At 40.2% G+C, this 288,358-nt stretch overlaps 2 protein-coding genes across 7 annotated transcripts; both read right to left on the bottom strand.

The window, feature by feature from the left end:
• Positions 1 to 89,656: 89,656 nt before the first annotated feature.
• zfp36l2 (ZFP36 ring finger protein like 2) lies at positions 89,657 to 96,070 on the bottom strand. Its single transcript, XM_008115708.3, has 2 exons — positions 95,731 to 96,070; positions 89,657 to 93,870 (listed from the first exon to the last, which is right to left on the bottom strand). The coding sequence occupies exons 1-2, from the start codon at positions 95,779 to 95,781 to the stop codon at positions 92,308 to 92,310; spliced, it is 1,614 nt and encodes a 537-aa protein (XP_008113915.2). The 5' UTR covers positions 95,782 to 96,070; the 3' UTR covers positions 89,657 to 92,307.
• Positions 96,071 to 101,591: 5,521 nt separating this feature from the next.
• Positions 101,592 to 283,426, bottom strand: thada (THADA armadillo repeat containing). Of its 6 annotated transcripts, none has more exons than XM_062971393.1 (39): positions 283,282 to 283,425; positions 279,287 to 279,383; positions 276,275 to 276,369; positions 274,466 to 274,596; positions 273,723 to 273,871; positions 273,586 to 273,618; positions 272,266 to 272,314; positions 270,899 to 271,089; positions 269,810 to 269,904; positions 267,211 to 267,431; positions 265,768 to 266,462; positions 263,636 to 263,787; positions 263,361 to 263,516; positions 263,057 to 263,179; positions 261,664 to 261,787; positions 261,069 to 261,220; positions 255,050 to 255,242; positions 253,750 to 253,885; positions 252,241 to 252,377; positions 244,598 to 244,744; positions 242,906 to 243,060; positions 230,873 to 230,982; positions 221,955 to 222,087; positions 219,516 to 219,626; positions 218,618 to 218,740; positions 215,751 to 215,842; positions 209,289 to 209,297; positions 185,544 to 185,633; positions 182,936 to 183,067; positions 170,850 to 171,018; positions 153,939 to 154,054; positions 148,917 to 149,002; positions 134,123 to 134,535; positions 133,906 to 134,027; positions 131,645 to 131,717; positions 131,041 to 131,185; positions 130,230 to 130,361; positions 107,111 to 107,274; positions 101,592 to 103,914 (listed from the first exon to the last, which is right to left on the bottom strand). In XM_062971393.1, the coding sequence occupies exons 2-39, from the start codon at positions 279,360 to 279,362 to the stop codon at positions 103,534 to 103,536; spliced, it is 5,811 nt and encodes a 1,936-aa protein (XP_062827463.1). In that variant the 5' UTR covers positions 279,363 to 279,383; positions 283,282 to 283,425; the 3' UTR covers positions 101,592 to 103,533. The 6 variants fall into 6 exon arrangements, with proteins under 6 accessions (XP_062827463.1, XP_062827465.1, XP_062827467.1 ...); XM_062971395.1 differs by having other exon boundaries at positions 279,287 to 279,386; positions 283,282 to 283,421; XM_062971397.1 differs by lacking the exon at positions 209,289 to 209,297.
• Positions 283,427 to 288,358: the final 4,932 nt, after the last annotated feature.

Raw genomic sequence — 288,358 nt, 5'->3', positions numbered from 1 at the left:
ATTTAGCTATGTGTTAATTCACCATTCAGCAATCAAGTCAATGGATCTGTTGTATTTGGGACGGACCAATTGGATGTGTGCCTTAATCTTTATTTTATTATAATGCAAACAATGCAACAATTTCAATTGTACGGGGTTACCTAGGTATACTGTTATAACAAAATGCTCAGAATTCTGCTAGGGACGTACAAATATCATGCATGCAGGGGGGGAAATCATCATTGTCCAAAGGACATATTCTGCTGATAGTGGTGAAAATTTATCCATTTTTGCCTCGTCTTTGCAAGTTGCACACATTTATCCTAGACCTTTGCCTTGCAATTGTGTGTTCCATAGTTTGCATTGCATTTGTGTATTGTGCATTGCACAAAGTTGTAATTCTGCAGGAAAGCTGCATAGCATTTGCTTTGAGCATCTCTGTGTTTACACTATGCTGAGGCCTCTGTGGACACTGCATTGAAATGACATGCTTGAATGCTATCTTGTATTTGAAAGAAAAACAAAAAACCACACAACAGATATCGAACTAGGAGGATAAGCCCAATTCCATATTAATAGCAGGCATAAAATTCCATCACCCCTTTTTTTCAAATTTTCCACAAAGGATAAGCCCTAAATCCTGCTGAGCTCCGGTTCAAATAAAGTCTTCTATCAAACCTATGTTAACATGAATAAAGGAATCTCTGTAATGTTTGTGGGAGTCTTATCGGCTGCTTTATTCCTATGGTGTAACATGATTATGGAAAATAAACACTGAAAATAAGAAAGGTAAAATGGAAGACCAGGAGGTTGGTAGAAGAAACAACATGTGTAAAGGCATTTTAAATGAGTTATGCTAAAGTCCACCAAACGTACAACCCCCCCCCCCCCCCCCAGTACTGTTAGTCATCAGAAAAGAAAAAGTCAGTTTCTGAAAACTTCTCTACCTCATCATCTACTTTCAGTTTTTACTGGCCACCAGTAACCAGCCAAGGTGGTTAGTACTTTAAAGCCTGTTGTTATGTGCCATAGTTTCTTAACTATAATGGGGTTTTTTTCTGGGGCTGACAATGTGTGACTACCCAAGGTCACCCAGAGGGTTTCCATGGCTGAGCAGGGAATCATATTCTTGTCTCCAGATTTGTACTCCAATGCTCAACCCACATGTGTCAAGGCCCGTGGGACAAATCCGGCCCGCCATATTCCTCATCATTAGATGTCATGGCTAGAGTTGATGGGAGTTGTGATACAGTAACACCCGGAAGGCTAAGACTGAGGGAAGGTTAAAGGACTTTTTAAAGTCAGACATCATATCCACAAGTCTTGTGTCTAAATTCAAACCCCATTCTCCTTAAAATATTCTTTCACCTTTCCCTAGCCTCAGCCACAAGTGCTGTTGGGTTACAATTTCCCTTATCCCCAGTCTGCATGGCAGATAATCAAAAGTGGTTACAGCCATTGTTCAGTAATATCTGGGGACCCAAACTGGGTAAAAACTAAAGAGCACCAACTGATATGTAAACAAATTGGATTTTAAAATTCCACATTAGAAATGCTCAAGCTGTGTAAGCACACTTCTTTCCTTCTATGGAATCTGTATAGAAAAGCCATTACTTTAAACTACATGGTATTAACACGGAGAAAGACAGTAGCATTCAATGTCCCATGTCTACATTTTGCACTTTTTTGTGAAGCAAAATTCAATGACCTTATCATATATGCTTCAGAAAACACATTTTTTTCAGTAGGCAATCCATGGTTTAAGAATGCTAGATGAGGACTAGATACATACAGTACCTACTCATGCCATCTCACGTGCTTCTCCTTTCCATATTGAATAAAATCAAGTTTGACATATCACATATCAGAGGGATGGATGACTTCTCCCAATCCATTCGATGTTCCCACACATCACTGTCTTCCTTCTTTTCTTTTTTTCCGGCAAATCCTGTGCAACCATGCATGTTTGTAGCCTCCATTCATGGAAAAACATAAAAACATATTTTTGTTTCTACAAACCATTGCAGTTTCAATATTTTTTTCTTTTTTTAAAAAAAGGAAACAATAGTGGGAAAACAAACAACATTTATGGCTTTAATCACAGTCTTTCTCTGACTGCCACCATAACTATAGTGCCAGCCATTTCGGTGAAGGAGAATTGAGTGGGAAGGACACATCACTGTCACAGAGGACGAGCTGCAGATGAATCTATCCATCACACAAAAAACTCCTCTTTTGAGTGGCATGGAGAAATTAAGAACCATTGAAGTTGATTGTTTTCCATTTTTCAAAAAGTACTTACAGCAGATTCATTGCCTATGAGTACCTATGAGTTACTAATGAAACTGAACTTGTGTAATGTGATAAGACCCGTAGGCATCAGTGGGCAAGAAGCAACAGAGATGGGGTATAAGTGTGTGTGTGTGTGTGTTATGGTCTGAAATCCACACCTTTGAGGCTCAGGTTGATTCTGAACTTGGCAGGAAGAAGGAACACTTTTCATTCAAACTATCTGTTCTAAAAGGGAGATAAAGTTACTATAAGCTTTTTAGTCTGTGTTGTAACTAACCTATTGAACGTTTTATAAAACGGTTTTGAGCATTCCAACCATTTCACATCTGCAATCTAGTTATAATTGCGATGACCCAGTAAAGGAACCTAGAATTCTGGAGAACCTTGACTTATCATGAATGATCTTCATGTTGGTGCACACCATGAATTTACTCCCTTTGGGTTCATCCTGCCACCAGAAACAGCAAAGATTCGCACAGACTAGCAGCTATTTGGGTGGGTAATCAGGTCTGAATTGTAATGAACTAATCACAAAACCCCATGAATTCGCCACACATCGTGGAGTATCCATGGGCTCCCAGCAGGGGACAGTGGAGAACCCATCATTACAAGCCCTGCATCACATGACTTGTCTTACCCCTCATCCCATGGGGGAAGTGTTGCCTTCCGGCTTATCCCCATTGCTGGCAAGGCAACACAGTGGGCTCCATGCTGAAAGTGGAGAACAAGCAGCGTATGACAGGCAAATTGGCCCATCTGATAAGGTAGTTAGTCTAAACTTTAGTGGAGCTATCTAGATAGCAGAGCCCTAGAATCAAAGAATTCAAAGACAAGATCCATCCAATCTAAAACCCTCCCATGTAGGAATACATAAACAAAGACATACACACACAAATGGGCATCCAGCCTATTTCTCAAAGTAAATTCTGAATCTTGCATAGTTCCCTCCAAATTCCAGTGATAGGAAAGCAGAGATCACTTCTCACATTTTGTCTGAACACCTGGTTCTTTGCAGGCCATAAATATTAAGAACTTGTATATGGATTGATGAGGTCCTGTGGGGTGATTCGCCAGGCTCCATGGTGAATTGACAGGGCAGCAAGGAAATCCCTGTGCCCCGTGCCCCACCTCGCTGGCAGCAACGCTTCCCCATCACACGTGGTAAAGCGTTGCCACACGGCTTCCCCCCACACTGGTCCCATGGTTTTCAATGGAACACGGGAAGCCTCCCATTTTCGGGGCACAGCATCATATAGGATGCTTGCACCCCAGTTGAGCCACAGAGTCCCACCAGAAGTTAGGCTGTGTCATCTGATGGGTGGCGTGGGGCTCCGTGGTTCAACACAGGTGAAAACGTCCTATGACACTGCCGAAGACCCATGTAATGAAGTCCTATATCTTTGATTCATGACACCTGGACAACAAGGCATTAGCAATAGCACTCTGCCCCCCCCCCCCCCCCCAACTGTCCTGAACTGGCAGGGACAGTCCCAGTGAATTTTCTGTAATTCCACTTTTTTCAGCTGCTGTTAAAATGTCTCAGTGTCCCCCTTTGTCCTCTGCTTACTTCTGTTGTTGCAAATTGTGCCGGGTATTGAGAACCCATCATTCCATGCCCCACATCATGCGAAGTGCAAAAATAATTTGCTTTCAATGAACTCAGCAGTGGAGAGAGAAAGAAATAAATTTTTGCCCTTCCAAATAATATCAGGCAAAAGCAAACTGCTGCAGCACTTCCTGGTTATGTATTATTATTCTTATCCACACTTCAATGTTCAATGGCTACATGCATCCCAGTTTTCATCTGTGAAAAGTTGGAGAGTCTGCAATATTAGTGGTGGTAGTGATAGAAGCAGCAGCCTTTCTACTAATAGTGGGAGTAATAGTAAGCTTTCATTTTCCAGCTTGAGAATGGCCTGCCTTTATTCACTAATCCTATCCAGACGTCAGAGGGGTTTGGATTTGACTGAATCAAGCTCACAAAGGAAGGACTGTGAGAACAGCATCCAGGGAGAACCTAATCTCAATAAAGCCCCTTAAGCAGTTTTTTAACAAAGGGAAAATCAAATATTCCAGCCAAAGGGGTAGTCAGAAAACATTAGGCAGACCTCTATGGAAGCTGATACAGACCAGGGAGCCTGGAGTTTACAACTGCCAAGGGCACCACACGTTGTACGTTGTTGATACAGTTCTCATTCTGGCACACAGTCCCCAAAGGACACGGCGGCATGTAACTGAGAAAGTGTTTAGTGTCTAGTTAGAGATGAAAACTGATAGGAGCACACAAATTTGGGTGTCAGCCACTAGCCTATTAAGACGGAAGAAAGGATATATTTGGGGACTGCCGCAAAGACACATCCTCTTATCACACTACTCTGTTACAGTGCTATATTCCACTTTAACTGCCATGACATGTCGCAAGTCACTTCTGGTTGTGAGAAAATCAGCCATCTACAAAGACGTTGCCCAGGGGACGCCAAGATGTGTCACAATCCTATGGGGAGGCTTCTCTCATGTCCCCGCATGATCACAGGATGTCTACGCCCTACATCACTGGAGAAATTATACTGCTTAGCTGGCATTGCACCACCTGACAGGAAGTAGCAGCCAACAATGAAAGGACAAAGGCATTGACATCTCCGGCCCATCCCCTGTTCGAATATCAGCCAGCACGCCAACACCTTAAATCAAGAAATACCTTTCTAAGATCTACAGAGATACTCGCAGGAACACTTCAGCAAGTGAGAGTCCAAAAGTGGCAGGCTAAAACCCGGAACCTCAATCAGTGACTGACACCAGATGAGATTCTCCCCCCTGGGCACACAGAAGACTGGGTGACTTGGGAGGCGCCCAACAGACTACGCTCTGGCACCACAAGATGCAGAGCCAACCTTAAGAAATGGGATTACAAAGTGGAGTCCGTGACATGCAACTGTGGAGAAGAGCAAACCACGAAACACCTACTGCAATGCAATCTGAGCCCTGCCACATGCACAATGGAGGACCTTCTAATAGCAACACCAGAGGCACTCCAAGTGGCCAGATACTGGGCAAAAGACATTTAGTAGTAATGCCAAAGTTTTTTTAAAAACAAATCTTTGTGTTTTTAAATACATTACAGCTTGTACCCTCGGTTCACTTCTGACACGAGAAATAAATAACTGTCATGGCAACATCCTATGGAACCCTGAGATTAGCCATTTCTCAGGCTACACTAAACTGCAAGCCCCAGAATTTCACAGGATGTTGCCATGGCAGTTAAGGTGGAATATAATGCTACAGTGGAACCTCTACCTAAGAACATCCCAACTTTAGCGTGTTTTGAATTACATGCTGTGGCTCGGCCTGGGTTTTGCTTTGACATAAGAGCAGCATTTTGAGTTAAGAGCTAGGACCAGAGGGAGCACTATAGTGAGATTTAAGGCTTTAAGGAAGAAGCCTTTGTGCCTCCATGCCTCATGCCTACATGCGTTGTGCTCTTATCCGCTTTGGGAGATTGCTGTCTGCTTTGTTCTTGTCTGCTTTGAAAAACTTTGGGTTAGTTGATATTGTGTGGACTTTAATCTCAGTATGTTTGGTTTCATGAAGAGAGGGGCGGAGGAAGAGCAAGAGAGGGGGAAAACGAATGAGTACAGTATGAAGAAAATGATGCTTCTACCTCTTCACTTTGTGCTTTGTGCTTCCTTGTGCTTCTACCATTATTAAGTTGATCATTCTTTTTTGTTGTTCTATGTGAATGTGCATTTATGCTTCATTTGTTATTTATAAAATACAATTTTGTATTTAAAATCATGTGACAAAAATGGGGGGTTCAGGGGGCTGGAATGGATTGATAGCATTTCAATGTTTTTCAATGGAAGAATTCACTTTGAGATAAGAGCATTTTGAGTTAAGAGCTCAGTCACGGAACAAATTGAACTCTTAAGTCATGATATCACTGTATAATGTGTTGTAGTTCAACAGGATCTTAGACTAAATATACTGCCTTCACCTGCTAGGAGAAAAAGCCATGCATAATATATAGGCATGAATTCTGTTAATGCCTTATACTTTTCTAGGTATCTCCACATTAAGGACTGGACATGTCTGTGTGATATGAAATGCTTTTGTTCAGTTCAAAATTGTAAAAGCAGAGTTGTGTCTGTGCATGGATACCCATCTGCATCAGGTTGTACATATGGTTACACATTTCATATCTTGGAATTACAATATTGTAATCAGAGCCGGCCCAATGTAATTTTCAAGTGTAGGCGAACAGAATTTTGCCCCCCACCCCCAAATCTTCGGGGTGAGAAGGGCAGGACACAAGTATGGGAAATAAATAAATAAAATCAGGACAGTAAAAAACCCTCAAAAACAGGGGAATTCCAGACATGAAACAATCAGGGCCAGCTAACACCTCCCAACAAAGGATCCCCCCAGGCAGGAAGCAGCCAGGCTTTGAAGCTGCAAGGCCATTCAAAGCTAATCAATGTGGCCAACTGCAGCATCCACACTTGCCTCAAGCAGACAAGAGTTTTTTCTCCCACACTGGACATTATTCCACGGATATACAAACCCCACTTGCCTAGTTTTCCAACAAACCTCACAACTTCTGAGGATGCCTGCCACAGATGTGGGTGAAACATCAGGAAGGTGGGCCAGTGCCTTCCTGATGTTGTGAGGTCCTGATGTTGTCAAAGCCAATTCAAGCAATCGATTGGGAGGTGGCATTTGCTGTTTCATTTGAAGAGGTAATATGTCTTGGATTACTTCCTCCTCTATTCTAATTCTGTGGCTGGATCTACACTGCTGTATAATCCACTTTCTGAATCCAGATTATCTGCTTTGAACTGGATCTACACTGTTATATAATCTGGATTCAGAAACTGGATTATGTGGCAGTGTAGATTGGGCCTTAGACCTTCTTCACATTTTTGCCCCGTTTTGCTGCTTTTATGCGTGGTTTAAACAGGGTCTGCTCTACACGAGCACACAACGCATGACAGGCCCCAGCCACATTCCTCCCAAAGTGGGGTGGAAGCACGGAAAGGCACGTCCTCCACCACTACAGGGAGGAAAGTGTTCTTTGAGTAGCTCAGATGGAGCTACCCACACGTTCCTCCCCTTTTTGCCATGTGATGGCACAAAGGGCAGCGTGGCCATGTGTGTTGTTGACCTTTCTGCCATGTGATGTGGGAGGGAAAGACTGCCAATGCACCCCGTCTTGTCCCCACCATGTGATAAAAAGAGGAAGAGTGCGCGGGACACCACGAACCGCCCCACACGCCTTCCCTTTAGTGGCGTAACAACACAGTCCGAAAGAGCCATGTGAAGAGGTGGTTAGTCTTACCTGCTGTTCTCCATTAGCAATGAGTCCATAGAGCATAACTTTTCAGACAGCAAAAAAGGAGTTGTCAAGATCTCTCCACTCCTAATGCCAAAATAAAAAAAAACCTGATGGTAGAGTTCCAATCAATCCCAATGCACATTATTCATACTGCTGTAGGTACGGTGGGCATGGAAACAAAACATTTTGGTCCAGAGAACATCAAAGTTGCCTACCCCTGCAGCGAGATCAATTTTGTGATGTCCTTTGCTGCTACTGGAGTATTTTACTGAAGTTACACAAAAGCTTTTGATACTTTTGATGTTCACCTTATAGTATGTGTTTGCATTTATTGTCTATCATGTCTCTCTGTGCTTCAGTTCAATAGCAGTTGCACTTGATCTGTATTTCATCCATAATACATCTTTCAGCAAACCTGTTTGTTTTCAGAAAAGATGACCTATTAGTTGTCCTTTTGAAATTTAATCTACTGCTCATCTATTTGTGATTCCTTCGGTCTGCAGTCTTCATCTTGGAACTGATTTGAGCTGCATATCTGATTACCACAACATCTGACATTTCTATCTCTTCTTCAGATGCCTATGTTTTTTCAACATCTAGCCTGAGGAAGAGTTCTGGAGAACCTACCATCTTGCGTACTTTTATAGCCATATTTATTGCCTTATGTTTCCCTTATCAGTGTCGGCAATGGGCTTTGCGATGTTCTCATGTATCCTGACAGGCCTTGGGGGCCATGTTTGTACCATTATAGCCAACACTTCAGCAGTTGCTCTAGAAAAAAAAAAAACAGTTCTCTCCATGCCTATGTAGTTGAAAAAAAACCCATCCTTCCTTTTCTTTTGATTATACTTCCGAAAAGCTTCATAAAAGAGCTAAGAAAAAAAGCATGGTGATGGATGAAGCTGTTGTAAACATATGGTCTTATCTTCATCTTTGCCTCCTGGGGATCAATCTACAGGTGGTTTAGCAAGAAAACACAGTGTGATGAACCATGGGCCTTGTAGTCCTGCTCAGGACATTGTAATCCCTGATGAAGATGAAAACTTGGGTTTTTTACCTTCCCAGTCTGAACTGGATTCCTCTCAGCCAGATCTTTCCCAGGCAGATCTGGAAACCTTGCACCTGCAAGAAAGTTGTGCCCCAGAAGTATGTCAAACAACCCCAGAGCCTACTTCTCCCGTGTTCTTGCGCCGGGAGTTTTGTAAACAACAGAGAAGTTTGGATTCAGCTTCGCGCAGGAGTGCGAGGATAGCAGCTAAGAATGTTGCCAATTAACATTGGTTCTCGTGAGAATCTTTAAGGAGTTTAACATCTGGTCTCAGAGTTTAGCTTTCGTTTCTGATTCCCAGAGAATCGCTTTGGTGAGAAAGTTGGACTCTATATAGGTGTTTTGCCCGCGTAGCAACTTCGCGGAGTCAATTCGTCAGCCTACGGAGCGAGTTGTGTCTGGACAGCGCGCTCCGATTCAAGCCTCGCTTCAGCTCAAGCCTTGCCTTGCTATCCAGCCTTCGCCTTGCTTCCCAGCCTTGTTTACCTACGGACTTTGCCTTGTTTCCCAGGACTAATCCTTGCCTTGTTTCACGGATTTTACCAAGTTATTCCACGGACCTTGTTCTTGTTCTTAGTTACCTTGTTCCACGTTCAAGCCTTGTTTCAAGTATCAAGTTATTTCCTAGCCACGCTCAAGTTTTATGGACTAAGGACCTTGTCATCTCCCCTCACTTTGCTTGGCAAAGTGAGTGTTTCGGTTATTGGATTACAACTTTGGACCTTAATATTTCTTATTGGACATTGCTTTTTTGGACTAATTCTGACCTTTCCCGAAGGGTCTAATTCTGGACTATTTTCTATACTTGTTTTTATTAACTTTATATATTCCTTCAATAAAGATATTAGTTAGATTCTGGCCTCTGTGTATGGTTATTGGTGCCTCTGCTGCCTGGGTCGTGACAGTTTGACTCCGCCACCCATAAGCACCAACTAACCGAGGCCAGGATGTCTACCGGAGCCGCGCCGGCTGGACAGCCGCTCAGCTACACCATCAGCAAGGACGAAGTGGACCGCATCCGTGACAGACTCAACGCGCAGGATGGAGAAATAAAAGGGTTGAGGGAGCGCGGAGTTCGCCTCCCGGCCATGGCGTTGCCTACCAAGTTTTCTGGAGAAGCTGCTAAGGTTCATGTTTTCCGCCGCCAATGTCAAGCTTATCTAGAGGCCCGTGATGCCGAGTTTCCCCAAGAAGACATCAAGGTGGCGTGGGTCTACAGTCTTCTAGACGGACCAGCGGCTAGCTGGGCGACGGCCCTGTTTGATCAAGCCTCCCCCCACCTAAGTTCAGCACAACGCTTCTTGGATCACCTTAAGGAGACCTGGGGAATCGAGGACAATTTGGAGGCAGCCGGTCACAAACTCCGGCGCCTCCTTCAAGGAGACAGACCCATGTCTCAGTACATAGCCGAGTTCCGCGTGCTGGCCCACAACACCGGCTGGAACGATGTAGCCCTCAGAGGACAATTTCGGGAGGGTCTCAACATTGAAATGCTGGAAGAAATCTCCAAGGTGGATCCTCCCCAGACCCTCGAGGCACTCATTGATCAATGTTTACGGGCTGAAGTCATGATTGCCAACAGGAAACAATGGGTTCGAGGCCAGGGCGGTAGAGCCGGGGCAAAACCCCCCGCTCCCGCCAGTGTTCAGCCACGTCCGGTGTGGAGACCCCCACCGCCAACCCCATACCCTAGAGGAGGCGAGGAGGTGCCGATGCAGTTGGGCAATGTGCGTCCCAGACTAGATGCCGCCGAGAAGGCCCGTCGTCAACGCTTGAACCTCTGCTGGTACTGCGGGAACGGGGGCCACTTCGCCAGAGAGTGCCCAGCCAAAGGGAAGCCTGCCGCCCGTCTTGCGGCGGCGTCCTCCACGGAGTCGAAGGCGTCTGAGCCGACTGGCACACAGCCGGCGGGGGAAGCCAACGACCGGGTGTAGAGAGGCTCGCCAACCCGGTCAAAAAATCCATCCAAGAGCCGCCAACCGGGGTCCTGTTCCTTCTCGTGGTCACATTATGGTCAGCAAAAAGGGGACCCGTCATGATCCACGCCATGATAGACTCTGGAGCTACCAACAATTTCATCGATAGAGAGTATGCCGACTCTCTGGGATTACAATATCATGATTTCAAGAATGCCCGTGTGGTGCAAGCCATAGACGGCCGTCCCCTCAAGACGGGCCCCGTAAGCCAGTGGTCGGAACCCACCAGGATGTGGATAAGGGAACATATGGAAGAGATTTCCTTCTTTGTTACCGAGGTTCCCCATTTCCCTGTGATTTTGGGAATTCCATGGCTGACACTCCACGACCCTAACATCTCCTGGTCCAACAGAGAACTGCAGTTTGCTTCACCGTACTGCCAAAACCATTGCCTCGTAGCCAAGGTATGCCATGCCACAGACTCCGAGCCCATCATCACCTTGCCAAAGAAGTACTCCGAGTATTGGGATGTATTCAATGAGAAAGAAGCCGAAAAATTACCCCCACATAGACCTTATGACTGTGCCATTGACTTGGTGGAGGGGGCCCCGATCCCGCGAGGGCATCTCTACTCCCTGACTGAACCAGAGCAAGAAGCTCTCAGGGAATTCTTAGAGACAAACCTTCGCAAGGGGTTCATCAGACCCTCTCAATCCCCAGCCGCCTCCCCAGTGATGTTTGTGAAGAAGAAGTCAGGGGAATTACGCTTGGTGGTGGACTACAGAGCATTGAACAATATCACCAAGCGGAACAGCTATCCCCTGCCCTTAATCTCGGATCTACTGGACCGACTTCGAGGAGCCAAGGTCTACACCAAGCTGGATCTTCGGGGGGCTTATAATCTAGTTCGCATCAGAGAAGGGGACGAGTGGAAGACCGCCTTCCAGACTAAATTCGGATTATTCGAGTCCCGAGTTATGAATTTCGGTTTATGCGGAGCTCCCGCAACGTTCCAGCATTTTGTCAACGATATTTTTCAGGACTATCTAGACAGATTCTTGATAATCTACTTGGACGATTTTTTGGTGTTTTCCAGATCACAATCAGAACATGAGAACCACGTCAAAATGGTGTTGCAACGACTGCGGGATCATGGCCTTTATGCCAAGCTAGAAAAATGCGCTTTTGATCTACAAGAGGTAGATTTCCTTGGCTACCGCATCTCGCCTCTAGGGCTTTCCATGGATCCAGCCAAAGTTTCAGCAGTATTGGAATGGCGGGCGCCAACTAACAAGAAAGAGGTGCAGCGTTTCTTGGGGTTCGCGAACTACTACCGCAAGTTCATTCCAGATTTTGCCCGCTGGTCCGACCCCATCACTAGCTGCATCCGTGGAAAGCAGCCTTTCCGCTGGACTGATCAAGCAGAGAAAGGGTTCCAGCAACTGAAGAAACTATTCACCTCCCAGCCAATTCTACAGCACCCAAATCCTGGAACCCCTTTTGTGGTGCAAGCGGACGCCTCTGATGTGGCAATTGGGGCTGTACTCTTACAACCGGTGGGAGATCACCTCCACCCCTGTGCCTTTTATTCTCGTCAACTAACCACACCAGAGAGGAATTACACCATTTGGGAAAAAGAACTACTGGCCATAAAGGCAGCCTTTGAAACTTGGAGACATTGGCTAGAAGGAGCCAAATTCCCCATTGAAGTCCACACTGATCATCGTAATCTAGAACATCTAAGAACTGCCCGCAAACTAAATCAGAGGCAGCAACGTTGGGCTTTATTCTTTGAACGTTTCAACTTCCAGATTCATTATGTGACCCCAGCTCAAACCAAGCAAGCAGACGCCCTGTCACGTAAACCGGAATACGCTGCAGGACGCAAGGAGACCTTTGAATCCCAACTGCTACAACCTGAGAACTTTGCCACGCTCACAGTGGGGAACACCAAATCCAGTCCCATTGGTTCAACTTCCCCTACTCCAGGACCCATCTGTGCTCAAGAAATCAGGGCTAGTCAGCAGGCAGATGCCTGGGCGCAGGACCAACTTCGCCAAGGTCTGCATTTTCCCTTTTCGCTTAAAGATGGGCTGCTCTGCTATAGAAATCATGTTTATATCCCACCCGGACCGGGCAGGGAAAAAGCGCTTCGTCTGTGTCATGACTGCAAACCAGCAGGACACTTCGGACTATTTAAAACCATGCATTTGATCCTAAGAGATTTTTGGTGGCCCAAGATCCGCAAGGATGTGGAAAAATTTGTCAACACCTGCCCAGTATGCCAGCGCTCCAAGATACGAAGGGAGAAGCCCTCAGGGCTTTTGCACCCCCTTCCTACCCCATCTCGCCCATGGGAAATAATTTCCGCGGATTTCATCACTGACCTACCACCTTCCTGTGGATTCACCACGATCTTAGTGGTGGTGGACCTATTCACCAAGTTAGCCCATTTCATTCCCTGCGAAGGCCTCCCCACGGCCAAAGAAACTGCGGATCTATTTCTTCAGCATGTTTTCAGACTACATGGATTGCCCAAGAGTTTAGTCACAGACCGTGGATCTCAATTCACCTCTCGTTTTTGGAAGGCACTACAAAAACTATTGGGCATAGACTCTCGCTTATCTTCAGCTCATCATCCCCAAACAGATGGGCAAACGGAACGCACCAATGCCACTTTGGAGCAGTATCTTCGCTGTTATGTAAACTACCAACAGGACAATTGGGCTTCTCTGTTACCACTGTCTGAGTTTGCCTACAATAATGGAGTTCAAGCTTCTACAAAAGAAACGCCGTTCTTTGCAAACTACGGTTTCCATCCACGTTTCTTTCCCCCTGTCATTGAAACTTCAGAAGTTCCCGCAGCAGAGGATTGGCTGCAGGAACTCACAGCGGTGCAACAACTTTTGCTCCAGCAACTGGACCAAGCCAAGGAGGACTATAAACGCCACGCTGACAAACACCGCCAGCCGGGCCCCGAAATCAAGGTAGGAGATCGGGTTTTCCTGTCCACTCGCTTTCTGCCCTCCCACCGCCCATGCCGGAAGTTAGATGCCCGCTTCATTGGCCCCTATCCAGTGGTGGCGCAATTAAACCCCGTGACTTTCAAACTCCAACTTCCGCGTTCAATGCGCATTCACCCAGTGTTTCACCGTTCCTTGCTCCTTCCGGCGGATGGTGTGCGTCCTGATACAGACCAACCGGCCCCCCCTCCTGTTTTGATGAATGGGGAGGAGGAGTTCGAGGTTGAGGACATTTTGGATTCTCGCTTTCATCGCCGCCGCCTACAATATCTCATTGACTGGGTGGGTTTTGGGCCTGAGGAACGCTCTTGGGAAGACGCCTCCACAGTTCATGCTCCTGATCTAACCCGTCGCTTCCATCTGACCTATCCCACCAAACCGCGACCTCGCGCCTCGGGGAGAGGACCCCAGTTTGGGAGGGGCCCTGAGGAGGGGGATAGTGTGATGAACCATGGGCCTTGTAGTCCTGCTCAGGACATTGTAATCCCTGATGAAGATGAAAACTTGGGTTTTTTACCTTCCCAGTCTGAACTGGATTCCTCTCAGCCAGATCTTTCCCAGGCAGATCTGGAAACCTTGCACCTGCAAGAAAGTTGTGCCCCAGAAGTATGTCAAACAACCCCAGAGCCTACTTCTCCCGTGTTCTTGCGCCGGGAGTTTTGTAAACAACAGAGAAGTTTGGATTCAGCTTCGCGCAGGAGTGCGAGGATAGCAGCTAAGAATGTTGCCAATTAACATTGGTTCTCGTGAGAATCTTTAAGGAGTTTAACATCTGGTCTCAGAGTTTAGCTTTCGTTTCTGATTCCCAGAGAATCGCTTTGGTGAGAAAGTTGGACTCTATATAGGTGTTTTGCCCGCGTAGCAACTTCGCGGAGTCAATTCGTCAGCCTACGGAGCGAGTTGTGTCTGGACAGCGCGCTCCGATTCAAGCCTCGCTTCAGCTCAAGCCTTGCCTTGCTATCCAGCCTTCGCCTTGCTTCCCAGCCTTGTTTACCTACGGACTTTGCCTTGTTTCCCAGGACTAATCCTTGCCTTGTTTCACGGATTTTACCAAGTTATTCCACGGACCTTGTTCTTGTTCTTAGTTACCTTGTTCCACGTTCAAGCCTTGTTTCAAGTATCAAGTTATTTCCTAGCCACGCTCAAGTTTTATGGACTAAGGACCTTGTCATCTCCCCTCACTTTGCTTGGCAAAGTGAGTGTTTCGGTTATTGGATTACAACTTTGGACCTTAATATTTCTTATTGGACATTGCTTTTTTGGACTAATTCTGACCTTTCCCGAAGGGTCTAATTCTGGACTATTTTCTATACTTGTTTTTATTAACTTTATATATTCCTTCAATAAAGATATTAGTTAGATTCTGGCCTCTGTGTATGGTTATTGGTGCCTCTGCTGCCTGGGTCGTGACACACAGCTGCTCAGGTTGTAACTTCCTTACAGGTAAGCTGTTGCCATAATGATGGAAATGTTTATCTCTCAGAAACTCTGTGAACCGTGAAAGAACATTGTTTTTGGAACAAGATGCAGTCGTAAAGTCATTGTGCAGTGCCCACCAATGATACCAATTCAACTCTTTTTCTGAAAGGCCATTGAAACTTCAAGCTCCTATGGTCAAAAACTGGAACTAAATGGTTCAGATTCATCAACACCATCACAATCGACTGCATGATCACCACCTTCCAGAACAACAACTGCATGAGACCGTCACACCAGACTCTTGTACAACTTAAAGACTAACAGCATAAATTTTTATACCAATATATCTTGAGAGTTAAGGTTTTACTTTTTTGGAGCACAACTTATCATGGCATGACTATTGTTTAGGACCGCTTTGATTACATATTCCTGAATGCAAAGGGTTTGGACTGAATGGACTGAAGGTCTCTTCCAACTAGATAATTCTGTGATAAGAGCAAAATGTTAAAGAATGAGAAAGTCCGTGCAAATTTCCTTCTGTCACTTCAGACAAATTTCCCTTCTCTGGGAGACTTTGCTGCTGAAAGATTCAGTCCAGACCATGGAATAATCATGCTAAACTTTATTTTAAGCTTTTGTCTCCACTGACAGAAACTGTTGCCAGCACGTAGTTACAGTTAAGGTTTCTATGCCAGTATACCAGAGATCAGAAAAGTTATTTTGGGGAAATAAGGCTCAACAGACCTCCCAGCATAGCCAATTTGATGTACAGTTTGTGTACTTAGTATTGCATTCCAGCTCAGAATCTTTGAGTAAGGATGGACTTGCAATGAAAAGAAAGAAAACAGAATAGGATAGTTCTATTTTTATAAGATATGATCAAATGATAGGAACTAAACATCAGGAGAACTTCAAACATTTCAAATTCTTCAGTCATGTTCATTCTGTTTCTCATTAAGGGTGAAGCAAATAGATGAAATGATTGTTTTTTTTAAAATATGTATTTACAAACACTTTTATCATCCTTGATTAAACTATACCACAGAGACTAAACAAAAACCTGAAATCCAGACCCATGTCATGGAGAGTTCCCTGCAGCACTGCATATTTGGCATGGACAGAACACAAAGTGTAGCATTTGTTGTTGTTACAAAGATGAGCTTCAAGTGATATAGGTCATGTAACTCCTACAAAGCAGAGCATACATGGAACAGCACACTTATTTGGTGATTTATGCTGCATACTGTTTGGGCACACTGGCATAGTACACTTTTTGCTCCAATGTGTAGTAGGAGTAGAAGATCTCTGAGCAAGTTGGCTCCATTGTCTTGCTATCTCCTGAACAACTCTAGAGCTGGCAGAGAAGTCTTCACACTTGGTAGTGACAAATTTATATGCTGCTCCCATACTGCCTTTGATTATCACTGCCATGTTATCTCTGCCTCTGCACGTTGGCCAATGTAACAATGTTAGCTAACATAACAACATTGTTACGTTGGCCACCAGGATTGCTGCAAGTGGCTATCTATACAGCCCTTGAAAATCAACAGTGCCTAGATGGAAGGAGATCTGGGATCCAATCACCTTGTCAAGTTGGCAAGAACAGTAGCATTTGAATTAATAAATAAATCTTCATGAGCCAGTCTTGAGTGGAATGTACTGTATTTATTTATTTAAGTCTAGTGCACCATCAAATCTAATGCTCACCTCAATTTTAAAAACTCTGAAACCGCAAAAAGTATTTGCTGGCGAATGTGCAATGGCAAAAAGCACACCCTATTATTTGGCCCAAAAAGTGTGCATTACAGTTGCTGCCTGCTTAGATTTTTTCTTTAAAACACAAACATGTTAGAGCAACAGAAAGGGAAACATTGGGGTGCATCTACACCGCAGAATGAATCTACTTTAACTGCCTTGGTACAATGCTATGGAATCCTGGGGACTGTAGTTTGACAAGGTCTTGAGCCTTCTCTGCCAAAGAAGGCTGATGCCTCACCAAACTACAAATCACAAGATTGCATAGCATTGAGCCCTGGCCATTTAATCAGAGATGACATCCCCCAAAGAGGAGCTGCAGATGCAGTTCCTGAAGCAGCTTCCCCTTTTGCTTTGGCTCAGCACTAAGATCCTTGTATGATGTGAATCTAATGTGCACCCAAATTTTGGGGTGGGGAAAGGTGAGCATTAGATTTGAGTAAATTGTCATGAATATCAGTGGAAATAGCCACACACACATTTTATTTGTATCACAGTAAAACTGAGATGCTATTGTACTTGATGGACTCTGAGTAAGTACAACAATTCACAGCCCAACAAAGTTTCAGTGATGCAGACGAATTAGCTTTGAGATATAAGACCTCATCAGATTCATGGAGCAGCCGTCGTGCACTCTTCTCTATAGGCGAGGCATGGAGGCCCTCACCTCACCCCTTCACCCCACTTCTCCGGCCAGTCATCCATCCCAGAAGGGGAAGCAAGGACCGTGCATAGTCCTCAATGCATACGGCTTCCTCCAATGGAGCTGGTAATACAAGAGGCTTCCAGTGTTGCCAGCTCCAGGCCTGGGTGGTGGACAGAAGCCTCACGCACAGCACTTGCATCTCCCTTCTATCCATGTGATTGCCAGGACAACCGGCAGAGCAAAAGGAGGCAAAGCAAAACTACCACCTCCACTTCCTCCATCAAGGAGAAAACCACCACCGGCTACTGCCGGCTGCCACCGGCCATCTGATGAGATCATAAATCTCCCTTGAAGGGCAGTCCAAACATTTTGGCCATATCAAAATGTTACCCATCCACCAGAGCCAAGCCATATTGCACAGTACTTAAGGTGCAATACTTACACTATATATATATATATATATATATATATATATATATATATATATATTCATGAGATAGGAAATCTCATTTGGACATCTCTTTTTCCCTGGAGGTTGAAAATAAATAGTGATGAAACTCAGGATCTGTGCAGGTTCATAAAGGAACGGGAAGGTACAATATGTCATCTAGCCTGGGCCTAAATGGGCTGGGCTTTACAGGGCTTTACAGAAAAGAAAATGAACTTCGGAAGGGCTCGTTTTCCGAAGTAGCTCAGAAACATGCTATTGATAGTACAGAATAGAGTGACATAGCATGAATCCCCAGTTTCATATGCCAACTGTGGCCGTTCATGTAGTTTTTGATGTACAGTCTTCCAACTCTATGATTCCAGATCTTGTAAATTCAGGACTATGTTCTTCTAGATAAATAGAGCAACCTTCTTCTTTTCCAACTGCCTTTCACTAAACAAAATTTTACATACCCTCCAAATGTCTCAGTATGACACGAACAGTCCTAATTAATCTTCTGCCATTCCACTTTTCAGCTGGTTTTTGCCCCATTGTTTTAAAATGTTTCAGTTTTTCTCTTCTCCTTCCACTTTCTAGCTTTCTTCTTGGGTTGCTTGTATTGCTGCAAACTGAATTCAAAGAGCAAAAGTAGTTTGCACTTTATTAACTTAGTGGGAGAGACAGGAAAGTGGCCGAACTTTGCTCTTCCCAGTAGGCTCAGGCAAAATCAAACTGCTGTAGTGTCTCCTAACACATGTGTTCTTCTGCATTAATAATTTTGCCATCTTGACTACACTGTGGTCAACTGTGTCCAAGTCTTCATCTATAAAATGTTTGATATTATGGCATTTTTGTCTAACAGCCTCGGTTTAGTCATCCTATCTTCTAGAAGGGATTCAGGTCTGTACAAACGTGATACAAAAATGGTTGTACTGAGTAAAAAAGAACCCAGTTCCCCATCTTGAAAATACATCAATGTGGACCAGCTCTGAATCTCATTTTGCCATAAATATATTTCTCTGGAAGGTCAACCTGGGAGAGAAAGACTTGCAACAATGCAGGAAATGAAAATGATATTTTGTACCCTTCCATGAGCTTCCTTTGGCTTTCTGGCTGTTTAGTTAGCTTGAGCGAAGTTCAGAATATATAAACAAGATTCCTTTTATGAGTTTGCAGTTGCAGAAGGGTTCTACAGAACTCAGCACATATCAAAGCATTCGTTTATACTAAGCAACCTTTCACTATAGGGGTATGGGGAGAATTACATTCATTGTTTTGTGGTTACACTTATGTGTACTTAGATTTGACTGATACTAGGATTTATGTGTGCATATGTGAACAAACACATAAGTGTACAGTGAAAACTGTCCTGTTTACTCATATCTGCCTAACACCTTGGAGTGTAACTAAAAGGCAAGCAACATCACCATGAGTTGTCAAAGGCTTTCATGGCCAGAATCACAGGGTTGTTGTGTGTTTTCCAGAAGAACATGGCCATACAGTTCGGGAAACACACAACAACTCATCACCATGAGTCTTTAATAGTTTTAATTCCATGAATCAAGATGAGACATTTCAGTATCCCAAAGTCATTTTTGCTGTCATATCAACTTGAAAATACACGTATCATAGAGGAATTATTTGGCACCACGGCTTAAATAACTGTAAATGACTCTACAAAGCTGTTAGTACCTGGTATGCATGGGGCTTTTTAAAGCAAAAACAGTTGTGACAAAAAACCTAATCTATTGAGTTTTGTCTTGGGGTATTTTTAAATTATTAAAGTCTAAATACCCTAAAAGCACTAGATCTTGCATGACCTAGGAAGCAAAGTAGGGACAGCTTTGGTTAATAGTTGGATGAGATACCAGATACTGTATACTACATTTCAGAGGACAAAACTGACAAAACTGCCTCTGAGTTTTATTTGCCAAAGAAAATCCTATGAAATTCATTGGGTCACCACCATAAATCAACAAACAACTTGAAGGCATATACAGGCAATCGACAAGTTATGAACAAGATAGGTTTTGTAGGTTTGTTCTTAAGCTGAATTTGTATGTAAGTCAGAACAGGTACATTTTTAAGTGTGACTCCAGATACAGACACACATACACACACACACACACACACATATACACACATGCTTTGGATAGCATAGGCAGGTGTTAAAGGCCCTGTTATATTTTGTATTGCTGTCCATGCCCTTGTTCAGAAGATTTCACCTCACTTTCTGTCCCTGTGATAATTGGATTTTGAAAAATTTGGCTTGTTGTGGAAACAAAGATTGGTGAGAAAGCTTCAGTGGAGACACCTTTTCCTCATAAGTCTTTCAGGAGTTAATTTTTCTTCTTGGGGATAGATTTCTCTCACTTTCTGTTGTCTCATCCCTGCTCTTAATTATGAGTCATTTGCAGGGCTGTAGCAGGGGGGTAGGGGTTCAAACCCACCCCCCAAATTTTCAGGTTTAAAAAAACCTGGTTTACTCATGAATTTTAACTGATTAACCAAATCCCCATGAGTGTCCATTGAAGTTTATCTGTCTTGAGAGTCCACTGAAGTGTATCAATAGAGCCTGATTTCTAAATTATTTTATGTTATGGAACTACTCTTCATGATTCGCTAAAAAAAAGTTTCAACCCACCCCCCCACCCCCCATTTTTTTTCCTGGCTATGGCCTTGGTCATTTGTAAGTCAGAATTTTTATAACTCAGGGGCTGCCTGTACACACACACATGCAGTCACGTTTTGTTTCCAGATAATATGGGACATGTTTTTTCCTTTCTTTTTCTCCCAGTGAACTATGAGACAAAAATGGCATTTTTTTCCATTGGGGGCATTGGAATTCTCACTGGAAATTCTCAGAAAATACAAGAAGTGTAGATTAAATTCAAACCTCAACCACAGGCCTAACCTTGGCTTTAACAGTCAGTACACTGTAATTCTCATTAGGGTCAAAAAATTACCAAAAGTCACACAGTGCAATTATTTTCATTCTGTCCTCTTGCATGAGAATCAAACAGTGTGAGTTTATGTTCCTTTGAAAGTCCTTTGAAACTATAATATTAAATGGAATTTACCTTGTAATCCTGAAAATCAACATGATGATGTGATATGAGCATGGGACTATGATTCTGGAGTGCAGGGTTCGAATAGGATCCCAGTTCAGCCATGGGAACCCACTGGGTGACCTTGAACAAGTCATGCTCTGTCTGCCTTGAGGAAGGCAGTGGCAAACCCTCTCTAAATAAATCTTGTAGAGGAAACCTCATGTTAGGGTCACTTTAGGTTTGTCATAGCTTGAAAATTACTTGAAGGCACACAAATGCCTTGACATTCATCGCCTTCTTATTGAAAGTCCTTTTCTGCTAAGCACATCTTTGTTGATCATTGTGCTGAATGATAAAATGCACTAACTCCATGCTTAATAGAACTGTCTCCTATATAGAAGCTGGTGTCATCTATACCATCTAAGCCCCAGTGTAGGTCACGGATGAGACCCACCAGGGACTCCAACATGAAACAACTGTTAATTAATTTGGATTTCAATAGAGACCGTGGTTTCCTGTTCCCCTAAAGAAGCTAATAAACATAACAAAACTGAGAGAATTTGGTTCTCATCAGTTACTGCTCTTATATGACTCATCTGGTCACTTAATTCATAAAATCATCACAGCCTCATTGCCATTTTAATCTTATTTTTCTCTCCCTGATCTCATTTTACTGCACACATGAGAGACAAAAAGTGAGAAAGAGAGACAGAGAGAGAGCAAATCTTGGAAAAGTTTCTTTTTTCATCTAGAGTTCTGAAAATCCCCTCCACCATCATGGCCACTTAAAATGTTAACAGTTCCAAAGTGTGTGCGCATGTGCACATGCATAGGCATAGGTATATCTATAGATCTTCAATTGCGGGTGCATCCAGGGCCGTAGCCAGAAAAAAATTTCGGGAGGGGTTTTGAAAATTTCGGGGGGGGGGGTTGAACCCCTAGCACATACCCCTCCCCGCTACAAACCTGTCAATGTCTGCTTGAGATAGTGCCTTAATGTTTTGCATCTCAAAGACTTAGCATGGGGATTTGGTTAACCAGTTAAAATTCATGAGTAAACGAGATTTTTTTTATAACTTGAAAAATTTGGGGGGGGGGGGTTGAACCCCTAAAAACCCCCCTCGCTACAGGCCTGGGTGCATCTTCATTGTAGAATTAATACAGTTTAACATTGCTTTAACAGACATGTCTCAATGCTATGGAATCCTGGGAATTGTAGTTTGGTGAGGCACCAGGACTCCGTGGCAGAGAAAGCTAAAAGTCTTGTTAAATAGCTGCTTCCAAGATCCTGTTGCATTGAACTTATTTGTTGATGCTATGTCAAACTGCATTAATTCTACAATGAAGATGCATCCTCAGTGTAGTTACAACATTAGTAATATTTATTTACAAAAATGCAAGTCCACAGTGGAAGCAATTGCGCACGCATACAATAGGAAACCTAACAGAACCCAAAAGCAGCAACTCCAGTTTCCTACTCCCTCCAAGCCTATCCCTTGCCACCAATCTCATTCAGCATAACAATTTAGCCAAATTCACAATTTCTATCTTATTAACCAATATTATTTCTTGAGGCTAATTCAGATTTGGATTTTAATATAGACAATATGATATGTTTGTTTGCTTGCTTGCTTGTTTGCACAATATCACACATCGTCCTACTGTCCCAGTTTGGCACAGTTGGTGTGCACAATTAATCCTCTGTCATGCTACTTTTGTAGCTGCTTTCAAAATGTTTCAGTTTCTATCTCCTCCCCTTCCTCTCACTTTTCCTCTTTATCTTCAACTTACATCAGTTGCTGAAAACTGAATTCAAAGTTCAAAAGCAGTGTGCCCTTCACTCAATCCGGGAATAAGAATACAGCCAATTCTGGATAGGGTTATATTCCCCTGAAGATGCAGGTCCGCAAACTGGCTGGGCTCCTGGATTCAACTCTCAATCTGGAAGCTCAGGTTTCAGCAATGGTTAGCAGTGCGTTTTCTCAGTTAAAGCTTCAGTGCCAGCTGCGCTCATTCCTTTGGACATTAGATCTGTCCACAGCGACATATGCCTTAGTTATATCCTGGTTGGCTTACTGTAATGCGTTCTATGTAAAACTATCTTTGACGAGTGTTTGGAAATTTTAGCTGGTCCAAAGAGCTGCAGCCAAGATTGCTAACTGGGGTTGGCAACAGGGAGCACAAAACTCCCTTGTCACAACAGCTCCACTGGCTGCTAGTCTATTTCTGGGCACAATTCAAAGTACAGGTTTTGACTTATAAAGCCCTATATGGCTCAGGTCCAGGTTATTTCAAGGATTGTATTCTCGTTTATCATGGTTTTTTGTATTCTCATTTATTATCATCTTGGTAGGGCATTTTCTATATCCCAAGACTCTTGTAGGTACTTATGGTATGGATGTAGGAGAGGACCTTCTCAGTGGCTGCCTCCTGGCTTCTAGAACTCCCTTCCTAATGAAGTCAAACTGACACAATAGAATCATAGAATAATGAGTTGGAAGAGACCACATGGGCCATCAAGTCCAACCCACTACCATGAAGGAAAAGCACAATCAAAGTACCCCTGATAGATGGCCATCCAGCCTATGCTTATAAGTCTCCAAGGAAGAAGCTTCCACCACACCCTGAGGCAGAGTGTTCCACTGCTGAACAGCTCTTACAGTCAGGATGTTCATCCTAATGTTCAGGTGGAATCTCCTTTCCTGTAATTTGAATCAATTGCTCCAAGTCCTAGTCTCCAGAGCATCAGAAAACAAGCTTGCCCCTTTCTCAATGTAACATCTTTTCAAATATTTAAACATGGCTCCTATGTCCCCTTTCAACCTTTTTTTCCTCCATGATAAGCATACCCAGCTCCCTAAGTTGCTCTTCATAGTCTTGGTTTCTAAACAATATGTCCTTTTCTAGACATATTGCAGCTTGTCAATATCCTTCTTGAATTGCGGTGCCCAGAATTAGTGGACAGTACTTCAAGTGAGGTCTTAGAGAGGGACTATGACTTCCCTCAATCTCAACACTACACTCCTATTGATGCAGCCAAGAATCACGTTGGCTTTTTTAGCTGCTGCATCAGACTGTTGACTCATGTTCAGCTTATGGTTTACTAAGAGTCCTAAATCCCTTTTAGCTGTACTATTTTCAAGCCAGGTGTCACCCAGCCTATATCTTTGCATTTCATTTTTATTGCCAAAGTATTGTACTGAACATTTCTCCCATTTGAAATTCATTTTATTAGTTTTGACCCAGCTCTTTCATCTCTTAAGGTCATTTTGGATTCTGATCTTGTCCTCTGGAGTAGTACCTATCCCTCCCGATTTGGTGTTGTCTCCAAATTTGATAAACATGCCTCTTTAGACAGACATTTGTCTTTAGACAAACATTTGATGATTGATTGTATAAGACCTGCTTCTCCTAAACAATGTGTTGGATCTTGCTAATTGTTTGATATGGTGTGTTTATGTGTGTGCGATTTTATTGGTGGATGTTTTCATCTCGTTTTAATTTTTGTGTTGATCATTTAAACTTTTGTAGTCTATGAATTTTAAATACCGGCATATTTATTTTGATTTGTGGTAAGCTACTAAATGGAAAAGAGGGATAAATACATAATATTTACAGCAGCAACTCAGGGGAATGAAGAAGAAGGAGCTGAACCTTGCCTTTCCCAGAAGGTTCAAGCAGCTTGCAGCATCTCAGGCCTTGTGTGTTCTTCTCCATTCATAACTTATCATTACTCAGACATTGCTAAGCCACATAGATCCCAGTTTTCATCTGTGAAATGCTATGATATTGAGGATGTCTGCTGGATGAACTTTATGGTTTCTTCTAAGTTGGCTTTCAGAGAGGAAGGTGTGCTTGGGACCCAGAAGTTATCTTTGGCCCCAAGCATATGCTCTTTCTTGGTAGATGTTATCTATACACATAATAAAAATGGAAATATGTATGTATGTGTGTGACTGGGGTGTCCACTTCCACAGGCAGGCTCCCACTTCCACAAATAGCTATAGCTTCCACTCCTCAGGAGACACCAATGGCCCTCCCGCCAATGATATTGCAGGTTATAGTGAGCGCTGTAAACATGTCCAAAAGCCCTGCCAATGTCCTCCACAAACACCATACTGCCCACCACCCATGTGGAGGACAATATCCTCCTAGTTTTTCTGGTTTTCCTTCGCCACAGACACCCCAGTGTTCCTTATTCTCTTCATTGGTGTGGAATTTGACCCTGCCCACTGCCTCTCCCATAACTATTTCCCATTCTTTTCTAAGGGCACACAGCAAAGAGAAGAATTGATCAGTAACTGAATATACTAGATAAGTTTGGGGAGAATTCACCATAATTTATAGGAGTTGTGGGTACTGGGATGTATAGTTCTAAGAGCTGTATTTCTAAGAGCACCCTGAACTCCACCAGTGATGGACCTGGAACTAACTTGGCACGCATACCTGATATGCCGAAATTTGATTACTGGAGGGGTTTGGGGGGAACTGACCTTCCTTTCTGGGAGTTGTAGTTCACCCACAACTAGAGAAACTGTGACCTCCGCCAATGATGGATCTGCTCCAAACTTGGCACACAAAACCCCCATGACTAACTCAACCTACTGGAGGGGTTGGAGGGAACTGATTCACTATAGTGGCAGCTGTAATTTACCCTACAGCCAAAAAGCACACTGAACCTCACCGATGATGTGAATACAGATGGAGTTTCTTGGGGTTAACCTGGCATGATGTCAGTTGTAATTAATCTACAACCTTATGCATTTTATACAATTTAAATATTGACTTTTGTTAAATAAACTAAGAACTCTTCCCTTCTTAAACTGAGCAACAGTGGCACTACTTTCTCAAAAGATGATGACATCTAACTATGCCTATGTAAAGAGCAACCATCCTATAGTTTGAACTTAAAGTTGATGAAGATAAACATTCTTAAACATCTCAGGTGTTCCAGAAGTTTCTGCAATTCACATTACTGATTTTTTTAAAATAGAATAATGCTGAAGCAATAAGAGTTAAAGCCTTAATATTCTTACTAAACATTGTATGCAGTTCTTTGGATCCAGGCTCTTTATTCAGAAAAAGTCTTGACTCATTCCACTAAATTTCCCATCCAAATAAGGATCCTTGGACGTGCTGCCTTCTAATTAAAGATTCTATTTATTCTGGGATTTAGTCGTAATTGGTACGTGCTGGTCAGACTTTTGGGCTTTAGCAGTCCTCTCCATCACCCTGTTCCTTCTAGGAGTGTGCATCAAGTTATTTATGAGTAAGTGGTTTCCAGATAAATAAAATTCTGAGTAGTGGAAACATCTAGAAAGAGACAACTTGAGAACTGGGAACTGAAGCAGAAGGTGAAGCAGAAAAAAATACCCCATCTCAACGCAAATATTTTAGTAGGTCTATTTTTCCCATGCACAAATGTTTATGTGCAACATTTTGGCTGCTTTAGGGGGAAGGGAGACAACTGTGAAGTTTTCTGGAGTAAGGTTAGCTGTGTGTTCCACTTACTTTTATGAGTTGGCCCCTTGGCCAACACCTTTTTCTTGTTTTATGTCCATTTATAGCACCATAAGCTCCCTGGTAAGTGTCTGAGAGTGTGACTCTAGCCAGCTTCCAGTTGAGGTAGAAATTCCTAGAGAATTTACATTTTTACATTTTCACAGGGGTCCTGCACTTCTAACCCAAGTGAATTTGGACAGCTGACAAATTCATGAATATGCAGATGCAAAAATAATTGGAAACTGTCAATACTTCCTGAGATTACCCCCTTTCTGGAGATGCTCTAGTCTAAATCCACAGCATTTTAGGGTGTGAAACATTTGCATCTGTCAGACACGCGGGCAACTAATCTGGGATGGAAAGGCTAGTTATGTGAGATAGGTATCCCTGGATCTACACAATTGAATCCACTTCACAGCACTTTATCAATTGTGACTTATCCTACAGAAGCCTGGAAAACATTGTTTGTTGACCTGTAGCAGTAGATCTCTCTAGCAGAGCATTTCACCAGGGGAACGTAGAGAACTGCCCTGTAATATGTCGGACTAAAATTATTGTTCAACAAACTACAAAGCCCAGATGCTGTAGGATGGAGCTATGATACTTCAAAACTCCTATGACTTTAATGTGGATATGATCTGGGATTTCAGATTCTTCCAGATGATGCTTTAATCATGGCTTTGCCCTGCTTCATTCATGGACATTTAGAGGGGGAAACTGTCTTCCACTTATAGCCTCCAATGTTGTTTCACTATGGCCTTTATCACACAATGTAAGCACATTAGTATTGTAGTTGGAGTGTCATCTTTAGTGATGGTAGCTATCACACAATGCCATGTACATATACAAGTTTGTCCTCCCTCTATGATTTCCCTGTCCCTAGTTTCTGATGGATAAAACTCCCTATTCTGCTATGTTCCCAATAAATGCAATGGGTCCATTTTGCTTCTGGGCCAGCCGTCACATAGTGGAGCAATGAGCAGTATTCTCCTTCTCTCCCCCTCCCTATTCGCAAGGCAATTGCCTTTCTTTTATATATATCTTTGCTTACCTTGTTTTTAATACTAAAGTGTTCTTTAATGCTAAAAATACCTTTTAAAAAACTGTTCATGACACACTGAGTAGAGAATAGTACAGAAAGGTGGGTTCATAAGAGTGTGAGGACAATTGATCGCAGGACCACAGACTGGTGAACCATGGCAGTTGCGCTGAAGAAACATATCAAATATGCTCAACTTGAGGTGTATTTATTATCTACATTAATATGACTGTTGATGCACAGCGATCTAGTGTGAAAAATTCCTACATCTTCTACCCCACCACCACCTTCTATTAAGTAGAAAAGCATGGAACAGCTACTCAATGTCTTTTGAGTAGGGTGCTGTTAGACATTCTCCATTTAGAAACTTCTCTTGATTCTAGGCAGTGGTACATAACCTTAAGTAAAAGCTGGTAAAAGGCAATGACAAGGGGACAAGCGAAGGTGGCCTTGCCTAACCTTGCAAATATCCCTCATTTCCACAGTGGCATTTATACGTACAGATTCCAGTTTCACACTGCCAGCTTCTTTTCTGCATCCCTGTGTGAGTTTGTACACCCAGACAGGGATATAAGCAGTGAACATTCACTTTGATGTCAGCCTTGCCCAATATGTATTTAAATATTTTGCCAGACAACAAACTGTAGCATAAATGTTGGTATTCACAGAAACACGGCTGAAAAAAAAGCTGAGTTTTGAAGGTGTGTTACTAACCCCCCCCCCAACCTGCTGTCTGTCAAAAGCAAAAAAAGTTGTTTACTGCAAACTTTTAAGTGTGGAGGGAAGCAGCCCAGCTGACAGTAAATTATAAGATTCCTTTTTCCTCCTGTTATTTTTCTTGTGATGTCTTTGCACCAGTTGGCTTTAACCTGTTGCAGAAGATGTTTATGCAGCGCTGGGAAAAATAAATGTACAAATTAGACAAATAGACAGAGTAACGCCAGGTCCAAGACTGAGCCAGAAGGGAGGCTCAGGCTTCCAAATAAAAGCATATGGCATCCAAACCCAAACTGTGACAAGGCTGGACTTGACTAAACTGCACAAAGTGTTCTGTACACACCACATTGATTACAAATGACTGCACTGTGTTGGGCTAAAGATGGTATTGCAGCTGGGTGTATTTAATGTCTCTGGTTCACGCATGCCTGACTGGCAGCCAAGGGATTCCCATTTTCCAAGGTTTTGGTTCCTCATGGCTCATGCGGTTGTCCAGCTGAATATCATAGCACGGTTATGTCGACAATCATCAAGACTTACTTGTGAAACATGATTCTAACACAATCAGCACCAACTGAAGCTTTCAATCAGCCCTTGATTCCTTCTTCTCCGGATCATTCCTTCTCTTGGCAAATATTTATTGATCTTGCTCCTAAATGTGTTCAATAGGAATGCTTTTAAATATCAATTTGTCCTTAGAATTTGGTTTATTGTATTTTTTATTTATTGTTATGAACTGGGTTGTAAGGAAGAGCTATGATGTAAAGTAAAAGGAACCATCCTCCCCTGAGGAGGCATTGGTGCATTCCCCTCTCCAAGAAGTGACCCTTAATGTATCCATGGGTCATATCAAAATCCATGACTTTGACCCCAAAACCTGCCATCGGCTTATACATGAGGATGACATATACACAAGTATATATACAGTAAGTCACATCATCTCTTGTTAAGTTAATTCTTACTCCAGTTGACCAGTTTTATAATACCTGGCTGTCTGACCGAGAAGTATTATTTCCGTTGGGCTTCCTACGCTTCTTTATCCTTGGGATACACACACTACAGGATTCTCATTTTGTTTACACAAAGTTCATGTTCTTAGATATAATTATATCTACTTAGCACCCTAATGAGGATTATAAGGAGGCACTTGACCACATGCATATCTTAAAATGGAAAAGTATATTTGCATGGTTGTGGTTGTGGTCAAGCAGCAACCAACCCTTCACTGCTGGGACATATGTGAATGAAGCCTCATGCACTTTTTAGGTATAGAAAGTCTTTGACTATTTCAATGTCTTTACAGTTGACATTAAAGTTGAGTAATTCCTCTTTAGTTTTTTCCCCTTAACGTTCAGCCATAGCCTGGTTTTGCACTTGCTTCACTGACTTTCCTCAATAGCCATTCCAAGTCTTTGCTAATTTGTACTGATAGTATACAGTACATCTTAAAGTGTTGGTGTTCCATCCTTCAGTTTTCACATCCCCTTCCTTTGTGTCTAATTCAGTTTTCTTTATGATATGTTCTGCCTATTAGGGCTGTGTGATCGATGAAAAAAAGTTTCAAAACTCAGTACAAAATTAGGGGGTACCGGCCTTTCATTTCTAAGGTGTTTCTAAAATATTGTTAGTGAAAATTTCGTTACTATAATTAAAGTAATGGAATTTTGTTACTCTTTCGTTATAGTAATTACCCAAGTGGGAAAACTTCAGGGGCTCCATTTTGACCACCCTTCTCTGGACATGCCAAGTTATTAACTTTGTTTGTGTTACTAAATACATTACAACTCTACCCTCTGTTTTGCTTCTGACACTATAAATATAAAAACTTGCCAATATCCTTCTTGACTTAATAGTGCTTAGCTGGAAAGCAACGGTTGGGAAAGGCTAACTTATATCTCCTTCTGCTATTACTCTACACTAGTTATAATTTTATTGTATCTGTAATATGTCCAAATACATATGCAGAATCAGTGGATGAAGACATGAAAACTCCCAAGCAACAGAGTCATAAATGGCCTGGAAAAACTCATGGGTGAAGATATGGCTGCACTCTACTTAAAGGGTGCTGTAGTTCAAGAGGCCAAAAGGATTTTATTCTTTTGCAAGCATGCCATGATACTGATGAAATGGAAAGCAATAAATCCTGTATGTGAATTTTTTCTTGTGTAATTGCATTGCTGGGTGCTGAGCACGTATTAAGATGACTTTTGAAAAAGAAATTGACTGGGCTGCCAGTTACATATGACTTTAAATAGACTTTTTAAAAAATCTTCAGGTTTGAAATGGTAAAGTTCCACTGTTTTTGTCAATGTATATGTTAGATCAGCCTTCTGAATACTTGGAAACAGAGCATGTTTTACGGATTAATATTTGCAAGGAAGGATATTTTAGTTGCATATATAAATATTGGCTTAAACTGCAAACCGGAAGCTTTAAATGCATCAGACAGGCCAATGATTTCAGCCCTGAATAGGACCTCAGTAATAAGTCAAGTTTCTTTAGCACCTTTGTATGTCAGTCCCCCTCCCAAAATGGTATATTTCCTTCTGAATTGTAGATTTCCCAGACATGTGTCACTCCCGATTTGTTTCAGTGATTTAGTCTAAAGCCTAGATACATTTGAAAGACAGAGAGCCATTTACTGCTTTGTTTTCATTCTCTTTTTTCTTCTGCCCTTTCTCCAAAGAGCAGGCTTGCACAAAGTGTCCCTTCTCTTCGCAAAACCCCTATAAGCAGGTTGTGATGAGATCCAGTTAATAATCATCAAAGTCACATTTTGTGGCTGAAAATGACATTTAAAGCCAACTCCTTCTTGCCCAAAGTTCATAACAGCCAAAATGGAACATTGAGGGAGAAGATAGATGAACTATAATTTTCTTCACATGCCAGCTTCATCCCTCATGTAGCCAGAAATGTTACTGGATTCATCTATACTGTAGAATGAATGCAGTTTGACACCACTTTAAATGCTATGGAATCGTAAGAGTTGTAGTTTTAGAAGGTCTTTAGCTTTTCTCTGCCAAAGAGTGCTGGTGCCTCACCAAACTATAACTTCCAGGATCCCATAACATTGAGCCATGGCAGTTAAATTCTACAGTGTAGATATGGCATGGTCAAACTTCGGTACTCCAGGTGTTTTAGACTTCAACCCTCACAGTTCCTAACAGCCAGTCCAAAACACCTGGAGGGCCAAAGTTTTCTCATGCCTGGTGTAGATACACTCATGGCTGAGATCTGTGAAGAGAGGCGGATAAGAAATAAAATTATTGTTAGGGTTTGGAAAGTCCATATTCAGTAGACATCTATAATAATAATAATAATAATAATAATAATAATAATAATAATAATAATAATAATAATAATAATAATAATAATAATACTTTATTAATATCTCGCCACCATCTCCCCAAAGGGACTCGGGGCGGCTTACATGGGGCCCTGCCCAGGACAATACAATATAAAACAACATAAAAACAACATATCAAAATACAATTAACCAAAACAACTGATAAAATGTACAGTATAACACAAAATCAAGAAGCAATCTAACAGGGGCGATCTATGTCTGCCATAGGGTCTCATTCATGTATGTCTCTTCCAGCACTGTTCTTGCTAGCAAGTAGTTCTATTTAAAGACATTCACTTGAGGTTTTTGAAACTGAAGTTGGCTGGCCATCTTTCAGGGGTGTTTTAAGTGTAGAGTATGGGTTTGACTAGATAGCTCCTAGAGTTACTTCTAACTCTATAATGCTATGATATTCTTCTAAAGTTCAGAAGCAGTTGAAATATAGGCTTAATACCCAATGTTAGCTTTAGAGTTTCCCAAGGTGTGAGCCCTTTTTGTGGAAAAAATTGTGATGTGATCAAAACACAACGGTTATACGGGAATATTAGACTTTTCAGAAAACACAGAAAACCAAAGAGCATCAAAGTTTCATGCCTGAAATGTGTATTTGAGTCCTCTAAATATACATTTAGTGCACACTAGATGACCTTGGACAAATCGTGCACTCTCAGCCCCAGAAAACCCTGTGATATGTTTGCCTTAGGGTTGGAAACAACTTGAAAGCACACAACAACAAAGTAGGCATTCTTAATGTCTAACTAACTACAAAAAAGTTTCAGGCAGAAGTGTCGTGTGGAAATGTGACTCAAAATTATTTTGACCAGAAGACAAAAAAGGAAAAGAAAGTGAAAGAGAGCAGTTGATGTGTGATTCCTACTTACCCGCCAACTGTCCCCATTTGACAGGAATAGTCTTGATTAATTCTTAGCTATCCCATCTTTTTCAGATGCTTTTAAGATGTTCAGTTTTCTGTCTTCTCCACCACTTTCCCCCTTGATCCTCAGTTTACCCCAACTGTTCCAAAATAAATTCAAATTGCAAAATAAAATAGTCAACAGTGGGCGAGAGGTAGGAGTCTTGGCCTTTTTCTGGACCTTGGGATTATTGTTGATCATAAATTGAACATGAGCAAGCAATGTAATGCAACAACAAAAAAGACAAATGCTATCTTAGCCTGCATCAAGAGAAGCGTAGATTCCAAGCCAAGGGAAGTAATCCACTATATTATGCACTAGTTAGGCCTCATCTGGAGTACAGGGCATCCCCAAGTTACAAACATCTGAATTACAAATTACTCATAGTTACGAATGGAGGTGAGACGACAGGAAGTGAGAAAAATCTATGCTTTGGAAGGGAAATCTACTCCTGAAAGTGTTAGCATGGGGGAAAAGGTGTCTCCACTGAAGCTTTCTCACCAATCCTTGTATCCACAATAAGACAGAAAGTGAGGTGAAATCTTCTGAATAGGGGCAGAGAGCAAAACAAACTCTACAAGGGTGTTAGACCTTCCTTGTGCTATCCAAAGCTAATACATGTACCTGTTCTGACTTATACACCAATTCAGCTGAAGAGCAAGCCTACAGAAGCTATCTTCTACATAGCTTGGGGACTGCTTGTACTGCGTTCAGTTGTGAGCACTTCATTTCAAGAAGGCTATAGACAAGTTAGAGCAGTTTCAGGGAAGGGCAACAAGCATGATAAGATGAATGGAAAGCAAAACCAGTGAGGAGACGGTAAAGGAGCTGAGCATGTTCAACTTGGCATAAAGAAGATAATAATAAATATTAAATACAATTTTATTTTTACCCCTCCCCATCTCCCAAAAAGGGACTTGGAGAAGTTTACAGGGATAAACATAATAAATAAACAATCCAATTAATAGCATAACCAATTACACAATCAAAATTAACACAAAACAGATCAGCACATAAGCCACTATAATAAAACAATAAACATTTTAAACAATTAGACAATAAAAACAATTTAAACAATTTAAAGATGTGACATGATTGCACTTTAAGTAGAACTTCTTTTCAGTAAAAGTAGAACAACAGTGGACCCAATTGCCTAGAGAGGTTGTGGGGTCTCCTTGAAAAAAAAAGCTAGACACTATCTACTAGGGATGGTCTAGCTGGCGGTCCAGCATTGAGAAAAAGTTGGACCTGGGACCTCATTGAGAAAAAGTTGAACCTGGGACCTCATCAGAAAGCCCAGGCAAAGTGTCCCGCTTCACCAGACTTCTGCGAGGAAAAGGGAGCAACAGGATGAATCTGTCACCCCGCATAAAATTCCCTCTCCGTGACACTTTCCCCATCACATGGGGAAAGTGTCGACCTCACAGAGAAGCCCCGTGCTGGCTCCATTGGAGCCAGCACAACATGGGAAGCCTCCCGTGTTGGGGTGGAAGCAACTAGCAATGCTTTCGCCCCAGTTATGGGTGCAGCCTCCACCAGATGTCCAACATTGTTGTGTGATGTCTGGCATAGTCTGGCAATGTGAAAATTTCCTAGGATGCGAAAATCACCCCATCTGATGAGGTAGCTGGTGGTCCATAAAGCCCTTTCCAACTCTGTAATTCCATGATTCTATAATTCTCTAGGCTCAGGGAAAAGCAAATTGCTGCAGCATCTCCTAGCTTGTGTGTTCTACCTCACTAATAACTTTTGTCATGTTTATCTGATTCTGATACTACTTTGCTACAGGTGACCCAATGTTAATCAGTGAAACATCAAACGATATGATCCAGGCACCTGGAAATTGCAGAGGTCATGTGGACTAGTTGCCTTTTCTTACCACCTCATCACACTGGGGCATTTTGGCCCCATCCAACACTTTGGGGACAGGACCTGCCAAGTGCCATCAATGATTTTCAGCAGGCCCCGCCCCATTTATTCTAGATGTGTCAAGGAAGTGTCACAAGATGCTTGCTTGGCCACAATGCCTTGGTAATGCAGCAACATGTGTTGCTGCCCTTCCCCCCATCTGACGCGGGAAGGAGGGAGGGCGCGTGAAGAGGTCCCTAGTTAAATCTATGCCCATACCTCCCCTTCTATGGTTGAATGAAGAGAAAACTTGGCAGAAAAAAGCATGAAACATCTATAGATCTCTAGAAAAGGCTATATTGTTTAAGCACTCCCAGTGCTCTAATAGCAAACAAGATGCAGTAGTATGTCTCCAACCCACCAATTTGCAGATGAAAATCAGGAGACATGTGGCACATCAGAATGTGGAGAAGATGGTAAAGATTAACAAAGAGGAAAAACACACAAGGTAGGAGAAGTTGCAACAGTTTGCTTTTGCCAGAGACTACAGGGAAGGGAAGATTTCAGCCCTCCTCTCCTTTCCCTTGTCCTGAACGAAATGAGTAGAAACTAGTTTTGAACTCTGAAGTCAGTTTGCAGTGGAAGAAAGAGAGAGAAACAAGGACTTTTTAAAAGTAGCTAAAATGGGATAATAGAGGTTTAATTGGGACTGATCCTGCCAAATTAGGACTGTTGAAGGACATGTGAAGTTAATGCACATTTGTACAATAGATTCCAACATATAGTTTATCTTTTCATCTTCATTAACAAGCAGGATATGTACAGAAACGTTTGGTGGGGACCACTGGTGTCAACCACTGATCATGATTGCATTTCAGTTGTCGAACATAGATAAAATATCATTTGGAAGGTAGTTGGGTCATCTTCATTGGAAGATGATGACCATCTATCAGAAATCCGTTAGCATCCACTAGCAAGGGTTTCAGCTAGATGAGTTATTATCTCTTGCAACTCTTCTATTAATATGAAATATTTACGATCCAGTAATATAATAATGTTAATTAATACATATATATGCCATTGCATGGCCCCTATCCAAACATGGCCAAGTTCCAAGCGACGAAGGGGAACGTACCAAATATTTAAACAAAAAGACAAATACAAATATCAAATCTTCAGGAATGCTGAGCAAATATTTGAACAGATGGTAAATATTCGACATCAAAATCTGGAGAGGATAATTTGGGCAGGCAATTTATTTCAACTCTGAAGCAGGATTTTATGGGTCGGTGGTGGTGAGCGATTAGCATTCCTCCCACTATGGCAGGGCTTGCCCAGCAAGGTCTCTCAGGTTACAAGGCTATGAAGAACACTCATTACCTCAGTGTGAGCAAAAAGCATGAAAAAAAGAGCTGCCTTTCAGTTATTCAGCTACACTCTAATTAACCTTGTCTGGTTTTTCTGTAACATCAGCTTCGTACTGGGATTTCTAGCCTCACTGCTGAATTACCTCATCCTTCGATGCCTGCTCCTTTCAACCTTGCCTTTAGCACCAGTTGCTATCTTCCTTATTTATATGAATAACTGGCACCAGAACAAATGGTGATGTGATGAAAAGGATAATGTTCAGAGCAAGGAGGAGTCCAAAGGTGTACATGTTTGTTAGGGAGGGTGAGGTCTTCTCCTAACTGCTGCTTTATTTCTCTCTTCTGTTTTGTTCCTCCATATTCAACCCTCCTTCCTTTTCCTTCCTTGCTAGACTCTCCTGTTTCCTTTCTTCTTTCTTTCCTTCCTTCCTTTTTTCTTTCAAGCCATGTAGAGCTGAGAAAAACAAATGGAGCCTTCATTTGATATGTTAGTGTGAATGGCCTTCAATCTTCCCCATTCTGCCTACTTTTGGTTTCATGGACAATTAAATATAAACTGTGAGGGGACTGCCTTGGGAACAAAGCTGCACATAACATACCTCCACACAATTTGAGCATTAAACTGGGAATCTGGGAGACCAGGGTTCTAATCCTCATTCAGCCACAGAAAACCTTAGGGTGGCCTTGGGCAAATCACACTCTCTGAGGTTTGGGAGGAAACAATGGCAAACCCCTTCTGACCTGGCTAGAAGAACCTTATGGTAGATCCTCCTTAGGATCTCCATAAGTTGGAAATGTTTTGAAGGCACTCAACGACAACAATTAGCTCAAGTCAAAAGCCTGGAACCCAAAACAATCCACTGCAAACCAGTCACATGTTTTCCAATATTTCACAGAGGAAAACTGGGATAAATTAGGCTGAGCAGCACAAGACTGTGGTTCAATGGCAACAAGAAACTACACACAAGACCATTATTTTTCCATAATTTAAGTGCTGGGTTTTAAAAAGTCTGGAAATAAAGATCAAACTAATAAATGCTAAACAATACTCTATGCATTTGCTGCACATAGCATGACTCACAATAAATACGTTATGGAATACATTATTCTAAAATAAATTTGTCTTTATTGCAACTACTCAGAATTACATGTTTTTCTCAGATCCATGGTATGAGCCGTGGGTTCATATCCATCCTGTTTTCTCTTCTCCCTCCACTGGGTTAACTGAGCACAAAATATTTTTGCAGCTTGCACTGAGTATGCAGAAACTAAAGAATGCCAAAGAGAAAGGAAGATAAAAGACCCCCATCCATCCTCGTGCCGCTGCCCTGGGCTTGGAGGGAAAGATGAAGAGCCAGACACAGCTCCATCATGGTTGTGCCCAGAAGCAGATGATATGCCCTGCTCTAACCCAACTGCCACTGCCCTGGCCTTGCAGGGAGAGATGAAGAGGCAGGCACCGCTGCATCATACCATGGCCTAGAAGCAGATGGAAGAGCCTCCCTCCCAAAAGCTACTGCCTTTGCCTCGGAGGAAGTAAAAAAGAAGAGGAAAGCGTAGCTCCATCATGCCTAAGATCAGAAGCAGACAAAAGACCTTCCCACCATTCCAATGGCCACCGCCCTGGTTTTAGAGGGAGAGAAGAAGGGGCAGTCACCGCTTTACCATTCCAAACATGGTAGCTTTAGCACAGTTAGTAGTTAGATCTCAACCCCCACCATCACTTATGCTGCCATACATTAAACCCATGTCACCACCTGTTCTGTCATGCTATGGAATGGAAGCAACATGGAATGGAAATAACTACACAACTAATTATGTATCTCAGAGGTGACTTTGGGGTGCGTCCTCCACTTCACAAATGGCAGCTCCATGGTAAGTGTAAAGTCACTATTGAAACAGAAAGCTTTCAAAAAAAGATTGCAACACAGTGTTTGGAAGGGATGAGTCATATCCTCAAGTTGTCCTGATTTGGCAGGGACATGCCATATTAATTGGAATATATTTATAATGTCCCTTTTTTATCTGGGAGAGGCTACAGCAGTCTGCTTATACTTGAGCCAACTGAAAAAGGTAAAAATACGTCTGCTTCTTTCTTCTTCTCCTGGCTGGGTTAACTGAACGGGTATTTTTGCACTTTAAACACAGATTGCAGCAATTGAAATAAACTGAGAAGAAAGGTGTAAAGAGGAAGGAGGACAGAAGAAAAGGGGACATTTTAAAAGCAGCTGAAAAAGTGGGATGATATAAGTTTAATCAGAACTATCCCTGCTGACTTGGAACTGTTGAAAGATATGTGTTTCTGAAATATCCACTGCAAATATTCTACCAGTAAATCCCAATTTGCCATGTTTGAGAAGGATTACCCAAGTTGTGCTTACATAAGAGATTCATATCAGTGCAATATTTGTATTCTCACACTAATGTAACCACTTCTTAGCAAACCATCTCCATCAGATCACCCCATACAGCGGCTCAAACTCTTGTGAAATACACATCTGTGAGGCTGAAGTTTTAAAATGTAACTAAATTTACAAATCCAAGGACATGTTGCGACATTGAGGAAAAGCACATGTGCCGAAACCTCCCAGCACTTGCATTTTGACAAACAAGACAATAAATTAAATTAAGGAAAGATGTCACCCACTATTCATTCAAATGAATTTTAATACTAGATCATATTTTCCATGGAACTTGTGTGTTTGTGTGCATGTTGAGAGGGGAGAAGGAAAGACAACAAGAATAGAAACGCTGAAACTGAGGTCTTATAGATTTGTTGTGTGTATTCAAGTTGATATGAAGCTGAAGCTATCAAGAGGTTTTCTTGGAAAGATTTGCCATTGCCTTCCTCTGAGATGAAAGACTGTGACTAGTCCAAGCTTATCCAGTGGGTTTCCATTGCCAAGCATGGATTGAAACCCTGGTTCCCAGAGCTGTAGTCCACACTTACTTGACACTAATTTGGTAGGTGCTGTGCCTAAATAAAGATGCACGTTGTTGCATAGTTAGGAATGACAATTCACAAGCCATTTCCTTGTATCATTAGCTCTAGTTGGCAAAGGACAAACCCATATGGTCAAGCTACATTTAAAAAATGTAGATGCCACCCAATAGACACATACAAATTACTGGGAAAACTTCAATCACGCACTCCCAATAATCCCAATAATTCAATCAGGGCAGTTCTATAGATTGTCAAGAGTCTTCTGCTTTTATTATTTTGTCCTTGCCATTTGTGAGAGGTAGGTACCAACCCATGTATATAAAGTGAAACTTCCATATGGCCGTCTGTTCTGCTAGGTGCAAGAGACTGTTTGAGATCCTTGCTTTACATCCTAAGATCAAACATTTAGGGGGGAAAACAAAATGTTTGGCTGCCCTGGGGATTTGGCTAGGACATGGGAGAACTTCCCTTAGCAAATTGCTGCTCCCTTCTGTTCTATATGAGACCCTCATGAAGGTGTGAAGGAGATATCAGTGAGATAACTCAGCGAAGTGTGATCTTTCACATGAACCAGTAAACTGCTACTTTTTCTTATTGCCCACACTCCACAAGCCATGTTGTGAGTGGCTTGTATAAAGCACCAGAGGACAACAGCAATAACCATAAAGGAGGTTTACTCACTCCTTTTTGAAATTCATGACAATCTTGGATCACAGCTGTCCCAACATGATGACTTCAATCGCATCTTCCTTCTGTAGCTTCTTCCTTCCAACCACTTTCTTTAGTGCATTGCTTGGGTCAAATATTTTGAGCATTGAACTTTAACTGTGTAATTAGAGTTTTATTCCAGTGTTGGTAATGTAAGTGGTATACTAATAGGGAGTGTTGGTATGATGTAGTGGTTCGAGCTTTGGACTACAACTCTGGAATCCCACTGAGTGACCCAAAGCAGATCACACACTCTCAGCCTCAGAAAACCCTGTGTTAGGTTTGCTTTAGGGTCACTATAAATCAGAAATGACTTTATGGCACACAACAACAAATATCCCTATGAGGAGTTCTTCTTGGCTTAGAAAAAAATATACAAGTATAATAAATGCTTGTTTAAAGTGCATATTTTGAGAAAAAATATTAAGATATATTAAATATACATGCCAAAGTATTCAATGTGAACAGTATAGACTTTAAACAATAATCCCCAATGAATGCAGGACTAAAGCAAAGCAGACATAAGGGGTAAACACATGCAAAAGTAGCAGAGACTGGAAACAGACTTGATTTGCCCGTTCCTCTCTGTGTATGAAACAGAACAAGATGATAAAATCTTGTGGTGGTAGAATTCGCTATCTATTTTCAGAATGCACACAGGGATTATATTTTTAAATTCCTCCCAGTAGAAAGCTAGAATAAGTAAGGGGAAAGAGTTCAGAGAGTTCTCTGCTTGATCTACCAGTGTGTTAAAGGGCAGGTTCCAGATTGGAAAGGGGAAAACTGATCTTGGAAAAGTCTCCTCCTCAGTTGGTGGAACATCCAAGACTTCCCAGGTTTCAGTTCTTGTTTTATTGACCCTCAATATCCCAAAGTATTTCTATACCAAAATATTTGTGGGAAACTGATATGGCAGCTAGATCCAGCCAACTCAACCAAGGTCAGAATGCTCTCAAGATGGTGGTGATATCATATCAATTTTAATGGGAAGAAGAGCAGAACAGACAGCAGCAATGGGCCATAACAAAACACGTTGGCTGCTGCCTAAGGATGCCAGGTGCTTAGGCAAACCATGATGTGCTTTAACACTTACAATATTCCCATCTAAAATGATATGGCCTCCTGAAATCCCTTATAATTTTACTACAACTTTCTGTTCTGTGTACAGAACCAGCCCTAGTTATTCAGTAGGCTTTATTTGGATTGAAACTTAGGAGCAATTCAGGTTTTCATTCATTCATAATTTATAGCCAAGACTAGTTCTTGAAGCAAATTTGTTGTTGATGATGTTGTTGTTGTTGTTTGCTTTCAATTTCTTTCTGACTTATGGCATCCCTCAGGAAAACATATCATGGAGTTTTTCTTGGCAAGATTTGTTCAGAGATTTGCCATCGCATGCTTTTGTGTCTGAAAGAGTTTGACTTACCAAAGATCATTTGATCATCTCCTGTTGATCAGTGTCCTAGGGCCCATCCAGACAGGCCCAAAAACCGGGACTTCCAAGCGACATCTCCAGTAAAACCTAATTAATTTGGAACAAACCAAAGTTTCCCTGGTTTGTTCCAAATTAATTAAACTCCTGGTAAGATCTGGATGCTATGATAAGATCCAGGTCTTACAAGATGTGGGCCCTGTGTAGATTGGATCAGGTGGCTGCGTCACATAATTCTCGTTTTTTTGAGAAGACACTCTTCCTCAAACCCCAAACCCAAAATTTCCCTGTAAAAAGTAAATAAAACTTACTTGGCCGCCATAACGTTCCTCCCCGTGCCCTCCTGGTGTAAGGAAATGATGTGGCAGGAGATGGAGAGTGAGAAGGGAGTTTCTCCCCCGCCCCCCGGTTAGGGGGAAATTTGATGGGCTTTGGAGTGGCTGCATGCCATCCCAATTGTAATCGAGGTGGCATGTAGCCAAACCTGTTTTGACATGGATGTGGGGGCCTATGTGAAAGTGCCTTTAGTCTCTGGAGGAGCAGACAACAAGCTTGCTCTATCAAGTCCAGAGGGTAAGTTAATCAGTTGTGATAAGTGAGACATTGAGATGGCCTTGTCCAAAGGTTCTACAAAACATGGACTTACTTTTGCAGGAAACGCATACTCAGACCCAGGTCATTAGTCATATAGGCTGAGGGAGTCTGAGAATTTAATCCAGAACTTCTCCAAGATATGGATCTGGTAATGCTGCATACACATACTGTGATGTGATGGCAATTGGCACAAAGTGAGTTAGCGTGATTTGAAACATGGATTGTGGGTAAACCAAATTATGTTCAGGGTTTCTTTCTTTCTTTCTTTCTTTCTTTCAAAAAAGATCTCACAAGGACAATGTCATTTAGAACAAAGGTTAGAACTGATGACCTGAACTTGCATATGAGGAGTTCTTGGTTGTGTTTTTCTTTGGTCTGGTCTGTTTGTTTTTTTGCAAGTCTGTCCTGGAGCACACACTATTGCACAAAAATGCCTGCTGTACCCAAGCACAATGCTTTGGGAACATTGTCAAGGTTGGCAGCTCTAAAATTAGACCTACCCACTTTGTTTGGGTTGGCAGACACGTGCATGCTGCTCTTTCTGCCTCTCCTCTGGGAGTAGTAAGTGTGTTATGGAAATTGGCAAAGATTCCTTTTTCCTTTTGCTGTGCTGACATTCTGTAATGCTTCTGCAAAAGAAGCGTACAGGGCAGCCATGTGCATATTATGGTTGTCACTGGTGCATTTGATTGCTTGTCGGTTTTGTTCATCACATATACAATAATGCTTAATGTGGAAACAGAGAGTGCATCCACACTGTAGAATTGATGCAGTTTGTCACCGCTTTAACTGCCATGGCTCAATGTTATGGTATCTTAGTTCTACATTAATTTTACAGTATAATTCCTACACTGTAGGAAGATGCAGGAGATACATGATATGAATAAACATAACAGTTTAAATAATAAATGTAAGGCCTTCTCGCGGACCACCCTGAGAGTTTGGGGGGGGGGGGACTGAAGCCCCTCAAGCCCCCCCCCCCCCCCCCCCGCTACATGCCTGTTTGAAAGGATGTCACATTGAAGATGGAAGAAGCTTGTTTTCTGTTGCTCAAGATTAGGACATGGAGCAATGGAGTCAAATTGAATAGTTGGAAGAGCTTCCTGGCAGTCAGTGATATTCTGCCTCAGAGTGTAATGGAGTCTCCTTCTTTAGAGGTTTTGTCAGGAGTGCTTTAGTTGTGTAATCTTGCATGGCAGGAGGTTGAACTGGATGGTCCTTGTAGTCTCTTCCAACTCTATGATTCTATTATTCCTGCTAGCATTCTCAGTTCAATAAAACGACAAGCTACAAGGAACTGTATATATGCCAGGAACATCAGAAACTTGTTCTGGTTTAGACAGTTTATCTATATAATCCAGCACTGTTTGTTCTGATTGGCAGAAGTCCTGCAAGATCTTCAGGAGAGCTTTTTCTTCTTCCTTCCACCTGATTTGTGTAATCAGAGGCACAAAGAGTGTATTTGCTTTACCATTGAGCTAGGGTCCACTCCTATTTTCTTGTGTACATATGAATTGACTTCGAGCAAAGTTGCCAAAAACATTGCTGACTAATAAACTTTGTTGTTATCATTATAGAATTCATTTCTGACTTATGGCAACCATGAGGCAACCCTATAATGATGTTTTCTGGATCTGAGAGTTTACCCAACATCACTCAGTGTGTTTCTATGACTGAGCAGGAAATCAAACCCGTGTCTCCAGAGTTATAGGCTCCAACTATTATAGTTATAGGGTGCTTTGAATGCGATTTCCTGCTTCTTGGCAGGGGGTTGGACTGGATGGCCCATGAGGTCTCTTCCAACTCTACTATTCTATGATTCTATCTACACTGCCATATAATGCAGTTTAGGACCTTATCAAAAGGAACCCCCACCCGGCTCTGACACTATGCATACAGGTCCCAACAGGTTGGATCACATGATGCACTGCCCGTTTCGTCTGCATCCCATGGTGACCCGTATGCAAAGAGTGTGCAGCCTGTAGTTTTTAGAAGACAGATTCCTAACCATCTTCACCTGTAGCCTTTTCTCAGCAAGTGTCAGAGATGTGGTTTCCAGTATGATTGTATGCATCTCGTCAGCTGTGCCTGCGACATGTCCCTCGGTACCTTCACCCTTCTTGTTTTTCCTTCTCTTTCTGGGTAGGGGAGGGAGTGATAGGGCCTGGCACTACACCCTCTTTCTCCTTCATGAGCAGCAATGGGGGAGCGGGGGGGGGGGGGGACAGCACCCAGCCTTACACCAAGTGAAGCAACTCGGGGGCAGGTCTCTCAGGCTGATCCAGCCTCCTTGGACCCTTTAGCTCTTCAGAAGCTGTGGCGTGGGGGAACATCAAACGAATTGGGAGGAGTTATTTGTCTGCCATGAGATCAGTCAAAGTACATTATTTATTTATTTATTTCCATCATTTCTATCCCACCCTTCTCACCCAAAGGGACTCTTTGAATAAGTACGGGAAGGAGAGAACCATGAGTGTAATCTGGTTCATTTGTATCCAGTGTGTATACAGTCCTCAAAAGCTATTAGTTGTCTATGGGACAGCCATTTCTCGCTTTGAATCTGATAAGGCACTGAGCTACTCCATGTTTATTCTGTATTGAATATGCTTATGATGATCCTTCTTACTCACCTTCTTGATTTAGTGTGGTAGCATTCTGTGCAGGAAAAAGTTCTAGTCTGCAAACTTCTTGACCGTAAAAAATACACTGTGGCAAATTGCCACCAATACCCTTATTCTTCCTTATTTTCTGTAAACAAGAAGAGTAACTCGGTCCGGACTAAGGTTTACGTGCAAGGTTTATGTGGATGAATGGATTAAGTATTTTATTATACTGTTTTAAATGTATTTATGGGATTGTTTTAAATTGATTGTTTTATATTGCTATGTTTTATTTTTCTACTGTATTGTGAGCCGCCCTGAGTCCCTTCGGGTGAGAAGGGCGGCATATAAATGATGGAAATAATAATGACCTTCCATAGTTAATGTGCAGGTTGAATCTGAATACTGTGTAAAGCAGCGTGATCCATGGACCAGTGTTGGTCTGTGAGCCAATTGCTGTTAATCTACACTGCGCTTCCAGGGAAAAAAAGGAGTAGTTGTTTCCAGTGGGTGCAATTATAGTATCATTAAGGATGGGAAATCAAGTCCTCTGGGTCAGAAGCATTATGTAGCTTGCCCATTGACAAATACTACATAAAATGTTTGAAATATTTGGAAGACCTGAGCTTAGCAGTGATTTTGTACTTCACTTATAAACCCCACACTGGTATACTTTCAGGCATCCTTTCCCAAACTACAATCAGTATAAGAGAGAAGAAGTATACCTACACTGTAGAAGGAATGCAATTTGACATCACTGCCATGGGGCAATGCTATGAAATCCTGGGAGATGTAGTTTTATGAGGTCTTTAGCCTTCTCTGCCAAAGAGTGCTGGTGTCTTACCAAACAAATCCCAAGAAGTTCATAGCATTGAGGCATGTAAGTTAAAGTAGTGTCAAACTATATTAATTCTACAGTGGGGATGCTCCCAAGGTGACAAAGAGCCAATGTGTTCTTTGAATGTGTTCTTTCTGCCTTATGATTGAGAGGGAAACCTTCATTTCAGTTTTATAATTTCTAGGTGCATAATAATAATAATAATAATAATAATAATAATAATAATTATTATTATTATTATTATTATTATTATTATTATTATTATTATTAAAAAAAAACCTTTATTTATACCCCGCCACCATCTCCCCAATGGGGACTCGGGGCGGCTTACATGGGGCCATGCCCAAGACAATACAATATAACCATAACATAATACAATTAAATAATACATTACATAAAATAAACAGTACAACATAAGATCGAAACAGCAATATAACAAGAGCGGGCCGCATGAACACTACATTTAAAAACTAGATTAAAAATTAAAACTCTGGGTGAGAAAGGGATCAGAATAAAAACCTCGAGGTTTTTATTGAAAAAGGTTTTCTAATGAAAAGCAGTTTGGCTCTTTGGTAGTGTTATGTGCACAATCCCCACCCCTACCCTCAATTTCTGATGTGGGTTCTCATGTATTTCATTTCATTTTATTGTCTGGGATTGCTTTTCCCTTTAAAAGCAAATGTGTGTTGCCTGCCCTGAAAGAACTTTCATGTCAGGAAATGAGACTCCAGGGAAAGGGATGGAGTTCCCCCTCCCCACGAGGGAAAATACCCCCTTTCCCTTTGCAAAGAGAAATTGTGAAGCTAATGAAGAATTTAAAGAGCTGAGTTCATCATTTAGAAAGCTTTTGAGGAATCAGTTTTGGGGGAAATTTGATACCTAGGCTCCACAGCATGACATGTTTTGCTGAAAATTAAATTCCAGTCTCCTGGGCTGCTGCAAAGCACCTTCCATGCTTTGAAACCATTTAGGTGTACTCCACCCACACTGGAGTATGTTGATCTCAGTATAAAGCTGCCACATCATATGCTACAACAAGCATTTTAGCATGCCAATTACTTCTCTTCTGGAACTACCCTATATATTCATGTATAAGTCTAGAAATATTGGTCAAAAACCCAAAACCTGAGTCAAGCTATCCACAGATCAGTGTGAGTACTGTATTTAACTCTTAACTCTTATTTTTAAAAAGGATTCATCTTCTCCTCTGAGTAGAGTGGCAAAAGGTGATACATCAGTCCATCCTGAAAGAAGCTAAAAGAAGCACCAACAGTATCTACTTTCTCCAGTGTGACGTCACTTATCAGCTTTTTGAATGCCTAAACAAGGAAATGGCAGCAGTGGCCAGAGGTGCCTGGACCCCTGAAGTGACATTGATGTTTTCCCCTCTCCATGAAATATTACTGACAAAATCCATAATTTTGGCCTCCAAACCTGCCTTTTACTTATACATGAGGTCAACTTAGGCTGCATCTACAGGGCCATATAATACAATGTAGAAAACGCTTTAGCCTGGTGCATCCAAATGATGCAGACAAGGTAATGCACTTTAATCCAAGGTAAGCCATTTAATCCATCTTGACCCCAGGTTAGAAAAAACACCAGCGAAGATTTGGACTGTTGCTGGTGTTTTGGCAATGGGGAGTGCCATCTCAGATCACTATGCACGGTCTGAGATCACGTCGCCATAGCCATCCCCTGCTTCCTGGGCTCAGGCAGCCAGGGAACTTGGGGTAACAGTGCCTTCCCTCCCCCAGCACCCACATTCCAGCAGAAAACTATAGAAAATCCTGCCTTACCATCACTACAGGCTCTTCCCTTCCTTAATCTGCCTCATGCAGGACATGACCGGAGCTTTGGAGGAGGGGAGAGGGTTCCTGCTGCTTGGCTCCGCTAATGACACAGATCCAAGAAGTGAAGAACCTGCAGTGATGGTAAGGCAGGCTTTTCTGTAGTTTTTCCCTGGAGTAGGGAAAGTGGGAATGCTAGCCAACGCTCAGCCCTGCTGATCTAGCTCTGGCACAGCTGGGCTGTGTGGCCGGTCTCCTGCCATAGAGGCAACTTAGGGGAGCCTGGTGTGGATGCATGCAGCTCCGAATCGGCATTTTTCTTTATGGTTTCAGTAGCATTTCTATGGCCGTGTAGAAGTGCTCACATACACAAATGTACAGTAGCTGCAGTTAGAGGGCTTCGCAAAACTTTGTCTAGTAGAGAACCCTGACACATTTATACCAAGATTCTCAATTAACTAACAGGATTTCTTAGCACCTCTGCCATGTAGCTAACAAAGATAAAAAATACATAATGTAGACCTTGAGAGATTATTCCAATCATTGTTCATATACTTCTTATTTGCTTGCTCATATATGGCCTTATAAGTTATGACAATCAGTTATATTGTATCGTCTACAGGCTTCTGTTGTTTTGTATCCATTATGTTCCTCACAGTATTATTTACTATTTTCACTAGCATTGAAGCAGTGCTCCTATGACATCAACTCGGCTGGACTGGTCACGTTGTCCAAATGCCCAATCACGGTCTCCCAAAGCAGTTACTATGCTCCCAACTCTAGAACGGAAAACGGAATGTTGGTGGACAGGAAAAGAGATTTAAAGATGGGCTTAAAGCCAACCTTCAAAACTGAAGCATAGGTACTGAGAACCGGGTGGCCCTGGCCCTTGAGTGCTCTAGCTGGAGGTCAGCTGTGACATCAGTGTTGTGGAATTTGAAGAGGCACGAATGGAGGGCAAAAGGGAGAAATATGCCAAAAGGAAGGTGAGTCAAGCCAACCCTGACCAGGGCCACCTTCCACCTGAAAACCGATGTCCTCACTGTGGAAGAACATGAGGGTCAAGAATAGGACTCTACAATCACCTACATACCCACTGCCAAGACACTACACTTGGAAAGCCATCATACTCAAACAATGAGAGATCGCCTTAGTATTTACTATTTTACTAACACTTTTTAAATTATCTATTTGGCATTCCATCACACCCACCCCAGTTCTTGGTTAGTATTTACCCATGTGCATTGACCATTGGCCCAAATATATTGAGCTATTTTAGTATTCAGTGTTTAGGGGACAACACAACTCTCTCCTAATAAATATTTATGCTACAGCAAAACGATGTAGAATCTCAACCACTGTGCACACACAAACACACATCTGTTTCTTCAAATGTTCCAGCTAAAATCATAATATCCATATGGAGCCCAATTCTCTGCAGGCTTACTCAGATAGAAACCCCATTATGTTCAGTAGGACTTACTACTAGGTATGTGTACCTTGAACTGTTTCCTGAAAGGTGCAGTTTTTATTATGGTGATTATAAAAGAATGTCAAGCCAAAATATGGAAAAGTAGCTTGAACCAATAGGGCCATGCATGTAATAAAAAGCAGATGACCAATACACACAAAATTCAGCCTTAGAGAATATTACATCAGCTTGTCTCCTAGTTTTATTTAAAGCGCATGCCATCACATCCAGTTCTGCAGTTAATCACTGTTAGTGGAAAATATGACTACAGCTACAATGGAGGGCAAGTGCATTGAAAAAAACCTCTCCTTTTCCAGGGCAACAGGCCTTGGCTGGTGATGAGTTGGAAGTGGCAAGTTTTTATGAAGGCCTGGTGTTTCTGTTTTCAAAGCAATTCATTAGGGTGGAATTTATGAATGGGAGACTAATCCCAAATTCTGACAAACTCTCATTGGTGTCATACACATGTGTATGTTCTCTTGTACACATGGTTGTAACTTTTTTTGGCTGTTGTGCAACCAATATACTTAGTTCATGGTTGTGTAAATGGAACTGCACAACTGAAACCATTTCGCATGCATCTAAATCCTATTCTGACTGCCAAGTAGAATAAAGCCATTGAATTAATGGAGTTTACTTATGGGTTGACTTACCTTTCAACAATAGATCCAGTGGGTTTGGTCTAATTGGGAGTAACCAACAGGATTCAAGCTATGCAGTTCCTTGGATGACACATAACTATTCATCAATGCTTTTTGTGTATCATATTTTTCCACTGGGACTGTAGAAACAAGCCATATGCATTTCCCATAGTACAAGGAGACACAAAGCAAGGATTTTAAGAGATACATAATCCATTGTATATGTTGGTATTTAGCAGAAGTACTAACCTTCTCTGCCAAAGAGTGCTGGTGCCTCATCAAACTACAGCTCCCATGATTCTATAGCATTGAGCCATAGCAGAAAAAGTTGTGTCAAAGTGCATTAATTCTACAATCTAGTTGCACCCTAAGCCAACTTGCAGCTAGGCAAAAAGTGGATGCAGAGCAAAACACAGGGTGACACCTAGCACCACCAGAGTTGTGAGGAAAGTAGGAAGCTAATTTGGGTAGATACATAGACATTATCTGAGAGAGTATTTGCAAGTTGGAGCAACAAATCGATGACAGCTTGCAAACTGTTGGAAGTTGGTGTTCTATTAGCTGCGCTAGAGCCCTGTCCTCTGGTCTGGAGCTGGGCTCACCAACACAAGAGAGTTAGCAGTCTTATCCCCCACTTGGAGGTGACCCGTAGAAATACAGGGTCAGGCCTTGCCATCTGGCAACCCTAAAAGGCAACTGCGGAGAAGCAGTGGTGGTTGTCCTTCCCAATCCTTGGAATTGCCCCAGCCAAGTTAAGACAGCTGGGGGCATGGGGGTGTTCTTGAAATTGTAGTCCAAAAGGAAGAACTTTTTGAAGACCTGCTCCCTTCCAAAGATCTTAAAGTCAATGACCAAGGGCTGGATAGTGGTCAGAGTTCAAGGACTGAGGTGAATTTTTATCCATGCCATAAAGGCCCTCTTCAGCTTCCAAAACATGTAATGCCTCAAGACATCAGCTTTTTATTTTATTTTTAAATGAATAAGGAACAGCAAAAGAAGAACTCTCCTCCTTCCATTCATTGCATTCAGTGCTAGACACTACAATCTTTGATAAGCCCCAAGGCTAATTATCTGTCACAGAAAGGCTGTTGTTGTATCTATCTTTGGTTCTTCTTTCTAAACATGATCTGCAATACAGCGGAATAATTAGCCAAAGGTCGGCCTCTCTCTCTCTCTTTCTGTTTTTCCCTCTCTCTTGCACACACACAGATGGAATATTGTTGTATTTTGCATGGTACTTGGAAGCATGGCAGTCATTTGACCTACCAAACAGCAAGGACTTTTGATGCATGGTCTAATTGCCACTGAATTTCTGTCATGTTATTTAAAATTAATCATTTCTCATTTTTCTACACACTGAAAATCCTGCCCTCCTCCATTTTGGCTTCTTCCTGTGGCCCCCAACTGTCTTTACAGCAACTGGAAAAAATGATATCCTTATTTCTTTTTTGTGAACATCTTTACACATCCACTCTAGATTATTTCAAATAAATTCCGAAAACATGGAAGGAATGCAAATGTAACATTAGTATTTGATTCAGTAGCCAAGGTTCCGGTCAAGTGGGAATCCAAGCTGTGGGGAAAGGAAGATGGAAATATGGATATCTTAGACCTAAAACACACAGTAGGTCTAAGACATGTAAGTGTAGCCTGAACCATAGTATGCTTATTGCACTGGTGGCTGTAGTCCAGTCTAGTGGTATTGAAATCATGTCTTAGTAACACAGAGAATCCTATCATATTTCTCTACTCTCCATTTTGTGTATAAGATTTTAACTGAATCTTACCAGGAGAAAATTGGATTTAAATGGAATAAATACATAAATAAGCAGAGTCTCACAAATGTAGAGATTTCACATGGACCAAAATCCTGTTAGTTCCATCTATAGTTAAGTCATGAAATCCCTATTCAACGATTGATTCAGAGAATCTGGGCTAATCAACAGAATTCTAGTCATGTAGATCCACATTCTTGGGTGGCGTGTAACTATGCATTACTGACTTCACTAGTGGTAGATACATGGTTGGTTGTATTCAACCATAAGGCGATGTAGTGCAACCAACATGTAAACTGTATGAACAGAAATGCACACATTGTAAGCACCAAATAAGTATCTCAGCCAGGGTTTTTGAAATCAGGCAAAAGGCCACATGGGATCTGGTCAAGATGATCTCAAGGCCATGGGTATTCCCTTCCTGACCTACAGCAACAATTTGCCCATTGGAAAATGCTTTGCTGGACATTAGCTGAATAAGGAGGTATGGTTGTTCTGTTAGAAGGCCTCTAACTGCAACCAGCAACACTGTAGACTGTAGTGCAAAAACACAGATGCAGGCACTGTAAATAGACATAAATCAGGCCATGGAAAATTGTGTTTCTGTATACATTGAGAGCTATATATTTCAAAGCTACATACATGCAAAGCTATATATTTAATGTAATCATACATTTGCTTTGTAAACTCCATAGCCAGGGTGGCCCAGAAAATAGCATATTGTTTAAAATCCTGTCCCCATCCCTGCACTTTATGGGTGGCCTGAAACCCTTTGCAAGCCCATATATTGAACTAAGAACTTGGTGTGCTCCCTGTCATTGTGAGGATCAATACACCTCTGTGTTTAAAATGTGACAAAAAAACAATAGGCGAACAGTTTCCAAGCAAGTTCCTACCATACAGGAAACACAAAGAACATGATGACATAACACTTCTTGTTGATGTTTCCAAGCAATTTGGATGCTTTACCACACAGGAAACACAAATAACATACTGTATGCCATAACATTTCTTTACAACAATTGAGTTCTATTCAGGTGTTCCACATACAATTTAGTAAACATACAGAAGGAGGAATGTGCTAACTTGGCTTCTTCTGTGGTCAGTTTGCTCAGATAATAAGAAAGCGGTTCGGAGAGAATTCTTCTCTGTTTGTAAAGGCTCACCCTGATTTTTCACAATTGACCATGTGGCTCAAATGAAAACCCTCTTCACATAAATTCTGGAAACTTTCAGAAGGACATTGAAAGCTGGAAATAAAATGACAACAATTGTAAAATATCTGGGGACCAAATCTAATCACAGGATGAGTCAAGGGAAGAAGCGAAGACCAAAAGGTGACATGAGAGGAATCTTCAAATATCCAAAGAATAGTCTTGTAAAAGATGGAATGAGCTTGTTCTCTGCTTCTCCTGAGAACAGGACCAGGAGCAATGGATTCAAATGGCAACAAAGGAGATGACACATTAGAAAGAATTAAGAGGTGCTTCACAGAGAAATGCATGACCTCAAAGGGTGCTAACCTCTCCTCAGTTTGAGATGTTTAAGTAGAGGTTGGATCTCTCAAGTATGGATTCCTCCATTAGACTATGATTCTACTGTGTGATGTTTGGGACCCTTTTGAGCTCAGGGATTCTATTGTTATGTTCAGGCCCATGCTTTTAATCTAAGCAAAGCATGATAGAGCTGGGCAAGGCTAGAGCATTCCTCACCTTATGTGTTTACTGAATTCTTATGAGGAATGCCTGGAGAGATCTAAAGAATCTTTTGATGGGTTCTGAGATACAAGATAGGTCTTTCTCTACAGCCTTATACACCAACCTTAAAGGTTTGGAGTATCCCTTGACTTTGCTCAAAATGGCTGAGGTGCAGCATATAGTTCCTCATGGACTACCCATTGCTATCAAATTGCTCATGTGTACACATTTAATTTTACTTTTCACAAAGACATTCCCTCATTGCTATCAGCAATGATTGAGGAATTGTAATTTGTATGAGATCATATAGAGACACTCATCAAGTCAACAAATGTCGTGGGATCATCCAGAAATGAATCTGAGATGAGTCTGGATTTACCATCTGTCGGATGGCCATCTGTCGGGGGTGCTTTGAATGCGATTTCCTGCTTCTTGGCAGGGGGTTGGACTGGATGGCCCATAAGGTCTCTTCCAACTCTACTATTCTGATTCTATGATTCTATTATTCTACTTGGCTTCATACCTGTGTGATATTACTAAAACAAATTAGCTAGGGACTTTATTACACAAAGCCACTATTCCATGGCAGTCATGTGAGCAGTGACTGCAAAAACATACTGGCTTGAGCACCCTTGTTATCACACCTCTCCCCATTTGCACAGGATGCTGTGATTTGCTGATCCATGGTTCAGCACAAGTACTTCAGCATACCCTTGTAAAAAGGATTTCCCGCCCCTGACATCACTTGGTGAAGATCAATCATTAGGTGAACTGGATGGTCCTGATGGTCTCTTCCAACTCTATGGTTCTATAAATTTTCAAAATGTTGCATGAGTCGAGATATGACATGACATTAGTAAAAGGAATGGCACAAAAGAGTAGGAAGTGAAGGAGATCTGGAAAATTTCAAGAAAAAGTTTGGATATAAATCCAGAAATGTGGAGGCAAAAACAAAACAAAAGGGAACTGGAAACTGTCAATACTTCCAGAGTTGTTCCCCCCCTTCCGAATGAATCACTGTAAGCCTGGGAGTGTATGGTTTCTTCAAATTCTTTGTCCTTCACTCCCTTGCCATATTTTTGTATGCCCAGTAGTTTCTGACAGATCTGGGCACAAAGCCCTGGTAAAAATCGTCTATTCTCCTAAAACATATGTACGGCTTTTAAAAAGAACTCAAGAAAAAATGACCTTGCCCTCTTTATTTTATGCCAACTGTCTCCAAAGGAAAAGGAAAAAAACACAGTTGGGTCATGTTTGTTTCTCATTGGCTAGCATTATGTTTTAGTCACTTAAAAAAATAAACTTCAACCAAAGAGGAAAATAGCAAGAAAATTCATGATAAAGCAACAATAACCCACAAAAAGTATTCAAAATATGAAACAGTGTGCTATTGTTTATATATTGTTATATTGAGTAAATATTGGAAAGATGAAACTGTAGTGGGTCCCCTGCTTTCAAAAAGCTAGTGTTTATATATTCCACAGAATCCAATGAGATTTGGACTTTATTGTACAAACACTACAGTCATGTTATCATTGCTAGCAGAAACATATTGAGTTAAGCATCTCTGTTATCGCACCTCTTTTTATTAGTGCCCTAATAACACTTTACTACCAGCATGCTGGCACAGATGCAGAAAGTACCCATCACATTAAGGTAGTTGATGGGAGCATTGTGGAATTGGGAGCTATTGACAGGTTTTATTTATTAATAGCTAGAGAAGGGAGAATCACAAGGAGGAGACAGAGTGTCAGCAGGACACACATGGTGTCACATGATAGGAATTGTCTTTGGCTGTAATGTCAGTTTGTTAGCCTCGTGCAATAATGTCCTTTGCCTACATTGCAAGAGTAAGTACTATGATGACATTGAGGACTTCCACTCTTCTAGAAAAGAGTATCCTTGGCTGAACAGTCTCTGCATATTGTAAAAGAACATGTTAAATGCATAGAGAGTAGTGGTCTTCAAACTTTGTTCCTCTATATTTTTTGGATAGCCATTCCCAAGATCTCTGACCATTAGCCAAATTGGCCGGGGCTTCTGGGAGTTGAGGTCCAAACCATCAGGAGGACCACAGCTTAAACTGTTGAATTGTTGCTCCACTTTTTAGTAGAGGTGAGGACAGCATGGGAAGAAGCTGCAGTAACTTATCCTGTATGGCTCAGATTTTCTCATGTTTTAGGAATAGCACATATGGTGCAGTTACTCCCATGCACATTCTATAGCAGGTGCGTAACACTATACATTTTTTATCCCCAAAGCTGGATTACTGATGCTGCTTTAGGGCTGCACCCATAAATATGAGCATCATGGAGATTCTCATACACATTACAATTCCCCAATCATTGCTGATAGCAATGGGGGGAGTCTTTGTGAAAGGTAAAATCAAATGTGCACACAAGAGCAATTTGACAGCAATGGGTAGTCCATGAGGAACTACATGCTGCACCTCAGCAACTGTTCATAAGAAAAGGGAAAGGAAGTACAACACTTGTATCTGCAGCACTAGTATATGGGTTTCATTTATCCACATTCAACAAAACACATTCTCTTTAAGCATTTGCTAGGTCATACAACATATTCTATGGCAGGGGTCCTCAAACTTTTTAAGTGAAGGGCCGGTTCACGGTCCTTCAGACTGCTGGGGGACCAGACTATGATGAAATAGTCCAAAATTAGGATTGCTGTTGTTGTGTGCCTTCAAGTCATTTCAAACTTAGGTCAACCCTAAGTCTAAAGTTTAGGACAGGGGTCAGGTGATCTTGGAGGACCATATCCGGCCCACGGGCCTTAATTTGGGGACCTCTGCTCTATGGTATTCTTCAGCATGACTCTATGGAAGTCATCATTTCAATAGGGTTTACAATTATACAAGATTTTGCATATCCATTCAAATTCTGAGAACATATCTCCCACAAGTACAGGAGATGTACCACTGGCTGTCATTCTCTTTGCTTCTTCCTTGTTTCTGGAGAGACTTTATTTTGCTTACCACATTCTCCCTTATATGCCTGCTTGGATATATAATAAAACACACCACTGTTGTAGAAGTTCCTCACCTAACAGCCCAGACTTGACACTGGCATATTTTTAATTGCCTTGGGATTTAGTAAACAAACAGCTGATTAGGAGTCAAGGGCTTAATGCCAAAACAACAGCTGCCTTTTAGAAAGGATTTACTAATATAGCAACTTGTAATCAACACAAAGTTGTCACTAAAATTACCAGACTGCTAAATAGCTTCCTTTGGGGGACATGCCTTTTTCATACAGGGGGATTTTTAAAGATTACGTTGTTCAAAATGGAGATTTGAACAATCCGAACAAAAGCTGAACTCCCCAAGAGAAAATGGATAATTTTCTTCTGGACATTTGTACCATTACTGATTTGCATCCTCTCTCAGAATCAAGGCCTCAATGGGGCATCATCAGATAATATGGCATATTCCATGCAAGAAATTGTGCTGTTGTGATCTGACCTGTGTGTATATGTGTGCATGTGACTTCAAGTTGTCCATTGAGTTATGGCAACCTCATTGGTTTCATAGAGTTTTCTTAGGCAAGGAATAATCAGACATGGTATAGTCAGTTTCTCCCTCTGAGATATAGCCCACAGCACCGGGTATCAGTTGGCTGTCTCCCATCCAAGGACTAAAAAGGGCTTGTCTTGCGTAGCTTCCAAGGTCAGATGAGACCACTATGGCACTTCCATTCAGAAGTTTTGTCAGTCCATGTGGAATTGCTCACAGAGCATCTATTCATCCTGGAATCACATTTGTTTTCTTCCTTTTCTTCTTGGATTTTCTGTCTCATTTGCAAAAGACTTGTCTAGTTTATGGGATTTGATGCATCTGGAGGCATTTGATGCTCCACTTCCTGTTTGCCCAGCAAAAGGATGACATCTGAGCTGTTGAAAAGTGGAGAATTTGCACCACTAAAATGGGAAATCTGGCAAGTTACTCATTCCTCCCAGAGTACAATTACGTTTGTTTGTATGTCTCGCTCCTTTGCCCATCTGTCTCCTTTGCACCTTCTTCTACCAGGTCATATTAAAGCTTGACCTAATAGATAATGACGTCTCATGCCAGATCTTAGTTAGGGAAGAACTCTAGTTGATCCTGAATATAAATTGAAGGCTAGACTTCCTTTCCCATTTATTTGTGTAGATAGCAAAGAATTTTATGCTGTGACAGCAAATGAATGCCCTGGACGTGTTTACCTGGGGTGCTGTAATTTACCTTTTTGATTTTGAGTTACTAGAATTCAAAGAAAATGCAAGAGGGTAGAATTTGTAGTCAAATTTTTCCATTAGTGCCCTGTGCTATTTGCTTAGTGATGAGCAGGGAGTAATAGGCCCTTCACTCATCAGACCGAATGCCTGATCATACTGAACTTCTCTCAGCAGGTTGGACAAGCAAGCTATTCTTTTCCATCCCCCCTGTTCAGAATTTCATATCCTCGAAACTCACACACATCTGGGGAAATGGAATTCAGCAGTAAACAAGGTCCTGGGAAGCACACATTGCCACCGCTTTGCAAGAATACAGCTCTGAATGGATTCTTTGACTTTCAACGTGTTTGGCAACTTAGCTTTTTAGTAGCACATGCTGATTTATGATAACCTGGTTTTAATAGGTAGAATGTCTCTCGCATGGAGCAACCTGAGTGTCCCCTTTATGCTGGTTCCAATAAAATTTGGGAGGCAATAACACATGAGTTATCCTAACCTGAGGAATAGTACTGGGTTCATAGGGAGTTCTTGGTCTAAAGTGAAGCATAGTTGCCTTGATTCCCTTCTTGGGAGAAATTGGATATATAATTCATTATCTATATTATATAAGGAACACTATTTTACTATGCCATTGGATATCATGGTACTTGAACATTCATGGATTTTGGTATTCACAGGGGGCCCTGGAACCAAACCCAGCAGATATCAAGGGCTCATTCGAAATAAAATAAATAAGCATACCTGCAAATAATGCTTCTTGGAGGAAGTGAAGCTGTTGTGAGCTGTTCATGTAGTTATTTTCAGCCCATGCACCAAACATTGGCTAGCCAGTAAGAAGCAGAGTAATGGTTCAAGAAATGGATTTAAACTAAGAAGAACTAGTCTTAAACTCTTATGAACTTATCACATGAGCACCGGAACCTACACGCATCATGGCGAATCCAACTTGGGGAATCCCACACCCCACATTGCCCAGCTTCCCTCTTACCTCACCCTGGGGGGGGGGGGAGTGTCCGCTTCCTGGCTTTCCCGTTGATCCCTATGCAACAAGGGAAGCCTCTCCATTTGCGCGCCGGAGCCTCAACAGAAGTAGCTCAATGTTATGGTATAGGATCTGGTGGGCTCCATGATGCAAATAGAGAGGAACCAGTGTATGCCACTGAAATTATCCCATATAATGAGGTTGTTATTCAGCCATGAAATTCACAAGGAGACTCTGGGACTTGTGTCTTGTAGTCTCATTTATCTTTGCTGTGAGGATGAAGTATTTGTGGGCAAGGGTATATGTATGCTGCTCTGAATTTCTGAAAGAAAGATTAGGATAAATTCTGTAAACTATGTGCAGACCTTGGATTACTTTCATGTGACCCTCATGTAATACAACCTGCAAAGATTTAAAGAGTGGAAGTGATCAGACAGCAGAGAATAATAGTTGGGGTGTCACAGAAAGAGCTATACATTCCTGCAATGTTGGAAGGTACTTGTGGTTTCGGCCTCCAACAGATTGGCTGGGATTTTGAATCAGGAGATGTACTTATATTATGTAACTACTATGTTTCCCTTACTATGTTTATTATTTATTTATTTATTATTTAAAACATTTCTATTCTGCCCTTCTCACCCCAAAGGGGACTCAGGATGGAGCACAACATATATACGGCAACACTCCATGCCGGGACATAAAATAATTATAAATATACACAAACATTAAAATAAGTTATATCTACTTTAAAATCAGCAGTTTAAACAAACTCAGGACACCATGCTGGCTCCAGTCAGCAGAGTAGGCTTCCTATTATTGCCTCATTGCACTGCCTCAAAGACTTGGTCCCACAGCCAGGTCTTTACCATCTTTCTGAAGGACAGGAGGGAGGGGGCTGATCTAATCTCCAGGAAGGGAGTTCCATAGCCGGGGGGTAATCACTAAGAAGGCCTTTTCTCTCGTCCCCGTCAAACATGCCTGTGACGGTGGTGGGACCGAAAGCAGGGCCTCCCCAGAAGATCTTAGTCTTCACGGTGGTTCATAAAGGAAGATGCATTTGGACAGATAAACTGGGCTGGGGCCATTTTACTTTATAAGCCAAAGCCAGCACTTTGAATTGTGCCCAGTAGCAAACAGGCTGCCAGTGGAGCTGACATAACATGGGAGTTGTGTGCTCCCTATATGCCGCCCAGTTATTAACCTGGCTGCCTCTCCCAATATATCCGCTAGGGCTGTGCCAAGTTATTGTTAGTCCTTGTAAGTCAGATCAAATTTGTTACATTTGTACTTATAACATGATATCCGACACGTAGGCGTGGCCCGCGCCAAAAACTTAAGAACAGAAACTTACCTTTTCATTTGAATTTTGTAAACATCGAAAGCCCCCCAAAGTCAGTTTCATTTTCAGTGCAAGCAAGCAAAGCAAAACCTAAGAGATTAAGAAAGCACTGAATTCTGGGAAATGTAATTTGGGAAAGCAAGGAGCCCTATGCCAGAGAATTCAAAAGTCCCTGCCCTAAACTACATTTCCTAGAATTCTGCTTAGCCTCAGAAAGCCCCAATCAGGATAGGGGAGACATTTGTCCCTCCGCAGCAGCAGCCACCCAGAGTTCCAATAAATGGTTGAATTTGCAAAGAGAAGGACTTCTAGTAAGTAATTTTTTGTGCTGGACTGGGAATAAATCCCTAAATGGAAGTTCTATTGGTTAATATGAGAGACATTCAATAAGGTAGCTGTTGTGGCTTTTTAAAAAAAAGATTTTTGTCAAAACCTTTTTTGAAATCCCTAAAATCAGTAGATGTATGAATATTTCTAAAAGTTGGGGGGAACGGTTCCTGTTATCTTGTGTCATTGTATAGAGAATTCAAGGAGATAGCTCATATAGTTTTCCTTTTTAAAATGTTGGTATATAAAAAGTTTGGAAATTCCCCAAAAATCTGTGGATAAACTTTATGGGCTAACAGTGGTAAATGTGTTCTACCATTGTAGCAAGATCCACCCCAATAGCTGTAGAAATTAGGGAGAAAGGAGCCTCTGAAGGTTTCCCACTTGTGCAATTACTATAACACAGAAGTAACAAAATTTCATTACTTTCATTATAGTAACGAAATTTTCACTAAGGATACTTTAGAAACACTTTAGAAATAAAATGTGGGTGCCCACTAATTTTGTAATGAATTTTGAAACTTTTTTTTTCATCGATCACACAGCCCTAATATCCGCCTTGGAAGAATGCAGCCTACCACCCTCAACATAGCCACTTGCAGCTTTGGGAGGCACCAGCACCCTTTGGCAGAGAGATTTAAAGAGTTTGCAAAACTAAAAATCTTATGATTCCATGACAATGAGCCATGACAGTTAAAGTGGTGTAAAACTCCATTAATTCAACGTACAGATGCATTCTTAGTGGCAGTTGCAGAGCACTTCCTTTGCAAGCAGAAGGTCCCAGCTTGAGTTCCCAACATCTACCGTTATTTAAAAAATAGATCAGATAAATCAACTGATGGGGAGCATTGTTGCTGGAGACTTAGAAGAACATCAGTGTTGGCGAAAGGATGGTTTTTATTGCATGTTCAAACCTTTGAAGCATTATCGGCAATGGCAAAACATGTATCAGCAGCAATAGCAAGATGACTATGAAGCAAAATCCCTGCTGGTTGAGACCAAGGGTCTATCTAACTCAGCATCCTGTTTTCCATAGAGAAGTCTATGGATAGTGCCAAAGCAGGGCATACGGGTAATGATTGTCTCACTCCATGTCCCCACACTTATTCTATGATTCTAACCAGAGGCGGTTCAACCACCAGGCCAACTAGGCAGTTGCCTGTGGCGCCATCTTGTTGGGGGCGCCATCGAGGCAACTCCTGTCTCCTGCGGTCTGCCTCCGCAAGATATTGAACTGCTTTTTCTGTTGATTTGTTGTAAAACATGATGCTTTAGTGCTTAATTGGTAAAATCTTAATGTAATTTGATGTTTAAAAGGCTTTTCCGTAATCCCTCCTTATTATCAAACATTTTCACTTATCCAACGCTTTTATTTTTTAGTGATTGGTTTTGGGGGGGGGGGGGGCGCCAAAATTCTGTTTGCCTACACTTGAAAAATACCTAGGGCCGGCACTGATTCTAACTTATTGACAAATACATGTTGCTTCAGACCCTGTGCATCCTCCAAGCCATATTACTTTTATTGCACCACTTGTGACACTATTTTAAAAATGACTATCTCTCTTCACTGAGTGGAGGCAGAGTTTCTGAAAGAGGCTACTAATATAGGAAATTTGGAAAAACACAGTATAGACACGCACTGTTCAGCTGTTTCCTCTGTGCTTCTCTCCTGACTTGCAAAATCCCAGCTGTTTACCAGCCCTAATCCTTTCCTTGGCACTCGGTGAGGTATCAGACCAGGTGAGTTCTGCCAGGTCATGTGGTGGTTTTGGAGATGTGCAAAAATACTCACTGGGGACTTCACTTGAGACCACCAAACTTGCCATACTGTTTCTAAGATCTGACGAGAAAGCAACATAAATACTTAAGCAGAATGAAAGTACAAGTTTAGATATAGCACTCCTCCTAAAAGAGAGAGATTTAGAAAGATAATTTTAAGTTCCTTCTCTCTGTCTCTGAGTTGACAGATACAGGTATGCACACACAAACACACAAAAGAAGGATAGAAAAATATGTTCTGTCTCTCACAAAGTGACATTACCTTCTCAATTCCAATGCAATCCTGTGAACCAAGGGCTGTCCTTCAGAAGTTGTCTTGGAAGTCCCAGCATTCTTCACCATTGGCTATGCTGGCTAGCTAGGCTACTTGAAGTTGAAGTGTGGAAGCATCTCAAGAAACACATGATTCTTAATGTAGCATCAACTTTGAATATATCAAGGAGAGTGAGGGAGAGTGGGATAATCCCACCCCCTGATGTCATCGCAACAGGTAAGTGACAGGATAATAGAATCATAGAGTTAGAAGAGACCTCATGGGCCATCCAGTCCAACCCCCTGCCAAGAAACACAAAAATTGCATTCAAAGCACTCCCAACAGATGGCTATCCAGCCTCTGCTTAAAAGCCTTCAAAGAAGGAGCCTCCACCACACTCCGGGGCAGAGAGTTCCACTGCCAAACAGCTCTTATAGTTAGGAATTTTTTCCTAATGTTCAGGTGGAATCTCCTTTCCTGTACTTTGAAGCTGTTGTTCTGCATCCTATTCTCCAGGGCAGCAGAAAACTATGACTTCCCCTCACATAGACCCACCTAACCGTAGTTTTGCCTAGCCCACATTTGACTAGTTTGTTTGCCAGAAGGCCATGAGGGACCTTGTTGAAGGCCTTACTGAAATCCAGATATGCTACATCCACAGTGTCCCCTGCATCTACCCAACTTGTAACTCTATCGAAAAAAGAGATCAGAATAGTCTGGCATGACTTGTTTTTGATAAATCTGTATTGACTATTAGCGATGATTGCATTCCTTTGTAAGTGTTTGCAGACCACTTCCTTAATGATTTGTTCCAGAACCTTGCCTGGTATGGACGTGAGGCTGACCGGACGATAATTGTTTGGGTCAATCTTGATGTGATCTGCAGCTATTGACAGGTTTTCCCATCAATGGCAGAGGGTGGGTTTATCATTATAGTACACTGCTATCTCATATTCATACTTGCAACCCAAGATCTGGCTGCTGTTTCCAAATTCAGATTTATGCAATTCAATCTCACACATCCATCACCTTACTGACCTTCCTACACTTCCTGCCAAGCTACAGCCTAATCATCATATGCTTAGGTTCTATGTTATATATATAAATATCCATCTCATTTCAATGTGTGTTTTTGTATATATAAAAAATTCTTAGAAATGCATCCTGCTTCACAAATCTGTAAGTTGTTTTTCTTAAAATTGTTTTATTTCCTCTATTTATGACTAGGAATCTTTCAGGGAAAGAAATGTATTTTTGTTCACTTGGGTATTTTATATACAAATGAGCCCCTGGCATTAGGAAAGGACTAGATGCCAGGCAGAAGGTTGTTTTGTTGGTATTGGAAAAGGGACCGAGGGCTGGCAGTTCCAGTTTGCATCTGCTAGCTTCAGAAAGAGTCACAGCTACATCAAAAGGCATGTCCTGGTTATTTTTCATGGTGTCTGCATTGATCTAAGTCAGTCTGAGTTCCCAGACCACTTTTGGGGAGGTGGGAGGGAAAGGAGGTGCTGGTACGAAGGAAGTGTGAAATATGATGGCTGCTAACCTAGTTTAGCTTGGAATAGAGCCACTATCAAAACTGTGTGGGGTTTTTTTTAGTCTTCTCCCTTTGAAAGCCTAGCTTACAGTGCCACCAAAGAGAATGTCAGACTCACTAGCATTTCTGCTCTCTTGCTCTCTCTCTCTCTCTCTCTCTCTCTCTCTCTCTCTCTCTCTCTCTCACACACACACACACACACACACACACACACACACACACTTTATCAGTTACCGTATTTTTCTGGTCCGTCTCACACAGGATGGAGAATAAAATGTGTTTGTTTCCTTTATAAATATACGGTATATCCCACCTTATTTTCAAAAAGGGAACTCAACAAAAAAAGACTGTATAGTATTTAAACCCAGCACATTGCGTCCTCATTTCAAACAATCCAAAATGATTTTAAATTATATAAGCATAATAATGGGACAAGAAGCGGCAGTTTCTGAGAATTCTGAGAACAGCCATTAAAACATTCAAAACATTTTCAATAACCAGCCAAGAAATAAAAACAAAACAAAACCACAAAAGTGTGTATAAAATCCCATTGTTTGTTATTTATTCATGTATTTTTACGCCTCACAAGACTGATAGAAAATCAGTTCCTGGCTGATATCGAAAGAGAATACATTCTATGTATTTTGGAAAGTATATAGTCAAATTGGAACAGGTTTAGAGAAGGACAAGGACAATACAAGGTATAGCAAATGAAGCACATGAAGAAACTTTGAAGGATCTCAGATTTCTTAGCTTGGTGAAGAAAAAACTGAAGAGTGAAATTTTTATTATTGTTTCTCTTGTGTGCTTTCAAGTTGTTTGTGACTTATGGCAATCCTGTCACTGGGTTTTCTGGAGCTGACAGTGTGTGACTCAACTAAGATGGGTATCCATGGCCAAGAAGGGAATAAGACCCTGGCCTCCAGAGTCATAGTTCAATCATCAAACCACTAATCCATGTTGGCTGTTAGGATTGCATTCTTCAAAGACCTCAAGTGCTGTCACAGAGAGGAGAGAGGAGGCCTGTTTTGTAGAGGAGCAAATGTATTGTAGATGAGCTATTTTGGCACTCATAGGAAGCTGGATGAAACGTTTTGGAGCAGTGAATTTTCTTGTAATTGTGAACTGCTGTCAAGCTGACTTTGACTTGCGGTAAGCATATAGATGAGAGACTTCCATGTCATGATCACCAACAGCCCTACTCAAGTCTTGCAGATATTCCCTTCTACTTCACCGAGTAGTGCTATCTTTCTAACAGAGCATGTCATCTCACAATATCTGCAAAGTATGATAGCCTTAGTTTGGTCATTTTGGCTAACAGGGAAAGTTCAGGCCTGATTTGGTCTCCAACCCATTTTCAGGTCATTTTGGCAATCAAAGGTATTTACAGGACTTTCCTCCAGCACCACATTACAAATGAGTTGATTCTCTGTGCTACGTAAAAGAAATAAATTAGTGATAAAAGTGGGAGGACTTTGTTTCATTATTGCTTATTCTGTCATGTGCCATGTACCATGTGAAATAACAACAGCACCCACTGTAAACAATTATATACATCTGTGATCAGTTCAACTGCTAAATAACCCAATCCCAATATCAAAATCATACCTCCTAGGGAAGAAAAGATGAAACAATATTGCTAAGGGCAGTGGTGTATAAATACAGTGGCATGTACACAGAGAACCTAATAGCGTGGGAAGTCAACGGCACTTGTGTGTGTAGCTTACAAAAGAACAATGACCTAGGAGCCATTTTCTGGAAGCACCCATAATGTCTGTGCCAGCAAAATGTTGGAGATAGGGAAGCCAGACCATCATACAAGTTTGAATTTGAAGCCTAGGCAATTCCCATTTCTAGGAAGCATTTTGATTTTAGGGAGTCCACTTTTCTAGACAATGGGCCCATTGAGGGCAAAACTGGAACTATTTGGGCAGAAGTTAATCTCTAGTATTTCATCCTTCTAGCCTGGAGTCTCCTGTAATTAATAGAAATCAATGCCTATTATTTAAGCACCTCAGATGGAATAAAGAAAGAGGCACTGTCCCCAGCTCGCATCTATTCTGTTGCAAATGGTGCCTCCACAGAATTCAAAAGCAGCAAACAGAGCCTCTGAGCAAATCGTGCAGTTGGCTCATCTGAAAAGCCAAGGGAAAGTGCAAATGCCAAGATTAACTAAGAGCAAACCATCTTCATGAATAAACTGACAGTGATTGACTACACTGAAGAAGAGCTTCATAAAGGCGTTTTCTTCTCTTAAAATAAAAGAGATGGGAGGAAGAGGGGAGTGTTTACAGTAAATGTTCAAAATGTGTTGAATGTTGACATTGACATGTAAAGACTGGTGACCCTGGCCTTTTTGTATATTCGCAAATATACATATCTCTGTAAAAATGTATATCTCTGTCTATCTCACACCACTCCTTGCATATAGACACATCACTGAATGCTGAAAATCATGTGCGTGACTATCACAGTGTTTAGCAGGATGATTTTTCAGATGCTCACAGTCTTCCTCTGGGATCGTCAACATGCACTTGTGTCTGTCGTTATGTAGTCCACCAAAGCTGAGCATTTTGAACACATTTAACTCTTCCATCAAAATGGGAAAAATATTTGGCTTTGGCTGGATCATTCTCATTGATTTTTGTAAAGGCATGGTGTGAAGAACATACAGTTGGCTATTGGTATTCATGGATTCTGCATCCAAATTCAGTCATCCATAACGTAAAATTATTTTTAAAATCTAAAGGCAAATTATGATTTTGCCATTTTACATAATGGACACCATTGTGTTTCACCACTGTATATAATGGGACTTTAGCATCCATAGATTTTGGTCTCCACAATGGTCTTGGCTCTGCAGCCAGGAAATCAGAAGACGTTTATTTCTTGGGAGAGGAGCAATGACCAATCTCGATAAAATAGTGAAGAGTTGAGGCATCACACTGGCAATGAAAGGTCCACAAAACTCCGCATAGTTAAAGCAATGATATTCCCCATAGTAACCTATGGATGCAAGAGCTGGACCATAAGGGAGGCTGAATGAAGGAAGTCAGTCAGTCAGTCAGTAGACATTATTTCGGCCAAACTATTATTGGCTAAAGTCAAGTGAGAGTACAACGATGGAATACAGCATTTGAATCATTTATGACATTGCATTTGGCTTATAGTTAATGATAACAAGTATTTCCATTCTCTATCGATTAAATGATCATCTTTATAATCTAAAACAGAACTCTTTGTTACACTCTCAACATTTACAGATTATTCATGAAGCACTTGTGGCTTTTTGTCACTGCAAAGAGAAATTTGGCCACCTGCTCCGTTACCCTTCTGTCAAGATTAGACAGTAAATAACTGCAGTACCAATTTAGGGTTCTTCCTGGCCATTTGGTGAGTAGAGAGGATATTAACCTTAGTCTATCATCCTTGTAAATTGTACAAATAAAAAGTACATATCTTACAGTTTTGACTTTACTCTCCCCACAAGGGCATGATCTAGTTTCATATTCAGTGTCTATCTACCCTCTACTATGACTGATTTGCGTGCATTAAATCTGGCCCAACTAAAAGCAAGGCAAAATTTTGGGATATTTAAATTTTCTAGATATTTAACACCTCCCAAAGTTAGACCTAAATTCAATGGGGAGCATGCCAGAGTCCTTGAGGTCTGTTTGTCTATGTCACTAATTAGTTCCGCTAAGATCTTCATAGTCTTTTTATACTCAAAACCCCTCAGTATGTTCTCTGAAAGCCCCATCTGCCTAAATTTTTCATTTAATGCTTTGATTTGGTAGGATCTGAAGAGGTCTTTTTGAATCAAATATGTATATCCTGCTTCAGGCCCTTTATATACCCTCTCAATCCAATATCCTAGGGCCCTTCTCCAAGCTATTGATTCCAATGAGGCTGTTCCTGATTACAGTCTTAAAACAGCAGATGGAACACAATTGGGGACAGCAAATAGTTTTCTGAGGAATCCTGATTGAAGTTGTTCTACTTTAGATGAGAAGCCTGTGATCCAAACTGGAACTGTATATAGTAGTTGGGCGGTTACCTTTGCTTGGAAATCCTTTATTGCAGCTGGGATATATTGACCACCTTTTGTGTAGAAAAAGTGTATTCTGGCTTTACTACTGGATAAAGCATTTTGTACTGACGTCTTTTCGTGACATCCCCAGGAACCTGAGGCCTAAAAGGTCACCCCTAGGTATTTAAAGGCGGAAACATGTTGTATTAAGTTCTCTCCTATATATCATGGACAGGCAAGTCGTTCAGGTATAAATTAAACAGAATCGGGGCCAGGATACACCCCTGGCCCACCCCCTATGAGAAAAGGAAGATAGACGCATTTCAACTGTGTTGGAGGAAAATCCTGTGTGCCTTGGACCGCAAGAAGATCAAACAAGTCCATACTCCCGGAAAGAAAGCCCAATTGCTCACTTGAGGGAAGGATGTTAGAGGCAAAGATGAAGTACTTTGGCCACATAATAATAAGACAGGAAAGCTTGGAGAAGACAATGTTGCTGGGGAAAATGGAAGGGAAAAGGAAGAGGGGTCGACCAAGGGCAACGTGGATGGATGGTATCCTTGAAGTGACTGGCTTGACCTTGAAGGATCTGGCGGCGGCGGCAGCCAACAGGGGCTCTGGCGTGGGCTGGTCCATGAGATCACAAAGAGTCGGAAGCGAATAAATGAATAAACAACAACAATGGTTCTGGAACCAAAGCTTAGTAGATAACATTGTATTAATGATAAACAATCCTCCAATTGAAAGCAACATTGTTGTTGTTGCCATTTGTCATCAAATTGGCTTCAGGTTATGATAAGCCTATAAATGAGAGACCTCCAAGAAGCCTAGGTTATCAACAGCCATGCTCAGGTCTTGCAAGTTCAGGACTGCCACCTCTTTAACTGAATCAATCCATCTATAATGTAGTCTTCTTTCTGTATTCTAAATTACCGAGCTTTATTGGCAAGGTACTGCTCATTATATACAAATTTGTACCTGTAGGGGAAGCATTATCAGATAAAAACATAAGAGTTCAATTCAATACACAGCTCTTGGGTAAATAGGAATGTGTGTGATAGAATTGTTAATTGGAACATACAAAGTTGTTCTGTTCCATGCCAGATACATGATCCACCAACCTCAGTATTGTCTCCATTTAGTGGTAATTGCTTTCAGACAGGAGTCTTCCTCAAACACTTCGCTTGCCAGATATATGCTTTATCATACTGAGTGATAGTCCTCTTCAAGTTATTCTTTTTGCTATTTGTTTATTTCTTTGGTAATCAAAATTAGAATGACAAATGAGATTTATATAACATTAAGATGAGCACATGCTAATATATATCCATATTTTCAAATTTAGGCACAAGTATTACAATAAAAATAAAAATAAAATGGTCAGCAATACTCTTGGAGATTGGCAGCTGCTTAAAGTTCTGCTATGCTAGCATGAACTTTTTGGAGAAGGTGCTACAAAAGTGGACTAAATGGAAGACAAAGCTGCCTTTACTGAAGAGAAAGCTTGCTTGCGTCCTGAGCTGCTTAGAAAGTTGGCATTTCAGCTTTCTTTCTTGACTGATAACTTCTTACGCTATCACCTCAACAGCAATTTTGTCTTTCCTACTCCTGCTCTGTTATCTACGCCAGTGTAGCTAAAACAGTCAATAGAATTGCAGTTGGTATAGTGTGCAATACTATGACCAGGTGACCTATGTGGTTGCTCAAGCTGTAATAGTAGTGCTAAATGGCTAACTTCAAGCTTCTTCATCTCTCTTTTTTTATAACTCTTTGGAAATTACCACATCATGGTCTAATAGCATATTTAAGCATGGCAAACCTACTCTTGTAGAAAGATAGAACACACTATAATAGATCTCCTTCCTATCACACAAGGCCCTTAATAGAGCTCTCTAAACATATAATGTACTATATACTTCTCACATCTGGTAGACAACTCCTCCAAACCTGCGCTTTACCCATCCTAGGCCAATCCCCCCCCCTTTTTTTTTTTACTTGAAGCACTGCATAATTTCGAGAGATGTTTCCGTTGCACAGTAACACAGTTCGGAGTTGTTATGTATGCATAAATCCTGCTGTACCTCCCATGATAATAAATATGGATGACATAATAAATATGGATCTTGAAATTCCCAGCTTTATACATGTTAGTTTATGCTGCCAGGCTATGGTGTAATTATCAGGATAATAGTCTAATTAACTGCTAATTTAATACACTATAATACGACTGACAGATATGTCACAAACTTAATGATATATCCAAGCTAAGAAATATAGATGTGGCATTTGGAAGTCAAACTTACTATTTTGAAACTATGAAGGTTGGAGTTAGTGGTCAACTGCTCTAGTTACAAATACAGTGGAGTCTCACTTATCCAAGCCTCGCTTATCCAAGCTTCTGGATAATCCAAGCCATTTTTGTAGTCAATGTTTCCAATATATTGTGATATTTTGGTGCTACATTCGTAAATACAGTAATTACAAAATAATATTACTGCGTATTGAACTACTTTTTCTGTCAAATTTGTTGTATAACATGATGTTTTGCTGCTTAATTTGTAAAATCATAACCTAATTTGATGTTTAATAGGCTTTTCCTTAATCCCTCCTTATTATCCAAGATATTCACTTATCCAAGCTTCTGCCAGCCCGTTTAGCTTGGATAAGTGAGACTCTACTGTAGTCCACAGCAGTGGTTCTCAGGCTGTGGGTCCCCAGGTGTTTTGACCTTCAACTCCCAGAAATCCTAACAGCTGGTAAACTGGCTGGGATTTCTGGAAATTGTAGGCCAAAACACCTGGGGACCCACAGCCTGAGAACCACTGGTCTACAGCATTTCTTAAGACTTTACTTGAGTTGGTTTACCATTGAACTGTGATGGGACTTATTTTTCAGGATGTCTTGCTTGCTTGCGTTGTGATTACCACATTTATTTCTTTTAAAACTAGCAAGAATATCTGAAGTTTCTTTTGCATGAGCTAAGGTGTTGGGATTGCTGAAATCTGTCAGCAAGAACTATTTTTACAAGAGGACTTCCCTGAGGGTAATGGGGGAAATGGATGCGAAAAGGCACGATGACCTGCATGTTGCTACAAATCATTGCAAGTAATGCTTGTTTTATCCCTTGCATAAGAAAAAGTACACACACACACACATACCATCACTTTATTGCAAAATTGACTTGGTTATTACTCCATTTGCAGAGTCATTCAGTAGAAGCGCTTCAGGTCACCTGTCAATTTATGGCAATCTCGTGAATTGCAAAAGACTTTCTTCAGCATGGAGTACTCAAAGGTGGTGTGGCCAGCTTCTTCCTCTGATATATAGCTTACAACACTTGGTATTCATTGGTGCTCTACTTAGATTCCAGACACAATCTGGTGCCTTTAAAATATTTTGGGTAATATAAATTAAATACAGATAAAACTGTTCATTTTTATGTAATTTCCCAACTTTTTCAACTTTTATAAGAGAAGGGTTTGGTTCTTATAAAATCAGATATTGAATCAAACCAAGTTGTATTGAAGATTATGGGTTCTTGTATTCATTTTAATCCCATACCAATACTTCCAGTTAGAAACAAATCCACAAAAGAGAAAACCAGAACTATTTCTAAGATCCCTCTGTATTGTAAGGCCCTCTACCTAGATAAAGTGGCTTATGCAAAGACTGGAGTAACAGGATCTCTTGGAAGTTTTTTACTCTTAGGGTTACCATAAGATGAAGACAGTGGGATGCAACATTATAACATTTCAATCTTGAACATGGGAGCTCCTATCCAATGTGGATTAAGGAAACAGAATGCAAGTTCTATAGAGGCACAAGTCTTTAGCCATGAAGATTCCTTATGAACGGAAGCATCCAGCAGTTTTTTCAAGAGAACAAGGATCTACAACAGGGGTTCCCAAACTTTTTAAACAGGGGGCCAGTTCACGATCCTTCGGACCATTGGAGGGCCGGACTATAGTTGGCTACCGAGCAATAATAATAATAATAATAATAATAATAATAATAATAATAATAATAATAACAACAACAACAATAATAAATAAGAGGGTTGGAAGAGACCCTTTGGGCCATTGAGTCCAATCCCCCTTTGCCTTTGTGCCCCGAAAGCATAAGCAAAGCACCCCTGACAGATGGCCATCCAGAATCAATGTTAATGATAATAATAATAATAATAATAATAATAATAAAGAGGGTTGGAAGAGATCTCTTGGGCCATTTAGTCCAACCCCCTTCTGCCTCTGTGCACCATAAGCACAAGCAAAGCATCCCTGACAGATGGCCACCCAGCCTCAATGTTAATAATAATAATAATAATAATAATAATAATAATAATAATAATAATAATAATAATAATGGTTGTAAGAGAAGAAGGGACCTCTTGGGTCATTTAGCCCAACCCCCTTCTGCCCTTGTGCCGTGGGGGCCAGATAAATGGCTTCGATGGGCCGCATCCGGCCCCTGGGCCTTAGTTTGGGGACCCCTGATCTACAACAATCCGGTCCAAAGAAGAATATAAATCACTCAATATGCCACTATAAGAATTTATCCACCATTTTGCGGATAAAGTATCTTGGATCTGCTATATTTTATACACAGGATTTCAGAGCAGTGAGCCATGACAGTTAAGGTGGTGTCAAACAACATTAATTATATCGTGTAGAGCAGTGTTTCTCAATCTGGGGATCAGGACCAGTGTGGGGGTTGCGAGGGGGGTGTCAGAAGGGTCGCCAAAGACCATCAGAAAACACATATTTCTGATGGTCTTAGGAACCCCTTTGACAGGGAAGGAGGAAGATCTCTTCCTTGTCCTTCTCTTCTTTTTTGGAAAAAGAGGCTGAATCCTCCTACCAAAAGCCCTCCTCCTGCTGTGATTGGCCAGCCTCTCAGCCAAGGGGAGGGCTATTTCTGAGACTCCAAGCAGGAACGGGAGAGTAGCCATGCTTGGTGCATGGCAGCGTCATGCGCAGGCGAGTGAGAAAACTCCACCAATGTTGACATTTGGGCATATTGAGTATTTGTGCCAAGTTTGATCCAGATCCATCATTGTTTGAGTCCACAGTGCTCTCTAGATGTAGGTGAACTACAACTCCAAAACTCAAGGTCAATGCCCATCAAACCATTCCAGTATTTTCTGTTGGTCATGGTAGTTCTATGTGCCAAGTTTGGTTCAATTCCATTGTTGGTGAAGTTCAGAATGCTCTTTGATTGTAGGTGAACTATAAATCTCAGCAACTACAAGTACCAAATGACAAAATCAAACCCCCCCGCCACCCCACCAGTATTCAGATTTAGGTGTATCGGGTATTTGTACCAAATTTGGTCCAGTGAATGAAAATACACCCTGCATATCAGATATTTACATTATGATTCATAACAGTAGCAAAATTACAGTTATGAGGTAGCAACAAAAATAAATTTATGGTTGGGAATTACAACAACAGGAGGAACTGTATTAAGAGGTTGCAGCTTTAGGAAGGTTGAGGACCACTGGTGTAGAGCCAGCCAAAGATAGCTATTAAACCATTTGTTCTGCCACCCTAGATAAAGTATCGGCAACCTTTCCTAGCTCTATACCCTTCATCAGATGTCTAAAACTATATTCATCTTGCAGGCACTAGATTAAGGGAAGCTAAACCAGACTGTCTGAAAACTAACATGTTATGCTATTAGCAGAGCTTAGAAAAGTTGCTATTTTGAACTACAGCTCTAGGAAATCCTTGCTATCATGGCCAATCTAGCAAAAGGATTCTGGGAATTGTACTCTGAGGCTAGATCTACATTGCATATAGTCCAGCATCTGATTCCAGATTTTTTTTGTGTGTCAGGAGTGACTTGAGAAACTGCAAGTCGCTCCTGGTGTGAGAGAATTGGCCGTCCTCAAGGACATTACCCAGGGGACGCCTGGATGTTTTGATGTTTTTACCATCCATGTGGAAGGCTTCTCTCATGTCCCTGCATTTAGCTGGAGCTGATAGAGTTCATCCACACTTTCCCTTGGTTGGATTCGAACCAGCAACCTTCAGTTCAGCCACCCAACCTTCAATCAGCAGTCCTGCCAACAGAAGGGTTTAACCCATTACACTACCAGGGGCTCCTTGATTCCAGATTATCTGCTTTGGACAGAATTATATGTGTCTACACTGCCATATAATCCAGTTCAGAGCAGATAATCTGGATTTTAGATAGCAGTGTAGAAGGGGCCTGAGTAACACTTCCAATCACCGAGTTTGTCTTACACCAGCTGAGCATACACATTGTTTTTAAAACACGTTGGTGTGGTTGAGCCCTTTTTAAAGAGGAAGAATTATTCTGTGCTAAGAAATAGAATTGTTTGCAACCTTATCCAAACTCTAGGCAATCACATCTCATGTAGATTAATACCAGGAACTCACTGGAAGCAGGAAGGAAGAAACTGGGTGGGGGAGTTAACAGCTTATGATTTATTCTCCAGTTAAGCCCTGGATTCTTCTCCCTATAAATATTTAAAAATATTTGGGTTTAACACCACGGTTGGGACTGAATTCAGCTGCTGACTAATCCCGAGTAGCTACACTGGTCTGTACAAGGTCAAACCACTGTGCAAATATTTACTGATCAATGAGGTGCTACAGTGTCTTGCCTCTGCTAAAAGCATGGAAGAAGAACAAAGATAGCAGCTTGGACAGAGAAACGAATAAAGGGCTCCAATCACGCACACGCACCCCCTCAAGCCTCTGACTGGAGAGCATTTACTTTTACTGGCATTGTTATATGACCCAGAGGTTCTCCCTAAGGGAGAAATGGCTCCTCCTGTATAGTAAGGGAGGCAGAATGAGAGAAACGTCATCTGTTCAGCTTTCCTAGGGCAGAGGTGACAACACAGGGCACCTAAAGGCATAATTTAGATGGGGGAATATTTCGGTCGATTCAAGCTAAATGGGTAAGATCCACCACACCTCTAGGGCACATTCCCATCCACACCTAAGGAGGATTTACAGAAGGGACTGTTTTCAGCTGCATTTTAACTTTTATACCTCATAGGCTCCCTTCACCCTCCCCATGCTTTGGAAATTATGATGAAATGCTTCAGAAAACAACCAAAATTCTTATTAATTTGAACAGAGGCAGCTATCCCCAGCATGGCTTAAACCCATCTAATATCTTCTACTAGAGCAGACCCACTGAATCTAAGGGACTTACCCAAGTGTTGACCTATCAAATTCCCACTAATCTAATAGGTCTACTTAGTTGGGATTAATAATCTGATTTAGGCACAGGTGTTCAAGATGAGGAACATGTCAAAAAAAATAGCAATTCTATTTCCGAGTCAATGTGGTCAAATTAAGTCTAGTCAGACATGACTAGACAATGTAAGGGGAAAACTTTTACCTTACTAAGGTTAAATTCACAGCAGGTGAAGCTGAACCTTTCAATAGAGCTCAGCTGAACCAAAGCCCTTTCCCCTGGATGGGTGAAATTGATAATCCTCTGTGCTTCCACATACATTTTGTTTCTTTAAATCACCAGTTCTTTCTAATCTAAATACCAAGAAAGGTGTGAATTCTGACAATTGTTATCAAAAACAAACCTATACCCATTTTTCATTCTCATTTTAGTTGATCTGAATTAAGGTGTTTTATGATTCTTCTTCTTTCTAGAGCAGGCATGGGCAAACTTCAGCCCTTCAAGTGTTTTGGATTTCAACTCTCACAATTCCTAACAGCTGGTAGGCTATTAGGAATTGTGGGAGTTGAAGTCCAAAACACCTGGATGGCCGTAGTTTGCTCATGCCTCTCAAGAGTCTACACTGTTGATTGGATGCAGTTTGACATGCTTTAACTGCCATGGCTCAATGCTGTGGAACCATGGGGCATGTAGTTTTACAGGTCTTTGCCAAAGAATGCTTGTGCCTCACTTAACTACACATTCCATTATTCCATAGCACTTAGCCATGCTATTTAGAGTAGACTCAAACTGCATTAATTTGACAATGTAGATCAGCATCTATACCAGTGGTTCTCAACCTGTAGGTCCCCAGATGTTTTGACTTTCAACTCCCAGAAATCCTAACAGCTGGTAAATTGGCTGGGATTTCTGGGAGTTGTAGGCCAAAACACCTGTGGACCCACAGGTTGAGAACCACTGGTATAGATGCACCCTATGTCACAACCAGAAAATGCATACAGAAATTTCTGTCCTGGACATACTTAAAGTAACTATTTAATGCAAAAGGTAGCACCAATTTGGATAAAATGTGCCTACGTAAATAAAAACATGCCCTACACTATAACTGTGATATATGAGCATGTATGTGCATGTATATTCAGAAACGGTGGCAATGGGCAGCGACGAGAGGTCACTGCAGCAGCACTGATGCTCTCGCCTCCCTGTGGGATGATTCTCCACTTATCCACGAGTCACATCAAAATCTATACGTTTGGACTGAAAATCTGCCCTTGACTTACACACAAGGGCAATTTGTACACGAGTATGTATGGTAAAGAAGCCCAATATATAACCTCCCAGGAAAAGTCCTGAAGAGAACTACAGCGCATCTGTCTTAGGAAGAGGGCTATGTGTTTTGCACATTGGGACAAATTTAATTAGCACCTTGTAAAATGTTATTTGATATTCAGTGAAGTAGAGCATCTCTGGCCTACCAATGATTGAATCACAATCCTGTAGAGCTGAAATATGATGCTAGATGTCAATTCTCTATTTGCAGATGCCAAAGACTGTCTGGACTATTTGTACAGTCCAGATCACAATATACAGAAGAAGTACTGTGGGGGTTAGTGCCAGGACTTCCCATGGATACTAAAATCCATGGGTGTTCAAGACCCATTATATACAATTGGTGCAGTAAATGTTGTCTGCTATATAAAATAGCAAAACCGGTGCTTGCTTTTTTTGGACTAGTATAAAATTGTGGGTGGTGGAATTCATGGATGCAGAATCCTTGGATACATCATACAACTAACTGTTTTTGCTTTTTCACAGCAAAAAGACATGCATAATAACACCTCGAGCGCAAAGTATTTCTCATGGGTACATAAATGTTACTACTGACCATCTACTGTCTTGCAGAACTATGCCTTTTATATACATGGGATGGAGGAGGAGACCTGCATATGAACTCTGGAAATCCCATGGCACAGTTAGAACAGAGGTGAAGACTCCTCATCACTTAGGTGGTAAAATGCTATACAATTTTGTCTTTCCTGGAAACACTCTGTAGACCAGTAGTCAACAGCTCTGGGACCAGCACTTTGACTTAGGCTATGGGATAGCTCCTTCTGCCTCATTCAAAAATAGGATATAGTCCATACTCATTACATCCCGAATAGATTACTGCAATGCACTCTACATGGGGTTGCCTTTGAAGATTGTTCGGAAGCTTCAAATAGTCAACTGAGCCGTAGCCAGATTTCTCACCGGAGCGGCATACATGGAGCATACCACCCCACTATTGCGTCAGGTCCACTGGCTGCCAGTCTGCTACTGAGCACAATGCAAAATGCTGGCTTTAGCCTATAATGCCCTAAACGGTTCTGGCCCAGCTTACCTGTCCCTCTATTCATCCAATGCTTTTGGGGTGGGAAGATTGGCCGCTTACAAGAAACGTTGCCCAGGGGACGCCCGACTGAATTTACTCAATCTTCGAGGAGGCTCTTTCCGTGTGTTCCCCCCCCCCCCCCCCCCCCGTGTCTTTCTCAACTGCTGAGTACGCCTGTCCTGTCTGGCACAAGTCTGCCAATGCAAAGCAGGTGGACATAGCACTAAACGAAACATGCAGAATAATCACGGGATGCCTTAAACCTACACCTGTTGATAAACTCTACAAGCTAACTGGCATTGCCCTTCCTGACGTGCGACGGGAAGTTGCTGCTAACTGTGAGAGAAATAAGGTTGAACATTGTGAAAGCCACCCACTGCATGACTATCAGCCTCCTCCCAGTAGACTCAAATCAAGGAAGGGCTTCATGAGAACCACCACTCCTCTTGATGTTCCTCCAGCAGCAGCAAGGGTGTCCCTCTGGGCAGCTAAACTGGCAATTCTAACTGGATGGCCCCCCATGAGGGTCTTCCTCCAGGGGCAAACCAAGAATGGGCAACTTGGAAGTCCCTGAACAGACTCAGAAGTGGAGTGGGCAGATCTCAAGACAACTTGGCAAGGTGGCACTACCTGGAGGAATCCTCCACCTTGTGTGACTGTGGAGCAGAACAAACAACTCCGCATATGTATGCTTGCCCACAATGTCCTGCCTCATGCACGGAGGAGGAGTTGTTTAAAGCTACGGACAATGCGGTTGCTGTTGCCCGTTTCTGGTCTAAAACTATTTAGTTGTTTGTGATTTCCTCTAATTTTTTTTTCATCATTTTAAATGTATTTGTTATGCAATGCTTTTGACACGAAATAAATAAACCTGTCCCTCTATGATCCACCTCGAAGGTTAAGATCATTGGAGGAGGCCCTGCTCTCATTCCCACCACGCTCACAAGCACGACTGGTGGGAACGAGAGATAGGGCCTTCTCAGTGGTGGCCGCTCATCTGTGGAATTCTCTCTCCAATGAAATCAGAACAGCCCCCTCCATCCTGTCTTTTAGGGGGGAAAAACCTAAGACATGGTTATGGGACCAAGCATTTGAGCAATAATTATAGCAGTGCAATAATTGAGAACTTTTAAAGTGTTGACTAATGGACTGATTCTGGACTACGATTTTGAATTTACGTGATTTTAATCACTGTTTTAATAATTTTTGTTTTAATGTTTGGTTTTAATTGTAATTCTTATTTTTGAAATTTGTATGTCGGGCATCAAATTGCTGCCGGTTGTGAAGCCACCCTGTGTCCTCTTCGGGTTGAAAAGGGCGGGATATAAGTATGGAGAATAAATAAATAATACAGCAGACAAGGGAGGCTGAAAAGAAACTGTGCAGGTGGAATGTTACCTGCTTGATGTTGGCGCTTCACTAATGAATACTGCTACTGATGAAGGTACCAAAAATCCTTTACACACAGATGCCAGGAAGCATATGTTTCATTTTTACATGCTGAAACCAGGAAATGAGAATAAATAGCACATACAATATTGAGAGCAGGGCTAATCGGCATAACCTCACTTCCTGTTTCAGTGTTGCTCCACAGAAGAGTAAACATGTCTGGACTGGGCTTGTAAAACAGCAATATCTCTACTTCTGTAATACTCAAGAGCTTGGAATTAACAAGGGCATTAGGGGAAAAATGAATTGCGATCAATCTGTCTTCCTGTAATAAAGATATGTAAAAGTTACATTAGGACAGTAAACAAATTAGGGGTAGTTTCATTCCTTTGCTCTTAAAACCGTAACTTTTATACTTACAAGAGCACAGCCTTACTAAATGGAAGATCAATTTCACATGGGTTAAATTCTAGCTTGTGTTGTACTGTAGTCTGGGCTCTGTTTTTGTGTTGAAAATTAAGATGAAATGGATGAGAGGCATATGTCTTTTGCATTCCTGCTTGTGGCTTATAGCATTCAGGGTTGTATGTATTTTTACTACTGTAGACCTTTTGAGAGAAATGAGTAAATATTACTGTAATATCTGCAATAGCAGTCACTACATAGGGTTGCTGTGAGTTTTCCAGGCTGTATGGCCATGTTCCAGAAACATTATCTCCTGACGTTTCACCCACATCTATGGCAGGCATCCTCAGAGGTTGTGAGGTTTGTTGGAAACTAGGCAAGTGGGATTTATATATCTTGCCTAGTTTCCAACAAACCTCACAACCTCTGAGGATGCATGCCATAGATGTGGGTGAAACGTCAGAGAGAATGCTTCTGGAACATGGCCATTCAGCCTGGAAAACTCACAACAACCCAGTGATTCCAGCCATGAAAGCCCTCGACAACACATAGTCATCACTATATACATTTAGAGATCCTGCTCTATATCTGCAATTTATTTCTTTTTTAAAAGTAATATCCCAGGTTCTTTTGATAAGTGATTTGATGCTTAGTCAAAGATTTTTACCAGGGTATCTACAAGACTTTTCGTTCTTGTGAACTGCTATAAGCCAGAGGCTCTGAGATTTGACTATGAAGCATAACATCCTCCCCTTTCAATGAACTTATCAGCAGTCTGTAAGAAAAAATATCGTTAACTTTATCCTTTCAGCCCACAAAAGAAAAATTGTTGTGTACCATAGTCATTTCTAACCTATGGCAACCCCAAGGCAAACCTATCATGGGATTTTATTGGCAGGATTTTTTCAAAGGGGGTTTGTTTTTGCCTTCTGCTGAGGCTGAGAGTCATTTAACCAGTGGGTTTCCATGGTTGAGTAGTTTCAAATCACAGTTGCAGTTCAATGCTCAAACCACTACACCACACTGGATCTCCAATAGAACAACACTGATCCATTTTGCATGGTTATTACAACTATTACTGAGAGCATGCATGTGATACTCACCAAGGACATCAATTGTGCTGGGCTTAATGCTTTAGGGATGCAGAAACCATGGCCTTCCAGGCATTGGTGAACTCTTAAGATCTCTCACCCTTGACCAGACTGATTCGGGCTGATGGGTATTTTAGCCCAAATAGACCCAAAATTGACCTGTTTACTGATTTCTCTAGTACAAGGGAAAAGGTGGCAGTGATAGGGACAAAACTGCTCCACAAGTCTCTACAATGTGTACCTTACCCTTCCCTCACTTTCTGTGGTACAACAATGTAGAGGAATAAAGGCTGGACTTCCTTCTCAAATTAAGCAGTTTAGTGTTCCAACTAATCCCTAAACTATGACTGATCAGGAAGCAACCCATGTTCATAAACCACAATTTGTTTGCATCAGTATACTTACAGTTAAGATTAAGTACAATTTGCCTGGGAGCCCTTGGTGGTGCAGCGCGTTAAACCGCTGAGCTACTGAACTTGCTGACTGAAAGACTGGCGGTTCGAATCCGGAGATGGGAGTGAGCTCCCACTGTTAGTCCAAGCTTCTGCCAACCTAGCAGTTTGAAAACATACAAATGTGAGTAGATCAATAGATACCGCTCAGGCGGGAAGGTAAGGGTGCTTCATGCAGTCCGGCCACATGATGTTGGAGGTGTCTATGGACAACGCCGGCTCTTCGGCCTAGAAATGGAGAGGAGCACCAACCCCCAGAGTCGGACACAACTAGATTTAATGTCAGGGGAAAACCTTTACCTTTACCTATAATTTGCCTGAATGCAGTAATAATGCTAAGTTTAGATTGTACACCGTTGGCAGGACCCATTTTTACTTGTTTGATCGATCTATAGGAATGAATGAATGAATGATAATTATGATAATTACGATGAATGCTAGGTCAGAGGACAGGGAAGCATTCACAGAGTGATCCACCATAACTGATCAGCTAAGATGTTTTGCTTCCTTGAAAACCAGACTGGATCTACACTGCTCTATATCCCAGGATCTGATCCTAGGTTATCTACATATCCCAGATTATCTGTCAGTGTAGACCAGGCATGGGCAAACTTCGGCCCTCTTGGTGTTTTGGACTTCAACTCCCACAATTCCTAACAGCCTGATCCTGGGATACAGGGCAGTGTAGATCCATCCAATCCTAGAATAATTACTGCTAGTCAACAGCTTGAGCATTTCTTATCTGAAATCCAAAACACTCCAAAATCCAAAACCATCCACATTGGTGGCCAAGATAGTGACACCTTTGTTTTCTGATGGTTCAGCATACTATAACTTTGCTTCATGGACAAAATTATTTAAAAATATTGTGCATGTAATTTCCTTCAGGCTATGCAGCATTGATGAAATATCAATAAAGTTTGAGTCTTGGTCCCATCTCATTATGTGCATGCAAAATCCAAACTACATAAACCTTCTAGTCCCTATCATTTCGGATAAGGACTATTCTACCTGCATTGGCCTAAGTGAACAAATAGTCTTGATAGAATGTAAATGAACTTCATATAATCAATAGGTTAAGACTCCTTGTTAGCATAGTGTTTTTGTCTTCCAATATGGTCTCCAGTGGAAAATTTTAAACTCTCATTAATCTCAGAATAAAGAAGACAGAATTCTATTAAAACTCAAACTGGAGTCTTTACTTCACAGTTTGGAATGACTTTGTCCTTCCAGCATTCAAGACAGTTTCTTATCCTTCCATGAAAATATATTTGAAATGCAGACCATCCAGTAAGTTGGAACTACCATTCTGTAATGTAGAGTTTCTTTTACCCAAACTCCAGCAAGCTAGCTACTTTTCGGTGGTTTTTGGGCCCAGTTCTACAATTCACAAGGCATTCAGCAAGATCCAGCACAGCTGCTACATTCCAAGTTTTCAGCACTTAATCTAGAACATACTCATACAAATTCAGCACAAAGTCTGGCCAGTGTGTACAATTAGCAAAAACACAATGCAAGAGATTTTCCATGAAGTGAAGTTTGGCTGCAGACACAAATAGTTGTGTGTGAGTGTATTAAAAAAAAACGTTTTAGAGGAGAAAAGCAGCACATCTGATTACAGTCCTGTTCCCTTTCCATGCTCACTTTTAAAAAGTTTAAAAAGAGCTGCATCCTTCAAAGGGTCTTAATTCATGCAAAGAAACTGGGGCCCAGTGGGATGGTCACTCCTTTGCTTTGCAGAATAGGGCAAGGCTCGGAAGAATAGCAGTTATTTTTAATCTTCACTAAAGAGGCATTGATAATCTTACAAAAGCACTTTGCCGCTTTTTAGTTTGTGTGGGAACAACCCTCTGCCGCAGGGTAGCTACAAACACTCGCTCCTGGCATCACAAGTCCTCCTGGCAAAGGGATGCTTCTTCAACAGCAGGCCTCATAGACTTCTTTGCTGAACCTTGGTTTACTTCATTTTTCTATGATGGGAAAATTCTCAAAACTTGCTTATTTCTCCTGACGTTCTTTTGAAACTATAGGTGCATCTACACCAGGCATGGGCAAACTAAGGCCCGGCGGCCAAATGCGGCCCTCTGGGTGCTTACCTCAGGCCTTTTTTATTTTCCCTGTCCTCTTGGCATAAGGAAACAGCAGTCCAGCATGTCCTTATGCCAAAAAGATGGGGGAGGATGGCATGTAGAAGCTGAGAGCCCTCTGGAGCGCTCTCAGCCACTGTGTGTCTCGCCCATCTCCCTGCATAAGGGTGGCTCAAAGAAGCCACGCAGCAGCTGAGAGCCCCCAGGAGCACCCTCAGCCACCAACTGGTCTTGCCATCCTCCCAGCATAATGCCAAGAGGACAGCCCGAGGATTGGGGCAGTCGCCACGTGTCCCAACTTCCTCCTGGCATAAGGATGGGGCGAGCAAGTCCAGTCCTTATGCTGGGAGGAGAACCTGAGGATGACCCAGGCCTTGTCCTGCTCTCTTCTGGCCCTGCCCTCTCCTGGACCCTCCCCACCTAGCATGTGCCTGGCCCCTCAGCCTCCCGACCCAACCCGCCCAGCCAGGCCTGCAATACGGCCCCAAGGCACAAAAGTTTGCCCATGCCTGATTTACACAGTAGAATTAATGAAGTTTGACACCACATTAACTGCCATATCTTGATGCTATCGAATCCTGGGTGTTGTAGTTTCTGTGAGGCACCAATGCTCTTTGGAACTAAGGCTAATGATCTTGTAAAACTACAACTCCAAGAATTCCATCGCATTGAACCATAGCAGTTAAAGTGGTGTTAAGCTGTGTTAATTTTACAGTGTAGATATGCCCCAAGTGTGTATGTATTTCTGAAAGTAGGTATTTTTTGAGTGTATCTGAGGACATGTGTTTACTGCCCGTGTGTATGCATGTTCCTTCAAATTGCCTGCTGCGTTACGGTAACCCCATAAATTTCATAAGGTTTATTAGGCAAGGTATGCTCAGCAGTGCTCGTGACTTCCTTCCTCTGAAATGCAGCCTCCATGGGCATACTCTCATCCAAGTTTGGGTTGCTGACCTGAAGGTTGCTGGTTCGAAACCAACCCGGGGACAGTACAGATGACCTTCCTCTATCAGCTCCAGCTCCATGCGAGGACCTGAGAGAAGCTTCCCACAAGGATGGTAAAAACATCAACACATCTGGGCATCCCCTGGGCAACGTCCTTGCAGATGGTCAATTCTCTCACACCAAAAGTGACCTGCAATTTCTCAAGTCACTCCTGACACACACAAAAAATCCAAGTACTAACCAAAGCTGACCCTACATAGCTTCCATTATTATATGGACCTTTTGGATATTAGGCGATTTTATTGAATTCAAATCATTATTGGATTGCCTTTGTCTTCTGAGCTGCTGAGAGAGGCTTTTGTACCATAAAAGAATGCTTCAAACAAGAACTAACCCCATTTTACCATAGCCATGTTCACTACTTTGGGAGTAGCAGGTTTTGATATTGTGCAACTGAAATATTTACTACATCATTACTATTATTTATATCAGAGGTGAGCAAAAAAATAACTCTCCCAATTTCCAACTGCCAGCGCTTCTAGCTAGCACATTTGATTAAAATGCTATAAACTCCAGGTCAATAAAATCTAGAAAGTCATACTTTGCCTGTTGCTGGTTTTCAACCAGAGAATGAGTCTGGACCCGCTGTGCCTGTGGCTTTTAAACTTCCTGGCTCCACTTTGACCTGCTCACCAAGAATTTTTTTCATGTCTGTCTTGCTTTGCTGCTGAGATTTCTGGGAAGTTTTCTTAGGACAGCGTTCAGCTCCTGTAGAGAACTGGCTGGCCTTCTTGCAATCCACCACTTCTTTGTGAAACTGAAAGTGTTCCCCAGAGCAAAAAAAAGGGCAAACCTCAGGTTTTCGGGCTATTTGGTTTCAGTTTTTCTTTTCACTAACTAGAACTCTTGAGATTTTCAATGAGAGCCAAGGACAGAAGTGGGGAACATGGTGCCATATGAAAAATAGTGGCCAATCCAACAATCTTCAGCTCTTTGGGCCATACTCAAAAAGCTGAAGATCAGGAAGGACTTCTTCACTGTGAGGGCTGTTCGACAGTGGTGGAGGCTCCTTCTTTGGAGGCTTTTAAGCAGAGGCTGGATGGTCATCTGTTAGGGGTGCTTTGAATGCAATTTCCTGCTTCTTGGCAGGAGGTTGGACTGGATGGCCCATGAGGTCTCTTCCAACTCTACTATTCTATGATTCTATGATACTCTACGACAGTGCTTCTCAACCTTCATAAGACCGTGACTCTTTAATACAGTTCCTCATGTTGTGGTGACCCCCAACCATAAAATTATTTTTGTTGCTACTTCATAACTGTAATTTTGCTTCTGTTATGAATCGTAATGTAAATATCTGATATGCAGATGTATTTTCATTCACTGGACCAAGGTTGGCACAAATACCCGATACATCCAAATTTGAATACTGATGGAGCTTGGAGGTTGATTTTGTCATTTAAGAGTTGCAATTGCTGGGATTTATAGTTCACCTACAATCAAAGAGCATTCTGAACTCCACCGATGATGGAATTGAACCAAACTTGGCACACAGAACTCCAATGACCAACAGAAAATACACCCAAATTTGAATACTGGTGGGGTTGGGAGGGGGTTGATTTTGTCATTTGGAAGTTGTAGTTGCTGGGATTTATAGTTCATCTACAATCAAAGAGCATTCTGAACTCCACCGATGATGGAATTGAACCAAACTTGGCACACAGAACTCCCATGACCAACAGAAAATACGGGAATGGTTTGGTGGGCATTGACCTTGAGTTTTGAAGTTGTAGTTCACCTACATCCAGAGAGCACTGTGGACTCAAACAATGATGGATCTGGACCAAACGTGGCACGAATACTCTATATGCCCAAATGTGAACACTGGTGGGGTTTGGGGAAAATAAACCTTGACATTTGGGAGTTGTAGTTGCTGGGATTTATAGTTCACCTCCTCTCCCCACTTGGAGTCCCTAGTCAAAGAACACTGCAGCTGAGCGATAAAGGATTTGTGTGAGACCAACCATGGCTGAGAACTCGATTTTCTAACTTGTAATTTTACAGAAACCCTTGTTGGTGTTACTGCAAATCACACACTCCACATTAGGTCTTTATTTTCTTCAGCCTGCTTGTGTGCAAGCAAGATTACATCAAATGTTCTCCTGTAAACTCTACATTTTAAGACACAATTGGCAGTGGAGAGAGGTTTGTCCACCATTAGCCATCTGAAGAATTCCCATAATCTTGGTGATTCCTTGGAAAATGGTAATATAAACACTGTTCCAAACACCGTGCATTTATGTCCTGTGCCACTGATTTGGGTTTGTGTCCATATTATTGCCAAGCTGTAAAATACACAAAAATTATTGCTAATTAGGGAAAGTCGTGCAAGGATTTTTGCTGTCTAATGAAGAAAATACAATGTCATGCAGTGTAACCATGGTTCTGACAAGATTAGCTTTTTTTCCATCTTGAGGCAACTGTCTCCTTACCCAGGTTCCGGATTTGCACTCTCATTATCCTAATTTTGAACTGTCTTGTATGTTGCCTAAAACCTAGTCAGACTATTTGCCTATCTAGTGCATAATTTATATGACTGGCCACAGATGTCTAGTCACAGGAAAAAAAGTCTTTCCTCACTACTTGCTACCTGGTCCTTCTCCAAAGAACTGAATTTGAGGTCTTCAACATGCAAAATTACAACCATGTAGATCAGGGGTCCTCAAACTTTTTAAGCCGAGGGCTGGTCCACAATCCTTCAGACTGTTGAGGGGCCGGATTATCATTTGAAAAAAATACAAACAAATTCCGATACACACTGCATATGTCTTATTTGTAGTGTAACAACAACAAGAACAAGAACAATGAAAGAACAATACAACATTTAAAAATAAAAACAATTTTAACCAACATACATTTATCAGGATTTCAATGGGAAGTTTAGTCCTGCTTCTGGCCAATGAGATAGTCAAGTTAATTAGGGTTGTTGTTGTTGTTGTTGTTGTTGTTGTGTGCCTTCAAGTCATTTCAGACTTTGGGTGAGCCTAAGTCTAAAATTTATTTATTTATTTATTTATTATTTACTGCATTTATTTACTACATTTGTATCACACCCTTCTCACCCCAAAGGGGACTCAGATTGGCTTACAAATTATATGTACATACAATATATTATATTATTAGCATAACACAATATTAGCATTATTTGTTACTATATTGAACTATGCCACTATACTGTAATATTATTAGTAATATTACATGTAATATAAAATATATAATTAATATTATTATATGGTATTAATATTAGTGTTATATTGTATTACATTATAATGTTATTATCAATATTATATGTATATACAATATATTATATTATCAAACTGAGGGCGGGGGCCAGGTAAATGACCTCGGAGGGCCGCATCCGGCCCCCGGGCCTTAGTTTGGGGACCCCTGATGTAGATCATAGAATCATAGAGTTTGAAGAGAACACAAGGGCCATCCAGTCTAATCTTGCAGAGAAATCCAACCAAAGCACTCCCAACAGGTGGCCATCCAGCCTCTGCTTAAATACCTCCAGGGAAGGAGACTGCACATGCTCCTAGGTCAGTGTTTTGTGTTCTAAAAGTTTTAGACTTCAGCTCCCAAAAATTTGGTGAATCTGGCTGAGGCTTCTGGGAGTTGAAGTCCCAAACTGAGAACTCACTGTTCTCATTCGTATTTTGTTACTCCATTCTCAAGTGACACTACCTTCCAGCAAAGTAACAGTGCGTACCCAAAATAGGAAAACATGTGTATTGCTATCACAAGATTTGCTGTTTTGGTAGGTAAGATGTGCCATGATGATAGTTCAGTGTAGTTAGTGATTAGATGAGAAACCACTTAGGAATGCTTGATATGGTTCCTTTAAGTCCAGTGTTTTTAAGAGCCAAGGAATCCGAGTGAGGGAAAAGGCAAGTTTTACTCACTGCCACAACCATGTCCTAAATAGCAGGTTTGTATTTATTCTTTCCTCGTGGAACAGAATATTTGATGACATGATGATCTTTTGTAAAGTTGAGTTGTGACATATGATATCTACTTAGCAGCCCCCAGCTAGACATGCAGAGAATGTGAAGCCATGCTCTCGTTTTGCATTGCTAAACAAGACATGAGTGAAGCAATCAGACTCATTCCTCACTCTTGTAGCTTGAGGTTTAAATTTAGTGGTTCCCTAATGTCATTGCACTTTTAATTCCCAGAGGCACCAGCATGGGAACTAATTCTCATAACGGCAGTTATATTGGAAGATTGGGTGCACCTCCACTTTAGAATAAATGCAGTCTGACACTATTTTGACCACCATAGTTCAATGGTATAAAAAAGCCTAGGAGTTGCAGTTTGGCGAGGTACCCGCTTTCTTTCGCAGAAAGGGTTGGAAACCTTGCAAAACTACAACTCCCACGATTTCAATGCCTTAAGCCATGTTAGTTAAAATGGTGACAAACTGCATTAACTCTACAAGCACCAATTTTAGAGACACATCACAGATTGCAATGTTACTGAAACCTCATGACTCATAATAGGAATGTCTTTTAGTAGACAAATGCAGAATTCTCACCCTTGTGCTAAAGAGAATGCAGTTGCTGCCCTTAAAGCAACAGTAAAGAAGATTTGGCCTGTTTTGCCCATCGCATTCAATTGAGGTTATATATACATCTACATTTTTTAAAAGAACAAAATGTTTTTGCTAATATATAGAAATTCTTACATAGTTCCTAAGATTTTAAAAAGTTTCTTTATTGGTTCCAATATTTTAGCAACATACATTGCAGTTTGATTCTGGATTACTCATCTTTTTAGCATTTGCCACAAAAATAGCAGAACACTGGACCAAATGGCCTGTAATGTGAAACTGCCACTTTTCAGACTTCGTATCCCAATCAGGAAATGCCAGACTGCTGTGACTCACCCCCAAAGCCTCTTAATGAATAAAAAGCTAGAAGGCAGAATACAGGATGTGAATCTGAATATAGGGGTCACATTTAGAGAACAATTCCACCCTTTGATATTTTTAGGACCCCAGAAAAGTCTTTTAGCAAGTGCAGCTTGGTGTCTAAGAGGCCCGGCTATAAATATGTTTGTCCCATTTCAATCTCACCTTTTCCATGTGCTCACTAGGCCAGAAGGTTGCCAGTGCCACAATGACCCATCCCTATAGTGTATGTTCTAAGGCTGATGCACAGAAATGTGTACATTGCACTTTACTTGTTTCTTGCTTCCTATGTAGCAAAGGCTGTTATCTGCACTGTAGAATTACTGCAGTTTGACACACTTTTAACTGCCATGGCTCAATGCTATGGAATCCTGGGATCTGTAGATTAGTGAGACATTGGCATTCATTGGAAGATTATAAGACCTTACAAAGCTACAACTCCCAGGATTCCATAGCATTAAGCCATGGCAGTTAAAGGGGTGCCAAACTGATTGTTTCTTAAATAAATCCCTATTCTGTTTATAGTCAAAAAACCAGATCTACAAAACCCACAAACCATTGAGATCTAAATAGGAACTGTAGCCAACCCATGATCACGGCTAACAATAATTTCCTTACTAAAACTTAGAACCGGGTTGGTTGAACTACAGAGCTGAGGGGAAGCGGTGCACTCCAGCTAGTATTTTTAGAAATCATCATGACAGCAGGAAGGAACCATGTTAATGAACCTTAGGTGTTAAAGAGTATAATAACAAAACGAAATGTGGAGAAATAAAAACTACTATTTTAAAGAGCTGGCATATTGTAACTGTTTAATGTTGTGAATGCAATGGTTTGATAAAACCATTGATAGGTTTGCTTAGGGTTTACCTTAAACCAGATCAACATGGAAATGGAACATGTTTATGAACAGAAATGTCCATATTACAAGGATCATGCCTAGAACTGTACACAAAAGGCGTCAGGTATGAAGTGTCATTTTGGGACAAGTTCTTCTAACACAGCAGACATATTGCTTATTCCCGGATTTTGAGTTACAGAGCATCTGCATGTAGAAAACTAGTTGTTTCTCGGGCAGGAACTATCAGTCTTTAATGTGGTCAAATTTATCTTCCATGAATGCAAAGTAGGATGAGCAGTATGGTCCTCTCAGCTGTTAGATCCATCTGCACCAGGCCTGCACAACCTGCGATCCTCCATAATTTTGAACTTCAACCCCCAGAATTCCTGACCATTGGACAAGCTGACTAAGGCTTCTGGGAGTTAGAGTCCCAAACACCTAAAGGGTGTACAGGGCTGATCTACACTGTAGAATTAATGCAGTTTTGATACTAACTGCCATGGCTCAATGTTATGGAATCCCAGAATTGTAGTTTTATATGGTCTTTCGCCTGTCAGTGTTGGTTCCTTGCCAAACTACAATTCCCATGACTCCACAGCACTGAAACATAGCTGTTAATAGTGCCAAACTGCATTAATTCTGGTGTAGATGCACCCATTAGACTGCAGCTACCAGTGTGTAATGGTCAATGCCAAGTAAACATGGAAGAATAAGTTCACCATCTATATATAGATGGTGATACTTTCGCCCATTCCTGACACCGAGGCCAAAACTCCAGTCCATGTGTGCACTGGGTTCTTCCTGATGTAAAAATGAGAAAGAATGTATTTTTGTGTTTGTTTTTGCAGTGGCAGAGAAATGGGTTGCTGTTTCCTCTGGCAATAGGCTTCAGAAGGGAATCTCTAAACGAAGCAAGAAAGTCAACATTTAATACAACAGATTTTGTACTGCAAATGGAAATAATCTAAACTGTCAGAATGACAATTTGTACCCATATAGTCTTCTCCTCTGCATTCTGGGTTCTTCAGAAAAGTGGGTATACTAATGTAATTAAATAAGCCCATGCTAGCTTTCTTTGTATTGCTATGCTTGCCACAATGTATTTGTTTAATCAGCAAAGATGAGGAAGAAAATCAGACCACTCCCCTTCATTAATGTATACAAGACTGTAGTTTTTGCAATCTACTTTGGAACCTTCTGGAAGGCAAGTTTATTGGTTTTGGCAGCCTCCCAGCTGTTTCTGTAGGAATGGGGCAATTCTGCAGTTCAAAACCAGGTTAATCTCTAGCTAGACAACATACTGATAGGGGGAAACTAATAAAGAAGCAGCACCTCGCAGACATGGCTTTAATAGCTTGGGATTTTTTCCTCAAAAGTTTTATTGGGAGAACTACAAAACATTTACAGTACAAAGTTTACAGTCTCACACTCCAAATATGTAGTGAACTGACTCTCCAAAATATATTACAACTCAAGTTGACTTATCTTCTAGATACATTCAAAACATACTTCTGTTAAAGTAGTCCAAAGAGTACATAGTGCTGAACGTGTATCTATGTACATTTTTTTTAAAAGTACTGCTCATTCATCCACCTTTCAAGGAATTTTGGGTAACTTGACTTTCTAAACAAGGAAAGTTTCATGTTTTGGAACTCTTCGTAAAGAAATGATCATGTATGCAAAAAAAAAAGGATCAAATCTAAAAGGTGGCCTCCTTTTATAAAAAGATGAGTGGTACAATTTCTTGTAGCTAAAAACCCAGCCCTACATTCAAATTCTCAAGCATTAAGAAAAATACTTATTTGGTTGAGGAAGTTTTAAGGCAAGCATGGACCCTTATGAAGGCACTATGAGATATAATACTGGGACCCCACCCCTTTTTATTGCTACATACTTTTGAGACTATCACAGTGTGATTGGTGAAAGTTAGGCAACACGAATACTTTTTTGGTTATTTTTTTAAAAGTCTGAATTAGGTCTGCCACTTTAAATTCTGATTGCAAAGTAGGTTTCAGCTTGGACGGGTTACAACCATTGTACATTCTAAAAAAACCCATTGAAATTTCTCAAACTACTTCCACAGCATTGAGTCAGATTTCTATAAAAAAGCAAATGCAATCTTTCAATTTACGTAAACAAGGAAAGAAATCCATGAAATAAATATTACATACAATCTCTTAAATTAAGAATTTTACTCATTTACAATAAAATAACCAAGTGAAGTTACAAAAAGGCATATATTACTGTGAAAAGAACACACTCCACATTTTGCCGATTAATAATGGCAATCATAATTTAAACATAATAAAAGAATATATATCTATTGCTTTTCATCATACCCGATAAATACAGTATGAACAAATTACCAATGTATACTTTTCACAAGATAATAAATAAGTTAAATAGTTTCATATTGAGTTGTGCAGTGACTTGCGCAATCAACTCAGCTAAAAAAAATTAAAAAATCAGCAGTTATTCGCCAACAATTACAAACTAAATTCAGTTGAATGCTTCCAAATAAAGCAACAAAAATTGTTCTAAGCCAAACATCCACTAAGTGGTGGCAATGGAACCAATATTAAACTTTGGAATGGAAGTTTTAGCATGTTATAATATATATATATATAGATATATATAAAAAAACTAGAGTGTTATCAAGGCATATTCTTGGCAGGATGTTGGATTTTTCTTTTAAAAGCTTATACATTTAAGTACATTTACTTTAAATTTGATTGAAAGGCAAAAAAAATACCCCCACACTCCTGACTCATTCTGGTTTTGTTTTCTATAGACCTGGAGGGGCCTGGAATGCAGAGTTCATGGGCCTCCAGATTGATTGTTGATTCCTGGGGGGAGTAGGATTGGGTAGATTTGTTTGCTGATGCTCATTTTACCCTTCGTCTCCTCCCCTCCCCACATAAACACACACATTTGAAAGATGGAATGGCTGCTGGTGATGGTGCACAGTTAAACTAGTCTAAAAAAAAAGGAACGGGGAGAAAAAAAAGAAAGGAAATCCTCCTTTCCCAATAGTCTTTGTAGTTTGAAAAACAAAAGAGATTGTTCTCTTGATGACCATATTTTCTTGCCTTTATGAAATTTTGTTCATCTTAGAAAAAAAACCATTTTTCGCTTTCTCTCTGAATTTGCTCAGCAATCAAAGGATTTTCAAAGGCATACATTGGGAAAAATAAAAGTATTAAAAAGAAATTGTTCTCTTGATGACTATATTCTCTTGCCTTTATGAAATTTTGTTCATTTCTTAAGGGGAAAAAACGTATTTCTTTTGCTTTCTTCTCTCTGAATTTCCTCAGCAATCAAAGGAATACATTGGGGGAAAATAAGGTATTAAAAACCAAGAAGAAAAATCAAAAGGGGTCTGTGCGAGTTTGGCTAGTTGAGTTTTCTGGAGGTGGTAGCACTCTCTGCTTTGGGGGAGGAGGAGGAGAAATGGAGGTGGTGGGGAGGGAGGAGAGCCTCGTTGTCGCCCCAAAGAAAGATGAAGGGGAGAAGAATGGAGGATGCTTCCAATGAAGAATCATCCCAAGGAAAGGGGAGGGAGGGAGGGAGAGGGGGGGAGGCTATCCCCCAACTGAGGAAAATTTTCACCCAAAAGGAAGAGAATGGGAGAGAGAGGCTGACTCCCCCAACTACAGGGCCAGGCCAAGAAAAGAGGACAAAGAATGGTCAAGATGGCCCCTCAACTGAGGAGTCTGTCAAGGAAAGAAAAAGGGGAGAGATGGGAAGCCTGCCCCCCAACTGAGGAAAAAAAGGGAGAAAAGGAGTCACTCTAAGGCAGGTCTGGACCAATTTGGGCCCTCCAGATGTTTTGGACTTCAACTCCCAGCATTCCTAACTGCCTCGGGCCCTTTCCTTTCCCCCCTCAGCCGCTTAAGTGTCCAAAACATCCGGAGGGCCCAAGCCTGCCTTAAAAGTTGAAGTCCAAAACACCTGGACGGCCCAAGTTATTCTAGGCCTGCTCTGAGGGGAAATGAGCTCAGTCGTCAGAGACAGAGAGGCGGCTGAAGATGGGGAGTCGCCTCCCGGAGTCGGGGCCTGGCGACTCGGAGCCACTCAGGGAGCCAGAGCTGAGTGAGCCGCTCAGGTAGCTCTCGCGGTCGGAGAGGGAGTCCTCAGGCGGGCTGGGCGGTGGCGGCGGGGCGGTATCGAAGACGGGCGACTCAGAGAGGCGGCGCAGGGGCTGGAAGCTGAAGGGCGGCGAGGCAGGTGGAGCAGGAGGGGGTGGGGGGGGAGCAGGACAACAGGTACCCGCTCCTCCTCCTCCTCCTCCTTGTTGTTGGTGGCAGCGATAGAAAGCGGCGAAGCAGCCCTGTTGAGGAGGAGGCAAGGCCAGAGGCGCGATGAGGCTGCCCAGCTCTTGCCCCGCGGAGAAGGCAAAGGCGTTGTTGGCACACGACGGTGGGGAATCGCATTGGTAGGAGGAGGGTGGCGGTGGCGGCGTGCGCGACCCTCCTCCTGGGCCTCCCTCCAAAAGCAAGGCCGCGGCGGCTGCAGCAGCAGCCACTTCTAGGCCTCCCGCTGTGATGACGTGGTTGCCATGGTGATGAGCAGAGAAGCCGGAGAAGCTGAGGCTGTGGTGCAGTTTGGGCCTCTCCCGGGAGTGCAGCACCCCGAACCCTGAGAGAGGAAGGTCCCGGATGGAGGAGGATGTGGATGGCGGGCCGAATGCGCGGAGGTCGCCTGTGCTGCCGGCGTGGTGGCGATGAGGAAGAGGCGGCGGCGGTTGGGCCTGCGGGAGGCCATTACTGTGAAGAGGCGGCGGCTGGGCCTGTTGTTGCTGCTGAGGAGGCGCGCTCCCGCTAGGCGGCGCGGGGCGGCGCTCGTCTGCGTTGTGGATGAAGTGGCAGCGCGGGCCGTAAGGGCAGAAGCCGATGGTGTGGAAAGTGCGGCAGAGCTCCGTCTTGTACTTGGGGTGCCGCGTGAGGCTGCGCAGCTCGTGGAAGCCGTGGGCGAACTGGCACTTCTCGCCGTACTTGCAGGCCCCGCTCTCCTCGAAGGGGCGGCACAGCTCCGTCTTGTAGCGCGTCGAGTTGATGGGCGCGCCTCCGCCGCCTCCTCCTCCCCCTCCGACGCCGCCGCCATTACTCCCATTATTGTTGTTATTCCCGTTGCCTCCCTTGGTGGAGGCCGCTTGTTGCAGCTGCTGCATGAGGTGTTGGCTCCGCTCGCCATTCTCGCTGAAGGACCGGTCTCGGAACTTGTTCTCCTTGTTGAGCAAGGCGGTGGTGGCGGCGGCGGCAGAAGCAGCAGCAGAAGCAGGCTGGTGGTGGTGATGAGTGGGGCTGATATTCCCTCCTCCTCCGCCGCCGCCAGTCTCCTTGAGGCTCCCGAAGGAAGACGGCGAGGAGGAGGAAGAGGACGACGACGACGAGGAGGACCCGCTGGGGGGGAACTTGGGGCCTCCTCCGTTGGCCAAGGCCTGGAGGTTGCTCGCCGAGTGCCGCCTCAGGAAGCTCGGCGCGAAGCCGGAGCCGGGCGAGTTCCCCACGGGGCTGCCCACCGCCTTCTTGTCCAGCATGGTGCTCAGGGACTTCTCGGTCTGGGAGCCGGAAAGGGGGAGGAATTGGGGTTGGGAAAGAACGGCGTCGGGTTAGGAATCGGGCTTGGAAATGGGGATTGGCAAGCTAAACATTGGGGCCCCTCCAAACAGCCATATAACCCAGATATCAAGGCAGAAAATCTCACAATGCCTGCTTTGAACTGGGGTATCGGAGGGCCCTTTCACACAGCCCTACATCCCAGAATATCAAGGCAGAAAAGCCCACAATATATGCTTTCAACTGGGTTATTCGAGTCCACACTACCGTATATTCCAGTTCAAAGCAGATAATGTGGGATTTTATTCTGTGTGGAAGAGGCCTGAAGAAGAGCGTTGCCCCCCACCCTAACCCTAACCCTTTCCCTCTTTTGCATGGGCTGGCAACTCAACCGCCCTCCCGCCGCTGATCTGAGATTTAAAACTTGGGGTGGTTTTTTTTGTCTCAAAACCCCTCCCACTTGAGGTTAAACCCACAAACTTACACTTCCCCGATTCAATCGTTATGACTTGTTGCAGCAAAACTTTATTTAAGCCGCCAAAAAACAGTTTTAATTTTAATTGCACATGCATTTTGCAAAAGACATAAAAGTACAAAACCAAACCAGTTCCACTAAGATTAAGCACTCACCCTTCCCTTCGTTACAAATCTGCAAATTGTCTGTGCGGGACACACCCTTCTTCGTTGTTATTCTGCTACTCGTTACAAGTTCCAATGGTATCCACTAATGCACCCTCTCTTTTCTTGTGCAAGGTGACACGTCCCTCAAAAGCCCCGTTTACACCGACATTTAATGCATTATCTGGTCAATATAATCGTTCAATTGCATTATAGGAGTCTACACTGACCATATCATGGGTGTTTCTGCATTATATGGCAATGTAGATGGGGCCAGATACTAATCCCTGCTCTTCTCCAAAGAAGCAAGGAGCCCAGCCCTTCCCACAGCCATATATTCCAGAATATCAAGGCAGAAAATCCTACAATATCTGCTTTGAACTGGGTTATGAGTCCACACTGACATATATTCCAGTTCAAAACAGATAATGTGGGATTTTATTCAGCTGTGTGGAAAGGAACGAAGAGAAACGAGTTCATGGCATACCCTCCCTTCCTCGTTACTATTCTGCCTCTTATTACAAAGCAAACTATATATATGTTAAAGGGACTATTCTCCAAACAGCAAAAAGAATTGAATATATAATAGCAAATGACTGAGAACAGATTTAAGTTTCCTCCCTCTTCGCAACTATTTTGCCAAACAATATGCAAGGGCACACTTCTCGCAAAAGACTAGCCCCATCTGTTCTCCAAAAAGCAAAAAGAAATCAATTTATAATAGCAAGTTACTGAGAACAGGACGAAAGTTCTCAGTAACATTCTGCTTCTACCACAAAGCGATTTCTCCCTGCAAAAGTGACACGTCCTGCAAGCTAATCCCAGCTCTTCTCCAAACAGTTCAAGACGATTAAAAAGTTACTCAAAAGGGAGAAGTTTTAAGTCCACTCCCACTTTCACTTGTTGCAGAACAGAATAGGTCGTTCTGACTCCTTTTGCAAGTTTATTAGGAAATGTCCTATTCAACTCAAATAGGGCTGACTCCCAAAGTAAAGCACAGTTCTAAAACACAGGAGCGCTATCAAAGTCCACTCCCATTTTCACTTGTTGCAGGACAGTAACAAAAAAGGTCGTTCTGGTTTCTTTTGCAAGCTTACTAGGCAATAGAGACACAGTAGGCTAATGAAAAAGCTTGCATGAACTTCCCACAACTTATTCCCGGTCTCTGCAACAACTGCGGGCTTCCCAGGCAACTTTGCAAAAACTCCTGTTTCAGCTTAACCCCTCCTTCCTCCTCCTCTTACCTTGCAAAACAAGTCGATGTCGTAGAAGGCAGATAACAGCGTCGCAGACATGTCTAGATCCTGTAATGGTCGGAAATGCAGCAAGGACCGAAAGATCCCACTCTCCTCGGCAGCTTTGGACGAGCCACGACTGGATAAGGTAAGGGGGCTGGTGGCTGGAGGTGGGAAATCAAGTCTTTTATTTTTTTAATTTCAAAAGGGGTTTTTTCCTTTCTTTTTTTTTCCGCAGCAAGAGATGGGGAAGCACAAACCCCACCACCCTATGCTCGCTTGCTTTCTCTCTCCCTGCTGCGGGAACTTGGCGGCTGGGGAACACGCCCCATATATAAACGCCGGGGCTGCGGCGGGAGGGGGCCCAGCCCTGGCCCAGCCGGGTGTCCCAGCAACAGCGCCCCGCCCACCTTCCCCCGGCCGTGCCCCCTTGCCGTTCCCATTGGCCGCCGCCAATTTTCCTCTCCGTGACCCAGAGGGCGGGAAGGCGGAGCGAATGGAAGAGCCGATCCAGAAGGGGAGAAGGCAGGCTGGGTGGAAAAAGCGTGCTTGCTTGCAAGAAAAAGGAGTGGGAGCCGTTTCCCAAGCCTTTTGAAACTTGGAGAGTTGTTAGACTTACATCTCTACAACTCCCAAGTTTTGCAGTCCCATTTTATTTTTTTGCATTTATCATCTCCATTATTATTATTTTTTTGCAACGCAAGCAACAGGGACCCCGGCCGTGCTAGGCACGCGCTCACAGAGCAAGCAGTGTTTCCTTTGTGCCCCAGACCTCAATGGAAGATCCAAAGTTTGACACAGCCGGGATTCCTGAATCTTGGGACTTTGAGAGAGGGTGCTTCTACACCAGACCAGGGCAAACTTGGGCTTTTTCTCCAGGTGTTTTGGGACCTCAACTCCATGCCTAACAGCTTCAGGGCCTTTCCTTTTCCCCCTCAGCCGCTTAAGCGGCTGAGGGGGAAAAGGAAGGGGCCTGAGGCTGTTAGGCATGGTGGGAGTTGAGATCCCAAAACACCTGGAGATAAAGCCCAACTTTGCCCATGCCTGTTCTACACTGTAGAATTAACTTTTGACTCTGTTCCTCCTGGTCCTTAGTGGGGATTTTTTGTTATTGTTTTGTTTTCAATTTTATTTTGTGGATACTTCTCTTAATTTTCTAGCTGGCTCATGTTTATCACTGATGTCTAAGCTCACACTATATTATTTAATTAATTAATCTCCACTACAGTTGTAATTGGTTTTAAATGTTTGTAACACTTAATATTTGGGTTTTTTGTATCCATATTTCTGTGAGATTTTTGTCTTGTATTTTATGTTACATGTGCTTCGATTTATACACACTGCACTGTATTGTATTAATTTTATACACACTGCAATCTGAGGCCTGTTTGGGGTGAGAAGAGTGGGGTAGAAATATAGTTAAACACAGTTTGGATCCAGGGATTTGTATGGTGGGCCTCCCTTGAGATCTTTGGCAGGTGAAGGCGAAAGGCCTTGAAAAACCACAGCTCTCCTGACCCCATAAGCATTGAGCCATGGCAGTTGAAAGTGGTGCCAAACTCTGCAGTGTAGATATTTTCAGACTTCAGCCTCCTGAAGCTTGAGGCGGGTAGGAGTTTGAAATGTAATAAAACCTGGAGTACCTAAGTTCAGGAACTGCTGGTTTGAAAACAGATGTTGATAAGAAACATGATATCTGGGTTGCTGTGAGTTTTCTGGGCTGTATGGCCATATTCCAGAAGCATTATCTCCTGACATTTTGCCCACATCTATGGCAGGCACCCTCAGAGGTGAGGTGTGTTGGAAAATAGGCAAGTGGGGTTTATATATCTGGAATAATGTCCTGGGTGGGTGAAAGAACTCTTGTCTGTTGTAGACAAGTTTGTGTGTTGCGATTAATCACTTGGGTTGTTGTATGCTTTCCGGGCTGTATGGCCATGTTCCAGAAGTATTCTCTCCTGACGTTTCGCCCACATCTATGGCAGGCATCCTCAGAGGTTGTGAGGATGCCTTCCATAGATATGGGCAAAATGTCAGGAGAGAATACTTCTGAAACATGGCCATACAGCCCGGAAAACACAGCAACCCTGTGATCCCAGCCATGAAAGCCTTCAACAACACATTAATCACCTTGGATTAGCACTGAAAAGCCTTGCAGCTTCAAGGCCTGGCTGTTTCCTGCCTGGGGGAAATCCTTTGTTAGGAGGTGTTAGCTGGCCCTGCTTGTTTCATGTCTGGAATTTTCCTGTTTTCTGAGTGTTTTCATTATTTACAGTCCTGATTTTAGTCTTTTTAATACTGGTAGCCAGTTTTTGTTCATTTTCATGGTTTCCTCCTTTCTGTCCCAATTGTCCACATGCTTGTGGATTTCAGTGGCTTCTCTGTATAGTCTGACAACATTCACACTTGCCTCCAACAGACAGGAGTTATTTCTCCCACCCTGGGCCTTCCACAGATATATAAACCTCCCATGCCTAGTTTCCAACACACCTCACAAACCCCTGAGGATGCCTGCCATAGATGTTGGAGAAAGGTCAGGGGAGAATGCTTCTGGAACATGGCCATACAGCCCGGAAAACCCACAGCAACCAGTGAGTTCCAGCCACGAAAGCCATCACAGGACAAGATAAGCTTTATAAAGGATCCTTAGATCAGGGTTGTTAGATCCCTAGATGTGGGCGAAACGTCAGAAGAGAATGCTTCTGGCCCGGAAAATACACAAGAGCGCAGCGATCCTTAGCATGTTGCGCGCCCCGGGCGTGTCTAGACACCCAAACACCTTTATTAAAGCTGCATCTACGTATGAAGAAATACACCTTGGCTCTGCTACGGAATCTTGGGAGTTGTAGTTTGGGCGAGGCACCCGCACTCTGGCAGGGACGGCGGGAGACCTTGTTAAAATTTTACCAGTATGATGTACTGGTAGTGATCCTACCAGTTGTGTAAGCCGCCCTGAGTCCCCTCGGGGAGAAGGGCGGGGTAGAAATATTGGAAATAAATAAAACTCCCAGGAGTCCATAGCATTGAGACTTAGCAGTTGAAAGAGTGTCAAAACTGCATTAGTTCAACAGTGCAGATCCCCCCCCCCCCCCCCCCAGATTCAATCCCTGGGGTCTCTCTCAACTCTAGGATCCTGTATGAAACGTTCAAACCGGACTCAGGGCGGGAAACCAGAGCGAAAGGGGACTTTGCCTTTGCTCCTCCTCCTCCTCTCCCACCCAGGATGCCTTGTGTGCCACGCAACAGGCCTTTTCTTTTTCCTTTTTGGCAAACAAAAGGCTGGGGATGGGGCTTGAGAGTTCGGGGAAGGGAGGAAGCAGGGCTTTCCTTCTTCGCCGGGAGCCCGCGGGCTGCTGCTGACTCCTCTCTCGCCCTTCCCAGACTTGGCCGGCGCTCAAGGTCTTGTGATCGGACTGGCCGAGCCAGCTCCGCACCTCCTTTGACACACAGCCCCGAGAAGGCTTCCTGGCGGGGAGGGAGGAGAGACGTCGGGGACGCGCCCAGGAGCGCGCTCGCCTCCCTTCGACTCCGCCTTGCCGACTTGCGCCTCTTCTTCTTCCTCCTTGCCTTCTTTTTCTCCTTTTACATTTCTGTCCTCTTCCCCGTCTCTTTTTCTTCCTCCTCTGTACAGCCATGGCTCGAAGCTGTTAGGAATGGTGGGCGTTGAAGTTCAAAACACTGGAAAGACCCAAGCTTGCCCATGCATGGGAAGTTTGAAAACACTTCCCACCAAGCTCTCAATCCCAGGATACCATAGCATGGAGTCATGGTGGCTCAAGTGGTGTCAAGACTATAATATGTAGTTAAATGGGTTGCTATGAGTTTTCCAGGCTGTATGGCCGTGTGTTGTCGAAGGCTTTTGTGGCTGGAATCACAAGGTTGTTGTGTTTTCCGGGCTGTATGGCCATGTTCCAGAAGCATTCTCTCCTGACGTTTTGCCAACATCTATGGCAGGCATCCTCAGAGGTTGTGAAGTGCGTTGGAAACTATGCAAGTGGGGTTTATGTATCTAACTACCATGTCAGGCTACAAAGAGAAGCCGCTGAAATCCACACGCATGTGGACAATTTCAACTGAAAGGAGGAAACCGTGAAAATGAACAAAATCTGGCTACCAGTATTAAAACCTATAAAATCAGGACAGTAAATACATAACAACACACTGAAAATGGGAATTCCAGACATGATATAATCAAGGTCAGCTAACACCTCTAAAAAAAAAAGGATTCCTACAGGAATCAGCCAGGCCTTGAAGCTGCAAGGCTTTTCAATGCTAATCAAGGTGATTACTTGCAACATTCACACACTTGCCTCAAGCAGACAAGAGTTCTTTCTCCCACCCTGGACCGCCAGCAGATATATAAACCTCACTTGCCTAGTTTACAACACAACTCACAACCTTTAAGGATGCCTGCCATAGATCTGGCCTTTTTTTTCTTTGTGTAGGAGTGACTTGAGAAACTGCAATTCACTTCTGGTGTGAGAGAATTGACCGTCTGCAAGGACGTTGCCCAGGGGATGCCCGGATGTTTTGATGTCTTTACTATCCTTGTAGGAGGCATCTCTCATGTCCCCACATTGAGCTGGAGCTGATAGTGGGAGCTCACCCCCGTTCTCCCCAGGTTGGATTCAAACCGGCAACCTTCAGGTCAGCAACCCAACCTTCCAAGTCATCAGTCCTGCTAGCACAAGGATTTAACCCACTGCACCAGTGGGGCTAAACATCAGGAAAGAATGCTTCTGGAACATGGCCATACAGGCCGGAAAACTCATAGCAACCCATCCCATCTCTATTCTCAGACAAAGGCCTGCAGGATTAATAGCTCCCCTTGGCAAAAAATTGTATTTTCCTACTGTTCAAACTGGCCAAGAAGTTGGAAGGAAAGTTTCTCCACTCCACATCTATACTGTAGAATTAATGTGGTTTGACCCCCCACTTTAACTGGCTCAGTGGTTTGTAATCCTAGGCCACTGGTAACGCTTCCCATGATCCCATAGCATTGAGCCATGGCCATTAACAGTGGTATCAATTTACACTCATTCTGCTGTGTCACCCAAACAAAGCAAGAGGTGAATGGCCCTTTTTTCTTTCTTTCTTTCTGGATACAAATGCATTGTTAGATAACAAATACTGGTTTTCACAACTTCTGCTTGTTGGGTATGAACAAATCACCTGAAACGGGATATTTGAACATTCACATATGCTGCCTGGGAGCCTTCTGCAGTGGAATATGCTGCCTGGGAGACTCCTTCTCTGGAGAATTTTAAATAGACGCAGACTGGCCATCTATTGGGGGTGTTTTGATTGCATTTTCCTGCATGGCAGAATGGGGTTGGACTGGATGGTCCTTGGGATCCCTTCCAACTCTAGGATTCTTTGAAATGGGGTGCAGGCCACCAACGTTTCTAATGGAGACAACACCCCTTGAGTGTTTGCATCCCGTGACAGGCACACAAACTTTCTTCAAACAAATTAGCCTGTATTTGTAAGCTTGCACAGCAAAAAACTCCTCCCACGTCAAAACAGCTGCCCTGTTGTGGAAACCCTGGAAAGCGTCCCTTTGGCTCTATTGCTGTGCTTGTGGGGGGAAGCTACCTTTTCAGCAGTAAAATCATGGTCTGCATTCAGAAAAAAGGAAATCTAATTGGGTTCACTGGGATTTGATGTTCCACCAAGTGTGCACAGGGAGGCAGTTTGAAAGGGGCAACTTTAAACATGCATTTTTATGAAATGCTGTTAATTTATAGTGGAGGGAATAGGAAAAGGCAGAAAACGATTGGGCTTTTAAACAGTGGATTCACACTTGAGAACTTGCATTAGAAAACAAACAAAGCCAGTGCTATAATGCAAAGACCAATCCATAACAACAGTTGGACAAGCAAAATTTAAGATAACGGACTGATTAAACAAGCCACAGGGAGCTACTTAGGAGCAGACATTTGTTCCTTCCCAGCTGCTGTTTAAGGTTTAAAGGTTTCTGATTGAAAAGTTACACAGTAACTCGCGGTGTGATGAAATGCACACAAGATGATGTACAATTATTTGCTGCCCATAAACTCGAGGGATACTACAGCGTTTAAAGCCATACTTTAAACAAAGTGATAAGGATGTTTCTTAAAGTTATTTTGTTTACTAATTAACTATGTTTCTTGAGATACTTAGTTCTCATCAAACTCAAATAAATCCTTTTGCTTTCTCATTCTGGCAACATACACAATATCAAGATTTGCCAAATATATGAAGTTTAAACTGAGAATAATATACAGTTAGCCAAGAGTATTAAATTTAGCTAAATATAACCAAAACGTTAAATGATACGGAAATGTGATGAAATGGCAGCTCACAGCAGTACCTTTTCCCAAAACCAATTACCCATTTATGGTTTTTCAAATAAAACCACTAATTTAATATAATAAAATCAAAGCAGTAAAGTTTTTTTTTAACTTCCAAGTGAAATATTGGGGAGCTTTCTTTCACATTTGATAGGGGTTTAAAAGCAATTGGATAAGCTTTCTCTCAGAACAGGCCCTCTCTTTGTTTACAGTAAATGTGATTAAATTGTACCTTAAGGAGAAAAATATTTAGGATGGATTCACTAAAGTTGCATTACTAATGCAATATTTGTGCAACTCCTCAATGTTGATACATTAGTCAATATGGTGTTTTACTGCAAAAGATGTATTATGGCGCCACCTACCGGAAACATGTAATATATATATTATTTACATTAAAAATGATCTTTCAGGCAGCAACTTCCTTTTTATCTTTCAATATTTGATGTACATGGAATTGATACATAATCTTCTACTTTACAAGTGGTAACTGGAGTTAGTATCTTGATACTCATCACTATAAGAATCACAATTGTTAGCTATGATCAAGGGAAGAAACTGTCTGCAGCATGTTTATCATCAGGCATGAAAAATATTTTCAGTTTGGCAGTATACATCCGTTCAATACATTCAATGTAAAAAAATACCAACACATCACAAAGTCTTTACAATCTGTCTGAGTCCATGTCTAAATGAAGTTTCTAATATGGTCCTATTGAATAGTGCTTAAGGATGGCAGCTTTATTTTTCCTGTCACATTTCTGAAATATATTACTAATGAACCACTTTGTAACTGCAGTAAACAAGCAGCCTTATTTGCTGAGTTCTTCTGGGGGAAGACATGTTTTTAAGTAGGGTGGTTTTCCCTTAAAGAAAAGTATTTGTACTGAAAGAACAACTAACTACATTCTCATACCGAGCTGCTTAAACTAGAAGGACAACCAAGTACTTACAACACAGGAAAAGGCTGATATTTGTGACTACAAAATAAAAGAATGCTTTCCCCCAAATTCAAGTCTTCCATGATTTAAAAGAATTAAAGATTGAACTCTAACTGAAGTTTGGAATTGATAAACACCATCTTAATTTAAGATTATTTTAAAGATGGGCCATAACTATGCTCATTTGTTTGTGTGCAGAACATGGTACGCTACTGAAAAAACAACACAAAGACAAGGATTGCAGCATTAGACAACAGAAAGAAAAAAAACTTGTTGAATAAAACCAGCAAATCAGAGCAACAGGTGACCAGCACCTGGTGCATTGCATCAACATAAAACGTCTTCATTCAGTAGCTGCATCAAAACACACTGGGCCAGATTAAAAACAGGACATTTACAGTACTCTTCCACACCGTATCTAATTATGACATAATGGATTCATATACAAAGAAATGTCTAGCATTTGTTGCTGTTAGTTCCTTGTACATGGAGGATACGCAAAATAAATGTTCCGATCCTTCCGCTCATAATGTTTTTAACTAGCAGGTAGCAGTGAGCATATCTTTAGCTTGTACCTCATTTTCAAATGTTCCTTGTTTTTGATGGGTATGACTTCCAGCTTCCAACAACTCTAATATTTGAAGGCAAAGGGATATTCTTTGATTCTGGATAGACAACTTTGTAAATTCTACAGTCTGGGAAAATTCTGGAGTTGGAGGCAATTCTTTAAGACGGTGTGCCACCAGCTGGGCTTGATCAGAGGCAAATCTTGCCAAGTGATGTAGCTTTAGTTGATCGCAAGGAGTGAGATGTGTCACTGGAATGAGCAGGAGGAGATGCTTATTGAGGAGATACACTTTTGTTAATTTCTCAGCCCAAAAATTCATGTCTCCCTTGTCAAACAGGTTATCATTTCCGACCTTCATGAAAAGAAAAGAAGCAATGAGCTGTGGTGTTGCAATGATATGAGATAAACAATCTGATAAAAAATCCAAACCTGCAATCGGGTCTAAAACAATATCTTGTATATATTTACTTGGGAGTAAACCCCATTGTGATCAAGTTAATGTAAATCTGATTTTGTCAAGGAAAGTAATCTGTTATCTGGAATTCCAAAATCCTCAAAAATTCAAAACTGTCCATCTGGATGGCTGAGATTATAACACATTTGCTTTCTGATAGTTCAGTATACACCCACTTGGTTTCATGCACAGTATTATTTAAAATATTGTTGAAATTTCCTTCCAGCTTTATGTCTATCTGAAACCTAAATTGATTTTGCATTTAGACTTGGGTCCCATCCTCCAAATTTCTCATTATGCACATTTATACAAATGCAGATATTCCAAAATACAATACCCTTCTGGTCCCAAGTATTTCAGATAAGGAATGCTCAACCTGTATACACAGATATACTGAAATTATGCACATGGCTAAATAATAATGGGTATCATTTTATAGCCAGAGGAACTCTTTTACTCTTCAGATGTTATGGCTTACAACTCCATCAGCTCCAGCCAATATGACTAACAGTAAGAGACTATGGAAGCTGTAATCTATAACATCTGATGGAGTAAAATATCTCCTCTGCCTAAGAGGAAGATGTAATTTGACATAAAATACTTTCTCTTTGCACAGTGCTAGGTATTATACATAACTATTAAGCATAAATGCTTCTTGTTTTTAAAGGGGTGTTTTTGTTTTGTAAAGGGAGAAAAATCCAAAAACCCAAAATATCAAGGTAAGATTCTCTTTGAGTCTCTGCAAGGGTTCCGATTCTGAATAAAAACACCACTTAATAGAAGTAAATAGTTGTAGGTATTTGCAGTAATCTTCCCGTTTCAAATAAACAGTTTTACAGATTTGGCCATCTCAAAGAAAGTATGTTATGCATCTGCACGCACAAGCATCCAATTTTACTGAATATTACTTCGTAAGGGCTTAGAACAATATGTCTCATGATGCATTTAGTCTACAACTCATAGCACCCTATATGCAAAGCACCTTATGTACGGACGTATGCAATATTTCTATTCCAGGCATGAAAAATAGTTGCCATTACTTTTGGTGTGCAATATACAGGGAGTGTGGGATAATACAGTTCTCCACCAATTTGGAATTATGGAAGCCTCTACTTCACCTTAAAATGAATCAATCCATGAAAATATTGCATTCCAAGTTAAATCCTTAAAATGATAAAATCAAACATGTTCCTAAGGATTATAATATGTTTGCTTTACTCAAGCAATTGCAGGTTACCGTCTGGGGTCATGTTTGAGTACTTGAAAACTAATAATCATGATAATTCCTTTAAGATGAAGTACTTGGAATTTGGAGCCCCCGGTGGCGCAGCGATTAAACCGCTGAGCTGCTGCACTTGCTGACCGAAAAGTCAGCGATTCAAATCTAGGGAGCAGAGTGAGCTCCCGTTGTTAGCCCTAGCTTCTGCCAACCTAGCCATTCGAAAACATGCAAATGTCAGTAGATCAATAGTACTGCTCCGGCAGGAAGGTAACCGCACTCCATGCAGTCAGACGGGCCACATGACCTTGGAGATGTCTATGGACAACGCTGGCTCTTCAGCTTAGAAATGGAGATGAGCACCCACACACCCCAAAGTCGGACTCAACTAGACTTAATGTCAGGGAAATACCTTTACCTTACTTGGAATTTATTTTACAGCAGTCAGCAAAATAGTAGAAGGTCCACAGAAAAACATGCACCTTGTAGTACATTTCAGTTATAACCAGTGTTCACTCAGAATTGCCAAGCTATATCCAGTTTACTTCCTAATGTTATTGGTATTTGTGGGCCTGTTAAAACCACAGTAACTGAAAATCAAATTAATGTAAACCTCCCAATGTCCAAACCCTGTCGATTTCATATACAGCCCTAGGGAGGTACACGGATTATCCAAGTAATCCAGTGATCATTCACTCAGTAAAATGCCCATGCGGAAAGGACCTGGTGATACTGATGTTACAGCATAATACTATACTAAATATTATGTGCAACCGCACACATTAAAGGCACATTCTATTTGCCAATGATTTTCTTCTCTTGGCACAGGACATCCTGGGTTTGGCATCAGGTAAGAAACCTTTCTGTATAATTTGTTGCAAATGCAATACAGGGTATAGATGGTTATAGAGTGAAAAAAATATTAGAAAAACACTGTATCACTGCTGTGCTACAGCTATTATACATTAGGAAAAGAGTGCAGTTAGCTAGAAGTGAGCTAATTAATAGGTTAATAGGTTTCAGTTGGCCCACACCAATGTTCGTGATCAGGTGCGATTTTACAAATTTACCCTAGAATTAAATTTCATGAAGTTGTATGAGTGTCAACAACATATGTAATGATTTGGTTCAGTGAATCACAATGTGTCCCCTTTCCTTGCATGCCCATGTTTGGTGCTTCCATGTTGGATAACAAAAACAGTTTTTCGTGACATCTGGACAAAGAAACTTTTATTAACTATACAATGACAGAAGTGCCAAAGTTAAGTGTGCAATCAAAAACGGAAATGAAGAAGCATACCACTTGTTCTCAAGCCAACAAAACATGGTTTCTTGGTCCAGGGTTATCGCTTCTAGATGTATATGACTGGGTATCAATTGCACAGATATACTGCTTTAGTGATTAAATTTGTATTTTGGTTGAACATTAATTCATACTGCATCCAAAATATGTTTCTTAATACAGTATTAACATTTTCTTTGAACTGATTCCCCCAAATGGGTCTGTATGATTTGCCACGCTATTTCATTTGTTTAACTGATTTGTTTTAATTCTTGGTTTAATCCTATGTTAATATTTATATCTTGTAGATTTTAAATTGCATTGTTTTTAATGATGTGAGCTATTTTGATTCTCAATTAAGATAGGAAAGTGGGATATTAATAATAATAATTGTTAATACCCCACTTTCCTCTCTTAATTGAGACCTAAAGCTGATCACCAAATTAAAGACAATGTAATTTAAAACCTACAAATGCAGGGGTGGATGAGGAATAAGAAGAGGGGGAGGGGGAGGGGTGAGGAGGAGATATAAACTGTACAGGGAACAGAAAACTGCACTCTAATTTTTAAATCAACATAATCAGGAGAGTTACCAAGGTTGTTGTCTGTAACTCGTTTACATCCTCTTTTTCTAGCAACCACTCTATTAACACTGTAACTCCGGCACCAGTCTGTTCCCACTGCTGTAGCAATTCACACACCATGGAAAATGCTAGATCCAAGGCCATTTCTGCATTAACTACATGGAAATGAAGCTCTGTAAAGACAAAATATAGACAGTTAAATGAGTACAGACTGACATGTATTCTTCAAAGAAGAAGACCACATCTTACAGAGAGTTGGTTACCCATGGAGTTATTTATTTGAAGTTTCTTAAATCTATTTTGCTTCCCCTTTTTTGACATTTTGAACTTTTTTAGACCATACTGGTGAAGAACAGGCAAACAGTTTTGGTCTTTGGAGTGAAGTATAAAGTCATCTGAAGTGTAATCACTTAGTGTGGTTTTCAGAACTAGGACAGAGAGTCCACTCACTTACATGAAATGCTACCTCAGCTATTTGTTTCATTTCTTGTCAATGAGCACAAAAGTTGGCATTGATGGCAGTCTGTTTTGTGCCACCTGAATGCTGCCTACACATGTGTATTTTAGGACAGTCGGGTAAAAAGGACAAAAATCACATGTTTGGTTTTCTTGTTTAAAATTAATAAATCACAAATGGATATATATGCATAAGCAGAACTTGGACTAATATGAGGGCAGCAAAAGAAGAGGGAGACACTGCTGTTTACAAGGAAAATGAAGGGAAAGAGTAGGATAAGGGTGCATCAAGACTGCATTCATACTGTAAAATTAATGCAGTTGGTTACCACTTTAACTGCCATTGGCTCAATGCTATAGAATCCAGGGAATTGTAGTTTGGTGAGGCACCAGAACTCTTTAGCAGAGAAGGTTAATCTATATATATAAAAGGGTAATGAAATTTTGGCCTAGGACAAAACAACAAAACTACACATCCCAGAAACTTGGCAGCACAACCCCTCATCCATGCCTCTATGTTCATACAACAAAAAGAAAAGAAAAATAAAGTCCTAATTAGAGGGAGAGGAATAATTGTTTTTATCCAATTGCTGCCAGTTCAAAGGCTAAGCTCCACCCACTTGGTCTCCTAGCAACCCACTCAGCCCAGGGGACAGGCAGAGTTAGGCCTCACTTAGGCCTCTTCCCCACTGCCTATAAAATACAGATTATCAGATTTGAACTGGATTATATGGCAGTATAGACTCAAGGCTCTTCCACACAGCTATATAACCCATTTATAATCTTATATTATCAGCTTTGAACTGAATTATCTTGACTCCACACTACCATATAATCCACTTCGGTGTGCAGTCAGACACAACTGGACTTAATGTCAGGAGAAAACCCTTTACCCTTTACCTTAACTACCACCAATTCCTCAATACTTTATTTCCCATACCACCATACTTCGCCACAGCAACGCGTGGCTGGGCACAGCTAGTGACATTATAAAACTACAGCTCCCAGCATTCTATAGCCTTGAGCCCAGAAGCTGGTGTCAAACTGCATTAATTCTACAGTGTATATACAACCCAAAATACACCTAGCACTGATCCAGAGTTTTATTTAGACTGCACTTGTGGACACACTAATGCACATATAGCATTCTTCAATTATATTCCTGAGTAGTTTGGAATACAATTTAAAAGGTTCTTTATCTTTCATCCCAAGACATTTGTTTTCTATTGCAGTCTTAACAATTCAGGCCATTAAATGAAAAGAAATATTCAATGGGTCCTAAGAATAATTAGAAAGCAGTAATTAACAACTACTGGCCACATTTGCACATAAAAATAAAACCTGGAGTATTGTATGTAACTGATAAGGGATGTAAATCTTCCCATATTTCATTCCTGTCTATGCGAGTCCCTCCAACCATTCTGGCCAGCCCAATAAGCAAGAGTTAAGGCCATTTTCCGTTTTTGTCATATTTAAAGATTTCTTCTAGAATAGTTACATTACTGAAAGTGTTATTTTGGTTAAAAGCACATTTTGAGCAAAAATACTGCACAAATTCTAATCCTTCTTAATGCAACATACAATTTATTTTTGTGTAAACACAATAAAATTTAAAAATTGACCTTTTTTCTTTAGGCAAGACTAAAGAGGGAATAACCTTACACTGGTTTAGTATTTTGCAATCGTTGAGATGTTACATTAAATAATTGTTTCCTGGTTAATATTATTTGCTTTTGTCTATACACTTGTGTGCACCTGGACATTGAATCCTGTCTTACTTACTGTTTGTTACATGCAAATGCAACCTAAACAGAAAACTTCAAGAGCAAATGAAAATCTAGTGATTTAGGAGAAGGAAATTATATAGGTTATCTAATGCAAATAGCTAAAAATTCGGCTATCAGATTTCAGAGTTATAGGCAATATCCATTCTAACATGTTGAAAATAAAAGACAAAATGTTAAGGAAGTCTGTTTGATTTTGTTACAATAGAGGACATCTTTTGTTTCATCAACCTGTAATTACATGCAAAGCTTACGGATGCATACCACATACCTACAAAAAGGAAAGTGGAAGGTGTTTTTTTCCTTAAGGCATGCTAAGCTTCAGGAAGAACATTTTTATAAAAGGTAAGAGGTTCGCTGTTTTGAGCTTTTGTTAATCCATTTAATGTAGAACAAGACCTCCCACACACATTCAGAAACCAGAAGACTTTTGATCCTGTCAGATGTAAACATTTCTCTTGGTAGACTACTTTGTGCCTTCAAAAATATACAAGCCTTTTCTTTTTTGTATTTCCCCCTGAGGATAATTGTAAGAACACCCCAGTAGGCTATTTTCAACTTTACAGAAGAGCTGCGTAGAAAAAAGCATACATATAGTTTTGAGAATGCAATATAGTTAATGTGAATGAATTTTGCAGTTCTATGTTTACTAATCACTTTCTGATAGCTTAAAATAGGAAATGTTGATCCATAAATTAATGTCAGCACAAAAAATATCATTAGCTTCAAAAGAGCATCTTGCATTTAATAGTTAAAAACAAATATTTCACCTGGTTGATATAATTTAGTAAGACTATGATAGGCTTAAAAACAGCAGCATAGTACTGTATTCTTTGAAATACTCTCCTCACTGGTTCTGTGCTTATAAGTATCCCAATTGTGCTTAATGTGTAGGGCTATAATGGGAGGCTGAGATATTTCTCTCTTGCTAGCTAGGCTGTGGTTTAACCGAAGCCACCATTAAGTTGCTCTGGTCCAGATTCAACTGTGGAAGTCAAATGGCTGAGTGGACGCATTGAGCAGAAAGACTCAGGAGTGGACCAGAAGGAGAAGCTCTCTTTCTAGTCTGCTTCAGAACGGTAAAGAGGAGTATTGACCTGGCCTTCAGCTTTGTCAGCAATAATTTAAAACCATTGTACTATGACTGGGTAATTAAATTGAATGCCCTCTAAAATAAAAGCTAGTTATGTAGGCTATATTCCAGAGGAGGGAATGGGCAGACATTGGCACATGACTTGAAGGTGCCCCCTCAAACACACCTTTACAATCTATCAATTTCAAATAAGAGAGTTAGCTTCATGAGCGTACTCATCATTACGCTGGTTTTAGCACTGAACCATATTAGCAACAACATTACCCCATTCCTCTGAGTTACTGAATTTAAGTCAGTTCAATACAGGGAGCCCCTGATAGCACAACTGGTTAAACCCTTGTACCAGCAGGACTCCTGACCAACAGGTTGGTAGTTTGAATCCAGGGAGAGTGGGTTGAGTTCCCGCTGTCAGCTCCAACTCCCTATGCGGGGATGTAAGAGAAACCTCCTACTGGATGGTAAAAACATCAAACATCCAGGCCTCTCCTGGGCAACGTCCTTGCAGACGGCCCATTCTCACACACCAGAAGTGACTTGCAGCTTCTCAAGTCACTCCTGACACGAAAAAAGTTCAACACAACTACATTTAATGGAACTAAGCAATGTATGAGTAGCCTCTTGGTATCCACTGAGGTTGGGTTCCAGGATACCAATGGCCATCTTTGGATGCCAAAATACATGGATGCTCAAGTCCTACTATATACAGTGGTGTAGAAAAAGAATACCCCTTTGTTTGGGGGGGGGGGGGTGTTATTTATTTATTTGAAATTTTTTCAATTCGTGGATAGTGAATATGGAGAGTCAACTGTAATTTGCCACTCAGTATATAGTGTTCTATGAAAAGACAGACTTGAATCACAACAAACTCTGTCTCGGACTTTGAAGAGAAAAATATGGTTCCATGTGCAGCAACACTGAAGAGCTCTGAAGAGCATGGAAGATTGGCTTTCCCTGCTCCTCAAACTGCTTAAATCAAGTAAGTTATCTACATAGTTACAAATAGCATAATGGCATAACTTCTGGCCATACTCATTTTTTAAGCCCTGGCTGAATTCCAATGTTAGCGTTGTTGCCCTATGGCTTGGAGCCACCTAAGAATTCCTACTGCTATTCAAGAACCTTCTACAGATTTAATTTAAACAGGAGATAGACTCCAATTAAAAACATCTGAAAAACCTGAGACATTGTATCTATTACTGTTATTTGGCAGCACAGAGCATTAATGTGTTGGGTTTCACAAAGTCATATGATACTGCAAGCACATCTGATATGTGTAGATTTCATGACATTTGAAGTTTTCAGATTAAAAACTGCGGGGAAATGGCACTTGGTTGACCAAAGAATTACATAACATCTATCATATTTAAACCTCTTACTGATTCCCATAGCATGTTTAATAAAACTTTTCAAGTGTAATAAAAGCTAAGAAAGTTAACGGCATAAAAATCTCAACACTCTCACATTCTATTTATGTATTTTTAAATGGGCTAGTTACAAAATGATTGTAGGCGGTAGGAATTCCACAGAGGATATGCTGGGGACATATTATCATTGACTTATTTTATAACTTTGTATAAAATGTGGTTTGTCAGCAGAAAAGGCTCTCTAAATTTTCTTGCATGTTTAACTAGCTATTAAAAATATTTATTCAACTTCATTTGTGGTGAATATTTGTAAATCTCATTTGCCCATCTCACTTCCCCTTTGAAGATTTCTACCAGCGTTTATTGGAAGCTAAGCCTGGAAAAATTACCATTTATTATGATTTGCTAGCCCAAATAAAGGAATGTTGGAGGACAACAAAAGCTGGGGGGAAAATAGGAAAAAATACAGGCCAATAATTAAGCTACCATTTTGTTTTCTTTCTGTTTCCTGAGTTCTGTAAGCCAGGAACACTACTTACATAAAAATATAGCATGTATATTTCCGGTACCAACACAATTTAATGTCACTAGTAGAACGTGCACAGAAATTGTGAATAAACTTTTCATCCCAAATTGTTGTTTTTTGGATTCATAAGTAATGTTACTCCAATGACTTGTGCAGTCCAGTCATTTGATATTGGATAAAATGTTGTATTTTCATTCAGAGTGCTAAGGAATACAAGCAACTTTTTTCTTTGGTAAAGTTTTTCTTTGGCACCACATAGCCATGATATGCAGTGAAAGTAATATGAGCCTTTAGGGAATAGCTTATATATCAAAATATACAAGTATGTCAAATTATGAAACCAAAATAATTTGTACAGATAATTCTTGCTCCTTTGGAATAGCCATACCTCTTTTCATGATTTTTCCTATTCACAAGCACTCACAGAACTGTTCCCGTTTGAAGAAGTTGTCCAGAGATACGGCACAAGGATTAATTCACAGAAAGGATATTATTTGTAATATTAAGCACTATCCCATTACAATAGATTTCTAAAAAAAAATTACGCTCTGCACTCAAGTCTTCAGTCACCGAAGGAGTCATGTCTATTAAGGATTTGTGTGTGTGTGTGTCAGGAGCAGCTTGAGAAACTGCAAGTCGCTTCTGGTGTGAGAACATTGGTTATCTGCAAGGATGTTGCCCAGGGGACGCCCGGATGTTTTGATGTTTTTATAATCCTTGTGAGAGGCTTCTCTCATGTCCCCACATGGAGCTGGAGCTGATAGAGGGAGCTCATCCACACTCTCCCCAGCTTGGATTCGAACCAGCAACCTTCAGGTAAACAACCCAACCTTCAAGTCATCAGTCCTGCTGGCACAAAGGTTTAACCCACTATGCCACAGGAGGCTCTTCAAGGATGGGTTGGACTGAATGGTCCTTGTGGTATCTTCCAACTGTTAGGGTTCTAAGATGGCAAAAAAAAAAACTGATTGTAAAGAAAATTTTTACATATTCCTAGGCAATGTTTGAGCCTATTATCCAAGTGCTATTAGGTAGACATTACTTGAACCTGGTCCCAGGTTCAAGATACAGTTTTAATTAATCTTGCGCAGAAGCACTTGAAAGAGCCTGCTTGGATTTTTGGAGAACCATCACTACTACTTTGGAGTTCATATTCTGTATCATGAGCCCTTTATTATAACCCTTTTCTTCAGACTTTACAAATTAGAACTTTGGGCTATTGTAAACATTGTGCAAGGCAAATATTAAGTTAATAGTTTTTAATATTAAAATATTTTATATTTTTATTATTTTTTAATTTGGTATTACTTTAAATATCAATTGCACATCATTCTAGGAATCTCTAGATGTTTCACTGTGACTTTATGGTCAACTTCCAGCAGAAGTCGATCACAGAATTGTGCAGAACAACCTAGAAATTCCTAGAAAGGCATTCTCTAGAAAGAAATATAGCCACTTTTTATTCACAATTTTTCACCTTCATGGGATCCAGTGCCCCAGACCCCAACAAAAATAGAGGGGTTTCTTGCCCTCAACAATTCACAGTATTTAATGGTACACTTCTTCTGAACTTGGAAGGTATATAAATAACTAACAACTGCTATCAGAAAGCCTCTCGATGTCCTTTTAAAGTCTTCTAAACTACCACATTGTGACAGTGATGAGTGATGTGAAGAAGTATTTCTATTGCCAATCAATTTCATTGGATGGTTCAAAATGATATGTGTATGAGAGTAAGAAAGGGGGGATTCTCTATTGATTTGATAAAATTGTTACACATTTTGTAATACAGTTCCATTAAGTCCCTTTCCTTAACCTTACGGTCAAAAACTCTTAGGCTTTCTACATAGGGGATGTGCTACAACCCATTATTCTGACTGCCCTTTCCTGCACTTTCTGCAGCTCTCCATTTGAGTCAAACCAGTTCAAGTGATGAACACTGACTCAACAGACACAGATAAACTGCAGCACTTGCCTTAGGCCTTTGATCTATTTACTAAAGGAAGGGCAGAAGTGTAGATTACTGTGTTTATCTTTTGAATGGCTGCACAACAACCATTTCATTCAGTTCATCATCGTTTGACACAAGCCAATCCCATTGTTGCTCACTGGATAGGAGAAATGTTATTTTTTCATTTCACGTAGGGAAGGTTTGGCAGGTAAAATCCATAATACATTCATTCTTGGTTTGTATATATAATAAGAACCAGTAACAAACATCTTGAGACTTTCAACATCTACTTTCTTTCAAACCTCAAGGGGAAAGTCTTATTGAGAATTCCAGTTTTCAGAATTTAATAGAGCCAAAGAATGTACTTCTAGAGCAGTGGTTCTCAACCTTCCTAATGCTACGACCCTGTAATACAGTTCCTCATGTTGTGGTGACCCCCAACCATAACATTAATTTCATTTGTACATCATACCTGTAATTTTGCTACTGTTATGAATCGTAATGTAAATATCTGATGTGCAGGCTTTATTTTCATTCACTGGACCAAACTTGGTGAGAATACTCAATATGCCCAAATGTGAACACTTGTGAAGTTTGGGGAAAATAGACCTTGACATATAAGATTTGTAGTTGCTGAGATTTATAATTCAGCTATAATCAAAGAGCCCCTTGAACCCCACTAACGATAGGTTTAGGCCACACTTCCCACACAGGAACCTCATGACCAACAGAAAATACTGGAGGGATTTGGGTTCCTAAGACCCATCAGACCCCTTTGAAACCCCCTTGCAACCCCTCCCCAGGGGTCCCAATCCCCAGGTTGCAAAACGCTGTTCTAGAGTCTCTAGAACGCAATACACACAACATTGCAATGGTTTCCAAATCTTGATGCTCAACATAAAGCATTTGATACTTTGTCAGCTTTCTCTCCCACAGTAACAACAAACATTTGTTTGTTACTAAAAAAAATCTCACTCTCTTCCTTGCTCTCGCCTCTATCATCTCGGACACTTGGAAAGAAATTAAGGGAGTTAATGAAATTAGGTTTTTATTTTATTTTATTTTAAAAACTGCACCAATGGTTCCATGCAGAATACATTTCTTAGCTTTCCACATAATGAACACTGTGGCAAATGATTGCAAGGATTGGACATTAAAAGGTATTTATTACCGGTGCTTTATGGAAGTAGTAACTTAATGCAAAGCTCTTTAGTGAACAGCAAAGTGACATTATGCAGTTTTTAATAAGCTCCACTAATTTGAATCTATACATTATGTATGAAATATTGTACATCATGTTCAAACCTGCAATGGATAAGCAAACTAATAGAAGCAAAAAAATTGGTCTATAATTCCAAATCTGGGATATAATTTGCGTCTTTTGTGATAAACAGTTAAAACTGGACATGAGTAGTTTTCCTGTGAGCATAAGATGTATTTACTGTCAATAAAGGCAATAATTTAGAAACTATTTCCAGTGTTATGAAATTCTTATATTTAATGTTACTACTTCCTTTTCAAAACAAGCATTGTTTTTAATGATACAGACATTCTTTTGAAACTGACATGTTGTGGTTTTCATGGTAAAATTTCTCAATTTGCTTTGCTTTATCTACCTACCCCCTATTCATCAATTCCCAACACTCCACATCAAATGGATAATGATTGTCCCCCTATAACAACATAAAAACAAAACTATCAAAGGACTATGTGCAATCCTAGACAAGTCTTCTTAGACATAAGTTGCACTGTGTTCAGTGGCACTTACTCCCAATAATTAAGCCTAAGCCTGACACTAAGCCTCCTAAAACACTAGTTTACAGTGACATTCCTGAAGCATGAGAACTTCACAATTAAAATGGAATGCCTTGCAGAAAACTGGACTTTTAGCCTTTCAACTTCAAGCAAAGAATTGAAAGGGATCAAGGGATTCACTAGCAATTTCAGCGTTAAAACAAAGCTTCCCAGCAGGTGGCACCACAAATCAGTTTTAGATGTGAAATAATATGCAAAAAATACCATAAAGCATATATATTTCCTTTATATTTGCTTCAGCCGTTCAGTAAGTTAGAAAACTCAGAAGACCTCCTACAGTCTATAGCCACCAATTGACAGACAAGCAGCAGCTCTTACAGGGCTAGTGATGTTTAAGGACAAATAATCTACATATTTTCAAATATATTTTAAAGAAAAAGCAAATAGCTCCTATAGAACTACAGTTGGATATCAAGAATTACAACTGAATATTTCAAAGCGTAGATGGGCAAAGATTATCATACTTAATAAGTATCTGCAAGTGTGTCATAAGTGACTGCGCTATAGTGAAGTATTCATACAAATATAAGCTTGAATAGCTTCCAAAGAGTTGTATGATGTACGTACAGTAGCCCAATCCTATTTAATAGTACTGTAATATTAATTTTCTTAGTGCCTCCTGCTATCTAGTCAAAACAAAAAGGAGCTATAGGCAGGCTTGGAGAAATCTCAAGCTTTGCAGAACAATTTATTTTTAAAAAATAAGACAAAACTCTGGGGAAGAAGTGCAATATACCCATGGGCGAATACCATGTTCAGAGTGTAGCACATGTTTGGAGTCTGGGGATAGAATCAAAAACTGGTGGTGGAATGAGACAAATTGATTATTTCAAAAGAAATTATGATAGGCTACTGCTTTAATTTCAAAAATAGCATACCATTTCAGAGGAGCATATGCTGTCAGAAAAAATCAAAGTACAACAAGAAGGACACCCACTAAGACCCTTGTCTAGACCATACCATCTATGCTCCTTGTTTTCATGCTAAGAAACCAAGACACACAATCTCAGAGGCTGTACATCAACTATGAATACATCTTAGGTTTCCTGTTATCCTATTCTTCACCATCACCTGCTGTATTATGATTTTTACAGACCTGTAACCCACTCAGGAAACTCTACATTGGTATGTTTTACTTTGTATGTATTGTTTATGAAAGTTTTTTTTAAAAAAATAATTAAAATCATGCTCATTTGTACACACACACACACACACACAAAATTGAAGACCTTAGTGTGTTCTATGGCCTGCTTCTGAAGTAGAGGGGACTTCTACTCAACTGGATGAATGCAGTGTTGCTTGATGGCAACTTCCATCATAAAGGTGATATCAGGAAATCCTTTGGGTTTTCCATGTTGGTAAGATCTATAGTGACTACATAAAAAGCACATTTATATCCAGAAAATCTCACAGGAAACCACAGAAGTATAATCTTATACATATGCGTATTCAATGAGGCTTACTCTTACTAGGTTTAGTATCATTTAAACTTATACAATTCTCTTTTCTTTAATACTTATGTAATCTACTCTCTTCTGAGCCATTTTTCAAATTTTCACAGCAACAGACGTTTCATGATGGCATCCATTTTTAGCTGGAGAATGGACCTTTTACCCTGCTCACTTATTCAGCTGTCATTTCTCTGAAGAAATCATTTTATTTCTAATTACACTCTTAAGTGTCACTAAAAATACCTACATGGATCCTCAATGCTTATTTTCATCCTGTAAGTTCCTTATCTAAAGTACTCAACAGAGCTTTTAACACTACAATGTGCCTTTAACAAAGAAGAGTCATTCTAATGCAAAGATGAAGCAAAAATATTCATTCTAATCCAACTAAGGGCTGTGATTGTTTCCCACAAAATCAAAATAAGGATACAATATGAAAACTGAATAGTGAATTGCATGTTCTCTTGGCATACTTATCACCTGACATACCCTTAAACGGATAGCCAACTGAAGAAGGGGACAATTTTCACTTTGGTGTAGTAGTAGCAGGCTAAACTGCCCAAATTTTGGTAACATTTGGCTGATTTCACTGAAAAATGGGTATTTACAATTTCTGATATACCAAATAGATGATCATGTAGAAACTTGCTCGGGCATGCCAGAGAAGTGGGCACTAGAGGATAAGGAGGTAGAATGGTAGATATTACCGTTATGCAGCGAAACAGCCTTAAAACTTAGGAACCTGTCAGGAGTACTTTGATTGTGCTTTTCCTGCATGGCAGGGGGTTAGAGAAGATGACCCATGTGGTCTCTTCCAACTCTATTATCCTATGATCCTACGATTGATGAATCAATAAACAATCATCATACTGTTGGGTCGTGGTTACATCTGAGAGCACAAAACGATCAATTGATGTCACAGCAAAAGATGACACTGTCAGCTTGGCTAAAATGTTTTGTCAAATCTTCATCACAGTGGAGAAATTTTGAGAGTTTCATGCTGGATGACAAAAGATTCCATCCTTGCATCCTTGCTCCAAGCAACTCTGCCTGACTCTTCAATAAACCCAAATCTCTGACCAGATTATTCAGCTCTGCCTGAGATATAAAATGAGGATCACTGGATGTTGATGGCACAAAGTCGGGATCAGCTTCCATCTACATCTGATCACCATCATCTTCTATACCTGTCAGACATACTGTTCATATGAAAGAATTAGATGAGAACATGCAACATTTGCTGAACCGCCTTCAATACTTGAAGCACAACTGGAATGTGTGTGGTGATCTTAAGACAGTTGCAATTTTACTGACTCTATAGCTTGGTTACACTAAGTATTGCTGTTTCCTTTGTTAGTTAGTTAGTCGGGCAAGCGATTTGTGTTATATCGGAAAAGACTAGGCTCCCTGCAATAAATTGCTTCCAGGGCAGAAGAATGTTGTACATGACCCACGGGGTTGATCCAAATAAGATATTCCTTCTACCTTTACATATCGAACTCGGGCTAATGAAAATCTTTGTTAAGGCAATGAACAAGCAACGTGAGCCTTAATTTATTTGCAGCAGATGTTTCCACACATAAGTGATGCAAAGATAAAAGAAGGTGTTTTCATTGGCCCACAAATCCGAAATGTGATGGACAGCCACTTCGATGGTCTTCTACAGGGTGTAGAACAGGTTGTGTGCACAGCCTTTAAGAATGTTGTTTGTAACTTTCTAGGCAGCTATAAAGCACCAGATTATGTTCAACAGGTTGAAAGTCTGCTTCAGGCATACAAATCAATGAAGTGCAACATATCACTGAAGATACATTTTCTTCATTCCCACTTTGACTTCTTTCCAGACAACCTGAGCGCTGTGAGTGACGAACATGGTAGGTTTCATTGGAACCATTGTTTTAATGTTAAGGGGAATAACTAATATTAATAATATTGATAATAATAAGTTGCCTCTTTCTAGAAAATTGTATGTGATGCTGCCAGAATAAATACATAGTGTGTTTAAATCTACTTGGTTCCCCCATAATTGTGGAGGAAACATTATCAAAAATTTGTTGACCAGTGTTTCCGGTTGTGCTTTTAGACATTTTAATAGTGGTTGGGGGTTGAGTGGTGCATCCCACCATGCCTGGAAACTTGCAAGAGTAACAGTTGACCTTTGAAGGATGTTTTCCACTCAAATGGAGGGGCTGAAGGGATCAGAAAGCCACCAACTTTTGTATAAGTGTTTTTTGAATTTCCATGTCCTTTCGGTCTTAGTGTTTTCTTCATACCTGCTTATGCATGTATGCACACATGCCCATAAATATGCATCTGTCAGTTGTGAACAAAACTATGCATCTGATGAAGTGAGAATTCATTGTAATAAATCTACTTTTATAGTGCCACAAGATCATTGTTCTTATTCCACAATTAAATCAGAATAATACCTTTTATGCCACAAAACAAAGAAACGAACTGCTGATTATAGAATTCATTCCCCATTCAGTTAAAAAAACCTAGGCATTTTTATAACATTTAAAATAAGTAAGTAATTGAAGGGAGCATTAGGTTTGGTTCTCCATCTTAAATAACAGTATGCACAATTGTGGTTGATTCCCAAAGATACCACACACACACACCCACACCCCGTCCCAGTTGAAAAATGAATTATAGGTGACAGCTCATTGTTGACTAGGCATAGAACATTATATACAGATCAAAACTATCAAAATATATCAAATTACTTCTGTATAGGGCTTGGAAAGTTGCATTTTATAGCAAGCAAAGCAAATCCTCATGATATTTTCTTCTATTCCTGTAAAAATTGTTCGAATGTATTTGGTTTAGTACCTTTTGGAAATAAGCTCTACAACTGATCTCTACTACTATAATCTTGTTTCTGTGTGTTGTCGAAGGGTTTCATGGCCGGAATCACCAGGTTGCTGATAGTTTTCCGGTCTGTATGGTCATGTCCCAGAAGCATTCTCTCCTGATATTTCACCCACATCTATGGCAGGCACCCTCAGAGGTTGTGAGGTCTGCTGGAAACTAGGGGTTTATATATCTGTAGAATGTCCAGGGTGGGAGAAAGAACTCTTGTCTGTTTGAGGCAAGTGTGAATGTTACAATTGGCCACTTTGATTAGTATTGAAAAGCCTGGCTATGCAGCCCAGAAAACTCACAGTATCTTGTTTCTCATGGTTTCATATTTTTCTTCCGATGTACCATATTAATACTTAGCCAAAAATCTCAAAATCTGCAGTATATCTGTTCATGCACAAATCGCTCTGCAAAAGCATTGCTCTCTCATCTGGATTTTTCTAATAGCAGTTAGGCAGTAAAATTAAGATACTGAACCACATTTTCCAATTTTTATAATTAATTCTGTTTTCTGCTCACAGAATTGTGAGTTTTTCAACAAAAATTATGAGTTCCAGGGCCAGTGTCCAACACTGCTTCTTCAGATGTGATCAAAGACTTGTGCTGATGTATTTGGTCTACCAGATTGGTGTGGGTAAAGCATACCAGTTTCTGTGATAACCAACAAAGGGTTGAATCCCAATTGCCTTTTAAGTTCCTCAGCTCCAGTTTATACACCCTTTTCACCTCCTCTCATGAACCTTTCCCTCATCTTAATGTCTATCTGAGAAGAGGGTTTTAGCACTTACACACCCTTGGGAAATCTAGTAAATCACTTGAATGAAAGATGGGAGAGTCTTTGCAACGACTGGCCCTGGAACTCATCATCAACACCACAGAGGATGTCATCAAGTTGTGAGTAGAAAGTGTGATTCCCAAACTTCCAGCTGTCTTCCAGCATGGATTTATTATTATTATTATTCTATTTTAGAAGAAACAACTGAGCTGTAATCTCTTTTAATTCTAGCCTAGACAAAATATTCCTCCTACATACACCATATATTGCATTTCAGCAATATAGCAATACAGTAGTACACAGTGTAGTGTTTTGTTTCATTGTGTTCTTTTAGTGAATACTGTGATTTTAATATACTATACTCTCATCACGGGTTAAAAAAACAGAATATTATTTATCAGAGATTAGCACTGTAACTGCTGCAACAGTTGAGCAATTAAGACACTCAACATTTCTTCTGTTTTGCCTCTATCATATAATTCTTCAGTAGCATTAGTAAAACTTCTACGGTATCAGCACTCTCCTTACCAGACTATGGACAATTTGCAGCAATAAAATATGTCCTTATAACTACTGAATTGCCTTATTAGGACTGTTCAACACCATAAAGAAAAAAATATTGAATATTACATTCTTTTTAGAAAGTACATCAAAGCCAAAATGACTAAACTGAGACTATTGTTCTTTAGGCACATCATGAGACAACAATCAAAGGTGGTTACTCGTGGCCAAATATGATTGTTTTCAAAAGGTAGAGTCTTGGCGGTGGGTGTAAATGTGAAGACCTATTCTGCATCCACATGGTCTTTCTATTGAGGACATAGATTTCCAGATGGAAGGCAGTCACGACAAGGATTTGCTCGATATGCCTTCCTCTTGGAATGTTTATTCCTTTTGCCTTGTGGTCATGCCTCTTCACATTTTTCTATTTTAGAAGAAACAACTGAGCTGTAATCTCTTTTAATTCTAGCCTAGACAAAATAGAATCCATAGAACTGTTAATAACTGCTGACTTCCAGTTACAGCGCTCAAGACAATATGATTCATTGGTGGGATTAGATCGGCCCCTTCCCTCCTGTCATTTCGCAAACAAGTGAAAACTTGGCTTTGGGAGCAAGCATTTGGCCCAGCATAATTATCTGCAATATAGCTGGCATTGGTTTTGGATTGATGAATATGAATACCTGATTATCTGGCTTTGGATCTATGCACAATAGTAATCTAATATTACATAAGTTGTTTTAATGTTTTAAACTGTTGCTTAATTGCTTTTAAGTGTTGTTTGGGCATGAAACAATGCCACCCATGTAAGCCACCCTGAGTCCCCCCCCCCCTTTGGGGTGAGAAGGGCGGGATACAAATATTGCAAATAAATAAATAAATAAATAAATAAATAAATAAATGGAAAAGGTCTCTCATTCATAGAGTCACCATAAGTTGAACTGACAGCAATTAACAACAACAATCACATCATTCTGACTTCTTAAAGAGAAATGAAATCACATTCTGGTTTTGTAACTGACCACGTGAACAAAAGCTGTTGTGATGCATGATTGTGTATGTGTGTAATAGCTATCTACTGCAAATTGGACTGAAGTTTATTTGGTTGGGAGGTAATACATACAACATACGAAAGATAAGATTTACTGGAGTATAAGCTCTCTTAGATGCACAATCTATCAGAGAAATTAATTGCTAAATTAATATACTTTTTAAAAGAGAGGTGGAGACAAGAAATGCCCTTCAAGAATCTGAAATGAAATTGGCCTGAAACAAAAAGTTCATCTTCCTGATGGAGAACCAGTAGACAATATATGGGGGAAGGAGACCAACCATCTTGACAAAGAGATGGCAATTGAGGGGATTCTTTTTTGACACTTAGGCAATCCCTTGTAGTTTGAGGACGATTGTCTTCCATTTCTGATGTCTTGAGGGTGGGTTCTTAGGTGGCTGAAGAGACCTATTCTTGATCTGCATGTTCTCCCGCAGTGAGGACATCGGTTTCCAGGTGGAAGGCGGTCTCGGTCAGGGTTGGCTTGACGGGCCTTCCTCTTGGCACGTTTCTCCCTTAAGCCCTCCATTTGTGCCTCTTCAAACTCCGCAGCACTGCTGGTCATAGCTGACCTCCAATTAGAGCGCTCAAGGGCCAGGGCTTCCCAGTTGTCACTATCTATTGGCTTTAAGCCCATCATTAAATCACTTTTCTTGCCCACCAACATTACGTTTCCCGTTCTTGAATTCGGCGTAGAGTAGCTGCTTTGGGAGATGGTGATCGGGCATTCGGACAACATGGCCAGTCCAGCCGAGTTGATGGCGTAGGAGCACCGCTTCAATGCTGGTGGCCTTTGCTTCTTCCAGCACGCTGACATTTGTCTGCCTGTCTTCCCAAGAGATTTGCAGGATTTTTCTGAGGCAACGCTGATGGAAACGCTCCAGGAGTTGAGTGTGACGTCTGTAGACTGTCCACGTTTCGCAGGTGTAGAGCAGGGTTGGGAGGACAATGGCTTTATAAACAAGCACCTTGGTATCTCTACGGATGTCCCGATCATCAAACACTCTCTGCTTCATTCGGAAAAATGCTGCACTCGCAGAGCTCAGGCGGTGTTGTATTTCAGTGTCAATGTTGACTTTTGTGGAGAGGTGGCTGCCAAGGTAGCAAAAATGGTCAACATTTTCTAGTGCTACACCATTAAGCTGTATTCCTGGCATTGCAGAGGGATTAGCTGGTGCCTGTTGGAAGAGCACTTTGGTTTTTTCGATGTTCAGTGAGAGGCCGAGCTTCTCGTATGCTTCTGCGAAGGTGTTTAGAGTGGCCTGTAGGTCTTCTTCTGAGTGCGCACAGACTACGTTGTCATTGGCATATTGGAGTTCTATAATACATGTTGTGGTGACCTTGGTTTTGGCTTTCAGTCTGCTGAGGTTAAATAGCTTGCCATCTGTCCAATAGATGATTTCCACTCTGGAGGGAAGCTTCCCATCAACAAGGTGAAGTATCATAGCGATGAAGATGGAAAATAAGGTAGGGGCAATAACACATCCCTGCTTGACACCTGATTCCACCTTAAATGGGTCACTTTGGGAGCCATTGCTGTCCAAGACTGTTGCCATCATGTCATCATGGAGGAGCCGAAGAATGTTCACAAATTTGTCAGGGCACCCGATTTTTTGGAAGATGGTCCAGAGAGCGCTGCAATTCACTGTGTCAAATGCCTTTGCAAGGTCAATGAATGCCATGTACAGAGGTTGGTTTTGTTCCCTGCATTTTTCTTGGAGCTGTCGTCCAGTGAAGATCATGTCCACTGTCCCTCTGGAGGGACGGAAGCCATTCTGGGATTCTGGGAGGGTGTCTTCTGAAACAGGGAGAAGGCGGTTTGCAAGGATTCTTGCGAGAATTTTCCCAGCGGAGGTTAGAAGGGAGATACCGCGATAATTCCCGCAGTCTGTTCTATCCCTTTTCTTGAAAAGGGTGATGATGGTGGCATCCTTGAAGTCTGCTGGGATTTTTTGACAACAGTTAACATGTCAATAGTTAGCTTATGCTTCTGTCTACACAGGTTCTGTGAACTTAGGAAGTTTTCAAAGCAAGATCTATATTAGCTGCTGCATCAGAGTTGTGGAACATCTTTTTACTTTGGCCCTTTTGTTTACACACTATTTCATTTCTCACTTTTACTGCTGTTTGTTCCTTTCTCTACACTGCTATTTTCATTGAATTTTTCAATTTTTATAAGTTGCCTTAAACTACATGAGGAAAAGGAAAACATTTTAAGTTCAGTGAGTTCCTGAGTTATTAAAGCTAATTGGGGTAGACAAGTAAAAGTAAAGCATTCATCCAAGACACAATCGGGTTCCAAAGTAGAATATTCATGCTAGCCAATAGGTTAGGGGCCTTCTCAACAAAACGAAGTCATATCAAGAATCACATAGCAATCTGATGACACAAAGTGTTTTGAAGATTCAGTAGCCACATGAAATGCCTGGCCAGATATTTTGAGATGCCAAAAGTGATCTGGTTATATTACTTCAATACTATCTAATTTAAAAATGCCTCCTGATCCATTTACCCTCTTTTTCCATCAAGCTTCCATACTAAAAATGATCAACATTCCTGGACAGAGGCCTTTGTACAAAATAAAATCCCCTGGCATTGTAACACATCATGGCAGTCATACCCAAACAGCATCCTAAATGGCACAACAGCAAACACAGGGAAGACTAGCCAAGGGAGAATGAGATGGCAGAGGGGACTTTATTCATGTCACTTATGTCTTTCTCCCAAAGTGGGTCCTAAGGTAGTCATCATCAGAATCATCATCAAAATCCCACTTTTATGTCTTGATTGAGACACAAAGACTCTCACAAAATTAGAAATTGAATTTAAAATCTAAAACAAATAAATATTAAAATTAAATTAAACACACAGATAAGTTAAAATCACGTAAAACATTTAAAAGCAGTTAAAGGAATATACAACGGTCTTCTTTAAAAGCCTGCCGGAATAACATGGGAGCACGTTAGCCTCCCTAGGAAGTGATTCCAGAGTTGAGGGGCTGCCACTGAGAAGGCTGCTTTGAGTCTCTTTGTGGAGAGAAAAAGCGGACTATAAAACACATAATAATAATCATCATCATCATCATCATCATCATCCCGGTGGTGATGGGCACACTGGGTGCTGTGCCAAAAGATCTCAGCCAGCATTTGGAAACAATAGATATTGATAAAAGTACAATCTGCCAACTGCAAAAGGCCACCCTACTGGGATCTGCGTGCATCATCCGAAAATACATCACACAGTCCTAGACACTTGGGAAGTGTTCGACTTGTGATTTTGTGATATGAAATCCAGCATGTCTATCTTGTTTGCTGTGTTATACAATAAAATAATAATAGTAATACCTTTCTCCTGCCCCCACCAACCATGTCTCTGATGTTGGTGGGACCAAAAAACGGCCTCTCCTGAGGATCTCAGGAGAGGTTTGTGCAAGGGAGATATGATCAGCCACATAGCCTGGACCTCAACCACAGAAGGTTTTACAGGTCATAGTCAGCACTTTGAATTGTGCCCGGAAATAAACTAGGAGCCAGTGGGGCGAACAGGAATAATTATTCTCCACTTGAGCAGAAAGAGGGGAAAGATTCGCTTTGGGGAGGAAACAGCCTTCTTGGAAATGAAAGCCTCTCAGTTTTTAAAAAATAGTTATTCTCTTTCAGAGCTATGAATCCCTAATTTAATTAGACTTTAAAGAAAATGATTAGCATTAGCAGAATCCTTTCGATATCCAATGTTCGGGGCATCTGCCATTGCTTAATTGACCAAAACAACAGAATGAGGGATCAGCAACCTCAAGGGAAGCTACTAATTTGGAAAAGTATGATTTTTTAAAAATAGAAAAACCCAAAAAACCAAAATCCTTTTATATGACTGGGTGTACTCAAGCAACCAGAGAATGTGAATTGATTGGTTTGTAGGGAGTAATGCAAGATCAGGAATGGGAGAAGGAATATGAGTGAATCATTATAGAGAAAGGCAAAGCTGGGTGACTGGAATAGTGAACAAAAACTGCATGTTGCAACACCACTTCAAGTATGTTTATTCAGATGAAAAGGCATTTAAAAAGAAGAATCCTGCATAGGTTTTCACCTCTATCAATACTTGCCATGAAGCTTGTCACAGAACATGAACTCTTACTGCCAAGATCATTAGTAAAAAAAAGCTCACTACATGACAACTTATCGTGTGTAGACAGACAAAACAATCTATCTTCCTAATTACGTAGTTTGTGAATTAGGTGCCTGACAGCAGCTTAACTGGATTGGAAGCTATTATTTATACATAATGCAAGTTAAATAGTTATTTCCAACATAAGAATATACAATAATATTCTCTTGTAAATACAGATGGCCCTGCTTCTTCATGGATTCTGCATCTACAGATTCCTCCATCCATTGTTTGAAAAATATTCCAAAACAAAAAAAAAATCCAATAAAGCATACTTTGGTTTTTGCCGTCTTATATAAGGAACACCATTTTATTATACTACTGATGGGACTTGAGCCACAGATGTTGGCATTTATCGGGGGAGGGGTAGGACCAAAACTTAGTGGATACCAAGGACCTCATGCAAATCTATCCCAATACTTGAATTGATATTTACCTGTTATGATTGAGCCTCATGGCTCTGTTACTGGCAGACGTGGGCGTAAGACTCCTCGAGAGTCAGATACTCTCGAGGAGCGAGAAAGAAAGAGACTGCGAGATATCTTTGCAGCACCATCTGACGAAGAGTCTTTTGAGGGGTTTACGGAGAGAATGGAGGAGGGGCTGGTTAGCTCGGAGGAGGATGAGATGGATTGGACTCGGGTGAGGGAGGAATTGGGTGCCACTGGCAATGATGGGATGGGAGATGAATGGGGACCTTCAGGATTAGACCCATGGACAAGCTGGAGGGATGGGACGGGATCCACAGCTGGGGATGCTGTGGGGCGTAGTCAGAGGTGTTCCAGCTCTGATGAGGAAAGTGATGAGGAAACGCCCGGGTTAAGGAGGGCAGCTGATAGTGATGAGGATTTGTAACTGGCATAAAATGAGGCTTGGGAGCAATTGCAAATTGCGTTGGGCAAGGTAATCTGGACGAACGCTTGGGATCTGTGTGGGACGCTTTCCTGAAGACTGGTGTGTTTTCGTGTGCTGATACGTAAGTTGTTTTGGAATTTGGGGTCAGACGGCGGGAGGAATTGTGTGGGCTTTTGTTTGTGCAAAAATCTCTTGTGCTTAATCTCATTAGCTTTGACCTTCCGTCGTCTTCTTGACGGACGCCATCTCCTGCTTTGGATTTCGGACTGAACTGACCACGGCTTGACTTCCCCCTACTCGGACTTGGTGAAAACTACAAACGTCTGCTTCTGGCTTGAACTACGGAAAGGAACTGGGTCTACTCTACTGCTTCAATCCTCGGCTGATCTGTGTGTATTGGAAATCTTGCCTGCTGTGTGGAGGAGTGACTCAAGTTACTCAAAGCACAGTGCTGGCAGCAGAGAGGAATCTGCTGCCAATTAATTGCATTCTTTTGAACACTTTGTTCCCCGGCTTCTGTTTTGTTTATCCCCAGGCTGAAGCAAGCTGTTTTGTTTTTACCCGGATTAAACTCCGGTTTAATCCGGTTTATCTTTTGAACGTTTTTCCTTGCCCCTTTTTGCTTTTAAAGGCTAATACTGCCTGGCCCTTGTATTTTACGGGCATTTTGAGTTCTGTTATCCAATAAACTCTGTTATCTTTGATCTTGTGGCGTTCTGTCTATGACATTACCAGCATAACATTGCAGCTGAAAAGCCAGCTTGATTCTAAAACAGAAACAAGCTGGAAAATAGCTATTAAAATAATTATAAAGAATCCCTGGTTAGTTTTTTAATTCCCTACATGCAACTACCAGTTAAGAAGAAACAAAAAGTTGCTGGAGCAATTTAATTGTTGACCCCTGTTTACATCTTTATCATCTGTACTTCCACCAGCTTCTAGGCAAGTTAGGTGGAATGCAGACACATAGCAAAGGCCAAGGTATCCTCGGCAAGACTCCCTGACTCTCTTCCACCATTGCTTAGATCAGCAATGGGCAAAATATGGCCTCCATAACTCTATATCCAGCCTTCCATGTGCAGTCTTGAAGACCTACTACTACTAATAATAATAATAATAATAATAATAATGACAACACACCAGACATCACAGTTGTGGAAAAGAAAAAGGTTTGGATCATTGATGTTGCCATCCCAGGTGACAGTCGCATTGACGAAAAACAACAGGAAAAACTCAGCCGCTATCAGGACCTCAAGATTGAACTTCAAAGACTCTGGCAGAAACCAGTGCAGGTGGTCCCGGTGGTGATTGGCACACTGAGTGCTGTGCCAAAAGATCTCAGCCGGCATTTGGAAACAATAGACATTGACAAAATTACGATCTGCCAACTGCAAAAGGCCACCCTGCTGGGATCTGCGCGCATCATCCGAAAATACATCACACAGTCCTAGACACTTGGGAAGTGTTCGACTTGTGATTTTGTGATATGAAATCCAGCATATCTATCTTGTTTGCTGTGTCATAATAAAATAACAACAACAACAACAACAACAACTATTACTACTGCTACTTTATTTTTGTATCCCACCACCATCTCCCCGAAGGGACTCAGGGCAGCTTACATGGGGACAAGCCCGGTCAACAGAGAATTAAAACATAGCACAGTAAAATTTATAAAACAACCTCATAAAACAACATAACAACAGAAATTAACATCATAAATCAACCCATAGACTGACATAGTAATCAAATGCTAAACTCGGACGGTCAGGGACTTGTGCAATAAAGTTGTGGTTACAAGGACAGGGCAGGTGGAGAAAGTGCAGGAGCCAGATGATAGTTAGGGCTAGAAGGGCAATGTCCACTATAACATTATATCTATAGGGTAGGGAACAGTGTAATGTGCAGGGGATAAATGGCTGGAGGCAACATTATCTAGTGAACTGTTTAATCAAAGGCAACTTGTTTATTAAATAAATCATGGATGGGCAAGGCACAGGTCCTTTCTGGTTCAGTTTTACAACCACCACAAAACCTCATAGGACTGCTTGTCCCACCATTGCTCCCAAAATAAAGAAATGCCCCAAAAGTGCTTTATTTTTAAGACCATTGTTTAATGATTTCAAAAACAAGGTCTGTGGTCCCAACATGACTTGGTCGCAAGTAGATTTCAGATCTCCAAAACTAACTGCTTATAAACAAGCATATAGTGAGTAGACGAATTTGTATTATATGAGTCTGCAATAAATGGAAGAAATGGAACAAAAATGGACAATATGGACAAATTGATCAGATTTCAGAAAGGGATCTGCTAGCATAAGATTCCTCTGCCAATTTAAGATAATTTCACTTCTCTCACTTTAGATTTGCCTACACACAATCACACCATAGGATATGACCCACCAATCTCAACATGTTGCCATTTGAACGGAATATTTTTCACAAATATTGATCAACAGTAGATGAAAATTACATACCTGTTTTCCTAAATATATTTTCTTGAGACTGGGCCAGCCTGATAACACCAGCAACTGTTTCTCTTACTATCTGTTCTTCACTCTGCAACAGCAGCACAACACACTTCCAAAGGAGCAGAGTATCAGACAGACCTGAATATTGACAAATAAGGATGTTGTGGTGATGTTGCACAAAACCCACATAATTTGGCATATGTTTAATTAATGAATTAGCACAATTATTATATTCACAAATATTTTTTTCTTTCTCCTAAAGATTTGTCTGATATATAGATCAATCAGACAAATTAAGAACTATTAGTACACATTTGGTACAGCAGTTCATAGAATCAGAGTTGGAAGAGACAACAAGGGCCATCTAGTCTCTGCTTAAGAGTTTCAAAAGCAGGATCACATTCCAAGACAGCATATTCTACTGTTGAACAGCTCTTGCCATCAGGAAGTTCTTCCCAATGTTTAAACTGAATCTCTTTTCCTATCGTTTGAATCCAATGCTCTGTATCCTGTATCCCAAGTATGTGCTTAGTTTTGATGGTGAAACTGAGATATGTTTGATTTGGCTGATTTCTTCTCAGCTGTATGTGTATGGTTATGTTCCGAAAAATCAACTCTGACATGGTAACCCTGATTCAGATGAGGTTGCCATTGCTTTCCTCTGTGCCTGAGAGAGTATGACTTGCCTAAGATCACCCACTGGGTTTCCATGGCTGAGCGGGAATTTGGATGTTAGTCCCTGAGTCGTAATCCAACACTCAAACTATCAAATGACATTAGCTGTCTTATTCTGCTGTATCCATTCTACTTAACTTACCCAAGAAAAGCTTCTGATTTGTCAGGAAAAGAGGTGTAATGCTCACAAGTATCTCTGCTGCAGACAATTTGAGATCCATTTGCTGTTCATCTCCACAATAAGATGTGACTATTTCAACCCACTCTTTTACTTCTGATTTCACATCCTGTAAAAATAAATGATTATTAGAAATCATGACAACTTATTGTAAGAATCATGCAATGGATGAGTAAATTAACAGCTAAAGCAAGATCTTTAAATATCTACTATAAAAAAACCTAAAGACTACAACATTCAACACTAATGCTTTATAGATAATTCAGTTTTAACAACAACAACAAAAGCTAGACATAAAGTACACTAGCAAACGAAAATAAAATTATAGTGAATAAATCTGCACTGCATTTCTGCATTAATGTTTGTGAAAACGTATTTAGGAGTCCTTCAAGAGTTCTTTGCCTTTGGACTACAGTCATAAACTCCCATTTTGCATCTATGAAGTGATGAATTTAACAGATATGTCAAGATGAAGAGTTTGAAGGCCATCACACAGAAAGGAAATTCTTAATATCTTTAAGCAAAGGAAATTTCATGCAAACACTATTGGCAAACTAAATTTCCTTACCTCTTGCCAATTTTGTACAAGATGGATGACCAACTTTGAAGCAAACTTAAGGGCTATACTTTGAATTTCAATGCTGAAAAAAAAGGTTAATAGAGACACACGAAGTTAACAGTGAAATACATATTGCTGTAACTTTGAAGTTTATGTCAACCAATAATCGTCCTAGTGGCAAATACCTCCGCCCCCACACTTGTTATTGATATTATGTTCCGTTAGCTGAAGCACAGGATGAAATCTTGCCTAGTTCAACATGCTATGCCTGCTCTCCAGCTGAATATACAACCAAATGATTTTTTTTTGCATAGTCATGAGGACGTTGTGCTGAGACACACCAAATTCTCATAATATTCAAATACCAAAACATGTAAGTTGGCTACAAAACAGATATGTAGTTTTGTATTTCTAAAGAATTATCAAAAATAAGAGCAAACAAATGCACTTTTCTCTGTTCCTTGGGCTTTTAAAAAACTTCACAATAAGGGTTGCTACTTCTGTGCTCTGAAAATGTTATGCTAAATGTGTTTCTTTTAAAGGAAAAAGGTAATCTTAAACTCTAAAAAAACAAATCGAGATCTGTCTGACATCAACTATCAGAATAAGATTTGCACAGAAATATTTTATAAAGTTAGGAAAACATTGGTGGGATAGATCCTTGCCATTTTTTAATTGACAATATGTTTATAGATGTCTGACACTTTCTTGGGATAAACTTTTTTATTTTATTTTCCTCTCAATATGTCAAGTGCACACGGCCAGAAGAAATGCCGTGCTTCCTCGGAAGAGATGGAAAACCAGAACAAAAAAAGAGTTGTGTCCATAATTGTGTTTCCCAATGGTCAGCAAGTCCAAAATCAGAACATGGGTACAAGAATATGTTCCTAATCATATTCCCCAAAAACAGACATGGTAAGGAATACAGTCTTGAATCCTGGGAGCTCTCATGACTATCAATGATCTAAGTTGATAATACATTCCTGGCAACAGCGCTGTAGGCTATATTTCAGGCATAGGCAAACCTTTTTGCCCTGGGGCCGCCTTCTGGGTTCAGCTGCAAAGGTTGGGCCTGGAAAGAGTGCAAGTGGGGCCAGAAGGGGTGGTGCTGAAAGGGCTGGGAGAGAGCAGGGTTGAGGAGGGAGAGGGCAGGGTCGGTAGGATTGGAGGGGGGAGGAGGAGACACACAGCACTCGCAAGTGTTCCTCACCAGCGTCGTGTTTCTCCCCACTTCTCCAAGTCTGGAAAAGGCTCACCATTTTCCAAAACCTCAGAGGAGGAGGAGAAAAATGAAGCTGGGGAGAAACCTTTCTCCAACACCATGTTTCTCCCTGGGTTCTCCTCTGAGTTCGGGGAAGGCCAGTCTTCCCATGACTCAGAGGAGAAAGAATAACACGAAGCTGGCAATAGCTATCTCGGTAGCATCGTGTTTTCCTTCTCCTCTGAGTCTTGGGAAGGCGGGCCGCCTTCCCCGGACTCAAAGGAGAACTGGGGGAGAAATAGGGAGCTCTCGCCAGTGCCATATTTTTTCCCTGCTTCTCCTCTCAGTCTGGAGAAGGCAGGCCCAATGCTCAGAGGAGAAGGAGAAACATGGTGGGAGCTCTTCGGAGAATGCTCGTCAGCATGTATCTTTGCCTCAGCCCTCCTCTAAGCGTGGGGACAAAGCGAGCCATTGCATTCACATGCTCAGGGGAGTACCAAGGCAGACATGGGCCTGAGAAAAGAAGCCAAAGGGGTGCATCTGGCCTGTGGGGCTGGGTTTGCCCATGCCTGCTATATTTCATAGGAGGAAACTAGGAAAACCAACGCTGAGTATTCCTTGTGTAAGAAAACTCTATGAAATTCATGGGTTGCCATAGGTGATTTGAAGGCATATAAAACACACAAGTCATTGATGCCCCATGCATATCAATTTCTATCTAGGTGATTACTAATTTTAAATTCAAATTCAAATCTCCAACCAAAAAGTTGAGGAGAGGTTACGTTTAATGACCTCATTTCTCTGAAACCTGTTTCCATTTCATGAAGACTGCCATTTTGGGCTGCTTCAAAAGTGAAGTTAGAAGACATGACTATGAATGTAAAGAGGAACTAACTGTGGCCAATCTTGCCAAGGCTTTGTGAACACACAGAAAATTACAGCAGATGTAAATGCCTAAAGTGGCAACATTTTGAACTTGACCTTCCTGTTTCCTGAATCAAATATCATGCCTTGACTGGAAATAAACATTTTACAAATAGGTAAAACACAGAATGGTACAATAGTATACCTGTCAGAGGTATTTGCAATGTTCATAACCCAATGCAAAAAATCCTTTGGACTCATACTTATAGCATCTTCGGTTTTTGCAAGCAGATTTTTAAGATCCATACAGTAGAAAACCTGTAATACCTATAACAATAACAATCATTACCATGTTAAAAAAAGGTTATATCCCAATTGGATCTGAAATTATTACAAAAGGAAAGTAATCTTTGTGTTTTCACCTTGCAAAAACATTCTGGCTGCTTTTCGTTGAAAGATAGCCTAAGAAGGATCTCCTCCAAACCAGACTGTAGACACAACAGAACATTTCCTCCTTCCGTTACATGTTTACAATTCGCTTGGTTCAACCACATCAGGGTTGCATCTAAGACCAATAAACGCACTTCACATAAGTCAGAAGTCAGCAGATGTGCAACTGACAAACAAGAATCTGATCTGTTCGCTTTGATAAGTAAATCACTGTGTGCAGATCCAAGATTTGTAGTTGATGAACACATAGATATGAAGAGCTTGGTAAGGCTTTGGAGATACTGAGCAAGTCCTGGCACTGCAGAAGAGAGGTTGATGCCCTTTGCCAGCTCTGAATCTGAGATAACTTCACTGATTTTCTCCTCAAATCTGAGCAATTCTGTCCCTAAAAAGTCACAGGATGGGGGTGGTTGGATGAGGAAGGAAATACAAAGACATACTTCGGTTACTGCACATAAATTCTTAATACAAACTGCAATCAAATACAACCACTCAAATTCCAGATTTCAACAGAAGAAATTATTTTTCATAAATAAGAATCAGCATAATATATCTACTTAAATTATGTGCAAAGTGTGGAGTGCTAAGCCAGAAAAATCCATGTCACCCAAATCCAAATGAACACTAGTTTTCAGAATTACATATTTAAAGGTTGTTCTAGATGCTTAAAGAAAATACTTTAAACTTCTATATCATAACTGGTTAAATATAAAAAGGTATCATGGCTATCCCTCCATACTGAGTTCAACAACTCTGCAAAACTACAAATGTTCAATAAACTCACTATAAGTATTAAGAAAATTAATATAGCAAAAAGAAGTGGGGACTGGAAATAAAATAACAATAATAATAATAATAATAATAATAATAATAATAATAATAATAATAATAATAAACTTTATTTATATCCTGTCCCATCTCCAAAAGGAGTTGGGGCGACTTACAACAAAATTAAATCATAACGCACACATAAGCAAAAGCAAAAAGACAGGACATAATATATAACCAACAATCATAAGCGGGTAAAATTAACATAACAGTATCACAATAAATACAGTTTAAAAATTGTACTGGGTTTAAAAAACATATTGCACCCCGGAGGAAAAACCAGTTAAAACCATGGGTATTTGACAGAGATGAAAGACCACGATCATATTAAGTAGTACTCATTCATTTTCAAAGGCCTGCTTCTGCGTCCGGTTTTTAGTTCTTTTTTAAAGGTAGCTAGAGAGGGATCCTGTCTGCTTTCTTTAGGGAGAGCATTCCAATGCCGGGGGGGGGGGCACCATTGAAAAGACCCTTTCCCTCGTTCCCACCAACCATGCTTGTGAGGGTGGTGGGACCGTGAGAAGCCCCCCCCCCCCCAGAACCTTATGGCCCAAATTGGTTTATAGGGGGAGACGCAGTTCAGCAAATAGGCTGGACCCAAACCGTAAAGGGCTTTATGAGTGATAAACTGCACATTGAATTGGGTCCAGAAACTCACAGGCAGCCAGTGAGGAAAGGTAAGGCTACCTTACCTTAATGTGCTCCCTGTAATCAGCTCCTGTTAGAAATCTGGCTGCTGCTCTCTGCACTAACTGCAGTTTCCAAACCATCTTCATAGGCATCCCCAAGTAGAGTACATTGCAGTAATTCATCCAAGATGTAACTAAGACATGACCACTGTGGCCAGATCAGACTTTTCATGGTATGGGTGCAGCTAGCGCACAAGTTTTAACTGTGCGAAAGCTCTCCCGGCCACCACTGACACCTGAGCCTCAAGAGTCAGCACCGAGTCCCGGAGGACCCTCAAACTGCGGACCTGGGTCCTCAGGGGGAGTGTAACCCTGTCGAACACAGATAGCCACCCAATACCCCGATCAGTCCCACAACTGACCAAGAGGACCTCTGTCTTGACAGAGTTGAGTTTCAGTTTCTTAGTCATCATCCAGCTCATCACAACTGCCTGGGCATTAGATGGAAATGAGTAATAGAGTTGTGTGTCATCTGTGTACAGATAGCACTGAACTCCAAAACTCCAGATGACCTCGCCCAGCGGTTGCATGTAGATGTTGAATAGCATGGGGGATATCGAGTCTTGCGGGACTCCACAAGCCAAATACATCAGAGAGAGAGAGGAGTATTTTTTGCATTTCTATTATTTCTTTGATTTTTTTAGTATAGAGATGTCTTTCAAGTGACTTCATACATATAAAAGTTGGTGGATCTGAATCTATCTTTTTGTGTTTCAAGTAAAGAAGGAACACTGAAAGACTTCTCATTCAAACTTTACCATGGGGCAAAGTGAGATAACCATTGCGCTTAGAATCACAGTGCTTTTATGTTGTTTTGCGTGGTGTATTTGGAGTAGATGTTTAACAGCCAAGTTCTTCTAACATACAAGGTGGGTTCAGAAAATAGAAAGTCATGGCAAAATTATGTATGTATGTATGTTAGCCAGGCCTAGAAGTGGGAGTTAGCTATTGTTAGCCAGGTCTAGAAATGGGAGAGATGATAGAAAGCTGGAAGTAGAAGTTGATCTGAAACTGCAGAAGGTGAATTCAAAGTACAATTTGAAAAGAAGAAAAGCAGAGCAGAGAAAAGCAGGCCAATAGAAAGTAACTCAAACGAGCAGCCAGAAGCAGAAAAAAGTCAGAATAGGAGTCTTGATTTGTGGGATAACAGTTAGGGAGAAAAGCTTGCCAAAAAGCCATTGCAAAGAACTGCTTACCTGGAACAGAGAAGATGAGAACAGGAAAAATTTAAGACCTGTATTTCTTAGGGACTAGATAGGCTTAGAGGAATCCATTTAGTCTTCCTTTCCATATTACTCAGTAGGGACTTACTGTAAACTAAAACAAACTATTTCCCTTTCATTTTAGGATCTATTTGTAAACTCTAATGGCTTAAAAGTTTTGTTTTTCTTTCTATATTAGATTAATAAACCTTTTAAAAAGTTAATATTGTTGTGACTTGAAGTTATGCTTGCCCACCCCATGATTAAAGCCTTACCACATTACCCAAAAGGGGATTAATTTGTGGAAATTAAAAGTTTGGGGCAACATTGGTGGAAACTTCTGCATAAATAAAGGAAATAAGGACACTGTTGCAAAGGACTGCATATACTCTGGCCATACCCTGCATAGACACCCCTTTTAGTCTATTTACTAGTAATCTGATTGGGGAGAGAGAAACCAAGCAAACAAAAATGTTCTCACTAATTTCTGGACTAACTTTTACACATGTTTATAGAATCTCAAGCAACAACTAAATGTTTCTGACATTCCCTTCCACTCCACCCTTTTCTTAAAAAATCATTTCCCAGAAAGAAATACCCCTCATTTCCAATGATTGAAAAGTATTCATGTTTTTACCTTTGACAAAAAAAACCTTTCCTGACTTCCATTTACATATTTATTTTTCTGCTTTACTTAAAACAAGCTCTTTTCCTTAGCCAATGCCATAATTTTTATTAAACCAATATGCACATTAATTTCCAAAGTAAATGTCTGGCTCTGTTCTCAAGTTGAATTAAGAAGGCACTTCTATTTACAGACAAAACTATGCTGATGGGAGAACCAACCATTGCACAATTTTTCTAGGCCAGGAGGAAGAAAGATGGGACAGCGATAGAACAGGAGGTAAAAATCCAAGTGGGTAGGGGGTCATATACATTTGTAATTTGCAGTTGACCAGAAGATATCTCCCTCCGAGATATAATTAGAAAGAATTCAAATTGAGGTGGCTGATTTCTACAGGAAGGACACAAAGAATTTGGCTATCTCTAGAGTGAGACAATCTGGCTCCTATTGTTGAAAACAGGAAGATGAACTAAATGGGTCCTAAGTTTGATTAAACATCATCATCATCATCATTTTGATTGATGATTAAACATGTTCATTTTGATCCCTACTCTAATTATTTGTTTTCAATAGCTTTTTATCAATGAGGTTTGATCTAAAAAAGATTACATGTGAACCAAAGAAATAAATTACAATTTACTATAGAAACCAATATAAGACAAAAAAAGCAATTGAGTATTTTATCCTCCTGTAAAAAAACTTGATATTTTGAGATATTAGCAAGATTCACAGTTCCTAAGCTGTTACGGATAGAAAATGCATTGTTTCAAAATATTAAAATATATGAAATAGTTTTACAATTAAAAACAGACAATGTAAAACCACTTAAAACAAATTTGGCTCCAAAGCTTTTTTTTTTTGCTTTTTTTAAAACAACTTTTAACTTAGCACCAAAATGAGTTCAATACTGGTGCCAACTGGATGTCTAGGGGAAATAATGACACAAGAAGGGTACCACCACTGAAAAGGCCCTCTCTTATTCCTCCTATGATGTATTTCTTCTACTGATGGGAATGAAGGAACGTTCCTGCAATGGATCTCAGATAGCCACAGACATACATAACAAGAGAATGTGGAAGCCAGAACTTTTTGCTAGATACTTCCAGTTTGATCATTTGGTTTTGGTTGCCAGGAATGTTATAGTCCTGAATCCAAGCTAATAACAAAAAGAGGAACAGTCATAATTCATGAGGAAATCATGATAGGTGCCCTTCAATTTTCTGGAGCATTTTGAGTTGGTGCCCAAGTTTCAGAAGCAAGTTTCAAGTGAAAATTCTAAAAGATGTTTTAAATTTGGGAGGGTAGTTTCGGTTGTTGTCCATATTGTAGTGGTTAGTTTAAAGTTCCAGCCTTCAATCAAGATGATGATGATGATGATGATGATGACGACTATTATTATTATTATTATTTGTGGGTTTCTATAGTAATCTACCTCCAGGATATTGAAAACTACAAAGACCTATGCAGAACTTGCTTTCTTTTCTGTCTGAAAAATTCTATAACTGCCAAGCATACTTAGTCCGCAGTGAGCTATGAGACAGGAAAAAGATTGCTCATGGTATCCTGTTTTCCCCTTTTCTACAAACTTCATCATTACCACCAGGGCACTTGCTTTGGGTTTCTCAATTAACCTGCTTTGGTGACAATCTCAGTTGTTGCCTGAGATTCTATAAACATGTGTAAAAGCTAGTCCAGAAATTAGTGAGAACGTTTTTGTACTCACCACTAGAGTTTGGCATGCTGTGAATGAGATGCATTACAATGCCCATTTATCTATGTTTTTTGTTGTTGTTAACTACCATTAAGTTGACTTTGACTTATGATGACCCTATGAATGTAGGGGTTCCAAATCCCTTGTTATCAACAGTCAGCCCTGCTCAGGTCCTGAAGACTCATAGCTGTGGCTTCCTTGATTGATTCCAGCCATCTGGATGTTGTCTTCCTCTTTTTCTACTTCCTTCCACCTTATCAAGAAGTATTGTCTTTTCTAATGAATCATATAATCTCATGTTAAATTAATACAATAGTCTCAGCTTAGTCATTTTGGCTTCTAGGCTTGATTTAATATTTTTAGCAGCCCAAGATATTTGTATATTCTAGCACGATATTTCAAATGATAGTGCGATTTAGCAACTAATACAGTTCAACCTCTGAAGGACCAAGTTCTTTAGCTTTGTCATCTTACCATCCAGGAAAAGTTCAGACTTGATTTGCACTTGGACACATTTATTTGTCTTTTTGGCAGTCCATGGTATCATCTACTACCACATTTCATGTGCGCTGATTTTTTTTCTTTCAGCTTTCTTTACTGTCCAGCGTTCATAACCATACATAGAAATAGGAAAAATGGTGCCATGGATTACCCTGATTTTTATCATTCTATATAATGGTTACTTAATGCCAACAGTCATTCAAATTTAATTTTAAAATCTATGAAGAAGAAACAAGAGATGTAATCCACAAACATGCTAACTCAAGCACTGAAACTAATTTATATAGAAATTCAAGCTTGAAGCTAAACGGCTGTGGTCCAAATTAACTGTCTGAATACATCTCCCTCTATGAACCAGTTTGTAGATTAAGATCTTTAGGAGAGGTCCTGCTCTCGGCCCCACCAGCCTCACGGGTGCGGCTGGTGGGGATGAAGGACAGGGCCTTCTCGGTGGTGGCCCCATGGCTGTGGAACTCCCTTCCAAGTTAGATCAGGTCGGCCCCCTCCATCTTGACCTTTAGGAGACAGCTAAAGACCTGGCTATGGAACCAGGCATTCGGCCCATCATAGGAATAGTTAAAGTGAAGTTGTAAGTGATGTGTGATATATGATGTTATTTTATGTGTTGTGTTTAATAATGTTTAATGTTTTATTAGGGGAGTGTCAACTTTGATGTATTATTCTGTTTTGATCGAGGGCACTGAATTGTTGCCAACACTGTTAACCGCCCTGAGTCCCCTTTGGGGTTGAGAAGGGCGGTACATAAATACCGCAAATAAATAAATAAACATATACACTTAACTGGAAAAAAGACTAACTGAAGTGAGTGGAACTTAAGACTGAGACGTTTTGTGTAAAATCGTATTGCTAATTGTTTATTTATTTCACTGTCCTTGAAATAAACTACAAGGACAGATTGCCATGTAATTTAGTTCTGATAATAATAATAAAAACAGAATAATAGGAAATGTTGATAAATGAAGAGGGAATAGAAGCAGGAGGGGAAAATCCATTATCTATCACTTTATGTGCCAGTGCAATTATTTATAAGTATGACATTTAAATATACATAAACAGGACACTATGCTTTCAAAAGAAAATGAGCTGCAATTGCTCAAGAATACAAGCCATCTTTATCATCATGTGTCAAGAACTACTATTCTTAAGTTAGCTCCAAAGTGCTTTCATGAGGCTTTGATACTAAACTAAGATATTTGTGCCTAGTTATTTTTAGTGCATGTCAAATGAAACATTTTCTGCGAAAAAAATGCTTTGATCTGAGAACTTGGTATGTTTTGGTTTATTATCTGTTTTCCTTCAACAAAACACAGAGACATTTCTAAATTAAAACATTTCTAACTGTTTAGTGTACAAAGATGACCCTCACATAGGTTAACCAATATGTTTCATTTGCATAACAACAGCTGCCTACTGCCTGCTATCTACTACATATTTTAATGCAGTTATGAGTTTATAATTCCTTATGGAATGCATGCCACAAAATTAAGACCCAGAAACATATGGGCCTAAATGTGGTATAGAGACAGTATATTAGGAAAAGGGAGGGATGTAAACTTACCAAGCCATTGCAAAGTTTGTTGAGATATGGCTAGCTGTGATATATGGACCCACCTTAGCCAAGAAGCCATAGTTGGTTAACCAACTACAAACCACAATAGGAACTTCTGACTTTCTTGGAACCATAGCTTACCATGACAAATAAACCTGCACCCACAGTCTATCTCTGGTATTTTTCCAATTTTCAATTTTGTAACAGGAACTGACCAAATAGAAAGAAAAACACCAGAAATAAAAAAGTCACATTTTGGTTCTCTACCCTGTAATTTGTGGATTAAAGCTACAAACCATAACTGGCGCAATCTAGGGCTTACTGTGATGGAAACTCACCTATAGTTATAGTTGGGCAAGGGCTTTTCCTGCTACAATGAAATCAAATGCTCAACCTAATGTAAAATTGTCTTTCTCACAAACATGATCAGTTTTGTATTGCCGAAGTCATAGCACATAACTTTCAACTGTCCAATTGATTTAGCTTGTTATGTTAAAAATATATTGCAGCATCATTCAGTCACCATCAAAAAACTAAAAGGGAACTCCGATAAGCTACATTTTTTATTACTGTACAAAGGATGTTAAAATCCAAGAATTTTATTATGCCTTCTCACTCCAACTAATATGTTCAGCAATACTATTGTATTTGATAACAAATTGTAAGGAAAGTAGGGAAAAAATTATAAACAGAAACATTATCAATTGATCCCGTCTTTTAGAAGCCAAGAGTGGGTAGGTAAATTGGTTCTCCACATGTTCTCCCAAATCTATTCTTGGAGCCAAAAAGCTAAAGGAACTAGAGGAGCTTAAACATGAGATCACAGAATATGAAACTACAGTACCATTAAGGAAGAAGTGGTTGGATGTTTAATGGTTATCCTGACCAAAGAAACTCCAAAGACAAAAAAATTGGGGGGAAAATAATGTTGCAGTGCTCAAAGTAAAGAATAGTGTCCCTACCACTGGGCTGGAGTATAAGAGACATTTAAAATGTTCAGGTCCTATATCAGGAGAAAACTGTATATAAATTAAATTAATAAATAAATGCAGAGTTCAGGAACTTTTGTTCCTAAAGTTGTCCTGGTTTGCTATTCCCCTTCGCCCACTTAGCATGATAAATTATAAAAGATCCTGAGATTTGTAGACAAAAACACTTGGAAAGGCAACATTTTCCCATCCCTGACTTAAAGGGTGGTGTTAAAGAGAGGCCTTGAAACAGCGGGCCATTGATAGGGTGGCAAATTGCAACATTGACAGGTGCTGCAAGCAGCCAAGAGTTCTTTCTCCCACCCTGGATACTGCACAGATATATAAACCCCACTTGCCTAGTTTCCAACATACCCCTCAACCTCTGAGGATGTCAGCCATAGATGTGGGCCAAACGTCAGGAGAGAATGCTTCTGGAACATGGCCATACAGCCCGGAAAACTCACAACAACCCAGAGTGGTGTTATGTTTGAGATGTGGCGTATGACCCTAAAGCAAACAGAGACCCTTTTCTCTGTCACAGCTGTTAATGTAGGATTTGTGTATTGATAGTGTTTAAATGAAATTTGTGTCTTTCCTGTATTGCATACTGATTGCATCATCCAGAGTGTACTATAGTCTGGAAAGAGTTAATTACTAAGAAGCTGTAATGTCCTTGATGTGTGGCTGGAGCTGGGGAGTATCCAGACACAAGTGTGTGCGCATTGCTGATTGCATCAGTTCAGTTCAGTTCTGCTCTGAGTTGAGTTGAGTCGAGTGCTGTCTGCTGAGAGTCAATTCCTGTGTCCTTTGTCTACAAGTCTGTTTGTCTTGATTACTGCTTTCAGTAAAACTTGTATATAGTTTTACCATCGGCTCTGATGTCTCTTCATTCTGCGTTCCACTGACTCTATCCAACTACTGCTGCACTACAAATTACTCTGACAACAGCTGCTATACGTAAGGACAAATAAATGGGGCTTCTTTTCTGGCAATAAGAACTTCTCCTAATCACCTCTCTTCTTATTGTCAATTATGCTGGTTCTTCTGCCATCATTTTAAAATCCTGCAAGAAAGCTGGAGGAAGGTCCAGATGGGCTTGGCACAACAGCACTTTTATTTTTAAATCCTTTGCTTCCCTGCACCTTTAGTTTCCAAATGAAGTTGTCCCTTAAACTTGCTCTTAATTGCATGGGAAGGAGAGAAGGCAGAAGTACTTGTTTTTTCCCTTCATCACATCAGAGCATGGATCCACTTTAAATCTGGTTTCTGCCTCCTGCAGAATTCTGGGGTTTGCAGTTTGGTGAGGCCCAGGACCTGTCTGGCTGAGCTGTTTCAAGGCCCCTCCCCTAAAGTGAATTGAAAGTACAGTAGAGTCTCACTTATCCAACACTCGCTTATCCAATGATGTTTTGCTGCTTAATTTGTAAAATCATAACGTAATTTGACGTTTAATAGGCTTTTCCTTAATCCCTCCTTATTATCCAACATATTTGCTTATCCAACGTTCTGCCGGCCCATTTATGTTGGATAAGTGAGACTCTACTGTATATCCAAACTCTAGTGTGATGAGGTCCAAGGTTAGCAGTTTCAATGAAGGACAGTTCAATGGGTGAGGTTTACTTCCAAAAATGAGCACACAGAAAAAAAATGGGAACTGCCAAAACTCTATTTTCTACTTTTTCCATATCTGAAAGGAAATGATGGTAAAGAAGTAAAACATTATGATATAGGAGGGTACCAGTGGGAAAAAAAGTTAATAAAAAATATTTAAATGAAATACTAATTTCACTGAAAATGTACATTTCGACCCCAAAAAGTCATCGCTTTGAAATAAAAATACACTTAGTCTTACTGTTACCAAGAATCTAAATGTAAATGTGCAAAGAGAGATGGCCTTTTGCATAAAATACTAATTGACTGTAACAGCCAAGAAACCAATTTGTATCCAAAATTTAGTACTTTACAGGAAAACCATTGTTTTGAATTTTGTTACATTTATGTAACATTTATGTTACACAATTATGGTGTTCTAATTAGGTTTAATTAGAACACCATAACCACACACACATATATCTGTGCTGCCAATGTTTATTTTTTAGAGTATTTATACACCACCCTTCAGTAACAAAGGCTCTCAGGATGTCTTACTTTCTTCCTTTTTGGCCATACTTCTTAAAAGATTTTAAATCAAAAAAGTTTAAAGTTTCAACAAGATTTGCTGTGATATTCATTCCTGTCACATATTTATCACCATAGGGTTCTGCACTTTTAACTATTTTTCATAGACCCTACTACTTTACAATTTCCAGTGTTCATGACAGCTTATGGGAATGATTCTTTAAGTAACATTTAACTTCTTTTGAAAGTTAAGTCCTAGAAGTTCATTACTAAAATGATCTACAATTCAGGCTGACTTACCATTTAAACAAACAATTCAGAAAAGATTACCACCATTTTCAACAATAGGTCACAGAAATATATTTGGGTTTAAGATAAAACTGAAACAGAAGTGATATATATTTAGTATATCTGGCAGGAAATCAAGTTAAGAACTGTGGATAATTAATGACAAACTGAAAATATATTTGCCTTAGATAAGAATACTAGATGTTTCTTTTGAAGATTATATGGCTGCATAGCAGAAAACCATATATATCACTTTTGAATATTTAGAATTAAAGTATGTAAAAAACAATTCAATTTATCTTCTATTTTTCTCACCACATAACACGCTCTATTTTTTTTTGTAAGTAAAAATTGGGCCATACACTTCCACATCTATGTTAAGATTAAGATAAATGTTTTTCTTTTGCTTTCATGACTTTTAAGATACACATCATTTTTGGCAAGATTTTGTATTAACAAATATTCTGAAGGAGCACCCAAATCTGAAAATAATTTGCTTGGGTAATGCAACTGATATTTTTGTGCATAACTACTTAGTATTAAGTAAAACTCGGTTATTTATTTCTATGGACTAAAATGCACCATACTGCTGTATACCACCCATTTGCATATACATAAACTTCCCCATCCCACTTTTGTACAATGGCCTTTGGCTACGCTATCTTTCTTATTTGTCAGCTACAATATTAGCATAGCTTAATACAGATAGGCTCCCCTATTCCAATAGTTGTCTTTTATCAAAGTGGTCTTTCATCTAAGGTTATCTGAACCAGGATATACAGTAGAGTCTCACTTATCCAAGCCTCGCTTATCCAAGCTTCTGGATTATCCAAGCCATTTTTGTAGTTAATGTTTTCAATATATCGTGATATTTTGGTGCTAAATTCGTAAATACAGTAATTACAACATAACATTACTGCGTATTGAACTACTTTTCTGTCAAATTTGTTGTAAAACATGATGTTTTGGTGCTTAATTTGTCAAATCATAACCTAATTTGATGTTTAATAGGCTTTTCCTTAATCCCTCCTTATTGTCCAAGATATTCGTTTATCCAAGCTTCTGCCAGCCCGTTTAGCTTGGATAAGTGAGACTCTACTGTATATATTTTTTTCCTCTTTATTGTGCTGGAGACCATTGGCTACAATTGAACCCTGGTCTTGAGAGTTGTAGTTCAGTGTTAAAACCAGTACAGTACATTATATCTCTATGTAAGACATGCCACTCTACACAAGATTACTATTATTCAATATCTAAGAGTTTGTATTTACTTGAATATAATGCACACCTCAATTTTCAAGGTGTATATTACAAAAAATGAATTTGCCGTCAAATGTAATGTATCCAACAGTGCAGGCATAGCACATTCGGGAGGCAGGCACATGTATGAGGCCATTTGGGAACTCGTATTTACTTAAATGTAATATGAACCTCTATTTTCAAGGTGAATATTACAAAAAATGAATATGTCATCAAATGTAATGTGTCCAATGTTGCAGGAATAGCACGTTCAGAAGGCAGGCAGAATGAGGCCATTTGGGAAGGCAGAGACTAGCAAACTCACCAGCCTCATAAGATTCCCAACTGGCTTCATTCAAAAGGCCTTCAAAACCTGGAGGTTTTGAAAGCCTAGTGGAGGTGGTCAGTTGGGAACCGTATAGGACTGATCCTGGGGGGACAGCAAGAGACCCCAAGAGCCACCCAGGAGGCAGGAATGACTGGGTCACCATCCAGGCTTTTCTACTCCTTCTCCGGGTGGCACAGAGCCCCGAGGTTACCGCCACAAAGGGAAAAGCCCCTCTGCATGCCTTCCCCACCTCCCTGTCTAGCCTTTTCACTCAGGTGGGTGTATGTGCACAATTTTAACATGCCATCAAATCTAATGAGCACCTCCATTTTGGCACTATAATTTAGCCAAAAAAGGTGAGCAATAGATTCAAGTAAATATGATAACAACATTGACAGTGTGCTCACTGGTGTACAGAACTGTGGAATGAAAATGTCAGAACCAATAAAATATATTGGAAGGTTTAGTTAAGATATTATTGTGGCAACTTATCTTAGGATCTGATTTCATTAAAAGGTGTTTAAGGTTCTATAGGACATAAAAGAAGTCACCAATGCATTTTATTATTTATTTGATTTCTATTCCAGATTTCTCCCAAACTGGACTCAATGTGCTGACATCTAAAGAATTTCAGGGAATTGCCAAAAAAAAAAGTGTGGACTCCTTTTGTTTAGGGTGTCCTGGATGGGTCAAGAAATGAAGACCATGTTCTTAATTTATTAATTGCTATTGCTAAGAGCAGGGAGTTTTTGATTTATTTTACTAGGTCCCTCTTTCACAAAGTCATACTAGTATCTTGTTCCCTTGTGCCACTCTTTAAATGACTTTATTTTAATAAATTTTATGTTAACCCTACCATAGGACTAGCTTTCCTTGGTGATGGGACTCGAATAGATGCTCATGTTTGGCAAGAAGTTATACAGATGGGAGCAATATATTTAAGAGTTACTGAAGAGCATCAGTTGTATACATGTGTATATGTAAGTGGGAATGACACTGATACAAGATCTCTCAGAGATCAAAGCAGTTAACACGTGCTAGTAATACACAGAAAGAAGGTTCAGTAAACCACTTCTGAATATTCCAGACATCACCTGGAATACTGTGTTCAATTCTGAGCACCTCAATTTAAGAGAGTTATTGACATGTTGGAAGGTGTCCAGAGGAGAGTGACTAGAAGGATCAAAGGTCTGGAGATCATACCTTATGAGGAGCGGATTAAAGGGCTGGGTATGGTTAGCCTGCAGAAGAGAAGGTTTAAAGGAGATATGATAGTCATGTTTAAATATTCAAAAGGATGTCATAAGGAAGAGGGTGCAAGCTTGTTTTCTGCTGCCTTGGAAATTAGAACTCGGAGAAATGGGTTCAAATTACAGGAATGGAGATTCCACCGGAACATTAGGAAGAACTTCCTGACCGTGACAGCTATTCAACATTGTTCAATTCTCCGCCTCTGCCTGTAGTGTAAGCTCATTCATTGGAGGTTTTTAAACAGAGGCTGGATGGCCAATTCTCAAGGGTGCTTTGATTGTGTTTTTCCTGCATGGCAGATGGTTAGATTACATCAGTGATTCTCAACCTGTGGGTCCCCAGGTGTTTTGGCCTACAACTCCCAGAAATCCTAGCCCGTTTACCAGCAGTTAGGATTTCTGGGAATTGAAGGCCAAAATATCTGGAGACCCATAGGTTGAAAACCACTGGATTACATGGCCCATGTGGTCTTTCCCCACTCTATGATTCTATGAGCCCATGAAAACCCTAATGAGACAATCCAAAATGAAAGGTGATAGAAGATGAGGGGCCCAGGTCGGAAAGCATTCAATGAGCTACAGCAGATGACAACTATGAATAGTGCTGTGGCAAAGATGCAACTGAACTCAGGCCAAAAAGATGTTCAGCTGTAGGTGGGTGTAAAAGCAAAGTCCAAAGTTGTACAATATAAACACAATATTTATTGATTGATTTTTCTGCCTTTCTAAATGTAATCCAAGGTGGCTGCATGGAATGCAAAAATATGAGCACAGAAAGTGAGAAACATGACTCAAGAGAAGCTAAACATTGTAAAACAAGAATCAGAACATATAAACATTGCAATACTTGGGGTGAGCGACCTACATTGGATAGGAATTGGACTTTTCCAATCAGATAATTATGCAGTGTTTTACTTAGGAAATGAAAATACAGAGTAATAGGATAATATTAAAAAATTAGGGGAGATGAAGCAAAAGCAGGGCACATCGAGTAAAGTCTAATTGAATGATTTCAAGGAGACCTCATACGCATTTTGCTTTGGCCACATCATGAGACAGCATGTCATTATAAAAGTCAATAATTCCTGCTATGATGTGAGGCAGGATGAAAGGTGGAAAAAAACCCTTTACAACTGGACAGACTCAGTCAAGGACACCATAGTCCTGAGTTTGCATGATATGTGAAGGGTTGTTGATTATATGGTATCTTAGAGGTCCTTCATTTATAGAATCACCATATGGTAAAGTTAACTTGATGGCAATTAACTAGTTCATTGTCGTGATATACTTTTGTCTCCACTAAACTTGAAAAAGATTATTTCACCAACTTAAAACACTTTTAGAAGTTTGAGAACCTTACATTAACTTGAACCTATTCCATAAACCAGAATACAGGTTTTAACATTCTCCTAATAGCAGTAAAGTGATACATTAACTGAAGCTTACCTTCTGTTCTGGATTTTCCAAGGTAATTATTCAGAAAGACAAGGACATCAAGATATGTTGCTCTGGTCACCAAACAGGGATTTTGCCTAGAAACAAAGTAATGAATTTATATTGCTTTAAAACCAGTGATACAGCATCTGAAAATACTACCAATCGTAAAATTCAATCATTCATGAACTGGATAAGATGCTAATCATAAAATTTGATCATTTATGAACTCGTAAGAAATTCAGTCTGCTTTTTAATGAGTCTGTTTGGTTATATTAAGATAAATAAAGTGAAATTTCATAAATACTTGCTTTTTCTAAATTGAAGTCCTTTAATGGACTCTAAAAAGTTTGTAAGTTGTATGAGAAAGGAAGCTTCCCAGGTGTTAATTTAGAAGCTTCCATTTCTGCATTATATTGATCTTTTAACAAATGTCTTCTAACCAAATTTCAAGTTAACATTAATATTCACAATAATTTCTTAATTGTTCTTCACTGCATATTTTTATTTCTCATTTTTTTTGCAAATAGTAACACTGTTCTACAATTCTGTACATCAATGAATACAAAACTGCAAGTGGACTACAGAGCAGGAAACATTCCATTAGATTTGGCTGTACTGGTAGCAGAATGGTACACACAAGTTTCTTTATTCAGCAATGTTTGAACTCTTTGCTAAGTATTGATCACTGAGTTAGTAGGTCCTTCTACATGATCAAAGAATGAGCAGTGTATTGCTGCTATGCAGCCAGCCACATTTCTCCAACAAGTTTGACAGAAGCACATTAAAATAAAAACTAAGATGCTCTGGGTTAAAGAAATAAATGCTCTTATTTGTTTTGGACAAAAGTTATATTTTGGTCCCTATTTCCATTAGTCTTTCTGATTCATTTTACTTTTTTTTATTCTCAGGCTTTGAAGATATCAAGTGTTTTTCCTAATTATTTCTCACAAATTGCATTCCCCAATATCGAAGTGAAAAATCAATATTTAGGATGCCTGCATTTTCTTCTATGTTCTATGAAGCTTAACAGTAGCTTTCACCAAACTGGCTTAATATAAATGCTCTGGAAGACAACTCCTGTCATCCATAACAATGTAGCGAGCTGTAAAAAAAAATGTACCAGATAATATCGTACAACCATATTAAATGGATGAACTGTTTTTTTAAAAAAATAATATAGAGCTAGAAGTTAAGTTTCATTACACATTTTAAAGAAGTACTTGAAGAGAAAGGTGCTCTGAAAATGAAAATTGGGTTTCATTAAGTTTTATACTGTTTAAGACTACTTTTCATCTTTCTTTAAATGTGATCCATATTGCAAAACTTTGGGCCATGTTCTTCGTAATATAAAGCAAGTATTTTATTAGGATCTTAAAGTGGACTATATAAAAACAGTGTATGGCCGTCATTATATGAGTATGATGCGTACTCTTCACATCATGGATTGTAACTGTGCTAGCCAGGGAAATGAAATACTAAAAAAGCCAAATAAGAGCAGACTATTAAATTAAATGAATGTAAATATTTGCTCTCAGAAAAGATGCACATCGTTAAGTGCCCTGCCCATAGGAAGTCATAACTTTAGTGTGGTGGTGCCTACAAAACTGGTCTTGGCAGTATTTCAATGCTCTCCTTTTTCCTTTTCATACACACGCTTGAATGCCTAACTGATTTTTATCCTGAGAATGGAAAATTTTACACACAAAGTTGAATCTTAGGGATTATATTTTTACTAAATTGGTGTTCTTCATAAAGTCAACTCATCTGTATTGCTGCCTACTGGACAATCTTATCCAGATATCAATTCTACTCTTTTTGATCTGCCAATATATCTCTTTTCATACTGGACCTCATGTTCTTCATATAGAAACCTTCTCTTTTATTGAGCCTGCAGCATTTCATAGTACCTGAATATAGTACTATGGCAGCTAAAATGGGGGAGGGGCAGCAACCGTCTAAAAGAAAAATATGGTTCAGTAAAGTCAAAGCTTGTCAAAAGGATGAAATGATGCAAACAGGAGAAGCTATATAAAACAGGCAGAAGGAAACAATATCAACATACATTTAAGTGGGATAATGTTGAAAAATATGCCTTTTATTTAGTCTAATTTTTTAAATCTTGTTTTTAAATGTTTATTCATCAAAACATGAATTTTTAGTTGTGTGATGCGAAATTTGCTGTAATGTTTCACTATTGTCTTATGTTGATGTCTAATATGTTATTATTTGATTTATGGTTTGTTTCTTTGCTTTTTTGGGGCGCACTTTACTGCACTGAATGTGAGCCCCCCATTAGGGAGAAAGGGTGGGATAGAAATAAAGTATTATTATTATTATTATTATTATTATTATTATTATTATTATTATTATTATGTGTCTTAACAGATAAACCTCAGATCTAGAAATCAGAATTGTTTCAAGTAGACAATGACATGGCACATAAAATCACTGTAGCAAAACTGATACACAAGTACACAAAATGTAGATGGACAACATCCCTTACGGATCAAAGACAATTTGTGAATTAACTTTCCAAAGAATTGTCACAGATACATCGAAGTAGAAAAGCCACATGGTACTTATTTCTGCCAGTTTTCTTGCAACAATTCATTTGTTCTTACAAAACAATATAGAGCCAGCCAATTTCTACATCTTCACATGACAATCTTGTTAACTCCCTGCAATACCTATCTAATTACCAATAAGTGCCAAATATTATCATGAAAGGAAATCTTGCTATTTTCAACAAAGAATGTTCCAACATTAACTGTATTTTAAACTGCTTCAACTTTGTTTTAAAAGATTACTTCAGCTTATGTACAAATACTTTTATAGCAGTTGTCGTCGTTGTCTCACTCGTTCAGTCGTTTTCAACTCTTCGTGACCTCATGGACCAGTCCACGCCAGAGCTCCCTGTCGGCCATCACTGTCCCCAGTTCCTTCAAGGTCAAGCCAGTCACTTCAAGGATACCGTCCATCCATCTCGCCCTTGGTCGGCCTCTCTACCTTTTTCCTTCCATTTTCCCCAGCATCATGATCTTCTCCAAGCTTTCCTGTCTTCTCATGATGTGACCAAAATACTTCAGCTTTGCCTCTAATATCCTTCCCTCCAGTGAGCAGCCGGGCATTATTTCCTGGAGGATGGACTGGTTGGATCTTCTTGTGGTCCAAGGCACTCTCAGGATTTTCCTCCAGCACCAGAGTTCAAAAGCGTCTATCTTCCTTCGCTCAGCCTTCCTTATGGTCCAGCTCTCGCATCCATAGGTTACTATGGGGAATACCATGGCTTTGACTATGCGGACCAGTGTGATGTCTCTGCTTTTCAGTATTTTATCGAGGTTGGCCATTGCTCTCCTCCCAAGAAGTAAACATCTTCTGATTTCCTGGCTGCAGTCTGCATCTGCAGTGATCTTCGCATCTAGATATATAAAGTCTGTCACTGCCTCCACGTTTTCTCCCTCTATTTGCCAGTTGTCAATCGGTCTGGTTGCCATGATTTTGGTTTTCTTGACGTTTAACTGCAGCCCGGCTTTTGCACTTTCTTCTTTCACCTTGGTGATAAGGCTCCTCAGCTCTTCCTCACTTTCAGCCATCAGAGTGGTATCATCTGCATACCTAAGGTTGTTAATGTTTCTTCCAGAAATGTTAACTCCAGCCTTGGATTCCTCAAGCCCCGCACGTCACATGATGTGTTCTGCGTACAAGTTGAATAGGTAGGGCGATAGTATACAGCCCTGCCGCACTCCTTTCCCAATCTTGAACCAGTCTGTTGTTCCGTGGTCTGTTCTTACTGTGGCTACTTGGTCTTTATACAGATTTCTCAGGAGACAGATAAGGTGACTTGGTATCCCCATACCACCAAGTACATGCCACAGTTTGTTATGGTCCACACAGTCGAAGGCTTTAGAGTAGTCAATAAAGCAGAAACTCCCTGGCTTCCTCCATTATCCAGCAGATATTGGCAATTTGGTCTCTGGTTCCTCTGCCTTTTCTGAACCCAGCTTGGACATCTGGCAGTTCTCGCTCCATGTATTGCTGAAGTCTGCCTTGCAGGATCTTGAGCATTACCTTACTGGCATGGGAAATAAGTGCCACTGTATGGAAGTTTGAACATTCTTTAGCATTTCCCTTTTTTGGTATGGGGATGTAAATTGATTTTTTCCAATCTGATGGCCATTCTTGTGTTTATAGCAATACTTTGTTTTATTCTGTTGTAAATCAGAAAGGCAGGAATGAATGAATAAAATAAACTCAATCTTGATTACGGAAAATTTATCCTTATACCAATTTAATTGGTCCTTTCCCACAAAAATACTATCTCTCCCTCCTAGAAAAATTGATGATCCAAAGATTGTAAAATAGTTAACTTCAATGGATCCCACCTCTGTTGAAGCAGGAGCCTTCTACTATCAAATTTAAAATGATCGAGTATAGTATTAAATACTGCTGCAGTTTGTATTCATGGACATCACAAGTGAGTAAATCAGGCCCTTGAGGAAGTTTCAAAATAATATATATCATTGCATCCTGACATCTATTTTCACCATCCATCTGAATCAGCTAAGTCAACTACAAACATGTGTTGAACTGGGAGATTTTTCAAGCACTTTTATAAAACCTCCTTGCTGCCATATCCCATTGAATTCAACAGGTCAATAACAGGTTACTGTCTGTAGAACTAAATTGTAAAAGAGTGGAATTTTTTAGATTTACAATAACAATGTCTTTTCAATTTATTTGTTTTTTCCAAGTATTGAAATTCCACCTCACATCTAACATTTGAAAGAGAAATTTGCTTTTGCATTTGAACATTTAAAAAACACCTTCAAGCACTTAAATAGGAACCATGGCAATAGAGGAAAAGTGTTTTTTTAAAGGCAAGTTCATGACCGTAACATACTCTTGGAGGAAAACGCACAAAAACAGTTTGCTAATTGAAACAACATTCTTCATTATGTCATTAGTCCAATACAAAAATGTCAACCCTATCGTCTGTTATCAACCTGTGATAAGTTTAGGTTTTTGACGTACCTCTTAGCCAACCACAGCTTGGCTTCAATACAAGTGATGATGTTGCTCAACCCTTGAAGAAAGTCTGAATTAGCCTTCTGTTTGGAGTCCAAGTAGGACTGCAGCAAGTGAAAGACCTACATAAAAAAAAGTTGCAGACTGCTGTCATAATATTTTTCGAATATCCAATTCCTTAGCTTTTAGCTTTCCTCAAAAATAACAGATGGGGAAAGAACCAAGCCACCTGCAGAATGGCTCTCTATAACTTGTAGAGAAAGAGTATGTGGGCTCGGAATTTAAATCTAAGACATATAATTTCTCATTGTTCTGTGTCCTCCAGTATGGCACACTTCATTGAGCAGATTGCCTCCTTTTCTCCAGCTTTCATTTTCTACAATATGAAAAAATTACAAAGCCAGCCTTTATTCACATACCAGAAACAAAATGTACAATATTTACCAAGAGAAACACTCCACATGGAGCATTTGTGTTAAATAAGTGATTTCAGGAACCAACAACTTACACCGTTTTTTGGGATTATTTATACTAATGTTTTTCCTCCTTGCTGTTTGCTTACAACGTTTTATATTGTAAAGCTGCTTTTCAACCCATAAGATAAAAGACACATAAAAACAATCGCAGAAAAAAAAAAGGTTCTACAGTCACACACACAACACAACCAATTTCTCCCTCTCCAGGCTGAAACTTCTTACGCTTAAACAGAGTACAGAGACTGACTCAAATATGACAGTTTTATTTTATTTTGGTTTAGTCTTAACAATATTGATCATGGCAGGTAGTTCAATGTCCAGAACCAATGTTCTGACTAAATTTCTGACATTTACCAGTATATTCAAGGTCATCTAAATTACAGTATTTTGGCCAACAATCCTGCTCTAGAAGTACACAGGTTTTAAGAGTGCTCAGAAAAGATGTGGCAAAATAATAATATAATAACAGGGCTCATGTTTAGGACAAGGTTCTATACAGATTAGTAAAGCTAGGTTAGCAGAGTGAATACATAATACATCGTAAGTAATGTTTTAGAACTCCATGCCACATTTAAGTGTTTAGGCTGAAGAACTATTCTGGAAATAAGGGGGACCTGAAGGATTGTCCGCATTATGTCTCCCTAGCCTCTTCTACATCAGAAATGTTGGCAGCTCATCAAGCCTGCTATTGAGATTTTCTCCACCCACTCCAGGTTTTCAGGAAATAATAGAGGGGTGAGGTTTGGGGCTTCTTTAAGGTTCTCTTGGCATGGACTAAGCTCTCCTCTCTCACCACTTGACTCAGAAAAGGGGATGGTTCCTCTTTTTTTGGGTAAAAGGCGCAGTGGGTTAAACCGCTGAGCTATTGAACTTGCTGACCGAAAGGTTGGCGGTTCAAATCTGGGGAGCGGGGGGAGCGCCCGCTGTTAGTCCCAGCTTCTGCCAACCTAGCAGTTTGAAAACATGCAAATGTGAGTAGATCAATAGGTACCGCTCCAGCAGAAAGGTAACAGTGCTCCATGCAGTCATGCCGGCCACATGACCTTGAAGGTGTCTACAGACAACACCAGCTCTTCGGCTTAGAAATGGATAAGAATGTGAAAGGAGACCTTTTAGGTGGGGGGGTTGGGTTGTTTTATATCCCACTGCTGCTACCAATTAATATGTAAACATGACACGACTGATAAGGGGAGAGAGAATTCTCACAAACTCTGTGACTTACAGATCACTCCTGAATACGTTATCACTGTCTCTGCGTCACCTTTAATTTTATATGTTTGTTACAGGATTCAATTTTTTAAATATTTGAATATATCTCTTTGATGTGTAACTTATTCCTGGAGTCAATATGTAGTTTCCAACTTCTCCTCACAGGGTACATCAATATAATCTCTGGCCAACTTTCAGAAATGTAACTTCGGTCCTGTAACTTGACACAGGACTTTAATATATAAGTTGAAAATAAATGTTTATTTATGAAATCTTTTGCACATAAGCATATTTGTTACAAAGTACTTCATTTCAGTTCCACTTGGTATTGTCTTTCACGCTTTTGGACACATAAAATTGTTATATAACTTCCAGAACAGTCTAATTTATTTCAATTTGGTTATGCAACTTTCTTCTCTTTCTAATGTATATTTCTCCTCAGCCATCCAGCTGGATGACTTATATCTTATCTCTTTTCCATTGATAATATAAATGAAAACTTAGTCCCATAGGACACACTGTCTCTCAGCTTCACCTGGCTGAAGACTTAGACTCAAATTAGTCTTTTTCCTTCAGTACTACAACTGAAGCCACGATCTTAAACAAAGATCCTCTCCACTCTAGCTCCCTGGCTAGAGAATGACTAATTTCAAACTACAGTAGAGTCTCATCCAACATAAACGGGCCAGCAGAACGTTGGATAAGCGAATATGTTGGATAATAAGGAGAGATTAAGGAGAAGCCTATTAAATTTCAAATTAGGTTATGATTTTACAAATTAAGCACCAAAATATCACGTTGTACAACAAATTTGACAGAAAAAGTAGTTCAATACGCAGTAATGCTACGTAGTAACTACTGTATTTACGAATTTAGGATCAAAATATCATGATGTATTGAAAACATTGACTACAAAAATGCGTTGGATAATCCAGAACGTTGGATAAGCGAATGTTGGATAAGCGAGACTCAACTGTATTCCCTCTTTTTCCTCCCAGCTAGCTCCGCCCCTTTTTCTTGCTAGCCACTCTAAAATGGATACATTTCTACTGCAAAGGCTGCGTAACCATGGTGATGCATCAACAAATCAGATGTAGCCAACTCCTGCCTGCCCTTGCCATAATAACAACATTACTACACCTAGACAAAATCCCCTTTATAATGAGTTTTTCCGTTACAAGCACCAACCCCCAGAGTCGGACACGACTAGACTTACTTTCAGTACTCAACTGACTGTGGATAAGTTGACCTAGGTTTTTGGGTTGATTTTTTTGACTAAAATTTCTAGACTTATATATAAATATATAGGCTAGTTTGAGGGGGCTCGCAGGAATGTATGTGTCTGCAAGGGCCTATTCTTAACTTTCACTCCTATTTCAAAATCATATAGTTTAACTACTGAAATAACCCAAAGCCATGTAGTTCAACAACCGAAAACTAAAAGCTTCACATATACTTTTGCAGTGCAATATTTTTTAACAAGAGTTATGCCTAAATGCTCATTTAAAAAATAAACTCAACTAAAATGACAACATGTTGATGGATGTGTAAACAAGATCCATATTTGCTCAGCATACTTGGAAAAACAACAAATGTGTTTTTGTTGATCAAGGTAAGCTTTTGCTTGACTTCTCAAAATAACAGTGTCTTCTTTCAGTTGGACCATCCAGGCTGCATCAGCACATTTTCTACAAACACTAACAAGACCATCCTGAAACAGATTTGTGGTTTCTTCATCAAAACTTGGAAAACTGAAATGCTGAACATACATGGAGAGACCACTTTGAATGAACACAGCTTTAAATTAGGGAGGGAAAAAGCAGACAAAAAATTAGAACCCATTTCCTCATTTACTGAACATTAAATAATAAAAGGAAACATAAACAAAGATGTGGTTTATTCTTAAGATTTATTTTTTCAATGATATTATGACCACAGAAAACCATTTTAGCCTTTAAAGGAAAATCTATCTCATGCCAGATTCCATGTTTGTGCCTTGCACCATATTACTGTCTGTGAATTGTAGGTTGCGGAAGATGTACAATAACTTCCTCCAAACCCACTTCAAAATTGTTTATTTCAGTGAAATCATTGTGTAACTGTTTCATTTATAACTTTCTGCTGGCAGTTATCCTTATCATGAAATCCCTTCTCTTTTGTATTGTAGTTAAGTAAAGCTCAAGCCAATGCCCTTGATACCTAGAATAGCTGGTTCTTATCTGTCCAATGAATACAGGTGACAACTTTTGATCTCCTATGTGTCAAAGTAGCCATTAGGCCTGTATGCTGTTTGGTCAGCGGAATTTATAGAAGTATCCTGTAAACCATTAATTCAATCAGTTAGGAACCACACCTTGGGATCTAAGGCACGTACCTGCACCTAAACACACCCCTTTGCTCTCCTTGTTTACAAAGCATTGCTCCTCACCATACAAGATCATATACCTAAACATTCAAAAGCTCCTGGCTTCCGTTGCAAAGTAAAAATGGTTTCAGAAATATTTAAGCATATTTATCATTTGCTGTCTCACAGGAGAAGTTGACGCAATGGCAGACTTAACATAATACTAACATTACATTGAATTAAGAGTCTATATAACGTCGACCTCTTGTATCCATAAATTCTGCAATCTGGAGCCAAATGCAGCAGATACCAAGGACCCGCTGTAAATTATTCGAAAGGATCTATGGATAGTATAAGAAATATGTCCTAAATATAATGGATTATTGCTAGATGTTTGACTCCATCTCACTTTTTCTAAATCACACAGGAATTGTCTATACTGAATTTATATGATGAAAATAGAAATCTCTATATATGTGCATTTATTCCAACACCAGACAATACCTCCAAAGTTTTCTTCGCTTACTTTTCATTGGCAGAGTGGATTTATATAATCCAATTCAAAGCAGATAATGTGGATTATCTGCTTTGATACACTGGATTATATGGCAGTGTAGAAGGGTCCTAAGACTAACAATTAGGATCTATGTAGATATCAATCAGTGGCATTATGGTCTATGTTACACCTTCTTAACCAAGGCCACAATCATATACAAAAGTTTTTATGTCATGTATGTAAGGCTACTTAAGGACAGAAAATAAGTATATGCTGGCCAGAGACCAGTCTTCACCGATGTGTAAAAAAATTAAAAGTTGCATAGGCACTTATAGCGAGACGAGGGATATTTCAAGTGTAGTTTCATCTGTAGAATGCTGTGACAACGAGAACTCTGGCAAGACTAACATCCTTGTTCACTACATTATTATATCAATATAAATGCAGAATATATCATTCAAACATTGGTATGATCCCCTCTTCTCTTTTTTTTAATCTAAACCAATGTTCCCAGTGAATGGAATATTTGCCATAAACATATGCTTAATGTAAAAGTGAGGTTCAGGTTTACAATGAAGGGCTCACATCTGCAATGAAAGTAAATTACTCCAAGTTTACAACAAAACAAAATGATGCTTGTTCTGTCTGGGTTGCTATATTATTTCATGAACTGAGCAGGACATGCATTTCAGTTAGACTACTGCGGGACAAAAGAAAAGCACGCATTTCATTAGCAGTTCTCGGAGACTAATTGTTTTTGGCTCTTTCTTTTCCTAGAAGCAGCCATTCCATCAGTGCATAGCAGATGGGGAGACAGCTGGAAGGGCCATTCAACTGGAGATACGTCTACACTTAGAACTAATGCAGCTTGACACCACTTTAAAAGTCATGGCTCAATGCTATGAAATCATGGAAGCTGTAGTTTTACAAGGCCGTTACCCTTGTCTTCCAAATAATGCTGGTTCCTCACCAAACTACAATTCCCAGGGTTGCTGTGAGTCTTTCGGGCTGTATGGCCATGTTCCAGAAGCTTTCTCTCCTGACATTTTGCCCACATCTGTGGCAGGCATTCTCAGAGGTTATGAGGATTTGGGTAACTGCCACAGATGTGGGCGAAACGTCAGAAGAGAAAGCTTCTGGGACATGGCCAGACATCCCGAAAGACTCACAGCAACCCAGTGATTCTACTAAAAAAAACCCACCTCTATTGGACTCCTCCTTCCTGCCTCTGTCACCAAGCAGCAACCACTCTCTCATTATAGAATGAGATAGCAAACTATATCTTGGTATTCTGAAATAATGACATAATATTAAACTGCAATGAATGGTTTTATTCGATTTTATTCTACACTTCCCACCTAAAGCTTATGGCACCATAAACAGTTTCTATTTTACTTGAATATAAACAGAACAGAACAAAAGATGAGGACATAAAATCTGCTAACAGCATCATACGGAAACAGCAATTTTGAATGCAAATACAATTTGTACTGTACATTTCTCAAAGTATGTAATGAAAAGTGTATTTTCATAAATTAGATAAGAATTAGAATTGATTAAACATTTATACTCTGCAGTTCACCTGGAGTTATGAAAGTGTTACTTGAGTGTGATTAGCTTGTTAATAAAATCTAATATACAATATAAATACACTCCTAGCTGGAATGATGAAACACTACTGTGATTGTTCGGTTCAGTGATTCTTTAAAGTGATGTCATCCTACACAAGATTTCAGCATAGAAATTTAATTTAACTTCTTGAAAAAAATACAGATGTTTTAATAACTGAAACAAAATACTGTCTCAATATTAAGCTGGAAAAACAACAACACTTGCAGAGGATGAAGAATAAAACAAGAACAGAAGATCCATTTGAAAATGGCAATGAGTTTATGCATAGCATACAAGATTCTGTGTTCTTCTAGGAAATGCTATTTAAGCAAGACATTTTTTCCACTGATTTCCATCAGTGGGTCAGTGAGACAGGTGAATTTTTGTAGATACCACCTCTCCGGCTTGTATCTTTCTGTGCAATCTCCCCAACTGGTGCAATTTGATGTGAAGTCCATTGGTTCCCTCCAATGGGACAAACAAATCACCAAAGTTCCAGCTTCCGGCACAGTAGGCCATGAAATGTCAATATTTTAGAGTGAACAGATAAAAACACAGAAATGCTGAGAATTCACTGTTAGTAAACTTCAGAAGGGCTGAAGGTCATCTGGGGAATCCCAGAGACCAGACTGGAATTCCAAGAGGGCCAGATTCAGTCTCAGTGTTTGAGTTTCCCAAGATGTAGTGTTTTGCGTGTTGCATCATGACTCTGGAGACCATTTACCACAAAAGTCACGCTCTCTTAGCTTCAGAGGAAGGCAATGGCAAACCCTCTGGATATATCTTGCCAAGAAAACCCCTTGATACGATCGCCTAAGTGTCGCCACAACTCAGAAACAACCCAAAAGTACACAAAAAATCCACCCTTGCGTGTCAAGTTGTGGTGTGAATATTCCCATAAATGCCTGAAGAAGGCTTAGGTAATTTCGTTTTTCATGATCTACCATACATACTCACGTAGAAGTCAACCTCATGTATAATTCCAGTAAATTTTAACATGTGAATTTTAACCTGCCAAGTGAATTTTAATCTGTATTTTATCTGTGTATTTTTGTTATATGCATTTTAATTGTTTTGTTTTATCTCGCTATTTTAATAATGTTGTATCCCACCTCAAGTCACAAGATGAGGCAGGTAATACATCATCATCATAATCATCATCAGTCAAAGGCAGGTTTTGGGGCCCAAACTATGGATTTTGATATGATCTGTAGATAAGTCAAGAGTCATTCCATGGCGAGGGGAAAGGACCAATGTCATCTCAAAGGGTCAGGGTCAGTTGCCCCTAACCATCAACACTATTTCTCCACCAAGGCATTCAGAAAGGCCAGAAGTGGCACCATAGGAGAGAGAGTAAAAAGGAATTGGTGTTTCTTTTAGGTTCTCCCAGAATGGAATAAGCCATCTCCCAGGATGGAATAAGCCATCTCTGAATAGAATTTTGCCATTCTATTCAGAGAAAGGGATGGCTCCTTTGCTTTAAAAAAAAACTAAGGTGGAGTACTCACATTGATCTGTGGAAAAGCTGTCCTAGGATTTTTAGACTGAATACATGACTATATAGCACAAATCAGGAGTGGATACACTGGAGGCCACCAATCAAATATGCTTTTTCAGTCACCCGCAACCAGGCTAGAAGTACAGATTTAACAAAAAAATGCCACCATGAAAAAGTACAGTTTGCCACCAAAACGTCAACAAAAACCTTAAAACACATATAAGCTAATAGAAATTGGAAGCATTTAATTGGACATTTCTCTAAATTGAAGGAGGTTGTAGGAAGAGGGTAGTTAAAATAAGACTTTTTGTACTAGCCCAGAAACTAGTGCTTCTTCAAACATCATAAACTCTGCACTTACAGAAAGAAAGATAACCCCTGGTGAAACTCAATCCCAGCAAAGGGATAACAGTAGCAATTACTTAAAACTCAGCAGATTTTTACCCCATGCATATAAATGAGACTATTTATACGTTTTACTTCCCATCAGGCTCAGCATGTCAGCTTACAAAAACAAGTTAATGTTAATGATTTCCAGTAATTTTCCCAGCACCATTTGGCTGCAAACACCTCAACCAAGGTAAATAGAAGGGCAATCTGAAGACTAACTACATAATCAAAAGAAGCTTAATGAGTATTGTATTAATGCTGTCAAGTAAACATTAAGACATTATGATGTTTTGTTTTACTAATGTCACACAGCACTTTTAGAAAAATAATTGGTATGTGATCAAACACACGTAGATAAAATTCAATTTACCATATGATAATGGTGGCGAACCTATGGCACACATGCCAAAAGAAGCATGCAACGCCTTCTCTCCTGGCATGTGCGCAGTCGCCCACCCCATGCTGTTCGCTTGGTCTCTAAAAGGTTTGCCATCACTATTTATTTATTTATTTACATAATTTTTACCCCGCCTTTCTCCCCAGGGGGACTCAAGGCGGCTTACACTAAATAGGCAAAAATTCAATGCCTAAAAACAATGTACAAAACAACAATTCATATAAAACAATGTACAAAACAGCAATTCATATAAAACAATGTACAAAACAACAATTCATATAAAAGCAGATATCATTACAAAATAAAATCACATTATATAAAATTTTAAACATATCCAAGATTAAAATCCATTCATCCAGAATCCTCAACATAAGTCTTGGTACAGGTCATGTAAAGTCCATGTTCTCATTCATTAAAAGCTTGCATGTACAACCATGTCTTTAGGGCTTTCCTAAAGCCTAGGAGAGTTGGTATCGGCCGTATGTTGCTGGGGAGGGTGTTCCACAGCCGAGGAGCCACCACCGAGAAGGCCCTGTCCCTCGTTCCCACCAGCCGTACCTGCGAGGCTGGCGGGACCGAGAGCAGGGCCTCCCCTGATGATCTAAGAGTTCTAGAAGGCTCATAGGTGGAATTACTTTCGGACAGGTAAGATGGGCCAGAACTGTTTAGGGCTTTGTAGGTCAAAACCAGCACTTTGAATTGGGCTCGGTAGCATATCGGCAGCCAGTGGAGCTGGCTCAACATGGGAGTAGTGCGCTCCCTGTAAGCTGCTCCGGTTATTAATCTGGCTGCTGCCTGTTGTACTAGTTGGAGCTTCTGGGCAGCCCCACGTAGAGCGCGTTGCAGTAATCCAAACGGGATGTAACAAGAGCGTGGACCACCGTGGCCAAGTCAGACCTCCCAAGGTACGGGCGCAGTTGGCGCACAAGTCTTAGTTGTGCGAATGCTCCCCTGGCCACCGCCGAGACCTGGGGTTCCAGGCTCAGCGATGAGTCCAGGAGAACACCCAGACTGCGAACCTGTGTCTTCAGGGGGAGTGCGTCCCCGTCCAACACAGGCTGTAAGCCTATACACTGTTCAGCCCTGCGACTGACCAGGAGAACCTCTGTCTTGTCTGGATTCAGTTTCAATTTGTTTGCCCTCATCCAGTCTGATACAGCGGCCAGACACCGGTTCAGGACCTGAACAGCCTCCTTAGTGACAAGTGGGAAGGAGTGACAGAGCTGGACATCATCTGCATACAGATGACACTGCACCCCGAAACTCCGGATGATCTCTCCCAGCGGTTTCATGTATACGTTGAACAACATGGGGGACAGTACTGACCCTTGCGGGACCCCACAAGTCAATGGTTGTGGGGCCGAGCAGGTGTCCCCTAGTGACACCATCTGGGAACGACCCTCCAGAAAGGATCAGAGTCACTGTAAAACAGTACTCCCAAACCCCATCCCGGCAAGGCGGCCCAGAAGGACACCGTGATCAATGGTATCGAAGACTGCTGAGAGGTCCAGCAGAACCAGCAGGGACACACTCCCCCTGTCCAGTTCCCAGCGTAGATCATCGACTAAGGTGACCAAGGCTATCTCGGTACCATGCCCCAGCCTGAAGCCAGACTATCATTTGATATGTACTTCTGGAAGTCCATTTGACATTTTAAATTCTGTGACTAGTGTTACAAAAAAGCAATGAGAACAGACACAAATAGAGTTCTAAGATTTGAAAATCTCTGGAGAATGACTTGCATCATAAAACGTATTACAGTTGGCACCCTGTATCCATAGAGATTCAACCATTCACTGTTTGAAAATATCCCGCCTCACCCTCCGCAAAAGAATCCCCAAAAACAAATATAAATTTAGCCATTTTATATAAGGAACACAATTTCCCTATGCCCTTGTATATAATGGGACATGGGTATCCATGGATTCTGGAGTCCACAAGGGCTCCTGAAATCAAATCCAAGTGAATATCAAGGGTCCAATGTACAACAAGCCACTTTAAATCTTGTTTATGAGAGAACAGTGGGGTAATAATAATAATAATAATAATAATAAAACATAAATGGCTTCATATCAACATCCGTAGCAAACAAATGTGTACTTTGCCAATTTCCTGGCTACTCTAAAAATCAAAAGAAATAACTGAAACCATGAACAATTTAAATAAATATCCGAATAATAATAACTTAATTTTTTATAATAACTTTATTTTTGTAACCCCCCTCCACCTCCCCAAAGGGACTCGATGCAGCTCACATGGGGACAAGCCCACAAGTTAAAACACAGAACAATCAATTAAAAACATTATAACTACATAAAACAATAAAACACATCAACAGAATTAAAAACAGACAATAATAATAACTAAACATTCAGAGGGTAAAAATTGTGTAGAACCCTGAATAGGGCTCCTAGGAAGTATAAGGGAGATCAACAATAGGGGCGGAGGAGCAATCTCAGTAAACAATAAAACTATAAAGGGGAAGGAACAGTGATAAAGTGCAATAACTGATAATGAGTTGTAAGAGGGCTGAGTATCTGGTGGGACTGCTTACTCAAAAGGCGTTTTCTTAACATACTTGTAATTGTGTGCAAACATAACTGAACAATCTAAACCAATTTGCAGATGAAATTAGTATTACAGTAGAGTCTCACTTATCCAACATTCGCTTATCCAATGTTCTGGATTATCCAACGCATTTTTGTAGTCAATGTTTTCAATACATCGTGCTATTTTGGTGCTAAATTTGCAAATACGGTAATTACTACGTAGCTTTACTGCATATTAAACTACTTTTTCTGCCAAATTTGTTGTATTACATGATGTTTTGGTGCTTAATTTGTAAAATCATAACCTAATTTGGTGTTTAATAGGCTTCTCTCCTTAATCTCTCCTTGTTATTCAATGTATTCGCTTATACAACGTTCTGCCGGCCCATTTATGTTGGATAAGTGAGACTCTACTGTATCTAGAAATTTCATAGGACAGTTCTTCCCCACTTGAAGACATGCTTCATATTTACTATCCTTGGCAATAGAGTATCCCTTCTCATGTGTGATTCATTGACCCCTTACTTCAGCAGTAAACCTTTGTCCTAGATATAATTGAAATATAATGCCAGGCTGGTGGTCATGGAACTTGGAGCCCAATAACATCTGAAGCACATAGATTTCCCATCCCAGACAAATTTCATAGAGCTTCTTACAAACAAAGGTGATTTAATTCCTTGTAAGCATGATAGTATGGTGCAAATACAGTACATTTGAATCCCTACTCAGCCATTATTTGGTTATGTATTACCTGCTTAGAAGACAGCTTCTTGAACTGTTTGGAATCATGGGGCCCGCACATGATTATATAAAGATCGCGAGTGTAATAATTTAAACATAAGGGCAAAGGATATACATGGCCATTATTATTTTTTATTTAGGTGAATGTTTTCCTCCTTGCCTGACACTAATATTCCTCTTTTCCAACTTCAAAGAAAACCTTATCTTGGTCAATAAAACTGAACTCAGAAGAGGAGCAGCTGCAAGGAAGTTGCAATGAAAAACATTTAATTATAGTAGTTTTACTGCTTTGATCTTTAGGTACTGTAACATTCATTCACAATATCAGCCTTTATAAATCAGCTATGAAGTAGTACGTTTGAAATGCTGATGCCAAATCAAATAAGAGACGTAATATATAATCAGCAATATTTCTATTCCAAAGGCAGTAAAGAGAGAACACTGCTTTGTTAATTATGAGCTGAAATGTATCTTATATGGAGGACACCACAACACTGGTTGCCCTTGTGTTGCAAACAGCGTTTTTTCATTTTGTCACAAATATATTTTCTTAATTGCTTTGCCAACACAGCAAAGAAGTTATATATGATATGCACTGCTATCATACTCTTACAGTACTCCGTACAAACACCAGTGGCTGGTACTGACAATTTCCTATTAAACACTTTTTAAAATTATTAAAAGTTGAACTTGCATATTTTACCTAAGGAACTAGCATGTTAACTACTAGCAAGAAATCCACACTAATTTCTTTCAAATGCCCAGATGTTTTGGCCTTCAACTCCCAGAAATCCTAACAGCTGGTAAACTGGCTGGGATTTCTAAGAGTTGTAGGCTAAAATACCTGGGGACACACAGGTTGAGAACCACTGATGTAGTTTTCAGACTGAAAACTGGAGAGGGCTCCTATGCATTTGTGTAGGGAATGAATATTTATTTATTTATTTAAAACATTTATATTCTGCTCTTCTCACCCCAAAGGGCCACGACACTTCCTAGTAAAATTATATTATTTCTCCCAAATGTTTCATTGCATGTAGCAATGTAGATCCAGCACAGGTGTGGTATAGTGTTTTGGGTGCTGACTAGGCCTCTGGAGACCTGGGTTCGTATCCCCGCTTGGCAATAGAAGCCCACTGGGTAACCTTGAGTAAGTTACATTCTCTTTGCCTCAGAAGGCAAAGGCAACTAACTCTTTGAACAACTCTTGCCAAGAAAAATCTAAGATAGGTTTGCTTTTTCTGCGTATATGCTTACAAACTGCCTGTTGACATAGAGTCACAGTAAGTTTGAAACAACTTGGAGGCACATAACAACCAAGTGTAGATCCAATAATAAAATTCTTGCTCTTCCAGTCTGCCAGTTCAATGTGATCCACAGGAAGAAGAAAAAAGATTCAACCATTATTCTCAACTTTTCTGGACTTTGAAAAAAGTGCAAAATATCCCATCAACATATTTTGAAATTACAATTTGAAAGTTTTAGACATTTTTCAAAAAGACACAAGCAAGCTGTAAAGAAGTATGAATTTTAGTTTACAGATGCCATGTTTAACTGTGTTTTAAAAAAGGGTTAATATTTCAGTTACTCTGCACCATGAGTTGGTTGCCATGGAGAAGTAGGCGGAGCCAACTGGTTTAGCTGAAGAGAGAGTAGAATTTGGAGGGAAACTCAGTCAGTCAGTCAGAGTCTGTGGTCAGAGAACCACAGGAAAGGTTGATTTTAATGTGGGCTCTGTTGAAGCTCAGGGAAGGCTGATCCTAAGTTAGGGGATCAGGGATAAAATAAGTTTGGTGACTTATTTTAAGGTAGTCTGTAATCGGATGAATTACAGTGAAGACTGATTCTCCGTTGGAGAATCAGGGAGGCTCAAGAGTTTATTTGAGTCAGTCTAAAATAAGTTTGGTGGCTTATTTTAAGGTAGTCTGTTAGTGGAGAAAGAACTGACGTTTTAAGAAGTTTGGAACACCTCAATATAGTTTTGCAACTGTTCAGTAACGTGCCTCAAACAAGAAGAAAAGTTATTGTAACCATTAAGCTGTGCCTGAATAAACTTGTTATTGTTCTTTCAAACATCTCAGTCTGTCATATATACACACATCAAGAATAAAGAAGAAGAAAGAAACATAAAATTTTAAAAGTCTCCTCTCTAAGTAGCCAGTGGCTAAATCTTCCAATAGTGGTGGCAAGAGTTGATAATCCCCTTAACATCTGGTGGACGCATTATAAACATCTTTACCTCTGGTGGCAGCGTTTAAAATAAAAACATCTTTAATAAGTGGTGGCAGCAAATATAAAATATAATAATAAAATAAATATAATTAATTAATAGAAACTCCTCCACATCTCCGCAATCGGTGTCAGAGGTGGGATTTTTGGAAGGATTTCTCCCCCTTTCTGACAACTCCACACAAGCACTAGAGGCTTGGTTTATATTATAGTATTTTATTAAAACTTAATGTTGTTTAATAGGTTAAACCTGCTTTTATTTTCTGGTTATTCTGCAAAAGGCCATCCTCTCATCCCAACTGCTACTGCCCTGGCCTTGGAGGGAAAGCAGAAGAGGCAGGTACAGCTTCATCACACCTAGGCTTAGAGGAAGACAAAAGGCCCTCCTTCCGTTCCAACTGCTACTGCTCTGACCTTGGAGGCAGAAGAGACAGTTTCTGCTGGACTAAATCCCCTTTCCTACTACAATCCCTTTCATTGTTGGTCATCTCGCTTGTTTATAAGCCTGAGGGCAAGGAATCATTTTTTCTTGTAAAGCACCATGTACAGTGATGGTGCTATATGCAAGAATGTTGATGATAATGATGATGATGACAACCACTCCTTAAAATACTTTTTTAGAAAACAAACCTAGTTATGGGTTCTGTTTTTCATAACTGAATATCAAAGAAACTTCAGTTTTAATTATTCATTTTTATAGCGAGTATATTTATATTCACTTTTTATTATCCATTCCCCTAAAACCCTTGGCAGAATTGCTATGGGAGTTAGAGCTGTATAGTCATACAAACAGGACGACCCTCAAATCTGAAACAGATTTGTCAAATAAAAAGTCCAAAAGTAATAGTAGCACTTACATTTTTAGAGGATTTTGGATTAGCAATGACTTCACCGAATTTCAATGAGCAATAATTTATTATTAAAAAGCCACGTTATCACTCCACTAATGTCAGTAGTACAGTTCAGGAGGCCCTGAGAATTGGTCCAAGGACCATAAAATGTCTTTTAAAAAACCAAACTGGCCAAAGCCCATTTTGCATGTTATGTAGCTTTGGCCAAAGTAATGGAAAAAACTGGTTGCTAAGCCAGCTACAGTAGTATGAATCATGTATGAAAGCAACTTGTCAGCACTGAAGATTATAACAATATTGATTAGACTTGTAAAGCATCCATCAAAATCTGAAATAAATTATTTTTAAAAATCTATGCATGCCACTGTGAGACAAGATTACAAGTTAATTCAGCAGGCCCCCAATTCTTTTCACCATTTGTCTATTGTTACTTTTAAGAATACCTCCCTTTTCTCTTCAAATTAATTATTAAACTACAACAGCACTGAAAAAGAAAACAATCTATTTGCTGTTTTCAATTACTACTAATGGATGTATTCATTTTAATGAGCTCATTAAAAGAGGAGCCATAATTAAATATGTTCTCATCATTAATTATTGCAGTATGAGACTGAACAAAGTTTAAGTACCAGAACAGCCTTTGTTCTGTTTGACAATTAAAAAAAATCCCCAGCATGCTCACATTAAAAGCTTGTTCCTAAATGGCTTAGGTCAAACATTTTATCTTTTGTAATTTATTTTTAAGCAGAATAATTGTTTATGAACCTCAACTACATCACAAAATCATTGTGGGAAACTAAGACACCCTCCTTTGGTCCCATTCTTTTCCAAATATTTGCTGAAATTGTTGCTATGTCCTCATTATCCATTGTCTCTACCATATAACTAACCTAACCCACTCCCTTCAAATCCATTTTGTTTGTTCTCAGTGTCACCCTAAAAAACCTCTGAAACCTATCATCACCTGCTTAAGTTGAATTCCACTCTATTTTTTTTCAGTGGTCTATCCTGGATTTCTGAACTTTTCCCTTAATTGGCTTGAATTTCACTTCTCTGTCATTATGAAAACTTTCTTCATTCCTCTTGGACCTCTTTGCTGCTTCCTGCTTTCTTTGCTGCAATATACTCTTCAGGTGCATTGCCCTGAACTCTATTCTAGATGCAATTGCACCATGGATTTATAAAAAGGCAGTTTGATAATGATCAGTTTTATATTCAATTCTCTTTCTAATTATGCATAAAATGGAATTATCCATTTTCAATTTGGTAGCATACCAGATCATCACTTATCTCAAGCAATTTAATAATAATAATAATAATAATAATAATAATAATAATAATAACAACTTTATTCTTATAACCCACCTCCATTCTGCTCTGTGTGATCAAGCCAGAATAGAACAGATAATTCAAAGTACAACATTAAAACACATAGCAAAAAATATATATAATTAAAACAATTAAAAAACCGAGGAAATAAAAGCATCATAAAATACATCAAATCAACATCACAAAACCAAAAAGTGGACATATTCAAATTGTGAGAGAGGGCAAGGCCTGCGCAAAATGCAGAGCAATAGGACCAGGGCGGGAAATGAAGTGCAGGAAAACTGGAACAATAAATAAATTAGGGCTGGGCAGGGATAGTTGCAAGCTAAACTGTTATTCAACACATTGGAACATCCAGGTTTTCAAGTCTTTACAGAATGTGGATAAAGTGGGGGTTAATCTGATCTCCTTGGGAGAGTGTGCTAGAGCCAGGGGGCCACCACAGAGAAGATCACAACCTCAAGAACTCTTTCTTGTTCAGTCACTGCCAACTCAAATCTTATCAGTGTATTATGTGAATTTTCCCCCCAGTTTGCAATCAATCTAGTTCCACCCACCCACTGAATCTCATGTATTATCTTAATGCCCATTCTCCTACGCTGGAGATCCATTTCTATTTTCATCACTTTATACAATTTAGTGCAACCAGCAAACTTGCCCATCTCACTAATTTCAGATTATTTACGAATAAATAAAAAAACACTATTTCCAATACCCCAAGGAAACTTCCCTCCATTTATTTCTGCTTTCTACTTTCTGTTGGTGACATGAGGCATTATGCAGAAAGCACAACTTACCTGCAACAACGTTCCATGAATTGCATTCTGTCGTACACAAAGATCAGAGTAATCTGGAAGCTCAGTCAACAAGGATGTCACTGTCTGTGGCACCATATTTCTCATAATAAAGGGAACAAGGGCCCGGGCAGCCAATTCACGTGAGCGGTATATTGGAGAGTTGCCACACCTGAAGGTGAGATGGAAGAATAAAGGAAGATAAAGAATGTTAGCTCTCACTTATACACAGAGCTTTTTCCAAACATATACAGTAATTTAAATATGGGGAAACTGTTGCAATCTTTATAAACATACATGTTGCAGCACATCTACAGTATGATTTCTCCAGGAAACACAATTTCCCCCACGAGAACAAAAATCCGGTCCGCGAACCTCCTTCCTCTTTACTTATTTAATTTCCGCTGCTTTCCGCAGAGCTGACCATTGTATTGGACAGACCACATCAGCTCTAGATTAATAAATATGATTTTCTGTGGGCGAGCAGATGGCAACTACTGGATGGCATATGTTCTGTATCAGAAACTAGAACTGATGTGGTTTATCCAACGCAGTTTTCTGAATCAGCACCCCAAATAACCAAACCAAATTTAAAGTTGAACAAAAACTGATTTGTAACCCTTTTGGTACTAATCCCTGACCAAGTGGTCCCTGGTCAAAAAAAGTTGGGAACCAAGGCATGTGGCATTCCTTAACCCAAAATATTTGTTTTAAATTGATCAGAAACTTCCAGTCACTTTCAGTTGGGCAGAGAAGGGATAAACATATTTTGTTTAGGAATATAGCCGGACTATAGTTGGCCACCGAACAATAATAATTAATAACAACAACAATAATAATAAAGAGGGTTGGAAGAGACCCTTTGGGCCATTGAGTCCAATCCCCTTCTGCCTTTGTGCGCCAAAAGCACAAGCAAAGCACCGCGACAGATGGCCACCCAGCCTCAATGTTAATAACAATAATAATAATAATAATAATAATAATAATAATAATAATAATAATAATAAAGAGGGTTGGAAGAGACCCCTTGGGCCATTTAGTCCAATCCCCTTCTGCCCTTGTGCACTGAAAGCACAAGCAAAGCACCCCTGACAGATGGCCACCCAGCCTCAATGTTAATAATAATAATAATAATAATTGGGTGCCGTGCCAAAAGATCTCAGCCGGCATTTGGAAACAATAGACATTGACAAAATTACGATCTGCCAACTGCAAAAGGCCACTCTACTGGGATCTGCACGCATCATCCGAAAATACATCACACAGTCCTAGACACTTGGGAAGTGTTCGACTTGTGATTTTGTGAAACGAAATCCAGCATATCTATGTTGTTTGCTGTGTCATACAACGTCGTTGTGTCAATAATAATAATAATAATAATAATAATAATAAAGAGGGTTGGAAGAGACCCCTTGGGCCATTTAATCCAACTCCTTCTGCCTTTGTGCACCAAAAGCACAAGCAAAGAATCCCTGACAGATGGCCACCCAGCCTCAATGTTTAATAATAATAATAATAATAATAATAATAATAATAATAATAATAATAATAATAATAAATAAGGGTTGTAAGAGAAGAAGAGACCCCTTGGGCCATTTAGCCCAATCCCCTTCTGCCCTTGTGCCATGGGGGCCGGATAAATAGCTTCGATGGGCTGCATCTGGCCCCTGGGCCTTAGTTTGGGGACCCCTGATCTACTGTATTAGGACATCTAACTTAGCACATTGATGTAATCCTCCTAACTACTTTATCCCAACTGATTTATATATAGATGCAAAAACCTTTATAGCTTTTCCATGGAGGTAAGGAAATAAGGAGTTTAGTAGTTGGAAGAATCTAAATAAAGGAGAACATTTTACCACAACATAATGCAAAATAATTTGTCACAAATGCTCCCATGTTTGTGCTACAGCATGCTTTATTGAAACTGAGAAAATTCTTGGGTTTAAGTGTTTCTTTTCAAATGCAATTAACTGTGACATAGTTGCAGATGTTTAGTTTCTAATTAGCAGTAACCGTACACTCCAGAATGCCCCTTTTTCTGTTCACAACCTTTTACAAATGATGGTTTCCCAAAGGAATTTGACTGTAGTTCAGGAGAAAGAATGGAAAATTGGAATCTTGCCAATGTTTCTCACTGCCAATTTTTTTTTAAAGGTACTTTCCAAAAACATGATTCAGGGGGCTTTTTCATATCCCAACTTCGAAACTGCATTCCATTTGATTTAATTGCATTAGTTCCATTTTAGTAACATAATCAAATACAGATTACAGGTCAAGTGATTTGATTTATTGAAGATAATTTTAAACAGAAGCATAAGTATTTAGAAGCTCATAATTGTTTATTACATAATGGCAAGTAACACATGTTCATGTGTATGAGCTCACTTTAATGTATTAAGACCAAACTAGAATTATTCCAAATGAAGTGCTTTATATTAAAAACACAAGGGTATGGAGAAGAGGGCTTCACTGTTACCATACAATGCTTCTTCTCAAATATCAAGTTGAGAAAATGTTAGTGACAAAAAAATTGATGTCTTCATTATTTCTTTTTCTTCCCATGGAGACCTGGTTTGAGGTACAGGACTAATTTAATTTAGCAGTAGACTAATTTCAATAACTGAATGATCAAGCAATATGTTTTATTTCTTTAAGTTCTTTTTCTTTCAGAAAGATAAAACACAAGTTCAAGAAGGCTAATATTTGCTGCCTCATGCTGCGGTAAGATTTTAATTTGAACAGGATACATTGCTATGCCAGATATAGATATCTTCTCCTGTAATCCTAGAGACAAACTCTCAATTAGACTGTTCCCACAATCCCATTCAATTTATTTCTGAATATTGTACTATCCCAACGTTCTGACTTTAACAAGACACACTTTCTGATAATCATGGAAAAATTGGTTGGAGAAGGCTGAGATTTTGAGGGGACAGGTTTTGGGAGATGGGGTAGGAAGACAGAACTGCTCAATATTTTTCGCTGTTGTGCCTCAACATGTCTGATAGAGCAAGGTTATTGATTTATTACCATCCATAGATAAGAGCAGGTGGAAGACCAAAGATAGGAAAGAAGACAAGAAAGAAGAAACTGAACTGGACACATCATTAGCAACGATAAAACCAAGAGTCAAGAAACCTGGGCTAATTTGATCTAATCTTTTGGTATGGAACAACTTGTTTAACAGGAAGATTAGAACACGAATTAGCAATGGTGCATAGTTCCAGACAAGTGGCTTCTTCTCATGAATCACACTTCAAAGCTTTACAGCCAGCTCGTCTCATCTGCAGGTTTAAACTTTTGCTGATTTTATTATTCATGGATTTTATTAGTATGTTTTCTCTAGGAATCTTTAGGACCTCCAGCATGACTCTATGCTGAACTCTCACCTAGAGATTCATTCTCTAGGAATCTTTAAGTTCTCCAACATGATTCTATTGTCAACTTCCACTGAAGTTGAACATACTGTTGCACTGGAAAATGTATAGACTCCTAGAGAAGTGTTCTTTCAGATTAAAAAAGAGCATTCCTTTATGAATATTTTTCCACTTTGAAAAGCCAGGTAAAAAAGGGGGAATCAGGAGATCTTCCAACTGCCCTCCCCACAGATTCCAACTCCCATTGCTTTGGCCTCTTCGGAAGCTGTGAGGCACATCTCGTGCCTTTGATGAGAGACCCTGTTTCCTATTCCAACTGTCATTGCTCTGGCACCTGAAAGAGTCTAGCATCTGCTAGACTTAATCCCCTCCCCAACTATCATTCCTTTCCCCTTTGTGTCTTGACTTATTTCACTTCAGAGAAAGGAACTATCAAATACCACGAATAAAGAAATAAGATGAAGTTGTTTGGATGACCTGTAAATGTTCATGAAACAGGAAATTTACATGTACTCTGTCACCACTAGAGGTTGTTCCAGCAAGATATTAATGACCTTGATTAGTTGACTATTTCCATTTTGAAGAATGCTTCTTCATACGTCAATTACGAGAGGTTCATAAACACACAACATTACTTGATACTATTTATTCCAAAGCTGAGCCAAAGAAAGATGGAATTACAGCTCTAAGATCCAGAGTTGAATCCCACTTCCTTTCCAGCCAAAAACACAATGCTTTGATGGCTACTGTATGTCATTCAACCATTACCTGTTGTCAGTTCATTTAATCAGTAGACATTTATTGAACAAAAGTCAAAAGAGAAAGGCGTTGAAACACAATGGTCCAGCAGATGTAAACAAGTCATAAAACTCCAGGTTAGAGTGCCAGTTCTTGCTTCTTTGTTTTTGAACTCACAAAGAAGCCCTTCAACAATACCATATCTGATTCTGGAGTTCATGTCTATAAAAAATACTATTTCCTCCTGGCAGTTCACAATAAACATGGGAAATTTATTCGACTTGTCAAATAAAGCCTCCCAAGATTAAAAAGTGCTGGTGGCAAACAAGTTAACTGTGTTTGCATATATTTTTAAATGAAACATCATTCCCTCAGCTTAAAAAATAAACAGTATGCCAGCAATAAGTCTGGGCTTAACAGGCATGATGACAATGAAATTACTCTCTGATCTTTCTTCTCACTTGAATCTGAGTTGTGGTTTTCTTTCTTTCCACCCTTCCCCTGAAGAAATTTGCTTTTTGATAATGTATAAACAAAGCAAAATACACATGATGTATCATAGGACAGCTGGAAAATCTCAGGAAACTATAAATGTTTTATTCAAATAAGTTTCTCAGTGTTTGGGCAACAAATATTTAACCTTTACATGGTCAGATTGAATTTTAAAACTACAGCTTGCCCCAATCATTACAAAAACTACATTGTGTCTTGTAAATGTTTTCCTGAAATCTTGGCAACCCTGAGATACATTTTTATTCCAAGAAAAAAAGTGTTTTGATTTTCCTTTATATGGAAAGTCTAATTAGAGACAGACATAGCCCCATAAGTAATTCTACGTAGATGAAAGGCACTTGAGACAAATTTCTGTAAGTCCTTCTGTAGTTGCAGTAGATGTATATGAAAAGAGCTTTGCTTGGCCACACTATAGTAAGCACCACTTTTCTCATTTTCAGAATAATTTTCCCCATTTAAATATTGCAAAGGGATCTTGTAGTGCCATTAGAAAGTGACTGAGAAAATGATGTTGATAGCATTAGCTTTTGAAGACTTATTCTACTGTCTCAGATGTCTTGGAATTTTCCGCATTTAAGAATGCATTCTTACTGGCATTGACAACAACACTAGTCGGAAAGCCAAATTACATAATACAGGCAACAAAAGCAAATAATTTATATTACTCATTCCACTTATATAACTAATGTAATTCTATGAGAAGCATTGCAAGACTTGCAACAAATTCCACCTCCCATGGGCTCCTGAAGAGCAGCCTTAGAATCTATAATACAGCAGAGAAATACGCTTTTGAAAGGTGGAGTGGGGAGGCAGGAGTAAAATTTCTCACTAGATTATACCAGAAATAGCAACGGCAACTGCTGGGGCACAGTGCGAGCTAGAAAGCCCATTGAGCAAAAACCAGATCAAGCGTGATCCTGAATTGACACCAGAACTTGCACAAGCCAGCTAGAGTTGACAACATTCCCTGCATAACAAGTGGTAATAATTTGTACTATAGTAGTCCAGACATTCTTCAAAACATTCATTTAAAGCACAAACAGTACAAACAAAAGAACATTCATTGACAAAGAAGTCAAAGTATCTTTTAAATATATGATTACACCACAAAACCCATGACGGCTACATGAACGTGTATATTTGCCTTATAATGAAAAATTATGTCTACACAGCACATATATGAATGTATGTATTTTGACAGAAATTCCAGTGTAACTGCTCAATAGATTGCTTAAATTAACTGTAGAAAAGGTCACTGCTTCTTCAGATTTGAATGTTTACAGAATAATTTGTACTATTGGAGGATCCCTGGGAAAAGATACCCAAAAAGACATCTCTCATTCCCATCAGATATACTTTTGAAAGTGCAGTACTGATTAATGATTGAATTTGGGGCTTTCTCTTGCAAAGAATGTATGGTCTTGTAAAATCACTGTATGGTCTTGTAAAATCCTGAAAAATCTCTTGGGAAGACAGATGGAAAAAGTCAACGTTCTGAAAGAAGCAAAGACCACCAGCATTGAAACGATTATTCTTCATCATCAACTTTGCTGGACTGACCACAATGTCTGAATGTCATTATGAAAGTTGTAAAGATTTAAAAATGGGATTAAAGTTAACCTTACAAAATTAGGTATACACACCAAGAACTGGGAGGCCTTGCACTCAAGTGTCATAACTGGAGGTCAGCTGTTAACAACAGTGCTACGGATTTTGAAGAGGCATGAATACAAGGTAACTTTTGTTTATTTCTTTATTTCCAACATTTATATCCCGCCCTGCTCACCCAGGGGGACTCGACTCAGGGCGGCCTACAACAGTTGGCAACATTTAATGCCAAGAACATAATAATAAAACCAAGAACAGTACAAAAGGAAGGAAAGTGCAAAGAGGAAGGCTAGTCAAGCAAACCCTTGCGATCACCTTCCATCTGGAAATCTACAGTATGTCCTCAATGTGAAAGACCATGTGGGTCCAGAACAGGTCTTCACCGTCATTTGCAGATCCACTGCCAAGACTCTACTTTTGGAAGACAATCATACTTGATCATGAATAATCACCATGATCGGTCAGCAAGTTCTTGTGAGTACGTGACATAGCCAGGAATAATCCCAAGTTTCATATTGTTGACAACTGTATTATTTCTGAGCACAAATTAGTTGAGAAACTCCCCCTCTCCCCCTCTCTCGATCTCTCCTCATCCCAACCAATGCTAACCAAACTTATTTTCCTGAAAAACATGAGTTCTATTGGCTACTTCCAGTTTTCATATTGAAAGCCTCCTTTCCCCTCTTCATTCAAGATCGACTCTTTAAAAACTGTAGGTTTTACTTCTGAGACTGGTAGGAATGTGGCAGTTATTTTAAGTGATCATTTAACAAGCAAGCAGAAATGAAGGCACTGCTTAGCTTGCTTGTGTATAACATTTTAGGAAAAAATCTTGATGTAATGAAAAGCTATATCCCCCATGCCCCTCTCCTCTGCATGCATTCATATTTAGATTTTACTCCCTAGACAAATATTTTCACATAAAATTTCAGAGGCTCCATCCAACCTTCCGTAATTCTTTATTTCAACTAGATGTTTATTATATTTTGCAGAGACAATTTTTCCGACCCATTATGACTTCAACCAGCTTTGTTTAGCAATTTGTTGAAGCCACATGGGGTCCATTACATATTCTTCTTTTCTAATTATTTAGATGATATTCTTCCAAAGAAAAATGATTGTGCCAACTTGAAGTCATTTAGGAACAGGAACAAATCTTGAAAATTAATAACAATGCTTGCAAGTCATGACTACATTTTATCCATGTCAAGAAATGGAGCTACAGAAAACTTCAAGAGAAATATTAAGAATGAAGAAAAGCCTTAAAACAATTATTGTAAGGAAAACATTGCCTTCTTTTTCTTACTTAGATTGGAATCTTCTAGTGACAAACTCTAGGGGATTGGACAATTCTGTTGAATAATGAGATAAAATTAAAAGCAATTAACACGTAACCTTGTTTGAATACAGTGGTCCCATCTCAAGATGAGGCCAGCACCCTTTTAGCTGAAATTAATCTAAAATGACTCTGTACCTCCCTTGCTCTGCTCCTTTATCCTCTGTGCCAAGAAAAGATTCTTGCCATGGGAAGTGAGTAGATGCAATAGACAAGTGGTGGCGGTGGGGGGACACCCATTCTGCTCTCAAGGACAAGTGTACATTCTGATAGGATCATGGACTTGACTATTCATCCCTTGACACCATGTGTTGTTGCTGTATACCTCCAGGACATTTCCAACAAATGGGGACCCTAAAGCAAACTATCGCAGGGTCTTTGGAGAAGCTTTTTTTTTCCAAATGGACCTTCCTTTCAGGCTGTGAATGGCTTGCCCAGGCTAACCCAGTAGGTTTCCATGGCCAACTAGAGATTTGAACCGTGATCTCCGGGGTCCTAGTTCAATACTGAAACCACTACACTATGCTGATCCAATGTAAGAAATATAAATTGGAAGCTGGTGAGGCTTCCTGCCAGGTACCACAAGACTTGTAGTCAGGCTCATCATCTTATTGGAAATGATGTGCCCAGTGTGTAATTTTTTGTGAAGGGGCCCCATAAGGTCTCCACTGGCCTCCTCCACTGCTCATTAGGTCTTCTCCTTTCCCCAAAATCATGTTTTCATTTTCTTTTTTGTGCTTGGGAAACTGAGATGGCACAGAAATCTTTCTGTATATATTTCAGATTTCAATATGAATGTCAAAAATACATAGTATGATTTTACATAGGATTCGTCAAATCAAAACAGAAACAAAGAAAACACTGAGTTTTTAAAAAGCATTCTTCAAAAGCACTTGAACAGCCCAATGAGTCTTCAGGTTAAGCAAGTGTGGATCCATCTCCAATAAGAATTCTGGGTCTCCTATGAGTACGCAGGGTTTTAGTTTCATGGAAACTAAAGAAAATAGTTGACCTTCCACGTGTGCAGGTTTAACTTTGTGGATTTGATTATTCAGTTTTGATTAATATGGACTCTCAAGAAATCTCAAGGTCCTCCAGGGGAAGTCTATGGTCAACGTCTGCCAGGAGAGAGCTCACATTATTCAAATGTGCTCAAAGCTGACCACATAGTTATGCCAAAGGATCTAGAGGTTTCTAGAGATAACACATATATATGAATCTCTAGGTTCTCCAATATGGTTTTATGCTCAACATCTGGTTGAATATTCATCTTCAGTGTTTCCAGTCCACTGATTATAAGCTGTGTTGCACCTTGCTTTTGACTGCTAGAATGTAAGCATTCATTTCCACTTTCCATTATTTTGGTGGCTTCTTTCTTTAGTATTTTGGCAACATTATGCTGAATAGATGAGACAACCATAAATTACCCAGCAGCACCTTATATATAAATATTAGAATTAGGGTTAGATAATACTATGGACAAAAGTACATGTAGAGAAGTACAGAAGAATACAAAATGGTATCAGAGATTAAAAGTGGCTAACTAATTTTTAGATTAAGTACACAAATTCAACTAAAAGAGTATTCAACTGATAGCAAGGTGATATAACTAGCATGGCTATTTTTAAATATATAAAACAGCTGTCAAAATCCAATCAACTGTATAGATTACAGACACTGTTCAAACATATGAGTAGATATTTGTTCATGGTAAAAATGTATTATTTATTTCACTTATCAAAAAAATAATTTAGAAAAAAGCAAATCTATTTTAGACAAAATAGGAAGAGCTCAAGAGCAATGATACTTGAACATCTCTCAAGAAAGATATGGCATGCCTCAGAAAATAAATAAGCAATTAAATTATAATAACCAAACCCATATATCTGTATTTATCAAATATTATCAAATATTGGCAGAGTTACTAATTTGAAGATTAAAAAAACATTTCAGGCATAATGTCATGCTGTTTAAAGCTGTTCATTAAATATTGACCCAGTCACACCCAAAGATATGAATAGTTTTTGTATGACTTTCAAAAATCAACCTCTCAACACTCTTTAAGTGCTGGAGCTTTTCAAAAAGAAGGTCAAAGATTCCTCTTAATTACCAGCTAGGGAATACTGACAGAAATCAGTGAATCATCTTCTTTACATACTTTAGAACCTCAAAAGCCTGAAAATTGCCATTTTACTGCCCAGTTAATAAAAATTTGCATTCTTGGCCACAATACACCATTATACAAATTTAATTTAGCCCCTCAAACAGTACTAAAGAGACATGGACATTTCAAATACAGTAGTTGCAGTCACTCCTGTACATACATCACAAAGAGGTGCTGCCATGTTATTCAATGTTTATGTCTAGTAGAAAGCCCTGCCTATTTAGGAAAAAGGAATATTAGAGCTATCTTGGAGATACTATCAATCTATCCACTATTATGATATTCCCTTGCACCTGATGCAAGACCAAAATACTCATCTAAACCTCTATAATCACTACTACTACTACCACCACCTTACGTACACATCATGGCTGATCTCATACAGAAATATCTATTTTATTAGTAAAAGTACTCAACATGTTCCAGTCTATTTGTACTCTTAAGGCCTTTAGGGGCTATTAAGAATATGAACCACCAAAGAGAGAGTCTTTCAGGTAAGTAGGCCACAGGAAACATTGGCTCAAAGGATTATCTAGAGAGCTGGGACAAAACTAATACTGGGTTTCATTATGTGTGCTTGACTCTGTATCCTACGAAAAACCTATCAATGTGGACATTAATGTGTTTCACCATTAATGCTTTGGCCAAACAAAAGATTTGGTTCACAAAGGATCCTGTATCATTAGGGAGAAGCCAAGTCATGGTCACCTACAAGAACAGATGGAGATGCCCATATAGAAGATTGCAAATCTGAAAAGGCTAAATCTAAGTTCTTGTCTGAGTTGAACAAATCTAAGGTTGTGATGGGATTGGACTACGGCTAGCCTCAGTAGAAGTGACCAATGTCAAGCCAACTTTAGCTGAGGATGGTTGCCTTGGTACCAACCAAGCCCATCCACTTTGAATGAAGAGATGTTTGGGTAGATGTGCGTGTCGATGAGATGGAGACTGCTGACAAGATGGAAACGATTGATAGGATGAAGACCAACATCAAGATGGAGACTGATGATGGGTTGGAGACTGATAACCAGGGATGCATCTACACTGTAGAATGCAAAGTCTGAGGATCAGCATCGTAATAAATCCTTTAGAAATCAAACCAAAGAGACATAAGCAGGAACTAGCCAAATAAAGAAGAGAAAGAGAAATCCTATCAAAGCAAGTCAAACTATGTAAGGTAAACACTCTAAAAGTTCCTTCCGATGCTGCTGCAGTGGCAGACAAAGAGGGACTGAAGGTTCGGACAGGAAGAATGCTGATATGCCATATGAAGTGGGTGGAGCTACTGACAAAACACATAACAACTCTAGAAATTTCCAAATGATGCACTGAGCAGATACAGATAACACATATGTTAGTTGTAAAGACCATAATGAAGAACCAAGGTTTTATATTAGATTGGAGATGGACCACAAACAAGCATTAGAAGAGATTTATATTAGTAGTGAACCAAAATAGAACAACCTTGACAGAAGCACTGATAACAGAAAAAAATCTAATTAACAGGATAAATACAACATGAAAATATATTATCAAAGCTTCATTGTGGAAGTGTCATTCTGAATGCAAAGAACAACTAATATTTGTTAAATTACACACTGTTCCTCAGACATAGCTCAACTTCTGATACAAGGGTTGGGTTTAATCTTTGTTGAACAGCTGGTTGGTTCAGATGGAAATATATGCTTCTAAAAATAATCACAAAGTTTGAAAAGGCAATAATATAAGAAATCAACTGCCGCCTTGAGTCCCCTCGGGTGAGAAAGGCAGGGTAAAAATGTTGTAAATAAATAAATAAATAAATGCTGCTGTTTTTAACACAGTGAAACATGGCCCACTTGATCTATTCAGAACCACACACTTCTCGTTCTCCTTTTTCAGAAAGAAATGTATTATTAAATCATTTCATTTCTTACCATTAAAATGCTTTAGATTGTATTTATCTTTTCTTCTTATGAGGTCAAGCAGTTTCATATCAAAGGGGCTAATCGGGTTCACATTTGCTAACCTTCAAATGCTCATCAAGCCAAATCATTTCTTTTCTAAACAAAAATCATGGGACTTACACAACTGGATCTTGGCGTATTAAGAGACTACATTTTCTGAGTGATGTAGGATAAACAAAAATTCCTTTAGCATTTCTCTCCAAAATGTTTCAAAAGTATATTTTATTCAGTCTCATAAAATATCTCAGTTCATACAAGGACCACTTAATTGCTGATTTTGGAAAACAAATGTAGGAAATGAATGACTGAAAATAAATCCTTTGTTCATTTTTCCTATGAATTAAAGCTAGTTGAAACATTCCAATCAAACTGACATATTTGTAAAGTGAAACACAACAACTTACCTCAAAATAAAAGGGACAAATGGAGCCATGCTAAGAGCCGAATAGGCCCCATCCATTGGTGATGGATATAGCTTACTCAAGATCAAAAGCAAAAGGAACAAGCTTGGATGGAGTTTCAATTCACCTGATTTGCTACATCAAAAAACAAAACAAAAAAATCTTAAAGATAGTCATAAAAATATATTCCCAAATTTCCAAGAAACTCATATACTTAATGCAACAAGATAATTTGATATTACGAGATACAGCCAGCGTGGTACAGTGGTTTGACTGCTCGCCCAGGACACCGGGAGACCAGGGTTTGAATCTTCATTCGGCCATAAAAACCTACTGGGTGACCTAGGCAAATTATAATTTCTCAGCCCCCCTCTGAACAAATCCTGTGATAGGTTCACCGTAAGTCAGAAATGACTTGAACACAATACAAGACCATTAAATAATTTCCTCTTATTTTTAAAAAAATTATCAGGATTTTTTTCTTCAACTCACAAAGATATCAGAAGTTCTCAACTTTTTAAATTATGTCCAATGACTAAACAAAAAGATGGTGCAATATATTCCATTTTATTGACATTTAAAACATTTGAATTTCCTTTTTTTGGTCTATACCCTCAAAAAACAACTAAAATAGACAATTAAAACAAAATCCAAGAAACAACATTAAAAATTGCCACATTCGCTAACAGGGCACTTGGAAAAACTAGTTTGTTACACAAGCCAAATACAATCTCAGATTAAAGACAATATTCAAGAAGGTCTTCAAGTTTCATCAGCCCACTTGTACAGGTGGGGCAAAGTACAAGTCATTGGAGGAGGGGGTCAAGAGGTCCAGTGTTCTATGGATAGGAACCATATTTCTAGAATCAGTGTTCTATGGATAGGAACCATGCTTTACTTTCCCATGGATATATGAAGGAGCCCCCGGTGGCACACCGGGTTAAAACCGCTGAGCTGCTGAACTTGCTGACTGCAAGGTCGCAGGTTCGAATCCAGGGAACAGGATGAGCTCTGGCTCATAGCCCCAGCTTCTGCCAACCTAGCAGTTCTGAGTAGATCGATAGGTACAGCTACAGCAGGAACGTAATGGCAATCCATGCAGTCATGCCAGCTACATGAACTTGGAGGTGCCTATGGACAACGCCGGCTCTTCGGCTTAGAAATGGAGATAAGCACCAAGCCCCAGAGTCGAACACAACTAGATTTAATGTCAGGAGAAAATCTTTACCTTTCATTTTTAATTTAAAAAGAAGAAATCACTAGGAAGCATTTCTTAAATTACTCAAAAATATTCAGCAACGTACAAGAGTTTTCTTTAATATACAAGACTGAATAACCAGTTTGACCAGAGAAGACAGAATAAGGAAATCATTCAAAGTGCTGGCTTTGACCTATAAAAGCCCTAAGTGGCCCCAGTCCAGTTTACCTGTCCGAACGCATCTCCCTCTATGAACCACCGCGGAGATTAAGATCTTCCGGTGAGGCCCCGCTCTCAGTCCTGCCACCGTCACAGGCGCAATTGGCGTGGACGAGAGACAAGACCTTCTCAGCTATTGCCCCTCGGCTATGGAACTCCCTCTCTGGTGAGATTAGATCAGCTCCCTCCTTCCTGTCCTTTAGAAAGATGGTAAAGACCTGGCTGTGGGACCAAGCCTTTGGGGCAGGGCAATGAGGAAATAATAAGAAACCTACTCCACTGACCTGAGCCAGCATGGAGTCCTGAGTTGGTTTAAACAGCTGATTTTAAAGTAGATATAACTGATTTTAATGTTTAATATTTTAATGTTTAATGTTTTTAATGTTTGTGTATATTTATAATTATTTTATGTCCTGGCATGGAATGCTTGCCGTATATATGTTGTGCTCCACCCTGAGTCCCCTTCAGGGTGAGAAGGGCGGAATGTAAATGTTTTAAATAAATAAATAAATAAATAATCTACACAAAGAATTCATCTGATATTGAATGGGAATGCAAGAACAGTTCGCAGCTTGAGGATCAGTAAAGTTGGCAGGCAGGAGAAAGCTGGCCTTCTCCTAAAAGCATATGTGGATACATTTTAAAATCCATCTTCCTGACTTTTGATTGAATGTTAATGGTAGCATTTCAAATGTGTATTTATTGCAACTAGTTTCATTTTGAATTATTTACATTTAATATAATGTTATTATGTTTTGTATTTTTTAAACTAGTAAGCCACTTTGGGATTATAATTTTGAAAACAAGAAACAGATTAGATAAATGCTATCATGCTATGAAAAAGCTGAACTTCAAAATAACATATACAAAAGGAATGGCCTGAAGACAGAGAGTTATTATGCAGTCTGATGTAGCATATACCTTGAAGGATTATTGTACCATTTGTTTTTGGCTGTAGTAAGAAATTATAAAAACAAAGCAAAACCTTTCCTCCTCTCTTCCACTTACCAGTGCTTCCAGAGAGTTTTTGAGTTCAGACTACCATACTTTTATGTTTAAACATAGACAACAATTACAGATTGAATTGCTTCTTTGAAAATACACTCACACAGTTAGCAGTCATTAGATTAATTCATCTTCCATTTCTAAATTTACAACCACAATTTTTGGTGGATTACAATGCATTTTTCTTACCTGTCTACTGTGCTCGCTACAAGTTCCAACTGACTGAGCAAAAATGGATACAGATTTGGAAATCGAGTGAAGAACTCTGTCCCAGACATTCTGTAAAAGAAGAAAAGGATTCAACATCACATAGCTGCATGCTAGTTTTGTGCCGTATAAGAAATATATACACATAATTTCATTTCCCATTTTGATTTAACATCAGAAAATGGTCATTAAAAGGACTATGATTTTTTAAACTATTTATATTTTGAATGTTTGTATTTTTAAAGACTGATTCCTAAATTATAAAAGGGATGATAGGGGATATTTCTGGGGGAATGTTGGAGTTTTATGTTTAATTCTAGTGTTATGTTGTATTGTCTTTATTATAATAATAATAACTTTATTCTTATATCCTGCCCCATCTCCCTGAAGGGACTCAGGGCAGCTTACATGGGGACCCTGCCCAGTGGAACAAAATTAAAATAAAACATCATAAAATACATGTATATTGCAAAGCATAACCACAGAAAAACATGTAAACCATCATTAAAAACATAAACTCAACAGCAACTGATACCAGTAACCAAGCCCAGTAGATATGGTCAGAGTTAAAAGGCGGGCCAAGGCTTGTGCAGTATAATCCAGGGACAGGGCTGGTTATAAAGTGCTCAGGCTAGATATTAAATAGGGCTTACAAGGCCAAGTCAAAATGTTAAACCAATTAGTGAAAGGCACATTGGATGAGCCATGTTTTCAAATCTTTCTGGAAGATGGCCAGGGTGGGCTCTAATCTAGTCTCTCTGGGGAGAGAGTTTCAGAACCAGAGGGCCACCACTGAGAAGACCCTCTCCCTCATCCCCACCAACCGCACTTGGGACGGAGGTGGGAGGGAGAGAAGAGCCTTCACAGCAGATCTTAAGGTTTGCACAGGTTCATAGCGAAAGGTGCGATTGCAAAGATAGGCTGGACCAAAACTGTTTAGGGCTTTGTAGGTTATAACCAGCACCTTGAATTGGGACTGAAACTTATCGGCAGCCAGCGGAGCTGTTTTAAAAACTGTTTTATCTATGACTATATATGTTTGATGTTGCATCCTTTGGTGGAAAGGGCATTATAAAGAAATGTTGTTGCTGCAAAAGAATCAACTATTTTCACCAAACGTAACAATTGGTCTACAATGTATAAATAGTAGAAACTGTCCCGAAATCGTGACATAGAAGAAAGAGAAGTTTTCTTACAATTTAAGAAAGCAAATTTCAAAAAAGCAAAAGGAAGTAATGGGTGAGATCTCATGATTAGCCATGGGTGCTCCCCAAATCACCTCCTTCAGCTTTTTTTAAAAAAATTTGGTTTCTTAACTTGTAGAATAAATATTTGTCTTTCCTCTGCATCATGATTCCAGGAGGGAATTCCAATCAATGAGAAAGACGTTGATGATGGAAGGGAACACACTGAATAATCACAAAAATCTTCAAAGTAAATAAAACTGGGAAACAAACCAACAAGCATGTCTAAGAAATGAAACAATGGACAAATGGCAAAGTAGAGTACAAATGAGGTCACATCTGTGAGGAGAAAGTCAAGAGAGATAAAGCTGAAAATGAATTCAGGTTTGGCAAGAGAGGTTAACAAAATAAAAAGGTCACCACCATCTCCGAAGTCATGTTCAAAGCAAGAGAAAGAATAAGGAGGTGATAGATTTGCTGCATGGAGATGGGAAAATGCTAATGAGAGGTGGAACTACTCAACAAAAACTTGACCCTTATCTCCCCCCAAAAGGGAAGTAGTGGTTAACCTGGTGAAAATTAAATAAATGACATGATGCAACTAAAGACATCAAAAGAGGTGGTACAGAAACACCTAGCTACTTTAAATGACTCACAAGCTCCACGGCCAGATAAACTACAGCAAGAATACTAAAGGAATTTGGCAGACATAATCTCCTAGCTTGTTTCTATGGAGTTTAAGAATTATTGGAGAATAGCTGAAATCTCTACAGACTAAAGACGCCTTAAGTGTTGACCCTATGTTCAAAAAGGGAGACAAGAAAAGAGTATGGGTAGTCAGCATGATTTCAATATAAGGGAAGATTTCAGAACAATAGATGGTCTGCGAACACTTAAAAATAATGCAGTGATTACTAACAACACACATGAGTTTCGGAAAAATAAGACATGTCAGACTAATATCTCTATTTGTAGTTATAATGTTGACAAATAAGGGGAATGTAGTAGATACCGTGCATCATGATTTTAGTCAGGCCTTTTAACAAGTTCTCCAAGTAATATTCAAATTGACAGACTGGTAACATATGAGTTAGATCACTGGATCATAAACCATGGGTCCTGACTCTAAATGGGATACCCTTAGTTCTATGTTGGAGTCACAAAAAAATTGACAACAGTAAAACATTTCTGAATACCACTCATTTACACAAATCGATGTACAGTGTTTACAGTGGATTTGGTAGAAATTGGAAAAAAATGCTTCAGCTGTACTTCATAAAAAGGAAAATCAGCTTGTTTCGCAAGCCTTGCAAATGCTGATTTATTATTATAAATGTTTCATTTTTATACCTATTTTATATACCTATGTATATACCCAGGTCACAAAAAAAATCTCAGAGAGTGGCCGTGAATGGAAAACGGCTAAGAAGCCCTGAGCTAGTTTATGCTACTGCTAGATGTATTTACTAGCTCAATAACTGAGTAAATTCAAAGATTTAATAATCATGGGAAGAAGTGACAAACAGGGTGCCATAGAGTTACGTCCTATGCTTGGTGGGTTTTAGCATTTTCATACATGTTTTTTTATCAATGGCCTTTCCTATGGGCAGGACAAGACAAGCTATAATGAAATTGCTCTCAGACTATATAGATGGCATGAAAATACATTTTGATTTTAAATCCATTCCTTCCATTAAAAAAATGTATTCAGATGGTGGGGAAGCAACTGTGGATATGTCTGAGGGGGGTCAATGTATTTGTCCCATTGTGATCTTCTGGACTTCTGTATACAGGTTGAATATGTTTTCCGAAATGCTTAGGACCAGAAATGTTTTGGATTTTTTAAAGAATATTTGGATATATATCTATATCTATAGTAAGTTATCTTGAAGAAAAGGACTTAAGTCTAAACACAACATTCATTTATGTTTTACATATACCACATACACACCACTTAAGGGAAATTTTATACAAAATATTTTTAAATAATTTTGTCCATGAAACCAAAGTTGCAGTGTCACTATCTCAGTCGCCCATGTGGACAATTTTGAGCATTAGGATTTCAGATTTTCAGATTATTTTGTTTATACTTACATACATTTTGGGATTGCTACACCAAAATAAAGTTATTGAAAAGGTCAGCTAATAGACATTTAAAAGCATTATACCAGCTGCATTATGTTTATACCCAAGCTTATTTTTAAAAAATCAATCAATAAGAGGCATAGAACTATAGACCAAAAGTCAAAAGGCATCTGGTATACCACAAAAGCAAGTAAAGCATAGGTTCATACACTACTTTTTTTTTAAAGGGAACACCAATAGGCCCACATTTCAGAGCATGATTTTTATTCTTCTAAATGTCATGCTGATCATAACTTAGCATGATAAGTAGAAGGAAAAAATAAATAAACAAAAATTCATAGGTAAGAAAATTAAGTTGAGAATAAATTGGTTTTCATTCGAAATGATGTTCCCAATAAACACTAAACACCTATGCTAAATGCACTTCCCATTTCATATCAAAGCATTATTCAAAACAATTAGTAAAGTTTCAACATATGAAACACATGGTGAATACCATCAGATAGTCTTCCAGAACTCAGTTAACATAACATGCTTTAACCACAAACAACTGAACAAACATTGCAAAATAGATCAACACAAATCATCTGAATGAGACAGATAGAGGACTCTTTAGTAAGTGCACAAAAATTCAGAAGAATTGCTGTTCAATATTATGAGTGTACTAGCAGGAGTTTCTATAGTTCAGTACATCTTTGATATTTGTTGAAAAAAGGGGTATTTTTCAAAACCATAAGCAATTATAGTTTTAAAATTGCAGGATAAGTAGTAAACAACTGAAATCTTCACATCACAAAGTAAAAATAAAATACTCAAGATAGTATGCAATATAATTTGGATGGACAAATGGAAGAAACATCACATATTGCCTAGCAACTTAAAAGCAAACATTTAATCAGATGATCAGTGGGAGGCATGCAGATTTCCCATGGGCTGGAACTGCAGACCGGTTATTACCACATATTGTCTCCTTTACAAAAGAATTGTGTTTTCAGGAGACACCAAGGCTATATCCTCAGCTCTTGATGAATCTCAGCTCCATCTGGCAGCTCCTGGAATCTTATATTGGAACCCTTTGAAGACAGTGAAGAAATCTAAGGTCCTGAATTGGACCTTCACTCAAATTTATCCATGACAGTATAGGCTACACAAAGCGGTGTTTTGGCTGAAACTGCCTGAGCAACTCTGGTTTTCTTATTGCCGGCATGTCTTGGTGTAATGTTTGGCTCTGATTCCCAGGTTGGTCACTTTGCTCTGACTCCATGGTACAAGCTTGTCCCATAACTGGCTGCTATCTAGATATCAGCTCTGAGCTCTGAAATATATGTAATATAAATAACTGAAAAAATTCATTACAAAAAGATTGAGCATTTCTCTGTTAGTTGAGCTGACTTAATTGTATGAAGAAGCCATTTCCTTCTGGGCAATTTCCATTCATTATACAAAAACTGTCACAATCACCGAAATGTATACGACCCATTTCAATAATATCTCAATAGCATTTTAGAAATGCAAATGAAATTAAAAGCTATGCAAATAGATTTTTTAAATGCAATTCTAGTGTACTTTCTGACCCCATTGGAATTCCATACTTTTAAAGAGTATAGAGATACACAATATTTGTATGAGCAGAAACTATATTCACACAAATGTTCAGATGATCAGCTACAAAGCTCACCTATTTCCCCCCCCCCCCCCCCAGAAATCAACATTTCTGTTAAAAATCCTAGCACTATTTCCAGTCCAAAACTACAAAAAGTATATTGGAACCTCTCAAATTAGGAGAAAAATATAATCCCTGAAGAAACTACTAATTTTAGTGGTCTGAGTCTAAAGGCATCTGATCCTGTTTGACCTTGGAAGTTAAACTGGGTCAGTCCTACTTAGTATTTGGATGGGAGACCACCAATTATTGCCAGGTGTTGTAGGTTATATTTCACACGAAGAAAGTGGCAAAACCACCTCTATGTATTCTGTGCCTAAGAAAATCTTATGAAATTCATGGGATTGTCATAAGTCAACATATGGCTCAAAGGTATTAACAAACAACAAAACAACTGGATGCTACCGTAGCTATTGCAAGCATATTTCCCATACATGGAACATCACCTTTTTGGTAAACTGAATCCAAACCCTACATGGTATATAATCCATCCCTTAGGACACTGAGATCCTCTGGGGAAAGTTTACTCCAACCAGCCAGAACCCAACAGGAACAGTCACTCAGAAGACCTTTTCATTGGCTGCCCCAAGATTGTGGAATGACCTGCTGGAAGAGCTCCGACAGCTAAATGAGCTGTCAGAATGTAAAACACAACTAAGGACTCATCTCTCCTGGGAAGCCTACCAGTCCATTTCAAACCATGAATGTTAAACTTACATTCTAATAATATTGTATTTTAATTTTTGTACCATGTACAGGCAGCACCCAAGTTACAAACAAGATAGGTTTTATACGTTTGTTCTTAATTTGTATGTACTGTACGTCAGAACAGATACATGTGTAATTCACGCATAAAGCTTAGGATAGCACAGGGAAGCAAAGGTTAACAAAGGTTAACACCCTTGTGGGGTTTGTTCTGCTGTCAGTGCCCCTGTTCAGAAGATTTCACTTCACTTTCTGTCCTTGTGATAATTATATTTTGAAAATTTTGGCTTGTTTTGGAAACAAGGATCGGTGATAAAGCTTCCCCAAGATGACTCTGTCAGGAGTGAATTTCCCTTCCTAGGTGTAGATTTCTCTCACTTCCTGTTGTCTCACCCCTTTCATAACAATTAGTCATTTGTAAGTCAGATGTTTGTAACTTAGGGACGTATTTAATATATGTATTTTATAGCAATGTGTTTTATTATATGTATTTTATTTTATGTATTGCATGGTGATGTGTTTTGACTATGTTGTGCCTCATCTCAGGTTGTGGAGGCATGTCATAAAGTTGTTATTGCAGCTATGATGATGATGATGATGATGATGATGATTATTATTATTATTATTATTATTTGCTCCTTTGCTTATCCAATGCCCCACTGCAATGCCCCACTGCAAAGGAAAGGGGGGGGGGGGGTGCAGGGTTTATTTAACTGACAACATGTCATATCTTTGGCCTTCTGCTGGTGAAATTGGTGGAAAAACTGACCCAATCATATTTTGCCCATTGTTCAAGCAGTAAATGGTCAATTTCCTATAATGCAAAGTTGCCTATCCTAGTAAATGTCTCATTTCACAGAATATCAAGTCTTGGCATTACACCAAGTAGGATGCCATGGTGAATGATATCAAAATATACTAAGAGATCCAGGAAGATCAACACAATAGTACTCCACAGTCTTTCACCTAGAGTAGGTCATCAATCAGATCAAGTGAGGCTGTTTTAGTATTAAACGCTGGCCTAAATCCAGATTGAAATGAGTCCAGATAATCTGTTTTCCTCAAGAACATGTAGTGATACTCAGCCCCCACATTGTTCCAAATTCAGCAGGGAATATGAACAATGAGGTGGAAGTATTTGCATTCTTCCAGATTCAGAGAGGATGTCTCTGAAGGTGCAGTAAATGCTCTAAGCAAAAGTAACCTCTTTCTCATACAGTGAAATATTTATCATCCTCTGGACTCACCTGATCAATCTACCCAAATGGACATGGATCAAGTTTATACGGGGTGGGACTGAATGGTTCAAGCAACTTATCAATAGCATCAAGCTCCAATATTTGATTTTAAGAAACTTGACTAGAGGGACCAAAATCCCTTAGATTTTAGGGTAATAGTGGTATCAAGTTCTGAGTAAATACAAGTAACTTTCTGCTTGATAGTGGAGGCAAATATAGTACAGTAGAGTCTCACTTATCCAAGCCTCGCTTATCCAAGCTTCTGGATTATCCAAGCCATTTTTGTAGTCAATGTTTGCAATATATTGTGATATTTTGGTGCTAAATTCGTAAATACAGTAATTACAACATAACATTACTGCGTATTGAACTTCTTTTTCTGTCAAATTTGTTGTATAACATGATGTTTTGGTGCTTAATTTGTAAAATCATAACCTAATTTGATGTTTAATAGTGTCAGGACCCTGGCTGCAGAGCACCAATAACCTTACACAGAGGCCAGTCTCTATCTAATATCTTTATTAAAGAAATATATAAAATCAATAAAAACAAGAATATAGTTCAGAAGCAGACCTTTCAGATAAGGTCAAATATAGTCCAGAAATGTATTGTCCAATATAAGATATTAGAGTTCAAAGTTTTAATCCACTTGACCGAAACACACACTTTGCCAAGCAATAGTGTGGGGAAATAACAGAGTCTTTAAAGTCCAATGAAGCTTGACAACAAGGCTGGAAATAAACTTGATTCTCGACTAGATCCGTGACTGGAGGCAAGACGAACATGAAGCATGAAACAGAGTCCGTGGTAAAACCGTGAGACAAGGCAAGGCTTGAAGCTTGATCCGGGAAGCAAGGAACTGGGATTACGAAGTCCACACACGATCTCTCTCCTCAAGCTGATCAATTGACTCCGCAAAGTATCCCTCGCGCCAAACACCTATATTGGGTCTCGTTTTCCCGCCAACAGAACTCTTTCCCTAGAGAACGAGAAGTGAAACCCAACTCTGTCCAGATGCATGACTCCTTAGAATTTCCCAAGGGAAGCAGACCTAATCAGCCATTTGTTTGGCAGCGATTCTCAGGCTTCTGCGATTAGCCTCCCTGACTCCCCTATCTTTAGAATAATTTTCCCTCCTGGAAAACGGGGGGAGTTCTGCCCAAGGCCTGTTTGGCTGAATTCTTGAGGGCAAACATCAACATCCTGCAGGTGAAGAGACTCCGGCTCTTGCTGAACCGGCGAAAATCCCATGTTTTCCTCTTCGTCTGCCACAATAGTACTAGCAACAGGACTACAAGGCCCATGAGTCATCACAAATAGGTTTTTCCTTAATCCCTCCTTATTATCCAAGATATTTGCTTATCCAAGCTTCTGCCGGCCCGTTTAGCTTGGATAAGTGAGACTCTACTGTATTAATTTTATACATTACCTTTTGAACTGTCAAATAATTTTCACCAAGATCTAATATTTCAAACATGTACTAGGAGAAAACATTTTCCTGTTTTCATTCTTTGGTTTTATTTCATGAATACACAAGCCAAGAAATTCCAAATAAGTGATAATTGCATTATTTCAGTAATACTCATGGGATCATTGGTCAAGCCAGCTGCGTGTGGAAAAATGCTGATTTCTAAATTACTTGACACCTCATGTTCGTTATTACCATGCTTGAAGTTTAACCAGCTCACAACTGAGCAGATCTTGTTGAAATTCAAGGAATCTCCAGATCTCAGAAATGTGAGAACTTATTTCAAGAGCAATGGGTATGATTCAGTCTGTCATTGTGCTGATGGATGGGACTGTATCCACCAACAGAACAAGAGACTATTTCCCCTCTGTCCTGTGACTCTCAAAATTTGCTTTGAAGACTGGGGCAATTTTTAAAGTAGCATAGATACTTAATACAGGTAGGAAGGGAGAAGAAACCCCTATTCTGCTCATAAAGTGTTGGATCTAAACTCTTGGCTCTAAGAAAAGGTTAAAACATGTGGGAGGATGAGGAAGCATTAGTGACAAAAGCCTAAACTGAAAGAGAAAACTCTTGGAACCAAACTTTTTGCAATTTATTAAAGTGTTTGATTTAAGCTTAGACTCCACGGCGGAGTGCATGGTTTACATACAGAATGTCCCAGCTATACTCCCTGGCATCTCCAGTTAAATAAGATCAGCCAGTGGATCAATAGCTACTGCCAGCAAAAGTAGACTGTTGATCTCGTGTGCCTTCAGGTCCAAAAGAGAGAACTGATGAACACGTACAAGAAGCAAGCAAAAAAAAAAAAAGGAAACAGAGCTCCATGTGCTGATAGATGGTAACTTGTTTCTTTCTTATTTATTATAAAAGCCCCAACTGAAAACTGAATTTGCTCTTGAATTTGTAAGTGTTGGCTGCCGTGAATACTGTATTATATATGTCTTGGGGATGATTCAGCATGACTCTTTTTATAATCTAAGTTGGAATCATGCTAATTAGTCTAATATACACTGCATAAATGGCTAGTGGGAAAGGCCAGCACAGTGTATTGGTTTGAATGTTGGACCTTTAACTGTTTTTAAAAAAATAAATAAATAAGATAATAAAAAAATAATAATAATAAAACTTTATTTATATACCGCCCTATCTCCTGGATGGGACTCAAGGCGGTTTCCAGTCATATAAACAACACAAACATTACATAACAACGTAATAACACATTATTAAACAAAGTAAAATAATACAATTATAACAATAAATAACACTTACATGACCAGATCAAGGGGATGGGAACCATAAACCCAATATATTAAAATGTACCATTTTAGGCTAGGGAAATCTTGTGCAATATATTCAGGCCCAGAAATCGGCGGTATTCCAGTGTAATTACTCAAAAACCTGCCGACACCACCAGGTCTTCAGTTCCTTACGGAAATTGGATAATGTAGGGGATTGCCTGATCTCTTTTGGCAGTGCATTCCAGAGCTGGGGGGCCACTGCCGAGAAGGCTCGTTCCCTCATCCCCACCAGCCGCACTTGAGACGGTGGTGGGAGCGCGAGAAGAGCCTCCCTGGATGATCTCAAGGTCCGCACTGGCTCATAGGAGGAGATGCGATCACAGAGATAGGTAGGGCCCGAGCTGTATAGGGCTTTATAGGTCAAAACCTGCACCTTGAATTGGGCCCGGCAGTTTATCGGCAGCCATCATGATGATGATGATTATTATTTTATTTGTTACCCACCTCTGCTCATGGCTCAAGGAGGGGCACAACAGAGTAAAAACAAATCAAAATAAAATACATATCATCAAAGACACACCCCAAAACACAAAATAAGTGACCACCTATCAGCACATGTAATTCGTTCTCCTTTTTGCTTGTGCCTTCAACTCCCCAAATTATAGTGACCCTCTCAAGAGTGGCAAGATTTATTCAGAGGAGATTTGCCATTGCTGTCTTACAAGATAATGAGACCTGAGTACCCAATCAGTAGGTTTCCATGGGTAAATGGGAACTCATAGCCTGATCTCCCAGACACTCAAAACATAATACCTCACTGGCTCTATAGAGCAGACAGTACCGGACTAAGAGTCTGTTTTGATTTATGGCAGGACCCTAAACTTTAAGTTCTAAGACTCAAATGAAATAGCACATTAAGTAACACAGAAATACTTTGTATTAGGCATTATAGAAGATTAAAGGGGATTTGTCTGGCACTATTTATTTCCAGTTCTAGAAGGAAAATCAAAGGACATCAATTCTACTTTACTGATCAAACAACTCAGAATGTATGAAACACAGTAACTTTCTGAATTCAGTTCTATGTAGCAAGATCAAATTTACAATACACAATTTTGAAGGCCCAATGCTTCCATAATCTGTTTCAAGCATAATGTCCATGCTATTTTCTTTGCCGCTATCAGACAAACTGAAGAAGGCACATCTTAGCCACAGCAGAAAATACCTTTCCTATAGCACTGAGTGCCTAGAGCCATATTACAGGCATCTGGGACAACAAGACAGCTTTTGACACTAGAGAAGACTACTAATTGAAAAAGTACTAATGCCTTGCTTGCTTTCTGTGCTAACACCATTCACTTACTTTTTCCGTGTATGCAATAAATGATTGCTCAGATTGAAATGTCTTTAATGAACAAAATAATGAAAAGGAAACAAGGAAGGGGTAAAGAGGAATCCAGTAACAACTTTAACACTAGCTGGTTTCTTAAAACTAATAGTCTTAAAGCTGGCAATAGACTCAAGAGTCTCTTTTCCCCTTCGCCCCTTTGTTTTAATGCTGCAACATACTCACACAACTATCTCTTTAAATGGAAAACCAGCACTCTTCACTACAATTATGCGCACAGCTTCTTCTAGGAAATTATTAGCTGCCATGACATTTTGTATGCACCTATTACTCCAGAATGACATATGGCACAGGTCATCTGTTCAACAATTTATCAAATTTTATGTTTTTCAGAATAAAGGAGGATTACATGACCTTCCTCCCCGGGGCATATTAACTGTGATGAGTACGGCCGATTTGTGAATCTGAATAGGTAAAGTGATAGTCAGAATGATCTGAAAAAGATAGCAAAACTTGAGGAGATGCTTTAATAAAGAGACATCACAGCTTTATGATGCCCTCTGCTACTAAATACTCAGTCTAACTCATATTGACAAACACTGGCAATCACAAAGAAACAGAATAATGAATGAAATCAAAGGATATACACTGGTATAATACTAACAGGGTAAACTAACTACTTTATCCATTGCAACCTGGTTTCTTTGGTCATCTATGACTATACATGATGATCAGCAAACTGGATCAGAAACTATGCATATATCCTATCACTCTTTTGATCTTGTTAAATCATAGACTATCACCATGGGGGTATTAATATTAATTAATCAGAAACTCACACAGGGCCCTAGGACAGACAACATCAAATTACATCTAAAACAAGCTGATATTACAACATTAAAACCCACTGTCTGGTATCAACAATAATCCAGTTGAATCCCTGGTCAGTAAATAGAATCAAAATCTAACCAGGGCTATTGACATGATCGCTCCCAAACGTTCCCTCTGACCCATTACCAATCAGGCTCCCTAGTATATAGAAATCCTCAGGGAAGTGTAACAGGAAAGATGATGACTAGAGCACAGACAGTGGGAAAACTCAACTTCTATGCGACAAGGCACGGTTTAAGAGGGCACTTCTGCTCCTATAAGGTGGCAAAATGTACAGCGAAGAAAGCTTTCTTCTCTGCATACACTACGTCTGCAGATTCATGTCCAGCTGATCTATTCAGAGTGGTGAGAGGCTTAACTCAGGTACCCCCCCCCACACACAAACACCCATTGTTAGAATCTTCCGTAGCTCACTGTGATACCTTTAATAACCATTTCACAGATAAAATATTGTCTTTCTTAGAGTAACCACATCCACATTGTAGGTATAAAATAGCAGAAAATTAGAATCGGTCACAAGAAGAAATTCTTATGTAACAAATAAGAAGGAGGCTCCTTCCTTGGAGGCTTTTAAGCAGAGGCTGGATGGCCATCTGTCGGGGGTGCTTTGAATGCGATTTCCTGCTTCTTAGCAGGGGGTTGGACTAGATGGCCCATGTGGTCTCTTCCAACTCTACTATTCTATGATTCTATGATTCTAAATGTTAATCATGAGTGAGTGATCCTTCCAAGACAACATCTCTTATTCTGCCCAAACGAAATTTCTTCTTCTATGATAATACACATGATTCCTTTTAGAATCAGAGTTGGAAGACAGCATAAGGGCCATTCAAGTCAATCCCCTGCCATGCAGGAAAATCTTAACAAAGGCCTGTGATAAATACACAATTATCATGTGAAAACAACCAAAAAGGTTTCTTAGATCAACACTCTTGCATCAATTGATCTTTAGTAGTTAAGCTATTTGTATGCTACTCTCTTTAGGGATGTTATCCAACAAATGACCTCTGTCAACGGAACAGGAAGGTGGTGATTAGCCTACCAGTTTCTTACAAGAATCTGACCCAAAGATCAGGAAACTTTTGGGAACAAATGGAAAAGGTAAAAACACTAAACATAGGAGAAAAAAGAGGATGCAAGTAAAAGCCAACTAATAGATACAGTTACTTTTAAGTAGGATAACCTCTCCAGAAAGTTTAGAAGACCTTCTGGACTGGGAGTCACTGACAGTAAGTAGAAGAAAGCAGCAATCACCTTCAACTAACCCTAAGTCCCTGCAGACTCCATGTTGCTTACACATGAAAACATATTCCAGCTTTTCTGATTACATTTCCTGAATCCCAAAACAATGCACTCCTATTAATTTGAAAAATGTAAGGAAAAAATGACCAGTTTGTTGTTACTTTGATTTAATCCTTGCAGTTTCTTTGTGCATGTACATGTGTCTTCAAGTCACCTGTTAACGTGTGGCAACCCCATTAATTACATATGGTTTTCTTAAGCAAGAAATTCTCAAAGGTAGTTTTGCTGAATCCTTCCTCTAAAATATAGTATCTGATACTCACGGGCAGTCTCCTAGCCCAGTAAAGGTCAAGGATCCCTTATCTGGAATTTCACAATCCCAAATAATCCAAAATAATGTACATGTGTGGCTGAGATAGTGACACCTTTTCTTTTTGATGGTTTGGTGTGCACAAAATTTATTCCATGCACAAAATTATTAAACATATTCTGCACAAAACCTCCTTCAGGATATATGTATAAAGTATATGTAAAACATATGTGGATTTTGGGTTTAGACCTGAGTCCCATCTCCAAGATAACCTTATGTACATATATGCAACTCCAGGTATTTTAAAATCCACTCCCCAAAAAATCCAGAATCCAAGACACTTCTGTTCCCAAGCATTTCAGGTAAGGGAAACTTGTACCAACAAAGGCTAACCCTTTTTAGGTTCCAAGATCAGATAGGATTTGGTACCTTTATTTAGACCACTGGGATTATTCTTATCAACTCATTGCTTTCCTCATCCTTTCTGCTCTATATGAACATGAAAGGTTTTTTCCTCCAGCAATTAAATTGAAATAATGTACTCTACATTTGTGTGTGTATGTGTCTGTGAGCTGCATTTTCCTGGCAAAACATTCATTACCTGTTAAGGATGTACCAAAATTTGATGCCAGGAGTTAAGAAAGCAGAACTCTGTCAAAGCAAGTACTCCAGGCTGCAATCAGTACGAAGAAGTAATGTTTGAAAGAGAACTCTTGGGAGAGTTTTTGCAAAAAGTGCTTTTGGCAAGAACACTCATTATTCCATATAGCATCTGCAAGCCATTAGTTACTGATGTTTCAGTAACTCCCACAAAGGAGAGCTAACTTGTTGTGGCTGTAACAGAAAGCTGAAATACAGCTTTAATCCAAGAATGAAGAACACACTCCTTCTATCTAAAGCTGAAAAGCAAAACTTTCATGGGGAAAATCCTCAGCTACATGTCTTTCATATGTATATCACCTTGGTTCTGACAAAAGTATGAACTGCCTTAATTTAAAAAATGCTTTGAGATGACATCCAGGGATATCAGTTCTACCTTTGCTCACTTATGTGTGAAGGCTTATTAACACTTTCAAGTCCTTGTCTGATACTAAAGTCAACAAATAATTCAGATACATATGTGAATCAGACCTCTAAAAATGAATAACCTTTTCATAATTCATATCGAGGTCCAAAGAAATTATAGAGGCCTAAAATGAAGAGAACCAGCATGAAATATTGGCTTGAGTGTTGGACGAGGATTCTGAGAAACCAAATTTCAAATCCTCACTTGCTAATGAGAACAGCCATCTTGGGCAAGTAACACTCTCTGAGCCAATCTCCTCATTTTTAAACACCTAAGACTTGAACTGAAAAACAACAATATAAGCATCACATAGGCTTCTTTTAAGTGAGCATTCTACATATCACCAACCCACACCCACCCCACCCAAGATTTTATAATTTGGTCAGGATTCACAGATTGAAGGTCACCTGAGGAATTCAGTGGATTTCATGATAGGACACAACAGGTAAGAGTTTCCCAAAGCCACAAATAAAGAGAATTTTGGCCTAATTAGAATGTATTTTGTGGCTTACTGTAACTACAGTAGAGTCTCACTTATCCAAGCTAAACGGACCGGCAGAACCTTGGATAAGCGAATATCTTGGATAATAAGGAGAGATTAAGGAAAAGCCTATTAAACATCAAATTAGGTTATGATTTTACAAATTAAGCACCAAAACATCGTGTTATACAACAAATTTGACAGAAAAAGTAGTTCAATATGCAGTAATGTTATGTTGTAATTACTGTATTTACGAATTTAGCACCAAAATATCATGATATATTGAAAACATTGACTGCAAAAATGGCTTGGATAATCCAGAAACTTGGATAAGCGAGGCTTGGATAAGTGAGACTCTAATGTAGTATCAATTCTGTCAAAGGATCCCTGCATCTCACTTAAATTTGTGGTATAATCCCTTTAACTAATATGCAACATGTTGGATTTATAGCATGATAAGCCTATCAAGCGTCTTATTATTACTGCTTGTTTTTTTTATAAAAAGACCGCTCATCTTTTCATGGTCAAATACATTGTAGTCAGGGCCGGCCCAAGGAAATTTTCAAGTGTAAGCGAAACAGGATTTTGGTGCCCCCCCCCCAAAAAAAACCCATTCACCGAGAAATAAAAGGTAGAAGGTAGAGGTGAATAGAATGGATAAAAGAGTTTACCTTACAACCAGAAGTTTATTAACAACATTATGTTCATATAGTAACATTACATAGAATTAACACCAATCTTGCATTTTAATAAATAAATAAGTACATACGATGGTTGTTGTATGTCTTTCGGGCTGTGTGGCCATGTTCCAGAAGCATTGTCTCCTGACGTTTCGCCCACATCTATGGCAGGCATCCTCAGAGGTTCTGAGGATGCCTGCCATAGATGTGGGCGAAACGTCAGGAGAGAATGCTTCTGGAACATGGCCACACAGCCCGAAAGACATACAACAACCCTGTGATCCCGGCCATGAAAGCCTTCGACAACACATAGTACATACCATATCGCAAAGAACACCACTCTGAAAACAGGGGAATTCCAGACAGGAAACAATCAGGGCCAGCTAACACCTCCCAACAAAAAATTCACTCAGAGAGGAAACAGCCAGGCTGTAAATCTGCAAAGCCATTACATCCTTATCATTTTTCCTAATTGCAGCATTCATACTTGCCTCTAACAGACAAAAAAATCAGAAATATTGTATATTCACAACCTTTAAGAAATAATATCCCCTGATGGCACAGCGTGTGAAAGCGCTGAGCTGCTGAAATTCTGGACCGAAAGGCCGCAGCAGGTTTGAATTGGGGGACCAGAGTGAGTCCTCACTGTTAGCCCCAGCTTCTGCCAACCCAGAAGTTCAAAAACATGCAAATGTGAGTGCATCAATAGGTACTGCTCCAGCGGGAAGGTAACGCCGCTCCATGCAGTCATCCCACATGACCTTGGAGGAGTCTACGGACAACGCTGGCTCTTTGGCTTAGAAATGGAGATGAGCACCAACCCCCAGAGTCGGGCACGACTAGACTTAATGTCAGGGGAAAACCTTTACCTAACCTATGAATGTATTATTATTATTATTATTATTATTATTATTATTATTAATTCATGCCTATCCCACTTTTCTCCCGTGGGTGGGATTCATACAAATACATCCGACCACAATACACAATCAGTTAAAACATCATATCCAGATATAAAAGCCAAATTAAGATATCAAATTATTGCACTTGTTGCGTACCTCGGAAAATCTTTTTACGCTAATGCATACTTTGAAATGATGGTAGGTGTAAGATTTGACGTTAGTTCACACGTGATCACAACTCTGCTCCTGTGTACAAACTCTTGTGGGGCATGGTGGCGTTGGGCGCCATAAAACTACAGTATAGTCTCACTTATCCAAGATAAATGGGCGGCAGAACGTTTGATAATAAGGAGGGATTAAGGAAAAGCCTATTAAATCAAATTACGTTATGATTTTACAAAATAACCATCAAAACATCGTGTTTTACAATAAAACTGACAAAAAAGCAGTTCAATACATGGTAACGTTATGTAGTCATTACTGTATTTATGAATTTAGCACCAAAATATTGCAATGTATTGAAACATTGACTACGAAAACATTTACAGTAGAGTCTCACTTATCCAAGCTAAACAGGCCGGCAGAAGCTTGGATAAGCGAATATCTTGGATAATAAGGAGAGATTAAGGAGAAGTCTATTAAACATCAAATTAGGTTATGATTTTACAAATTAAGCACCAAAACATCAGGTTTTACAACAAATTTGACAGAAAATGCAGTTCAATACGCAGTAATGTTCTGTTGTAATTACTGTATTTACGAATTTAGCACCAAAATATCACGATATATTGAAAACATTGACTACAAAAATGGCTTAGATAATCCAGAACCTTGGATAAGCAAGGCTTGGATAAGTGAGACTCTACTGTACTACTAAAAGGCAGACTCCGTTGGATAATGCAGAAGATTGGATAAGTGAGACTCTACTGTACTACTAAAAGGCAGACTCCGTTGGATAAAGCAGAAGATTGGATAAGTGAGACTCTACTGTACTACTAAAAGGCAGACTCCGTTGGATAAGGCAGAAGATTGGATAAGTGAGACTCTACTGTACTACTAAAAGGCAGACTCCGTTGGATAAGGCAGAAGATTGGATAAGTGAGACTCTACTGTACTACTAAAAGGCAGACTCCGTTGGATAAGGCAGAAGATTGGATAAGTGAGACTCTACTGTACTACTAAAAGGCAGACTCCGTTGGATAAGGCAGAAGATTGGATAAGTGAGACTCTACTGTACCTTCTGAGAAGGGGTCAATGGAACCAAAAGGGCGAGGAAGCCCTGCTTGAGGGGCGGAAGGCCCTTGGCGTCCTCATCCAGAGGGAGCTCTTGGGCATTAGGAAACCACAAACCCCAATTCTCCCTTAGTTCCGAGACGCAGGCGCAGATCACCCTGGCGATCTGCGGCCGCGTCCAGGAACTAAGGGAGAATTGGGCGATCTCTGCTGTGCGCGTGCACACAGCAGAGATCACCCAATTCTCCCTTAGTTCCTGGACACCGCCGCAGATCGCCCTGGCGATCTGCGCCTGCGTCCCGGAACTAAGGGAGAATTGGGCAATCTTTGCTGTGCCCCTAGCGGCCAGCGCCCCTAGCGGCCAGCGCCCGAGGCCGCCGCTTCAGCAGCCTCATATGTTCAACCGGCCCTGATTGTAGTGCTCAATTGATTGACACTTTTTTACCCATGATGTTTGTTCCTATCCTCATTGTGTAGGAGATCTTTCTAACTTTCCAAAAAAATGTAATTTTTTAAATAATTGGGAGGTGAATTGACTAGGTCTACATGCCCGAATGTCATTATACACCCGTTTTTTCCTGGAAAAAAATGCTGAACATGCTAGTGGGAAGGGGAGTACTAGAAGCAATTATGCTATCATTTTTTTAAAAGAGTTGTAATTCTAGGAAGTGATTCCTATGTCCAGGAAACTTTTGAAGATTTGTTCAAGGTCAGTGAGCCACAAACTGAAATGAAATGCAACAGGACACTGGCAAATACATATCCTCAAAACAGAGTGACTAATGACATTGATTCTCCAAGTAGAAACATAAAATGTGACACTACACAGTAGTGAAAGGACAATGCATTAGACACGCAAATAGTTACATATATGCAAATGTTTAGGACTACCATATATACCCAGCACTGCTTGGGCTGCAACATATACGTATATGAGCAGTAATATCTATTGAAATGTTTAGGGGTAAGAGGAAACACGCAGTTATCATTAGCAAAACCAGCCACTTTAGCTGTACTAGGACAAAGACTGGCAATGCAATCCTAAATCCAGTGGGATTTAATCTGGAAGAAGGGCAGCTGAGGTTATGCTCAATTTAAATGTGGAACATATCTTTTCAGAAAACACTGTAGGGCCAACATTTTTATTTCTTCCATTATGTGTATTCACAAGACCAATTTGGATGCACTCTGCATAAAAGACAAGGAGACTAGAAGAATCATTAAGCATCACTGAATGGAGGAGGAATAATCGATAAAAGTGCCATTTGTTTTCCAAGAACAACAACATACTTCAATACTAGAAAGCAAGCAATATTGCTTAAGTTCATTGACTTGGGAAAGCATTCTTTTATACTGCATAGTTCTAAAATAAATACTTTAGAGAAACAGAGAGCAAGCCATTATACCTTGCTTTTCATTTTCTTTCAGATAGAAACTACTAGAGCAAACATTCCTACTAGTTTACGTTGCCTGTGTTTTTATGAAGTTAATAACTGAACTGTCAGTCAAGGCCTATATAAATACAGAAGTTGAATGCTTTCTGCTTTAGAAGCACTCTTATTTACAAGAGCAGCCAGCCAAGATTTTGAAATGACTGCATGGTCTGTTTGCTTTGATCTCTTTTATGCCCCAGTCTCTCAATACCTGTTAGTTTGCTATTTATGATACCTTTGTGTATTTAGGCATGAGAGGAACAGCTGTGAAAAGCCAACATTTCAAAAGAAAATCAGTGAAGGAGGAGGGAATGCATCAGACGGTGCACAGGAATCTAAAAAAATATATATCTCAAGATAAAGTAATTTGTAAGAGACAAGGGACTGACAGCTATAATGTTACAAAAATAAGGTTCAAAAATGTTATTTCAGCACACATCAGCTTTGGGCCTACACAAACAACGCCCACAGTGTATGTACTGTTGAAGTTGTAGTTTCCAAGACATCCCAAACTTCCTTTGCATACTGCCATGAAGGATTCTCCTAAGTTGATCACCAAATAATGCATTCTTTGAGTGGAGGGGGGTTAATAACATTGCAGCCTCATAACACATTTGCAGTACATATGCTTCATATTTTTAAAGAAATAGATGTGTTTACTTTACAACCCTCTCCCAAGCAAATCAAATGTTTGGTTGTGGCCAAAGGTAGGAAGTACTCCCTTACACAAAGAAACTAGTTTGTTTTTATGAGTGTGCAACAAAGAAGAAAAATTCCCTGTATTCACTCAAGTCTAATGCACCATCGAATCTAATGTGCACTTCAATTTTCAAAACCTTGAAACTAAAAAAAGTATTCGCTGTCAAATGTAATGCGCCACGGCAAAAAGTTCACTTTGAAATTTGGCCAAAAAAGTTATGCATTACAGTGGCTGCTTGCTTATAATTCCTAGTTTAAAAACCAAAGTGTTAGAACACCAAAGCTTTCAGCAATGGAAAAGAAAACCTTGGGATGCATCTATGCTGTAGAATGAATCCACTTTAAATGCCTTGGATCGATATTATGGGGACATGGAGACTGTATTACAATTTATTATGGGGAAGTGGTACATACAAGAGAATGTGGCAATGTACTTGTTTGGGGAAATGACATACCTGTATTATGTGTACTTGATTATCTCTAGTTTTCTTTTTACATTTTGTATGTCATTAAATCACTCAATAAAAAACTTTTTTAAAAAGGAGACTGTAGTTTGCGGTCATGGGGGCTACTTAAGACTGCTAGTGCCTTGCCAAACTACAAATCCCAGGATTGCATAACACTGAGCCATGGCAATTAAATTAGTGATGACGTCCCTCAAATAGGAGTGCCAGATGCTCCTGAAGTAGCTTCCCCTTTTGCTTTGGCCAAGCATTAAGGACCTCAATTCATGAGGAATTTTTAGTATCCTAAGATGCTTCTGCCCCAGTTGAAGAACAGATGGACACACAGCCCATCACACAACATCCCTCAACTTCAGGTGGAGGTCCTGCCACCAACCAGCACGGAAACGTCCTAGGAAGGCTCCTTTGTTATGTTGACTCCAATGAAGCCAGCAAACTTCTACCCAGAATGGGCGACGCTCCCCCCATGCTATAGGGGGAGCATCGCCACATCTGCCATTTCACCACACTTGCTGGCGAAACATTACCGGGGGTATAGGGTGTGATAAAGTTGTAAGATTACCATATTACATGAATCTAATGCACACTTTAATTTTGGGAAGGTAATTTAGCCAAAAAAGTAAATACAGTATATCACAAAATACAATGGGAAACCGATGTTCCGGCCTAAAGAGAACTGGAAAAGCAAAAAGAGAATGCTCCCCTTTGCGTCCATACTAGGGTAAGTAGAGATGATGATGATGATAATGATGATAATCTTTATTTATAACCTGCCCTCTTTCCTCAAAGGTACTCAGGGCGGCTTACAAAGACAAAAACAAAATAGAATTAGACAGCAGTGGAAGAACAATTAAAACAAACAATTAAAAATTCACAAATAATATAGTAATTGTTAAAACAAGTAGTAGGTTCATTAATAACATAGAGAATTAATAAAACCAACATGAGAAGTGAATAATAAAAACGTGGCTGTGCTATGACCTATGGCAATATGTTCTCAGTCAGCCTCCTCAGGCAGAATAAAAGCATAAGAAGTTAATACAAGTTAATTATCCTCTCCAAAGGCCAGTGTACAAAGGTGTGTACAAAGGCCCCCCTCTCTTGTTCCCACCTGTACAGATGTGTGACAGGGATGGAATCCTTTTTTTGATCCCACCACACACACAGATACCACCAATTATAAAGATGTCTTATGGATGCTGATTTTAATTAATTATTTATTTAATTATCTTCTTCGCTGCCACCAATGGAGGAGATGTCAGGCGGATGGCACTGGTTCTTTTTAATGATTTCTTTGTTTATTTTACCTCAGATGATGATGTTGCTTAACTTGGTATATAATTGTGACAGAGACTTAGATGGAATTAAATCAAAACAAGTTTATTGCTTGTACAGAGCTTGATGGTTTCTTATAACTTTTTAAAGGCACTTAGCTTAATGGTTACAAACAGATATGAGGTGTTCAAACTTTCAAAATACTTCTTCCTCTCAGCTAAACTAAAACCTGATCCTACTGGATCTACTGGGATTAACTTTCCCTAATCCACAGCCTCTGTAAATGACCCTAAACAAGTCCCCTAACTTGCTTAGTCTGGCCTAATAGAGGTCTGTCCTTCTGGTTCCCTTCAGTCTTGAAACCAGACTGCTCCCTGTGATTTAAAATCACAGACTGTCTAAAATAAATCCTTTTATTTTAGACCTGACTCAAATTCTTTTGAGTCACCCTGATCCTCCACATGAGAATCAGTCTTCTTCCTGCGACTCAAAATCACAGACCGAAACTGGGTTTTAAAACATTCCCCTTTTCCTTTCCAAATGGCGGTTGGCTCCGCCCCCGTCGCTATGGTAACCTGCCTTAGAATGCTAAGATGGCTACCTTCCCCTATCTATTATCAACTCCAATACTCACCCCTTTTAAACATAGCCAAACCTGACTGTTTAAACAAAATCAAATAAACATGTCATCCATAAATTAAAACATCACACTTCTTTACACCACCAACCACACTTAAGTCGGTGGTAGGACCAAGAGCAGGGCCCCTTCCAATGTCCCAGTGTTCGTGTAGGTTTATATGTGGAGATGCGGTTAGTTAAGTAACCTGGACTCAAACTGTTGAGGGCTTTATGGGTAATAACCAGACTTTGTATTTAGTCCAGAAGCAGATTGGCAGCCAGTGGAGCTGCTGTAACATGTGAGTTGTCCGCTCCCTGTACGGTGCTCCAGTTTGCAACCTGGCTGCCGATCTTTGAACTAATAAGATGATCGGAAACTTGAAAACATCCCCACTCCAACATATATCTGCACATTATAGGGATTTCCCCAAGAAGGAGAATGAATTTGAGTGCTAGTCCCTTGGATATACAAATATAATTAGAACATAAGAGATCGTTTTTGCCAAAGAAATACAAAGAGAAATACAATATTTTTATTATTACAAATGTAAATCGACATCCCGCAGGTGCATGTATTATGATGTTTAAAAACAGATTCAATATAGGGAAAAACAACAAATCCCCCTTGATAGAGTCCTGTATCTTATTTATCTGTTTATTTACTGGATGTATACCCCAGCTTTCTCCCAGAATGGGATTCATTAACAAAGCCAGTCACTTATCTCGAGCAGATTAAATCATTTAATTATACTCTAGCTGGAACACGGCTATATTTTAGTACTTCAAACAAATGCATTCATTTGTATAACGCTCATACATGGTGGCAAACTATTTGTGGCTGGATAGCCATCTTGATGGATGGTGAATGGCCACAAAATCCTGGAGGAAGGAACTGTCAAAATCAGGACTCATATTTTAAGAAGCACTGGACTAGATGACCTCTGTAGCACTATGATCCCACTTTTGTAGACATTTGAATGATACAAACTCAATATTTGAAATGCTAATAATTCCTTTCAAAAATATTCAGCAGATAATCTGCTATACAATAAGATACGCTTTTGCTTATCAGGGAGCCACTATTCAATAATTAGCAATACCAGAGCCATTTTATCCCTAAATTCATATGCATACAGAAGGCTTTCTTCCATGTCAGTGCTAACCACATAGCTACATACCTCTCTGTAGCATTAGATTCCTATATTAAATGAGAATTTATTTTCATCTTGGAAAGTAAACTGACATAGAAGGTGGAATATAACTGCTACTTAACATTCAGTTTCCTTTTATACAACAGTCGGCATGAATGGAGTTGGGAATAACAAATGTTGTGGTTAAAGGCATGCTACCACAGGTTATGGAATTACAGAGAATTTGCCTTGTCAAAAGGAAAAATAGAAGTCAATGCCTAAACATTCATTTCTGATCAGTGCAAAGGTATTAATTGAAGTTCACAGGAACCTGCATTCAGCATGCCAGTAAAGGAAGAATAATTACTCACTGCCCAAAGCTGTAAACAGAAGATAAGCATATTTCAGGAAACTGTAGGTAAGCCCTGTCGGTAATGAAGTTCAGTAGTTCAGACCATTTTTTCCTCATTCTCATTCATTAACAAGTATCTTTCTACAGCTGTCCAAAAGCGCAGGTGGTTATTTCTACTTAACATAACTCCACAAGTTGCACTAAATTATAATTTACTATACTGCAATTTACACATTAAACAACAGAATTGTAGTTGCCACTGAACAGTCAATCCCAGGTCTCTGTTACTTGCAGAAGATGTTTTTCAAGGACATTTTGTTTGTCACATTCAAACAGTTCACCTCAGAAGTAAAATGTGTGAAATGTACCTATATTAAATACACATGGATCAGGAAACCCCCTTGTAGTTTGAAGTCCCATAGTATTCAGGAAAAAGAGGAAAAAAATACCACCCACATTGGAGATTAAATCTTTCTAGCCATTATGGGTTTACAGAGATTCACTTGAAAGTTTAATAGGCACTCCTGCATCACAGTATGGAGAACAAGGATGCTAATAAAAAGCTTATATTCATACATTTTTCATTTCTGAAAATGTCTAACTCCACATATAAAATCTTCAAAGGCACATTTTAAAGATAGTTGGGGGGAGCAAAAATAGTGCATTTTATTGCAACAGAAAAAGTATTTTTAGTATATGTTATTGCGGCAGCTAAGCAGAAATTCAACACAGCTCTCAGTGGTACAGAACATGCCCATAATTGTGTTAGCTTAAGTTTCATAGTGGCAAGAGCAGGATCTAAACAATAATATTAGTATCAAAAGGTTTGGTCACAAATTATTTTTAAACAAGCAATATCTTTGGGACAAAGAAAGAAAAGTGAAACATTTACTAGAAATCAGTATGAAATTATGTCAGTTAAGTTGAATTTGGTAAAATATTCTCGCACGCTTCACTATTAATGGAGGGTTAGGTTCCAGATAACTGCAGGAAAATGAATATTACCTTAAAGCTGTTTTTTCTCTCACTTCCCAGTACATATAAAAGCTTCTAAACATATTTACAAAAAAACCAGATTGATCATAGATAACAAAATTGCATTATAATGTATAACTGTAAAAGCCATTTTAAATAAGTGCCTTAAAGCAAGGCACAACTGTATTATATATAATCATGTGTGATGCTTATCTATGGAAATTAAAGCATTATTGAGATGACCATCCAAGCAACATACACCTATATGAGACTTCCCCTGTCATTAAACAGCCTGGTGTGCGAAGTTTCTCATTTATTTCTTTGACACCTGTCCAAGTGGCCTAATTTTTAAAAGTTGCCCATGGTTGCCAACTAAGTACATGGTATGAGAGGTGCATCTGTGGAAACAAAATCCATTTTTATTAAAAGTTTCCTACCTCCAGGCTTCGCCATTCTAAAATGTCTGCTCATTTAAAAGAACCCAAAAAATTACAAAAACTGTGTTTGACTGCAATCCAAACACAAGGACATATTGGAAACAAGGTCTGTCTGGAGGACAGCAAATTACATATAGCTGCTGTAAATACAAAAGAATTATTCTGCAACAAAAAACATGCATCAAGAGAGACATCTAGTGGCTTTTTTAAATTACAAAAGTGACTTAAATACTAATCCAGAATATATAAGTATTTTGTTAGATTTTACAAAAGAAAAATTCCTGAAAGTTCTAGGGAAATGGTTAACTATCAAAACTCATCCCTGAAAAATCTCAAGCATGGTGCCGAAGGCTATTACTTTGTTGTGCTGTGACCTCAATTAATTCCTGATTTATGTCGATCCTAAAGTGAACCTATCATGGGGTTTTGTTGGCAAGGTACAGGGGTTTTTTTTCATAGCCTTCCTTGAAGACTGAGAGAGTGTGATATGCCCAAGGTCACCCAATGTGGTTCTGTGGCTGAACAGGAATTTGAATATTTGTCTCCCAGATTCCTAGGACCTCATCAAACACAGCTTTCTCTGCTTCTTCTCCCCGTTTCTCCGTTATTGAAACAGAGGCCCATGGAGACCATCACATGACGCAAGGTCACTTTTGATGGGACTCTGTGGGGCTCTGTTTCGGCAGTGCAGAGAAACGGAGTCCAGAATGTCCTCCCACTCCAAACGGAAGAAAGCCGGGAAAAGATAGACCTCAATGGGGAAAGGACATGGGATGGCAGAAGATGGACCTCGATAGGAGAGACCAAAGTAAGACAGTTCCTTCAGCTGCCCTTCGCTTTTCCCCACTTTCCTCCACTCATGTGATGAAGTCCTAGTAGCCCAACTCTCACATCACTACAACATGTTAGCCTTATAATAGATATGCTATGTCTTCATGCAAAAGTTTATGAAGACCAGGAGTCAAGGGCACCAGTCACTGGAGGTTTCAAACCAGACTTTTACTGAGAAGTAGACAAGGTATTTGATATTTAAGCCACTGTTACTTCACAGAAAAATTTAGGACTCCTAAAACCTTTGCTTTGGCACTATATAAATAATGTGGCTATCCAGATGCTGTTGAACTGCGAACTCTCATCAGGCCTAGCCAAGATAGCCAATGCTAAGGAATTCTGGGAGTGAAGCCCAACAAAATCTAGAGGGCCACATGGTTTCCATTCCTAGTATACCTGGACATCATGTTCCTGTGTAAGAGGAGTAGACAATGGTGAGAGGAGCAGGGGAAATTTATGCTCCTAGAACATCTTGAGAGCTATGCATACTGCCCAAAATGCACCAGATCCAACTGCCTACTTTTGATTTTAGGGGGGGGGGGGGGAATTGTAAAAATGTAGACCTTGCAGCTTATTTAAAAGAAGAATAGTCACTTCTAAAAGTTTTCTGTAGGAGGATTTTTTCCTCGCCACAAAGGAGGGGTTGGGTGCTTCAAAATAATAGCCACATGTAGAAGAGCCCCACTTTGCCTGTCCCTAATATATAATTTTCTCTTCCTAACAACATCCTGAACAACAAAATTTCTTGCCCACAGTTCAAATGAAACTATTTGCCAGAATCTTTTTGGTACACCACACCAAGATAACACCACCGGAATAAAGCAACAGCAGTGCAGCGGCAATGGGAGGAAAATGTTGTAGGCATAACAAAGGAGAGAGAAAGCCAATTTGTCATTCATCACCAATGGATGAAAGTTCCCAGCATTGAGATGCTTCTTTATTCAATACTTTACTTTTAGGCAATTTCTCAGAACAGGATGCCATAGGACAAGTGATTTCCCAAGTCAAGTGATTTCTCTTCTAGAATTCCCTAACTCTAAAGACCCATCCAGAAGCCAGGGCTGGAAAAATAAGCTGTTCAACTTATTTTGTCTGACAACAAACAATAACTATGTCTGCCTTACTTTCTTCATTAAGTTTCTTCTCAAAGGAAGCATCAAGTAATTTTAACAGTTTTCAACTCACAGCAAACCATACCATTTTCAAATAATTCAAAATTCACAATTTAAAACGGTGTGCTTCACATTTGCTCATGTTTAATTCTAAAGCACTATGAGACCGCTGATTCTTGATTAGGGAAGGTGGTGCCCCGAGAGTTGTTAATTTCAATTCCCAGAAGCCCAGTCAAAAAGGAAATGATGTTTCTTTTTCAAGCAATGCCAATATTACTAAATAATACCAGCTTCAAACAATGGAAAGGTTAAAAAAAATTAAGAAGCAATTTCTGCAAGATGCCAAAGACAGAGAGAGGATGGCCTTAGCAAATTTTAAGCTATACTAACAAGCTGCAGCTCTTATTTGGATTAAAGAATGGATAACACTAGATAATAAAAACAATTTACACTAGAAGGACATGATTTAAGATATGGATGGCACAGATATGAGAAAACATTGATTCCAATTTTAAGAATCATCTCCTAAGACAGTGGTTCTCAACCTGTGGGTCCCCAGATGTTTTGGCCTTCAACTCCCAGAAATCCTAATAGCTGGTAAACTGGCTGGGATTTCTGGGAGTTGTAGGCCAAAACACTTGGGGACCCACAGGTTGAGAACCACTGTCCTAAGAAAAACACTATCCACAGTGTATGGAAAAAGTACAAGTCAATATTTTACTCAAAAATAGCTCTGTGGACATCAACCAAAGAAGGCTTTCACTGGACAGAAATGAGTGGAAGCCAATGGCCCAACTATAAACAAGTACTAATTAGTAAACAAGATTAAGCCCATGTAAAAAAATCAAACCAATTACAACAAGAGGGAATACAATTCTCAAGGTTTCAATACAGACAATTATTCGTGCTGAGCTTATCCGTCAGGTAGATTCCTGATGGCTGTCTTGGGGATAGTTGCTCCTCAAAAAAGGCATACCACAAGGCTTCACTCTCTCTCTAATGCTGTTTAATATCTACATGAAGCCACCAAGAAAGATCATCCAGAAGTATGGGCATGCTGATGACAAGGCATTAGCTAAAGATAATGCCTCTTCTCTAAATAAATGCCTGGAGAATGTAATGGGGTGGATGAGGAAAAACCAACTAAATCTGAATGCAGATAAAATAGAGATGCTTACTGGGACTGGAGATTTATCAGCCAGTCCAACATGATTTGGGTCCATGTTAGGTATGGGATGACCTCCTCTAAGATGCTTTGTACACTCAGGTCTTCTAAAAGACATGTACATCAGTCAGCCAAGATTAGACTAGCAACTATTAACCAGAAGACTTTTTCATCAGCTGCCCTCAAATTTGCTGTCCGGATTTAAACCATTACAGATAAATTCTTTTGGCAGGCATTTCCAGATGATGTATAAATTATGAATATTTAAAATTATGAATTGATTTTAATGTGTATACTTTTTAAACTAATGCTATGCTATAATTCTTTTTAAAATGATTAGGTATTTTAATAGACATTCATCTTTTTAATTGTTTTATGATGCTGTATTTGTTGCTGAATTTTCATCTGTTGTTCCTGCCTTGATCCACTGAGAGAGGCAGATAAGAAATGGAATCATCATCAATTATAGAAAGATAGAGTTGGAAGAGACCACAAGGGTCATCCAGTCCAACCTTCTGCCATGGCAACCTGGGATAGCTTCCTTACAATTCCCTCCCTATATTGGACAAGTGGGCTTGAATATCCCTACGGTGAAATAACATCATTCTTTACAAATAGATGCCAAGCGATTTATATTCAGTTCTCTTCCCCTCCCCTATAGACATATGCAGTAGAGTCTCAGTTATCTGACATAAAAGGGCAGGCAGAATGTCGGATAAGTGAAAATGTTGGACAATAGGGAGGGATAGCTCACTCACTGGCCTCCTTTTTCTGCCTTCTCCAGGCCCCAGTTCCATACCCCACTTGTCCCAGCAGCAAAGGCGCAGTGGCAGCAGTCGTCTTTGCCATCCTCCCTCGCTCACTTGCCCATTTACTCACAGGCCAAGTCCTGGTTCTTCCACTGCTGCCCTTGCTGCTAAGACCCGGCCCCAGTGAGTGAGTGAGAAACCGAGGGAGGGCTGCAAAGGCAGCAACTACAGCAGAAGCAGGAGCCTGGCCGCCTCTTCCAGGCCCCTGTGTTTGCCACTGCTGTCGGCTTTGTTGCTCATCTTCGGCCTCGCTCTCTCACTTACTCACCTGCCCTCCCTCCCTCTGTCACTCACTCACCGGGCTGGATCTCGGCAGCATCAGCAGAACCAGGACCCAGCCTGGTGAGTGAGCACGAGAGAGAGGGAGGGCAGGTGAGCGAGGGAGGGCAGCAAAGGGGTAGCAGTGGCAGAAGCAGGATCCTGACCGCATCTTTCAGGCTCCTGCTTCTGCCATCGCTACCGCCTTTGTCGCTCGCCCTCCCTCTCTTACTCACTCACTCGCCCTCCCGTGCTCATTCACCGGGCCAGGTCCCGGCAGCAGTGACAGAACCAGGATCTGTCCCAGTGAGTGAGCAAGTGAGCGAGGGAAGGCAGGTGAGTGAATGCGGGATGGCTGCAAAGGTGGCTGCTGCTGCCGCCTTTGCCACCAGGACGAGTGGGGTAGGGAGCCAGGGTCCAGAGGAGGTAGGAAGGCGAGGCCAGGCTCCTGCTTCTGCCGCCGCTGCCGCCTGTCCTTCTTCGCTTGCGTAGAACTAGTACCCAGGAGGGTGGGTGAGAGAGCAAGAGGGCGGCCCCAGAGCGTTGGATAATAGAGAGTGTCGAATAAGCGGAAGTTAGATTACCGAGACTCTACTGTACATAAATACAGTACTGTGCCAAGTTTTAAAATAAATCTTTCAAAAAGAAGAGGCTCAGTCACACTCAACAGCTGGTCAGGAGATCCATTTAAAACCAAATTTAACACTTGCTGCTCACAGTAGTTATTTTTTACCGCAAGGCTTAGTCCTTGGCATCAGATCTGAATCAACTGCAGAACTGCTTTTGTAACATTATGCTTCACATTGATCCATTAAAAGTACACAATTTTTTCAAGGTTGCTCTTGGCCACAACATATTTCACATGGGTACTTCTTGGGATAAAAATGAACATACCTGTTTTTTTTCGAGTTCTCATCTTTTCCTCTTTTAACACCAAATATTCTTGTAATGAGGGTACTAAAAAGAAGGGTAGATGAATTTCTTACCTAATATAACAAGGAACAGAAAAAAACTGGTTTTAAAGGGTGTTTTAGTATTTTCAAGTATACTTACATCCTGCATACAACATTCTTGTTAAATTAGCAAGTGGCTAGACAATGCAAAAGTATTCTGTTATGGAAGAAAAAAATTATTCTCTAGAATGTAAGTTAATAATGGCATTACTTTATTTAAAGTATCAGAATAGCCAAGAACACAATACAAAACCTACTGGCCAAAATCTAATGTTAGGCCCACCAAATCAATGGGAGTTACCCAAAAACTAACTTATCATTCAACAATTGACTCAATAAATCAACTCAATGGGACTTGCAATTGAATTTAGAATTTGGATAATTTACAACATATACAAAGAACTGGGATAAAGATTTTTAGACAGGTAGCCTTGAGTCTATTACAGCAAAAAACAAAATGGGATCTTATGATACCTTAAAGACTAACAAGTTTTATTCTTTCAAAGTGGGCTGTGAAAGCTTCAGCCAAATATTACGTTAGTCTTTAAGGTAGCATCATTCTCTTGTCACAAATAAAAAGAGATTCATTGTATATGAAACCAGAAGTCCATTTCCAGTTTTGCAAAATACGGAATTTTCGTGTCAAAAAAAGGTGCCAGGGACCCTGTGCCTTGAACTGCTGCTCCAGGAGGACTTTAGGAGTGTTTAAATCCCTGTTCGGTCATGGTGCTCCACTGGATGATCTTCAGCAAGTCACATTCTCTCAGCCTTGAACAGCAAAGACAAATTGCCTCTGAACATATCTTGCCAAGAAAACCTTAAGATAGGGTCACCCTATGCCTTAAAGGCGCTCAACAACAACAAACCCCTTTAAAAAATAGAGTGTGAAGGGACTCAGTGGGCTTTAAAAATGGCCTCAGAGATTGTATGCACCCTTGTTTTAAACTCACCGTAAAGGATCCTATCAAAATTAGATCAAAGGAAAGGACATGTTAAACAACTATGACTTGACAGCATGTTTCACCTTATGGAAAGAAGCATTGCTAGGGGCTATTTTGTGTATGTGCCCTCAAGCCACTTGTCAACGTATGGCAATTCCATGGATTTTATAGTTTCCTTAGACAAGGAATACTCAGAGGTGGTCTACCATTGTTTTAATCTCAAATCTAACCTTCAGGATCTGATCCGTCTAACAATGGCTGACCCTGCTTAGCTTAGCAGACAATGATCAAAGCACAAAATTTTAGTAAGCAAAAGTGGGGAATGAAATACAGGATATACCTGGTTACTGCATCCTTGATATGAGAAAAGGAGGCATGCTGAATATATTATTTTTGTGTGTGTAATTGGAAATAGTTTGATATATTGTTGGGAGTTAAGACTTATATTTTCTAAGACTTAAGTGAATAATCATTAAAGCCATATGCATATATTTCATTTGAAGTTTTCTCTCATGTTCCTACAATTACATTTTCACACATTTAAAGAGAGTTCCCCATGCAAATGTAACATGACAACCATCGGAATGTTTCTCTATTGCCATCCCTGGTTTGCTGTTTTTATTAAATAGATTAAGCAATGAGCTATGTCAACATACAATCCTTACATTATTCCTTACATTATGGAAGTGGTTGACAATTTAATGAAGGTTTTTCACCAACTGAGAACAAATTCCATCATACAGAGACGGGAACCCTAGGAACTGAATTCTCTTTGAGAAGCTCTTCCAAATCTTCAGTGTGTGGCAAAGAAAAAGCTTTAACAGCATACTTAAGCACTGCTGTTTTTATTTGTCATCAAATCAATTTCAATTTGTGACAACCTTATGAATGAGAGACCTCCAAGAACCCTTGTCATCAACTGCCTACCTCTAGTTCTACACATTCAAGGGTACTACCAACACTGATAAAATAAGATACATATACTCTTGGCACTTAAAACACTCTTTAGGAGAAGCAAGTCAACAGAGACCTAATTATAGTAAAATGAAAATAATAAATACATTTTAACATTAAAGCACAATTACAGTGTTCCCCCACTTATCGTGGGGGTTATGTTCCAGGGCCACCCACAATAAGTGAAAATCTGCAAAGTATGGACACTATGTTTATTTTAATATTTATACTTTATTTTAGCAGTTACAATATACAGTACACCGGCAGAGAAGAAGAATGGAAGCTAAACAACCCTTTTTTATTTCCAACCCTTCCCTAGCCTCCCCCCTCTCCCTTTATTTCTCCCTTTCCCCCCTTCCAAAACCCTTTCTTATAAAACACGCCCCATCCCTACCTCCCCAACATACCTACGCCCACACCACAAAAAACCGCAAAACAGCTAAAATACTGCGATAAATGGTGTACATTAATATTTATTGAAAACCCGTGAAACAACAAGGCTGCGAAAAGTGAACCACGAAGTAGCGAGGGAACACTGTACTTCTAATCAACCAGTTAGAAACTACTTTTTATGTTAGCAGAACTGAATCTCTCTCATTCTTTTAAACTGGATAAATGTTCATCTTTCATTACACAAATCTAAATAAAATCCAAATAAAATTAAATCAAAAGTTAGCTGATGTCTGAAAATACCAAGAAACAAATTTCAGTGGTACTGTAGGCGGTTTTATAGGATTTCCCTCATGCTAGCATAATGTCCACTCAGCATACATTCCATATAACTTTATTTTAAAATTCATAAAAATTCAACCAGACATTGCAGTGTTATTGAGAAACATAATCTATACCCTGTATACTGTCATTAACATGTAGCTTTTCAACTTAATGTATTAAATGTAAAGGATTAACTTACTGCCCAGACAGAAGACATAAAACCTAATATTGCTGCTCGCATTCCATCTGCCACGTAAGGAATGATATTTTCTCCTAAGCGAGTATCCTTGAATAAAGCTCTCAATATATTTAAAGCATGGACCTGCATGGGAAAAGTCAATGTAGACTATTTAGTTTTAAAAATAATCTCAAACTCATTAATAAAATCATGGAAGGACACAATGCTCTAATCAAGTACACAAAATGTTTAATAGATTGCCCCAAAGAAAGAGTTTATTTTGGAATATATTGGAGCCATTTGACCTGTCAAACATGAGAGATCAAAATAGCTTTAATGCGGAGGAATGGAAATGCTTGTACTGATGCATCCAAAAAACTGCATTTACTCCCTTTGTTATTTGATTTTTATAAGCATGATATGACAAAAGACCAAGATCTACACATTATCTAGATAGTGCTCTGATGTTTGCATTGCTTCACCAATAAAATATTAATATGGAATCATTGCTAATCAATTTGAAATACTGTCTGTACAAGCAAGCATTTTGTCTCAAGGGAGCAGTGAGCAAATCTCATGTCAAATTCCACAAAGATGGCAAGTGGCAAATGTCACTCCCCAATGTTATTCTCTATAATTTAATAAATGAAGGAATACAAACATTGTTCAGAGCTTTATATTTCATAGACAACATCCACTGGAAGCTACCACCAGTTTATTAATCATAACACCCTAGAGAAATCCACAAGTCAATTGTGTATAACATGAAGTTGTATTATCTTTGTCATGGATCTCCTCCCATTTTCACTAGAAAGTCCTAAGGAATAGCTAGTTTATGGTGCTACTCTACACTGATAACATTCCAACAAATAAAACTGGCCACGTCTTCTACAAATCTTATGTATAAGCTATATTTTACCTGAGGGATTGTGGTTGGTGGTGTATCTGAAGGGGAAGCTAAGGGTATCAACTCTTGCATTGTCATTTTTAGCAAGCCCGTTTTACTCTTTGGTTCTGAAGCTAGCAAAGCCTAGATTTAAAAACATGCACAAAGATTAATAATTAACCATTTCAGAAAGGATAGTCATCAACAATTTCACAAATCTCTGATTTCACTGAGATGTTGTACTGTGCAAGGAAGGAAAAGACAGAAAAGAAGGTTTCATCTTTTCTGCATGCACATTCCAAGAAGTCTGAGATATACACCCTGTTGAAGTTAACACTGAATTTTCACTATTAGTTCCAAATCTTTCAAAGTGGTTCTCATTTTTAAACATTTTGAGTTTTTGTTAAGAGGAGCTATTTTGAAAATATTTATAGATAACTAAATTTTCAAAGAAGTTATGTAGGAATGCTTTCTAAAAACAAACCAAATACAACTTACTCTCACTTTTCTACTGATTATAATAGGGTTAAACCCTATAAGGTACTGTTCCATTATCCGGGCGGAGGCCACTAGGGGACGCTAGAGAGAGAGAAGGATAGTCTATTTTATAGGAAGGGAGTTGAAGAAGGAAAACCATTTTCCCCTTTTTCGCTGATTATTCCCCCTCCCCATTTACTTTATCATGAAGTGTGATGCCTCATGGGCCTTGTAGTCCTGTGCCTAGTGTCACTGTGGTAGATGAGGATGAAAACATGGGGTTTTCTCCGGATCAACAGCCAGAGTCTTTCCAGATGCCTGATGTTCTTGTCCAAGAACCAATTAAAACTGACCTTGACCAACGCTCACCTCCCTTTACTAGAAAGCAATCCTTCTCGGCAGATAGGGGAGTGAAAGAGAGAATTCGCAGGAGTGCCCGAATTGCTGCCAAGCAAGACACTGATTAGCCATGTTTCCCCTGGGAAAATCCAGAGAGTCTCACACCTGCAAGTTGGGTTTCGTTCCCTGTTCTCTAGGGAAAGAGAACGCTGGACGCCCGTTTGGCGGGAAACGAGACCCAGATAAAAGTATCGGGCTCTGTTGATTCTTTGCGGAGACAACAGCTCAGCTTCGGGAGTGAATTCCATGTTTCCAGCCTAGTGTGGACTTTGCTAAGTCCGCAATCCAGTTTCCTTGCCTCGCCTGTTCAAGTATCCAAGAATTGCCTTGCTTTGCTCTCAGCCACGGATTTTGTTCTTAGAATCAAGTTTTTGGACTACCTTGCCTTGTTTTGAACCATGGACCTTGTTTCCTAGATCCAAGCCTTATTCCCAGCCTTCTTGTGGATTTACCTTGTGCCTTGAAAGACTTTGGACAATTCCCCACACTATTGCCTGGCAATAGTGTGTGTTTCGGTTATTGGATTTTACCTTTGAACTCTAATATCATTTATTGGACAAACTATTCCTGGACTATTTTAGGCCTCATTTGAAAGGTCTGTTTCTAGACTATATTCTCTACTTGCTTTTATCCTTCTTATATATTTCCTTAATAAAGATATTAGATAGTTTTATTGGCCTCCGTGTTTGGTTCTTGGTGCTCCGCTGCCTCTGGTGTGTGACATGAACAAGGATTGTCTCCACAACGGGGATGTGGGTGGGGGAAATAACAGGAAAATGGGGAAAATGGTTTCCTTCTTCAACTCCCTCCCTGTAAAATTGACTAACCTTTTCCCTCTAGCGTCCCCTAGTGGCCTCCGCCCAGATAATGGAACAGTACCCCCAATTACAATCCATTAAAAAGACAGAGCAAATAACTGTGTAAAGTGTCTAAAATTCAGACCACAGATTAAGACTATAAAAGCCTAAGGGCATATGATTCTCTTTTAGGACTATAGATTTTACCTATCTTCAGTTGTATGATTATCCTCATAGAATTTTTTGGAGAATGCCTTTAACATAGGAATTCTAGTAAACTTTATATGAACAGTAACATTTCTAATCCAATATGAAATGTCACTTGCCCTTTTCCTCTCCTCCCCATGCACAGGTTTTGAAGGTACAGGAATCCATTTTATCACAAATGCCCATATCACCCATATCAATATACTAAAAGCAGAAGTTCAAGTAGGCTTCCTACACCTGTTGACTTTTACAAACCATTTCAGACAAACAAGAATACAAACTGTAAAATACCCTAGCCACAATCAATGCAGTTGGGTGTTCTGCATTACATTCCAGATTCTGCTTGATTTGCATTTTGTACTTTTTCAAATGAATTTTGTGAGACGCTTAGTTGCAACGAGTACAGAACATGTTCCTTTGCTGCCACCAGGGCTGACAAAAATGGACACAATGAAAAATAAAACAGGTGTCGAAGTTGGGGGAGAAGGATATCCCTACAGATTTAATCTGCATTCATGTTGTATTTTTAATCAAATAACAGATCAAGAACCCATAATCATACAAAGATCAAGCGTGTTTCTTTTGTAGCTACCTGTATATAAAATGGAATGCCAGCACTGCGTCTAGTGGCACACAGTTTAGATGAAGGATTGCTAGATTTAATTTCTTCCAATACATTGTGCAGCCATTGCTGTGGCAGCTTGTGCATGTTTTCATTGTTACATCTGTAATACAAAAAACTGTATGAAAATAAATGAAAGGGAATGATACATTTTGTATAAAACAAGTGATCATAAATGATGTAAGTTTAAAAGAAAACTGAAAAATTTGATAAAGTAAGGAAAATGAAGGGAAAAAAAGATTTTCATTTATCTTACACAAATGAAGTATGCCTCAAAGAAATCCCACCATCAGAAGAATCATTGTCAACCATGATGTTTTTCATCTTCTATGACCATCTACATGGCACATAGCCTTGCCTTCATTCCTAAGACTCGGCAAGACATATACTGTCCTTATTTTTCCCCACTGCTTCAGTTTTCTGGAAATCCACTATTCTTCTTCACCTACTCTTGAACAGCTGCTTTTACATCCCACATAGCCATGTTTTACTGTGGTCATAGGTGCTAATTCTTTCACTGATTCCCATTTCCTCTTCCCATAGACTCAATCAAACAGCTGAAAACTTGCATTTCCCAAGAACAGATAAACCAGGCAATGACGGACTTTCTAGGAAAACAAGCAATTTCCCTAGATGTCCCATATGAATGCATCAAATCTGAACAGGGTTTCGATCCAGTTTCCCATTTCATTTTTGAGGCTGATAATGAAGTTTTTGCTAATTAATCCTTCATGGGTCATTCTTTTTCCACTTAAAAAGCCAGCGTTAAAGTAAGAGAAAACCTTCCACAGTTCCTAGAACTAATTCCAATTTGATTTACTTCAACAAGTTCAGAAGAAAACAAACAATGCTAAGAAACTGTATACTCATTAGCTTCTCATCAAAAGCTTCACTTCAGTCTGTTCACAGTTAAATCTATGGCTCCAGGAATTCCTATTACAAAGGCTTGTATATAACTAAAATCCAAAAGTGTTGTCACTGGGTGGTTCAATAAGGTTCCTTCTCCTATTAAAACTGAGAGAAGTGATGGATCAAATTCCTCTTTTCCCTCCTTCCACAGAATACCCTACAGAGATACACCCAACATCTGCTTCATGCTATTGGGAAGCAGATCACAGGATTCACACAGAAAAGGACAAGGGAAACTCTCATGGTGTAAGCTGAAGTTTGCAACAATGAACTGTCACCACTACATAGATTTATTCCAGTAATTCAAGTTATCTTAGAAGTTGCTTGGAAAAAAAAAACACTGTTTTCATGTATACCTAATTACAGATCAAACAGGAAAATGTGTGTGTTATACAATGTACTAGAGCCAAAGAAAGCAAATGCATTGTTGGTGACTTAACATGAATGTCCATTCTTGAACAATGCAGATCCCTTGTACAGCATGTGGAAAAAATACTGAATTCCAGGATCCTTTGCATAATATGATTTTTTTTTGTAGTATCTGGAACCTTTCCCCCTCCTTTGGACAGAACGGTTCAGGTCCTGTTTAGCTTCGTGATCGCATTTCCCCCTATGAACCTGCACAATCTCTGTGTTCTTTGGGGGAGGCACTTCTCTTACTCTCACCTCTGTGACAAGCGCAACTTGTGGGGACGAGAGAGAGGGCCTTCTCTGTGGTGGCCCCTCAGCTCTGGAATTCCTTCCCAGAGAGTTCAGGCAGGCACCCACCCTGTCAGCCTTCAAGAAAGATTTAAAAACTTGGTTTTTCCAGTGCGCCTTTGAATAATTGATCCCAGTGACAGGTCCCACCTCACTGACAATCACGTTTCCCGATGCATTTCTACTCTGCTCCATCAGTTAGGAATAATTTTACCCCTATCCCACCTCCAATTCTCCCATTAAATACTGCAGCACTTCCTTACCCATCAGATTTGCAATATACACTTTGCACTTTGGCCCAGTTTGTTTTTAGGTTAATCTTTGTTATGCCTTTAAATGGTGGTCTCTTATTTTATCATATTACTATGTTATTGTGTACAAATATGTTTTGATTCATTTTAATATTATTCATTGATGATGTGTTTATGTATGCATTTTATTCTGTTCTATTGTGATTATTTGGGCTTGGCCTCATGTTAGCTGCCCCAAGTCCCTGCGGGGAGATGGAGGCGGGATATAAAAATAAAGTTGTTGTTGTTGTTGTTGTTGTTGTTGTTGTTATGCTGAAAGCCAAAAACACTGTACAATCAAAATATTCCCCTGCCCCACTAGCCATACAGAACATAAAACAAGAGAAAGTCGAAGGATACAATTTACTATTAGACTTTGGTTATCAAGCTGTGAGAAAAGAACTCTTGCCATGAAGTATGTTTCCTCTGCAATTATACAATTTGGCACTGCATATAAAACCTCACTATCCAGCAAACAGCCTTAAAAATAAATATTTCTGTCAGAATTACAGGAACCGCCTCAAGCAAAGGATGCTTGGTCAAGACCAAATCCAGTTCTAATTTGATACCAGGTGTTGATCAAACATAGTTTAGCCTGTTCACTAAACGGAAGTAATTAAAACATTTTGTTTACTTCTCAAAATGCAATTACTTTAGAGAAGATGTTAAATACGTCTACATGGGCAGAGGAGTTGCAGGTGACATAAAATAACATCAATTAGCTTCTCTAATCCCACCCTAATCTCTCCAAAACAGACAATAAAAAGGAAAAAATACGCCAAAATGGCATACAGTAGTGACATCACATCACTTCTGGCAAACTGAAATATCTGAAACGACCCACCAAATAGATTCAGTAAGGAAAGATGGCCCTGCTCCATTTCTACAGTCCCCAAAGTCTCCATACATAGGAAAAATTAACAAACTCATATTGTGTTTTATACTATATTATATATTTTTAACATTTTGACTTCATATGTGTGTAGTAAGAGATGGCCAATGTGTAAAGAATATTTTAGAAATATTTTGTGAAATTTTGTAGCAAATAATGAATATTTTGTACATAAAGATACACTTAACTACAATTTTCTGTTTTACTATGTATGGCCACTTTTGGGACACCCTGTAGTTGCCCACATTTTGTCTACACCACTTGCTTAAATAACTTTATTCTTATACCCCGCCCCATCTCCCCGAAGGGACTCGGGTAGCTTACATGGGGCCATGCCCAAACACAACAATATAAAAGCAAGCAAAACAATAACGCAAATCACTCAACAATAAAAACAACAATATTGATAAAAAACGGTCATAAAAGGTCAACATACAAAATAAGGTGTTAAAAACATGGGTTAAAATCACGGATCTGGGCCAAAGTGCAAAATATGTCAAAGTCATCAGGGAGGGGTAGTTGCCCAGCTGACATAGTCATTAAAGTGCTAAGTATAATACTGAGAAGGCATACCTGTGGGTCTATGCTAAGTAGGCAAATAGGTTGAACCTACAAAGGTCAATCATCAAAGTTGCTTAGTTGAGTACACTTAAATAACTAGGATCTGCTAGTCCACCTCCCAAATTTTGACTTAGGAGGCATCAACAGCTGCAAGAGTCAGCGGTCTGTACTCATGTCAACTGGGGTTCAGCAGACTCATGTTTCTACCTCCTTCCCACGAGTAATCTCTACTGCAACAATGCAAAGCAGCATAACACATCCTTGCAATGGAGATGCTCACAAGCAGTGGCTGAAAACATGAGTCTGTTGTGCCCTGATAGACAAGAGAACAGACCTCCATCTTTCGCAGCAGCTGAAGCTGCTCACTAAGTCAGAACTGAGTGCCTTTTTGTTTTCTATGTATTCCCTGTATCGAATACATAAAAATCATGAATATGAATAAGCTCCATGCAGTCATGCAGGCCACATGACCTTGGAGGTGTCTACGGACAACGCTGGCTCTTCGGCTTAGAAATGGAGATGAGCACCAACCCCCAGTGTCGGTCACGACTGGACTTAACATCAGGGGAAACCTTTACCTTTACCTTTAATTATAGATTATATAATTGTAATATGCCATTAATTTCAGCCAATCGTTTTGTGTATTCAAACCATTCCAGAAGTGTTTGTGTGACTTTTCATACAAAACAAATAACACAGTCAAACAACAACAACAAAAATGGTGTCTTGTTTTTGGGGTGCTGATTCAGAAAATGGCATTGAATGGACCACATCAGTTCTAATTTCTTAGATATGATTATCATGGTTTTCCATGGGCGAGTAAATTGTGACTGCTAGATGCCATATATTCTGTATCTCAAATACTAGAGCTAATAGGGGAAAACTGGTTCTATTTTTGGGATCAGCAGGTCAAGTAAGAAGTCTAACATTTGAGGCACCAAAATGTGTTGGCCAGTACAATACATAGGGAAAATCTACATGTCCATCTGTTCTTTCTTTAACCAGAAGCCATTGGCTAGACCTGCTATGCCTTCAACCTGGAAAATAACATCTGGATTACTGTTCTCACCTAATTTTTTAAGCATATTTCCTCAGATAACATAAAGTAGTGAAACTCTTATTATATACCTTGAGGCTTCCATCTAGAGACAGTTTTCCTTCTAAACATTACATAAACACCCAACGAGAATTCACAGAGTGACACCATGAAAATGATATCATCTCAAATCATATCAAATCTCTAACACCATACCATTGTGGTGCTTTGATGGGGCCAGAAGGAATACTATCTTGCTCAGTCACCCTTTAACTCACATGTTTTGTTCAAGCAAAACTTTGGTTGCCCTGAAGTAATAAAAACATTAAGAACTATTGATTTTGAAAACAGAAGTAGCTACTCCCTTTAACTTGGCTACAGCACAACCCACTGGGTTGGCTGAAAAGTTATTTCCATGAGAAACAAGTTGCCATAAAATCTAGAGAGGAAAATGGAACCTTTCAACAATGGCAGTCGCAAATTCAAGTACGCATTTCCCCGTGTGAAAAGTCAGACTGATATCAAACGATGTGAGTGCCTACTTTATCATACCTAATCTTCAAAACCACTAATTAAAACATCATACACTTAGCTAATGTGGAAGTTACTCTGGTTTCAATTTAGCAAATGGTTTTTGTGGTTTCTCCCATTTATTTTTCCCCTTGCCAATTAAAACAATCTCCTCCATAGTCATAATAGCTACTCTGATCATTTTCAATGAATACAATAAATGTCCCACAGTCTTCACCTCTCCGCTCCCATACAAACATAAACATTGAGCTAAAAATAAATGAACAGACTTCCTTCCTTCAACTTAAGTTTTGCTCTAGTTAGAGTTGTAGAGAACCACGAACAAACTTACAATGACATTTTTGGTAGGAATCCAGGAAAAAAATTAATGACTAATCTTATTCTTCACCCCAATAAGACTCACTCAGCTTTCTAATGTCCACTGCAATTTCTAATCTGATCTCACAGATTGCTTTTTCTACTGAGTTGCAGACTGTAATAGAAAGGTCAGAAAACTTGCAGCCCAAGAGCCAAATACAAGTATGAAGCTTTTCAATAATAATCTCTATATTGTGTTGTCGAAGCCTTTCATGGCCAGAATCACAGGGTTTTTGTGTGTTTTTCGGGCTGTATGACCATGTTCCAGAAGTATTACTTCTGGAACATGGCCATACAGCCCGGAAAACACACAAAAACCACGATCTCTATATTCTCTCCAAGCTACAAACACACTGCTCCAGGTCATTAATATCACTGATTGTTCCTACTTTGTTTCTCCAGCTACAAAGCAGAGCTAGAAAACTTTGGTTAAGTTGAGGAAGTAGAATGCAATGACGCAATACCATTTAACCCTTCCACAATCAACAGAAAAAATGTAAAGGTCTGGAAAAAGGGTTCTCCACTTCCCTTCCCGATTTTTCCAGTGGAAAGGTGAGCAAAGTTGGGAATGTAGAAAACCTCCAATTATATATGTGCTCCCTTGGAAAAAGTTAAATTCTCTTAAAGCAAGGTTTACTCACTCAAAATGCCAGAAATGCACAGTATGAAGATCTAGGTAAAACTGACATGGACTCAGAGAAAGGAAAGTGTGTGTGTGTGTGTGTGTGTGTGTGTGTGTGTGTGTGTGTGTGTGTATAACACTCAAATCCATTTCTACATCTAGGGCTTGTCCCCCCCCCCCCCCCACACACACACACCCTGGATTTTTTTTAGTCCTTAAGCCAATGTTACTCTGCACTAAGCAAAGTTGGGAAATACTCTGGAGTTTATAGGAAACTCCAGAGTATCTGTGGGCTTTGTGGCCATCTAGGTAGCTGGCTTAAAACTGTTTCAGCCTTATCTGTTGTCCACACAGACACCACCACTGGCACCCTTTCCCTGTAGATATATATAACACTCAAATCCAGGGTCCTTATCAACACGGAAGGGGTAGTACTTCCGCGTGTCACCACCACCATTCCTCGCCAGCCACAGAGGTTCCTGCAAGTGTTTGACCATCGCAGTTGCATCTTCTGTGGTCAGAATGTGGCACCAAGTGAAGCATGGTTTTCCTAGCTGACATCTTAGCTGCCGGAATGAGCCAGTTCTTATGTCTCATTTGATAGTATAGAAAATATACATCTATGGCAGATTTTTTTGTCACCCTGAAGTGCTCCAGATATTGTGGATGGAAAAACCAAGTTGCGGAAAGATTACTTACAGCATGTGTGATTTCTAAAAACTGTTAATGTCAACCTGAACCCTACTAGTTGGTTCCCAACTAGAGAAGGACAAATGAATCAATTGCTGAATAGTGTATCAACATACAAGAAAATCCCACTAGATCAGTAGGTCTATTCTAGCCAAGAGTCTTCAGGTCCAAATTTCCTGATGCAATGTAGAATCAATTCAAAAGATTATTCTCCTAAAGGCAGCCTCCTTATTATGACAAAAATACATGCATTAATGGATGCATGTTACAGAAATTGCCTGAACAACTGAGAAACCTAGGAGCCACAAGAACTGTAGATGGCAATATATTCAACTGAGGTTTTGATTCATTCTCAGGATCTTGACTATCTATGTCCATCCACTGTTTGCCACTGGGTCCTTCTAGAAAGGAAGAACTATAGAAGGCTTCCTGTTTGGGCTGAAGTTTGCCTGTGTAACAGCTCTCTTCCTGATTTTAGTGTGTTCCTGTGTTTTTTGGCTCTGGCTCCTGGCTTATTTCCTCAGTTCTGATTCCCTGGCTCAAATCCTAGCTCCCCTCTGACAGCTGTCTCAAGCCTGGCTACACAAACTATACCCAAGTGAATTTAGTTTGTTTAATTATCATGTGGAAGAACAAATTAAAATGAAATGGAAAAACATTATGCATCATAGTTGATGTAAATCTTCTTTATACTCCTTTATAAATTATAAAATACATACATCAACCTATAAAACCACCAGCAAGATCTTCAAAGCAAAACTGCAGGCCTTTCCTGGAGGATGTAAACTTGTTGTCTGTCTCCAAAAGCTGTCTGCACACTTCCTGCAAATCTCAATGTTTAATAGAGTTCAGTTCTTCAGAACTGTTTAAACATTCAAATTTAAGTTTCCAAAAAGGTTTTTAAATTGAACAATCCATTTTATATGGACATACAAAGGAACGTCAGACTTCGTACATTCGGTGTACCACTGAATGGGAACATAGGAGATATTATACTGATATAGACTCTTGGCCCATCAAGCTCAGTATTTTCAGCCCTCAATGACAGCCTGACCTCTGCATGGTTGGAAGCAGGATTCTTTCCTAGCTCTTCCCAGAGACCACTGGTAAATCCCTCCTGGTGTTCTCCTATCAAAGTACTAACAAAGCCTAACCCTGCTTAGCTCAGACAAGATTAGGGTGAAATATGGGATACAGTCATAGGTGAGATCCATAAAGTGAGGAGGTTGCTGCCAATACCTATGTTTTTTCCTGGACTTGGCTACAAAATGAAAGCCAGTCTTCCTTCAACATTGCAAGTATCTGCTGTCTTGCATGGATACAGCCATGAATCCAGTTCCATGCCATATGCAAAAACAAAATTATTATCATTGTTATTAACAATGACAACCTATATTTTTGCCTGCCTCTTCTTACAGATTGAAGCATAACATTGTTAAAATACATCATAATACCAAAATACATTTTTTAAAAACACAGACTGACCATATCTTTAAGCCACCCTGCCTTAGGGAAGGTTGATGTTCTGGGGAAAAGATGCTAAACATCCTATCAGCCATTGCTTCCCCCCTTTTTCATGCCATTTTTCCTATTAGTGCTCCATTACTTGAAGTAATATTACTGGGGGGGGGGGGGGGGAGCAGCTGCTTGGTGTGAGAGACAGATTGAGTAACAGAGATCACTACACTGGGAATGAGTTCAGCATGTTAACCAGAGTATCTGTTTGGCGCTTAAGTCGGGCCACATTGAAAACGATAGAACATTTCTACCATCCCATACTTAGAAGCATTGTAAGCAAACACTCAATGATGTGTGCATTTTTGCAAGCTGTCAAGTATGTTTTGAAACTGTATTTATTTAAATATTTCTAACCTGCCCTATATGTGAGGATTTCAAGTGCATTGTATAAAACAATCAATTCAGGAAAATAAACAAAAAATTTAAAAGACTAAAAATATATTAAATCATTGATCACTCAAAACCAGGCAATTTACAAATGCTGATAAAGCTTTAATAAAATGTCATGAGTAGACTTGACCAGAATGACACCAGTATTGATTCTTATCAGGCCTTCAAGGGTAGGTTATCCTATAACTGGGGTACCACAATACAGAAGTTTATTTCCCAGTTTATCCCACAATATGGTGCCTGAAATAGAACACAGCTGAGATAAAAGTATTACAATGAAGCTGATGGGGGAAGGATGGCAAGTACATCAAATAAAAAGCAAGATAATGTCCTGTTTACTTGTAAGAATAAGATAAACTAATAAAGTAGTTAACACATGTTGGTGAAACTTACCTTGAAAGTACTTCAGTGAGTTTAACAAAACCAGCATAAGCTAGCTCAAATGCTCCTCTGTGCCTTGACTTCAGGAGATGATGTTTGAAATATTCCCCAATATCTTTCACCTAGGAAAAATGTGATTTGAATAGGTTGATAAATCTATTTCAAATACAGATAAACAGTAAAACTAATCACAAGTGAAAAAGAACTATGGTGTAGGAAAAATAATTTTTAAAATTATTCTCATTATTTTATTCTCATCAGGTTCTGGGATGTGTTGAAAGAAACAAAATGACAAAATACTTTGTATGATTTCTGTGCATCAACTGGACCACTTCTGCGAGAAATTAATATTTTTAATGTTTAATCAGAACCTCTTTCCACATAAAAAGCAAGCATATCTTGATCTAGAATCCTTTTTCCTCTATGCTAAAATTTATATGCATATGGATTATTTCAAATAAGGCAGCCTTCTGAAATTTGAAATGGTAAAACCCAAAAATAGATACTTCCTTGGAAGTTTCTATTTATCTGATTCAGTTCATATTCACAGGTGATTACTTTCCATAATATCGTTTTTAAAATTGTTATCATCTTAAATATTTAATGAAAAAACTGTATGTAAGTGCTAATCATTGGATGTAAGGGTTCGTTTTATTCTTTTGTGCCCTGTTTTGAAATCCCATGAAGAAAAGGCTAGTTTGTAAATAAAACAATGAAGGAATGAATATTTGTCTTCAAAATGTAACTGCTAATGCCCAAATTTTAGAACAGTTTTAGTGCAATGAAATATTATGTTGCAAGAAATGTTTTGTTAATTTTCCAAGGCCTTAAAACAGGTGTTTACATGAATCCCACTGTAATCTATGGAAATCTGCTCTTGAATTTACTCCTGACAAAAAACTGAATGCACAGGTTTATTCTTGGTATGTGATACTCTTATCTTATCTTTGCTTGCAATCACTGCAAAAGTGATTTTTTTAAAAACAGTTTTGACAAAGGTAGCTAAAGCATGGACGGTCATCTCCTTATAGAACATCAAGACATTCTATGAGAAGAACCAGGTTTCAACAGAGCTTCTAAGCACAATAAATGAGGTTGAGAAACACACTTGCAACCTTGGGTTTGAGTCACATTCCAGAGCATAAACACCTAGACAAGGAAACTCCATAAAAATTCAGAACAGGTAAGATGAAAGCTGCTTAGATGTACATATATGTGTGTATATATTTAGGATGTTTCAAAGAGATGGACCAGATTTGAAATCACTGTATCTCTGAAACCACAAACCGCCCATGACGGAAACTCTTACTACTTGAAAGGGTGGGGTGTAGACTTTCAAATGATTACTGCTCGATGCCTCTCCCAGCGCACAAACAGACTCTAGTCTCAGTCATTCGCAAGATGGCAACGTTGCAATGTAAGGCACAGTTCAGCAAGACTGAATCCGTAATTGCGCTGCAGCATCCATTTTAGCTGTGTTGTGGCAGAGGCATCGAGCAGTAATCATTTGAAATTCGAAGCCCCACTCTTTCAAGTGGTAAGAGTTTCATTAATGGGTGGTTCATGATTGCAGAACCATATAGTGATCTCAAATTGGGTCCATCTTTCTAAAACACCCTGCATTTTATGAATACATACATTGTAATATTCACAAGATACTATGTAATATCATACATAATAGGTCAACCATCAATACACTGAACCACCTATTCCAAGCTGTACAAGCTATAACATTCTTTTTTCTCTCTCAAAAACCCATCCATTTATAAATTGAGTATCTCTTATTGCAAATCCAAAAGGCTCCAAAACCCGAAATTGTCCACATGGGTGGCTGAGATAGTCTAGTTTTGATTTCTGATGGTTCAATGTACACAATTTTTGCTTCATGTACATTACCTATTATAAGAACTGTGTATAAAATTACCTTCAGGTTAAGTGCATAAGGTGTATGTGAAACATACGTATTCCACATTTTGACTTGGATCTCATAACCAAGAGTATGTATACATAAATAAAGTTTAACCACTCTATCTGAAGGGATACTCTCCTGAACTTGCCATGGAAACAAGAAAGTGTAGATAACAGCTAACACTATTGAAATGAGTAACTTTCACCAGAGAGTAACCATAGAGTCATCCTAGAGAAGCTAAGTTCTCCAGGGTGACTCTATGATAACATTCAGCAAAAGCATATCCTAGAACTGCCTGGAAAACTTAGAAAATGTCTATAGAGATTGTATGTTGTTAGTTGTAAGGTGAAACAAATACAAGGCCCCTATTCCACAGATACAAGGGTCACACCATATTCCTAAATCCCACACCCAAAATCCAAAATTTGGTTCTAAGCACTTCAGATAAGAGATATTCAATTGTATACGAAAAGGAATTTAGCAATTCATGAAACAAGCCTTGCTAAGAGCCTTTACTAGGAAAGGCTTGCAAACAGCACATTCCTATTTGCTAGGTCCTGCAATGCAGAAGAATACCAGAGTATCACCTGGAGGACCTAGAATAGGACTAAGGAGGGCATATTTTGATGGACGCAAGTTGTCACGACCCAGGCTGCAGAGCACCAATAACCATACACAGAGGCCAGAATCTATCTAATATCTTTATTGTAGGAATATATAAAGTTAATAAAAACAAGTGTAGAAAATAGTCCAGAATTAGACCTTTCAGGAAAGGTCAGAATTAGTCCAAAAAAGCAATGTCCAATAAGAAATATTAAGGTCCAAAGTTGTAATCCAATAACCGAAACACTCACTTTGCCAAGCAAAGTGAGGGGAGATGACAAGGTCCTTTAGTCCATGAAACTTGAGCGAGGCTTGGAAATAACTTGATACTTGAAACAAGGCTTGAACGTGGAACAAGGTAACTAAGAACAAGAACAAGGTCCGTGGAATAACTTGATAAATCCGTGGAACAAGGCAAGGATTGATCCTGGGAAACAAGGCAAAGTCCGTAGATAAACAAAGGCTGGGAAGCAAGGCGAAGGCTGGATAGCAAGGCAAGGCTTGAGCAGGAGCGAGGCTTGAACCGGAGCGCGCTGTCCAGACACAACTCGCTCCGTAGGCTGACGAATTGACTCCGCGAAGTTACTACGCGGGTAAAACACCTAAATAGAGTCTAGCTTCCCGCCGAAGCAGTTCTCTGGGAATCAGAACCGAAAGCTAACTCTGAGACCAGATGTGAGACTCCCCAAAGATTCTCACGAGAAGCAGTCTTAATTGGCCACATTCTTAGCTGCAATTCTCGCACTCCTGCGCGAAGCTGAATCTAAACTTCTCTGTTGTTTACAAAACTCCCGGCGCAAGAATACGGGAGAAGTAGGCTCTGGGCTTGTTTGACATACTTCTGGGAGACAACTTTCTTGCAGGTGCAAGGTTCCCAGATCTGCCTGGGAAAGATCTGGCTGAGAGGAATCCAGTTCAGACTGGGAAGGTAAAAAACCCAAGTTTTCATCTTCATCAGGAATTACAATGTCCTGAGCAGGACTACAAGGCCCATGAGTCATCACACTATCCCCCTCCTCAAGGCCCCTCCCAAACTGGGGCCCTCTCCCCGAGGCGCGAGGTCGCGGCTTGGCGGGATAGGTCTGATGAAAGCGACGGGTTAGATCAGGAGCATGGACTGTGGAGGCGTCTTCCCAAGAGCGTTCTTCAGGGCCAAAACCCACCCAGTCAATGAGATATTGTAGGCGGCGGCGGTGAAAGCGAGAATCCAAAATGTCCTCAACCTCGAACTCCTCCTCCCCATTCATCAAAACAGGAGGGGGGCCCGGTTGGTCTGTATCAGGACGCACACCATCCGCCGGAAGGAGCAGGGAACGGTGAAACACTGGGTGAATGCGCATTGAACGCGGAAGTTGGAGTTTGAAAGTCACGGGGTTTAATTGCGCCACCACTGGATAGGGGCCAATGAAACGGGCATCTAACTTCCGGCAAGGGCGGTGGGAGGGCAGAAAGCGAGTGGACAGGAAAACCCGATCTCCTACCTTGATTTCGGGGCCCGGCTGGCGATGTTTGTCAGCGTGCCGTTTATAGTCCTCCTTGGCTTGGTCCAGTTGCTGGAGCAAAAGTTGTTGCACCGCTGTGAGTTCCTGCAGCCAATCCTCTGCTGCGGGAACCTCTGAAGTTTCAATGACAGGGGGAAAGAAACGTGGATGGAAGCCGTAGTTTGCAAAGAACGGCGTTTCTTTTGTAGAAGCTTGAACTCCATTGTTGTAGGCAAACTCAGACAGTGGTAACAGAGAGGCCCAATTGTCCTGTTGATAGTTTACATAACAGCGAAGATACTGCTCCAAAGTGGCATTGGTGCGCTCCGTTTGCCCATCTGTTTGGGGATGATGAGCTGAAGATAAGCGAGAGTCTATGCCCAATAGTTTTTGTAGTGCCTTCCAAAAACGAGAGGTGAATTGAGATCCACGGTCTGTGACTAAACTCTTGGGCAATCCATGTAGTCTGAAGACATGTTGAAGAAATAAATCCGCAGTTTCCTTGGCCGTGGGGAGGCCTTCGCAGGGAATGAAATGGGCTAACTTGGTGAATAGGTCCACCACCACTAAGATCGTGGTGAACCCACAGGAAGGTGGTAGGTCAGTGATGAAATCCGCGGAAATTATTTCCCATGGGCGAGATGGGGTAGGAAGGGGGTGTAAAAGCCCTGAGGGCTTCTCCCTTCGTATCTTGGAGCGCTGGCATACTGGGCAGGTGTTGACATATTTTTCCACATCCTTGCGGATCTTGGGCCACCAAAAATCCCTTAGGATCAAATGCAAAGTTTTAAATAGTCCGAAGTGTCCTGCTGGTTTGCAGTCATGACACAGACGAAGCGCCTTTTCCCTGCCCGGTCCGGGTGGGATATAGACATGATTTCTATAGCAGAGCAGCCCATCTTTAAGTGAAAAGGGAAAATGCAGACCTTGGCGAAGTTGGTCCTGCGCCCAGGCATCTGCTTGCTGACTAGCCCTGATTTCTTGAGCACAGATGGGTCCTGGAGTAGGGGAAGTTGAACCAATGGGAATGGATTTGGTGTTCCCCACCGTGAGCGTGGCAAAGTTCTCAGGTTGTAGCAGTTGGGATTCAAAGGTCTCCTTGCGTCCTGCAGCGTATTCCGGTTTACGTGACAGGGCGTCTGCTTGCTTGGTTTGGGCTGGGGTCACATAATGGATCTGGAAGTTGAAACGTTCAAAGAATAAAGCCCAACGTTGCTGCCTCTGATTTAGTTTGCGGGCAGTTCTTAGATGTTCTAGATTACGATGATCAGTGTGGACTTCAATGGGAAATTTGGCCCCTTCTAGCCAATGTCTCCAAGTTTCAAAGGCTGCCTTTATGGCCAGTAGTTCTTTTTCCCAAATGGTGTAATTCCTCTCTGGTGTGGTTAGTTGACGAGAATAAAAGGCACAGGGGTGGAGGTGATCTCCCACCGGTTGTAAGAGTACAGCCCCAATTGCCACATCAGAGGCGTCCGCTTGCACCACAAAAGGGGTTCCAGGATTTGGGTGCTGTAGAATTGGCTGGGAGGTGAATAGTTTCTTTAGTTGCTGGAACCCTTTCTCTGCTTGATCAGTCCAGCGGAAAGGTTGCTTTCCACGGATGCAGCTAGTGATGGGGTCGGACCAGCGGGCAAAATCTGGAATGAACTTGCGGTAGTAGTTCGCGAACCCCAAGAAACGCTGCACCTCTTTCTTGTTAGTTGGCGCCCGCCATTCCAATACTGCTGAAACTTTGGCTGGATCCATGGAAAGCCCTAGAGGCGAGATGCGGTAACCAAGGAAATCTACCTCTTGTAGATCAAAAGCGCATTTTTCCAGCTTGGCATAAAGTCCATGATCCCGCAATCGTTGTAACACCATTTTGACGTGGTTCTCATGTTCTGATTGTGATCTGGAAAACACCAAAAAATCGTCCAGGTAGATTATCAAGAACCTGTCTAGATAGTCCTGAAAAATGTCATTGACAAAATGCTGGAACGTTGCGGGGGCTCCGCATAAACCGAAATTCATAACTCGGGACTCAAATAATCCGAATTTGGTCTGGAAGGCGGTCTTCCACTCGTCCCCTTCCCTGATGCGAACTAAGTTGTAAGCCCCCCGAAGATCCAGCTTGGTGTAAACCTTGGCTCCTCGAAGCCGATCCAGTAGATCCGAGATTAAAGGCAGGGGATAGCTGTTCCGCTTGGTGATATTGTTCAATGCTCTGTAGTCCACCACCAGGCGTAGTTCCCCTGACTTCTTCTTCACAAACATCACTGGGGAGGCGGCTGGGGATTGAGAGGGTCTGATGAATCCCTTGCGAAGGTTTGTCTCTAGGAATTCCCTGAGAGCTTCTTGCTCTGGTTCAGTCAGGGAGTAGAGATGCCCTCGCGGGATCGGGGCCCCCTCCACCAAGTCAATGGCACAGTCATAAGGTCTATGTGGGGGTAATTTTTCGGCTTCTTTCTCATTGAATACATCCCAATACTCGGAGTACTTCTTTGGCAAGGTGATGATGGGCTCGGTGTCTGTGGCATGGCATACCTTGGCTACGAGGCAATGGTTTTGGCAGTACGGTGAAGCAAACTGCAGTTCTCTGTTGGACCAGGAGATGTTAGGGTCGTGGAGAGTCAGCCATGGAATTCCCAAAATCACAGGGAAATGGGGAACCTCGGTAACAAAGAAGGAAATCTCTTCCATATGTTCCCTTATCCACATCCTGGTGGGTTCCGACCACTGACTTACGGGGCCCGTCTTGAGGGGACGGCCGTCTATGGCTTGCACCACACGGGCATTCTTGAAATCATGATATTGTAATCCCAGAGAGTCGGCATACTCTCTATCGATGAAATTGTTGGTAGCTCCAGAGTCTATCATGGCGTGGATCATGACGGGTCCCCTTTTTGCTGACCATAATGTGACCACGAGAAGGAACAGGACCCCGGTTGGCGGCTCTTGGATGGATTTTTTGACCGGGTTGGCGAGCCCCTCTACACCCGGTCGTTGGCTTCCCCCGCCGGCTGTGTGCCAGTCGGCTCAGACGCCTTCGTCTCCGTGGAGGACGCCGCCGCAAGACGGGCGGCAGGCTTCCCTTTGGCTGGGCACTCTCTGGCGAAGTGGCCCCCGTTCCCGCAGTACCAGCAGAGGTTTAAGCGTTGACGACGGGCCTTCTCGGCGGCATCTAGTCTGGGACGCACATTGCCCAACTGCATCGGCACCTCCTCGCCTCCTCTGGGGTATGGGGTTGGCGGTGGGGGTCTCCACACCGGACGTGGCTGAACGCTGGCGGGAGCGGGGGGTTTTGCCCCGGCTCTACTGCCCTGGCCTCGAACCCACTGTTTCCTGTTGGCAATCATGACTTCAGCCCGTAAACATTGATCAATGAGTGCCTCGAGGGTCTGGGGAGGATCCACCTTGGAGATTTCTTCCAGCATTTCAATGTTGAGACCCTCCCGGAATTGTCCCCTGAGGGCTACATCGTTCCAGCCGGTGTTGTGGGCCAGCACTCGGAACTCGGCTATATACTGAGACATAGGTCTGTCTCCTTGGAAAAGGCGACGGAGTTTGTGACCGGCTGCCTCCAAATTGTCCTCGATTCCCCAAGTCTCCTTGAGGTGGTCCAAGAAGTGTTGCGCTGATCTTAGGTGTGGAGAGGCTTGGTCGAACAGTGCCGTCGCCCAGCTGGCCGCTGGCCCGTCTAGAAGACTGTAAACCCATGCCACTTTGATGTCTTCTTGGGGAAACTCGGCAGCACGGGCCTCCAGATAAGCTTGACATTGGCGACGGAAGACATGAACCTTAGAAGCTTCTCCAGTAAACTTGGTTGGCAACGCCATGGCCGGAAGACGAACTCCGCGTTCCTTCAAGCCCCTTATTTCTCCATCCTGTGCATTGAGCTTATCACGGATTCGGTCCACCTCTTCCTTGTCGATGGTGTAGGTAATCGGCTGGCCGCTCGGCCCAGGTACGGTTCCGGTAGACATTCTGGCCGAGGTTAATTGGTGCTTAGGGTGGCGGAGTCAAACTGTCACGACCCAGGCTGCAGAGCACCAATAACCATACACAGAGGCCAGAATCTATCTAATATCTTTATTGTAGGAATATATAAAGTTAATAAAAACAAGTGTAGAAAATAGTCCAGAATTAGACCTTTCAGGAAAGGTCAGAATTAGTCCAAAAAAGCAATGTCCAATAAGAAATATTAAGGTCCAAAGTTGTAATCCAATAACCGAAACACTCACTTTGCCAAGCAAAGTGAGGGGAGATGACAAGGTCCTTTAGTCCATGAAACTTGAGCGAGGCTTGGAAATAACTTGATACTTGAAACAAGGCTTGAACGTGGAACAAGGTAACTAAGAACAAGAACAAGGTCCGTGGAATAACTTGATAAATCCGTGGAACAAGGCAAGGATTGATCCTGGGAAACAAGGCAAAGTCCGTAGATAAACAAAGGCTGGGAAGCAAGGCGAAGGCTGGATAGCAAGGCAAGGCTTGAGCAGGAGCGAGGCTTGAACCGGAGCGCGCTGTCCAGACACAACTCGCTCCGTAGGCTGACGAATTGACTCCGCGAAGTTACTACGCGGGTAAAACACCTAAATAGAGTCTAGCTTCCCGCCGAAGCAGTTCTCTGGGAATCAGAACCGAAAGCTAACTCTGAGACCAGATGTGAGACTCCCCAAAGATTCTCACGAGAAGCAGTCTTAATTGGCCACATTCTTAGCTGCAATTCTCGCACTCCTGCGCGAAGCTGAATCTAAACTTCTCTGTTGTTTACAAAACTCCCGGCGCAAGAATACGGGAGAAGTAGGCTCTGGGCTTGTTTGACATACTTCTGGGAGACAACTTTCTTGCAGGTGCAAGGTTCCCAGATCTGCCTGGGAAAGATCTGGCTGAGAGGAATCCAGTTCAGACTGGGAAGGTAAAAAACCCAAGTTTTCATCTTCATCAGGAATTACAATGTCCTGAGCAGGACTACAAGGCCCATGAGTCATCACACAAGTACAGTAGAGTCTCACTTATCCAACATAAACGGGCCGGCAGAACGTTGGATAAGTGAATATGTTGGATAATAAGGAGGGATCAAGGAAAAGTCTATTAAACATCAAATTAGGTTATGATTTTACAAATTAAGCACCAAAACATCATGTTATACAACAAATTTGACAGAAAAGGTAGTTCAACACGCAATAATGCTATGAAGTAATTACTGTATTTGCAAATTTAGCACCAAAATATCACGATGTTTTGAAAAAATTGACTACAAAAATGCGTTGGATAATCCAGAATGTTGGATAAGCGAATTTTGGATAAGTGAGACTCTACTGTAGCTGAAACAATTGGTCCAATAAGGATACACCTGGATGAAGGATGCCCAACCTGTACATGAAAAGGAATTTTGCAATTCATGAAAGCAAACCACTACAGGAAAAAAAATTTGCAAAAACCACTGGGCTTGCCTAAGTAAATTTCAGAGCACAAGTCTCCAGGTTCCAAAGAGACTTATATACATGTAACTTATGGGCACCATCAGGTAGCAAATAAGCAATCAAAGGGAAATAATCACCACGTAACTATTGTAATGGCTGGAATTTATTCTCTTGAAGCAGTAAATGGATCAGTTTGATAAATACGATTACAAAAACAAAAATAGTCAATAAAAAGAGTGCTAACTGAGATATTTCTAAAAAATTGCTGCTAACCAAACAGCCAATATTTATAGCTGTTTTCATGTGAAGCCCGTGGCATTGGCATCAGAAAGTGTGCATAACTCTACGAAACCAATTCCTGTTTGACTTGGAAAAGAAGAAGGAACTTAACGGTGGAGCTGTATTGCTGGTCATTTCTTTGCTCTCCCAGTGCTTTACAAGACAAGTACAGCTGTCAGCCTGATAAAGACATCTGTTTTAGACAATATACAAATAAAAATATGTGCATTATTTCCATGGCTCTAAGCACAGGAAAGCATTCATTGAAAGCCTGTCCATGGTGAAAGGAGTGTTCCCACCTAAAATGCTACAATCGTTTTTCAAAAGTGAGATTTTATTTCTGAGCTTCCTCCACTTCCATACTCATAAAAAAGAAAGGGACAGGGTTTAAGAAAACACACACATACTGTGTGTGTCAGACTCCCAGGCTGGAAACCAGTTTGGTTGAAACCATATGGGAAAGGGAAAAGGTCATCAATTAAAAACAGAAATCTAATAAATCCAAAACATTTCCAAATGAAATACTTGTGGTAAGCTAATTTCTTGTAAACACTGCAATCCATTCTTTTGAACAGTCCCAGATGGTATACTAGCCTTTGTGGGCTTTCGAAAGGGAGGGCTTTAAAAAGAAAAGGCAGTCCTGAATGAACATAATTCTGTCATCCAGCCTGTGGGGAACATGATATCTTCAATCAATCAATGTGTTTGCTGTCCAAAATTATAGACCATAAAAGCCTTACTAAAATGGCAATTTCATCAGATCTCACCTTGCTGTCTGCCAAATGAAAAACATATAAGTGGAAGTGAAACTAAAGTCAATACGTGAATTCTAAAGGTTTTAATGGATACACATATACTCGCCCTCCATTAAATGAAAGACTCCCCAAATATGGATGGCCTCAATGCCAACTATAGATTAAGCATGGAATTGTGTTTTTAAAACTTTTCTTCCAAGAGAATATTTTATCTAGTACCTTGGTAAATATTAATTTCAAATGTACCTCAATGGAAAATTCACAAACAATTTACACTGGTGCTTTATTTGAATTTAACATCTCTATACTTAATATAAATAGCCTTGAGTTACTCCTGAAAATTTTGCCTCTACAAAAAGAAATCCTTTGAGATACTTGTTACTTCCATTTTAGAAAGTAGAGTGCCAATAAAGGAATTCCAAATTTAAAGTAAATACAGCTGCAATCAGCATCTAACTTGGATTGAAAACAGTTGACCACAAGTTGAACATGAGTCATAGTTGGGGGAGACCAGAAGCGCCATCCAGTCCAATCCCTTCTGCCATGCAGGAACCCACAATCAAAGCACCCCCGACAGATGGCCATCCAGCCTCTACTCAAAAATCCTCAGAGGAGACTCCACCACATTACGAGGCAGCGTATTCCATTGCTCTTACCACCAGGAAGTTCTCCCTAATGTTTAGATGAAAGCTCTTTTCCTGCCATTTGAATCCACTGCTCTGTTTAGTTTCCAGAGCAGCAGAAAAGAAGCTTTCCCCCTCCTCAGTTTGACAACAGTATGAAATAGCTGCTAAAAAAAGGCAACGCGATTCTAGGCTGCATCAATAGGAGTCTAGTATTTAACTCGAGGGAAGTAACAGTATCACTTCATTCGGCTTCTGGGCATCATAATTCAAGAATGATATCGACAAGTTGGGAGGTATCCAGGGAAGAAAACCAAAATGGTAAAAGATCTGGAATTCATATCCTATGAGGAAAGGCTTAGGGTGCTAAATATGTTTAGTTTGGAGAAGAGAAGGTTAAGAGGAGACATGTTTAAATATCTGAAAAGTTGTCACATTGAGGAAGGACCAAGCTTATTTTCTGCTACTCAAGAGACTAGGGCAAGGAATAACCAATTCAAATGGCAAAAAAAGAGATTCCTCCTAAACATTAGGAAGAATTTCCTGATGGTAAAATAATAGAATATGCTGCCTCTGGGAGTGGTGGAGTCTCTTTCTTTGAAGGTTTTTAAGCAGAGAATGAATAGCCACCTGTCCAGGGTGATTCATGCATGGCAGGTGGTTGGACTGGATGGCCTTTGCGATCTATTCCAATTCTATGTTTCTAACACAGGCATGAGCAAACTTCAGCCCTTCAGGTGTTTTGGAGTTCAACTCACAGAAATCCAGCCAGTTTACCAGCAATTAGGAAATGTGGGAGTTAAAGTCCAAAACACCTGGAGGGCCAAAGTTTGTCCATGCCTGTACTAACACCTTCCTCTATCATTAAAATATCAGCATAGCAAGAACTAGCAGCAAACACAACTGCAGTAGACCAAGGCCCACAATTATTCTTCCAGTACTTTCAATGTTCTTGCAGGCGAAGATTTCAAAGCACACATTTTTGCCTACCAGCTCCACAGTTATTAGCGCATGTGAACCAGGAAATGCTTCTAAGGGCAAAAGTTGACACAATTTCCCTAAAAGTAGTGATATTTCCTTCATGCTTCGCCAGCAACATACTAGCACCATCTGAGCTGTTACATCACATGTCTGCTGTTCTTCCCCTAAAAAAAACAAGCAAAAACATAACAATATCATGAGCAGCATTTAATGTATTCTTTAATCTATTTTTTTTAAAATAAACTCCCTTCACAAAAATATTTTTTGGAGTTGCTTTGGAGATATCAACTAGAAGGCATTACAGGGAATGGTCAACCCCCCTGTTCAAACAGCCCCATTGGCTGCCGATAAGTTCCGGTCTCAATTCAAGGTGAAGATTATCACCTATAAAGCCCTAAATGGCTTGGGACCTGTCTATCTTTGTGATTGCATCTTCCCCTATAAACCTGCTCGATCTCTAAGATCTTCTGGGGAGGCTCTCCTCTCGCTTCCACCCCCGTCTCAAGCACGGTTGGTGGGGACGAGAGAGGGGGCCTTCTTGGTGGTGGCTCCCCGGCTCTGGAACTCTCTCCCCAGGGAGATCAGGCTGGCACTCACCTTGTCCATCTTTCACAAAGAGATAAACGTGGATGTTCCACTGTGCTTTTGATTAGACGGTCCCCCAGGAAACCTTGGTCCCATCTATGTGCTGTGACCTAAAACCTTGTCCTTGTACTTTACTACTGTTTCCTATCCGGAGTTATAGTGCTCTACTTTCTATGCCCTCTATCCCTAAACTTCCCATCTGATATCTGCACTTTATCCATCAGCCCTGCCCTCACTTCCCCGAGCCCAGAAGCTGCTTACTATTCCAGGTTCACTGGTTGTTGTTGATGATTGTTTTTATACTGTGTCATGTTGTTTTTGTTTTATATTGTTTTATGATGTTGTTTATGAATTTTAATGTGTCACATTTTAATTATGTTGAGGGGGTTTTCCCCATGTATGCCGCCCCAAGTCCCTTCGGGAAGATGGAGGCAGGATACTACTGTTATTATTATTATTACTACTATTACTACTACTACTATTAGGCAGGTTAGACTGAATTAACTGTCATGATGGCCCAGCTGCTATTTACCTGCTATATAAAGCACAGGATTGTATATATGAGCTACTCAGTTGAATCCTATGCATCTTCAGTTATCTAATGAATAGAGAATATACTTTTTTTCAAAGTAGCCAGTATAGCTATTTCTATTTAGAGTTTAAATCACAGAATTTAAAAGGGAGAAGGATAGTCAATGTTCATATTTTAAGCCATCTAAATGTTATGAGGTACAGGTTTAAATAAAGGCATTTTCAAAATTTGTGAAATTCAGCTATCCCCACCTAGTGGATTTTATGCAAGCAGCATTTTTTTTGGAAACAGACTAAAATTGTGATGGTCTGTGAAAGAAAGGTAATGCAGGCATGGTTTTGTGTTAAGTTTTCAAATTCCATTACTACTATATCCCATTCCAATGCTTGCCTATAACCCTTAGCTGCCTGGAAAGGCACTGGGACATGACCAGTAGAGAAGAATATATTTGGTGACTAAATGAGTTTACAAAAACAGAAGTAAAGTCTCACAAAATAACACCAACTTTTTATGGATAAAAGTTGAGGAATGATCTTCTTTAATCTATCAGCACAACCTCCATGCTTCCTTACCCTCTGAATTACCTGTTATTTCAGTGGTTGCATTATCAGTTGTCTCATCACCGCAGTCCAGGCTGCACTGTTCTTTCAACAATTTTGATCCCACAAAATAATCATTTGTATCACATGGTTGGATCTCAAGCAGAATTGACTGCAAGCGCTCTGCGGTGTCTATGAACAAACAGTAAAATGACTTTAAAACCAACATTGTTAAAGTAAGAGCTGAACATCACTACTAATTTTTATTTCTCATTCGATATAAGTTTTTGATGTTATTACGTTGATTTCTGTGAAACTTCAGCATCTAATGTTTGCCTTTTTTTTTGCATGTAAACTGCCCTGAGTCCCCTCAAGGAGAGAGGGCAGTCTATAAATAAAGTATTTATTTTATTATTATTTACTGCCTTCCTTGTTTTTTCATTTCAAATACAAGATGCTTAAGCAGTTAATTCAGGAGTAAACTTCAGCATAAAAGCTACACAACCTGTAAAGCTACACCACTTCATAATGGTGATACACAACAACAAAAGCAACAACTATTGATTACGTATATAAGTGATAGAACAGAAATGGTTCAAGAAGCCACACTTTACAATATTCTAAATGAGAGGTACAATATATTTAATTTTTTATGAGTGTGTTCATATGAAATGTATTTTAAAAAGCAAACAGAAAGTGTCAAAAGGACGGAACATCCCTGTCATGACTTTTATACGCAATACACATTTAGAAAATAAGGAAGGTTGCAGAAAAGGAAAAAGGAAGGAAGCAAGATTAATAAATATGTGCAAATGCATTTGGAAATAAGTTGTTTGGGGCTTAACTTCTATTTCTTGGTGCGTTTTCCAACAGTAATAGTTTACTCCCGTAATAGTTTTAACAATAAATTTATTTTAATCCTGTTTTATCTGCACTGCCACATCAGAGATGAGCAAACTATAACTGCTTCATTTTGCCATAACTACAAAAAGAAAGAAAGAAAGAAAGAAAGAAAGAAAGAAAGAAAGAAAGAAAGAAGGAAGGACAGGTTGCTCACCTGTAACCATGTTTCTTCGAGTGTACTCTGTGAATTCACACTAATGGAGAAGCTGCGCCTGCGCAGGTTCCGACGGAAACTCTTCCAAGCTGAAGTTCAAATTTTGGCGGTAACCACGCCCCCCCTTCCCAAGGGGCATATAAGGCGGCCCCAGGCGCCCGCTCTCCAGTTCCTACGCCGCCAAGGCAACGAGAAAGGAAGAGGTTTGCCAGAGGGGAAGGAAGGGCGGGTTTGTGTGAATTCACAGAGTACACTCGAAGAAACATGGTTACAGGTGAGCAACCTGTCCTTTTTCTTCGTGTACTCTGTGAATGCACACTAATGGAGACTGACACGCTAAGGTCCCGGATGGTGGGACAAGGCAAACTCGACAATTTAGTGAATGTCCAAACACATATTTATTAGGACATAATGAGATAACAGTCCCAAGGGACCAGTGCAATCAATTGTCCGAAAGGACCAGTGCAATGCAAACATGAGCATAGTAGAAGAGGAAACATAACATAGAAATTTTTCAATAAACATGATAGAAAAAAACACTCAATTGCGTATAGTGCATATAAACGCTCTCCCAGGGGGGAGAGGGACAAACACATCATGGTCTTTGACATATCCGCCAGGATCAATAAGGCGGTACCAAGTAACAGAGCAACTGCTCAACACAATCAGGGAAAAACACATCCCTAGAGGTAGGTATGGGGAAAACGACCGGCCGAAACTTGAAGGAGAGGTATAGAGAGTCACCTGCGGGTGAATATAAGGAGAAAGACGTTTGAGAGTCAGGAGAGGCAAGATGAGAGTACTGATCTTGCAAAGGCCGAGTCCTTTAAGGCTTTATTGTCCAGCCTGTAGTGAGAGACAAACGTAAGAGGGTTTGACCAGATAGCCGCTTTGCATATGGAGTCAAGCGGAATACCCCTAAGGAAGGCGGTTGAAGCCGAGAGGCCCCTAGTCGACCTCGGGCGGATGGATGGAGGAGGAGGTCGCTTGGCTAGTTCGTAGGCCAACTCAATGGCCTGAGCGATCCAGTGGGACAGTCTTTGGGAAGAGATGGGATTACCCAACTTGTCCTGGGCATAGGCGACAAAGAGTCTTTGTGTCTTACGGATGTCCTTGGTACGGTCCTTGTAGAAGAGAAGTGCCCTTCGAATGTCGAGAAGGTGCAGTTTTTGCTCTAGAGGAGAGGAGGGGTTAGAGAAGAAAGCTGGTAGGACAATGTCTTGATTGAGGTGGAAAGCTGACACCACCTTAGGGAGAAAGGTAATGTCCGGGCGAAGAACAGCGCGGTCATGGTGAAAACGTAGATAAGGCTCGTCGACCCTGAGAGCGGCAAGCTCGGATGGCCGTCGTGCCGACGTGATCGCCACTAGAAAGGCCAACTTCCAGGAAAGCAGACGGAGATCGGTCGAGGCAAGCGGTTCGAAGAGAGCAGAAGTGAGTTGAGAAAGTACAAGTTCGAGATTCCAGCCCGGCGTAGGTGGTAGCGACGGCGGGCAGATGTTATTGTAGCCTCGGAGAAAGGTTTTGATCAAGTGGTGAGAAAAGAGAGATGGCTGACCGTGGCGTTGAAAAGACCAGGAAAGAGCTGCGAGATAAGCTTTAATAGAAGCGAGAGAGAGTTTCTTCTCGACGAAGGTCATGAGGAAGTCGAGGACCACCGATACCGAGGTCGGAAAGGTGTCGACGTTACGGGATCGAAGGAAGGCGTGAAAGCGAGAGAGTTTATAGGAATAAGCCTTGGTAGTAGACGGCTTATGGGCTGCCCGAAGGACGTCTTGCAGGTTCTGCGGAAGGGAGGCTAGGTAAGAATCCTCCATGCAGTGAGATGAAGGGAAGGGAGGTCCGGGTGAAGAATTTTGCCGTCCTCCCTTGAGAGAAGGTGCGGCGAGGGAGGCAGAGGGCGAAACGTTCCTCTGGAGAGACGAAGAAGGGCCGGATACCACGGTTGGCGGGGCCAGGCCGGAGCTATGAGAATCGCTGTGACCGAGATCGAGAGAAGTCTTTCGAGAACTTTCGGTATGAGAGGAATCGGTGGAAAAAGATAAAGCATCTCCGCCGACCAGTCCAGTAGAAAGGCATCCCCTAGACAGCCGGGGAAGGAGTTCGGGGGAAGTCTCGCCCCGTAGCGGGGTAGCTGAGCGTTGTGGGGAGACGCGAAGAGATCCAGAGTAGGGCGTCCCCAGTGGAGGAACAGACCGTCGAGGATCTCGGGATCGAGCTTCCACTCGTGAGAGGAAGATGTCATCCTGCTGAGGGCATCTGCTAGGTCGTTTTGGGCGCCCGGCAGGTGGATTGCAGAGACCTGTACGTCGTGGGCTATGCACCAAACCCAGAGACGGGAGGAGAGGAGCATCAATTTCCTCGAACCCGTACCGCCCTGTTTGTTGATGTAGAATACTGCTACGAGGTTGTCCGATTGAATGAGGATGGACTTGTGACGGATGAGGCGGGAGAATGCTTTCAGGGCTTTGAGAATGGCGAGAAGCTCGAGAAAGTTTATGTGGTTGGCCCTCTCGGATGGGGACCAAAGATCTTGAACCGTTAGACCGCTCATGTGGGCTCCCCAAGCGTAGGTGGAGGAGTCTGTGGTTATGGTTAGCGACGGCGGGGCTGGATGAAATGGGAGGCCCCTGCACACGTTTTGGTGAGACGTCCACCATGAGAGGGACTGGCGGACGAACGACGGTACCGACAGGTATCTGGAGTTGTGGTGGTAGAACGGCTTGAAAGTGTCTATAAACCACCTTTGCAGGACCCGAAGGCGCAGCCTGGCAAACGGGGTCGTGAGAACCGTGGAGGCCATGTGGCCCAGAAGGACTTGGATGGCACGGGCTCTGACCCTCCGGGCAGATCGACAAAGGGCGATGTGGTGGCGGAGAGCTAGGAATCTGTCAAACGGAAGTGAAACAGTCTCTGTGACGGAGTCGAAGAGGGCCCCGATGAACCGGATTCGGGTTGACGGGGAGAGATTTGACTTCTCGGAGTTGAGTTGGAGGCCGAGAGATTTTAGAAGACGCAGCGTGAAGGAAACGTGGTTTTCGAGAAGAACCGGATCGGGCCCGACGAGAAGCCAGTCGTCCAGATAAGGAAAGACCGTGATGCCATGTAGCCTGAGGTGGGCCGCTACGGCGGCGACGACCTTGGTAAAGACCCTCGGGGCCGTAACGAGACCGAAGGGTAAAACGGTAAATTGGTAGGTTTGGTCGAGAACTTTGAAACAGAGGAACCGTCTGTGCGCCTCCCGTATCGCCACGTGGAAGTAGGCGTCTCGTAAGTCTATGGAGGCAAAGTAGTCTCCCCGCTGCAGCATCGGGAGGATAGAGGCAATAGAGACCATCCTGAATTTGGAAGGGCGAATGAATATATTGAGGGCCCTTAGGTCTAGAATGGGGCGTAGCCCGCCTCCTCTCTTCGGGACTGTAAAGTATCTGGAGAAGAAACTTAACGGGTCCAGTTCGGGAGGGGAGGGACGGATGGCGCCTTTGGCCAGTAATGCCTCGACTTCGGCCAGTATCTCTGGGGAAGGAGTTGAGTGGAGAATGCGACCTGTAGGTGGGAGGTCCGTGAACTCTAAGGCGTAGCCGTCTTGGACAATGCGAAGAACCCATGCATCTGAAGTAATAGACTCCCATTGATTGTAGAAGGGGGCTAGGCGGTCTGCAAAGGCGCCGGAGGGTCGAGGCAGCGTGGGCTCTGCATCGGTAGCGGGCGAGGAGCTTTGGCAGGGGTTGGCGTCAGGTACGCCGGTTAGCCTGCGGAGGAGCGGGGGTGGTTCGACCGCGTTGCTTTTGCGGATGAGGTCCCCGACGAGGTTGGTGATGGGTTTGATTATTCGAGCCCGAAGGCCGCCTGAAAGAGTGGTGTCTGAAAGATTGCGGCGGGAAGCGGCGGGAGCGGTGCGGGAACCAGCGGGTGCGCTGAGGTTGCGGTTGGTCGCCACATTTAGACGCAAGAATTTTAAAGTCATGATTAGACTTGAGTTTGTCATCGGTACCGGAGTTAAATAGTCCGAGCGCGTCAAAGGGAAGGTCCTCAATGACCTGTCTGGAAGATGAGGAAAGACCCGAAGACCTCAGCCAGGCGTGGCGGCGGATGGATATCGCGTGGGCAATCATCTTGCCCGCAGTATCACCTGTATGTTTCGCCATTTGTATTTGGTGGTGAGCAAGCGAGTCTGCTTCCTGTTGGAGGGTAGTGAGGACGGAGCGGTCTTCGTCCGACATCTTAGCGAAGAAGGGCTGTGCCTTCTCCCAGATAATCTGCTGGTAGGCACCCATGCCGGCTCCATAGTTCGCCATGCGGCAAAGCAAAAGGGCTCCGGAGTAAAGTTTTCGACCCACGGCGTCGAAGCGCTTCCCTTCTCTGTCGGCCGGAGTGTTCGACTGACGACCTGAGGATTGAGAGGCCTTAACGACCAGGGAGTTGGGGTCGGGGTGGTGTTTGAGCCATTCCAAGGTATCATCGTCGGTACGGTACCAAGTCTCGATCCTCTTCGAGGTCGGAGGAATGGAGGAAGGGGTTTTCCAGGAGGCCTGGATAACGTCCAACAGATAAGGCAGGAAAGGGAGTAGCGTGGCCGGCGGAGCTTGGGCCTGCACCCTTTTGAAAACTGGATCAGACACTGCTTTGGAAGTCTGCTTGATCTCCAAACCCAGGGCGTCGGCCATTCTGACCATTTGATCAGAGAAAGCACGAATATTGTCAGTAGGAGAAGGCGGGTCCGCCTCATACGCATCGTGGGGAGGAGAGAGGTCGAGACCGAGAGAGACCACCGAGGCCGAGAGGACAGAGTCTGGGCGGTCAACATCAACATCTTCCTCCTCAGCCCCTTGGGGGGACTGAGGGGGAGAAGAAAGCACAGTCTCGGGAGGAGGCATGGCCTCGCGGGAAGAGAGGGTCGGGAGCCGAGGATCCTTAGAGGCTGAGGCCTGAGCTGCTCGAGCCAGGCGAGCCGTTTGTCTGCCACGCTCCGGTGTCGAGGTGGGAGGGAAGAGCTGTTGGCGCGACGAGTGAGGCGGCGCAAGGGGCTCCGGCACCGGCACCCTGACCACCGTTTGGGTAGAGTGGTGGGGTGAGTCCTGCAGCTCCCCGTCAGACAGGGGGTGCAATGGAGATTGAGAAACATCTCTAGGCCTCTGTGCTGGCACAATTGGAGAGGATCTTCTCGAGGAGGTTGCCGAGGAAGATGGCTGGTCTCTCCTTGAGGAGGCCGAGGAAGAGGAGCGCTGAGTCAGCCGTTTCTTTGTCGGCGGTTGCTTGGATGCAACCCTCAAGGACTTGCCAGGTGTGGGAGGAACCACAGCTGAGTCAGATTGCGCTCGACGAGACTCCTCGTGAGCCCTTTTAAAGGCTATTTTGATAGCAGAGGAGGACGGAGGGGAGCCGATACGAGAGCGGATCGAGGTCACCGAAGCCAAAGAGCTCGACGTCGAGGAAGGCCCCACCTTTCCGGAGCGGGTCGATACGGTAGCCGTCGTCACGGTACACGGTGGCTTGACCAGCTTAGCGGCCCTGGAGGTCCTGGACGCCCTGGACGAGACCGAGGAGGCTTTAGCTGACGGAGGCTTAGCTGGTGGCGCCGACATAGCTCTTAGGGCTGAAGACGACGACGTACCCGACGTCGACGGAGTCGGTTCTGGCGCGAGAGATTTTTCGTAAAGTGCCGCTCTAAGCCTAGCGGCTCTGTTCTTTCTGGCCTGAGCTGTGAGAGCTAGGCAGAAACGGCAGGTACTGACCACATGAGCCTCGCCAAGACAGAAGAGGCACTTGGCGTGGCCGTCCGAGTCAGGAATTTTAGCAGCACACTGCGTGCAACGCTTGAAACGAGTAGTAGACATGCGAAGAGTCCGAAGTGAACCTTGCGGCAGAAAAAAAGGAACTGGAGAGCGGGCGCCTGGGGCCGCCTTATATGCCCCTTGGGAAGGGGGGGCGTGGTTACCGCCAAAATTTGAACTTCAGCTTGGAAGAGTTTCCGTCGGAACCTGCGCAGGCGCAGCTTCTCCATTAGTGTGAATTCACAGAGTACACGAAGAAAAAAGAAGGGAGACACATTATAACCCCATTTATGAAGAAAGGGTTGTCAGCAACATCTAACATCAACATATTTTTGTCCAAATTGACAGGGAGATTAAACCAGTGCTTGAGATCCATCAAGCAGAGCTGAACTCACCAATTGCACGAAGAATCAAGTTGTTTGAAAAACAAAACAACTGAAAGTTCACTTGAACCCTGGTAAACCGCATATATAGTACTCCTCCTACAATATTGGTGAGCTACCGGTGGAGCACACAAATGCATACAAACACCCAAGAAACAGTGACTATATGTAACACTTAGCAGTAATAAGAGACCAAAAAAATCCATAAAGAGGGGTTAAGTTATAACAGCAAGAGATTCAGGATTTTTTTTAAAGAAATGAACCGCGTATGAATACCTGAAAGAGATAGTACTCCTCCTACAATATTGGTGAGCTACCGGTGGACCACACAAATGCACACAAACACCCAAGGAAAAGTGACTACTGTATATGCAACACTTAGCAGTAATAAGAGACCAAAACATTCCATAAAGGGGGGTTAAGTTATAACAGTAAGAGATTCAGGATTTTTTTTTAGAAATGTTCATATTTTACCTAAGTCAGTATCCATTGGAATCAGGCCTTCTGGTGAAGAACTCTGAACTACTGGAGATACGACAGCAGAAAGTTTATAGGACACTTTAATAAGTTTTGCCACCAGCTCTTTCCATTCAGAAATCACTGTCATTCTACTGTAAAAAGACAAATCAAGGAATTCACAGTGAAAAGGTCATCACAAAAGAAAAGCACAATACTTCTGTTAAGAAAAACAACAAAAACAACATACACATTAAGAGATTATAACCAAACTTGTTTCTTCCTATAGATATATTCATACCACAGTTCAAAACAAGAGATTGATTTTATTGCCATATGTTATTTTCCTTTATTTCTTATTAATAACATGCCATTGTTCTCATTAATGATGGGAGATTACATAAGTACATTACTTCTGTTGTGTCAAGTCGTTTTATGATGATTAAATAGGATACTAACCCATGTAACAATGATTAATATTCATGCATAGTAAGGGTAGCAGCTTTTTACATGGAAAATAGTAGCAGTTTACTCTGTTATTATGCACTGTAAGTGCAGAATGACAGAAATGGTTCAAGAAACGACACTTCACAATAATCTAAACCATCGGTACAATATATTTAATCTTTAATGAATGAGTTCTTTGCCAGGCAGCACAGAGCTTACTGGATTATAATGCAGAGGCATCTGGACATAAAACCTGTTTTCTAAAAACTTTTCATTATTGGATGTGTTACAGGATGAGTGCTAATTTGGGTACATGCTTTGCTAAATTAAAGCCCTGCAGCTTAAATTGTGTTAGACAGCAACATATTAAGACATGCAAGTTACTATCTAGTTCTGGGCATGAAGCCACGTAAGCCAAAACAAAGAATAAAATAGTCCAACAGGAAAATATTAAACAATTGGTAGGATTACAACAGGAATCAAAGGCATACTGCGTGAGTATAATAGTTAATTGGCTGATACAACTACTTCCGAGCATCATAGATGCAATTTGTTGTAGTACTCTGTTGCAACAGGCAGAAATGGTGGCTATTTATACTCTCAGGTGATTGGCCTCTTTAGCAATCTCAAATAAATCTCACTTCCCTTTGGAAGGTAAGATTATTGTTGACATTACTAGTGACATATTAGATCAATCTCTAAATGGACAGACCAAGAAAGTCTCTATTCCTTCCCAAGGGGAAAGTGTGTAATTATGTATGTATCCAATTTAATAATAGCCTAAAATATTATTAAGCTGCCTGCTCATTCTTCCTTGTTAAAACACACTGAAAGTATGTATATTATAAGTGTAATGTTGAAGCTAAATCTAACTGTTCACAAGATCAGACCTCAGGCAACCAGAAGGTGATGAGAAAGCCTCCAAACAGATACACATTTCCTGACAAATGACAAAAAAACCCTCAATCCTTCAAGTGAAAGAGAAAGCGGTGGGGAACCAGGCTTATGTCAGATGTCATAATCAAAACTTTGCAGAACTACAGCAACAGAACAAGAAACGTATTTGGTAAACATACTCACTTGGGTGACAACTGCTGTAAAGCTCCTTTTATACAATGTACTCTACCATACATTGGAAATAAAGCAGCTGCCTGCAGTAAAGACTTTTCAGCTTGCATTATTTCTCTTTCAAGATTCTGCAACAAGTACTTGATAACTGTAAAATAGTGCAAATGCAGAAAAAAACAGCAATAATTATTGAAGTCTCAGTAAAAAGCTATTCCATATATATATATATATATATATATATATATATATATCCCAGAGAAAAGACATACAGGTAAACTCAAAAGAGTTACTTAGGAAGAAGTTGATTTTGAAAATCCACACCCACATATTTCAGGGCAAAAAATGGCACATTTCAACCATTATGAATATGTTTTTATGGATTTTAACTGTGAATTTTTATATGTTTTATTGATTAGCATATTGGCCATATCAAAACATTTGACAAACACATTTAGCACATATAAAATACAACCCACATCACAACCAAAGTTAAAATAAAGACGCTGTTATCAACAAGGGGTCAAGATCCTGAACCAGATCAAATATCTGCATCATCCCTACAATTTACACCAATCGACTTTAAATTGTATTGAAGTGCTTTTAATGTAACTGCTTTGAGTCTCCTTATGGACAAAAAAGGATAATAATAATAATAATAATAATAATAATAATAATAATAATAATAATAATAATAATAATAATAATACATGAAGCTTTCTATAAAATAATTATTCAATTTTTTTAAAAAATAATCAAACATTAAAAATTGCATTTGGCTTTGAGTACATTAATTCAAATATGAAGTAAGTAGTACAGTAAGCCCCTCCACTTTTACAGATTTAAGGGCGAAATTGAGAAAAAAAGCCACAAATTAAAAAGAACACATCTCCAAGACTCTTAAGTCCTCTAACATGGCTCTATGTTCCACTTTCACCAGATAATAACTATAGAATTGTGCTGGAGGACCTAGAAATTTCTTGAGGGGGCATATTAATCAAATCCAAGAATAAGAAATAAAAGATGGATTTATTAATTATGGATAAATATACCACCATTGATTTTTTTAAAACAAAAGACAGGGCAATAAAAACAAAAGACAAGAGGAAAATAACGAAAAGCGTGACATTTGAAAAAAGGGTCAAAATATACTGAAAGCTTAACATGTTTTTTTTAGAAAGAAAATAAACATGCTTTTCAAGATATTACATGCTGACCATGCCATATTCATTTCTAGGATAGGCTAGATATCAAACTATAATAAAAATTTAAAACAAAAGAAAAGCAAACACTTTTTCTACTGCTTAATACTGACCAGCCAAAGTGTTTCCTTCCACTGGGTCATCAGACACATTCACATCAGAATAAAATGCATTGAGAATCTTTGGCAGATTTTTCTGCTGTATTAAGAAGTTTAGTAAATAAGAAGCAGTCACACAGTCATAGGGTTTCGTACTTCTGCTGAGTTGCATTGCTACTTCAAACAATGCCTGCAATTTTTCTGGATCCTAAAATATGAAGAAAAAAGTTTAACAGTTTTAATTACAAGTTCATTGCCTAAAGCAACGGTTCTCAAACTGTGTTCTGGGGAGCCCTTGGAGCTCCGCGAGAGGTGCTCATGGGCTCTGCAAGCACCCCACTTTTTCTGGGGTTTCTGTTGTTGTTGCTACAAAGGCTGGATGGCCATCTGTTAGGAGTGCTTTGTGTTTTGCCTGCATGGAAGAATGGGGTAGAATGGATGGCACTGGGGGTCTTCCATTGAAATACAGTCACATTTATGTTGGTTAAAACTGTTCTTCATTTTAAATATTGTATTTTTTATTTTATTTTTTGCATTGTGTGAATTAGTTCACACGAACATTTTCCATCGATCTGCCACTAGCCCGACCCATGCCCGATATATATACATTTAATATAATATAATATCATATTAGAATGTATATACATATATCAAAAGAAACCTTTGCTTCAAAAAGGCTCCGCAGATGAAAGTTTGAGAACCCCTGGCCTAAAGTACTGATGGGTGTTATAATCACTTTTTTTGTTTAAAACTAACAGAAAACAACATTTGTAGGCTTGTGTATTTGATTATTTGTGGGTTTGTTTAAAATGATCTGTCTAGAAATCTCTAGGTCCTCCAGTGCAATTTTCAATGTTCAATTTCTACCAGAAGTTGACTACAGAGTCATGCTAGGAGAACATATAGTTTCCTAGACAGGTATTCTAAAGGTTTTTATTTAATATATAAAAACATTTTAATCCACTTTTTTCCACTTGCATGGGAGTCCTATACCCCTAACTCTAGTGAACATGGAGGGCAGACTTCATTGCTATTAGACTCATAGAATAGTAGAGTCGGAAGAGACCTCAGTCCAACCCCCTGCCAAGAAGCAGGAAATCACATTCAAAGCACCCGCGACAGATGGCCATCCAGCCTCTGTTTAAAAGCCTGTGTTTAAAAGCCTCCAACACAGTCCGGGGTAGAGAGTTCCACTGCCGAACAGCTCTCACAGTCAGGAAGTTCTTCCTAATGTTCAAGTGGAATCTCCTTTCCTGTAGTTTGAAGCCATTGTTCCGTGTCCTAGTCTGCAGGGATGCAGAAAACAAGCTTGCTCCCTCCTCCCTATGACTTCCCCTCACATATTTATACATGGCTATCATGTCCCCTCCCAGCCTTCTCTTCTGCAGGCTAAACATGCCCAATTCTTTAAGCTGCTCCTCATAGGGCTTGTTTTCCAGACCCTTAATCATTTTAGTCGCCCTCCTCTGGACGCTTTCCAGCTTGTCAACATCTCCCTTCAATTGCGGTGCCCAAAATTGGACACAGTATTCCAGGTGTGGTCTGACCAAGGCAGAATAGACACTATACTCCTATTGATGCAGGCCAAAATCCCATTGGCTTTTTAAGCAGCCGCATCACATTGTTGACTCATGTTTAACTTGTTGTCCACGAGGACTCCAAGATCTTTTTCACACGTACTGCTGTCGAGCCAGGCGTCCCCATTCTGTATCTTTGCATTCCATTTTTTCTGTCGAAGTGAAGTATCTGTGATGACCCATGGGCCTTGTAGTCCTGCTCATGACATTGTGATGCCTGATGAAGAAGAAAACTTGGGTTTTTTTACCTTCCCAGTCAGAACTGGATTCTTCCCAGACAGATTCTTCCCAGCCAGATCTGGGAAGGAGGGGGCCCCGATCCCGCGAGGGCATCTCTACTCCCTGACTGAACCAGAGCAAGAAGCTCTCAGGGAATTCATAGAGACAAACCTTCGCAAGGGATTCATCAGACCCTCTCAATCCCCAGCCGCCTCCCCAGTGATGTTTGTGAAGAAGAAGTCAGGGGAATTACGCTTGGTGGTGGACTACAGAGCATTGAACAATATCACTAAGCGGAACAGCTATCCCCTGCCCTTAATCTCGGATCTATTAGACCGACTTCGAGGAGCCAAGGTCTACACCAAGCTGGACCTACGGGGGGCTTATAATCTAGTTCGCATCAGAGAAGGGGACGAGTGGAAGACCGCCTTCCAGACTAAATTCGGATTATTCGAATCCCGAGTTATGAATTATGGATTATGCGGAGCTCCCGCAACGTTCCAGCATTTTGTCAATGACATTTTTCAGGACTATCTAGATCGGTTCTTGATCATCTACTTGGACGATTTTTTGGTGTTTTCTAGATCACAATCAGAACATGAGAACCACGTCAAAATGGTGTTACAACGATTGCGGGATCATGGACTTTACGCCAAGCTGGAAAAATGCGCTTTTGATCTACAAGAGGTAGATTTCCTGGGGTATCGCATCTCGCCTCTAGGGCTCTCCATGGACCCGGCAAAAGTTTCAGCTGTATTGGAATGGCGGGCGCCAACCAACAAGAAAGAGGTGCAGCGATTCTTGGGGTTCGCGAACTATTACCGCAAGTTCATTCCAGATTTTGCCCGCTGGTCTGACCCAATCACCAGCTGCATCCGTGGGAAACAGCCCTTCCGCTGGACTGATCAAGCAGAGAAAGGGTTCCAGCAACTAAAGAAATTATTCACATCCCAGCCAATCCTTCAGCATCCAGATCCTGAAACCCTTTTTGTGGTGCAAGCGGACGCCTCTGATGTGGCAATTGGGGCTGTGCTCCTACAACCGGTGGGAGATCGCCTTCACCCTTGCGCCTATTATTCTCGTCAACTAACCGCGCCAGAGAGGAACTATACCATTTGGGAAAAAGAACTATTAGCCATAAAGGCAGCTTTTGAAACTTGGAGACATTGGCTAGAAGGAGCCAAATTTCCCATTGAAGTCCACACTGATCATCGAAATCTAGAACATCTAAGAACTGCCCGCAAGCTAAATCAGAGGCAACAGCGTTGGGCTTTATTCTTTGAACGTTTCAATTTCCAGATTCATTATGTGACCCCAGCACAAACCAAGCAAGCAGACGCCCTGTCACGTAAACCGGAATACGCTGCAGGACGCAAGGAGACCTTTGAATCCCAACTACTACAACCCGAGAACTTTGCCACGCTCACAGTGGGGAACACCAAATCCACTCCCATTGATTCAACTCCCTCTACTCCAGGCCCCATCTGTGCTCAAGAAATCCGGGCTAGTCAGCAAACAGATGCCTGGGCGCAGGACCAACTTCGTCAAGGTCTACATTTTCCCTTTTCGCTTAAAGATGGACTGCTTTGCTATAGAAATCATGTTTATATCCCACCCGGACCGGGCAGGGAAAAAGCACTTCGTCTGTGTCATGACTGCAAACCAGCAGGGCATTTCGGACTATTTAAAACCATGCATTTGATCCTAAGAGATTTCTGGTGGCCCAAGATCCGCAAAGATGTGGAAAAATATGTCAACACCTGCCCAGTATGCCAGCGCTCCAAGATAAGAAGGGAGAAGCCCTCAGGGCTTCTACACCCCCTTCCTACCCCATCTCGCCCATGGGAAATAATTTCTGCGGATTTTATCACTGACTTGCCACCTTCCTGTGGATTCACCACGATTCTAGTGGTGGTGGACCTTTTCACCAAATTAGCCCATTTCATTCCCTGTGAAGGCCTTCCCACGGCCCAAGAGACTGCAGATTTATTCCTCCAACATGTTTTCAGACTACATGGATTACCCAAGAGTTTGGTCACAGACCGTGGATCCCAATTCACCTCTCGGTTCTGGAAGGCACTACAAAAACTATTGGGCATAGACTCTCGTTTATCTTCAGCTCACCATCCCCAAACGGATGGGCAAACGGAGCGCACCAATGCCACTTTGGAACAGTACCTTCGCTGTTATGTAAACTACCAACAGGACAATTGGGCTTCTCTGTTACCACTGTCGGAGTTTGCCTACAACAATGGAGTCCAGGCTTCTACAAAAGAAACGCCGTTCTTTGCAAACTACGGCTTCCATCCACGTTTCTTTCCCCCTGTCATTGAAACTTCGGAAGTTCCCGCAGCAGAAGATTGGCTGCAGGAACTCACAGCGGTGCAACAACTTTTGCTCCAGCAGCTGGACCAAGCCAAGGAAGACTATAAACGTCACGCGGACAAACATCGCCAGCCGGGCCCCGAAATCAAGGTAGGAGATTGGGTTTTTCTGTCCACTCGCTTTTTGCCCTCTCATCGCCCTTGCCGGAAGTTAGATGCCCGTTTCATTGGCCCCTATCCAGTGGTGGCGCAATTAAACCCCGTGACTTTCAAACTCCAACTTCCGCGTTCAATGCGCATTCACCCAGTGTTTCACCGCTCCCTGCTCCTTCCGGCGGATGGTGTGCGGCCAGATGTAAACCGGCCGGCCCCCGTCCCTGTTTTGGTGGATGGGGAGGACGAGTTCGAGGTTCAGGACATTTTGGATTCTCGCTTTCACCGCCGCCGCCTGCAATATCTCATTGACTGGGTGGGTTTTGGCCCTGAGGAACGCTCTTGGGAAGACGCCTCCACAGTTCACGCTCCCGATTTAACCCGCCGCTTCCATCAGACCTATCCCGCCAAGCCACGACCTCGCGCCTCGGGGAGAGAGTCCCAGTTTGGGAGGGGGCTTGAGGAGGGGGATAGTGTGATGACCCATGGGCCTTGTAGTCCTGCTCATGACATTGTGATGCCTGATGAAGAAGAAAACTTGGGTTTTTTACCTTCCCAGTCAGAACTGGATTCTTCCCAGACAGATTCTTCCCAGCCAGATCTGGGAACCTTGCACCTGCAAGAGGGTTATGTTCCAGAAGTATGTCAAACAAACACTGAGGCTACTTCTCCTGTGTTTTCTCGCCATGAGTTTTGTAAACAACAGAGAGGTTTGGAAGCGGCCTCGCGCAGGAGTGCTAGAATAATTGCTAAGAATTTGCCAATTAAGCCTGCTTTCCATGAGAATCTTTAAGGAGTCAAACATCTGGTCTCAGAGATTAGCTTTCGTTTCTGGTTCCCAGAGAACTGCTCTCGGCGGGAAAGTTAGACTCTATATAGGTGTTTTACCCGCGGAGTAACTTTGCGGAGTCAATTCGTCAGCCTCCGGAGCGAGTTGTGTCTGAACAGCGCGCTCCGCTTCAAGCCTCGTTCCTGCTCAAGCCTTGTCCTTGTTTCCAGCCTTCGCTCCTGTTTCCCAGCCTTTGTTTACCTACGGACCTTGCCTTGTTTCCCAGGACTAAACCTTGCCTTGTTTCACGGATTTTACCAAGTTATTCCACGGACCTTGTTCTTGTTCCTCGTTACCTTGTTCCACGATTCAAGCCTTGTTTTCAAGTATCAAGTTATTTTCTAGCCTTGCTCAAGTTCATGGACTAAAGGACCTTGTCATCTCCCCTCACTTTGCCTGGCAAAGTGAGTGTTTCGGTTATTGGATTACAACTTTGGACCTTAATATTTCATATTGGACATTGTTTCTTTGGACTAATTTTGACCTTTCCTGAAAGGTCTGCTTCTGGACTAACTTTTACATTTGCTTTTATTAACTTTATATATTTCCTTAATAAAGATATTAGATAGAATCTGGCCTCTACGTATGGTTATTGGTGCTCTGTAGCCTGGGTCGTGACAGTATCTTGCATTTGTTAGTTTGGAACAATATTCAAAATATTAGGTATATGTTGCTACAAAGATATAATGAAGGAATCAGACACACCCTGGCAGTTGTCATCACTATCCTCGGTCTAGAGACAAGAAGGAATGACATAGAAGGAATAGCAATCTTATTTCAGAAAATAGTGGTTGTGCAGCTCTCTATCCAATGGATCTCTGAGACAAATGTCAACTGGCCATCTCCATACTCTGGCATCTATATAGTATCTACCTATCTGTCTGATTCATATTCCACTTTTCTCTTTGTATAGGATCCAATAATACCCATACCTGAAAATAAGGCAAGGCAGGATGAAGTTTCATCAGGAGATGAAATGCCAAAACCTTTACTTCCTCAAAAGTGCTGGCAAAACAATGGAGTAGACTTTGAATACGAGCAGGATCAACCTCTTGAGCAATCTGAAATAATTCCTGGTTCTGTCCTGTTTTTTAAAGACAAAAACACCCAAACACTACTGCTCAGATATGCCACACTTACTGTGAAAAACACATATATACATTCTTTTAGCTATATTCCAATTTAACAGGCTACATTTAGGCCTAAAACCATTCATTTTAAAACAACTTGCATAAATTCATATTTGATGACCGATGAATGTATTTTTTATGTCACGAACCAACAATATGTATGTTAGAATACAGATACCTAAAATTGTGAAGGGCTATATGATTGGCTTAGCCTGTAATAAGCTTTTGGTTTTCCTGTCTGGAAATACTGAAATGGACTATTCAGAAACACAGAGTTCTATCCATTTAAATCAGAAACAAATTATCAACAGGAATAAATAGGCCACATGGTATTTTCTTCTCTCTGTACAGCATTTTCAGCAAAGCCCTTCCTCACCCTCTTTTCCAAACAACTTACCTTCTAAAACAGGAAATGTTTCAGTTATTATTGTCAAAAGAGTCAGTGCTGTAAATCTGGTTGGATGGGATGAACCAGGAAATAGAGCTCCAAATAGTATACCACAGACAGATGACATGAAATCCTGAGGACCAAAACAGCAATCCCGTTTGTAGCATACACAATGATTAAATAAATTATATAATAGTTTATTATATAATTATTAATATGTAGATAAAAGCAGGTATATCCATATTCTGTGTCACTACATCCAAATATAGAGTGATGATTCACATACTGTGCTTGGAAAAATTCTCATTACAGTATGGCATGCAAAATTACAATGTCGATATTCTCTGTTCCCAAGGCTATTAATTAAATAAGGCTATGAGTACATAGCAGCCGGGATCTCTGTAAAGTGACCAAGAGAAATAAATTTGTATTTGTAGATTGGGTCACCCTCATCAAATCTGATGATGTATAAAAAGTGCTACATAATGCCTTTGTATACTAATGCAGACTAACAAAGCAATTTAGTTCCTGGACATTTCTAACCAAGCCACCGGAGGCATTTAATAATAGATGGAGGCAACCCCCCATTGCATTTCACTGCTATATAAAGGCTGCACAAACAAAATAAGGTGAGTGTGTGACCAAATGGCCTCATCATGACCAAATGAACGTTTCGCATGTGTAGGTAAGGGTTTTCCCCTGACATTAAGTCTAGTCGTGTCCGACTCTGGGGGTTGGCGTTCATCTTCATTTCTAAGCCAAAAAGCTGTCTTTTTCCATAGACACCTCCAAGATCATTTGGCCAGCATGACTGCATGGAGCACCATTACCTTCTCGCTGGAGCAATACCTATTGATCTACTCACATTTTGCATGTTTTCAAACTGCTAGGTTGGCAGAAGTTGGGGCTAACAGTGGGAGTTCACCCCGCTCCCCTAATTCGACCCACTGACCTTTCAGCAAGTCAGCAAGTTCAGCAGCTCAGTGGTTTAACCCACTGTGCCACCAGGGGCTCATATGTGGAACTGGCAAAAGGTTTTGAAACAAGATGTTTCAGGTGTGGGACACCATGGTCTTTGAATTCCCTGGTTTCGCTTAGAAAATGCCAGCTTGGATCACTGGTTTAAATCCATTTTCCAAAGTACACACCCTGGTAACTCCTATTAAAGACTTCTGACAATTTTTATTAGTCAACATAGACAATAGTGGATTAAATAGATAATTTATTCCAAGTTACAATAAGGGAGTTTCATGGAACTGCTTCCCTATCTTGTATCTAAAAGTTCTTTACCACAAAATGATTTATTTTCTTCATTCTCTTCTGCATCTACGGGATTATTCGATAACTGCTACATGGTTGTTACCATAATTTTTTATACTTTAAAACAAGTTACAACACATACCTTGTACAGCTGCAAAGTCATTAATGGATCCCATATAACAGAGTCCTTAACTAAATCCTGCTTAGATTTTGTTTGCTGCATTTTATGGGCTCCCTGGGCGCTTTCATATATTCGGCAGAACAACTTTTAAAAGAGAAATAGAAAACACCACCCAGTTAGAAACACTGTAGATAATATCACAGCTTATGTCATGTTTGGAGAAGAAAGACAAAGCACATCATTAAATCTGGCTTGCAGAGAATTTTAGTAAATTTCAGCAAAGAGGTTTGACATGCTCCTTTTCCTATTCACAATTCAAGTTTACCTTTTTTAGTAGGGAACAAATCTGCTGCCTCACTGCTGGAGACTGGCTGTTCAAGTTGTATCTAATAAAAAACTGTATGAGTTGCATTTCTTCAAGGGAGATTGTTTCTGTGCTGCGATGACTCTCACAGAGCACACCCAAAGCATCTATCCGTACCTTTAAAAACAAAAGAATCAAGAGCTGAAAATGAAGCCTGCTTTTTCACAGCAGTTAATCATTTTAAAAGTAAAAACATCACATACAGCAGCCCCCTCCCCCAATATGCAGAGATGTACCTGATCATGTTGATGGACTAAGCCTTGTTTTATACATCCAATGGATACTAGGCCACCATGCATTATGTCTGTAAACTGTAAGTGCCCATGAGCTCTGGCTGTCCTCAGGCAGGCCATCAAGGCTCCAAGTGCACCTCTGGTACTGCAAGATCCTAAAAAAAACAAAAACAAATATATATTCACTGGCAAAAAAATTATGATACTCCTGAGCCTCCTTTCTATTCTGCTAAATACATCCACAAAAATAATTTCCTTTTTCTCTCCACAAAGGAGAATTATGTCTCCTTTGCGAAGAGAAAAAGTGGAGTATAAATAAGCATCATCATCATCTCCTTTAGTCTATTGTTTTCTAAAATCAAACAATAATATGATGACTAAGTACGATGGAATCCAAACACATGGCCATGTTAGTCTGGATCAATACGCAAAAGGTTCTTCTAGCACCTTTAAGACTAACTGAAGCCCCTTCTACACCGCCATATAAAATCCAGATTACCGTAACTGCTTTGAACTGAACTATATGGCAGTGTGGACTCATATAATCCAGTTCAAAGCAGATAATGTGGATTATCGCTTTGATAATCTGGATTATATGGCAGAGTAGAAGGGGTCTCAGTCTCAAAGGTGTTAGATTAAGATCCTTTTGCATACAACACCTAAAGCAGGTCCTTGGCCTTTAAAACTCACACTAGTTAGCGTACAGGATGTGAAATTAATAAAACAATTCAAAAGCAGACCATTTATGAAAGCCACCATTTGTGACTCCTTAAAAATTATCTTCTATTTTCTGTATTGTATTGAAATAGCACAGGTTATGAAGTCCAGATGTTTGGGAAGGAATGCTTTATCTTTCATGCTGCTAACAGAAAGAATTATATCTCTTTGGGAAGAGATCTGGAAAAAAATACACAGCGGCAACAGATATAAGAGAAAATTGGTATAAGATGTAGTTCCATTGGTATTATACCCCAGACAGATTAGCAAAATTCACCAAAAAGAACTGTAAATTATGCTGGAAATGTGTGTGTGTGTGGGGGGGGGGGAATAGGAACCTTCTTTCACCAATGGACATGTGGGAAAATCAAAGAATTTTGGAAGACAATTCACCAAATGACACAAAAGATGATAGGAACCAAATTCAAATTAAAACCAGAAACGTACCTACTAGGATTCTCAAACTCAATATTAAAGAAAAATTATGATAGAATACTATTTTACATTAGCACTGCAGCTAGATTGACCTTAGCAAGAGTTTGGAAAAGAAAAGAACCTCCGAATTCTAACCAAAATATTGGACATTATACAAATGGACATTTTGACACAAAAAATAAGAGAAGGGAAAAATAAGACTGATTGGACAAACGTTATAAAATTCCTGAGAAAAAGAAAAATGGATCTTATGATAGATCTGTCTTGTATATAGAAGTGAGCTAATGGAAAGGAGGCTAGAGAAAATGACAAAAGTTAAAGGAAAACAAAAAAGAGTCTCCGAAGCACAGATGGGAAGTCAAACAGCACTTCATTTTTTTATTATTATTTTTCTTCTCCTCTTTTTTTCACTCCCTGTCTCTCTTCTCACCATTCTTTACTACTTGCTTTTTGTTTTCCCACTTTTGCTATATCTACACTTACAAGAAATAAATAAAAATTATTATGCAGAAAGGATTATAAATAATATAACATCATAGTATAGTGAATACACTGAACTGCAGTTTCATATTCCTTATCTACATTCCTTGCATATCCTTGCTTAGAACAGAATACAACAGAACTGTACTCTGTAAACAAGTCAATATAATATACTTTTGTACTGGAAAGAGTCAAGAGTGGGAGAAAATTTATTGTGCATCTTTAACAAAAGTGTGCTGCTCTGAATTGTTAAATAAAACAAAATACATCACTGTAAAATAGTTAACAATATGACATTTACTTTGTTTTTATGTAAGTATGAAAAAGGGAATTTTCAGCTATATTTGCTGTCATAAAAGAACACTCTTGTTATTCATGCTCTGAATCGGAGTTTGGAATTTCCTACACTATACTTTCTAACAAAACTGTGTCAGAATACGATAGCATCATCATTATCACACATTCAGACACCTTATATACAAGATATTAAAGTCTGGTCTTACCGACATTACATTCTGCCGATGTCCAAAGGATTTTGAACATGTAGTTCATGCTTTCAGGGCTACATTTCAGCAATTTTGGTAGATAATAGTCTGTTACATACATGGCTTGCTCTGCATTTCCATCACACAAAATTAAAAGCAGGGGAGACACCCATGTCTCATGCCAACTGTCAATCCAGGTGTTTCCTTCCAAAATGGATGTAAGATGCCTCTTGTGATTCACAAACATGATTTCCAACAGATCACTTGCATAAGGTGCGAAAGACTGATCACTCATGACACTCAAGATCTGAGCAGGAATTGTCTTATCCATTGCTAAAATATACTCAATTCCAATACACTCCACAAGACAGCCGAGGGATGAATATTTACCTTTAACGTGCCATTCCAAACTTAGCAAGCTATCAATTAAACCCAAGAAGAAAGGATCTACTTTTACATCAACAGATCCTTTTACGGTCGCCTGATGTATTTGTAAGATATTCTTAAATATAAGTTTGGTTTGATGCCTAACAGCATCCAGAGGATGTTCCCAATGCGCATACACATAATCCAGCATTTTTCCAATTGTATCTGTGTTTCCACTAAGACTCGTCTTCAGATTTATAGAGCTTGACTGAAGAGCATCCAAAGCCGCATTCGTCCAAATAGTTACAACTCTGGAGAGGGATGCAGCCATCGCAGATTCTTTTAGCCTTCAAGGATCAAATAATAGTATGAAGTAGAAATGTTAGAACCAGCAGAGTTTGTATCCTCGATCATTTGCCAAGCATCGCAACCCTATGAAACCACTATCTCTATCCTAAGTACTGGAAAATGTATTTTCTTGTAAAGTGCTTATGTGTGCATGTAAATACTGAAAATACAGTATTTAATTGTAGTAGTTTCAACTTTGGAAATAAATGATACAAGACCATAAAATTGGTGTGAAATGGCCCCACTTCTCCATTTTATCCTACCACATGTAAAGCAGAGTTATAGTACAAGAACTCCAAAGGCAACTACTTTACTTCTCACTAACGCATAGTTAGAATGCTATTAGTCCTGAAACCATAATCTGGTCAATATCAATAATACAACGACAAAGAATGAGAATAAAGAATATGCTCATATATAGGCCATAGAATTCGGTTACTAAAATTAGAAATGAACATGTAATACAATCCCATGTTTCTATACAACAATAATTCCCATTAACGTAAACCGGAATTGATTAACTGTTCCAAATAACCTGCCAAAGCCCAACCATCTTTCCAAATCATTTCAGAATACTTGAATTATCTTCAAAAATATAATTTTTAATATGCTTTATCATGTTTTGTTAAACCCAATTTATATTTGAGTACATATTCAAACTACAACCTGAACTCTAAAAACAAATGAACCAAGTTCAATCTGAATAAATGAAATAATTGTGGGGGTGGGGGTGGGGTGGGATTTTACCGTGTACTCAAGGTCAACAAAGTCTGGGCAATATCCAAGAGCAGTTTCTCAACAATCTGCCCTGTGTTGTTGTTCTTCCAGTCTAACATAGCCAGTGCTCCATGTGAAAGGAAAAGGAGGACTGAGTCTGAAAGTGTAGCATTACACAGATTTCCACAGCTGTCCATGAACCAGGTTGGTACATCAGAACATTTCAGTTCACCACACAGCAAGTTACTGATCTGCAAAAAGCAATGTAATGTTACTGAAACCACTGCGGGGAAAAGCACAATCATGGTCCCAAAATCTGTTAGAAACATACAAGAAACGATAATGCAGCTGACAAAATTCTATGATGACCTACATCTCAGTTTTGACTAGGTGATGTTATATAAAAACATGGTATAGGGGGGAAAAGAGGGGGAGGGAAGAAATGTGGAGCAACTTTAAGACAAATTTGTTATTATTTTACCATGAGCAAACATGATATACACCTACTTCTTCAGACGCAGCACTGAATGATTTTAAAGCTTCATGTACAAAGTGTATGTATGTATACAGTCACGGGAAAAGGATAGAATGTAATAGCACCCAGAAAAGTGCAAAGTATGACCCTTTCCTATATTTACAAAGGGTTGCGCAAAGTGATACATGTCCTTCAGAACTTTATAGTGATTACTTGGGGTTGATGTGTGAGAGCAATAATTCAACTTAATCCAGGTTCAAAACACTTTGAGAAGATTATTTTTGTTATATGTGCAACAGCAAAGGTTCTTCATATATGTATTGTGCCATAAAATCATTGTCTTTCTTCACAACTCTGCTAATGAACTGGAATTTATTAACATTATTCACTTCAGCAGTTTCTCTTTCCTTTGTAATTTCCTTATTCAAGGACCGTGAACTCTAAATCCCATTCAGTATGTGCAGGAAGATTGATACATTCTGCAACTGGTTTTGGGATACTGCCATTTCTAATGTCAGACTTCTGACAAACCTCTTGCAGAGAGATTGCTCTGTTTGTCTAATGGAGAATTATATGGGCTTCAAACTATAGGAAAGAAGATTCCACCAGATAATCCACATTGTCTGCTTCAAATTAGATAATCCTCATTGGGTACCGCAATTTAAGGGAGATGTTGACAAGCTGGAATGTGTCCAGAGGAGGGTGACTAAAATGATCAAGGGCCTGGAGAACAAGCCCTATGAGGAGCTGCTTAAAGCACTGGGCATGTTTAGCCTGTAGAAGAGACGATTGAGAAGAAACATGATAGCCATGTATAAAATTTGTGAGGGGAAGTCATGGGGCGAGGGAGCAAGCTTGTTTTCTGGTACCCTGGAGACTGGAACACGGAACCATGGCTTTAAACTACAGGAAAGGAGATTCCACCTGAACATTAGGAAGAACTTCCTCAATGTGAGAGCTGTTCAGCAGTACAACTCTCTGCCCCAGCGTGTGTGGAAGGCTTTTAAACAGAGGCTGGATGGCCATCTGTCAGGGGTGCTTTGAATGCAATTTTCCTGCTTCTTGGCAGAATGGGGTTGAATTGGATGGCTCACGGGGTCTCTTCCAACTCTATGATTCTATGATTCTACTAGGAAAAGATAACATTCATCACATTGGAGTAGGAGAACCTGTGTATGATGTTATTGGTCCATGTAATATTGTTCCCAGAGTAGATCTGGAAACAAAGTTGGCATCTGGCTTTGTGGCCGGGTCTTGTTCATATATTACAATCCATGTTTTTTATCCTGTTGTAAGTTAAGTAGTTAAACCAGACTGTATTCATATTTATTAAGAAGAGTGCAATCCTATACACCTCTAGAAGCCTCATCCATGAGAACCACCACTCCACTTGATGTTCCTCCAGCAGCAGCAAGGGTGTCCCTCTGGGCAGCTAAACCTTGTAATTCTAACTGGATAGCCCCCCCATGAGGGTCCTCCTCCAGGGGCAAACCAAGAATGGGCAATTTGGAAGTCCCTAAACAGACTCAGAAGCGGAGTGGGCAGATCTAAAGACAAGTTGGCAAGGTGGCACTACCTGGAGGAATCCTCCACCTTGTGTGACTGTGGAGCCGGACAAACAGTTGTGTATGTATGCTTGCCCACAATGTCCTGCCTCATGTATGGAGGAGGAGTTGTTTAAAGCTACGGACAATGCAGTTGCTGTTGCCCGCTTTTGGTCTAAAACTATTTAGTTGCTTGTGATTTCCTCTTTTTTCATCACTTTAAAATTTATTTGTTATGCAATGCTTTTGACATGAAATAAATAAATTGGATACAATGGGTCTTAGCATAGGTTTGCTCTGCACATCCTCTCAAGTTTCTTCTACTTGGGATTAACAGTTGGACGTAGACCTAAAATGCTTCAGAATGTGGAAAAATTATTAACTGTGGTAATAAAATTCTAAGGTTGCAGCCCTGTCTTCATTTATCCAGGTCGTGGTCTCACTGAAACTTGCAAGACTTATTCTTGAATAGTATTTGTTGGAACTAACCAACACTGAAACGACAGTTATATTTTTAGGTCATTTTCTCTCTGCAACAATCAAGTTAATGTATTCTGATCACATTTATAAACTGATTTTAATTTTTTTCTATTGAAAAGGAAATACTCACCAAACATGGTAGTTGTTCAGCTGGTTCAAACATATTTTTAATAAAAAGAACAACAGCCAATCCTGCTGTAGTCTGAACTGTCTGTAAGAGATCTTCTATAAAATGAGAATACACAGTAATATTAGAAAAAAAATTAAGTGGCATCCTTGTTTTTCTAGAAGTCATTCCTAACATGTGTATGTATGTGCATTCAAATCAGAAATTCTTTTATTGTTCCTGCACAGTAGAATGGGGTTGGACTACATGGCTCTTGTGGTCTCTTCCAACTCCATGATTCTAAGTCATCTACCAACATATGGCAACCACATTAATTTTATGGCAATCTTATTGTTGCTCCATCCATTACACCAACCCAACAAAGTGCAGTAACAAAAAGGAGATGAGGGGACAAACTGAGTACTCCTAGACAAGATACAAGAGTCAGAGAAACTAGAAAGCCTAAGTGAACATTTCTGACCTATAAGCAATTCACCCAATTTGTTTAACATATTAAATGTGCCTGTATTATGAACATAAAAAATACCATAGATTCTTGCTGCAGATTAGACTCATATTTCCAGAAGATGGTACTTAAACTAAAGAAATATTTTCTATCAGAAACAAATATGACAGTTCTTAAAGGGACACCTGCGGAAATCCAAAGTAGTTTTTCCACAAACAGAGTAACTCCTTTCATTTGAAGAAGAGACACACACACTCTGTCATTTACAGCAATATAAGAGGTTTTACGCCAGTTAAATCTGCCCTTGCAACCTCCAACATCAGCTCACATATTGTTCCAGGGGTCCTCTATCCATCCTTGCAGTCTACACTTCATGAGGAATAGTGAGTGGACTAAAAAGAAATGGACAAAAACCACCACGACCGCCACTCCCAGGAGTGAAATCATGATTAATTGATTCCAGTCAGGAATATTTACAACTGTGATATGTTCTCCATATGAAGACTTATATCCCAGATTTGAGTTGTATTACTTCACATATTAATTTTATAGCAAAGCAAGACAATCCTCTTCCAAATTGAGTAGTGCTTAATTGTTTTTGGTTTTTTTGGAAATGGATAGGTAACATGAACAAGGGCAATACTTACCTTTATTTAAGAAGCATATAAAAGTAGTCAGTAGTCCACACATAATTTGCCAAGCAGGACAATCCAATCTCTTCCAAGTATTTTCCTGAACATTTTCTTCAATTTTTTGTATCAATATCATTGAAACTTTAACACCCATCAGCAAATCATGCATCAAGCGAGTCTGAGCAATGCGGTTTCCTCTGAGCTTTCTTTTTAAAAAATCAAATCAAATTATTGTGTTAGACTCTTAATTTAAAAAATATAAAACCCTGCAAACCTATATTTAAACATTGGATGAAACACTGCATAGTTATATTTCCACTGCAAAATTTGGTCCTATTCTCCTCATTAAAGGCCTCTTTGTTCCTTCCAAAATCCATCACATAGTCACCCAAGACAGGTGGCAAAGAGGAAATTTCAGCTCCACAGGATAGAGGGGCTAAATTGAACCAGATGTCTATTTCCACGTACTTTGTTCTTAACTACAAGCAAGTCAACTTCGATCTATGACAGCCCATATTGTGTCCTCACAGTGGCCTCTTCCCCAAAATGTAGGTTATTATCAGGACAATCAGATGTTGTGGCACAGCAATTTCTTTCACAGCAAACTGTAATTTCTCATGAATCACACAATCATGGCTTTGCTCTTAGGTTGATTTTCTTCTTAAATTGTCTGATGTGCTTCCAATGAATATATGTATCCAATATATGTTTGCACTATAATAGTAATGCCTCTTTCTTTTCTTAACCTACCTTGGTGCTTTGGCATTTCTCACTGCTTATACTGTATCTTAAATGTCTTTTTTTGTAAAAAGCTAAACATTACTTTATAGGGGAAATCAATGCCACATCTCAGTGGAGGTGTCCCTAGATGCAACTTGTTTCCTACTACCAGACCATTTATTACTTCTGAACTTTTTACAAATAGTGTTTCCTAGTGTCTCTTCTTCAACAACTGGAATGTACAACTCTATTGGTAAGTCATGCTGGTGATACCAACTTTAGGTCTGAATTTTCTTTTAATTGCTCTTTTTGTTATCTTTTGTTGCCTGCTTCTTTACATTGTTTACAATACAAGTCCAATTTGTTCTGTGCACAAGTCATTGTGTCCAGGGTTTTTTTCAGCACCTTTTACCTTTGCATTTCAAAACTGTTTTGTCAAATGGGGTTCTTTTCCATAAAGCAAAAGTGACTTCAAGAAACCTTGGTACTACTCCTCCCCTTTAGGAAAGTGAAGGGAGAGAAAAATACTTCCTTCCACAGAGAATCCCATATTAGGAGGAAGGCAGGATATACATTTATATAATTATTTAAATAAATAACATATCCTTTTATGCTCCCACATGGCATTTTGCACATCTAATTTTATATTCAGCAGCACTCACCTACTTTCTTCCTCTATTTCATGTATAGACCTCTGTAGAAATCGAAGAACTGTGAAATTACAGTTGGAAAAATAAACAGAAAACATTATTTGATATAAGAAACCGATTTTATATTAAAGCTATCTTATAAATCTACACATTTATTCATTTGACACTTTATTCCATGGGCCCAGCCCACTTCTAAAGTAGCTGGGTGTCTGCCAAAAACAGTTTTTTAACTCCTTTGTTTCTTTAATCTACTTTATTAACCTTTTAAAAATATATATACCGTATGCTGATGATTGCAAGATGCGCCCCTCCCCCTTTTTTTGGGAGCTCTGATTTTGGAAAAACAGGAGGACCTCCATTGCATTCAAACCCCTCTTTCAAGATCAGCATACTTTTTAAACCACTTTTTTAAAAACCAATAGGGATAATGAATTTCTCGCTTGAACTGAAACAATCATGCCATCAGCAATGCACAAACTTTAAAAAAAATCTGCGATTCTAGGACACCGTTAATTCCAAAATTCACCCTTAATTTGGGGAAATTAAAAGTAAAAAAAATCAGCCAGAGGAATGGTGGAAAAGGTACAGTCCTCTGAGATATAGGAGAGATATACAGTGGGCTTGTCATATCCACAGATGTTTGGTTCCATGAAGGAATCCACACGGATACGAAAAATAACATGGAGGATCATGCCCCTTATTATTAAATAGCAGGGGAGTTGAAATTGCAGGTGCGGAGCCCATTGATCCAGACAGCCCACCTCATGTGGCTCCTGGACCATCAGTTGCTACTCATCCTTGCAATGAATACTGTAGTTGCATTGGCTGAGTAACCTGCGTATGCTTGCCAGTTCCAGAATGTAGTTCAAGGGAGCATTACAAAAATAAAGTACTAAGAGAATGCGTTTATAACTAGCTCTGATCAGTTAAATATGTCATATCCATACCCTAGGATTTGCATTAGATTCAATTGGAAACGATGTGGATTGGATGATGAACCAGGATCAGGGGAAGGTAGCCACTGGCAAAATCCTTCTCCCACTTGCATAGTAGAAAAGCGAAGATAGACATTTATGAATATAAGGCTTTTGCATCCCATGCACATTGCATTTAAATGATTACTATGTTAAATGCAAATCTTGGTCCCTTTTGCTATAGTCAACATGTTTCAGGTCTCGTTTTAAAACTTTTGAAAACTATTGGAAGTAGGAATCTTTTCTATTACCAGTAAACCTACTAAAAGAGAAAAATACATGACTCATAATCACATGTTTAAAATGTTTTAATTTTACTATTAAAATATTTCTTAGTGTAGAAATACCAAGAATTTACCTTCTTCTAACAGGATGTTCACACATGATTTGCCTGAAATGTTAAAAGAATATATTTTAGCAGCATTTACAGACCATATCTATATAAATTATTTTTAAAATTGACCAAAGTCCCCAAAAGTGAAAAAGGTATCATACCTATGTGAAAATTTTCCATACAGAAAGCAAGGTTGTCCATAGTTTTTCTATACTGGGACAGATCTGTAGTTTTTAATTCCTCCTCTAGGCAAGCCACAAAACTCAGTGTAGCTTCCTGAATAAGAGGTTCTGGGTATCCATTTAAGGAGCTGTAGTTGAAGAGAAATATTAAATAATCTGAGAGGTAATTAATAAAAGCTTTCAAATTAATAAACATCCAATTTGATCCAATATTTACATTTTTTCGGAGCAACTTGAAAAATTGCAAGTTGCTTCTGGTGTGAGAGAATTGGCTGTCTGCAAGGACGTTGCCCAGGGGACGCCCAAATATTTTGATGTTTTACCATACTGTGGGAGGCTTCTCTCATGTCCCCACATGGAGCTGGAGCTGATAGAGGGAGCTGATCCACGCTCTCCCCAGGTTGAATTTGAACCAGCAACCTTCAGGTCAGCAACCCGACCTTTAAGTCATCAGTCCTGCCAGCACAAGGGTTTAATCCACTGTGCCACTGGGGGCTCCTCATCCAATATTTACATGCTACCACCACTGCCCATCTGATCAAAATGCTCCAGATTAAATTGAAAAGGAAAACAGAAGTTGGCAAGAAAAAATAAGGACAGCTGGAATATTTGTTTATAAAAGAGAACACATATTTGGTATAGAAAAAAAACTTTGAATAATGGAAAGAATCAGTTAATACAGGCAGCTTTTTTAGAGGTACAAGCTGTCCCACAAACATTACCTTGCCAACACTTTCTTCAAAGGATTCTTTATATCCAAAGATAAAAATATACATCCCAAAATATCTAAGCAGCTTTTAACCATAGGATCGTATAAACTATTCACATCCATCTTCTCTAATAAAGGCACAATCTATAAATAAAAGAAGTTGCACACTTAATAAATTGTGTTATATATTATATCCTCTTAAGCTTACAAACTGAATTTAAAATAAATCTACCGTAAGTATGTGATCTACTATATAGTTAATGGGCATCAGAAAAAACAAGTAACAGGAGAGACACCTGGTGCATCATATTGCAGCATGGAGTGCTCTTGTGATGCAGCCAGTCATGCCTTCTACTTCATTAAAATATTTTATTCCATTTCTCTTTCCCCTTAAAATTTTTCTGTCTTCTTACCCCCAGATATTCACTATCATTGAGCATATCTCTTCTTCACTGTGCTACAAAGTTTTACCATCTTACCATAATCTGTTTTTCTACTCCTGAAATTCTCCCAAGCATACAAGAGATATATCTTCTCTTGTACTCTTAGTAACCCACTTTTAACTGCCAACCTTAAGAAATGGGGCTACAAAGTGGAGTCCACAACATGCGAATGTGAAGAAGAGTAAACCACAGACCACCTACTATAATGCAGTTTGAGCTCTGCTACATGCACAATGGAGGACTTTCTTACAGCAACACCAGAGGCACTCCAAGTGGCCAGTTACTAGACAAAGAGCATTTAGTATAATGCCAAGTTTTTTTAACTTTGTGTTTTCAAATACATTACAACTTGTATCCTCAGCTCGCTTCTGACATGATAAATAAACAATTGCCATATAAGCTATCAGTTTTCTGTTAGAATATGGACTGAAATTAATAAAATTGCTGCTCCGGTTTGACTTGCTGCTCATGAATGATTCTACTGATACTTCCCAAGAAAATTACTCAAAATAAACTTGCATATGAATCCAAACAGAATTCTCATGCAGAAAAAAATCCAATATTTTGATGAAAATCAATGGATGAATAGCAAAGCCTTTTCAGTTATACCTATTTTGTACAACTTAAAAATACAGATAAACAAATAAATATTGCAATGTAGTGCAAATATAAGAATAGAGCAAGCAAAATACGAATGTTCTGAGCTGTAAAGAAAAAAAATAATGATCAGAGACCAGGTAGAACTGAGTGACAGAAATCACAATAGTACACAAAGATTAGTACAGAGAAGACTTTAAAAAATGATTTAAAAAGCAAAAAACCCCACAAAAAATATCAAAACAGAAACCTCACATCCTACCCCACAATCCACCCCTACCAACATGACCAGCCAACCACCACCCCCCTATTTAAAATATAAAAAGCTAAACTAACACAATAAAATATAAAACTACACCACACACACACACTTAATAAAACACACTCTTTAAAACACAACTGAGTTTTTCCCTCCTCAAGCAAAGGCAACTATCAATTACATATATTTCTTGTTCTATATAATTTTATTTCAGCTTCTGCTAAGCATAAAACAAAATATTTAAAACAGATTAATAATTTGGAGTACAAATCATATTAACAATGTATCAATTTCAGCTAGAATTCCAATTCTTATAAATTTTAATAAATTCATCTTAAGATTACTACTTTAATATCAGAGCAGATTTTGAATCATGTTGACCTGTCATTACTTCAGCTTCAACTATTCCTAGCTTATGAAATCAGCTTTAATTAGAAAATGAAGTTTTAGCAATTTTTTAAAATATTCTGACCTTCACATATTTCCCAATTACTACTTTTTATTACAATTAATAAAATCAAACCTGTTTGATATAATGGATTTGCTGGATGCCATCATTCAACTGCGCGCAGCGCAACAAAACAGAAGCTAGATTTTGGCCTTCAGCATCTGCAAAAGCTGTACATAAAGAAAGAAAGAAATGTCTTCAATGCTGCATCAACACATGTATACAGGCAGCTGCCGAATTATAAACACCCAACTCATAGTTAATATGGGGGGGGGGGGGGGGTGAGATAATAGGAAGTGAGCAAGATTCACTCCAATTATCACAGGGACAGAAAGTGAGGAGAAATCTTCTGAACAAGCACACAGGCAGCAAAACAAACACCACAGGGGTGTTAACCCTTTCCTGTGATATCCAAAACTCTCTCTGTGTGTGTGTGTGTGTGTGTATTTAGCTGGAGTTACACTTAAAAATGTACCTGTTTTGACTTAGTAACACATTCAACTTAAGAACAAACCTGCAGAAACTGTCTTGCTCGTAACTTGGGGACTGCCTGTATTACAAAAGATGCCCTATGTACTTTGTTATATTCTGCCACAATTTACACAGGCAGAAAAAACCTATGCGGATAACTGTAGATTCAGCTTCAGTGAACACACTTAAGGGAAACACAAAACAAATGAATGGTATTGCATATGGAACAAATATACGTAAAATATGTGAAAAAAGTACTATAATGCAAATGAAGTGCAATAATCAAAATACTTGTCCTTGACAAGAGACATGCCAGGCAAGCATTAACACAAATAGAGGAATTTTTTTGTAACATAGTACAGTAGTTGCATGGTTTTTGTACATATATTTCCATTTATCATGGCCAGGCATTTTGATATTAACTATCCGATTGGAATATAGTATTGTGCATTTATTTCGTTTGATTTTATTTCCAATTACATGTATACAGTACTTTTATCAATCCCAATTTCTCATGTGTTTTGTTTCCGGTTTGGCTCAAAAACCAAAAGAGTTGATGATTACTTTTAAATAGGATAAAGAACAAGGCAATGCCCTCCTGCTGCTGTGACAAGAGGCTGTTCTTGCTAAAATCCTCATTTTAATGCAATTATAACCGTGGATTCAAATTGCAGAAGAAGAGATTCCACCTAAACATTAGGATGAACTTCCTGATGGTAAGAGCTGTTCAACAGTGGAATATCCTGCATCAGAGTGTGGTGGAATCTCCTTCTCTAAAGGCTTTTAAGCAGAGAACGGATGACCATCTGTCACTAGCCTAGTTTCCAATATACCCCACAATTTCTGAGGATGCCTGCCATAGATGTGGCTGAAATGTCAGGAGAAAATTCTTCTGGAACATGGCCATACAGCCCGGAAAATTCACAGCAACCCACTATTTTGATTGTGTTTTCTGTAGCAGGGGATTGACGGGATGCCCTTGTGGTCTCTTCCAACTCTTTTATTCTATTATCTCGAATTAAAAATTATTAATAAAACACATAGGTACATGCTCCCATTCTGAAACAAACCCAGCACAGTTTGGAAATCTATATAGAGCAGCTTCTGCAGATGGAAGGCAAGGAAGGCCATTTTTTGAAATACAAAAACTTTACAGGAAGAAAAGAATTTTAATAGGCATGCACATTTTGAAGTCCATTGAGGTTTATAGGACAATTTTTGGAACTACAAACAAACAACATTCCAAAAACTGTCCTATCGATCTCTATGGAGTCAAAGTTCGCATATCCCTTCTGTCACTTTACTCAGAAAAGGGAATGTTTTCTTTTTTATCAGAATTAAGGTATGGAACCCCCGATGGCGTAGGGGATTAAAGCCTTGTGACTTGAAGGTTGGGTTGCTGACCTGAAGGTTACCAGGTTCTAATCCAACCCAGGGAGAGCGCGGATGAGCTCCCTCTATCAGCTCCAGCTCCATGTGGGGACATGAGAGAAGCCTCCCATAAGGATGATAAAAACATCAAAACATCTGGGCGTCCCCTGGGCAATATCCTTGCAGATGGCCAATTCTCTCACACCAGAAGCGACTTGCAATTTCTCAAGTCGCTCCTGACACAGAAAAAAAAGAAAGAATTAAGGTGTAATAGGATTGCTGTGAGTTTTCCGGGCTGTATGGCCATGTTCCAGAGGCATTCTCTTCTGATGTTTCGTCTGCATCTATGGCAGGCATCCTCAGAGGTTGTGAGCTATATTGGAAACTAGGCAAGAAGAGTTTATATATCTGTGGAAAGTTCAGGGTGGGAGAAAGAACTCTTGTCTGTTTGACGCAGTTGATGTAGCTATTGGCCACGTTGATTAGCATTTAATGGCAATGCAGCTTCAAAGCTTGGCTCTTTCCTGCATGGGGGAATACTTTGTTAGGAGGTATTAGCTGGTCCTGATTGTTTTCTGTGTGGAATTTCTGTGTGGAATTTTTGAGTGTTGTTCTTTATTTACTGTCCTGATTTCAGCATTTTTTAATACTGGTAGCCAGATTTTGTTCATTTTCATGGTTTCCTACCTTCTATTAAAATTGTCCACATGCTTGTGGATTTCAATCGCTTCTCTGTGTAGTCTGACATTGGTAGTTGTTAGAGTGATCCAGCATTTCTGTGTTCTCAAAAAATATGCTGCGTCCAGGTTGGTTCATCAAGTGCTCTGCTATGGCTGAATTCTCTGGTTGAATTAGTTTGCAGTGCCATTCATGTTCAATCCAGTCAACCCAGGTTTTTGAATTTATATTTTTACTAACATTTCATGAGTTATGCATGAGCATATACAGCACTTCCTATGTCATGCTAGATAGGTAGGGAAATGTCTCAAAGGTACCCTCAATAATTCTTTAGGAAAAGTTGTACAAATCAAATGTTCTGAAATGCTTTCCTTTTAATGTAATCATCAATGCAGAAACTTTTCTTTCAAAATGGGATGTGAAGAGCTCATAAACCACTGTGCATAAAAAGAATGGATTTTTCTTTTAACTTAAAAGATATCATAAAGGGGAATGAATTTAAAAAGTCATTATGGTACCGCTGAAATATGTCTAGAGAGACAAATTAAACAACTTAATTATACTTACAGCTAAGTCTTTCAAGCTTCTGGTGATCAAGAACAAAGGCATCAACTTGCATCTCTTTCTTCTTTTTAAAAACCATTTTAACAGATTAAAGAACTACCTACTTGAAAAAAACACAATGACACTTAGCACCAACACTATTATAAATGCAGTTTAAAAGTAAAGATTTTTCCGTCTCAGTTCAACGCAGTTTTACAAAACATTTGTTCCAGTTCGTTCTTACATAACTGTGCAAGAAGTTTGGAAAAGATTTTCATCCATTGTTCTCTTTAAAAAAAAATATTTCACTGAAGTGCATATACCTGATCACAAACTTTTGACACTCTGGTAATGTGGCTTGCAACAGAACCTGACTTTACGAATAGTAAAACCCACAGAAGAGGATTGTGTGTGTATGTGTGTGTGTGTGTACAGAACCTAAACTCAGGGCCCTTCCACACTGTCATAAAACCCAGGTTTTCTGCTTTAAATTGGATTATATGAGTCCGCACTGGCACTGTTTATCTGGGATAAACAGAAAACCTGGGCTCAGATCCTGGGGTATAGGGCCTGTCTGGAAGGGCCCCCAGAATACCAAGGCAGAAAATCCTACAATATCTGCTTTGAACTGGATTCTGAGTCCACACTTCCATATATTCCAGTTCAAAGCATATAATGTGAGATTTCATTCCGCTGTGTGGAAGGGGCCTCAGTTGTCAACTTATGGCAATTTCATAAGCATTTTCTTAATCAAGTAATACTTAGAGATAGTTTTCTCAGTTCCTTCCTCTGAAATACATTATGACCCCCATGTCAGTGGAACTAGTAGCCACAGTTTCACTTACCTGAGTCTGAAAAAGTATGCTCTTTGCAAGCATTTTAATGTCCTCCAGCATGATTTTATGGTATGCTTCTGTCAAAAAAAGTCTATTTCAAAAAAGTTCACTATTTTCTGTAGTTTCACATTTCCATGGTAAGTCCAGGAATGTACCATGCACAGATATGAGGCTCATTATCTATACCTATACCAGTGGTTCCCAATCTTTGGGCCTCAAGGTGTTTTGGACTTCAGCTCCCACAGTTCCTAACAGCTAGTAAACTGCTGGGATTTCTGGGAGTTGAAGTCCAAACACCTGGAGGCCCAAAAGTTGGGAACCACTGCTTTAGGGTATTTAAGCCAGCTAACATGGTGGCACAGAGCATTAAATAAGTGACAAAATAGGCCAGTGCAGCCTATCTCTCATTATGAAGTGAGGTAATAGTATACTATAAACCCAACTTACTAACGCCCTGTAAGATCTCTCCAGCTACTACAAAGATAACCACCTGAAGCCTAACGCTACCAAGACACAAGTGTGTGCTTTTCATCTATATAACCGTGAAGCCAACAGAAAATTGAAAGTTACCTGGGAAGGCCAAGAGCTTGAACACTGTTCCCACTCTAAATATCTCGGCTTTGATAGACTTTATAAGCTAGCTGGCATTGCCCCCCTCCCCCCCGATGTGCAACAGGAAGTTGCTGCCAATTGTGAGAGAAATAAGGTTGAACACTGTGAAAGCCACCAACTATATGGCTATAAGCCTCCTCCCAGTAGACTTAAATCAAGGAAAAGTTTCATAAGAACCACCACTCCTCTAAATGTTTCTTCAGCAACAACAATAGTATACCTGTGAGCAGCAAAATCAGGCAATCCCAACTGGATGGCCCCCCACGAGGGTCTGCCTCCATGGGCAAACCAAGAATGGGCAACTTGGAAGTCCCTGAACAGACTCAGAAGAGGAGTGGGCAGATCAAAAGACAACCTGGCTAAATGGTACTACCCAGAAGAATCCTCCACCTTGTGTGACTGTGGAGCAGAACAAACAACTCAGCATCTGTACACTTGCCCACAATGCCCTGCCTCATGCACAGAGGAAGAATTGTTTAAACCTACAGGCAATCCGGTTGCTGTTGCCTGTTTTTGGTATAAAATTATTTAGCTGCTTGTGCTCCCTTTATTTTATCAGTTTTAAACCTATTTATGCAATGCTTTTGACACGAAATAAATAAATAAACCCTAGGACACCACAGAGTTCAGAGCTATACCTCAACATGTAAATATACAGGAGTGATAACTTTGAAAAAGGATCACATGAAAAATGAACGCCAGAATATTAACTATGCATTAAACTATTATTAGGTAAAGGTAAAGGTTTTCCCCGACATTAAATTCTAGTCAGGTCTGACTCTGGGGGTTGGTGCTCATCTCAATTTCTAAGCCAAAAAGCTGGCATGGCCAGCATGACTGCAAGGAGCGCCGTTATCATTCCCGCTGGAGCGGTACCTATTGGCCTACTCACATTTGCATGTTTTCGAACTGTTAGGTTAGCAGAAGCCGGAACTAACAGTGGTAGCACACCCCACTCCCCAAATTCGAACTCCCAACTTTTCGGTCAGCAAGTTCAGCAGCTCAGCGTTTTAACCCGGTTCAGAAAAAAACACATGGGTGGCTGAGATGGTGACATGTGTTCTTTTTGATGGTTCTGTGTACATATTTAGTGCATAACTTATTAAAAACACTGAGTATAAAACAAACCTTCAGGCTATGCAAATAAAATGCCTATGAACCATAAGTTAATATCATGTTTAGATTCAGGTTCCATCTTTATGACAACTAACACATTTTGTAGACGCAAGTAACCCACAAGGTTTCTCTTTCCCTCATTGGCAGCAGTTAAAATCCATGTAAAATGTATTGCTGATATTGCAACTGATTTGTTTTGAGTATGCTCTTATATAATTTTTTTACTAATCTAAATTTTAGTATTGTTGTTTGTTTATATCATGTTGCATTGTATTATTATCATTATTACTGTATATGCAGGATCTATGTGCAGATTGTTTATTTAATACTTTTATAGTTTTATATCGTTGCATTTTTACATTGTACAGTAGAGTCTCGCTTATCCAACGTAAACAGGCCGGCAGAACGTTGGATAAGCGAATATGTTGGATAATAAGGAGAGATGAAGGAAAAGCCTATTAAACATTAAATTAGGTTATGATTTTATAAATTAAGCACCAAAACATCATGTTATACAACAAATTTGACAGAAAAAGTAGTTCAATACACAGTAATGCTATGTAGGAATTACTGTATTTACGAATTTAGCACCAAAATATCACGATGTATTGAAAAAATTGACTACAAAAATGTGCTGGATAATCCAGAACGTCGGATAAGCGAGGGTTGGATAAGTGAGACTCTACTGTATTTTTTATTTTGTATGCGAGCCTAATCAAAGCATTAATAAACTAGTATTATATGCAACTACAGTAGAGTCTCACTTATCCAACATTCGCTTATCCAACGTTCTGGATTATCCAACGCATTTTTGTAATCAATGTTTTCAATACATCGTGATATTTTGGTGCTAAATTCGTAAATACAGTAATTACTACATAGCATTATTGAATATTGAAATACTTTTTCTGTCAAATGTGTTGTATAACATGATGTTTTGGTGCTTAATTTGTAAAATCATAACCTAATTTGATGTTTAATAGGCTTTTCCTTAACCCCTCCTTATTATCCAACATATTCGCTTATCCAACGTTCTGCCGGCCCGTTTATGTTGGATAAGTGAGACTCTACTGTATTCAAAAAGGGAAAAAAATCTAAAACACTTCTGAGCATTTCAGAGAAGGCACACTCAACCTGTAAGTAAGGGTGCATCTACACTATAGAATTAATGTGGTTTGACACCACTTTAACTGCCATAGCTTAGTGCTATAGGTAGGATCATGGGAGTTGAAGCTCTTCTTTAGCCTTCTCAGCCAAAGAATGCTAGTGCCACACCAAACTACAAATCCCAGGATTCCATAACATTGAGCAAAGGCAATGAAAGCGGCATCAAACTGCACGATTTCTATAGTGTAGACATGCATCTTCAGTTTGCCATACAATTCTTGCAAAAATCTCCCTTTGGATAGTAACTCTTAAAGGAGGCTCGCCACACCAACCCTCCCAAATTCTTACCCCGCAAGAGAGTCCAACCCGGTCCTTTCCTTCCTCTCTTGCAGGCAAATGCCAAAAAAAGGGAGGCAGAACAAGCAGGCAATTCAGGAACTGCGCTCCAGCCGGCCCGCCACGCGATTCCCTCCCAGACTCCGACTCCCAGAAGCCTTTGCCATTGGCCAAGCTGGCAGAGCATTCTGGGAATAGAAGTCCGAGAGAAGCATTGCTCTGAAGGGAAGGAAATGCTGTTCCTTGCCAGGCTTGCTGTCGCCGAGGCGGCCATTTTGCAAGCGGGCAGTGATGCATCTCTACAAAAGGAATACAATTGGACATCTCTTTAACTGGCATGGTTCAAAGATATGAAATTCTGGGAGTTGTAGTTTGGTAAAGCAACAGCCCTCTTTTAAGAGGAGACTAAAGGCCTTATAAAACTACAAATCCCACAAATCTGTAGCACCCAGCCCTGGCAGTTCAAGTAGTACCACACTTCGGTATATCCTGGATAAGACCACACTTTGCTGCTACAGGTTGTGCCAGAAGTGTTTCATATTTATTGTTAATGGCCTTAAATCCCTAGATCAGGAAAAAATCAGGATTAAAAATTAAGTAAGTAAATAAATACACATTTTTTAAAGAGGAGACACTCTGTATAGCGCAAGTTCATCCCTCTTACTAGGCCGATTGCTGCAGAATTATCACAAATTGACCCTAAACAAAACAAAACAAGAACATATATTTGATTTTAAACTGTAGAGTTTTTGTATATTGATTAATTTTAATGCGCACGGAGATATTCTATTCACTTTCCTATCACAGGAAGTTTTTCTCAGGCCACATCTATACTCCAGTTTCTAAATCCAGATTATTTGATGGATTATATGGCAGTGTGAATCCAGCCTCAGAGACAATATAAACTCAAGAGTAATACAATTACACAGATTCAATCAACCACAGTTCAAATATAAAGCCGCAATGGCGCAGTTAAACCCTTGTCCGGGCTGAACTGCTGACCTAAAGTTTAGTGGTTTGAATCCTGGAGACAGAGTGAGCTCCCCTCTGTCAGCTCTAGCTTCCCATGTGGGGACCTGAGAGAAGTCTCCCAGCAAGATGGTAGCACATCTCCAGAGACGCCCGATTGTCTCGCACCAGAATTGACTTGCAGTATGTTCGCTTCTGACACAATTTTTTTAAAAAGTTAAAATACAAACACACACATATACAGTAGAATCTCACTTATCCAAGCCTCGCTTGTCCAATGTTCTGGATTATCCAATGCATTTTTGTAGTCAGTTTTCAATATATCGCGATATTTTGGTGCTAAATTCGTAAATACAGTAATTACTACATAGCATTACTGTGTATTGAACTACTTTTTCTGTCAAATTTGTTGTCTAACATGATGTTTTGGTGCTTAAAGTGTACAATCATAACCTAATTTAATGTTTAATAGGCTTTTCCTTAATCTCTCCTTCTTGTCCAACATATTCGCTTATCTAACGTTCTGCCGGCCCATTTACATTGGATAAGCGAGACTCTACTGTATATTATATATAATGAGGCTTGTGCATTCACGGAGTTTGGTATCTATAGGGATCTTGGAAACTATTTCCCGGTGGATGTTATGTGATCACTGACTGTAGTTTGATTATTTGTTCCACGTAATTCAGGTACCTGCCACTATGTGGCACCAAAGCATTAAGCAATTTATAGCCTCAAAAATCCAATTTCGAATTTTCACAATATTTGTAATACAGTAGAGTCTCACTTATCCAACATTCTGGGTTATCCAACGCATTTTTGTAGTCAATGTTTTCAATGCATTGTGATATTTTGGTGCTAAATTCGTAAATACAGTAATTACTACATAGCATTAATGTGTAATGAACTACTTTTTCTGTCAAATTTGTTGTATAACATGATGTTTTGGTGCTTAATTTGTAAAATCATAACCTATTTTGATGTTTAATAGGCTTTTTCTTAATCTCTCCTTATTATACAACATTTTCGCTTATCTAAGGTTCTGCCGGCCCGTTTATGTTGGATAAGTGAGACTCTACTGTATATGAATGTTTTTTCCATACTGGCGCCTTACAGAATACTCAGAGTAATGCAAGGCCCAAATTCAGATAAAGTTGGGTTGCTGTGAGTTTTCCAGGCTGCATGGCTATGTTCCAGAAGCATTACTCCTGACGTTTCACCCACATCTCTGACAGGCATTCTCAGAGGGTGTGAGGTCTGTTGGAAACTAGGAAAGTGGGATTTATATATCTGTGGAATGTCCAGGGTGGGAGAAAAAAATCTTGTCTGTTTGAGGTGAGTGTGAATGTTACAATTAGCCACCCACCTTGATTAGCATTGAATGGCCTTGCAGCTTCAAAGCCTGGCTGCTCCCCGCCCCCCCCCCCCTTTAAGTGTCACTCTTTACTGTCCTGATCACTTGCCTAGTTTCCAACAGAGTCGCAACCTCTGAGGATGCCTACCAATATGTGGTTCTCATGATTTCTTATGAGCAAACAGATGAAGATTGATATGTGACATATGTTCTGTAACTCAAAAACTAGAGCTGATAAGGGGAAACTGGTGCCCATTTTGGAATCAACAGGTCAAATATACCCAGAAATAGATCAAACATTTGAGGCATCAAAATGTGTGTGGGCCAGTGGTATATTAGAAATAACTATTTCCTATATGGGTTGCTGTGAGTTATCCAGACTATATAGCCATGTTCCAGAAGCATTCTCTCCTGACGTTTCGCCCACATCCACAGCAGGCATCCTCAGAGGTAGTGAGGTTTGTTGGAAATTAGGCCAGGGTGGGAGAAAGAACTCTTCTCTGCTTGGGGCAAGAGTGAATGTTGCAATTGTCCAGTTTGATTAGCATTGAATAGCTTTGCATTTTCAAAACCTGGTTGCTTCCTGCCTGGGGAAATCCTTTGTTGGGAGATGTCTGAAACAATGAGGGCCAGTTAACACCTCCCAACAAAGGATTCCCCCCAGGCAGGAAGCAACCAGGCTTTGAAAATGCAAGGCTATTCAATGCCAATCAAGCTGGACAATTACAACATTCACTCTTGCCTCAAGCAGACAAGAGTTCTTTCTCCCACCCTAGACATTCTGCAGCTATATAAATCTCACTTGCCTAGTTTCCAACAGACCTCACAACTTCTGAGGGTGTCTGCCATAGATGTGGGGAAACATCAGGAGAGAATGCTTCTGGAACATGGCCATACAGCCAGGAAAACACACAGCAATCTAGTGATTCCAGCCATGAAAGCCTTCGACAACATATTTCTTACATCTTAGAAATTTGGGTGCTTAGTCTTGATTATATATATTTAAAATTAATACTATAATATATGTATATGTTGCTGTAGGTATAGGAATGCAATTAAATAAAATTGGTTTCCTAAAGTAAAATTCCATCAATTTGGAAATTTCAGTTCAGTTCACTGAAGTTCAATCACATTTCCTATTATCCTATCTCCTGTTATTTCTTCTTAACAAAATGTTATATATGGCATAAAAGGGCGGGGGGGGGGATCACAGAAAATATAATAGATACCCTACATCTGTTTAGCTTTAAGTCACTTGGATACTTCTCATAATACGTGGGTGGAAAATCTGGTTGCTTTTCAGAGAATAATAGGAAAATATGAAATACCAGTGGGTTTTATCTGAAAATAAATATACATTTTAGTTGACCAGAGGCCAACTGGGGGGAGAAACAGTACATATATATCTGTTGAAAAGATTAATAATCACATAGCATGAATTGTTGCTATGTGAATTAAAACCCACAAAGGCAACATAATGTATGTTTCTAGAAACTATATAACTATTTCCTAAACCTGTATTTTTCATTATCCACCAGCATGGGATATAGATATTTCTTGCTGGGATGCAAATGTTTAATCATATCAATAAAATTGTTCCCACTAATACTACTGTAATTTTTTTTAAAAATGGATTCTTTTTATTTTACAGTAAGCATAGCAATAGATTCAGTGCTCCTTGATATTGAGCCCTCATTCATTTCAAGCAATGGGGTTTTCAATAGATTTTGGGTTTTAATAGTAATGTGGCTATTTGGACTCAAAATGCCCTTCAAGGGTCCAAGGGCCCTGCCATACAGGCCCTATATCCCAGGATCTGATTCCAGTTTTCTGTTTATCCCAGATTATCTGGCACTGCGGACTCATATAAAGCAAAAAACCTGGGATCAGATCCTGGGATATAGGGCCTGTCTGGAAGGGCCCTAAGGAACCTTCTACATTGCCCTATAAAACCCAGATTATCTGCTTTGAACTGGATTATATGGCAGTGTAGAGACAGGCCCCTTCTATACTGCCACATAAAACAGATAAAGTAGATAATACACATTGTCTGCTTTGAACTGGATTATATGGGTCTAGTAAAGATAAAGGTTTTCCCCTGACGTTAAGTCCAGCCATGTCTGACTCTGGGGGTTGGTGCTCATCTCCATTTCTAAGCCGAAGAGCCGGCGTTGTCCGTAGACACCTCCAGGGTCATGAGGCCCGCATGACTGCATGGAGCGCCGTTACCTTCCCACCGGAGCAGTACCTATTGATCTACTCACACTGGCATGTTTTCGAACTGCTAGGTTGGCAGGAGCTGGAGCTAACAGCGGCCGCTCACGCCGCTCCCAGGGTCTACACTGCCATATAATACAGTTCAAAGCAGATAATCTGGATTTTATATGGCAGTGTAGAAGGCGCCTCAGATAATCCAGTTCAAAACAGATAATGTGGCCCGGTGGCGAAGTGCATTAAAGCACTGAGCTGGAGACCGAAAGGTCCCAGGTTCAAACCCCGGGAGCGGCATGAGCAGCCACTGTTAGCTCCAGCTGCTGCCAACCTAGCAGTTCCAAAACATGCCAATGTGAGATCAATAAGTACCGCTCCGGTGGGAAGGTAACAGCACTCCATGCAGTCATGCCGGCCACATGACCTTGGAGGTGTCTACAGACAACACCGGCTCTTCGGCTTAGAAATGGAGATGAGCACCTACCCCAGAGTCAGACATGACTGGACTTAACGTCAGGGGAAACCTTTACTTTTACCTAATATGGATTATATGGT

Source organism: Anolis carolinensis, chromosome 1 (assembly GCF_035594765.1).
Source record: "Anolis carolinensis isolate JA03-04 chromosome 1, rAnoCar3.1.pri, whole genome shotgun sequence".
Classification (NCBI taxonomy): domain Eukaryota; kingdom Metazoa; phylum Chordata; class Lepidosauria; order Squamata; family Dactyloidae; genus Anolis; species Anolis carolinensis.
The sequence above is the reverse complement of the archived record's forward strand: the minus strand, read 5'-3'. Positions and strand labels throughout refer to the sequence as shown.

Excerpts from the sequence above, each read along its gene's own strand:
- zfp36l2 (XM_008115708.3), bottom strand. The coding sequence starts at position 95,781 with ATGTCTGCGACGCTGTTATCTGCCTTCTACGACATCGACTTGTTTTGC. Across the intron at positions 93,871-95,730 it reads ACATCGACTTGTTTTGCAAG|ACCGAGAAGTCCCTGAGCAC; the intron begins GTAAGAGGAGGA and ends TCCGGCTCCCAG.
- thada (XM_062971393.1), bottom strand. The coding sequence starts at position 279,362 with ATGGTTTTTAAAAAGAAGAAAGAGATGCAAGTTGATGCCTTTGTTCTT. Across the intron at positions 222,088-230,872 it reads CTCACTGAAGTACTTTCAAG|ATGTAACAATGAAAACATGC; the intron begins GTAAGTTTCACC and ends TTTGTATTACAG. Across the intron at positions 154,055-170,849 it reads TTCATGGAACGTTGTTGCAG|GTCTTTCACTTGCTGCAGTC; the intron begins GTAAGTTGTGCT and ends TTTTTTATGTAG.